This window comes from Bos grunniens, chromosome 11 (assembly GCF_055505025.1).
Source record: "Bos grunniens cultivar Pamir isolate PY7600 chromosome 11, Bosgru_T2T1.0, whole genome shotgun sequence".
Classification (NCBI taxonomy): domain Eukaryota; kingdom Metazoa; phylum Chordata; class Mammalia; order Artiodactyla; family Bovidae; genus Bos; species Bos grunniens.
This window is the reverse complement of record NC_141175.1, coordinates 66839213-67085979: the sequence shown is the minus strand read 5'-3', so window position 1 is coordinate 67085979 and position 246767 is coordinate 66839213. Positions and strand designations below refer to the sequence as shown.

Sequence of the window (246767 nt, the reverse complement as noted above, 5' to 3'; positions counted from 1 at the left end):
TGTTCTTACTTTTGGCTTATTTTAGTATTTTTTTCCTCCATGTCCGTAGACATGTTATTCAAGTCAATTTGCTAGTATATATTCTGACTTTTACTTATTTGATGATATCTCCATTTGTGTCATCATGCATAAGAATAACTTGACTGTGTTTAGCATTCTTAAGTCACAATCATTTTATTTATATCTCTGTGGTCAATTCTTTTTTTCTTTTATTTAGAGTCTTAGAGAGTAATCTTTGAGGCCCATTTAATCGCTGGTAAGTAGATTTTTGTCCTGCCATATTATGGATATTTTCCCTTATCTCTGAAGCTTGTTATCCTTTCTTTTGAATTCTAAAATATTTTTGTAAGTTTATCTTCTACATTACTAATGTTGCCTTTTCAGATGTAACAACTTGGGTTACTTTCAGCTTTGCTTTGTAATTTAGAATTATGTTATGTGTTTTAAATTTTTTTTTATCCTTGATCCATGAGAATTTTTTTCTAGAATGCTTTGTGGTAGTTAGAATAATGACACACCACCGCTGCACACCCACTAAAAATGTCCATGTTCTGATCCCTGGAAACTGTGAATGTTAGTTTACATGGCAAAAGACCTTGGAGACGTGATTATGTCAAGGATCTTGAGAAGGAAACATCATTCTGGATTATCTGCGTCAGAGCAATGTATTATCAAAGGTCCATATAAGAGAGATCAGGAAAGTCAGAACCAGAGAGGAGTACTGGAAGATGCTACACTGCTGGGCTCTAAAAGCAGAACATGGAACCACAGGCCAAAGCGTGCAGGCAGCCCGTAGAAGCTAGAAAACTCAAGGAAATTGACCCTCCCCTACAGTGTCCAGAGGAACACAACCTACTCTCATCTTGATTTTAGGATTTCTAACCTCCACTCTATAAGAAGATAAATTTGTGTTGCTTAAGTCATAATTTTGTGCTAATTTATTAAACAGGAATAAGAATTTAATACATACTACTATTAGTTTCATAGTAAAAATGGCTTCTTTTATTTTGCACATGACTCAAGAAAATTTTAGAATCGTTTTCTGCTTATTGTAGGAATTTTATTATTTGAAATAGGTAGTTTTGATTTTTCAAAAAAGGAATATAGTGTAAATTAGAGTTTCTTTCCTTGAGTGTGGTAATTTTTCTATGTTTGGTCATCCACAGATGACTGTCTGTACTTTCTTAGTCTTAGGCTAAATCAAAATAGATATGATTTTCCCACTAATATCTCCTGTATAGATCAAGTAATAAATGGAAAAGTTACAATTAATAGTGTAACTCTGATGTCTTCCCAAATCTCAAGGCTTTTGAATCAACTCCTCCATCATAGAAATGAAGTAATTCAGGCTCCCATTCAATGCGAGTGAAGATAGTGTAGTTGTTGCCCAAATAATTTCTGAGGTCTCAGTGAGTGCTTACAAATTTTAATAACCATTTGCCATTTCCCACTATGAATTATTAAGACAATGATTACTCAGAGTAATCCTAAAATGTAGATAGTATCATGTCACTCCCTTGTTTAAATTATTCAGTGGCTCCTCATTTCACTTTGGAAAAAGGAAAAAAAAAAAATCTTTAAACTCACAGACCTCAACATTATCTGTCCTGCGCCTACCTCTCCAGGATCAGCTGTCTCTGTCATCTCTCACTGTCATCCTTTTGGGGCCTTAAATACATCAAGTTTCTTCCTAGCTCAGGACTTTGCATAAATCCTTTCCTCCATGAAATGTTTTTTCTCCCCACCTGGTCTGCCTCCTAACAACTCTTCATCCTTCAGGTCTCATTTTAAGTGTCAGTCTCTCAAAGGTTTCCCATGACCTTGCCTGCCAGTTAAAATTAGCTCCTCCTGTTACAGCTGCTAATAGATTCTATAAATTCTCTCAGTGATTATTTAATGCCTGTCCCCTCTAAAAGGCAATAAGTTTTAAGAAGGCAAAGACTATGTCTTTTGTTACAGTCTACCTCCAGAGCCAAGTACAAGTAATATTTGAGTAAGTGACTGAATCTGAATTGCTGTTTCTGGTCTCTCCATGGTGATTTCTGGCCATTGCGTTTCATCCTCTGCTCTATTTTGTTAATCTTTCTTAGCCACAGAGCATGAACATCACCTCTCATCTTTGTTTTTCAGTCCCCAAGTCAGTGCTAAAGGAAGGCTGATGCCAGGTTGCAGGTTTGTTTCTATTTTTAAATTTCATGTGTTCATTCAAACTATTTGCACTGGGCACTATTCTAAATGTTTTTCTTTCTTGGTATAGGGAACAAGATGCAGTGTTGGCTGCTCATAGTTCTATAATATGTTGCACCCTTGATATGGTCCAAATGTTTTGGTCCATGTACATGAGGTAATGCTCCGAATGATACAATGCCTGGAGTTCAAGTTTAACCCTAATATTTCTGAATTTCAGAGGATGGTGTTAGTAATTGATCACTGTTTTCTTTACTGCATTATGAACACATTGCTCTTTTAAAAGAGGATATTTGACATTGGCACTCCATGACTTCCTTTGATACCATTCTATCTATATTACTTTTAACAGAAATGCATCAAAAAGTATCTTGCATATGGCCAGTATGCATCTTTACTTTTTATTGCTAATGTGGAATTTTTTCCTCTTTCCCATTTAAAACAAATATGGTATTGGGCATCACAATCAGAATTTGAAAGCTGGAAGATAAAAGTCTGCCTTTGTCATTATCTTGCCCAGAAGCTGGCAATGATTTCTTTACCAAGCTCTGGTTTCCTTACCCTCTATCTTTCGGTTGTCTATTTATCAGTTTATTTTTGTTATGGGTAGGTACTGCATTCTAGGAAATTACTATGTATATTAAAAACTCAGGAGTATCCATATAGCGTGAAATATCCTGTAATAGATTGTCCCGATTGCTTCAGAGGAAAAATTCATGACTCTAGTAACATTTGCATTTCATAGTTGATTGAGTACCTTGTGAAATGAATGAGCACTGTCAAGAATACTTCACTCTGTTGATTCACTCCAATATACTGGCATTTGAATGTTCATCACCCCTATCAAATCAATTCAGCATTACTAACTTCACTTCTAGGGAATGGATTTTTGTAGCCTTCTTCTCCATAACCTGGCAGAAGAGAAAAGAGAAAGCTCCATGAGGTATGAAAGAGTGCTAGAATTCCTCCATTTTAGAAGTGAATTAAAGTGGCATCAGATGAAACTCAATCACATATGTGTGAGGATATGAAACACTAAGGTGTGGATAACATTCAGACAGAAAATGAGATTACTATCCACAAATAAAGTTGTTCTTTTGAACTGCATTATTGGAAAATAATCTTGGAAAGAAGAACTTCTAATACTAGTTATGGCTGTAATCCATTAGAATGATTTCCTAAGAATGGCTTATAAATATTCTCTTAAATATACTTGAATAAGAAGAATTTTTCTCTTGTGTGCTTGACGTGGCTAAATAAAGCATGGTCCTTCCAGAACTGAGACCAACACAATAGATCATTAATTTTATCCAATTGTTTCCTGAAGTGACCCCAATTATCTGATTTTTTTTCATCTAATATAGTTCATTCACAGAAAGTGGAATATAAGTAACCTTGTATTTCATTGTCCACTAAGAAAGGGAGTTTATTTGATATAATAATATTATTTTGGACCCTTTATATTGAAAAAAAGAATGTATACCCCTTTAAACTACAAAGTATCTACATTCAACTGGGTACCTAATTATCTTCCCTGAGAACTTTTTTAAAAGAACAAATGTGGTGAGGCAATGAGTATATCATTTATTTTGTTTTATAGAAATAACACTCATGTGTTTTTCTTTGTCATAGTAAGTAAAACATTTCAGAGATCTAAAATAAAATATTAATCCAATCCCAGCTTTCCAGTTCCACATGCTGACAGAACCCAACGTAACCAGTATCAGAATAATGTCTATCTTCCACATTATTTTCTATGTTTATACAAATAGAATATGTGCACATAATATGAAAATACCCAAGACAATATAAAAAGAAATTAAATCTGTTATAAAATTACTGTAATCAAAAGAATATGATATTGGCTGAGGAGCAGACCTGTCACATACACACCACTCTATATTCTGTGGGGCTATCACACATGAGCAGTTAGTGTCAGCCTCCTGCTCAAGTTTCCATTGATTCTCCACTGTCTGTAGTAGTTCTGTCCAACAAAACTTTCTATGATCACAGAAATGTTCCATAACCTGTTCTATCCAATGAGGTAGCTACAAGCTACACGTGGCTATTGAGCATTCGAGACATGGCTTGTGAAACTAAGGTACTGAATTTTAAATTGTGCTGAGTTTCAATTAATTGAAATGTAAATGGTCATAAGTGTTTTATAACTTGTGTACTGGACAGCACAAATCTGTAACGTCAAACCCAGATTTCTTATCAAGCATTTAAGATTCTCCATCATTTTATCTCAGACAACCTTAGATCAAGACCTATAGGATCTTAGAATTAAAAACAGAAAGACAGTGGTGCTGCAAATATGGGAAAAGAAAGCCTAAAAGTGTGGACTGCAGGACACAGGGGAAAACTGCTCTTACCTCTACTTTGAATATATCATCAGCTTAATTCTTATTGAAAGCACAGCTTCCACTTAAAAATCATTCAGCAAGTTCCCCTTCCTCCTTTTCCAGTTTATGTTTTTGCTTATTGCAGGCATATTGGTGGGGAGAAAGAGGATGTAAAGGGTAAATGCAGTTTTATGATTAATTAGCCTTTTATGGTTCTTCCCTTGTAGCTCAGTCGGTAAAGAATATGCCTGCAGTGCAAGAGACCTGGGTTCGATCCCTGAGTCAGGAAGATCCCTTGGAGAAGGAAATGGCAACCCACTCCAGTATCCTTGCCTGGAAAATCTTGTGGACAGAAGAGCCTGGTGGGGTGCGACCCCTATAGCCTATGGGGTTGCAAAGAGTCGGGCATGACTGGGAGACTAACACTTACTTACTTAACCTTTAAGATGGTTGTATTGGAGAATGCATACAGTAGGACTAAGAAGCACACTTTTGACTAGCCAATATTAGGTTTTATTACATTCAGTTGTTTGAGAGATAATTCAATACGTACTTCCTTCCAGTTGTTTAGCAGCAGGGCTGTACTGATTAATATCTCTGGAAAATATTTTACGGAGTCATTGACATACTAGCAAAGTAATGCTCAAAATTCTCCAAGCCAGGCTTCAACAGTACATGAACCATGAACTTCTGGATGTTCAGGCTGGATTCAGAAAAGGCAGAGAAACCAGAGATCAAATTGCCAACATCCTTTGAATCATAGAAAGAGCAAGAGAGTTCGAGAAAAACATCTATTTCTGCTTAATTGACCCAAAGTCTTTGACTCTGTGGATCACAAAAAACTGGAAAATTCTGAAATAGATGGAAATACCTGACCTGCCTCCTGAGAAATCTGTATGCAGTTCAAGAAGTAACAGTTAGAACTAGACATGGAACAACAAACTGGTTCCAAATAGGGAAAGGAGTACTTCAAGGTTGTATATCATCATCCTGCTTATTTAACTTATATGCAGAGTATATGCAAAATGCTGGGCTGGATGAAGCACAAGCTGGAATCATGATTGCCGGGAGAAGTATCAATAACCTCGGATATGCAGATGACACCACCCTTATGGTAGAAAGCGAAGAAGAACTAAAGAGCCTCTTGATGAAAGTGAAAGAGAAGAGCGAAAAAGTTGGCTTAAGCTCAACATTCAGAAAACTAAGATCATGGCATCCAGTCCCATCATTTCATGGCAAATAGATGGGGAAACAATGGAAACACTGACAGACTTTGTTTTCTTGGGCTCCAAAATCACTGCAGATGGTGACTGCAGCCTTGAAACTAAAAGACACTTTATCCTCCGAAGAAAAGCTATGACCAACCTAGACAGCATATTAAAAAGCAGAGACATTACTTTGCTGACAAAGGCCTGTCTAGTCAAAGCTATAGCTTTTCCAGTAGTCATTTATGAATGGATGTAAGAGTTGGACTATAAAGAAAGCTGAGTGGCGAAGAGTTGATGCTTTTGAACTGTGGTGTTGGAGAAGACTCTTAAGAGTCCCTTGGACTACAAGGAGATCCAGCCAGTCCATCCTAAAGGAAATCAGTCCTGAATATTCATTGGAAGGACTGATGCTGAAGCTGAAACTCAAATACTTTGGCCACCTGATGTGAAGAAATGACTCATTAGAAAAGACCCTAATGCTGGGAAAGATTGAAGGCAGGGGGAGAAGGGGATGCCAGAGGATGAGATGGTTCTATGGCATCACCGACTCAATTGACATGAGTTTGAGCAAGCTCCGAGGGTTGGTGATGGACAGGGAGGCCTGGCATGCTGCAGTCCATGGGGTCACAAAGAGTCAGACGTGAATGAGGGACTGAACTGAACTGACACACTGACAAATGACAGAAAGACATTTTATTGTGTCCTTGTCTTTCATTTATATGGGCAATCAAGATTATGTCTTTTGGACAAACAAGTTCGTACTTTGTAATGGTCTTGTATGTGAAGAATGCTAAGGACATTTGGTCCAATTGTTTATCTGATAGCTTTGAGATTCCATTTATCTGAATACTATTACTTTCAAAATTTCTATGTCAGTAACTGCTTAGTGCTCCAGGGATTGTGCATTTGTGAGTGCAAATGGCCTCCTGATTTTTATAAAACAGAACTAGCTTGTTTGGCAGGCAAAATGTTTCCAGTGAAATGATCTACTTTTCTCACATTAAATAACAAAGATTGGACTTTTGTAAATGTCTTGTCTATGCAACATTTTTAACACTTTAATTGATTTGAAATGATCTTGGCCTTGTAAAGTATGCTAGCTAAATGCTGAGGATTTTCTTTTTTCTTTGAACCAATGCAAGTATTTCTATAGCACCTGGTTCTTTGAAAAGCAGAACCCATGCCATACCTACAGGCTGGCACACCGCCAAGAAAGTCCTTTTGTTTGTGTGTGTTTGTGGTAAATCATTCATACTCTATGAGATCTATCAAAATAGTGTTGTTTGAAAACCTTGTTTTTCCCTACTTTTTTCTTCTGATGATTCATACTTCATTGCTTTCATGTCTAGATTCTCTTTTCTTTCTTGTTTCTCATCATGTTCATTCAGAAGATGTTCTTTCAGTAGTTTCAAAATTTGTATTTCTATATTCTGTCAGTTTTCATCTTGAAACATACACACAGCAATATGCTCTGAATTATAAAATTCTGCATTAAATACTAACACTTAAAAACATCCCACATATTCTCAACACAGGTTTACCTGCACTTCTGTTCTCATTTTTATTTAGTACAAATTTATTAGCATTTTAATTTCATTAGCGCTTGAAACTTTATCTGTTAGGAAGATTTTGACTGTGAGAAACATAGAACCAATGCTAAGTGGCTTTAACAGTAAGGATACTTCTGTTAATACTTCATGCATGAATATGAAAAGCATGGTGGCCTCAAGGTTAGGTGAGTAAGTGTCAGGCGAGTGTATGCTCCTTGGTTTTTGTCTCATCACAACAAAGATTTGGAGTGACGGACATTAAAGCCCCATCGGTGTGTCACAGCTCTTGGGTAGCGAACGGACCGTGTTATAGCTCTTAGACAAATCAGTGTTACAGCTCTATTTTATTTAGAAGATAGCAGGAAAATCCATCTTTGAGGTGTGAGGGCACGTTGATCCAAAGACACGAAGAGAAGAGCACCCCAGCGCGTGGGAGAGAGAGAGAGAAAGAGAGAGCGAGCCCTTTGGCTCCTCTTTTTATGTTTTTTTCTTCCCCCTGGGCCTGTCCTATGCAAGTTGGGCTTAGCCAGGAGTGCCATTCTACCTGAAGTCCTCATTCTGGTCCTTGGACCTTCCTTTGACCTTCCTCTGTTCTATTTTTGCGGGTTTTTTTCCTTCCTTGTCTTTTAGCCACTGCCATTTTGGACTCCTTTTCCCTATTCTAACTACCTAACATTCCCCCCCTCAAGACAGGGAGGCCCAATTCTTTGGGAATAGGGGTGTCGAGGTCTTTCTGGCTACTTCCTGCTGAACTGGGATGGCGAGGGGTATTGGGCCTCCCCCTCTTGCTAGTCTCAAGCCTCAGAGTCCTTACAGCAATGTCCATCTATGGGTGAGTGATACTTTCCGTGGTCGGCTGTAGTTTTATATTTTTGTTGAACTGGCACTGCATGTTGTAGCTTGTTGACCTGGTCAGAGACAAAACAGGTTAGACAATTGACAGTACATGGAGCAATCATAAGCAGCAATACAGCATAACAAGGACTAGTAGGGCCATTAGCCAATTATAAATTCACATTGCCAGGATGGCTCAAGTCCCTACTTGCTCAGGGATCAGAAGATCTATCTCCTGTCTGTTTTGGAGTACAATCTCTGTCAAGCTGTGTTGGCTCTTTAGAGCTATCCTGAGAAATCTTATCCCCAGAAACCGGATTTTGGGGGTGTTCATTTGAATGGCACTCATTTGTAGTCCTGAATAGGTATCTGAGATCTCCCAGGGGCTCACAGGTGTATTGAGTGTCCTCTTCTGTTTTCTTCCATGGCTTGATTCGTGAGTAGTGAATCCAGGAGTCATGTCCTGGCACCTTAACTGCTATGGGGGTAGAAAGTATTACAGGGTAGGGGCCCTTCCACGTGGGCTGGAGTTGAGCCTTTGGGGACCCATTTTCCAGACTTTAATTAGGACTTGAGTCCCTGGAGCATATAGTGGTGACTCCTTAGAATCTTTTGGGTCCTGGTTCATACCCCACAAGCGTTTATCCTGTTGGAATTGTCCAATGGCCGTATAAGACTGGAGGGTCTGAACCTCTGGATCTAGAAGAGGTCGTTGACATAAACAAAAGGTCTCCCATATAGCATCTCATAAGGACTAAGACCAACCTGCTCCTTAGGGGCAATAAGGGTGCAGAGGAGAGCTATTGGTAAAGACTCCTTCCATCCCAGGGAGGTCTCCTGGGTTATCTTTTTTATTGCTGATTTTAAGAATTGGTTGGCTCTTTCTACTTTTCCTGAAGACTGAGGCCTCCAGGCACAATGGAGATAATAAGTAATGCCCAATGCTTTAGAGACCCCTTGGGTGACCTTAGAAGTAAATGATGTCCCATTGTCACTTTGTAATGACCTGGGCAGACCAAATCTTGGAATGATTTCATGGAGCAGTTTTTTTTACCACCTCGTCAGCCTTCTCAATCCGGGTGGGAAAGCCTTCAATCCATCCTGTGAATGTATCTATCATGACTAATAGTTACTTATACCCTTGAGAAACTGGCATCTGGGTGAAGTCCATCTGCCAGTCTTCTCCTGGATAGGTCCCACGTCATTGGATGGGCTGGGCCAGCTGGGGTCTTCAAGCTCCTTGGGGATTGTTTAATTGGCAAGTGGGGCAGGAGGAGACCACTTGTCTTATAGTTGTTTGGAAGCCTGTTCCTCTGAAGGACCTTTCTAGTAATCTTTGGAGGGCCTTTTCCCCTAAGTGAGTGGTGGTGTGTAAGGGGTTAACCAACTTCCATTGGAGGTTCCCAGGAAGAAAGAGGAGTCCCTCCTTTTGGAACTCTCTATATGATCTTCTTGAAAGCCCTCACTCTTAGCTTTAAGAGTCTCACCTTCAGTATATGAAGGAGTTTCTGGCAAATTAGTCTGTGGAACTAAGGTGGCAACCCCTATTATGTCATGGTTCTGTAATGCTGCTCTCTTAGCTGCCCGATCAGCTGCTTGGTTCCCTCGTGCCACTTTCATGCTCCCTTTTTGGTGTCCTTTACAGTGGGAGACTGAAACCTCAGTGGGCAGATGGACTGCCTCCAAAAGTCTAAGAATTTGATCACCATATTTGATTGGGGACCCTCGGGTGGTCAAGTGGCCCCTTTCTTTCCAAATAGCAGCATGTGCCTGTAACACCAGAAAGGCATACTTGGAGTCAGTGTAAATGGCTATTCTTTTTCCTTTTCCTAGCTCTAAAGCTCGAGTCAGGGCTATGAGCTCAGCTAATTGGGCTGAAGTACCTGGTGGCAGAGGCTTAGCCCTATGGTCTGAATTGGTCAGACCGGTAGAAAGTATTGGTTCTCAGGATTGATCAGAGGACCTTCTGACAATCCCTCTCGGGGTTTTGTCCAGTGGTCCAAGGTTTATAGACAAGAGTGAAAAGGGAGAGAGCCCTTGGGGGTAAGGAGGAGGGTGCCTGGGTTAAGAACCTCACAAGGGGATATAGTGAGGCCTGGATTTTCCATCAGCATTACTTGATATCTGAGGATTCTTTGATCAGACATCCATAAATGGCCTCTCCCATTTAGGAGTTGTTTTACTTGGTGGCTGGTAAAAATAGTTTGCCTCCAAAGGAGAGTTTTAAAGCATCTTCTATCATGATTGCAATAGCTGCAAGATTTCGAAGGCAGGGGGGCCAGTCTCGGGTGGTTAGATCGAGTCTCTTGGATCAGTAAGCTACAGGCTGGGGCTCAGATCCCAACCTTTGAGTTAACACTCCCAAGGCTATTCCCTCTCTTTCATGGACATAAAGTTGGAATGCTTTTTCTGGGTCTGGCAACCTCAAGGCAGGTGCCTGAGTTAAGGCCTGTTTTAGTGTAGCCTCTGCCTTCTTTTGAGGAGTTCCCCACATCAGTAGGATTGAATCATGTCGTCCCTTTAAGCTTTCATAAAAGGGCTGGGCAATTAGACCATTGTTGGTATCCGGATTCTACAATACTCAGTTAGCCCCAGGAAAGCTCGCAATTGTTTTCGAGTTGTGGGGGAGGGCACCTGGAGGATTCCTTGTACCCATCAGAGGACAGCCTCCTAGACCAGTGTGTAATCTGAACTCTCAGGTAAGTGATTTTTGTCTCGACCATCTGTGCCTTACCAAAAAGTTTAGAACCTGAATTGCATGTTGTTGGGTATTTTCCTCTTCTGGAGAGCAGATCAGTAGGCCATCTACATATTGTAATATTTCCCATTAGGTCCCAGGTCCAGATCTAAGAGATCCCGGCTAAGGGCCTGTCCAAACAAGTGGGGGCTATCTCTGAACCCCTGAGGTAATACTATCCAAGTCATCTGTTGGTGTTTTTCTCCTGGGGCCTCCCACTCAAAAGCAAAAAGATATTGGGATTCTTTAGCCAATGGTATGCAAAAAAATGCATCTTTGAGATCCAAGACTATAAACCACTTGGCACTGGGTGGGATTTCTCCCAAGATTACATAGGGATTGGGTACTGTGGGATGGAGGGGGACTATAGCTTCATTTATGATCAAGAGATCTTGAACCATTTGCCAGGTTCCGTCCTTTTTCTTTACTGAGAGGATTGGGGTGTTGCATGGCAAATTGGTGGGGACCAATAGCCCACAAGCAAGGAATTTATTTATTTAAGGCTATAGGCCTTCCCAAGCCTCTCTTTTGAGGGGATATTGTTTCCGGTTAGGAAACCCAGTGGGATCTCGGAGGACAATGATGACAAGTTCAGCTTGGTGGGCTCGTCCAGGAATCCCCTGATCCCACATCTGGGGGTTAATTTTGTCTTTCCATAGTTTTTGGTCCCTCTATTGAAGAAGGTGTAATGGGTTAGTAGTAACCAGGATCTGTAGAGCTCTAGGGGCTGAAAAGCTTCCCATCACAAAGGTGGTCCCCAATTTAGTGAGTATATCTCTTCCCAGTAAGGGAGTAGGACACCCAGGGACCACCAGAAACTGGTGGGAAAATATTTGTCCATCCCAGCAACAAAGAAGTGCTCGGGTGAATCTTTTAGTAGTTGTTTTTCCTGTAGCACCCAAAATGGTACAGGTTTGGGAGGAGAAGACTCCAGAGTAGGAGATCAAGACAGAGTAGGTAGCTGCTGTGTCAACCAAGAAATTCTCAGACCTACCTACCACATCCAGTTGCACCCTTGGCTCCAGCCCCGTGATGGTTATCTGTGACAGGCGGGCTGGCTGGAGCAGGCTGCTTCAGTCCTCTTGAACCATCGTGAGGGTAGGCTTGGCACTTGACCTTGAGGCTCTTGGGTCCCGAGGGCAGAGTGCTGCCCAATCTCCCAGTTGATGGCATTTGTGGGAAGCCATTCTAGGAGACTTGTCATGGTTTGGACACTCTTTGGCCCAATGTGCCGCCTGTCTACAGATTAGGCATTTGCCTCATGCCTTGTCCTTCAAGGACTCATGGTGTACCATAGGGCGTCTCTGGAGGGCAGCCAGCGTCTGGGCATACCTTGTCTCTTTCCTTCTCTCCCTCTCCTGGGTCTTGGCCTCCTTCTCCTGTTCTCTGTTATAAAAGGTATTGGTGGCTGTCTGGATCATCTCATCTAAAGAGGCAGCAGGGTCCTGCTGCTGTAGCTGTTGTAACTTAATTCTGATATCTGATGCACACTGGGACAGCAATTTGTCGTTTAAAATCACCTGTCCCTGTAAGAGTCTAGGTCCCAATTGGTAAACTTTTGGAGGGCCTCTTTTAGCCTTTCCAGAAAGGCAATGGGGTTCTCGTTGGGCTCCTGAGTTATTGCTGAGACCTGGGCATAGCTGATTACTTTTGTTGGGCTGCTTTTAGTCCTGCCTTCACACAGATTAGAAAATGATCTCTTTCCCAGATGTGCTCAGGGTCATTATAATTCCAATGAGGATCAGAGGAGGGGACTGCAGTTTCCCCTACTAGGTATCTATCACTTGACATGTGAAGCCCTGTTACATACCTCCGGGCTTCCTTTAAGACCCTGGTATGTTCAGGATCAGATAAAGTTTGACTAAATATGACCATGATGTCCTTCCACGTCAAGTCAAAGGCCAAGGTAATATGTTGGAATGTATCTATATATTTGCCTGGGTGATCTGTATAGCTTCCCAGGTCTTGTTTGATCTTAGTTCTAAGAGGGAGAAGGGCTTATGGACCCGGGTTGGTCTGAATTCTCCTCCAGTTTCAACTAAGGGACATACTCAAGCTGGCTTTTGTGGAGGGGGTGCTCCTGGATATGGAGGCATTTTTGGATACATGTCTGAATTGGATAAATGTTTGGATAATTGTCTGAAGAAGCACCAGACAATTCGGGAGCTATGGGAGGCTCCAGTCTCTTTGGAGGCATGGGAGATGAGCCTTTTTTTTTTGGGGGGGGGGTGTCCTTCTCGGTTGCCTGTGCCTAACACCATATGCCTAGTAGGCTCACTTTTAGGGCATACAACAATCCCATACTTAAGACATAGTTCCTTCATATCTCTTAGTCGGAAGAAAATTTGGACATAGGGAATTTCTGTCCATTTTCCTTGTCTTCTGCAGAATAATTCTAGCTGCAGGATGGTATTGTAATTTAAACTCCCATCCTCAGGCCAGTGTTCCTCATCCCCCAGTGGATATTGTGGCCACGCAGTGGCACAAAAGAATTTTAAGCGACTCCTCAGACTTAGAGGATCGAACAGCTTCGTTATCAAAGATGCATCTCAGGGGCGTCTGCCGGGAAGTGGATTGGTTATTTCCCATCTTAACCGGAGGTTTTCTGGAATCTGAGGCTGAGCCACATGAACTTTCTGCTGAGTTCGTTTTTCGCTGTCCCGGTTTCCAGCACGATGGGCCCTCCCCTGCGCTGGGTTTTCTTCGTGTTCAGCTTCTCCTGCAGGAGCTTCACTGAATTGGGCTCCTGCTGTACTTGGCCTCTTCCGCACAGAGGTTGTTCAGCCAGGTTAAACCCGAGTCACGGCACCATAGATGTCAGGCGAGTGTATGCCCTCGGGTTTTGTCTAGTCACAACAAAGATTTGGAGTGACGGACATTAAAGCCCCCTCGGTGTGTCACAGCTCTCGGGTCTTGGACAGATCGTGTTATAGCTTTCAGGACTCGAACGGACCGTGTTATAGCTCTTAGACAAATCAGTGTTACAGCTCAGTGTTACAGCTCTATTTTATTTCGAAGATAGCAGGAAAATCCATCTTTGAGGCGTGAGGGCATGTTGATCCAAAGACTCGAAGAGAAGAGCAGCCCAGCTCGCGGGGGAGAGAGAGAGAGTGCGAGAGAGCGAGCGAGAGAGAGAGAGAGAGAGAGAGTGAGCGAGCCCTTTGGCTCCTCTTTTTATATGTTTTTTTCTTCCCCCTGGGCCTGTCCTATGCAAGTTGGGCTTAGCCAGGAGTGCCATTCTACCTGAAGTCCTCACTCTGGTCCTCGGACCTTCCTTTGATCTTCCTCTGTTCTATTTTTGCGGGCTTTTTCCTTCCTTGTATTTTAACCACTGCCATTTTGGACTCCTTTTCCCTATTCTAACTACCTAACATAAGGAATCGGAGAAGGCAATGGCACCCCACTCCAGTACTCTTGCCTGGAAAATCCCATGGACGGAGGAGCCTGGTAGGCTGCAGTCCATGGGGTCGCTGAGGGTCGGACATGACTGAGTGACTTCACTTTCACTTTTCACTTTCATGCATTGGAGAAGGAAATGTCAACCCACTCCAGTGTTCTTGCCTGGAGAATCCCAGGGACTGGGAAGCCTGGTGGGCTGCCGTCTATGGGGTCGCACAGAGTCGGACACGACTGAAGCAACTTAGCAGCAGCAGCAACATAAGGAATAATGGTCTCAAGGATTCAGGTTCCTCCTGTCTTTCTCTTCAGTCATTCTTTCTTTTTTAACAGTTTTGTTGAAGCATAACTTACAAACAATACAATTCATGAATTTTAAGTGTACAATTAAATGAGTTTTGACAAAGGTATAATCGTGCAATCACTGCCACAATCAAGAATTCCAAAAAGTTTCACTAGCCCTTTTGTAATCAGTTGCATCCCCCCAATCTGCTGCTGCTGCTGCTAAGTCGCTTCACTCGTGTCCGACTCTGTGGGACCCCATAGACGGCAGCCCACCAGGCCCCGAAGTCCCTGGGATTCTCCAGGCAAGAACACTGGAATGGGTTGCCATTTCCTTCTCCAATGCAGGAAAGTGAAAAGTGAAAGTGAAGTCACTCAGTCATGTCCGACCCTCAGCGACCCCATGGACTGCAGCCTACTAGGCTCCTCCGTCCATGGAATTTTCCAAGAAAGAGTACTGGAATGGGGTGCCAGTGCCTTCTCCACCTAGTCCCTGGCAATTTCAATGGAATTATACAGTATGTAGTCTTTTTGTGTCTTCTTATCTTAACAAAGCATCATGCTTTTGAGATCCATCCAGGTTGTTGCTTGGATCAATAATTTGTTCCTTTTTATGCTGAGTGATGGTTCATTGTGTAGGAGATATATTGCATACCATAATTTGTATACCCATTCACTAGATGATGGGAATTTGAATTGTTTCCAGTTGTTGGCTAGGAAGTTGTTATAAACATTCACATACAAGTCACTGTGTAGATATAGGTTCATATTTCTCTTGGGTAAATATTTAGGAACATGAATACTGGGTCATATGCTAATTATATGTTTAACATTATAAAAAACTGACAAACTGTTTTCCAAAGTAGCTGTGCTATTTTGGATCCCTACCAGGAGTTTAAGAGAGTTCTAGTTACTCCACATGCACACTAAAACTTGGTGTCTTAGTGCTTTCTGAAGAGCAAAAGTTTTTAATAATTATGAAGTTAATTTATGAATATCTTTATTTAGGTTTTCAGCTTTCCCCCTGCCCCAGGTATATTCTCATTACACAAATTCAAAGATTACAAAGATTTACCTGTTCCAAGATAAAAATCTTTCTCCCAGGTTTTCTTCCAAAAGTTTTATAGCTTTAACTCTTGTACTTAGATTTAGGTTTATGATCAATTTCAAGTTAATTTTTCTGTGGCATGTAAGTTAAGTGTTGAGGTTCTTTTCTTTGTTAACAAGGAGTTGTCTGGAGCAAGCGTCAATAGCACCAAGGTTGAAAAACACTGTTTTAGGTCATAGTGAGGACGGGCTAACAATGACTGAATTAGAATGACACTGAAGTGTTTTGAGCAGAGGAGTGATCTAAGCTTTTAAAAAAAGACCATGTGGCTGTTTGTTGTGAAGGGACTGAAGGGGTGGAAGGGTGAGAAATAGGATTGCTTTTAGGATGGTACTATCAGTCTGCAGCAAAGACGTGGTTTCGACCAGAAAGACAGAAGTACGGGCAGTAGTAAGTGATGGATTGTGGGTACATTTTGAAGGTTGAGCTCGCAGGATTTACTAACTGTCATGGGCTAAATGTTTGTGCCCTCCTAAAATTTGCATGTTGAAATGTAATTCCCAACGTGATGGTATTTGGAGGTGGAGGCTTTTAGGAGGTGACTGAGTCATGAACTTCTCAGCCTCAGAACTGTGGGAAATGCATTTTTGTTGTTTAAAACCACCTAGTCTATGGTATTCTATTATAGCAACAGGAAAGGGCTATGACACCAACACAAGTAGGCATATATAGGTATGGAAGAGAGGAGCTATGTATGACGCCTTAAGAATAATCTGTTGTGCCTGGTGCTGGAGCCTGGGGAGTGGATAGAAAGCTGAACAAATTTAGAATGGGAGATTTAATGCCCAAATAAATGTTTGGCCAAGAAACAAGTAGCATGTTACATATGTATCTTATGGAAATAAGAATGGATGTTACATTAATGAATGAGTATCTTAAAGCACACAATTATTCTGCATACAGATTATTGAGTTTCTTTTTAAAATGCTTTTATATCCACAACATGAAATTTTTTTTTAAGAAGTGTCTTCTCATGCCATTTTTAATTTGGCGATATTTTGATAGGTGTAGGAAGTCCTAAAACTCTATTCCATCAAAGTCATTAAAAGATCTTGACTTTCCTTTCAGTATTTGCATCCCAAGCAATTATTGACTTCCTATAGAAAATGTTGATGTATTGTTTAACAATTTCTTTCTGGGCATTTGTTTTGCCTACCCTAAAATATTATATTTTAGGAGGAGAAGAAGATGACAGAGGATGAGATGGTTGGTTGACATCACCGACTTGATGGACATGAGTTTGAGCAAGCTCCGGGTATTGGTGATGGACAGGGAAGCCTGGCCTGCTGCAGTCCATGGGTTCGCAGAGTCAGACATGACTGAGAGACTGAATTGAACTAACTGAAAATATTACAAGCTATGAGTCCTCATTCTATATTAGAAAACAGCTTATTTTTCCTTCTTACTTACTTATTACCATAATCTTGTAACCAATAAACTGACAAAGATCCTTTCCTTGACCAAAGTCTACTTAGGCTCACCTGAACTCTTTCCCAAATAGGCTTTCACTTTTGGACTTATATGGTTTCTCCATACTGTCCAATATCAGTAAGCATCTCCCAATGCTAAGTTTAGCCAGCATCTCTCAATCCTCCATTGGAGGATTCAGTTCCTCAGCTTCTACCATCCCGCAGGTGATGTCTGATTACCCGGACCTGCCTTGGGCAAGAATTCTGTTAGCACTATTTAGCAAGTACTCTCTTTAACCCCTGATATTTCCTCGTAGTAAATATCATGGCATCCGGCCCCATTACTGCATGGCAAATAGAAGGGGAAAAGGTGGAAGTAGTGACAGATTCCCTCTTCTTGGGCTCCAAAATACTGTGGATAGTGACTGTAGCCATGAAACCAAATGATTGCTTCTTGGCAGGAAAGCGATAACATAGACAGTGTGTTGAAAAGCAGAGACATTACTATGCAGACAAAGGTCCATATAGTCAAGGCTGTGGTCCTCCCAGTGGTCACGTATGGTTGTGAGAGCTGGACACCATAAAGAGGACAGAATTCCAAAGAATTGATGCCTTCCAACTGTGGTACTGGAGAAGACTCCTGAAAATCCCTTGGACAGCAAGGAGATCAAACTAGTCAGTCTTAAGGGAGATTAGCCCTGAATATTCACTGGAAGGACTGACACTGAAGCTGAAACTCCAGTATTTTGGTCATCTGATGTGAACAGACTTATTGGAAAAGTCCCTGATGCTAGGAAAGATTGAGGGCAGAAGGAGAAGAGGGCGACAAAGGAGAAGATGGATGGAGGGTATCACCAATACAGTGAACATGAACTTGGGCAAACTCCAGGAGATGGTGAGGGACAGTGAGGCTTGGCATGCCACAGTTCATGGGGTCGCAAAGAGTGGGACTGAACTGGGCGACTGAACAACTCTTTGCCCTGATATTTCCTCTTAGTAATTTTCTATCCACTGACCCCTACCTGTTCCTTGGCCATAAATTCCCACTTTTGTTTTCTGTAGATAATTGGAATTGAGCAAAGCTATTTCTATTTCAAGAGTTCTTTTTTCAAACTTTTAAACCTTTTATTTTGTATGGGGGTTCGCTGGTGGCTCAGACGGTAAAGCGTCTGTCTACAATGTGAGAGACCTGGGTTCGATCCCTGGGTTGGGAAGATTCCCTGGAGAAGGAAAGGGCAACCCACTCCAGTACTCTTGCATGGAGAATCTCATGGAGGAAGGAGCCTGGTAGGCTACAGTCCATGGGCTCGCAAAGAGTTGGGCACGACTGAGTGACTTCACTTCACTTCACTATAGCCAGTTAACAAAGTTGTGGTAGTTTCAGGTGAACACCGAAAGGACTCAGCAATACTTATACACAGGTATCCATGCTCAATGTTACAATGCTCTGTGCCAGCCAGGATTGGGGGCGGGGCGGGGGTTGGGGGGTAGGTAGAATGGTTGCATTCTATTGCAAGAGTTTTTAATAAAGTCTTCCTTATCATTTTAAGAAATGCCAGAATAATTTTTTTAATTTAACAAATTTTATTAACCTAAACCCGACTCTAGTACTCTTGCGTGGAAAATCCCATGGACGGAGGAGCCTGGTGGGCTGCAGTCCACGGGGTCGCCAAGAGTCGGACACGACAGAGCGACTTCATTTTCACTTTTCACTTTCATCCATTGGAGAAGGTAGTGGCAACCCACTCCAGTGTTCTTGCCTGGAGAATCCCAGGGACAGGGGAGCCTGGTGGGCTGCCGTCTATGGGGTCGCACAGAGTCGGACACGACTGAAGCGACTTAGCAGCAGCAGGAGGCTTATTTCCACTTCACAGACAAAAAAAATTAGAAAATGTTTTTGAAGTTTTAAAGTAATTACGGTTGCCCCCAGGCCTGGGCTCGGGCTAGGCTCCGCGGAACCCCGGGCCGGCGTCTCCGCCCTGGGTGAGCGATGCGAACCCAGGCACAGAAAGTTAGTTTGGCCCCTACCGAGGGCCGCGCCGACTCCGGGCCCGCCTCCCCGCGGGATTGGAGGCCTGCCGCCCCGCCCGGCCTCGCGAGGCCCAAGGGAGGCGCCGGGCAGGCCGAGAGCCTGGCAAGCCTCCCCTCGTCCCCGGGTCCCGGGAGTCACGGCGAGACCCCGCACTTCCGCGTCCCGCTTGCCCCGCCCGTGCGGCGTCCTAGGCCGGGAAGGAGCTGCCGTCGGAGTGAGACGCCGGGCCGGGAGGGTTCCCTGCTTACGCGGTGGGTTCTGACTTTTTAAAAACTCAGCGCGAAATCCTGGCGCCCCTTCCCCACGCGTTTGCTCAAAACGCGGGGCGGGGAAGTTAGGCGGGAAAAGGGATTGGGTTTCTTTTTCCACCGGCCTAGAGGGGCTAGAGTGAGAGTCCGGACGCCGGCGGACTTCCGGTGGTTCGGGCCGGCCCTGGGCGTGACAAGAAGTGGGGAGTCGGGTGGGTAGGAAGCCAAAGGGGGTGTCTTGGACGGCCGAGGAGTCAGGCGGGCGGTGGGCCGCGCTGACCCGCCCTTGGCCCCGCCGTCACGGTTCTTCTCCGAGGCCTCCCCACGCCTTGGGTTCAGGCCTCTGGGTACCGGTTTGTCTTCGGAAACTCATGTTAAGCACTTCTCATCCTAGCGGGGAGGGCCCTGAAACAGCAGGGACTAGCTTGTCTGGGACTTGCCTTGAGAGGAGGTTGGCGCTTCCTCCTGTGCCTTGAACCCTGGATCCATGCCGCGGGTGTTCATTGTATAGACACCTTTCAGGCCTCAGGTTATGGTGCCACGGACTTGCCCAAACGGTTTTTATCTTCTTCATACTGATGGAGAATGTATGCCCTGCTGAAAAGTTGTTATCTGAAGACTTAAGGTTTTAAATCAGCAAATAAGTGTTGGAGAATGAAGTGGCAACCCATTCCAGTATTCTTGCCTGGAGAATCCCATGGACAGAGGAGCCTGGTGGGCTACAGTCCACGGGGTCGCAAAGAGTCGGACACGGCTGAGCGACTTCACTTCACTTCACCAGTATTTAAAGTCAAGATATTGGTCAGTATATATAAAGTGAAAATGTCAGTCAGTTGTGTGACTCTGCAGCCCCATGGTCTGTAGCCCACGAGGCCACCCTGTCCATGGGGCAAGAATATTGGAGTGGGTTTCCATTCCCTTCTCCAGGGGATCTGCCTGACCCTGGGATCCAACCCAGGTCTCCTGCATTGGAGGCAGATTCTTTATTGTCTGAGTCCCCAGAGAAGCCCCTAGTATAAAGTACTGGTCAGAACTTTTCCTTCTTTTGGGCACTGTTCATATGAATTCCCAGCTTCTTTTGTGTTCGAGTTAGGAGAACAAGTGAATATTGCTCTACCCAGGTGTTGCTGCTGAGTAAGATAGGGCATTGGGTTAATATAAGTGAAGCAGGGAAAGCCTACTGGAAGGAACAGAAACTTCATTCAGAAGATGGATAGATTATACAACGAAGACTACTTTGATTTCGAAGGCACTCACCAGGTTTAAAAAAAAATTCTTTCAAACTATTTGGAAGATTGTGGTTACCTTCACACTTGGTTCCAGGCTTACATGCTGTGTGTGTGTTTTGTTTTCCCTAAGAAATTTTCTAGTCCTACTCAAAAATCTCTAGTAAGATTCACTAACCTATGTACAATTACAGTTAATTGGTTAAAGTTGTGTGGCTATCACTATGGCGTTTCTACAACTGTTTTTGGTAGTGCTGCATAAATTTCTAAGGCAGGGCAGTTTTCACTTCGGTGATAATGGGAAAGGGACAGGGTAGAGAGAAGCAGAAAGAAGTTGAAACAGTAGTGTGGTAGCCTTAAAAGTAACTGCACAATGGCCTAGTGCTCTGCTTAGTTACACATCCATGAAAATCCTGGGCTTATTTAACCAATATTTATTGAGTTGTATCAGTTGCTGGATTTGATAATGACGTACATTGCCATTGTCCATGTTATCTCAGCCAAGAGCTGTATTTTTTTTTTTCTAGTGACTGAAGAGCTTTTCATCTTTGACATTTAGCATTCTCAATGAAAGGAGTATTTTCATATATATGAAATTTATTTTCTCTTTGTAGTTGGAAATTAACTCATTTAAGGTGTGTTCTGAATGATTAATAGGTATTTTGACCCCCTAACTGAATTTTGGAAATGTTAAGTGAGGTTCAACACACTTTGTTTTTTTTTAGTATCAGTGTCTCTTCGATTTCAATATTGTAATGTTGGTGAATCTCCAGTTTGAATATAATATGTGGGCTTTCCCAACCCCAGTTGACTTCAGAATCCTTATTTCTGGGAACGTGCCCCATAGAAGACATTTTGAGAAATGTATTTAAGTGGAGGTTTCTTTGTTGTTGTTTTTATTTTTAATCACAGCCTCACCCCTTCTGTCAACAGAAGTGATGCCACCAAGAAGAAAAGAGAAATACAAGCTTCCTATTCCACTTCCGGAAGGCACAGTCCTGGATGACATGGAAGGAAAACAGTGGGTGCTGGGCAAGCTGGTTGGCTCTGGAGGATTTGGTTTGATATATTTAGGTAAAGTATAAATCACCAGATTCTCTTTATGTGTGTGACTGTGACTTCTTAATATTTTGAAAATTGAAATAAAATAGAATTCATAAATGTAAGTTATATGAAGATAGGTAGTGTTTAGTAGAATGTCTCTGCTAGGTTCAAGATATTACTGACCCTAGTCTCTTCTTGTCCATGTCTTTCTAAATGACTCTTAGAAAGTCTTTTCAGAGCACAGTTACACAGTCTGCCAGACAAATGGTTAATGTTCTGTTTTGAGAGTGTGTTTTCTTGGAAACATCGATTTTTATGACTCAAGAGAACACAACTCTATGATTATGAACATTTTCCATTTGTGAATCTTAATCATTAATGTTGAAGTAGTGTAAGGTTTTGGTCATTTCTTCACTAGGTCTCACTAGAGAACTGGGTCTTAATACTCCAAGGCCATCTATTGCGTGGAATGAATTAACTTCTCTCTTGTACATCTAGATTGGTACTAGTTATATGCTATCTTTAGGATAATTAACAGACACTTAAATATAGTTTCTGTGTTTTTTGGTACAAGTAAGGAACCTAAGTTGAGTGTGTTTTTATACTACATTAAAAAAATTTTAAATCACATTGACTTTAAAAGGATTGTTCAGGGATAACAAAAGTTTTTTATAAATAAAAAACTTTTATCTATAGTTTTAAGGATCGAGGGATATCCATTACAAGATGAGATTTAATTAATAAGATGAATATTAGTGATTAAAAAAAAATCCTCTCAAGGAGAAATTCTAAATATATTGACTTATTACATCTGTGTCTGGAGGCGTTTAAGAAGTTGGTAAAAAAGCCTTCTTTGGAAGAATCTTGGGTTCCTTATTAAATATTTTAGAGTACAGGGGAGGAAAGACATTCCCTTTGCTCTCCTAAGTTTAATATCTGGGTTTATGAAATAAACTGATAGAAGGAAGATTAACAGGAGAAAATGTATACAAATATATTAATTTTTTGATGTTATGTGCACAGTAATATTACAGGGGGAAAAATAGTTGAATAAATATCCTAAAGCATGGTAAGATTTGAGAGCTTACATGCCATCTTAATAAGGAACAGTACATGATTTTTAAGAGACATTACTAGGTCTGTAGAAGAGTGGATGGGGGCTGTGATGTGATAGTCTGTAACAAAGTTTGGGAGTGATGTCAATTTCTAATCTCTTCTGTGATGAGTCAGTCTTTCCTGGTTAATGAAGCTCTCCTAGATGTAATTTAAAACAGTTGAGTTGTGGGTTGTTTTTTTTTTTTTTTTTGGTGAGAGGGTTGGGTTCTTGTCTTTAGCCAAATAAAGGGAGTTCAGAGAAAGCCTTTCCCTGCATTTGCTATTTTTCAAGTGCCTTCAGTTCAAAATAATCCTTTGGCCAAACAGGCATATTTTACGGTGACCTTTTTGAACTGTGGTGTTGGAGAAGACTCTTGAGAATCCCTTGGACTGCAAGGAGATCCAACCAGTCCATTCTAAAGGAGATCAGTCCTGGATGTTCTTTGGAAGGACTGATGTTAAAGCTGAAACTCCAATACCTGGGCCACCTCATGCGAAGAGTTGACTCATTGGAAAAGACTGATGCTGGGAGGGATTGGGGGCAGGAGGAAAAGGGGACGACAGAGGATGAGATGGCTGGATGGCATCATGGACTCGATGGACTTGAGTTTGAGTGAACTCCGGGAGTTGGTGATGGCAGGGAGGCCTGGTGTGATGCATTCAGTTCACGGGGTCGCAAAGAGTCGGACACGACTTAGCGACTGAACTGATTCTGCCACCCTTCTCATGCAAATGTGTTTCATGGATCTTGAAGGATTAAGCTCCTCTTCTAATGAAGTTGAGTTTGTAGTATTGAATAAATGGGTGAAATACAGTGAATAAGTAACTTCTTATTAATCACCTGAGTGTCTAATCTAGTTGGGAAGATAAGACCAACACAAAAGTATAGTGTGGGTTAGATAAAGAACAACTTCCCTATTTAAAGGGTTTGAACTTGCTTGGAAAATGTTAAGTACTAGATTTAGTGACACAAGCAGCACTGTTTAACAGAAATGTAATGCAAGCCACATATGGAATGTAAAATTGTCTAGGAGCCACATTAAAAAAAGCAGCTGAAATTTATTTAAATAATATGTATTATTTAATGTGATATATCTAAAGTATAATTCCAACACATTATTAATATTAAAAAAGGGAAATATTTCACTTCTGTAGTTAAGTGGGACTAAACCAGGATATGTCTAGTCCCATTTTAGGGGCCCAGTAACTACCTATAGGTAGTGGCTTCCATGTTGAATGTTGCAGATAAAGACCCTGAGAGGACTTGGAGTCTACAGAGAGTATATTCTTTGAAGAATTAATTGTTGGTTGAAACTCTGAATTGATGAATTCTCTTGTATAGATGAGCGTTAAGATCTCTAGTATATTGTCTTGACTCATGGTCAGAGAAATGGAGTTGAATAAGTTATTTCTGATGTGGCTTGGATGTAGCCTTGGATTGCACAGCTTATCAGTTATTCTAATGTTTGAACTATTTTGAGTAATTTCAAAGAACTACAGAAAAGTATTAATTTAGTCTTATTTCTTTTCTCTTTTTAAATGTAAATATTATATGTGTTAATATGTATTTAAATTTAACAGCATGTTTAATGTGTGTGTATGCATACATATATGTGTATACATGTTACTTGTGTGTTTCCTGTTGTGAAAAAGGAATTTAGGCACGTGGAATTAGGAATTTAGGCTTAGTCATGTGATTTATTTGCCCCTATTGAAATATAGAAAAAACCTTGCTTCTTTCAATCTAAGTGATGCACATATTTTTTACTTAATTTTTCTCAATAATATTTAGTTTGCAACAATTTTCAAGATTTCATAGTTATGAAGTACCCACTACTAATTTTAGAACCTGGATCCTGGATATATGAGCAAATGTATGTGACTGGCGTAAGATTTTAAAGAAATGTTTAGCTATTTTGAGGAAAAGTTGTGTGTTGCAAATGTTGTTACTGTTCTATCAAAAGTGGCACTCATAAATTATAATCTCAGCTCTTCAGTGAGATGCTGTCAGCAATAAGTTTGTTAAAATTAGTTTTTACGTATTATTTTCAAGCTGAGACAATCCATATGAAATTATATCATGTTTTGCATTTTAGCATGGTTCTCATCATTTCCTGTATAGATGAAGTAGCCTGCCAGTTCAGGTTTCCCTAATACCTTCGTGTCCAGCTACATTGTTAAGCATTATATTTTCCAGATACACTTTGAGCAGACGCTTCATCAGCACTTGTCACCTAAGGCTGAGAAGAGACTAACCGCCCTGACTGACTCATCTGTGCATGTGCAACTGTCCTGTAGTTTTGAGATCAATAGCCAAAGCCTTTCAGTAGTCAGCAAGAAGTAAAGGGGAAGGGGCAGAGATGTTTTGTGTTTACTCTCAACTTGGAGAAATAATGTTCCTGTAGCAGTAACAGAAGTAGTAATAAGAGGGAAAAGAAAGTCTGAACATAAAACAAAGTTCTTCCTTTGCATTTGAAAAGAGAGGAGAGGAAAAGGAAGAAAGGAAACTGTTTCAGGGAATGCGAAAGCTTGCAGTAACCTCAGGATCAAATAAGTGAAAAAAAAAGTTCTAAAACTTCAGGAGACAGAACTAAGATTTTGAATTTTACTTTAGTGCTAGGTATAACACAGAACCAAGCAAACTGGGGAATTTCATAAATTACAGCTTAAGATTTTGACCTGAGCCTTTTGCAAACTGAGTGACTTTCATCTACTCAGGAATCTCTGTTTCTATCCTCTAGGATTGAGGTAGTAATACTTGCAATGATTAAGGTAATATTTTTAAAGAATTCGGAACTTGATAAGCCGTTCACTGGAATTGATTTATTTATTTAGAACGTCTCATTCTCAGTGATGGCTGAACTCGAAATTCGGTGTCTGGTGCTCAGATTAGCACGGTGACTAAGACATGTATGGGAGGGTTTTTCCATTTGTCCTCCCATGGACTGTGATGGGCTTAGCTACTAAATGTGGTAAAACTGAGAAACAGAGAATGTCAGTGGAAGTCTATAACATTTTACTTGCCAAAGTGTATGTTTTTCCCATTTCAATTTACAGTAGTAGCCATGATGACATAGTGAAAAGTTCTCACATAAGCTGTGTCTTATGTTTCAGATATGAAACGTACTATGTTTCAGAATTAGTCAAAAATCTAGAAAAACAGAACTGTAGCTAATAAACTTTAGCCAAATTCCTTTAAAGTCTTCTTATATGGCTTTCCCAGGTGGCTCAGTAGTAAAGAATCTGCCTACCAATGCAGGAGAGATGGGTTTGACCCCTGGGTTGGGAAGATCCCCTGGAGGAGGAAGTAACAAATGATAGAATGATTCATCTGTAGTTTTATTTTTTAGAATTTGAGCAGAGCCATGACCATTAGCACAGGCTATATGTTTACCAGTTATTTGCCTCAGAGATTGAGACTGAAGTTGGACCACTAAACCCACACAAGCCAGTTTGCTTTTTTTTCCATAATTATAGATGTCACCCTTAACTCCAGCCTGTAATCTTAAACATAACACTCTTAGTCATAAAAACTTGAGACAAATTAACTATAAAATCTGTATATGCTTTATTGACAGTAAATCAGCATTATATTTTATAAATAATGTTATAACTAAAATTAATTCTTGAAGCATTAAGATCAATCATTTATTCATGGATAAATGTTTAGATCAAGTGACTGCCATACATTTCTTGGGTAATCCTCTCAGATTAGCTCAATTTTGTTCTTTAAAAATAGAAGAAATCTTTGTGGGGTGGGGCAGAGAGAAAATAGAGTAACTGAGAGTTGTAGATATTGTCAAAGTTTAACTCACTTATCGATGAAGAAATAGACTTCTATCTAAATAGAAAAACATTTTTATGTGTGGTTTTTATTTATTGTATTTTCTTGTTTGGTGGCTCAGTGGTAAAGAATCTGCCTTCCAGTGTGGGAGATGCTGGTTTGATCCCTGGGTCGGGAAGCTCCCCTGGAGAGGGAAATGGCAGCCCAGTCCAGTATTCTTGCCTAGGAAATCCCATGGACAGAGGAGCCTAGCGGGCTACAGTCCATGGGGTCGCAAAGAGTCAGACACGACTTAGTGACTAAACAATAACAACTTTCTAGTCAGCTAGAATGGATTGATTTTTAAGGTATGCTGAGTTATGTTCTGAAGAGCCTAACGATAATGCCGGCAACAAAATAAAGTCACTAAAACATGCATTGCTTCATAATATATTGCTGTGTTAAATGTTATTTTGGCAGTGTGTTATAGAGAACACTTTGAGATAGGCAGTTAATCTGACCTAACACAGTGCAACATTGTGGTCCCACCACAGTGCTGCTGCTGCTAAGTCGCTGCAGTCGTGTCTGACTCTGTGCTACCCCATGGACGGCAGCCCACCGGGCTCCCCCGTCCCTGGGATTCTCCAGGCAAGAGTACTGGAGTGGGTTGCCATTTCCTTCTCCAGTGCATGAAAGTGAAAAGTGAAAGTGAAGTCGCTCAGTCGTGTCTGACTCTTAGCGACCCCATGGACTGCAGCCTACCAGGCTCCTCTGTCCATGGAATTTTCTGGGCAAGATTACTGGAGTGGGTTGCCATTGCCTTCTCCCCCCACCACAATAGTTACTAGGAAATTTTGCAGATGATACCCTGGAGGTGAGAAGAAGGAAATAAATATGAAATAAGGATAACTTGTACTAGAAACTGTTGTATATAAGATAAATTAGTTCCCAGCTGAAGGTTTAAGAGGTAATAGTTGGTATAATCCTGAGAAGGCAATGGCACCCCACTCCAGTACTCTTGCCTGGAAAATCCCATGGACAGAGGAGCCTGGTAGGCTGCAGTCCATGGGGTCTTGAAGAGTCGGACACGACTGAGTGACTTCATTTTCACTTTTCACTTTCATGCATTGGAGAAGGAAATGGCAACCCACTCCAGTCTTCTTGCCTGGAGAATCCCAGGGATGGGGGAGCCTAGTAGGCTGCTGTCTATGGGGTCGCACAGAGTCGGACACGACTGAAGCGACTTACCAGCAGCAGCAGCAGTTGGTATAATCTCAACAGATGAAGAGATTGCTTGGGATTTTGTGAATTTAATAAATGTGTTGTACCTTTCATAAGAATTTAAATTTCCTAGAAGTTGTATTTTAATTTTGTATGTGCTGACCATTGGCTGTTAATTTTGAGTTTTAAAAGCACAGTGTTCATTTAATTACCAGCTAAGAAATCTGCTGCTGCTACTGCTGCTAAGTTACTTCAGTCGTGTCTGACTCTGCGACCTCATGGACTGCCCCCCACCAGGCTCCCCCGTCCCTGGGATTCTCCAGGCAAGAACACTGGAGTGGGTTGCCATTTCCTTCTCCAATACCTGAAAGTGAAAAGTGAAAGTGAAGTCGCTCAGTCGTGTCTGACTCTTCAAGACCCCATGGACTGCAGCCTACCAGGCTCCTCTGTCCATGGGATTTTCCAGGCAAGAGTACTGGAGTGGGGTGCCATTGCCTTCTCCGGCTAAGGAATCTAAATACCTGCAAACGTTTGGATTCTTTGTATAAAAAGGAAGCATTCTCCTAAGGTTTACTTAGTCTTTGCTTATCTTTTTCATTTTTGTAAGTGTCCGATCTTTTTAACATATTTTATATTATGGGTCTTCATTTTCAGCATTCTACTGTCAAACTCTTTTGCTTTAAGGGAAGATTTACAAACTGCTCTGTTCTTCAATAATTTATGCATTATGTCTCTTCCACTGCACCTGTTACTATCTTACAATGGTTTCAGTGGTCAAGGTTTTTAAATTTGAAGCCTATCGCTATAGGGAAGTTTCTTCTTCATGAAATGAGTTCACCTGTATTGTCACACACACACACACACACAAAACTCTCAACTTTCGGGAGCTTCTGGCTTCCTTATGAAATATGAATGGAGTTTAGCTTCTGAAGTGTTTTAGGCTTTTTTCTTTAGGTATGGAAGAAGAGTAAGAAGTAGTCTTCTTTAAGAAACAGGAATATCTATGTTTATAAAATAAATGAGAAGAAAATTAAGAAACTCTAAAGCTCTAAATAGGAGTATTCACTAGAAACTAGCTATTTGGATGATGAAAATTTGTTCACCCTCCTCACTTAACGATGATTCAAAAATGTTCATGGATCCTATACTGCTTACATACTTGGTTTTGCAGTTCGTGCATCTTCAGAATGTTTGTCCCTTGTAACTCCATTACATGAACTGAGTATATTATGCAATTTTCTACATGAAAGGGCATTTTAAGAGGAAGGACGTAAAACTCAGCAATTATTTCAAGAAAATTTTTGAAGGTTTCCATTCTTTTAAAAGGGAAAAAGACAGTCGTCCTGACTTCATTTAGTCAGGAAGACTTTGCTTTAACATCTCCAATCAAGTAATACTTGAGGGAAAAGATTCTGTAGAAAGATATCCATTGAAGGCCAGAAACATCTACAGATGCAGTGTGATCCTAGGCAATGAGGCATGTGGCCCTTCATTGGCATTATATGATAACAGGAGGATCTTCTGGCAGAAGAGCTGACTTTTGCTGCGTTCTGCATGCTGCCCCTCCAAGCCCATCTTTGATTGGCACCTATGCCCTATTGAAACTGGCATCACACCTTCTGAATGGGCACAGTGCCAGCCAAGCAGATGGGTATGGGCAAAAGCATGCCAGAAACCCAGTATGTGCATCAAGTTTAAGTATCAGGGGCCCAAACTCCCATCCAGGGATATAAAAACTGCAGTCTGTTGAGAGCTTTTTGTGCTTAAGGTTAAAGGACATGCCATTTCTACTCCAGCTTAGAGGTTGATTAATTTTGAAAGTCAAACAGGAGCTCCTGTGGCAGTGTCAAGCAAAATTCTATCTTTGGTGAATGAGAATTACTACATCATGTAGGGAAGAGAAAAGTATTGTAATGAAGTTTCCAGTGAGAGTTACTCTCCTGCAAGTGCCTCCAGCACTTAAGCAGCATGCATTCAGTGGAGATGAATATTTCTGTTCTCCAGCAGAGCCAGGTGCATTCAAAGCCAGATCTTCAACCTGCTGCAGTAAAGAACCCTAAATTTAGAAAGGGCAGGTAAAGTTTGGAAGAACTCCTTGGTGGCAGCTCTCACCATGAGCCGATGAGGCTTCACAAAAGTGTATAAAGGAGATGAAGGAAAAACTCCAAATTAAAAACCTTCAGATTACTTCAATCTGAAACAGAAAGATCTTTAATAAAGGGAAAAGTTTAGTCCTTTCTCTAAATGCAGAAAATTTTTTGAATTTTATATCAATAAAAAGTTAGTTTACCAAAACGTTAGAACCGACTTAATGCATAAGTAACAAAGCTTCCTATTCTAACATTTATTTCATTGCATGTCTATCATGTATATAAACTTCCCTTCTTGAATAATGGATTTTGCATAAAATTGAGTTCTAAATATCATATTCCTTATGATCGTCTCACACCAGCTACAGAACTGGGCAAAAATGAAAAAAAAAAGGGCATCATTTCTTGTGATCACTTTAATCGTATTCTCTAAATGCTCTTAAATTTACAAGAATGCCTATAAGACCAGCTGTGGCCAAGAGAAGCTTTTTGTAATCGCCTTATAGCCATTGCTTTTTCTTTTCCACTGTGTAAACTTTATCTATGGAGCAGATTCCATGAGACCATTGTGAATACTTCAACGTATTCAAAACATATAACTGCCACAAATTAAACTACTAAAACTAAAGCTGGTGCATTGTAACTGCCAAGTAAAGCTGGCACGTCCCTCCGTCAGACTGCGGGAGAGTATGCCATACAGTCCTCAGAAAACACAATTCATCCAGAAGCACTCTTGTCACTTGCTCTGATATTAAACCAGAGAAAGTGACATTAATTAAAGAAGTGACATGAGCCAACAAAAGCAATGAAATTCTAAGCTTTGGCTCGTGCAGACCTTACTCCAACTTGCTCTGCTTAGGTATCATGGCCATGTAAGAGGAGTATGGCTACTTCCCTTCTCCTCCTCCTCTCATCTTTCCATTCAGAAACATCGTTTTCAGGCAACTAAAATTTCATGCCCAGGGTTGCCCTAGCCAGTTGGTACACTGCAGGGTTTCCTAAAATAGTCATGTGGTGGCATGTGATGCATTTACTGCAGTTGGTAACTGCATGAGATGAACAACTAGGGACGGAGGCGAGTTGGTCTTACAAAAAGGCAAACAGCAGCCGAATTGAGCAGAGTCCATAGACTGAGTAGACTGAGAGCTAGGGGAGTCTGTTGCTAGGATCACTGGTGGAAACAAATGATGGCTGGTAGGCCTTATGAAAATTCTAACACACTAACGAGGCAAGCAGGGGAGTAGCCACCACTTTTCTTGCTTGCTCTTTGTTCCTTCCTGTAATACGTCCTTTCGCAGTGCTTATCTTATTTCCTGTGATTTCCATTTGTAAACTGTTTACCCTCCACCAATACTAGATTATAAACTCCTTGTAGGCCTTCTCTCAGAATGCTTCGACAAGGCCCGATACATAATAGCTTAAAAAATGATTGGTTAAATTAAAACTAGTCTGTTGGGGAAAAATAATTTTCCCAACAGTTGGCTTATCTGTGATGAAATTTTGTGCTGTTGGTATTATAACATGTGGCATGTGTGTAAGGTTCTGTGTTTTTAGAGTTAGAGGCCTTATTTTATTTATCTTGGGGAGCTTGAGGGGATATAAGTTTCTGTTCATTCTCTTTCCAAGTATGTTTTTTAAATATAAGAAGCCATGTACTTAATCCATAGATTATAGGATTTACTGAGGGAGTCTACTTTGCTAATGCACAGCACAGAGAGAGTTAAAAAAAAATGGACATTAAGATTAAACATTAAGTTTTGTGTTTAGAATGAAACAGTTCTACAGAGTAGCACTTAATTGAAGTAGCCTTAACAGCAAGTATAAACTTTTGTGGAGAAAATAGATGGGGTTTAATGTTAAATGGATTGACTTATAGGCATGTAAATATATTTCAAAAATCTACTTTTCAAAGAATGTAAACACAACTTTAATGGAAAATAAATTCTTGGTATTTCTATTAATCCAAGTGAATGAAAGATTTGATTAAGAGTTTTGTACGTAGTCAGAAGCTTTTGTTATAGTTTCTGGGCATGGGTGTTTTATGTTTGAGATCAGGAATTTTCTGTGTAATTAGTCATGAGGTTTAATGTACATTTTTAATATCAGACAGACAATGGCTTCAAAGAGACAGCAGTGCTGCAAAGGAGCAAGAAAAGAAGGCCAAAGTTGACACACACAGAGGCAAAACAGTGTAGGAAAAATCAACACGTTTTGCAAAATCAATCATTGAAAATGTGTCAGTGTTCAGGAGACTGTCTTTAATTTGCAATCCAAGTGAAAAAGAGTATTTAAATATGAGAGGCAGTATTATTGAGCCCAGCATGCCTGCTACCACTTGTTTGACTAGCTCAGAATAGAACACTGAGAGGCAAGGGCTCAAAGTTAAATGAACATTTATACATTTTAAAATCAAATGAAAGATTCAGAGTATATTCATGAATTAATTTTTTTTCAGAACCCTAAATTTAATCAGCTGGAATTACTTTTAAAGTGCCATTCTATTTAACTTTTGGGAATGATGAATTTGCCTTTTAATAGGAATGCTGTATTTTATCATGAAGATGAAACAAACTGTCTTTTGTTAATTATTCCCCAGAGACACTGGCCATTTTTCTCTCCTATGCTTAGTGTGGAGTAAAGGCAGCTTCCCGCAATTTATATCAAGCAAGAGCAATCGGAAGCTACAACATGTGTGAAAGAGGCTCGTGGAAGGCTTAGCTTAGCATCCATTGTAGCTGTTCTGAAGGCCACCTAATGAAATTCACAGAGGTGGTGTTAACCAAAGCCTCACTGTGGAGGCCGTGAACACAAGACACAGAGCAGTGAAAAGGAATGAAAGTAAGAATCCCTGGTAAAGACTAGCAGATGAGTCATATGTGTCTGGGGCATGCTGCCAGGCATAGTTTCTGAAACCTTTTTTAGGAAATCTTCATCCTCATCCACTACTAATAGAATCTTTTACTTAGTGTGTGCCAAGCTCTGTGTTAAATGCTTCATATGGATTATTTCATTTAATTCTCCCAGCAGCTTGACAAGGCAGTTTTGAGGCCTAGGAATTTTAAGTAATTTGTCTAATTGTCTTCCATCTCCATTTGAACTCGGGTCTCTCTGCTCTCCTGGTTGGTGTCTTTTGTCAAAGAACACTCTGAATTTATTACTAGCCAGAGAAAATAGTGACAAATGACATGCCTGTGACATGCTCATTTCTAAAGTAACTGAAATATTTAATTGATAGTATTGGCAGCTAATTTAAGAAATATGTTAGCGCTGATGCTGATAATAGTGTCATTTTCATTCAGATTGACAACTTGAGGTGTAGAGCATTCGTGATATGTTTTTAATATTTTCACAAAATCTGTGAAAGTACATCTGATATTTATAGTAAATCTAATGTTAAGAACTGGAAAAAATACATATACTAAAAATGTACCTAGAACAAACAGTATTTTTATGAAAAAAAACGTGAGAATAATCAATCAGTAGTGCATACAAACTGATGGGAAAGATTAGATTTTTCTGCTTTTTAAAAATAAGTATGTCAAAAAAAATAAGTATGTCGAGTTTATGGGGATATTATGCATTTGTTTTGAGGGTAATAAGCAACAAGGAGATCAAAAGAAGCCTCTTTAAATCCCTATGACAGACTTTAATAAGCATCATGTGAAAATAGATTTTTTTACAAATATTGAATTGTTTTTGGCATGTCTTTTTTCCATTGGGTAATAATTAAAAGATATACTATTTAGGAAACTAAGTCTTTTAAGAAAATTAAAAAAACCCAAATACTTGGATAAGTGAAATGTTGATAAAGAATATGTTTCTTTATAGAATTTGTTCATATACCAAAATATTTATAAGTATAGTTTAAAAAAATTATTCAGTCAACATATTATCAGATCAGATCAGATCAGTCGCTGAGTCGTGTCCGACTCTTTGTGACCCCATGAATTGCAGCATACCAGGCCTCCCTGTCCATCACCAACATATTATTATACACCAATATTTATCATGTACCCATAGATGATTTTATGAAAAAACTATAACATTTCATGTACAGGCAAATCTTTATGTTTTTAATGGAGAAGTGATACTTATTAGATATTGTAATGCTAGTTTCATGCTTTGATACTTTTTTCTTGCCAGTATATACATAGCAAGGAAAAGAATGAACGAAGTATAATACTGCATTAGAGGGCATGTTACTGAGCACTTTTGGTGATAGTTATTAATTTCAGTTTCTGGAGAATGTGAAGAAAAATGCTCTTCATTACACTTCATCATGTTTCTATTAAAGGATTATGTGTTACACTTCTGACATAGATTTCCAGTATCAAATGTGAGTACTGTATTACAGTTGAGGATGGAATATTAGTTATATAAACCTTCTGTCTTACAAAGTGTTAGGAGGATGGTAGAAGGAAAAGTAGTAAAACCCACTGAACAATCCCCATACAATACACTTCAAGACAAATGAAAAGAAAGCCATAGAATAGCCAGGACATGGAAGCAACCTAGATGCCATCAGCAGACAGATGGATAAGAAAGCTGTGATACATAAACAATGGAATATTACTCAGCCATTAAAAAAATACATTTGAATCAGTTCTAATAAGGTGGATGAAACTGGAGCCTATTAGACAGAATGAAGTAAGCCAGAAAGAAAAACACCAATTCAGTATACTAACACATATATATGGAATTTAGAAAGATGGTAACTATAACCCTGTATGCGAGACAGCAAAAGAGACACAGATGTATAGAACAGTCCTTTGGACTCTGTGGGAGAAGGTGAGGGCGGGATGATATGGAAGAATGGCATTGAAACATGTGAATTATCACATGTGAAATGAATTGCCAGTCCAGGTTTGACGCATGATACAGGGTGCTTGGGGCTGGTGCACTGGGATGACCCAGAGGGATGAGATGGGGAGGGAGGTGGTGGGGGGGTGAGTTCAGGATGGGGAACACATGTACACCCATGGCGGATTCATGTCAATGTATGGCAAAACCAATACAATATTGTAAAGTAAAATAAATAAATAAATAAAACTGAAAAAAAAAAGGTTCAAGAAAAAAAAAAAAGAAAGTCAAACAAAGTTGCATATCTAACAGACCATTGTTGTGTGATGAAAAGGGGAAGAAGAAAAGCTGTAAGACTTCCATGAGACTAGAATTCTCATTCTAGTAGAAAACATTTGAGCAAGTACAGATGTTCTGAAATTAACTACTTTAAATTGAATGCATTATGGAATCTATGTTAAAAATAAGAGGTTTTTGGTTGGGGAAGGACCTTTAAATTCCTTCTGACTCTGAGAATCTGTGAAATCCTGAAAGATGGTGAGAGATACTAAAACATGGATAAAGGCTTTAAGGAAAGAATTGACCCAGCTGAACAAAGAGTTAGTTCTGCTATTAATAAGCAAGCAAAATAAATCTAAGCCACAGAAAAATGATGTAAAGAGATCATCAAGAAGAAAAACATAATGGTTCTATTATCTGTTTATTTAGTATGTTTTTGGAGAATAAGAATATTATATGAAAATGTAAAGACTTGCAAAATAGAGACCATGTGGAATGATATAAGGAAGATTTCCCTTATTTGAAACCTAATTTCATCATGAACATTAGTGTTTCAAAAAGTGAGAGTGGAGCCAAAACTCTTGCATAGTAGCTTTTTAAACATAAAATATATAATATCAGGAAGGGAGTTCAATAACTACTTCAGCCCTTAATTCATAGACTGACAATAGAAAGAGACCTAAGAGAAATATGGCTATCATTCCAGTATACTATTTGGCCAAACTGAATTCCTCTTAAGAGAGAAGGAAACATTTGAGGATTTAGGAAGTCTGAAATGATTTTATAATAGATTACCACAAAGATAAAGTAGACTTGAAAGTATGTAAGTGAATAAGACTTCCAAGAGATAAATGAATTACAATATTGAGAAAAGATTGATGATACAAAGTAAAAAGTTGAGTGAAAACTGGAGCTATGGACATAATTTTATAATACATTTTGCATTTCTAAAATAGAGTCAAGAACTGTGGTTAGGACTTACAGGATTACGAGTTAAGCAGAAAAGTTGTTATGTATCAACTCATCAGGCAAGCTCAAAATGTATTTAGTTAATAATAAGGAAAACATCTGAATTAGAGTATATCGGTGTGGAGTGAGAAATAAATGGATTGAAAGATAGTCTATTATAAGATAAAATGTGTAATATATACCACAACCAGTAAATAATTAGTGAAGGGGAGCAGAAAAGAATAACAATAATATAAATTTGCAGAGTGTTGTATTATAACTTGTTATTTGTTGTTCAGTTGTGTCCGACTCTTTGCAGACTCTAGGGACTGCAGCATGCCAGGCTTCCCTGTCGTTTCCCATCTTCCAGAGGTTGCTTAAACTCAAGTCCATTGAGTTGGTGATGCTGTCCAACCATCTTGTCCTCATATCATAATTGTATTATAATCAGTTCAGTACAGTTCAGTTCAGTCGCTCAGTTGTATCCGACTCTTTGTGACCCCATAGACTGCAGTACAATTGCCAGTTACCACACTAGACAAAAAACTGTCTGAAATCTATTAAAAAATATCATTGACCAAAACCCCATAACTACTTGCCAAAAGAGAAATACTTGAAAACAATAAAATATTAAGATATTAAAGAATCAAGTTTTTTCATGCACGTGTAAGCAAAGAGTAAGATGAGCATTTCAAAAAATTATCTTATTTTCTACAGTAAAATATCATTACGAGAACTAGACAAGATAAAACCAAGTGAAAATAAAACGATAGAATTTGATATGGCCAGATTGCTAGTGTTGTGTTTTTTTTCTTAGAGAAAAGAGAAAAAAAAAAAAAAAAGAAAATCTAGCAGATATTCAAGAACATGTTACAAATATAACTAGAGGTATTATAAACAAAGTCAGGAAATGACTAATCAGTCACCTGTTAGGTCTTCATACTGGTCTCTATGGAACCCAAATATACAGGTAAAAGGAGTAGGGGCTCTGGTCCCTCCACCCATGTTTCAACCTGAGCATTCTCCATTGTTCTAATCTTTTTATCAGGCTGAAAAGAAACATTTCATTACTAAAAGAGTTTTAAACTACTAAAATATTAGTAGTTTAATCTAGAAATAAAAACAAAACATGGCAAAATGAGGTTAATCTGGGGACTGCAGTATTTAAAATCAATATTAGAAAATCAATCAATATAATCCATGAAATCTACAGGCTTAAAAAGAAAAAGCACATGATTACAAGAGTACATGAAATGAAGCATCTGACAAAACTCAATATCCATTCATGATTAAAAAAAAAAAATCACAAAGCAGGAACCTTCTTTTATTCAATAAATGGCAGCCACATAAAACATAAAACTAACATCATACTTAATTGTGAAAGACTGAATGTTCCTACTTAAGGTTAAATCCAAGGCAAGGATGTTCATTCTCACCACTCCTACTCAGTATTGTACAGAAATTCTATTAATCACTGTGAAACAAGAAAAAAAAAAGCACTGAAATGGAAAGAAAGAAATCAAACTGTCCCTATTCATGAAAGACAAGATTTTCTATGTAGAAAATCCTAAATAATTTGTATAAGAGTTCCTAATGGGTTTAGCAATGTCACAGAATAGAATGTGAACATAATAAAATCAATATATTTTAATATACTATCAACAAACGAAGATATTTTTAGACTCTTATTCATGAGTTCCACCAAAATGAATTACTTAGGTATAAATCTAACAACACATAGTACATATATGTAAAAAAAAAAAAAAAAAAAAAGAGTTTGAAGATAACTGATTATACTCTAATAATTAGTAAGCTCCAAAGTAAAGCTCCCAAAGAAAGGCAGTGCCAAAGAATGCTCAAACTACCGCACAATTGCACTCATCTCACATGCTAGTAAAGTAATGCTCAAATTCTCCAAGCCACGCTTCAGCAATACGTGAACCGTGAACTTCCAGATGTTCAAGCTGGTTTTAGAAAAGGCAGAGGAACCAGAGATCAAATTGCCAACATCTGCTGAATCATCAAAAAAGCAAGAGAGTTCCAGAAAAACATCTATTTCTGCTTTTTATTGACTATGCCAAAGCCTTTGACTGTGTGGATCATAATAAACTGTGGAAAATTCTAAAAGAGATGGGAATAGCAGACCACCTGACTTGCCTCTTAAGAAACCTGTATGCAGATCAGGAAGCGACAGTTAGAACTGGACATGGAACAACAGACTGGTTCCAAATAGGAAAAGGAGTACGTCAAGGCTGTATATTGTCACCCTGCTTGTTTAACTTATATGCAGAGTACATCATGAGAAACGCTGGGCTGGAGGAAGCACAAGCTGGAATCAAGATTGCCGGGAGAAATATCAATAACCTCAGATATGCAGATGACACCACCTTATGGCAGAAAGTGAAGAGGAACTAAAAAGCCTCTTGATGAAAGTGAAAGAGGAGAGTGAAGAAGTTGGCTTAAAGCTCAACATTCAGAAAACTAACATCATGGCATCTGGTCCCATCACTTCATGGCAAATAGATGGGGAAACAGTGGAAACAGTGTCAGACTTAATTTTTCTGGACTCCAATATCGCTGCAGATGGTGACTGTAGCCATGAAATTAAAAGACGCTTACTCCTTGGAAGGAAAGTTATGACCAACCTAGACAGCATATTAAAAAGCAGAGACATTTACTTTGTCAACAAAGGTCTGTCTAGTCAAGGTTATGGTTTTTCCAGTGGTCATGTGTGGGTGTTAGAGTTGGACTATAAAGAAAGCTGAGTGCCGAATAATTGATGCTTTTGAACTTTTGTATTGGAGAAGACTCTTGAGAGTCCTTTGGACTGCAAGGAGATCCAACCAGTCTATCCTAAAGATCAGTCCTGGGTGTTCATTGGTAGGACTGATTTTGAAGCTGAAACTCTAATATTTTGGGCACCTGATGTGAAGAACTGACTCATTTGAAAAGACCCTGATGTTGAGAAAGATTGAGGGCAGGAGGAGAAGGGGACGACAGAGGATGAGATGGTTGGATGGCATCACCAACTCAATGGACATTGGTTTGGTTGGACTCCGGGAGTTGGTTATGGAGAGGGAAGCCTGGCGTGCTGCAGTTCATGGGGTCGCAAAGAGTCAGATATGACTGAGCGACCTGAACTGAACTGAAGTGAAAGTTGAATATGCAATTAACAAGAATTTATATTTGGAAGGGATTTAACAGCATTATCCAGAATAAGATTTTTTCCCTAATCGTATAAGAACTCATTTTGTGTGTGGTGATTTTAGTAAATTAAAAAAAATGAGAATTTGTATATGCCGTAGTCTTGGACACAATGGTGAAAATATATACCAGTAAGTCTCAGTGAACTCCGGGAGTTGGTGATGAACAGGGAGGCCTGGCGTGCTGCGATTCATGGGGTCGCTAAGAGTCAGACACGACTGAGCGACTGATCTGATCTGATCATCTTGCTAGCTTTGTTATTCTCTTATAACCTGCATTCTATCTCCACAGTTTCTGTGTATTCAAATTGTGTTTATTTGAAGTTCCCTTCCCCCTTGAAGTCTATTGTTTTCCTTTTTTACATTTTCTGCCAGAGTTGTATATTTTTTGTACTTGTTTTCAATAATATTTTTGCCTGTCTTTTGTCAGAGACAAAATTTTGGAGAGTTTACATTGAAGATATGTTGAGTTTTCAATTCAGAAATACAGTATCTTTCTCCATTTCTGTAGGTCTTTGATTTCTTTCATCACCGTTTTGGCTTCTAGCATATCAATCCTGTACATGTAATGTTTGTATATATGTTTTTCTCTTTTCTTTTGAAATGTTTAATGCTATTGAAAATGATACTGCTTTTGTAATTTTGTTTTCCAATTATATATTATTAGTGTATAAAAATACAATTGATTTTTGCTTGTTGACCTCATCTTGGTAAACTTGCTTATTAGTTCTAGGATTTTTTTTTCAGATTCTTTGGAATTTTCTATATAGTTAATCATATCATCTGGGAGTAGGGACCACTTTATTTCTTCCTTTCCAGTGTGTGTACTTTTTGTTTCCTGATGTTTTGCACTAGCTAGGATTTCCAGCACTTTATTGAGTAGGAATGGTGAGAGTGGACATCCTTGGCTGTTCCCAGTTTAAGGGAGAAAACATTCAGCCTATCATCATTTATAATAATACTAGCTATATGTTGTTTCTAGATATTCTTTTTCAAGTTGAGGAAGCTGTCCTTTAGTGTCCGAGAGTTTTTATCTTGAATGGAGAGATTTTGTCAAATACTTTTTCTGCATCAATTGATGTGATCATTTGGTTTTTTTTTTTACATTCTTAATATGGTAGGTGACATTAATTTCTAACTTATTTTATTTTATTTTTTATTTTGCATCAACATGAGAGGAGGCTATTGGTCTGAGTAGTTTTCTTTTTCTTTCTTTCTTTATGCTTTTTTTTCCCCTCTACTATCTGTCTGGTTTTGGTTTTATGGGTAATGCTGGCTTCATAAAATGAGTTGTGAATTATTCCCTCCATTTTTGCTTTTTGGAAAAGAGTATACAGAATTGATGTTACTTCTTTTCCATGTGTTTTGTAGAATTTTACAGTGAAGCCATCTGGGGTTAGAGATATCTTTTTTTCTGAACAGTGTTTGTTTAAAACTTGATTTCATCTGGGACTTGTTTGGTTAATTTGTTTCATTTCAGGTAACTTTTAGTAGTTTGTGATTTTTAAGCAGTTTCATTTCATCTAAGTTGTCAAATTTCTGTCCATAGAGTGTTCATAATACTTGTGTATTATACTTTTAATACTAGTTTTCTATAGTGACATTCTGTTTTCATTCCTAGTATAGGATCATTTTTCTCTGTTTTCTCTTTTGTTAGTCTTGATATCATTTTATTGGTCATTTCAAAGAAACAGCTCTTGGTTTTGTGGCTTTACTGTATTTTTCGGTTTTCAATTTCACTGATTTCTGTTTTTATCTCCTTTCTTCCATTTGCTTTGGGTTTGGTTTGTTCTTTCCTTTTTTCCGTCAGATGGAAACGTACTTATTTGAATTTTTCTTTTGTAGTATGAGTATTCAGTGCTAAATTTGTTTCTAAGTCTTTCTTTGGCAGAACCACACACATTTTGATATGTTGTAGTTGTCTTATATATTACGTCTAGACTAATTTAAATTCCTCCAGACCATATTATAATTTTTGCTTCAACTATGAAATACATTTTAACTGAAGAAAGGAATAATCCATTGCATTTTCCCAATATTTACTATTTTTTCTCTTTTATTCCTGGTAGTCTACATTTCCTTGTATGATTTTCTTTTCTTTTTTGAATATCTTTGTTTAGCAATTCTTATATAGCAGATCTGCTGGCTATGGCTACTCTTAGTACTCCTCACTTGAGAATGTCTTTATTTAATTCCAGAAAGATGTTTTTGCTGGATATTGGATTGACTGTTATTTTCAGCACTTCAAATAGGTTGTGACTCTTCCCTCTGGTCTTCAGGGTTTCTGATGCGAAATTCACAGTAATATGAGTCATTTTACCCTGTAACTAACTATTTTACTCTAGCTCCTTTCAAGGTTTTTCTTTTAGTTTTCAGCAGTTTGTGTGTATGTGTCTGGGCGTCGATTTATTTGGGTTTATTCCAGTGGAGAATTTACTGAACTGTAGGTTTATGTATCTATAAAATTTGGGACATTTCAGCCATTATTTATCAAATATTTTTCTGCACCACACTCTTTACTTTTCTTCTTTAGGAACTGCAGTACCATGAAGAATTGTTAAATGTTCTGTTATTGCCTGAGATTCTGTTCAATTTTTTTCATGTTCTATTTTGCTATTTTTCGGGTTGGTATATTTTTATTGATCCATCATCAAGTTCCATGACTCACATGTCATCTCTGTGATCATATTGAACCCAATCATGTGTTTAAAAAATTTTGTTTTGGTCATTGTATTTTTCAGTTCTAAAAGTGTTATTTAATTTTTTCTTTGTATATTCTATGTCTTTGCTACACTAATCTGTCTTTTCCATTTATTCCAAAAGTGTTTGCTGTTACGTTCTGGAATATTTTTATTATAGTTTCTTTGAAGTCTTTATCAGATAGTCCCCAGTTTTGTGTAATTTTGGCATTGATGTCTTGAATTAGTGTGATGGTTTTGTTACAATTTATTAACTAAAGTCCATCATTTACATTTAGTGTTCACTTATATAGTAAAGTTTTATGGGTGTTGACAAATGCATGATGTCATGTATCAACCATTATAGTATCATGCAGAGTAGTTTCTCTGCCTGAAGTTTCTCCTGTGTTCTACTAATTTATCCTTCTGCCCCCTGTTTCAGAATGGCATATGGTTGAAATCTACATTATATAACTGTTTCAAACCAGCTTTTGTTTCCTTTGAATATATCCAGAAGTGGAATTGCTAGATCACATGATAGTTCTATTTTTAATTTTCTGAAGAACCTCCACACTGTTTTCCATAGTGGTTATACAAGTTTATATTCCTTCAAAGGGTTTCATTTTCTCTACATCCTTACCAGCATTTGTTATTACTTGTCTTTTTGATAATAGCCATGCTAACAGGTGTGAGGTAATATCTCATAGTTTAATTTGCATTTCCCCGGTAATCAGTTATGGTGAACACTATTTCATGCACCTATTGCCATTTGAATGTTTTCTTTGGAAAAAAATCTATTAAAAATAGCCTTTATCCATTTAAAAATTGGGTTATTTATCTTTTTTTGGGTATTGAGTTGTATCATTTTTGTATGTTTTGATACTGGATATGTGATTTGCAAATATTTTCTTATTCCATAGGTTGCCTTCTCATTTTGTTGATGGTTTCCTTTGCTATGCAGAAGTTTTTAGTTTTTTAGTTAGTCTCACCTGTGTAAATATTTTTGCTTTTATTGCCTTTGTTTTTGGTGTTAGATCCACAAGAGTCATTACCAAGACAAATATGAAGGAACCTACCCCCTATGTTTTCTTCTAGATCTTTTATGATTTTAGGTCTTACTCACAAGTCTTTAAATCCATTCTGAGTTGATTTTTATATACAGGATAATATAGGGGTCCAGTTTAATTGTTTTGCATGTGGCCGTCTAGTGTTCCTAGCACCATTTACTGAAGAGCCTGTCCTTTCCCCATTGTGTATTCTTGACTTCACTGTCAATTCATTGACCATGAATTTATAGGTTTATTTCTGGGCTGTCTGTTCTGTACCGTTGATTGATGTCTGCTTTTATACCAGTACCATCCTGTTTTGATTATTACAGCTTTGTAATCTGGTTTGAAATCATGGAATGTGATGCTTCCAGCTTTGTTTTACTTGCTGTGTATACTTTGGCTATTCAGGATGTTTTGTGGTTCCATGTAGATTTTAAAACAATTTCTATGAAAAATACCACTAGAATTTTGGTAGAGATTACATTGAATCTGTATATTGTTTGACTAGTTTGCATATTTTAACACTATTAATTCTTTTGATCCATGAGCACATAATATCGTTCCATTCATTGTGTTTTCTTTCGTCAGTGTTTTAAAGTCCTCTGTGTACATAGTTTTCATATCCTTGGTTAAATTTATTCATAAGTAATGGATTCTTTTTGCCACTATTGTTTGTAGGCTGGAGTCATATGGATTTTCTCCATAGGTGTCATCTATAAACAGATAATTTTACTTTCTTTCTTCACAATTTGGATGTCTTTTATTTCTTTTTATTGCCTGACTTCTCTGGCTAGGACTTTCAGTACTATGTTGATAAAAGTTGCAAGAGTGGGGATCCTTGTCTTGTTCCTGATCTTAAAGGAAAAGCTTTCAGCCTTTTACTTGGGTACGATGTTGGATGTGGGTTTCTCATAATTAGCCTTTGTTAGGTTTGGGTATGTTCTTTCATTACTCAGTTTTTGAGAATTTTTGATCGTGAAAGGATTTTGAATTTGTCAAGTGCTTTTTCTGTATCTATTAAAATGATCTTAAGGTTTCTATCCTTCATTTTGTTAATGTAGTTGATCATGTTAATTGATTTGCATATTGAACCATCCTTGGATCCCCAAAATAAATCCCACTTGATCATGGTGTATGAGTCTTTAATGTACTGTTGAATTCAATTGGCTAATGATTTGTTGAGTACTTTTGCATGTATGTTCATCAGAGATCAGATCAGATCAGTTGCTCAGTTGTGTCCGACTCTTTGCCACCCCATGAATCGCTCGCATGCCAGGCCACCCTGTCCATCACCAACTCCCGGAGTTCACTCAGACTCACGTCCATCGAGTCAGTGATGCCATCCAGCCATCTCATCTCATCCTCTGTCGTCCCCTTCTCCTCCTGCCCCCAATCCCTCCCAGCATCAGAGTCTTTTCCAATGAGTCAACTCTTTGCATGAGGTGGCCAAAGTACTGGAGTTTCAGCTTTAGCATCATTCCTTCCAAAGAAATCCCAGGGCTGATCTCCTTCAGAATGGACTGGTTGGATCTCCTTGCAGTCCCTTGGAGAGACTCTCAAGAGTCTTCTCCAACACCACAGTTCAAAAGCATCAATTCTTTGGCGCTCAGCCTTCTTCACAGTCCAACTCTCACATCCATACATGACCACAGAAAAACCATAGCCTTGACTAGACGAACCTTTGTTGGCAAAATAATGTCTCTGCTTTTGAATATGCTGTCTAGGTTGGTCATAACTTTCCTTCCAAGGAGTAAGCATCTTTTAATTTCATGGCTGCAATCACTATGTGCAGTGATTTTGGAGCCCAGAAAAATAAAGTCTGACACTGTTTCCACTGTATCCCCATGTATTTCCCATGAAGTGATGGGACCAGATGCCATGATCTTAGTTTTCTGAATGTTGTTGAGCTTTAAGCCAACTTTTTCACTCTCCACTTTCACTTTCATCAAGAGGCTTTTGAGTTCCTCTTCACTTTCTGCCATAAGGGTGGTGTCATCTGCATATCTTAGGTGATTGATATTTCTCCTGGCAATCTTTATTCCAGCTTGTGTTTCTTCCAGTCCAGCGTTTCTCATGATGTACTCTGCATATAAGTTAAATAAACAGGGTGACAATATACAGCCTTGATGAACTCCTTTTCCTATTTGGAACCAGTCTGTTGTTCCATGTCCAGTTCTAACTGTTGCTTCCTGACCTGCATACAAATTTCTCAAGAGGCAGATCAGGTGGTCTGGTATTCCCATCTTTTTCAGAATTTTCCACATCAGAGATACTAGTCTGTAATTTTCATGTAGTCTTTGAATTGATCGTTTCCATTGTCCTTCTAGTTCTATTTCATTTATTTCCATTCTGGTCTTTATTTCCTTTTTCTACTAATGTTGAGCTTCCTATTTCTAGTTCTTTGATATGTAAAGTTAGAATATATATTGGATTTTTCATTTTTCATAGTATAAAACTTTATTGTTACAAATTCCTTCTTAGAACTGTAACCCATAAGTACTGATACGTTTTGTTTCCATTTTCATTTGTCTCAAGTTATTTCTTGATTTTTGAAAAGGTGTTCTTTGAGCCAGTGATTGTTCAAGAGTATATTGTTCCAGTTTCCATATATTTGTGAATTTGCTAGTTTTTCTCTTGTAATTGATATCTAATTTTGTATCATTGTGGTCCAAAAAGGTACTTGGTAATACTTTATATGATTTCATTTTTCTTAAGTTTGTTACAACTTGCTTCATCACCTAAGATGATCTAGCCTGAAAATATCTTCCCTGTGTACTTAAGAAGAATATATTCTGCTGCTGTTGTTGGACTCTTCTGTGTATGTCTATTAGATTTCTCTTATATAATGTTTAGTTTACATCCATTATTTCCCCATTAATTTCCTATCTGGATGATCTATCCATTGTTGAAAGTAGGGTATTGAAGCCCTATACTATTTTATTGCTATTCCCCCCTTTAGATCTGTTAATATTTGCTTTACATATTTAGGTTCACCTATCTTGGGTACATAGATATTTACAATTGTGATATCCTCTTGATGAAGTGATCCCTTTATCATTATATAATGATCTTACTTGTCTCTTGTTATAGTTTTTGGTTTAAAATATATTTTGTTTGACATAAGTGTAGTTTCCTTTGCTTTCTTTTGGTTTCCATTTACATAGAACATCTTTTTCCACCCCTTCACTTTCAGTCTTGTATGTCTTTGAATCAGAAACAAATCTCTTGTAGATGTCATATAGTTGGGTCCTTTTTATTTTTTTATACATTCAATCACCCTGTCTTTTGATTGGTTGATGAAGCCTGCTTTCTTGGTAAAAGTATGGGCAGTTAAAAAAATGTTTTATGTCAGGTTGAAAAGAAAATATATTCTTTTTTTTAATGTGGCCTTTAGATAAAAACTGTTAATTGTATTGTTTCAATTTATTTTTGTTGGTTGCCTATACATTATGAAATTGTATTAAAATCTTTCATGATTTTTCCAGCTTTCTTTCAGTTAATTTCAGCTAATTAGTTTCTTATCTTTTTATTTTGTTTCTCTGTATCACTATGTTTTAGTTGTCTTATAAATAGTATACATGTATTTATTTTTTAACAACCTTAAAGTTTCTTTAGCTGGTGAGCTTAATCTACTCAAATTTATTATTATTATTGACATTTTAAAAAAATCAAAGATATTATTATAATGTACATCATCATTTTATATATGTATGTTAAGTCTCCACTGTGTGTGCTGCTAAGTTGCTTCAGTCGTGTCTGATACTTTGTAGCCATGTGTACTGTGGCCCACCAGGCTCTTCTGTCCATGGCGTTCTCCAGGCAAGGATACTGGAGCGAGTGGCCATGCCTGCCTCCAGGGAATCTTTCTGACCCAGGGATTGAACTCATGTCTCATGTCTCCTGCATTGGCAAGCAGCTCTTTTACCATTAGCACCACCTGGGAAACCCTAAGTCTCTACTAGGTGCTTGAAAGTTCATAATTGTCTTCCTCATGAATTATTTTTGTTTATTTAAGATCTACTGTATATGTAATGCCTGACACTGCCCATTAAACTATGACACAGTACCTTTAAAATAATCTTACATATGGAACACTCAATTGTTGCAGGCTGTGTAAGTCTTTGGTTGCCAATTTCAGAATCTCAAATGAATTTAACTAAAAGAGAGATTTATTAACTCTTGTAAGTGAGAAGTACAGGACTTTTTTGGCTTTAGGTATGAGTGACTCCAGGGCTTATGCAGTGTCACTAGGGCTCTTTCTCTCTCTGTGTCTTAACCCTACTTTTCTCAGTTCTGGATTTTATTTTCAGGCTTTATTTTCCATTTACTGGAGAAAAGTGATCCCTGATATTTCTAAGATTTTGGTATCCTTAAAGTTTATCATCTGTCTTGTGTTACTTAGTTACATCAACTGCTACGGAAGACTCTTCTGCCTAGTTGAGCACTTTGCTTTTTCTGAACTAGTTATGGTGGCCAGTGGGCTTGTACATTCTAGATCGTCAGGCTTGGTCATGTGCCCAACTCTGGAATGTAAGGGAGGATACACTATGATCGAAGCCCTACTAGGTCTACACAGATAGTTTGAGGTTGGGTTCCTCAAAGGAAAAATCAGGGAAAGTTTCCAGTGGATAGAAAAGAGATGCTAGGAAGGCAAATACCATGTATGTGTACAATGCATCCCTTTTCAGGTCATCAGACACCTCTTCAGAAATTTAAATAAAGATGTGAAACTACTTTTTTTTTTAATTAAATTTTATTTATCTTTAAATGAAACAAAGATGAATATTTTTAATGATAAAAGTTACAATTCACAAAGAAGATAGATAAAAGATTAATATACTGCTAAGTCACTTCAGTCATGTCTGACTCTGTGCGACCCCATAGACGGCAGCCCACCAGGCTCCCCCATCCCTGGGATTCTCCAGGCAAGAACGCTGGAGTGGGTTGCCATTTCCTTCTCCAATGCATGAAAGTGAAAAGTGAAAGTGAAGTTGCTCAGTTGTGTCCGACTCCTAGCGACCCCATGGACTGCAGCCTACCAGGCTCCTCTGTCCATGGGATTTGCCAGGCAAGAGTACTGGAGTGGGTTGCCATTGCCTTCTCCAGAGGATCCTCCCAACCCAGGGATAGAATCTGGATCTCCCACATTGTAGGCAGATGTTTTACCATTTGAGCCACCAGGGAAGTTTACAGTAGAATTGTTTAATTAATTAACTGATTATTATAACGAGACCTCCTTGATCACTAGGACAATTTATTTGTTCACTGTCCATCTCCATGAGCCTTCTGGTCAATTGATTTTGAATTTAGGCCCTCCAATATAATCTGACTTGGAACTTTATAGAGAATATTGTATAGCTATCAAATGACAAGTGTGGGAATGATTCAAGTGTATGTCAACACATGATTATGTTCATGTGAAATCATACGAAGAGAAGATTCAGATTATAGAGTGGAAAAGGTATATGGATTGAAATCAGCAAAGAGAAAGACATTGGACTGGTTGGATATCTTTTCCCCTACTTGCAATGTAATAAGTTACATATCGAATTAAAACTCTCGTTTTCTTTTTGGGCTTTTATGTTTCTTATATTCTGCTTTTCTGGCCACTTGCTTTCAGAATAGAAGCAGGGAGTCTCTACCAGCTTCTACCTCAGGAAGCAAAGACCATTCAGTTCAGTTCAGTCACTCAGTCGTGTCCGACTTTTTGCGACCCTATGAATTGCAGCACACCAGGCCTCCCTGTCCATCACCAACTCCCAGAGTTTACTCAGACTCATGTCCATTGAGTCGGTGATGCCATCCAGCCATCTCATCCTCTGTCATCCCCTTCTCCTCCTGCCCCCAATCCCTCCCAGCATCAGAGTCTTTTCCAATGAGTTACCTCTTCGCATGAAGTGTCCAAAGTACTGGAGTTTCAGCTTTAGCATCATTCCTTCCAAAGAAGACCCAGGACTGATCTCCTTTAGAATGGACTGGTTGGATCTCCTTGCAGTCCAAGGGACTCTCAAGAGTCTTCTCCAGCACCACAGTCCAAAAGCATCAATTCTTTTGTGCTCAGATTTCTTCACAGTCTAACTCTCACATCCATACATGACTAGATGGACATTTGTTGGCAAACTCATGTCTCTGCTTTTGAATATGCTATCTAGGTTGGTCATAACTTTCCTTCCAAGGAGTAAGCGTCTTTTAATTTCATAGTTGCAATGACCATCTACAGTGATTTTACAGCCCCCAAAAATAAAGTCTGCCACTGTTTCCACTGTTTCCCCATCTATTTGCCATGAAGTGATGGGATCAGATGCCATTATCTTAGTTTTCTGAACGTTGAACTTTAAGCCAACTTTTTCACTCTCCACTTTCACTTTCATCAAGAGGCTTTTTTGTTCCTCTTCACTTTCTGTCATAAGGGTGATGTCATCTGCATATCTGAGGTTATTGGTATTTCTCCCGGCAATCTTGATTCCAGCTTGTGCTTTTTCCAGCCCAGCATTTCTCATGATGTAATCTGCATATAAGTTAAATAAGCAGGGTGACAATATACAGCCTTGACATACTCCTTTTCCTATTTGGAACCAGTCTGTTGTTCCATGTTCAGTTCTAACTGTAGTTTCCTGATCTGCATATAGGTTTCTCAAGAGGCAGGTCAGGTGGTCAGCTATTCCCATCTCTTTCAGAATTTTCCAGTTTGTTGTGATCCACACAGTCAAAGGCTTTGGCATAGTCAATAAAGCACAAATAGATGTTTTTCTGGAACTCTCTTGCTTTTTCCATGATCCAGCGGATGTTGGCAATTTGATCTCTGGTTCCTCTGCCTTTCCTAAAACCAGCTTGAACATCTGAAAGTTCACAGTTCACGTATTGCTGAAGCCTGGCTTGGAGAATTTTGAGCATCACTTTACTAGCGTGTGAGATGAGTGCAATTGTGCGGTTGTTTGAGCATTCTTTGGCATTGCCTTTCTTTGGGATTGGAATAAAAACTGACCTTTTCCAATCCTGTGGCCACTGCTGAGTTTTCCAAATTTGCTGGCATATTCAGTGCACCACTTTCACAGCATCATCTTTCAGGATTTGAAATAGCTCAACTGGAATTCCATCACCTCCACTAGCTTTGTTCGTAGTGATGCTTTCTAAGGCCCACTTGACTTCACATTCCAGGATGTCTGGCTCTAGGTGAGTGATCACACCATCGTGATTATCTGGGTCTTGAAGATCTTTTTTGTACAGTTCTTCTGTGTATTCTTGCCACCTCTTCTTTATATCTTCTGCTTCTGTTAGGTCCATACCATTTCTGTCCTTTATTGAGCTCATATTTGCATGAAATATTCCCTTGGTATCTCTAATTTTCTTGAAGAGATCTCTAGTCTTTCCCATTCTGTTGTTTTCCTCTATTTCTTTGCACTGATTGTTGAGGAAGGCTTTCTTATCTCTCCTTGCTATTCTTTGGAACTCTGCATTCAGGTGCTTATATCTTTCCTTTTCTCCTTTGCTTTTTGCTTCTCTTCTTTTCACAGCTATTTGTAAGGCCTCCCCAGACAGCTGTTTTGCTTTTTTGCATTTCTTTTCCATGGTGATGGTCTTGATCCCTGTCTCCTGTACAATGTCACGAACCTCTATATATAGTTCATCAGGCACTCTATCTATCAGATCTGGTCCCTTAAATCTATTTCTCACATTCACTGTATAATCATAAGGGATTTAATTTAGGTCATACCTGAATGGTCTAGCGGTTTTCCCTTCTTTCTTCAGTTTAAGTCTGAATTTGGCAATAAGGAGTTCATGATCTGAGCCATAGTCAGCTCCTGGTCTTGTTTTAAAGACCATTGCCTAGTTTCAATTACTGTATTGAGTGGACCAGGGTTAGGGCAGAATTACTTCTCTTCAGGCTTGGGGACCATACTGGTAAAAATAGTTTGCCCTAGGGTGGGAGGAGGAAGGGGTTTCCTCATCTTTTCTTCTGTCAGGACTGGACCCCTTTACAGACTTTCTTCACTATTTTGTTTCCTAGGTATGGATAATTCATTCTTCCTGTGTTTCCCTTGGGACTACTGCATGGGTGAAAATGTAATGACTTTTATGTGAATAAAGATGTAAATAAGTTTAGTTTCTTTGTTACTGTGAAGAGGTATGGCTTCACAGTTTAACTAAAATTGAAATAATTTCTTCAACTGAGTAATAGCATTGCTAACATCAAAGTTTTTGGAGATTGATTAAGAAAATTGTGCATGAGTTGGCTTAATTGTGAAAGAGATTTAGTAAATTTATAACATTTTTTGCGTGTATTAAGTAATACAGTAGAGAAAAGACAAGGTGATAGGTAGGAGAAAGGGGTTAATGTTAGTAGTAATGAAAGGACATAGCATTTTGGTAAATACACTGAAAATTCACCTGAAAAATTTAATCTTATTCTCAATTTAAGTTTTTAATACTAGTTTGACCTTTTTACCTTTACTTTCCTAATATGCTAGCCTCTTGATAAATAAATATTTGTTAGTTGAATGAATAAAGAGATCAATGAAGAGTAAATAGATGAATGACAAAATTCTAAACCTTCACAATACAAATAAATATACATGTCAACTTCTCTTATTAAGATTTGAAAACAAAATAATCTTTTAATTTAGATAATGTAGATGAAATGATTGATTTGGTTTAAGAATTTCAACAGTGAACTTTTCATAAGTTGGATTACTATGTCTAAAATGCAAATAGTAATAAAATGAAGTAAGATAACTTGAATTTGAAATGAGCTTATATAATGAGATACATACTCTTTAATTTAAGAATAGTTGATTGCTACATTCAGGAGATGATTCTTTTTAAAGGCTTTATTCTCTTCAAACTTGATTTACTTTAGAATTTTGCCAAGTAAAAGTTGTTTTGAAGTTTCTACTTAAAATGAATCAGTTTTCACTTTGAATTATCATAGATTTTAATTTAGCAAAATGGAGTGAATAGATTATACTGTATATCATTTTGGGGTGTAATGCTGTGTGTCTAGAAAATAGTTTCTCCTGCATTTGGATCTATATGATTAATATAATCTACTGGTTTCCATGTTTGCATATTTGAATATGGCTTATGGTAAAGAGTATAGGCTATGGTGTCAGATTTGAATTTCATTCCCCAGTCTGCTACTTAGTGAGCAGATTATTCAACTTGTTAAACCTTAAGAAGGATCTTGTATAAAACAGAGGTGGTACCATAAGAGGTTCTTAGCACAGTGTCTGGGGACATAGTAAACAATCAGGAATTGGAAACAACCGTTTTTTCCCCTCACTGTCTTTGTTTTGCAGCTTTCCCCACAAATAAACCAGATAAAGATGCAAGGCATGTAATAAAAGTGGTAAGTATTACTCTTAAATTTATGTTTCACATACATTTGACTTTTTTATTTTCTGTTTTATTTCATTTTTGTAAAAATGTTTCTCATCTTAGTCTTCATGATTTTATGATTAACACAACAAACATTATTATATATTTTTACATTATAAAAATTTAAAGACTAGGGAATTTTGTTGTTCTTCATTGACGTTCTTCATTGACATTTATCATCCTTGTATCTTATCTAGATATCTATTTTCTCCTTCTCTTTTCCTCTCTGTTCTAGATGGTGAAGTCCATAATGGCAGGAATGAGGTTTTATTTGTGATTGCACCCCCTGTGCCTAGTATAATTAATGAAATATAGGAGAAACTCAGTAAAAGTATCATGTATGAATGAACCACCAAGGTAGTTTGCAGTGTATCCACTGTTTTGCATGTTAGTACACATGAATGTCTGTGTATGTGTACAATTCTCTTGATGAAGGTAAAAGAGGAGAGTGAAAAAGTTGGCTTAAAACTCAACATTCAGAAAACGAAGATCATGGCATCTGGTCCCATCACTTCATGGGAAATAGATGGGGATACAGTGGAAACAGTGGCAGACTTTATTTTTGGGGGCTCCAAAATCACTGCAGATGGTGACTGCAGCCATGAAATTAAAAGATGCTTACTCCTTGGAAGAAAACTTATGACCAACCTAGACAGCATATTCAAAAGCAGAGACATTACTTTGCCAACAAAGGTCCGTCTAGTCAAGGCTATGGTTTTTCCAGTGGTCACGTATGGATGTGAGAGTTGGACTGTGAAGAAAGCTGAGCACCAAAGAATTGATGTTTTTGAACTGTGGTGTTGGAGAAGACTCTTGAGAGTCCCTTGGACTGCAAGGAGATCCAACCAGTCCATTCTGAAGGAGATCAGCCCTGGGATTTCTTTGGAAGGAATGATGCTAAAGCTGAAACTCCAGTACTTTGGCCACCTCATGCGAAGAGTTGACTCATTGGAAAAGACTCTGATGCTGGGAGGGCTTGGGGGCAGGAGGAGAAGGGGATGACAGAGGATGAGATGGCTGGATGGCATCACTGACTCGATGGACGTGAGTCTGAGTGAACTCCGGGAGTTGGTGATGGACAGGGAGGCCTGGTGTGCTGTGATTCATGGGGTCACAAAGAGTCGGACACGACTGAGCAACTGAACTGAACTGAACACATGAGTGTCTGTGTATGTGTACAATTCTCAGTGTTTTTAGTAAGTTCTTTCCATAAGAAGACTGCTTCCATGTGTAAGACTATATAGTGATACCATTACAAAATATTAAAAATGAGATTCTTTATTTAGTGAGAAAATCTTGAGATTTTTGTGATTCAGGTACTATTATTTATTATATATGTATATTCGTATTTTCACATTTGAAATACCAATTCCATCTTTAAAACTTTTTTCTAATAAAATCAATTGTTCTTTTCTTTTATAGGAATATCAAGAAAATGGCCCATTATTTTCAGAACTTAAATTTTATCAAAGAGCAGCAAAAAAAGACTGTAGTAAGTAAAATAAGTAAAAAGACTGTATTAAGTAAAATAAGTAAAGTAAGCTACTTCTATATATATGTTTGCTAAGTGGGAGTTAGTATTTTTGTCTTTTTCTGGCCTTATGGAAAATTTTTTTCAATTAGAAAATTTTATTATAAAATGATACAGTTAATTGTTATGTAAAAACGACAGAGGTATATAAATAGTGATATTATGTACATAATGGGTTATATATTTCAAATCGAAGTTATTTGTTACCTTACATAAAATGTTGGATTGTTGATCGAAGCCACCAAGAGTTCTTCACGTGTAAAAGATGGAATGAAATTATTTCTTTTGCAAAAAACCATTTGGATGGAAAGGATATAAAGAAAAAACATTAAAATGGGCAGTAGATTATAAATTAAAGGAATGACCATAGAATAGATTAGGCCAAAGCATATGAAAATGATTATAAACATTAAAATGATTTAGAAAATAAGTTAAAAATATTGAAAATTTTTATGTTGGGAAATTAATTGGAGCTGAATATCAGATGTAAGAACTATTAGTTAGAGGATTAGACTATGAAGTAAATATGAGCAAGGCTAAGAAGAATAAAAGCATTTTGTAAAAACTATATGATACAGATGGATTTGTAAAGCTTGAAGGAAATTGATATGAGTAATGCCTGTATAATCAAGGTCATTTACATTATGTTTAGGAAAAAGAATGATGAGTCTCACGTCAATAATTAACTTTGTTTTCTTTAATAAAACCTTCTGAACATCAAGACTGTAGTCTTTACTAACTGCTTAAACTATGTCAGAGTGACAAATAGAATCCATTAAACGTCATTGTTTATCAGTAGAGCTGTCTTAAACATTAAGCATATTTGGTAGAAAAGTGAAAAATTAAATAAGCTGCCTGATTTTTAAGTGGATTTGTTTTTTTTTTTAAACAAAATTTAATCAAAACAGTTTCTGTACAATATAGTTTCAGAGTAAGATGATTCTCCTGACCAATTTCTATTTTTTAAAAAAACCTTATTAATATTTGGCTCTGCCAGGTCTTTGTTGCTGCTTGGGCTTTTCTCTAGTTGCAGTGAGTAGGGGCTACTCTCTAGTTGCGGTGCACAGCACAGGCTTCTCGTTGTGGTTTCTCTTGTTGCCGAACATAAGCTCTGGGGCGCATGGGCTGAGTAGTTGTGAGGCAGGGGCTCAGTTGCTCTGCAGTAATGTGCAATCTTCCCGGACCAGGGATTGAACCTGTGTCTGCTGCATTGGCAGGTGGATTCTTTCCCACTGAGTGACCAGTGAAGCCCCTATTTTTTTTTTTTTTTTGCTACTCTGGTTTTAGGTTTTTAGTAATAAGATAGAAAAAGCTGTCTTTCTACTGCTCCTTTGGTAGTTATCATATTTTTTTTATTTAAAAATTTAACAAGCATATAAGGGAATGAATTTTGTTAATGAATAGAACTGCTACTGCTAAGTCACTTCAGTCGTGTCCGACTCTGTGTGACCCCATAGACGGCAGCCCACCAGGCTCCCCCGTCCCTGGGATTCTCCAGGCAAGAACTCTCTGGGTTGCCATTTCCTTCTCCAATGCATGACGTGGAAAGTGAAAGTGTTTTATAGTTTCTGGTCTTACGTTTAGATCTTTAATCCATTTTGAGTTTATTTTTGTGTATGGTGTTAGAAAGTGTTCTAGTTTCATTCTTTTACAAGTGGTTGACCAGATTTCCCAGCACCACTTGTTAAAGAGATTGTCTTTAATCCATTGTATATTCTTGCGTCCTTTGTCAAAGATAAGGTGTCCATATGTGCGTGGATTTATCTCTAGGCTTTCTATTTTGTTCCATTGATCTATATTTCTGTCTTTGTGCCACTACCATACTGTCTTGATAACTGTGGCTTTGTAGTAGAGCCTGAAGTCAGGTAGGTTGATTCCTCCAGTTCCATTCTTCTTTCTCAAGATTGCTTTGGCTATTCGGCAAAACTAATACAATTATGTAAAGTTTAAAAATTAAAAAAAAAAAAAAAAAAAGTGAAAGTGAAGTCGCTCAGTTGTGCCCAACTCTTAGCAACCCCATGGACTGCAGTCTACCAGGCTCCTCCATCCATGGCATTTTCCAGGCAAGAGTACTGGAGTGGGGTGCCATTGCCTTCTCCAAATGGATAGAAACATTTGGATAAATAGTGTGTCCTCAGTTGCTCAGTCGTGTCCGACTGAGAGCCCCATGGACTAGCCCACCAAGCTCCTTCGTCCATGGAATTTTTCAGGCATGAATACTGTAGTGGGTTGCCATTTTCTGCTCCAGGGGATCTTCCTGACTCAGGGATCAAACCTGTGTCTCTTGTGTCTCCTGCATTGCAGACAGATTCTTTACCACTGTTCCACCTGAGAAGCCCCCATACTACACTTGATCTTAGCTAAAAGGGTGAGAAGCAATAAATGATATTGGTGAATTTTATGACTATGACTATTTTTGTTTTTGTTGCGTATTTATTTATTTACTATTATTTTTTTGGAGTATATTTAATATACAATATTGTATTCATTTCTTCTGTACTTTCTTTAGATTCTTTTTACATATAGATTATTAGAGTATTGAGTATAGTGATTATGACTTTTTAAATGTTAGAAATCTGTATTATGTATTTAATATTATCTGTTAATTATTGCAATAAATAGAATTTGAAACTGTTAGCTAGATATATTTGATTTAAAAAAATATATTTTTAGGAAGGTCTGATTTCTATTTGTTAGCTAAATAAATTTAAGCATCTACACAAGTGTAAGAAATACCTTTCTAAAAATACATACTTTTTTCCTATTAAATTTGTCTTTACAGTCAAAAAATGGATAGAACTCAAAAAGCTTGATTATTTGGGAATTCCTCTGTTTTATGGATCTGGCATAACTGAATTCAAGGGAAAAAGGTAAAATGGAATTACTATAATCAGATATTGTCCTGTAACTATCTCTTATATGGTCTGTTAGTTATTTGTAGCTATATAGCTAGTTACCTAAAATGTAGTGGGTTATAATGACAAACTAATATTATCTTAGTTTCTGTGGGTCAGTTATCTATATAAAAATGGCTTCCCTAGATAGTTCTGGCTCAGGACTTCTCATGAGGATGTAGTCAGATGTCTTCTGGCTCTAGTCATTTTGACTGAGGAAGCTCATTCATGTGGCTATTGGCAGGCCTAAGAAGATCTGATTCTAAATTCACTCATGATTGTTGGCAGGCCTCACTTCCTCACTATGTAGGTCTCTCTGTTGGCTGCTTGAGTGTCAAAAAGACATAGCAGCCAGCTTCCAGTAATTGAAAGAGAGGACAGAGCACACACGAGAGTATACAGCCAAGAAGAAAGTCACAGTCCTTATGTAATCTTATTTTAGAAGTGATATCCCATCATTTCCCCTTTCTTAATGGTGCATCCATACCATATAATACTGTGCAGCCCATTAAAGAAATCAATTAGAGCACTACCAGTTGATTTGGAAGGATTTCAATGAGGTATTATTGAAAAAAGTGTGATGCAAAAAAGTTCTTATAAGAAGATCACATTTTTGTAAAACAGATGTAAAAATTTCTATATGCCTTTGTGTGTGGCTACATAGATACAGAACAGGGGCTGATGTGAGTATGTAAGTGAAGGGAAGTGAAGAAGAGGAGGAGGTCTCAAACAAAAGAAAAGGAAGAAGTGCATTTTTTTAAAAAACACAAGTTTATAAATGTATAGAGAAAGTAAATATGATTTTATAAGGTCAAGAAACAAATGTAAATAAAATATTCTGTATGGGAAAATAATTTGCTCAAGGCCATATGTCAAGAAGGTAGTAGAATCAAAATAAATTAAGTTCAAGACTAATTTAGAAGGACTCCTCTTTTCATGATCTAAGACCATGTAAGTGGCTCAGCACAGCTTGCTCTTCTACTTGGAAACTATCTGCAAAGTAAATACTTAGTAATGTGTTTCTGCAAAAGGCCAAGATTATTAATATGCATTCATTCTCAGTTAGTTCAGATTGGATCATTCTTCACTGTTAGGTTGGGGGCATTTTTCCGTTGTTTCAAATTCGTAAATGGACCGTTTCTGCATTGCCGTTTTAACATCTCCTTTTGACTTCTCCTTCTTATAGTTACAGATTTATGGTAATGGAAAGACTGGGAATAGATTTGCAGAAGATCTCAGACCAGAATGGTACTTTTAAAAAGTCAACTGTCTTGCAGCTAGGTATCCGAATGGTAAGAAAGAATGACTCATTTCCCATGCTCCATTTTCAGATTATTTACTTGTTACAACATACAAATTGTTGCCCTTTGTGGAATTATCAGAGAATGAAGGATTATTGCCCTAGAAATGTCAGTTATTGAGAGTAGACGCTATTTTGGTGAAATTGATAACAGTGGGCTCTGTAAGTGACAGAATGTGCTGTGTTTGGCACTACAAACTCAATTAGGCTTTGGTTCTACTGTCTGATTTTTTTTTTTTTCCTCACAGCTTTGTTTTACATACCAGGACAAGCTTGCATTGCTATAAGAATAACCTCTCTTTGTCAGTTATTTTTATGACTATGCAAAGTATGGCAAAATATATTATTTTCCAAACTACACATGTGATAAGGGGGTGCTATAAAGTTTTTATTATGAGTTTGGGATGTTGGTAGTCATTAACGTGGCCATGAATAATATCAGTGTATACTTTCCCAAATAAGAAGCAATGAAGTCTTACTAGCACCCATGCACACATTTTGTTTATACCACAAATTTGTCTTATCTTGTGGGTGTTTGGTTTGCCTAAACTTCATTTTATTTTTTCCAATTTAGATAGAATGTGACTGCCCCTGCCAGGTTGGGATGTGGCAAATAGAGTTCATTAATTTCCCCACTCGTCCTCTAGCCAGCCAACAAGTGTTTTTTGAGCACTAGGTGTAGGTAACATGCAAGTCGCAAGGGCTTCAGAGAGGAAACAGATGTTTTCTGTTGCTCTACAGAGGGAGAATGGCTTTCTCTGTGGTAATGGACACGGTGTTTTGCTGAGTGGGCGTCATGATTATTTCACTTCAGTTCTCCGATTTTGCCATGTTTCTCCTCTTTGGACAGAAGATTTGGGCATCAGACTGTCGGGGGTATTGCTGAGTCTTGGCTTCCTTTCCATCAGAGGTGCCCTTAAAACATTAAAACATTTGGTGTTCAAGGATCCTTTTATGCAACTTTTCCCCAGGATGCACGACCAGAACATGTGATAATTTTAGAATAGATAAATGCACAATTGGGAAATACATCACTTTGTCATTGTTAATATGAAAAAAAATGTGTTATTTTCTATTCAAAATGCTCAGGTTGATCATGAGTTCTAAATTGACATCAGTATAACTGTATATATTTCTTTTTACAGTTGGATGTTCTGGAGTATATACATGAAAATGAATATGTTCACGGTGATATAAAAGCGGCAAATCTACTCTTGGGTTACAGAAATCCAGATCGGGTAAATACAGTATTAAACTGTTGCCTTCAGTAAGGATCCTCAAAGTACTATACTGAGACAGATATTCAGAAAACAAACTCCTAACTGGGAAGAGTTTGCAAATGAGGACTTAACATGATGAGTGTTATAATTTATCTTATCTTGCTTATCTAATTTAATGCACTAAACTAATAAGTAGGGCTTCCCTGGTGGCTCAGATGTTAAAGAATCTGCCTGCAGTGCAGATTTCAGCTTCAATCCCTGGGTTGGGAAGATCCCCTGGAGGTGGAAATGGCAACCCACTGCAGTATTCTTGCCTGGAGAATTCCATTGACAGAGGGGCCTGGCAGGCTAGTCAGTGGGGTTGCAAAGAGTCAGACACAACTGAGCAACTTTCACTTTTTGAACTAATATGAGGAAACTGAGACCTGGTTCAGTTCAGTTCAGTCACTCAGTCGTCTCCAACTCTTTGTGACCTGATGGACTGCAGCACGCCAGGCTTCCCTGTCACCAGTTCCCATCACCAATTCCCGGAGCTTACTCAAGCTCGTGTCCATCAAGTTGGTGATACCATCCAGCCATCTCATCCTCTGTCATCCCCTTCTCCTCCTGCCTCCAATCCCTCCCAGCATCAGGGTCTTTTCCAAGGAGTCAGCTTTTCGCATGAGGTGGCCAAAGTACTGGAGTTTCAGCTTCATCATCAGTCCTTCCAATGAACACCCAGGACTGGTCTCCTTTAGGATGGACTGGTTGGATCTCCTTGGAGTCCAAGGGACTCTCAAGAGTCTTCTCCAACACCACCGTTCAAAAGCATCAATTCTTCAGTGCTCAGCTTTCTTTATAGTCCAACTCTCACATCCATACATGACCACTGGAAAAACCATAGCCTTGACTAGACGGACCTTTGTTGGCAAAGTAATGTCTCTGCTTTTGAATATGCTATCTAGGTTGGTCAAAACTTTCCTTCCAAGGAGCAGGCGTCTTTTAATTTCATGGCTGTGATCACCATCTGCAGTGATTTTGGAGCCTAAAAAAATAAAGTCTGACACTGTTTCCACTGTTTCCCCATCTGTTTCCCATGAAGTGATGGGACCGGATGGGACATTTTCTGAATGTTGAGTTTTAAGCCAACTTTTTCACTCTCCTCTTTCACTTTCATCAAGAGGCTTTTTAGTTCCTCTTCACTTTCTGCCATAAGAGTGGTGTCATCTGCATATCTGAGGTTATTGATATTTCTCTTGGCAATCTTGATTCCAGCTTGTGCTTCTTCCAGCCCAGCGTTTCTCATGATGTACTCTGCATATAAGTTAAACAAGCAGGGTGACAATATACAGCCTTGATGTACTCCTTTTCCTATTTGGAACCAGTCTGTTGTTCCATGTCCAGTTCTAAGTGTTGCTTCCTGACCTGCATATAGGTTTCTTAAGAGGCAGGTCAGGTGGTCTGGTATTCCCCAGCTTTACTGAGGTTTAATTGACAAAAATTGCATATGTTTAAGTTGCACAACATGAATTTTTAAGGTACACAAAGTGATGATTTATTATACATATGTATTGTGAAGTGGTTAATCAAATTAACACATCGATCACTTCAAATAGTTGCTTTTTGTTTTGTTTTATGGTGAGAACACATAAGATGTACTCTTTCAAAAAATATGAAGTACATAGTCACCGTGTTGGGCATTAGATCCCCAGAACTTACTCATCTTCTAACTAAAAGTTTGTACTCTTTGACCAACTCTCTCCATTTCTTCCAGCTCCCTCCCCCCACCAGCCCCTAGCACTACTGTTCTACACTCTGGTTCTATAAGTTACCTTTTGTATATGCCACATGTTAGTGAGATCATGCAGTGTTGTCTTGCAGTGTGTCTTATTTCACTTAGCATTATGTCCTCTGGGTTCATCCATGTTGTTGCAAGTTGTGTATTTCTATCCTTTTTATGATTGATTGTACATGTATATAGCACATTTTCTTTATCTGTTTATCCATCAGTAGACACTAAGGTTGTTCATATGTCTTGGCTACTTTTAATAATGCTGCAATAACAGGGGAATACAGATATTTCTTCAAGATAATGATTTCTTTTCCTTTGGATATATATCCAGAAGTGGTTTGCTGGGTCATATGGTAATTCAGTTTTTAATGTTTATTTTATTTTTTTCCTGAAGACGCTCCATACTGTTTTCTGTGCTTCCCAGGTGGCACTGTGGGTAAATAATCTGCCTGGCAATGCAGGAGACTCAAACCTGCAGGTTTGATCCTGGGTCGAGAAGATCTCTTGGAGTAGGAAATAGCAATCCATTCCAATATTATTTCAGGAAAATTCCGTGGACAAAGGAGCCTGGTGGGCTGCAGTCCATGGGGTTGCAAGAATCAGAGAGGACTGACCACGCATGCACGCACACACATACTGTTTTCCGTAATGACTGTACCGGTTTACATTCCCACCAACAGTTGTCCAGGGGCTCCCTTTTCTCCAAACCCTCACTAACATTTGCTGTCTGTAATAGCCTTCTAACAGGTATGAGGTGATGTCTCATTATGGTTTTTATTTTTCGTTTCCCTGATAATTAATAATGTTGAGCATTTTTTCATACACTTATTGACCATTTGTATGTCTTCTTTGGAAAAAATGTCTCTCTAGGTTCCCTTGTCTGTGTTTTAATTGATTTATTTTGTCTTGCAAGTGAGTTTTATGGGTTCTTATATATTTTGGATGTTAACCCTTAGCAGATATGTGGTTTGCAGGTATTCTTTCCCATCCCATCGGTTGCCTTTTCATTTTGTTGATGATTTCCTTGGCTGTGGGGGATCATTTTCGTTTGATGTAGTCCTACTTGTATATTTTTGGTTTTGTTTACCTATACCTTTGGTTTCAGTTGCAAAAAAATCATTGCCAAAACCAGTGCTTATGGATTAGAAGAATTAACATTGTTAAAATGTCTATACTACCCAAAGCATGCACATGAGTTTGGATGAACTCCAGGAGTTGGTGATGGACAGGGAGGCCTGGCGTGCTGCAATTCATGGGGTCGCAAAGAGTTTCACACAACTGAGCAACTGAACTGAACTGAACTGAACCCAAAGCAGTCTATAGATTCAGTGCAGTCCTTCCCAAAGGTCCAGTGATATTTTTCACAGAAATAAAAACCCAGTCCTCAAATGTGTATGGAAGCAAAAAAGACCCTGAAAAGCCAAAGCACTCTGGAGAAAGAACAAATCTGGAGGCATTATACGTCATGATTCGAACTATATTGCTGTGCTCTAGTAATCAAAGCAGTATACTATTGGCATAAAAGCAGACCCAGCACAATGGAACAGAATTGAGAGTAATGCATATATGATCAGTTAATCTTTGACAAGGGTGCCAGGAATATTCAATGGGGCAGAGATAGTTTCATCGATAAATGGTGGTGGGAAAATGGGATATATACATGCAAAAGAGTGGACTTGGATTCTTATACCATATACAAGAATAAGCTCAAAATTTTTCAAAGACTTAATTGGAAGACTTGAAACTGTACATCTAGAAGAAACCTAGGGAGGCAGCTTAATTTTAATTGATTTAAATTTATAAGCCACATGTCGCTAACAGCCAATGCATCAGCAGAGATTTAAAAAGTTAAAAAATGGAGTGTATAAAAAAATAGCATTTAGCTGGTTGTTTAACTGAACTGTACACGAAGAGAGAAATTTCTTAATAAAAATACCCCTAAAATCTTAGAAAATATGGAGAAATTTCAAGTTTTAAGATGTCTGTATATTTTAAAAAATTGGAAAAGGAAAGGCAAATGAAAAGCTGAGAAGTATTTATGACAGACAAACTTTAGGATATATAGCAAGTTTAAAAAAATTAAAATAAAAAACAACAGTTTCTTAAAACAATGATTAAAAAGAATGAACAACATAGAAGAAATAGAACTGTTTGAGAAATAGATGAAAAAAAGTTCCCCATCACTAACAACTGAGATGTACAAATCAAAACAGTGAGGCAACATTTCATAAGGCTTACCAAATAGGAAAAGTCTAAAATAATAATCCGATGACATTCAGGCTGATGAGCGTACAGGCACTTGTAGAATGCCAGTGGGAATGTAAATTAAATGAGAGTAGGAGATAAAATCAAGTTAATGGAAGTACAATTTGGAAATATATATTAAAAGCCTTTAAAAGTGTGCCTGCTTTTTTAAGGTTAGATTTATTGAAATATAATTTATAAACAATAAAATCCACCTTAAGTATATAGTGTGGTGTGTATTTACACATGTATATTGTATAACCAGCATCACAAGACATAGAGCATTTCTATCATCCTCAGTCAGTCCCCTTCTCTTACCGAGGCAATGATTTCAGGCTTTTTTTTCCCTACGTTTTTAGCAATGCCATATAAATGGACTTACAGGTTTTTACTCTTTGTGTCTGGTTTCCTTTACTTAGCATATTTCTGAGGTTGATCCATGCTGTAGTTCGTTAGTAGTTTATTCCTCTTTAATGATAGGTAGTAGTCCATTAAAAACTATTGCAGTTTCTTTCCTGTTTACTTCTGGATAGATATTATGTTGTTTCCAGTTTTTGAGAATGAAGATGTATAAATTTGTGAATGAGGGTGTATAAATTTGTGAATGAGGGTGTATAAACACTTACGTACAGGTTTTTGTATAGGTTATATATTTTAACTTCTTCTGGGTAAATAACTAGGCATGGAATTTTCAGACTATGTCAACGTGTATGTGTGCTAAATCGCTTCAGTGGTATCCAGCTCTTTGTGACCCTATGGAACATAGCCCAGCAGGCTGTTCTGTTCATGGTATTTTCCAGGCAAGGATACTGGAGTGGATTGCCATGCCCTCCTCCAGGGGATCTTCCCAATCCAGGGATCAAACCTGTGCCTCTTGAGTCTCCTGCATTGGCAGTTGGGTTCTTTACCACCAGTGCCACCTGGGAAGCCCCATGTGAATGTGTATGTATGATTTTAAAAGAAATAGCCACATTGTTTTCCAGAGTGATTGTACCATAATATATTCCCAAAGGCAATGTAGATAATTCCAGCTGTTCTATTACATGCCACCATTTGGGCTTCATTAGTTGTAAAAATTTAAGCCATTATAGTAGATGTGTGGTTATATTGAAGGTTATTTAGGTTATAGTAGGTTATTTATTTATTTTTGGTGACGCTTGGTCTTTGCTGCTGCCTATCAGTTCAGTTCAGTTCAGTAACTCAGTCGAGTCCGACTCTGCGACCCCATGAACCGCAGCACACCAGGCCTCCATCACCAGACCTGGAGTCCACCCAAACCCATGTCCATTGAGTCGGTGATGCCATCCAACCATCTCATCTTCTGTTGTCCCCTTCTCCTGCCCTGCCCTCAATCTTTCCCAGCATCAGGGTCTTTTCATATAAGTCAGCTCTTTGCATCAGGTGGCCAAAATATTGGAGTTTCAGCTTCAACATCAGTCCTTCCAATGAACACCCAGGACTGATCTCCTTTAGAATGGACTGGTTGGATCTCTTTGCAGTCCAAGGGACTCTCAAGAGTCATCTCCACAACCACAGTTCAGAAGCATCAATTCTTCAGTGCTCAACTTTCTTTATAGTCCAACTCTCACATCCATACATGACCACTTGAAAAACCATAGCCTTGACCAGATGGACCTTTGTTGACAAATTAATGTCTCTGCTTTTTAATGTTATCTAGGTTGGTCATAACTTTCCTTCCAAGGAGTAAGCGTCTTTTAATTTCATGGCTGCAATCACCATCTGCAGTGATTTTGGAGCCCAGAAAAATAAAGTCAGCCACTGTTTCCCCATCTATTTGCCATGAAGTGATGTGACCAGATGCCATGATCTTAGTTTTCTGAATGTTGAGCTTTAAGCCAACTTTTTCACTCTCCTCTTTCACTTTGATCAAGAGGCCCTTAGTTCTTCTTCACTTTCTGCCATAAGGGTGGTATCATCTGCATATCTGAGGTTATTGATATTCAGACTGATTTGAAGAAAGTGGGGAAAACCACTAGACCATCCCCAAGAAAAAGAAATGCAAAAAAGCAAAATGTCTGTCCGAGTAAGCCTTACAAATAGCTGTGAAAAGAAGAGAAGCAAAAAGCAAAGGAGAAAAGGAAAGATATACCCATTTGAATTCAGAGTTCCAAAGAATAGTAAGGAGAGATAAGAAAGCCTTCCTCAGTGATCAATGAAAAGAAATAGAGGAAAAGAACAGAATGGGAAAGACTAGAGATCTCTTCAAGAAAATTAGAGCTACCAAGGGAACATTTCATGCTAAGATGGGCTCAATAAAGGGCAGAAATGGTAGGCACCTAACAGAAGCAGAAGCTGCTGCCTATAGGCTACTCTTTATTGCGGTGTGTGGGTTTTTCACTGCAGTGGCTTCTTTTGTTGTGGAGCACAGGCTCTAGGTTGCACACGTTGCAGTAGTTGTGACATGGGGGCTCAGCTGCCCTCCGGCATGTGGGATCTTAGTTTCCAGACCATGGATCAAACACACATCATGCATAGGTAGGTACATTCTCAACCACTGGACCATGAGAAACGTCCCCTAGTAGCAGGGTTTTTTTTTAAGTTGTTATTTTATTTATCCCACCTACAGTGGGAGTGTAAATCCAGCCATTTTATTCCCACTTTGCCATAAGTCGGCTTCTCTTGTGGCTTAGCTGGTAAAGAATCCACCTGCAATGTAGGAGACTTAGGTTCAATCCCTGGGTTGGGAAGATCCTCTGGAGAAGGGAAAGGCTACCCTCTCCAGTATTCTGGCCTGGAGAATTCCATGGACTGTATAGTCCATGGGGTCACAAAGAGTCAGGCAGGACTGAGCGACTTTTACTTTCACTTTGCCATAAGTAAAAAGGACCAGTTTTTAAATTTTATTTATTTATTGTGAATAGTTTGCTCATGTCTTTTGCCCATTTTTCTGATATGTTTTTGTCTTTAGTCCTTGATTTTGAAGAGTTCTTTAGATGTGAATTATATCAGCTTTCATCTATTACATATTTTGCAGATATTTTCTCCCAATTTGATTTTTGCTCTTTGATTATACTTATGTTGTTTTATTTCCATGTAGAAGATGAATTTTAAAATTTTTAGTGGTCAAATTTACCAGTCATTCATTACTAAGGATGTTGAGTCATGGTTAGTAACCTTGTTCTTGCTGCTTAGTTGCTAAATTGTGTCCGACTCTTTTGCGACCCCATGGACTGTAGCCTACCAGGCTCCTTGATCAATGGGATTTCCCAGGCAAGAGTACTGGAGTGCTTTTCCATTTCCTTTTCCAGGGGATCTTCCTAACCCACAGATCGAGCATGTGTCTCTTGAGTCTCCTGCATTGGCAGGTGGGTTCTTTACGATTGAGCCACCAGGGAAGCCCATCTTGTTCTACAAACAGGTTTATATGAATTTTATTATATGGTTTCATTTTTTACATTTAAATCACTTATTCACTTAGAGTTTATTCTTTTACATGACAGGAGGTGTCAACCCCATGTTATCTTTTCCTAAATGATTTTCCAAGTTTTCAAAAACTTGGAACTATTTTATAATAGTTCTATAAACTATAAGCTATTTTTAAAAAGCAAAACTTTGCTTCAGTGATGTTAGATACCGCCTTTGTTATATACTAAATTTCCATATGTACTTGAGTTTATTCATGTACTTCCATTGGATCTTTCTGATTTGATGTCTGTGCTTCATTCCCATACTAGTGCATTAATTTCTGAGGCTTTGTAATGTATTTTAATATCCGGTAGGTCTGATAGTGCCTTGTAGAGTTTCTTTTTCAGTGTTAGTCTAGCTATTCATATTTTTCTATGTTCTGTTGTATAGCTTCATTTGAAAAAATACTTGTTGGTGTTCTCATTGAAATTTTGTTAAAACTTTTAAAATTAACTTAGGGAATACCCGACATCTTTATGATGTATAGATGTTTATTCAATAACAAAGAATGTTTTTGAATTCCATCAGTTTTTGCATTTGTTTCTTCTGAGTGATTATTGTTTGTATATATGGAAATACTGATTTTTGAGCATTCATGGTATATTCTGTTAATTTACTAAATTTGTTGGAGGTGGTTTTAGTAGTGATTGTCCAGGGTTTTCTTGGGAAATTGTTGTATCATATGCAACTAAATGTAATTTTCCTTCTTTTCCAGTTCTTATGTTTCTGATTTGTTTTGCCTAACATGGATCCAGTATACGGTAAATTGTAGTAAAAGTCATGATCATCTTTTTCTCTTCTTGATCTTAGTGAAATGCCTAAAAGTAGTACCTCATTAAATACGATACTGGCTTTAGGACTAAGGTGTGCATGTGAGTGTGTGTGTATGTCTTTATGGCTATAATAAGGAAATAATCAGTGGAAACAGGGACAGACTTTATTTTTGAGGGCTCCAAAATCACTGCAGATGGTGACTGCAGCCATGAAATTAAAAGACGCTTGCTCCTTAGAAGAAAAGTTATGACCAACTTAGACAGCATATTAAAAAGCAGAGACCTAACTTTGCCAACAAAGGTCCGTCTAGCCAAAGCTATGGTTTTTCCAGTGGTCATGTATGGATGTGAGAGTTGGACTATAAAGAAAGCTGAGTGCTGAAGAATTGATGCTTTTGAACTGTGGTGTTGGAGAAGACTCTTGAGAGTCCCTTGGACAGCAAGGAGATCCAACCATTCAATCCTAAAGGAAATCAGTCCTGAATATTCATTGGATGGACTGATATTGAAGCTGAAACTCCAATCTTTTGGCCACCTGATGTGAAGAACTGACTCATTTGAAAAGAGTTGGGAAAGATTGAAGGCGGGAGGAGAAGGGGGCGACAGAGGATAATATGGTTGAATGGCATCAAGGACTCGATGGACGTGAGTTTGAGTAGGCTCCGGGAGTTGGTGATGGACAGGGAGGCCTGGTGTGCTGCAGTCTATGGGGTCGCAGAGAGTCAGACACGACTGAACAACTGAACTGAACTGAAGGAAATAATCACCTGTTTCTCTGTTCTTGAATGGGTGTTTTGTTTTTATGGAATGAGTATTAAATTTTGTCAAATGATTGTTTATCATGTATTGAAATGATCATGGTTTTCTCAGGTCAGTTAATATGGCATAATATATTATGCCATAATATAATATGGCCTTTCTTCTAATAGTGAACCAACCTTACTTTCCAGAAATAAATCTCATTTGTTATTGTATGTTATTTACTAAATATGGAAATGAAGTTTGTTCACTAATATTTTATGTAGTTTTTATTTATATTGGTATTTGTAAGTGATACTCTCTTCATTTTCTGTGTTCTAGGACTATTTCTATTACATTGATACCATTTGCTTTTTTAATGTGAAATTGTCTGGTTCTACTGAGGATATTGCTTGTTACTCTTGATTTTTTTCCCTATGGAAATTGGTTGTTAAGCTCTTTATCTCTACTTGGGTCAATTTTAGTAGTTTTCAGTTTTGTCTGGTTTTTCAAATTAATTTCTGTGGTGGTCTGCATTGTCATTGTTTATGGCTTTTAAATTTCTACTTCAGTGGTTGTTTCCTTCTGTTTTTTTTTTTTTTTTTTTTTAAATTCTTGCTTTCTCTCTTTTTTTCCCCTTGATGAAAATAGCTAGTTTGTCCATTATATTAATTTTTCAACAAAATTGGATTTTGACTTATTAATGAGATATATTGTTGTTTTCTATCATTAATTTCTGACTTTGCCTTTGTTGTATCTCCTGCTCTTTTAATTTGACCTTTTTGTTCTTTTTCTTGTCCTTCAATTTGGGATCTAATTCATTTATTTTCATTTTTACATTTTTCACTTCTGTAGGTGTTTAAGGCCACAATTTTTCCTCTGGTTCCTGCTTTGTATTGTACCTCATGGATTTTGATATGTAGTGTTTTTATTGTCTTTATTTTTTAGAAGGTTATATTTCTCCTTCACTAAAACAGTTAAGTAGAAGAATTTTAAATTTTCATATAGAAAAACCTCTTAAAAAATTTTGGTTTACTTTTAACAAGATGGTCAGAGTATTATTTTTAGTAATTTTATTCTTTGAAGTTCACTGAAGCTTTTATCACAACTTAGAACAGGATCAATTTTTGTCAGTCTTCCCTGTTTTCTAGAAAAAGAGATAGTCTCTGTTTTTATAGTGTAAAGTTTAGTATCTATCCAGAAGATCTCCCTATTGACTATATTATTCATGTGATCTGTATCTTAGTTTTTGTCCACTTGATCTGTTTTGTACTGTGTTATTTAAGCCTTCAGTGTGTGTTTGTCTCCTTGATTCTCTAATAAATTCTGTTTTATAAGGATCATTGCTGTACTATTTGGTAAATAATTATGTTTTCTGTGTTTCTTCTATATTTTCTTTGGTCTTAAACTCTGGGAGTTGGTGATGGACAGGGAGGCCTGGTGTGCTGCAGTCCATGGAGTCGCAAAGAGTAGGACGTGACTAAGCAACTGAACTGAACTGAACTATCCATTTAAGTTTTTTTGCAGGGAGGAGTCTATGAAAGTTTGTACTTTTGTTATTATCATAATCTTGGTGTTTATACCTTTTAAAGATGCTTTGAGTCACTCCTCTCTATTTAACTTTTTAGTACTCCTCTGATAGTCTTTTGTGGCATTTTTTTTTAACCACAACTTTAGTAAGTTCACTATCAGTTACCATATTTTACTTTTTTCCTTTCCTTACTGTTGTCTTGAAGTCATACTACTTTGTCAGAACATATGTTATTTGTATATTTTTCATTTATCCCTCCCTTGTTTTTTAGTCTTAGCGATAACATATTAAGTGCTCACCCTTCTGTCTTTTTGCCAAAGTTACTCACCTTTTGATTAATTGAAGCTAATCTTCTAGTAGATTGTTCAAGAAGTGCTGATGGATATAGCATTCCCTTGCATGTATAAAATGTTTCTCAATAGTATTAATGCCTAAAGGATACCTTGGGTAGATTTAAAATATATAGTTCACAGTTTTCCCCTTGAATTTCTTGAAAATACTGATCTCTTTTTGCCTTGTTGGTGTTTGCTTTCAATAAGTCTGCTGCCAGTTTAATTCTTACTATTGTATGTTATTAGTCCTTTTTGCCATCCTGTCTTTAGGACTTTTTCCTTTATTAATGATGTCTAATCATTCAGGTATGACCTAAATCAAATCCCTTATGACTATACAGTGGAAGTGAGAAATAGATTTTAAGGGACTAGATCTGATATATAGAGTGCCTAATGAACTATGGACTGAGGTTCGTGACATTGTACAGGAGACAGGGAGCAAGACCATCCCCAAGAAAAAGAAATGCAAAAAAGCAAAATGGCTGTCTGGGGTGGCCTTACAAATAGCTGTGAAAAGAAGAGAAACAAAAAACAAAGGAGAAAAGGAAAGATATAAGCATCTGAATGCAGAGTTCCAAAGAATAGCAAGGAGAGATAAGAAAGCCTTCCTCAACAATCAATGCAAAGAAATAGAGGAAAACAATAGAATGGGAAAGACTAGAGATCTCTTCAAGAAAATTAGAGCTACCAAGGGAACATTTCATGCGAAGATGGGCTCAATAAAGGACAGAAATGGTATGGACCTAACAGAAGCAGAAATATTAAGAAGAGGTGGCAAGAATACACAGAAGAACTGTACAAAAAAGATCTTCAAGATCCAGATAATCACGAAGGTGTGATCACTCACACTCACCTAGAGCCAGACATCCTGGAATGTGAAGTCAAGTGGGCCTTAGGAAGCATCACTATGAACAAACTAGTGGAGGTGATGGAATTCCAATTGAGCTATTCCAAATCCTGAAAGACAATGCTGTGAAAGTGCTGCACTCAATATGCCAGCAAATTTGGAAAACTCAGCAGTGGCCACAGGACTGGAAAAGGTCCGTTTTCATTCCGATCCCAAAGAAAGGCAATGCCAAAGAATGCTCAAACTACCGCACAGTTGCACTCATCTCACATGCTAGTAAAGTAATGCTCAAAATTCTCTAGGCCAGGTTTCAGCAATATGTGAACCGTGAACTTCCAGATGTTCAAGTTGGTTTTAGAAAAGGCAGAGGAACCAGAGATCAAATTGCCAACATCTGCTGGATCATGGAAAAAGCCAGAGAGTTCCAGAAAAACATCTATTTCTGCTTTATTGACTATGCCAAAGCCTTTGACTGTGTGGATCACAATAAACTGTGGAAAATTCTGAAAGAGATGGGAATACCAGACCATGACTTGCCTCTTGAGAAACCTGTATACAGGTCAGGAAGCAACAGTTAGAACTGGACATGGAACAACAGACTGGTTCCAAATAGGAAAAGGAGTATGTCAAGGCTGTATATTGTCACCCTGCTTATTTAACTTATATGCAGAGTACATCATGAGAAATGTTGGGCTGGAGGAAGCACAAGCTGGAATCAAGATTGCCGGGAGAAATATCAATAACCTCAGATGACACCACCCTTATGGCAGAAAGTGAAGAAAAACTAAAGATCCTCTAGATGAAAGTGAAAGAAGAGAGTGAAAAAGTTGGCTTAAAGCTCAACATTCAGAAAACTAAGATCATGGCATCTGGTCCCGTCACTTCATGCAATAGATGGGGAAACAGTGGAAACAGTGGCTGACTTTATTTTTCTGGGCTCCAAAAATCACTGCTGATTGTGATTGCAGCCATGAAATTAAAAAACGCTTGCTCCTTGGAAGGAAAGTTATGACCCACCTAGACAACATATTAAAAAGCAGAGACGTTACTTTGCCAATAAAAGTCCGTCTAGTCAAGGCTATGGTTTTTCCATTGGTCATGTATGGATGTGAGAGTTGGACTATAAAGAAAGCTGAGCACTGAAGAATTGATGCTTTTGAACGGTGGTGTTGGAGAAGACTCTTGAGAGTCCCTAGGACTGCAAGGAGATCCAACCAGTCCATCCTAAAGGAGACCAGTCCTGGGTGTTCATTGAAAGGACTGATGCTAAAGCTGAAACTTCAGTATTTTGGCCACCTGATGCGAAGAGCTGACTTATATGAAAAGACCCTGATGCTGGGAGGGATTGGAGGCAGGAGGAGAAGGGGACGACAGAGGATGAGATGGCTAGATTGTATCACCGACTCGATGGACTTGAGTTTGGGTGAACTCCGGGAGTTGGTGATGGACAGGGAGGCCTGGCGTGCTGCGATTCATGGGGTCGCAAAGAGACAACTGAGTGACCTGAACTGAACTGAACTATTTAACTTATTAACTGAACTACTTAAGTATTAACTGAACTGAACTATTCATTTGACTGCATCTCCCAGCATCAGTAGTGAAGGAAGTTGAAGCATTTTAGCTTAAGTGATGGTTTGTGCCCATCTTTTTATTTCATTGGTGCTGATGTGCTCCTCATGTGTGAAAGGCCACAGAACCACATTTTTTTTTTCAGGCAAAGCTTACATCCCAGCTCTTACTTTCTTAATGATTCTTCTGCACTGATCTCCATTTCTAATTTCCTTTATCTTCTAATGTGTATTTTAAATGAGCAAGTGTTTAAGTAAAATCTCGCTTGTCTTGTTTTGTCTTATATTCTGAACAAGAATGATGAGGAGGCTTGAGGTTTGTATTTAGGAAGGTATACTTTTCTTCCTTCTTTTGAATTCCTTACAGCACCTAGGTTAGTATTCCTTTATTAATAACCCTTCAAGAAATACTTCATTGACTTCTTAAGTCAGGAGGCTGATACCTCTCATTTAGTTAGGACTAAGTGGTACTTGATTATTCAGCTCCTTGACCTCACCATGCCCCATGTGTTTCTGCTACGGAGATCCTACTAAATCGAAGGGGATGGCCCTCATTGGTAGAGGGAAACAATTCTTCATGTCAACATCTGGAGTGATAAATATACCATAGGATACTTGCGATTTTTATAAACACTTGTTTAATTACTGGGATTTATGTTGGACTGAAAGTCAGGAGACCAGGTTCTGGTCCCAGCTCTGACACTTGAGCAGAATTGCAGGTTTCAGAAAATTATTTCACCTGTGTGGATTTTGGCTTTTTTCTCTGTAAAACATGGAGGTCTGGCTAAGTGAACTCAAAAGTTTCTTCTTGCTGTAAAAGGCTGTGATTCTCTGAAAATGTTTTTTCCAAGTGCTTAATACTTATTGCCAAAGGTGATGTTTCTTGAACTGTTTTCAACATGTGTTGCTTGCTGTTGTGTGGGTAAAGAAGTTAAAAAGTTCAAATTTAGAAAAATAATTTAATGATGTGGGAGCAGGAATTGTAGCACCTGACCTGTGTCTGCTGGCAAAATGCTCGCTTTCAGATTCTCTAGGATATCCATAGGATAGGGTCATAAGCCTCATTAAAGCTGCTTGTTCACTGTTTGCTAGAGGGGATTCTAACATAATCCATTTATCAATCACGGTTACTTATAAGATGGAGTGTGAATTTGTATTTGTAAGAATATTGCATGGTATGTGAACCCAATCTGGTTACCATTTAGAGAGAGCATTTCCTTTGTGGAACGTATATAGTCCTGATAACTGAGAGAGTCATATCCTAGGCAGGTTGATAGGGAGTCTAGGGGTCCCCAAGGAGAGAGGGGTCTGGAATTCTCAAGGAGGAAGAAAAGACAAACTTTTTTTCTTTCTCCACATTCCTTAGGATTATATAACAATAATGTATCCTGCCTCAGGACAGGATTCAACCTTCTGTTATCTTAAAATGTTAATTATGGGAGTAGACCTGGTCTTTACAAGGATGTATCTTGCCTGAGGACAGTGTTATCTTAAAACGTAAATTATGGGAGTAGGTCTGATGAGGTCTTTACAACCTCCAGATATTCTTTGGATTATATAACTTCATTGTTAACACTAGCAAGCGGGTACTCTTTCTACCCCCTTCTGATGCCTATGTCAGAAGCTTTCTCTATCTCCTTTATACTTTAATAAAACTTTATTACACAAAAGCTCTGAGCGATCAAGCCTCGTCTCTGGCCCCGGATTGAATTCTTCTCCTCCAGGGGCCAAGAATCCCGGTGTATTTGCGTGATTCAACAACAACCTTTCATAACATACCTCTGTATTTTATTATTTCCAGAGTAGCATTATATGATCTTAGCTTGATGATACCATAATATTGCTAGATGGTACAGCTGGCAAAGCTACTTTAAAATATTTTGATATTGCATGTATAGAGTTATGCTGCAGATTAAATAACATGGTAGTGTTTATAGTCACTTAAAGCATAGAATAATGTGCATGTTATTTTCTTTCTTCCTAGTGAGTTTCTGCTATATTTTTTCAGTTGAGCAATAAGACTTTGAAAATTGTTGGTATGATTTTAGGTATTTGAACTTTGAAAATTAATATTTTATGAGTTTTATATTAATAGAATTATTTTAAAAATATACACTTTCATTGGCATTTTATCTCGGTGTAATTATTTGTCATATGGATATATTGTTTTAGATTTAACAGGTTGCATGTATCTGCTATTCATAGATCATTTCTACAAACTTTCTGTTTTGGAATCCTTTCAGAATGACTTGTCAAATAGCTCCAAATTTTATTTCCGTCTAACATTCTGTAGTGTGTTAATACTACCAAGTTTTACTATACTCCAATTTATTACTTTATAATTATTTAAGTAATCAAATGTATTTCTAGCTTTCTTATCTGATATTTAATAGTGTTCCTATAATTAAAATTTCTGTACATGTGTGTATTATAAGATGTCTGATTTGAATCAGATTAGCTCCATATAAAAATTCTTATTTCAAAATACTTTCCAAATGACAGCTATAGGAATATAGACTACTGGAGTCATTATTGGAGGGTGATGATGGGTAGGAAATTATTGAAGAAAAACATCATAATATAATTTGAAAGCCATGGTATCCATATTTAAAATTAATCTTTTATAAAGCTTATTTCCCAGTACTGAGACTCTTGAGAACCCATTAAGGGCTGTATATGGTTTTATTTACCAGTTAATATGGAAAAGTGGCATTTCTGCATTCTAAGTTAACTCATTGAACTGTATAAACTGGATGGATTAAGAGGCATGCCTGTTTTTGCTGTGCTGTGCTCAGTTGTGTCTGACTCTGCAACCCCATGGATTGTAGCCCCCAGGCTCCTCTGTCCATGGAGATTCTCCAGGCAAGAGTACTGGAATGGGTTGCCATGCCCTCCTCCAGGGGATCTTCCCAACCTAGGGATTGAACCCAGATTTCCCACACTGCAGGTGGATTCTTTACTGACTGAGCCACCAGGGTTTAGGGGCTGTTAAAAAATGGTGGACTGGAAATTTCCTGGTGGTCCAGTGGTTAGGACTTGGCACTTTCGCTGTAAGAGCCGTAGTTCAATCACTGATTGGGGAACTAAAATTCCATGTGCTGCATGGCCATGAAATTAGATGATTACTTCTTGGCTGGAATGCTGTGACAAACCTAGTGAGTGACAGTCGCTTAGTCGTGTCTCTTTGCAACCCCATGGACTATACAGTCCATGGAATTCTCCAGGCCAGAATACTGCAGGTCTCCTGCATTGCAGGAAGATTCTTTACCAGCTGAGTTACAAGGGCCCTAGACAGTGTGTTAAAAAGCAAAGACGTTACTTTGCCAACAAAGCTCCTTATAGTTAAGGCTATGGTCTTTCCAGTAGTTATGTGCGGTTGTGAGAGATGAACTGTAACGGCAGAGCATCGAAGAATTGATGCTTTTTAACTGTGGTGTTGGTGAAGATTCTTGAGAGTCCCTTGGACAGCAAGGAGATCAAACCAGTCATTCTTAAAGGAAATCAACCCTGCATACTCATTGAAAGGACTGATGCTGAAGCTGAAACTCCAATACATTGACCACCTAATGGGAACAGCTGTCTTGTTGGGAAAGTCCTTGATGCTGGGAAAGATTGAAGGCAGAAGAGGGTCACAGAGGATGAGACGATTGGATGGCATCGAACAATGCAGTGAACATGAATTTGGGCAAACTCTGGGAAACGGGACAGGGAGGCCTGGCTTGTTGCAGTCCATGGGGTCACAAAGAGTTGAACATGACTGAGCAACTGAACAACAACAACATGCTTCATGACATCACAGAAACAACAACTGTGGTCCCCCCAAGGGGAAATACACATAAGAATGGCGTGATTGCGGACAATTTCAACATTGTCTTGGAAATGAATAGAATTTGTAGTTAATGTAGAGCAAGGAGATGTTTTTGAATGTTTAGGTAACTATGTTTTATGTAAACACAACTTACTTTATAAAGTGAAACTTTTTATAATATAATAATCAGAGTCAAATTATATCAGCTATTATTTTGTATCTGCTTTGTTGTTCAGTCACTAAGTCATGTCCAACTCTTTGTGACCCATGGACTACAGCACTTCAGGCTTCCCTGTTCTTCACTATCTCCTGGAGTTTGCTCAGACTCATGTCCCTTGAATACCATCCAACCATCTCATCCTCTGTCACCCTTTTGTCCTCCTGCTCTCAGTCTTTCCCAGCATCAGAGTCTTTTCCAATGAGTTGGCTGTTTGCATCAGGTGGTCAGAGTATTGGAGCTTCAGCTTCAGCAGTAGTCCTTCCAGTGAGTAGTCAGGATTGATTTTCTTTAGGAATGACTTGATCTCCTTGCTGTCCAAGGGATTCTCAAGAGTCTTCTCCAGCTCTACAGTTCAAAAGCAGCAATTCTTCAGTGTGCAGCCTTCCTTATGATCCAACTCTCACATCCATACATGACTAATGGAAAAACTGTAGCTTTGACTAGACAGACCTTTGTTGGCAAAGTAATGTCTCTGCTTTTTAATCCACTGTCTAGGTTTGTCATAGCTTTTCTTCCAAGAGACAAGTGTCTCTTAATTCTGTGGCTGCAGTCACTGTCCATAGTGATTTTGGAAACCAAGAAAATAAAATCTGCCACTGCTCCCACTTTTTCACTATTTGCCATGAAGTAATGGGATCAGATGCCATGATCTTCATTTTTTGACTGTTGACATTTTAGTTAACTTTTTTACTCTCCATGTTCATCAAGAGGCTCTTCAGTTCCCTTTCACTTTCTGTCACTAGAGTGGTATCATCTGCATATCTGAGGTTGTTGATATTTCTCCCGGCAGTCTTAATTCCAATATGTGATTCATCCAGTCCAGCATTTTTCAGGATGCACTCTACATATGCGTTAAATAAGCAGGGAAATAATATATAGCCTTGTCATACTCCTTTCTCAATTTTGAACCAGTCTGTTGTTCCATGTCGGTTCTAACTTGTGCTTCTTGATCAGTATTCAGGTTTCTCAGGAGGCAGGTAAGGTGGTCTGGTATTCCCATCTCTTTCAGAATTTTCCACAGTTTGTTGTGATCCACAAAAGTCTTTAGTGTAGTCGATGAAGCAAAAGTAGATGTTTTTTGGGAATTCCCTTGCTTTTTCTGTGATCCAGTGATATTGATGATTTCCTCTGCCTTTTCTAAATCTAGCTTGTACATCTGGAAGTTCTTGGTTCACATATTGCTGAAGCCTAACTTGAAAGATTTTATTACCTTCTGAGCATGTGAAATGAGTGCAATTGGACAGTAGTTTGAACATTCTTCAGGCCTCCCTGGTAGCTCAGCTGGTAAGGAATCTGTCTGCAATGAAGGAGACCCCAGTTTGATTCCTGGGTTGAGAGATATGCTGGAGAAGGGATAGACTACCTACTCAGTATTCTTTGGCTTCCCTAGTGGCTCAGATGGTAAGAATACACCTGCAATATGGGAGACCTGGGTTCGATCCTTGATTTGGGAAGAACCCCTGGAGAAGGGAATAGCTACCCACTCCAGTATACTAGCCTGGAGAATTCCACGGACAGAGAAGCCTGCAGGCTACAGTCATGGGGTCGCAGAGTTGGACACAACTGAGCGACTTTCACTTGAACGTTTTCTGGCATTGCGTTTCTTTGGAATTGGAATGAAAACTGACCTTTTCCAGTCCTGTGGCCACTGCTGAGTTTTCCAGATTTATTGGCATCTTAGTGCAATACTTTAACAGCATCCTCTTTTTAGAATTTGGAATAGCTCAGCTAGAATTCCATTGCCTCCACTAGCTTTGTTCATAGTAATGCTTAAGTAATGCCAACTTGACTTCACACTTCATGATGCCTAGCTCTAGATAGTGCCCACACCATGTGGTTATCCAGGTCATTAAGACCTTTTTTGTATAGTTCTTCTATATATTCTTGCTACCTCTTCTTAATCTCTTCTGCCTCTGTTAGGTCCTTGCTATTTCTGTCCTTCATTGTGCCCATCTTTTTTTGGAGAAGGAAATGGCAACCCACTCCAGTACTCTTGCCTGGAGAATTCCGTGGACAGGGGAGCCTGGTGGGCTGCTGTACATGGGGTTGCACAGAGTCAGACACGACTGAAGTGACTGCATGCATGCGTGCATTGGAGAAGGAAATGGCAACCCACTCCAGTATTCTTGCCTGGAGAATCCCAGGGACAGAGGAGCCTGGTGGGCTGCTGTCTATGGGGTTGCACAGAGTCAGACACAACTGAAGCAACTTAGCTTCCATGAAATATTCCTTTGTATCTCTAGTTGTTTTCTTCTGTTTCTTTGCAATGTTCACTTAGTAACGGTTTTTTATCTCTCTGCTATTCTCTGGAACTCTGCATTCAGTTGGGTATATCCTCCCCTTTCTCCTTTACCTTTTGTTACTCTTCCTTTCTCAGCTACTTCTTAGGCCTCCTCAGACAGCACTTTGCCTTCTTGCATTTCTTTTTCTTTGGGATGGTTTTGGTCGCTGCCTCCTGTTCATTGTTATGAACCTGCATCCATAGTTCTTCAGGCACTTTGTGTACCAGATCTAATCCCTTGAATCTATTTGTCGTTTCTACTGTATAGTCATAAGGGATTTAATATAGGGCATACCTGAATGGCTTAGTGCTTTTCCCTATTTTTTTCAATTTAAGCCTGAATTTTACCATAAGGAACTGATGATCTGAGCCACAGCTCCAGGTCTTGTTTTTGTTAACTGTATAGAGCTTCTTCATCTTTGGCTGCAAAGAATATAATCAATCTGATTTTGGTATTTGCGATCTGATGGTGTCCATATGTAGAGCTGTCTCTTGTGTTGTTGAAAGTGGGTGTTGGCTATGACCAGTGTATTCTCTTGGCAAAGAGAATGTTAGCCTTTGCCCTGCTTCATCTTGTACTCCAAGGCCAAACTTGCCTGTTACTCCAGGTATTTCTTGACTTCCTACTTTTGCATTCCAATCCCCTATGATAAAAAGGACATCTGTGTGTGTGTGTGTATGTGTGTGTGTGTGAATTCTAGAAGGTCTTGTAGTTCTTCATAGAACAACCGTTCAACTTCTTCAGTATTAGTGGTTGGGCATAAACTTGGATTTATGATACTGTGATGTTGAATGGTTTGCCTTGGAAGCAAACCGAGATCATTCTGTTATTTTTGAAACTCTACCCAAATACTGTATTTCAGGCTCTTATTTTTTTTTGACTATGAGGGCTACTCCATTTCTTCTAAGGGATTCTTGCCCAACAGTAGTAAATATAATGATCATCTGTATCAAATTCACCCATTCCCTTCCACTTTAGTTCACTGATTCTTAAACTGTCGATGTTCACACTTGCCGTCTCCTGCTTGAGCATGTCCAGTTTACCTTGATTCATGGACCTAACCTGAACCATGTACCTAACGCCGAAGAATTGATGCTTTTGAACTGTGGTGTTGGAGAAGACTCTTGAGAGTTCCTTGGACTGCAAGGAGATTAAACCAGTCAATCCTAAAGGAAATCAGTCCTGAATATATTCATTGCAAGGACTGATGCTGAAGCTGAAGCTACAGTATTTTGGCCCCCTGATGCAAAGAACTGACTCATTGGAAAAGACCCTGATGCTGGGAAAGATTGAAGGTAGGAGGAGAAGGCGACGGCAGAGGATGAGATAGTTGGATGGCATCACTGACTCTATGAATGTGAGTTTGAGCAAGCTCTGGGAGTTGGTGATGGACAGGGAAGCCTGGTGTGCTGCAATCCACGGGGTCACAAAGAGTCAGACACTACTGAGCAACTGAACTGCACTGATGGACCTAATATTCCAGGTTCCTGTGCAATATTGTTCTTTACAGCATCACACTTTTCTTTCACTACCAGACAAATCCACAACTGAGCATCATTTCTGCTTTGGCCCAGCCTCCCTTTCTTTCTGGAGCTATTTTTCCACTCGTCCCCAGTGCATTTTGGACACCTACTGACTTGGGGTCTCATCTTCGGGTGTCATGTCTTTTTGCCTTTTCATACTGTTCACGGGATTCTCAAGGCAAGAATACTGGAGTGGTTTGCCATTCCCTTCTCCAGTAAATGTTTTGTCAGAACTCTCTACCATGACCTGTCCATTTTAGGTAGCTCTGCATGGCATGGCCCATAGCTTCATCAAGTTACACAAGGCTGTGGCCCACATGATCATTTTGGTTAGATTTCTGTAATTGTGGTTTTCATTCTGTAGGCTGTGGGTTTATGCAAGCTTCCTGATGGGAGGGACTGGCTGTGGGGAAAACTGGGTCTTGCTCTGGTGGGCAGACCCATGCTCTGTTCAGTTCAGTCGCTCAGTCGTGTCCGACTCTTTGTGACCCCATGAATTGCAGCACGCCAGGCCTCCCTGTCCATCACCACCTCCTGGAGTTCACTCAGACTCACGTCCATCAAGTCAATGATGCCATCCAGCAATCTCATCCTCTGTCGTCCCCTTCTCCTCCTGCCCCCAATCCGTCCTAGCATCAGAGTCTTTTCCAGTGAGTCAACTCTTGGCGTGAGGTGGCCAAAGTACTGGAGTTTCAGCTTTAGCATTCCTTCCAAAGAAATCCCAGGGCTGATCTCCTTCAGAATGGACTGGTTGGATCTCCTTGCAGTCCAAGGGACTCTCAAGAGTTTTCTCCAATACCACAGTTCAAAAACATCAATTCTTTGGTGCTTAGCCTTCTTCACAGTCCAACTCTCACATCCATACATGACCACTGGAAAAACCATAGCCTTGACTAGATGGACCTTTGTTGGCAAAGTAATGTCTCTGCTTTTGAATACGCTGTCTAGGTTGGTCATAAGTTTCCTTCCAAGGAGTAAGTGCCTTTTAATTTCATGGCTGCAATCACCATGTGCAGTGATTTTGGAGCCCAGAAAAATAAAGTCTGAAACTGTTTCCACTGTTTCCCCATCTATTTGCCATGAAGTGATGGGACTAGATGCCATGATCTTCATTTTCTAAATGTTGAGCTTTAAGCCAACTTTTTAACTCTCCACTTTCACTTTCATCAAGAGGGTCTTTAGTTCCTCTTCACTTTCTGCCATAAGGGTAGTGTCATCTGCATATCTGAGGTTATTGATATTTCTCCTGGCAATTGATTCCAACTTGTGCTCCCTCCAGCCCAGCGTTTCTCATGATGTACTCTGCATATAAGTTAAATAAGCAGGGTGACAATATACAGCCTTGATGTACTCCTTTTCCTATTTGGAACCAGTCTGTTGTTCCATGTACAGTTCTAACTGTTGCTTCCTGACCTGCATACAGATTTCTCAAGAGGCAGGTCAGGTGGTCTGGTATGCCCATCTCTTTCAGAATTTTCCACAGTTTATTGTGATCCACACAGTCAAAGGCTTTGGCATAGTCAATAAAGCAGAAATAGATGTTTTTCTGGAACTCTCTTGCTTTTTTGATGATCCAGCGGATGTTGGCAATTTGATCTCTGGTTCCTCTGCCTTTTCTAAATCCACCTTGAACATCTGGAAGTTCACAGTTCACGTATTGCTGAAGCCTGGCTTGGAGAATTTTGAGCATTACTTTACTAGTGTGTGAGATGAGTGCAAAATGCGGTAGTTTGATCATTCTTTGGCATTGCCTTTCTTTGGGATTGGAATGAAAACGGACCTTTTCCAGTCCTGTGGCCACTGCTGAGTTTTCCAAATTTGCTGGCATATTGAGTGTAGCACTTTTCACAGCATCATCTTCCAGGATTTGAAACAGCTCAACTGGAATTCCATCACCTCCACTAGCTTTGTTCATAGTGATGCTTTCTAAGGCCCACTTGACTTCACATTCCAGGATGTCTGGCTCTAGGTGAGTGATTGCACCGTCGTGATTATCTGGGTCGTGAAGATCTTTTTTGTACAGTTCTTCTGTGTTCTTGCCACCTCTTCTTAATATCTTCTGCTTCTGTTAGGTCCATACCATTTCTCTCCTTTATCGAGCCCATCTTTGCGTGAAATGCTCCCTTGATATCTCTGATTTTCTTGAAGAGATCTCTAGTCTTTCCCATTCTGTTGTTTTCCTCTATTTCTTTGCATTGATCGCTGAGGAAGGCTTTCTTATCTCTTCTTGCTATTCTTTGGAACTCTGCCTTCAGATGCTTGTATCCTTCCCTTTCTCCTTTATTTTTTGCTTCTCTTCTTTTCACAGCTATTTGTAAGTTCTCCCCAGACAGCCATTTTGCTTTTTTGCATTTCTTTTCCATGGGGATGGTCTTGATCCCTGTCTCCTGTACAATGTCACGAACCTCAGTCCATAGTTCATCAGGCAGTCTATCAGATCTAGTTCCTTAAATCTATTTCTCACTTCCACTGTATAATCATAAGGGATTTGATTTAGGTCATACCTGAATGGTCTAGTGGTTTTCCCTACTTTCTTCAATTTAAGTCTGAATTTGGCAATAAGGAGTTCATGATCTGAGCTACAGTCAGCTCCTGGTTTTGTTTTTGTTGACTGTATAGAGCTTCTCCATCTTTGGCTGCAAAGAATATAATCAATCTGATTTCGGTGTTGACCATCTGGTGATGTCCATGTGTAGAGTCTTCCCTTGTGTTGTTGAAAGAGGGTGTTTGCTATGACCAGTGCATTTTCTTGGCAAAACTCTATTAGACTTTGCCCTGCTTCATTCCGTGTTCCAAGGCCAAATTTGCCTGTTAGTCCAGGTGTTTCTTGACTTCCTACTTTTGCATTCCAGTCCCCTATAATGAAAAGGACATCTTTTTTGGGTGTTAATTCTAAAAGGTCTGGCCCATGCTCAGTAAATCTTTAATACACTTTTCTGATGGGTGAGGCCCTGCTCCCTCCCTGTTAGTTGTTTGGCCTGAGGCTACCTAGTCCTGGAGTCTTTAAGCTCTGTGGTAGGGCTAATGGCAACCTCAGAGGACGTATGCCAACACACGCCTCCCAGGACTGCTCCTGCCAGTGCCCCTGTCCTTAAAGCAGAACACAGCCAACCCACACCTCCACAGGAGACCCCCAAACACTCACCAACCGGGCCGGCTCAATCTCCTGTGGGATCACTGCTCCTTTCCCTTGGGTCCTGGTGCACACAAGATTTTGTGCCTTCCAGAAGTCTGTTTCCCCCTGTCTTGTGAAATTCTGACATCAGATCCCACCAGCCTGATAATAATGTTTACCTGCTTACCAACATATTGCAAAGTCTTAAGCTTCTGTTTGATTTAGACGAAGAGGAGGATTGTAAATTGGATGCAATTCAGATTATCCTCTTTGTTTATTTTGTTTAAGGACAAACACAAGCACTTTCATATCAATTGGAAATCAGAAAGAGAAGGTATTGTAGGTTCTTTCATTTAATTGAGAACTTGTGTCAGAAGAATGAATTGGAAATTGACTGTAATTGAAAAAATTTCATTTTGTAAATGTGGCGTTTTTAGTAAAGAGGCAATTGTTAACCTATGTATTATTGAGGGAATTTCCCCCCAAAGTCTGGAAAACATATTAAGTTATAGCCCAACCATCTTGGATCAAATAGGCTTCCAGATATTGCTTGAAGAACCAGGTTGGAATAGGAGAACACGTTGGAATATAATAGGTTATAGGGTCAAAATCCCTAAATATAACTCAGTATTTTGTTATGATACTTGAATTTATGGCACCATTTCAAGGAGTCATAGACTTGGGTGTCATGGAACAATAGATGGAGTGAAGAGATAGTGAAAAGGCACACCTTTCTGCTTTTTCTTCACATGATAACTTCATGGATGTGTCTTTAAGTCTCTTAATCACAGTGAATATTAAATATAAAGGAAAAAAAAAAGATAAAATTCCAGTAAATAGTTGTGAGATATAGGAGGAGAAAAGAAAAACCCAACATATACAGTACATGTAAACAGTATATAAGATCAAACTATAGCTTTGAAAAATATACCTTAATATTTATTCTAATAAATCCCATGTTTGAAAAGTAACCTGGCACCTTTTAAAAGTCGTATTCTGTTGTCTAGGCTGTTATTAATAGGACACAGTGTCATCTGCAATGTTGTGTTAATGGCAAAAGGAAGATAGGGAAGTTGAGGAAAAACAAAAAAGTACCGTATAAAAAAAGAATAAAAAGAGCAGATTTATATCAAAATGTAGTAGCATCTATGAGGCTGCATATAGGTTTCTGGTAGATAGGAATGACTTCTGTGAACATAAACATGCTGCTTATTCATTCCATGCTTCATTCCCCTTTTGGCATGTAGTGGTTTCCATTAGTCAGTAAGCATTTAGTTTATTGTGAAGATTTTCACATTATGGTATCTTGTTGAGAGAATAGGAAAATATTATGTGCTATTGAAATAAGATAAATGCTGCCTTTTTTTATAAGAGCCTCTAAAGTTGCTGAATAAGTCTATATATTTTCCTACAGTTTTGAAAGTGTTTTCTAAATTGCGATTAAACAAAATCATGAATAGTGACTATCTCCCTCCACAGTATAATTTCCATCAGTCTCTGATGAGAGTTTAAGACGCATTTCTTGCTACAACAGGATATGCTACTTAAAAGACTTTAATTGTATAAAGTAGTCTAAATTATGATAAGGTGATTAGATTTTACAACAGGAGAGATTTAAGTTCTTGAAAAGTGAATCACATTTTGGGACTGTATCCACATCTCTTTAATGTGAATCTACAGAGTGGAGGTTAAGTCGTAATATGATTTAGTGAGTGGTCACATCTCAATGAGCAATGGCATTTGTCCACATGAACATCTTTTTTTCTGTTCCAGCTCTGTTATCTCTTGCACCCACTTCTCCACCTCACACTTGGCTGTCTGTCATGGAGGTGTTGAGAAATGCTTCTGTATGAGCTGTTCTGGCTGCCTGGTACTTAGGTTTCCTGGTTGCTTGAGGAGCAGGAAGGCAGCAGATTTGACTCTTGATGGGAAGGAGGTCCTTTATGTTTTCCATCATCCGTGAATCTATAACTCAGCTCTGCATAAACTAAGAGAAGCAGAAACTAGTGGAATTAGTGTGTTAGCCATCAGTCAATCAGTTTGCTTTTGATAGAAAGATGAGTAAATCATTTTCTTTCTGAATTTTCTCTTTTTCCTCCTTTTCTCTTTTTGCCAGGTCATTGAATCCTAACTCAACTAGCCACGCTGTTTTTAGAGTTACTTTTGACTCTCAACCCTCTTACTGTTCTCTTGTCTTCTTTCTTTGTTCACTAGTGCCCTACTCCAGCCTCTCATTGTCTCTTGCCTGGACTATTATCATATTTTCCTAAATGGATTCTCTGCTTTCATTTCCCCATTATGATGCTGCCAGCGCTGATAATATTATTCCTTGCCAAAAAACTTTGGTGACTTCTTTCTGCATGCAGAAATTGTGTCCCAGCTTCTTAGCATGGTTTTCAGAGCTTCCTATAAATCCATTATAACTGTTTTTTGTTTTTGTTTTCCTGGCTTGTAATGTGTTTCTAATAACCTCTACATTCCCAGCAGACACTAATCCAGCCCTGGTTTTCCTTGTTTTATCTCCTCTTCCCTATCTCCATTCGTGAAAATCTTAGATATTTTTCAAGGCCCAACTCAATGTCACTTTGTTCTTTGAGTTCCCCAATTAGGAAATAACCTGTCTCCACCCCTACTCTAAAATATTATTATTTTAAAATCTGTTAGGCTTTTTTCAGAGTGGATGTCACTTCTAGATGTGCTGGTGTCACCCCTCCCTCCTCTGTGTGGGACATTGGAAAAACCTCAGTCTTCTGGTTAGGCTGATTTAGATTCTGATCTCAACTTTGCCAGTTACTGTAGGTTTATTTGTTTTGCACAGAGAACCTAAACACTTATCGTCTTTTCTCATCCTCAAGGTATCTTAAAATAGCTTGCTCTTAGGGTCATGAGGGTTAAATAATTTGACTTCTGTAAAGCGTATATTGCCTTTGCATAGCAAGTATTCAATCATATGCATTCATTTTGTTTTTCTTTCCTTTTAAAAATGTATGATTCTTCATATTTGATCATGCTTGGCACTCAGGTGGCTGTTGAAAGGGATTTACTTCTATTTGTCCAATTATTACTATCAAGTCAGATCAATAAAATTTCATTTAAGCTTCCTGTGCAGAAGACCTCAGAGTAGGTGCTGTCATGGATATAAAAATGTATATATCATTATCATTGTCCTATAGGAGTTTATAGCCTATACATGTGAAACTAAGGCATAAATAAAAGCTAAATAACTTTGTACATTTTTAAATAGTAAATCCATCTGAACACAAATGAAAACCCAACGAGTAGCCTTGTGTTTAAAAGGGTCTACTTATCAGAATAGGATTCAGGTATGAGTGGTGGATCTTGGAAGTGTGAGGTGTCAATCCAGGAGGTATGGTAGGAAGTGGAGAAGAGCCCTTGGGGTGTTCCTGGAGGGGTGCTGAACTGAAGACAAAGGCCCTTCCAGTGTGATTCACTGCAAGGAAGAGTTATCACACACTGCTCTTTAATCATTCCTTTCTCTCGTCCATTTGGAAAAACAAAGTGTTACAAGATCCCACAAGCATAAGAAAGCAGGGAGAGGGAAGGAAAGATTTAGTTAAATGTAGAACTTGAGAACCTGGCCTCAACTATACAGTCCATGGAATTTTCCAGGCCAGAATACTGGAGTGGGTAACCTTTCCCTTCTCCAAGGGATCTTCCCAACACAGGGATCAAACCCAGGTCTCCCACAATGCAGGTGGGTTCTTTACCATCTAAGCCACCAGGGAAGCCCAAGAATACTGGAGTGGGTAGCCTATCCCTTTTCCAGGGCATCTTCCCGACCCAGGAATCGAACTGGGGTTTCCTGCATTGCACCTGTATTCTTTACCAGCTGAGCTATCAGGGAAACCGGAACCTAGCTCTGTGGTTGTAAATTTGGCTAGGTAAAGTAGGAAGTTGGTTTTTGAGGCAGATCTATTTAGTATAGGAAAAGTTATGATTTTCATGGTCATCAAAAGCTAATTTGTTTTTCATCTTTATTAGTTTAGTGCTTTTAATCAGGGCTATAATTTACTATCTGTGTCAAATTCATTTTTCAGAGACACAGATGTGGAGACAGCATTAGGAGTACAAGCTCTTTATTGAGGCGAGGGAGTATAGTACCTGTATAGGAGAAAAGCACTAGCAGTAAAGAACCCGCCTGCCAATGCAGGAGACATAAGAGACACAGGTTCAATCCCTGGATCTGAAAGATCCCCTGGAGGAAGGCATGGCAGTCCCCTCCAGTATTCTTGCCTGGAGAATCAGATGGACAGAGGAGCCTGGTGGGCTGGAGTCCATAGGATCGCAGAGTCAGACACAACTGAAGCGACTTAGCACAGCACAATAGAAAGATAAAAGGAGAGGAAGTGTGCTTGGACAAGGAAAGCTTTCAGAGTGAGATGTTGCAATGACACCTATGAAAGAAAAGGAAACAAGAAGATTGGGCAGGGAGAGCTCAGACTGTGATATAGTTCCGAAAAAATCTTGGCCAATTAGGGATGACCAGAGCTAACGGGTCCCCTTTGAAGAGTCTCCATTTGGGTAAAAATGGCCACACAGCTTTCCCACCATGATCATTCTTCAGTAGGAGCTGCCAGGGGAGAGTGTGGTTTTGGCTCACTTGCTGTGCTGGTTCCTAGTGGTGCTGCCTCTGGAGGTTGTCAGAGTATTGCACTCCTCACAGGTGAAAGACCAGTTCTTTCTTAATGAGGTTGTGTCTCCATGGCTACTATACTACCTTTTTAATAATAAAATATTAAAATTGAAAGTCCTTGAAAGTATTAGTGTAGATTAGATGTTTTTTGAGGGGGAGGGGACAGCCGAAAAATTCACTAAAGCAATAAAATGTTTTGTAGAAGCTGAATTTAGTGAGTGTTGGATTACTTGCATTATTTGGGTGTATCATATTATTTTTCATCTGTTAAATGTGTATAGTGATACATCTTCCCTACCTGTCTCACAAGGTTGTAAGAGAACAAAACAAAACTGAATAACATACAAGGGAATCCCCATTAAGGCTATTAGCTGATTTTTCAGCAAAAACTCTGTAGGCCAGAAGGGAATGGCAGGATGTATTAAAAGTGATGAAAGGGAAAAACCAACCAAGATTACTGTACCTAGCAAGAAGGAATATAATTGCTTTACAATGCTATATTATCTTCTGCTGTACAATGAAGTGAATCAGCTCTATGTATAAATATATCTCCTCCCTTTTGGACCTCCATCACACCCATCTAGGTCACCACCGAGCACCAAGCTGAGTGTCTTGTGTTTTTTAAAGGTTCCCACTAGCTATCTGTTTTACACATGTCAATCCTAATTTCTCAGTTCATCCCACTATCCCCTTCCCTGTCTGCCATGTGCTCACATGTCTGTTCTCTACATCTGTGTCTCTATTCCTACCCTGGAAATAGTTTCATCAGCACTGTTCTTGTAGATTCCACATGTATGTGTTAATATAAGATACTTGTTTATCTCTTTCCAACTTACTTCACTCTGTATGACAAACTCTAGGTCCATTCATGTCTCTACATATGACCCTTTATTGTTTCTTTTGGTGGCTGAGTATTACTCCATTGTATATATGTACCACATCTTTATCCATTAATCTTTAGATGGATATTTAGATTGTTTCCATGTCCTGGCTATTGTAAATAGTGCTGCTATGAACATTGGGGTACATGTGTCCTTTTGAATTATGGTTTTCTCAAGGTATATGCCCAGTAGTGGGATTGCTGGGTCATGTGGTAGTTCTATTTTTAGTGTTTTAAGGAACCTCCATACTGTGCTCTACAGTGACTGTATCAATCTACATTTCCACCAGCAGTGCCAGAGGGTTCCCTTTTCTCCACACCCTGTCCAGCATTTTATTGTCTGTAGATTTTTTGATGATGGCCATTCTGACCAGTGTGAGGTGATACCTCATTGTAGTTTTGACTGGTATTTTTCTATTAATTGGGCTTCCCTTGTGGCTCAGCTGGTAAAGAATCTGCCTGTAATGCGGGTGACCTGGGTTTGATCCCTGGATTAGGAAGATACCCTAGAGAAGGGAAAAGCTACCCACTCCAGTATTCTGGCCTGGAAAATTCCATGGACTGTATAGATTTTGTACATTTTGTATAGAATTTATAAATTCCATGGACTGTTTGTAGATTTTTTGATGATGACCATTCTGATCAGTTTGAAGTGCTCTTTGTAGTTTTGATGTGTATTTTTCTAATAATTAGTGATGTTGAACATCTTTCCATGTCCCTCTGCCATCTGTATGTCTTCTTTGAAGAGATGCCTGTTTAGATCTTAGGCCCATTTTCTGCTTGGGTTGTTGGTTTTTTGTGTTGATCTCTATGTGCATGCTGTATGCTGAGTTGCTTTAGTTGCTTTGCTACTGCTGCTGCTAAGTCGCTTCAGTCATGTCCAACTCTGTGCAACCCCAGAGACGGCAGCCCACCAGGCTCGCCTGTCCCTGGGATTCTCCAGGCAAGAATACTGGAGTGGATTTCCATGCCCTCCTCCAAAGGATCTTCCCAACCCAGGGTTCAAGCCCACGTCTCTTAAAAGTCTCCTGCATTGGCAGGTGGCTTCTTTATCACTTGTGCCACCTGGGCAGCTTTTTTGTATTGAGCTCCATGAGTTGTTTGTATATTTTTGAGATTAATCCTTTGTCCATTGCTTCATTTGAAAATATTTTCTCCCATTCTAAGGGCTGTGTTTTCCTCTTGTTTATGGTTTCCTTTGCTGTGCAAAATATTCTATGTTTTATTAGGTCCCATTTGTTTATTTTTGTTTTTATTAGGAGATAGGTCAAAAAAGATCTTGCTATAGTTTATGTCACAGTCTTTTTCCTTGGTTTTCCTCTAAGAGTTATATAATGTCTAGTCTTACGCTTAGGTCTTTAATGCATTTTTAGTTTATTTTTGTGTATGGTGTTTGGTCAGAGAAGGCAATGGCAACCCACTCCAGTACTCTTGCCTGGCAAATCCCATGAATGGAGGAGCCTGGTAGGCTGCAGTCCATGGGGTCGCTAAGAGTCAGACATGACTGAGTGACTTCACTTTCACTTTTCACTTTCATGCATTGGAGAAGGAAATGGCAACCCACTCCAGTGTTCCTGCCTGGAGAATCCCAGAGACGGGAGAGCCCGGTGGGCTGCCGTCTCTGGGGTCACACAGAGTCAGACATGACTGAAGCAACTTAGCAGCAGCAGCAGCAGCAGCATGGTGTTTGGTGATGTTCTAATTTCATTTTTTTTTACATGTAACTGTCCAGTTTTCACAGAACCACTTACTGAAGAGGCTGTCTTTTCTCTATTGTACATTTTTGCCTCTTTTGTCATAGATTAGGTGACCATAGGTGCCTGGGTTTATCTCTGGACTTTTTATCCTGTGCCATTAGTCTACATTTCTGCTTTTGTGCCAATACCATACTGTCTTGGTTACTGTAGCTTTGTACTATAGTTCAGAATTGGGGAGCCTAATTCCTCTGCCTCTGTGTTTCTTTTTCAAGATTGCTTTGGCTATTTGGTGTCTTTTGTGTTTCCATAAAAATTGTAAAAATTTTTCTTCTAATTCTGTGAAGAATGCCATTAGCAATATAATAGGGATTGCATGGAATCTATAGATTGCTGTGAGTAGTACATTCATTTTGACAGTGTGGATTCTTCCAATCCAAGAACATGGTATATCTGTCTATCTGTTTGTGTCATCTCTGATTTCTTTCATTAGTGTTTTATAGTTTTCTTGAGTATAGTTCTTTTGCTTCCTTAGGTACATTTATTCCTAAATATTTTATTCTTTTTGTTGCAGTGGTGAATGGAATTGTTTCCTTAATTTCTCTTTCTGGTCTTCCATTGTTATTGTATAGGAAAGCAAGACATTTCTGTGCATTAGTTTTGTATCCTGCAGCTTTACTAAATTCATAGATTAGTTCTAGTAGTTTTCTAGTGGCATTTTTAGGATTTTAGAATTGTCTATGTACAGTATCATGTCATCTGCAAATAGTAACAGTTTTATTTCTAATTTTCCAGTTTATATTCCTTTTATTTCTGTTTCTTCTCTGATTGCCATGACTAGGACTCCTAAAACTATGGTGAATATGAGTGGCAAGAGTGGACATCCTTGTCTTATTCCTGATCCTAGTGGAAATGCTTTCAGTTTTTCACCATTGAAAATGATGTTTACTGTGGGTTTGTCATATATGACCTTTATTATGTTGAGGTAGATTCCCTCTGTGCCCACTTTCTGGAGAGTTTTTATCATAAACGTGTGTTGAATTTTGTCAGAAGTTTTTCCTGCATCTGTTGAGAAGATTGCTTTTTTATTCTCTAATTTGTTAATATGGTGTTAACATTGATTGCTTTGTGTATATTGAAGAATCCTTGCATTCCTGGGATAGATCCCACTTGATCATGGTGTTTGATCCGTTTAATGTGCTCTTGGATTCTGTCTGCTAATATTTTGTTGAGGATTTTTGTGTCTTATGTTCATCAGTGATCAGATCAGATCAGATCAGTCGCTCAGTTGTGTCCGACTCTTTGTGACCCCATGAATCGCATCATGCCAGGCCTCCCTGTCCATCACCAACTCCCGGAGTTCACTGAGACTCATGTCCATCGAGTCAGTGATGCCATCCAGCCATCTCATCCTCTGTCATCCCCTTCTCCTCTTGCCCCCAATCCCTCCTAGCATCAGAGTCTTTTCCAATGAGTCAACTCTTCGCATGAGGTGATACTGGTCTGTAATTTTCTTTTTTCATGATATCTTTGTCTGGTTTTGGTGTCTGGCTAATGGTAGCCTCACAGAATGAATTTGAGAGTGTTCCTCCTTCTGTAATTTTTTGGAAGAGTTTGAGAAGGATTGATGTTAGCTCTTAAAATGTTTGATAGAATTTACCTGTGAAGCCATCTGGTCCTGGACTGCTGTTTCTTAGAAGATTTTTAATTATAGTTTCGATTTCATTACTTGCGATTGATCTCTTTACATTTTCTAATTCTTCCTGGTTTAGTCTTGCAGAGTTGTACCTTTCCATTAATTTGCCTGTTTCTTCCAGGTTGTCCATTTTATTGGCATATAGTTGCTTGCTAGTCTCTTATGATCCTTTGTATTTCTGCAGTGTCAGTTGTACTTTCTTTTTCATTTCTAATTTTATTGATTTGAGTCCTCTCCCTTTTTTTCTTGATAGTTTGGCTAAAAGTTTATCAATTTTGTTTATCTTCTCTAAGGACCAACTTTGAGTTTTATTGATCTTTGCTCTTGATTTCTTCATTTCTGTTTATTTCTGCTCTGATCATTATGATTTCTTCTACTGACTTTAAGTTTTGTCTGTTCATCTTTTTCTGCTTGCTTTAGGTGTAAGGCTAGATTGTTTATTTGAGATGTTTCTTGAAATGAGATTGAATTGCTATAAAATTCCCTTTTATAACTGCTTTTGCTGCACCCCATAGATTTGGGTCATTGTGTTTTTGTTGTCATTTTTTTCTATGTAGTTTTTTTATTTCCTCTTTAATTTCCTCAGTGATCTCTTAGTTATTTAATGCTGTGTGTTTTTTTGCTGTGTGTTTGTGATTTTTTTTACAGGTTTTTTTTTTTCTCCTGTAATTGATTTCTAATCTCATAGCATTATGGAAATGACACTTGATGAAATTTCAATTTTCTTAAACTTTCTAAGGCTTGATTTGTGACCCAGTATATGATCTATGCTGGAGAATGTTCTGTGTGCACTGGAGAAAAAAAAGTGTATTCTGCTGCTTTCAGGTGGAATGTCCTATAAATAGCAGTTAAATCTATCTGGTCTATGGTGTCATTTAAAGCTTGTGTTTTCTTTTTTGTTTTTTTCTTTCTGGGTGGTCTGTCCATGTATTTTCTGTCCACTAATGTAAGTGGGGTGTTAAAGTCCCCCACTATTAAAGTGTTATTTTCAGTTTCCCCTTTTATAGCTGTTAGCATTTGCCTTATGTATTAAGGTGCTCCTATGTTTGGTGCATAAATATTTATAATTGTTGTATTTTCTTGGATTGAACCCTTGATCATTATGTGGTGTGCTTCCTTATCTCTAGTAACAGTCTTTACTTTGTAAAGTCTTTTTTATCTGGTATAAGTATTGCTACTCCAGCTTTCTTCTGATTTCCATTTGCATGGTATATCTATTTCTCTCCCCTCACTTTCAGGTTGTATGTGTCCCTAGATCTGAAGTGGGTCTCTTGTATATATACAGGACTTGTTTTTGTATCCATTCAGCCAGTCTATGTGTTTTGGTTGGAGCATTTAGTTCATTTACATTTAAGATAATTATCAATATGAATGTTCCTATAGCCATTTTCTGAATTGTTTTGGGTTTGTTTTTGAGGGTCTTTTTCTTCTCTGTGTGTCCCACGTAGAGAAGATCCTTTAGCATTTATTGTAAAGCTGGTTTGGTGATGCTGAATTCTCTTAGCTTTTTCTCATCTGTAAAGCTTTTGATATCTCTGTTGAACTGAATGAGAGCCTTTCCATTTGCTATCAATATCTACATTCTCAGGATGTCTACTTTGCAAAGTGAAGTCTATTTAGTTCTCAAATAAAGATAAAAATGCATTATAAATAGTGAAAGCAAGCAACCAGTTTTACATCTGATTCTGAAGTGCAGTTACTTTGGGCAGTTACTCCTGAAGCCATGTTGAGAAATGGCATCTGTGAGTGAGAGACAAAACTGAAATATCATGTTTTCATACAATCTAGCAAGCTATGTTCTTCAGCAAATGAAGGAAACTGTGTTGTTTATATTTTGAAGTTCAGAATATCTTCTACTTAGGCTGTCCTGAAACCAACAACTTCAATTAAAATTTAATTTTCTTTTAATAGGTATCTTTTAAAATTCCAGTTGTATTATAATATTAATACTCTATTGTCTTAAAGCTGAACATTGTGAAGTGTTGCCTTATTCCCTAAATTTTAAAGAAATACATGTGAAACAATCCATTTTAAAAGTTGAAGCTGCTTTCTTTTCCAGTAGTTTAGAGGGGAGAGGATCATGGTAACATGTATGTGGAAAGTATAATATGCTGACGTGCGTGCATGCTGTCGCTTCAGTTGTGTATGACTCTTAGCACCACTTTGGACTGTAGCCTGCCAGGCACCTCTGTCTGTGGGATTTTCCAGGCAGGAACACTGGAGTTGGTGCCATTCCCTTCTCCAGGAGATCTTCCCAACCCAGGGATTGAACCCAGGTGTTCTGCATGCAGACTGACTCTTTACCATCTGATATATGTTAGAATAAACGTCTAATCATAACATATCCCTATTCAGTGTATGGTCTATCTGTAAAACTACTTCTCCCCTCCCTTCTTTCTCTCTCCAAAAGTAACCTTAGGAAAATTCACTTGAGTTACCATCTGACTTTTCAACAATCTATATTCTGTTTGGATACCCTGCTTAGATTCTGACTGACTTACAAAGATAACAGTGATGATATAGATTGGTCTGAAAGACCAAAAGTACTGCATTGATGTTCCATTCTGAAATACGGACAACATGATGCTGGGTTTTTTTTTGTTTTGTTTTTTTTTAATTTTGACAGTTATCTCTTATAGTCTGTTCACTGTTTTTATGCTTCCTGTTAATGGAGATTCCTGTAATATTAGCTTACTATTTTTAGATTGTTCTCATCTCCCCTCCCTGTTGAAATAGTTTTATGTTACAGGGAGGGGTTACTAAGAAAAAAGGCTGATCCTCATAAGCTGTATGAATATAGATAAAAAGACATATTGTGGTTTATGACATCTACATGCCCACCTGGAGGGAAGGGAATTTAAGAGCAGAATAAAAAGAATGAAAATCTAAGTCAACTCAGAAACAAGATATGCCTATGTTGAAGTAAGGATTTAAGTTAGACAGTTCATTGTTATGGCCCCCAGTTGTATATATTTTATCTGAAGGCACCGTTTGGTTTAATAAAATACAGATCTGAGGTTCTCTTAACCTATCAGTTTCTTAAGACTTAATTATAAAGGTTAAATTTTCAAAGGACAAAAACATTATTCATTTATCTGTTCACATCTTCCAGGTTTATCTTGCAGATTATGGACTTTCCTACAGATATTGTCCCAATGGGAACCACAAACAGTATCAGGAAAATCCTAAAAAAGGCCATAATGGGACAATAGAGTTTACCAGCTTGGATGCCCACAAGGGAGTAGGTAGGTTTCTTTTTTTTATTTCAGAAAAATTAGAACAAAGTCCTAAGGCTCCATGAAATGACCTTTTTGCCTGGTCAGTTTGAAGAATGAGAACAGTGGTGAGATTTTTATCAAAAGTAGTGAATTCCTGTATGTCAACAAATACTCTTCTAACTGAGAGAAGAGATACAGACTTTTGACAAGTGAAAAAAGAATAAAAGATGTCAAGTAAGCAAAATTTGTTGCTCATTTGGAGCAGCCTAAAGTACTAGTTGTTTACGTTAAACTTGAAAGTTAACAACTGAATTTTTATGCTTTAGAAACTCTTTCGGGTTTGGTGCAGGTACATGTGTGAAGAATGATTCATATTTTTCATTGTGCTCTCACCAGAGATTTAGAAGATACCATCTCAACAATAAGGAAGTCTTTTCTGAAACTATGAAGTGTTAACTTGTGGAAATCTCTCCTAGTCACCTTTCATATATCTTACTTATTTAAACTCACTTTGATGGTATTGGAAACACATTTGCAGGTAAATTACATACATAGTCCTTTTATTGGATATTGATTGTACTGCCTTGCATTCCAAGGCAGACTTAATTCAACAATTCCCTAATTAGTTAAAGTCATAACCTATGTCTTGTATTCATTTACCATTAATTAAACCTTAGCTGTTTATTACACTGCAGTCCAAATCCAATAGCCGACCCAGAAAGCCATGGAAAAGGAAGTAGGAGTTCAATATTGAAAATATATGGTGCAGAGTCCCCCCTGATGGTTGCTTTGTTCACAATCAATATGGTCAATGCAACTGTACTTTCTTAGTTGCTCTGTCAGCAAGACAAAAAGTCAATTCTAATGTTATGCTAGTAAAAAAAAAATGGTGACTTGAAAAACTTTGGCTTTCAAAATTATATTATTCATAAACTTTGTTTACAAAAGTATTTTCAAATGTACTAAACCACACAAATAATTTTTAAACAGCTTCAAATGGACCGCATTTTCACTAAAAGGCAGTTAGATATTTGCACTTGTTAATGGCTGTTGAACTGTTACCCTAAACTGATACTTTCTAACAAGTTTTTGTTGGTGCAAACAACTGTATATCATTGCCTTTTCTATTAAAAGGATCATTGACCATGTAATGTAGAGGGTCTTGATAATTTTCGAGGGCATTTAAAACCCACTGTAGTTTAAGGTCAGTCAGTCAGTTCAGTCACTCAGTCGTGTCCTACTCTTTGCGACCCCATGAATCGCAGCATGCCAGGCCTCCCTGTCCATCACCAACTCCCAGAGTTCACTCAGACTCACGTCCATCGAGTCAGTGATGCCATCCAGCCATCTCATCCTCTGTCGTCCCCTTCTCCTCCTGCCCCCAATCCCTCCCAGCATCAGAGTCTTTTCCAATGAGTCAACTCTTGGCATGAGGTGGCCAAAGTACTGGAGTTTCAGCTTTAGCATCAGTCCTTCCAAAGAAATCCCAGGGCTGATCTCCTTCAGAATGGACTGGTTGGCCACTGAAAAAGTGGAACAAGGGTGTCAGTTGTATACCTTCTTCCTTTCAGGAAGAATCATAGGTTAAATTTCGGGGGGTTGGAAATTAGCTCATATAACTCCTGATCAGAGTAAGAGAAATCACTGCATTTTTTTTCAAAGATAGTTTGGTTTTCACCATTAACATTGTTAATGAATAAATGGCCTTTTAAAAATGATATAAATGGGACACTGGCTTTAATTAAGGGCTTCCCTGGTGACTCAGACGGTAAAAAAATCCACCTGCGGTGCAGGAGACCTGGGTTTGATCCCTGGATTGGGAAGATCCTCTGGAGAAGGGAGTGGAAACCCTCTCCAGTGTTCTTGCCTGGAAAACCCCATGGACAGAGGAGCCTGGTGGGCTGTAGTCCATGGGGTCGCAAAGATTCAGACAAGACTGAGCGATTAAGGACAAGGAATGTAAAAGTCAAGTGTTCACTGATAATGTTTTGTTTTATTTTTTTAAAGTTCTCAGTGAATTTTGTTCTTTACTATTGCAAGATGTATTAGTATGAAAGAATATTTAGAGACCTGAAAGTACTTTTTGATAGTAGTATAACTGGAAATTCATCATACAGACTCTTAAGCATTGGTCCAATTACATTATTGACGATGTTAACTTATGATTGGGCCACCAAGTTCAACCAGTAGCTCTAATACTGATGTGATTAGATTTTGACCATTATAAATATAACTGTGATTGTGGAATGGGAAAGTGGAGTTGATGGATGTTGGTCTGATCACTGTTTGGACTGTGGTAATTCTGAAAATCCTCCTCAGTTATTCCATAGTTTAGGTAAATATTTTCATTATGCTACCTTCATGAAAGATTTGAACAATATTTTATTCTGTAGTGTATTTAAGTTTTTTGCTCCCTAAATAATAGTACATGTTGATGAGCTGGGTAGATTTCACCATGCTAGGTCTTTGGAGAGAAGAATGAACTGAGAATAGTAATAGAAAGATATTACCTCTTTGGGAAGACTACTCAGGTTGGAACCTCCACTACCTATTTTTGGGATTTGCTGAAAAGTTATAACCTGGAGTGAATATTCATTTTTACCACAGGTTTAAAAAGATTTCTATAAAAATTAGATTCCCTTAATGCATTAAAAATAGAGTATACAGTAAAGTTCTCACCATATCTGTATTTACATATATAGGTATACATATATATGCATATGCCTTCACATATATGTGTACACACATATATACTTCCACACACAGATGCATAGATGTGCATGTACACACATTTGCTGAAATATTTGAATACTATTCATTCCTAATGTTTTAGATTTAATTTTCCAAAATAAAACATTTCACTTTAGGATTTTATTCAAAATGAAGTAATCATTTAGTCCTATCTAGAAACTAGTATAAACAAGGCCATAAATCCTGTAGGTAAATGCAGAAGGTCAGATTCATAAATATTAATGTGTTTACTTTCAGTATACATTATGTAGTTTAATCTCAGAAAAATCTTTTCTATACCAGTGCAGCTATGAGATCAAATAAATACTGAGACAGATAATGCAAGGGAAAACATAAAGAGCAAAACAAGTTATCACTAGAAAATAGAATCTCTAGTTGTCAGAGCATTTGTTATGTTTTAGGTTTATCTTGGCTTGATCAGGCCCTGGGAAATATCCAGCCTTCAATGTAAGACTGACTTATGGATTAGACACTTAACAGATATATTGCTAACCTGGTCAGACTGTCTGGTCTGTTACCTTTGTAGTGGTTATTCAGAAACTGAAGCTAACTCTCATGTTTCTGTGGATTATTAATAGTTGGGTTTTCATAATAAATTTGTATAAGGTGCCAGTCATCAGTTTTACATAAGCATTTTTAGTTCAACTGTGTAAAAGGAGGGTAGCTTGTATTATTATAAGTAAAAATATGAATAGAGATATATAAAGGTGAATGAACAGATGGGTGAATGGATAGATAACTATTCTTGAGCTATTGTACATGTATATATCTGTATTTTTTCAAATTGTAATCATTCTTCTAAACTCAGTTCTCTTATATGACCTAGAAGTGTTTTTTGAGTGGCTGAAGTGCTTCATTTAGTGTAAAATTAGAGTAATACATGTTGGGCTTATCTCATCTATTATTAATCTTTTATTCATAAAAACCAACATGTATAAACATTGACATATTTTTGGGCTTGTTGCCTGATAATTAAAGGGAATTATATCTGTGTCAAATACACTATTTTAAAATTTGTTACATTCTTAGTAATGTTAAAAAGCAATATTGGGATCAATGTGTGGTATGGATTTTTGTAGATTTTTCTGCTCACTGAGGCATGCAGTCAATACCTAATTTCTCTAGAGATATACTGCACTTAACATATTGAGCTTTTTTAAATACTTCAGACCTGTGCATTGAGTGTATAATACCTGTTTTAATTTGACATCATTGATGACCATACAATGTGATATCTAAATTGCATTTTAAATGTCCATTTGTTTATATGATATATTCAGTATCAAGGAAAGAACTATATTGCATACTTTTAAATTTTTTTGCCAATTGCTACAGTTTATGAAATCCAAGTCTTGTGTTATTTCCTGCATGGCTGCATTTCACTCTAATATGGCACTCCAACTTACAAAATATATGTGAGATAAACTGCGAATGTGTTTTCATGCTACCAAACTTGGGGAAATGACATGGTTTACACAATATTTAACTTCCTAAACAATAATTCAAAAAAGGGAACCCATTTTTCAATTATAAGATATTAAGGTAAACCTTCAAGTTACTATTGAATCTACTAGTAGTCAGAAAAACATACCGTTGATTTTTATTTTTAAGTAAATTTCACTGCTATAAATACTCCTTGGTTGATGTACAAATAAATGTTAATGAAGGCACTATTCCCTCTATGTGGCATAACCCAATTTTGACATTTAGACAAGACTTTCAAAGTCCTGGCATAGATCTTAAACTGTTTGGTTGGGTTAAGAATACACATTGCCCAAATGTAAGACACCTTTGCTCTGTTGAATAACTTCTCCTGAGATCACACAGTAGTGTTTCATCAAAAACTAAGGCCTAGGATTTAAAAGGTACTGAAGAAATGAGAGCCCTGATTTTATTTATTTGAAATGTGACACATTGCATTCTACTTTCCTAATATCCTAATTGCAGTAAATTGGAGCCACCTTAAAGTTCCCTAGCTCTTTTTATATCTGAATTGGAAAAACTACTAAATAACATAGGTTAAAAAATAAATAAAAAATAACATAGGTTACTAGTTGGAAAAACAAGAGTAACCTTTAAATTTGTTCTGCATATAGTCACAATTCACTTCTCAGATAAGCGTCTTACTGAGATGTTTTCTGCTTTCCTATTGTCATTTCTGAATATATAAACTAGTATTTTGAGCAATTAAACCCTGTTTGCTTAAGGCAGAAGTTTTCAGGTTCATTTTATTATTTCCTACAAAAACTTGTTTTTCCTCCTACTTTGTAATGTTACTCTATATAAGAAAAAAACTGTTGTCTATATAGAAAACATGTTAGGCAAATAATCAGATCCATTTGGGGATTAACACTGATATTTTTCTTTTTCTCCCAATTCTTTCATTCCATTTGGTGAATCTCACCCAGATAAGTTTACTGCAGTTTATCTTCATAGTAAGGACCAGTTCTCCAGTGTGATTTCTTTGTTGTTTCTGTTCCAGCTTGGAAGAACCATTTAACACTTTATAAATTAATGTTTTAACTAGACAGTCTTTTTCATCAGAATGAAGTAGTTTTAAACAAATAGTTTCATGAAAGTTTGGTTGCATGAAAAATTTTGTTAGTGCTGCAGCTTAGACCTCGATCTGCTGCTTATTTCTTCCTTGCCAGTATACCTGTCTTTGGTCAGTATATCTTTTGGAGTTTTAAGTTAAAATACCTGCTTCAAATACTTCCCTAACTATAGAAGCAGTATATATAATGTTGTCTAAATGGTGTTAAAACTAACAAGGGAGGCAAAGTAATCGGCAGATTTGAGTGTTGGCTTTGGATTCTGAACGTTTTGGATTTCAGTGCAGAGCTCTGTGAATATTTGCTCTGTGATACTGAGCAAGTTGTTTAACCTCTCTGAGACTCTGTTTTCTTATTTGTCAACAAAGTTAATGATACTTACCTCATGTTATTATTAAGATGATTAAATAAGATAAAAGCAGTTAGAGTGTCTGGCACAGTAGCAGCTTCATAAATCACATGGATTGTTTTTATTTTAGTTATGTATTCTAGTGTCAGCTGTTTCTGGTATCTGCTTTCTAGGGAAATAGAATTCAAGTCCCACTCCACCTGTACATTTTTTGGGGGGTGTTTCTCTTGGCAATAATCATTTAGAAATGTTGAGCAACTGAGAACACCACCATATTAAAAAGCAAAGTAAAAATTGGATGCTAATTTATATTTAGAAAGTGACATGAGAATGTAGAAGAAAAATATTAATAACTAAATTTTCCTATATTTCCAAGCAGTAATACCATAAGTAAAAGTATGACTTTACATATAGGAAATATATATGAAAATATGCTGTTAATGATTATATTAACTATCAAGTGCACCTGATAAACTTTATGTATTATAATAAATTATACAGAAATATAAATTATACAGAAATAAAATAATCCACAACATATGTTTCAGCTTTCAAATTAAAAAATATTTTCATAGTTAGATATTGTCTTCTTCAGCGATGATCAACTCTTGTTTTTTAATTTTCAGCATTTTGTTGTCAGATGTACAGGAAATAACAGAATAATACAGTAAATATCCAAATGTTCGATTCCTAGATTCAACAGATATTATATTATCTATCTTTTGTTTAAAGTACATCTACATTAAATTTAGATATATGATCAATTTACTGTGTTAATTACATACCCACTCATAGATGCTAATATTGTCATCCAAAATATTTTAATTAATTTAACCAGTGTTAAAAATGCTCTTCTGTATGTAATAGATGGAGAGATGACATAGTCGTTGGTACGGTCTTAGAGTTTAGATTCTCAAGTAAACACATCACACTTTGCAGTTTGTTTCCCTGAGACGGAGTTTTCAGGGAGAGGTGTGTGCTTGGAAGCATTTTTAATCCTGTCATCTCACCGTTCAATAGTGGGAAAGAGTTACTGTAGAATTTTTTCTTTAACATTACGTGTATATCTGTAGAACTTAGTGGAAACAGTGGTAAAACATTTACCTAACCATAGTTATTAATGTATATATGTAGTAAAAGTAAATAAAAGTTTGAAAAGTGTGATGTCATAGTTTAATTAGGTAAGACTGAACTATACTAGTGAAGTAAAGTTAATTCTCAAAGGGCTATTTCAAATGAAGACCAGTTTATGAAAGATTGGCTTCAGGAATCTAAATGACTTGTCATTACTTACAGCTTCATATCAATTAATCCCTCAGTTGGAGGGTTGGGGGAAGTGGCTGGAAATGTTCATTCTATTTTAATTCTGGTTGTTTTTCCTCAGAGGGTCTCTTGTGGGTAGCCTATATTGTCCAAACAGGTGCCAGAATATAATTTTTTGAAAATTAGAGGATGTGAATTTTTTTAAGTAGTAGTAATCAGAAATTGCCATAATGGGAAAGGGACTTGTGAACACATCTGTACAAATGGAACCATTCCATTATTAATGGGAGATTTATTACTGAAGAAATCACTGCAAAACAGCATGGTAGAGATTGTGTTTTTATTTTAATAGGGGAGCCAAGTCTTGCATTAGGACATTGTTGAAGCTGTGCAGAAAGGAAATGATACCCATGAGACTGTTGCATTCTACTCGATTGAAGGGCCTTTAATAATCCAGTACTCTAATAGCAGTTAAGATAGAGTATGTGTGAGAGCTAATCTTGTCTTCTGCTTTTATAATAACTTATGTATGGTGACCAAAAGTAGTTATGGTGTGCTAGCAACATTGTTCTTAGTAGACGACTTTTAAAATTAAAAACTGAGTTTACTGAGTGACTTTTCAGAGTATATTTAATGAAAGATAATAAAACAGGATACCTGTTTACAGCAGGTTTAGCAGCCATGAATTACACTTAGGAGATTTTATATCCCTACACAGGTGAACATTCAAATCATGGTAGAAATCTAAGCCGACCTATTGTTTTATAACAATTTGGAATGGTTATAAAAATGAGTTTATTTTGTGGGACTTTGTTAATGTTTTGATCATTATTTCAGTAATATTTTTTACATTTTGATATTTTACTAGATTTCATTGTCCTTTTGAAATCAGCTACTTAAAAAAAACACATAAAATTATCATGAAATTAGTCTGTCATTTAGTAATTTTACATAAATGATTTTACAGTGACCTCAAAGTATTCTTTTACTGTATTTTTTAAATGAAAAGCCATCTTATATTAAATTCTGGAAGCCTCTATTTTGCTTTAAAATCTACTTCCCACCACCTCCACCTTCATCCTTCACGCACTCTATTGCTTTACCTTTTTTTTTTCAGGATGTTTGACCAGAATTTCACCATAGCACTGCTTATATCTAAAATTATATTCATAAAATTCTAGATCTGTGTACCCACAAAACAGGCGTATTTTTCCTGTACTCTCATTTAATTGAAAAGTCTTAAGACCTGTATTTTAATACTGCACACTAGATGGCAGTTTTGTCATATTCTTCCAATTTCAAAGGCTACTAGTTCGAGTGGAACAGGAAAGGCCATCAATGTTTAGTCTGCACTCGAAGGGTCTCTGCATGACCAATGCAGACCCCATGGACTTCCTGGAACATATGTTAGCAATTTAGCTGCAGACATTTATTTCTTTGTTTTACTGCTTGGCTCTTTGAGAAAGTGTTGGTGCCAGGTTATGGGTTGTCTGGATCATGTCAGAGGCCATGGAGATCAAGTTCATGTGACAGGCCAGACTAAGGAAGGATGAAGTTGGAGGAGGTGAGGAAACTGACCCTTACTTTCAACAGCAACAAGTCACTGCCTGTCTGTGGACTGGGGCCAAATGCCTGGGCGTTTAAGCTTTTCTCCAGCTGAACAAACAAAACACATCGCCCATTTGGCTTTTTCATATTTCATCAGTGGTAGTTCATTCAGTGATTTCTCTATTTCTCAAAACTTGCTTATCCCTCATCTTTCTGTCTTAATGCTTATTCCTATAGCCCTGTCCAGACGAAGTGACCTTGAGATCCTCGGCTACTGCCTGCTGCGGTGGTTATGTGGGAGACTGCCCTGGGAAAGGAACCTGCAGGACCCTGTAGCTGTCCAGGCTGCGAAAACAAAGTACATATTTTCAAGTATTCCATCATTTACAGCACCAGGGCTGAAAGGATACACTAAAGCAAGTTAATATCCCAGAAAAGACTGCCATTCAACTAACATGATAGCCAAAGCAAATTTCTTAAATTTGAAAAATATTTTAAAAAAACCAAACAGCTTACAGACATACACTCCATTAAGCTAACACCTATGAAATCACATCTATTGAGTTGTAATGCAAAATATAAAGTGAAATATTTGTTACTTCACAGGGTGTTTTCCAAAGCTTAGATTCTAGGTGGTGGTATTTTCAAGGAAGAGAATTTTCAAATTATCATTGTACAAGTACATGGAGTTAGTGTGAGCTTGGTAGCTTGGTGTGATTGATATTAACTGTGCAAAGCAACAGGGTGGAGTGGGACAAACAGGACTTATTTTTTCAAGTGAGAAGAACATACTTCTTTTTAATCCTGTGTTTTGGGAGGGAGAATGTTCGGTTTCTTAAGGAAGAAACAAACAAAATTTGTATATGAGATGTTTATCCAAGAGATCATTTTGCAGCCACATAAACATTTATAATATTCCACATTCAATTTTTATCACCTAACCTCTATTAGCATGAGAAATAGGTTAGACTAAGAGCAGAGTGGGTTACTCTTTTACTGTTCTTCTCACTTTTTTCTTAGGCCTTTTGATCAGGCCTAAGAAAAAGTCAATTGCTTATAACACAGCATAGTCAATATTTCATTACGTACCAAGATATTCTCAACAGTAGTTATGTACAGATATAATATCATGATTGGAAAAAGCTGCTGTATTTTAAATAAGACAAGTCACAACAGAAGTTTACCGAAGGGGTAACTAATCCTTAGAAATCAGTCTTTCAAATTCAGTGTGACATCAGTTCTTAACAGAGAGGGAAGCTAACCCTCAGATAGAGAGTAGTACAGATTGCATTTGTAAATACTGACATATATTGTAAGATATATCTCTCCACTTCAGTCTTGATCATTCTAGTCCCTTACCCCAACTAACACGTTTGTATGTCAGCATTAGAACGATCTCGTCAGTTATTTACTGCAGTGACTCATGTGTCCATCTCACCCTCAGGTAACTAATGCTCTTCAATATGTGAGTCAGGGTCAAAGCACAGTAATGGGCACATGTAAGCAGTCTTGGTTTCCAATTTCTCACCTCAGTTTATCTAATTTAAATAAAATGCTTTATTAAAAAAACTAGCATATTAATTCTAATGATAATATATATGTTTTTCTTTTCACAAGACTTACAGATATTCACAGACTTACAGATTTTTTTTTGGTCTTTTATCAATATGCATGTATACATGTGTTCATTGTAGATCTCTTTAATGAATATGCCTGCATGTATATATTTGAAGGTAATAGGGTATCATATAAATAATAAAACATAATACTAATAAATATAATCCCCATTTATATTTTTAGATCCCTTGCCTGTGTTAATATATTTATTTTGGCCTGATTAATAGCATAAAGCTATTGACCAGTAAAGCTAGTATTATGAAGTTTATAATTAAGGCATATATATGTATATTAATAAGATATATATTCAATTATGATATAAATATATTCAAACTTCTTATATAGTACATAATCATAATTTATTCAACTTGCTGAGAAGGCATAATTTCCCAATAAGGGCAGGCTTGCATATTCAACCATATTGTATCTCCCTTCCGTCCTTTATGTTCCTGACATCAGGTAATATTAGATCAGTACATTTACTGTTGCAATTGTGCCTATGCCTGAGTTAGTGAATTGTTCATATAAGTAATTTTAGTTGAGTGTTTATATATTTGTGGCTGAAGCAACTTAAGAGATTTGTACTTGTTCAGTCTAAAACACTGAAAAGTCTTAGAATAATGGGTTTGGGGGGGGCTATTTCTTATTAATCTGTTTAATCTTGTGCTTCATTGCTCAGTTCTGTGTTCAATTCTTTGTGACCCCGCAAAGATTGTAGCCCGCCAGGCTCCTCTGTCCATGGGGATTCTCCAGGCAAGAATACTGGAGTGGGTTGCCATGCCCTGCTCCAGGGTATCTTCCCAACCCAGAGACTGAACCCAGGTCTCCCGCATTGCAGATGGATTCTTTACCGTCTGACCCACCAGGGATAGCATAGCATAAAAACTGCCCAGTGAAGAACAATATACATAAAAAGGAAATAATTTACCCCTTCCCAGTGGTAAATACATGAGGAAAAATATTTTGTAAATCCAGGTAAAATTTTTCCACATATCTTTTTCTTGAGATTTTTACAAAAAAACCATGTATCCCTACTTCTACATTTGCATATACAGACCTTGTATTAAAGCATTTATACTGTATTTGTATGTTTAGTTTCTAGGTGATTGATATAAAATTGATCAGTGAGATTTGAGGGATTTCCCTTATCCCGTACAGGTGGGTAGGAAAAAAAAGTATGGAAAGTCACACTATTAGTGACCCATCAACAAGTTTTGTTTTCTGATCAAAACAGCATGTCACAGGATTGCAAACAAAATTCACTGTGCCTTACTCTCTGTTTCAGTCTGTTGGATGAGCTCCCTGAGTCGGTACTTCAATGGGCTCCTTCCGGAAGCAGCTGCCGTAAGTCAAATGATAACTTCTATCTCCCCCTGTAGGATTTCCAGGTCACTGCATGTGTCACTCGTCACTTTTTCTGCACCCAATCCCCTCCCCACAGTGGTGGGAAGAAACCCCCCAGGGTTCCTAATAGGTGGCTAGAGAAGAGAACTTTTAGATCCTCTTTTCATTAGGACACAAGAATGCTGCAAGAACTTGCTCAGGGAGTGTTCTCAGCTTTGCTGATGGCACTGCTTTCTTTCAGATGTATGCTTGGGGAATTGTGCACAAGTTCAATGGCCTACTATATCTGGTACTTCTAGAGTGGACTTTCTGGTTTTGTTTCTCTGAAGATAAAGTTGATCTAAGGAAAGACTGCTTTCAATTAATAATTTAAAAAAGCAAACTATTAAACATTTGAATGCTGTTTAGACCTGGATTATAGTCTGACCCAGCAACCTGAAAAAAATTTTTTTGTTGGTTTGGCAAGGCATGTGACCTGGGGATTCAGAGTATATTTCATTAAATGGGTTTCTCTTTCATGTTAGTATAGACCGTTTTGGAATTCTTTAATTGGTAGCACTGTCAGTAAAAATAGCAAGGCGATTCAGAATTACCCAAGTGCTGCATGGCACATTGTTCAGCCCCAATTTAACAGCCGAGTTAGATTGCCTCACAGAACAGAGCCTGCTTCTGCCGTCCGGTTTGCTTTCTTTCCGAGAAGATAAGCAGAGTGAATCTTGATCTCTATTTGTATCGGGCAATTTCAGTTAGCTTTTAGCTGACTTATGAAAGCAAATATGTACACTGACTGTCTAGAGAAGGTCAAATAGTATCAGTTTCCACATGAGAGTTTGAAAGTAGAGTTAAATCATTTTAAACTTATACTTACAGCCCTTCTTTGACCAGAAACCAGAATTTTCATTTCCATAGGAAACAAACAAACCAGCCGTGCTTTCCCACTTCTATTTCCCAAGTCCCATAAGTCTGCCCCGTATGAGTCTTGCTGCTGCTTCACTCAAATGGGACAGTAGTATTCTCATTGGTGGGGATGGGCTGCAAGATGAAAGCTTTTTGTTTATGTAACGTAACTCCACTGAGTAACTCAGTCAATATGCCAATATTCATTTTTGGCTAATATTCTTATTGGCATTTTTACCAAATCGTACAGCTTTCATTTTACTCAATAAGACAGCAAAATGAGAGATGAAATGTTAAAAAAAAAAAAATTTAATTGTGTATCTGTCTTTTATTGTCCCTCCTGCCTAAAAAGTAAACTGTTGAGTTTAGGATTAGAAAAGAAAGCCCAGGTGCCCTGAATCATACACAATAAATGCCTATGGACCAGTGTGTGTTCTGGGACACTGCTGTTGCTAGAGATGAGATTTGAACGATGAGAAACAGTAGGAGGAGTGCCAGGCTCCTCTTTTTCAGTACAAACCATTTGTTTGAGTCTATATAGTTATTTTATAAAACGCAGATTTCTATTTTTAAAGCACAAAATGTTGAAACTTTATGATTAACTGAAAGTCTCAAGTTGTTTGTGCTTAGGAGAAGTGGGTATTACTAGCATGAGAATTAATCTGATTTACAAAAGGTTTGCTACTAAGACATTTTATGATATAAAACAGCTGAAAAGTTTGCAGCATGCATGTCCCACTCAGTGTAATAATAATAGTTTCAAAAGTTTCTGTCTCTTGAAATGATACTAATGATACTTAATATTTCACTAGCTTAAAAAGCAGATGATTCAAGAATATCATAATTTCATACTACTCAAAGCATTTTGTTTTATAGCTCTGGAAATATGCTAGTAAATTAAAAGGTGTACCTAATATAATAAATCTAGATCTTGAAACGCTAACATTTAAAACCAGTACTATATCACAATTGTCTGAGCATCAGGTTTATCATAATAAATTCGTAACAGAGGTGGCTCTTCTCTTTTTCTTCCTCTCCTACCTCATGGTACCTCATTTTTTTAAAGCCCAGATCCACGAAGGCTTTCCAGCACAGCTGCAGTCAACTGGTAGAGCACCAGGAGTCTTCCATGTCTTCTAACAATGATTTGTGAAAACTATGCCCAGCATATTCACATATTCAGCTCTCTTCTCCATTTGGGATATTCTGGTTGATAGCATTGTAGGGCTTCCCTGGTAGCTCAGCTGGTAAAGAATCCGCCTGCAATGCGGGAAACCCTGGTTCAATCCCTGTGTCAGGAAGATTCCCTGGAGGAGGGCATGGCAACCCACTCCAGTATTCTTTCCTGAAGAATCCCCATGGACAGAGGAGCCTGGCAGGCTATAGTCCATGGGGACTTAAAGAGTCAGACACAACTGAGCGACTAAGCACAGCATACCAAACCAGGCTTACCAATCTTAAAGAACAGCAGAATATTTACATTAATATTTATATTAAAATGGTAGTGAATATAATTTAATCTTTTTTTGTTTTGTTCATCTCTTCAAGAATCGGATGCCCCCTAAAGGGCTTCTGGAAACATGAGATATAACTTTGATGAAGCTGTAGCACTTGCTAGTTATAGATCCTGGTTGAGCAAATGGTAGGTAACAGAATTTTGACATCTTATACATTCAAGAGGAAAAAAGGAGGTTGCAGAATTGCCACAGTTTCCAAAATGCCAAAAAAAAACAAACTCTGGAGACAAGAGTTTTCAGTTTATCCATAGTAGCCTTCTGCTCCTAGAAAATAGTTGTGGACAATACGGTGTAAAATGGTCACTCTCTGACATTCCTTGCGGGGAGAGATGATGACTGTTCTTTTCGAATTTTTCCCTGTCGGGAGTGATACCCAGTGCCTCTGCAGTTCCCTGCTTGAAAGGAGGTAGACCTGGAGGGGAGCAAAATTTTAGGCAGTTACTTCTCCCAACTCACAAAGCTTCCCCAACTTCCCCACCATAGGATATAAACAACTTAGTGAGAAAGTAAGAGCTCCTTGTGTCTGGGTTAGTAATAAGTTTTTGAAGAGGAAAGCCTTGTAAAAACTAGTTTATGGAGTGTAAACATCTTTGAACAAATGAAAACATGCCAGTTTTTAGATAGTGTATGGTATTATCACTTACTTGTATCTCAGACTGAACCTCCACCTGAAGCAAAAATGCAAACTACGTTTGTTTTACAGTGGTTGTATTCGTCATTTTGGTTACGGATTCTGTTCGTGCTGAATGTATTTAAAAGTTTGTAGTTGGCAGCTTTTTTTCTCGTGGGGAGATTACTACACTGTTCTGGGGAAGAGAAGAAATAAAAGATGGCAACTTCTCATCCTTGTGCTCTATATCAGAAAGATTATGCTGTGATTGCACTGGTCTAGATTGGTATGGGAGACCTGATATTGGCAAATCCTAAAGTCAGTCATGGCTAAAACCATAGAATTCAAGGTCATTTCTAAATGTACTGTTGTATTCTCAAAATCAAAGCCTTAATTAAAATTTTCAGTGATTTTTTTTTTTTTCCTTTAAGGAGGTCGATAGTAAGTATTCCTAACTGAATTTTTAAAACTTCAAAAAAAAACTTATTTTTAACTGAATTTTGAAAATGTTAGGAAAAAAGTGTGAAGCATGGCTAGTCTATTATTCATGTAATTCTTAGTAGTTGCACCCCATAAATTCAAATCACTAACTATAGTTTTTCAATGGCTTCCTTTGATGAGTGAATTACAAACTTTATCAACAAAGACATGTAAATAAAAGCCCACCTGTTTCTCCATCCTGTCAAATTTGTAGGTCAGTTTATGTCAGTCAAGTTCGGGTATCATTTAAAAGTACTTTACATTGAGTTGTTCACTCTTAGATTCTTCATAGAGGATGTATGTGTGCACATGCACGTTCTGGTGTAAGAGAAAAACCACCGAGATTTTGAGAATACTGAAGTCTTGACAACTTTTGCCTATTATGAATGACATATTTAAAAAACTTAACACTTCACAGGTGAAATAGCCCAGTATTTGGTATGTGCTCATAATTTAGCATATGATGAAAAGCCAGACTATCAAATGCTCAAGAAAATTCTGAACCCAAGTGGAATACCTTTAGGACCACTGGAGTTTTGCACTAAAGGAGACAGCTTAAATACGCATGCTCCAGACAATCAAAAGGTAAGTAACAGTTCCTGCAATCCAATGATGACCTTCTCTGAAGCTTATCTACCAAATGAAGTTATTTTAGGTGTCAGAATGAGTCTGACAGTCCTGTTTCTTACTTATAATTTCTAATTCCTGTATCCCCTAACTGAGCTCCAAGAAATTTTGTTGAAGGTCCCTTTGACTTGTCTTTTAGAGAAAAATAGTAGAACCTGTGTGCCCCGTTGTATATTATTAAATAAATAAAGCAGTCACTAATATCATAGAGATAGGACTAGAGTAAGATATTAAAGGCTAATCCAACTTTATTCATGAAAAATATTTTTTTTTTCTGTTTTCCTTCAGATTTTCTTTAGTCATCCCTCTGCTTTTGCTTACTTGTTCGGCCATAATTTGGTGGTAATAATAATATTCTTAGATTTTACCAGGTTATTTGTATGTGTTGATATTTCAATGTGTAAAAACAATTTTTGAAATAAGTTATTTTTTAAAGTTTTGCCTTCCACTTTATCTTCCAACTGACTCCCTCACAGCAGCACTAAAAATTAAAAAAAGAATTAGAACTGGAAAGAACAGAAAAGAATTAAAACTTGAAACATTTTTAAGAGGATGAGGGAAACCTGAGACTGCTATCAACATTACTGGACAGGCAGCTAGATGTTCAGCCCTGCCGTGACACTGCTCATGTGCAAAAAAAATGGGGAGGGCTTTGTTTCCTGATGCATGTACATTGGGGTAGGGTCAGGATGCCATTCATTTTTAATATTTCTTCTGAACTTTGGATCATCATAAGTGTTCACAAGCCAAGAATGCAAGATGCAAACTAATGTGACTGATAGGCTGCTCGATGAATGGTGAGTCAAGTATCAGTGCACAGATGGTTCTGATTTGCTGAATTTTGTAGCTGCTGCAACTGAAGACATAAAATATCCTTCTAGTCATAAATTAGCTCTTTGGAAGCAAAACCTTGGCACCAGAGCTTTACAACCTTCAATTAGTAGGGAAAGAAGTATTTGAATGACTGTGGTATTGACATCTGTAGGCCTGCATAGTAATCATTCCTAATAGAAGAGAATATCTGTTTGAGGAGGTTTTGCATGGCTAATTAACTACCAGTGAGAATATGTAATTTTTTCATGATCTCCTGATTGTCACCTTTCTCTCATGATACAATTACATTTTATTGTAGCAAGTGCCTCACAAACCAATTGTCAGCACTATTTACGTATTGCAGAAGGCAGAACAAAAGTTCATGTTTAATAAAAAGCCACTGGATTTTGATCTTGGTAATTACTGAGACTTATTTTAACAGTTTTATTGACTTTTGTGTTTTTATCACTTTTGCAACAAAACAAAGAGCCATTTCCTTGACATAGTATTTCCCTTGCAATAATGGTCACCACTTAATCTACACTAATTTAAGTAGATTTTTTCCTTTTTTGTAGTTTTTCAGTTTCATAAACTTAATGGAAATATAAAAGAAGCCATTTAAAAAACTGATAGCTATATCCTCTGATATAAAATTCTAATTATTATCCACCAGAATTTTCAGTTTCATCAAATTCAGTGGTTTGCTGTGAAACCATTTTTTATATGCAGAGATAGAACATAAAACATTTTTTTCCAATGAGCCTCAACCAAAAATATTGTATTTCCTTTTTTATTAGAGCATTTTGATTATGAGTAAAAAGAAAACATTAAGAATAATATGCATTCTTAAGACTTTAGTTAATTTCTGTTGGATCAGCCTCAGTATATAGAAATTGAGATGAATCAGGATATACTTCATAGCAGATCAATATTTATTGAACATTGACTTTATTTCTCTAGTATTTTGAGAATAGTGGAAACAGTGGCTGACTTTATTTTTCTGAGCTCCAAAATCACTGCAGATAGTGATTGCAGCCATGAAATTAAAAGACACTTACTCCTTGGAAGGAAAGATATGACCAACCTAGACAGCATATTAAAAAGCAAAGACATTACTTTGTCCACAAAGGTCCATCTAGTCAAGGCTATGGTTTTTCCAGTGGTCATGTATGGTTGTGAGAGTTGAACTATAAAGAAAGCTGAGTGCCAAAGAATTGATGCTTTTGAACTGTGGTTTTGGAGAAGACTCTTGAGAGTTCCTTGGACTGTAAGAAGATCCAACCAGTCCATCCTAAAGCAGGTCAGGCCTGGGTGTTGATTGGAGGGACTGATGTTAGAGCTGAAAGTCCAATACTTTGGGCACCTGATGTGAAGAGCTGACTCATTTGAAAAGACCCTGATGCTGGGAAAGATTGAGGGCAGGAGGAGAAGGGGACGACAGAGGATGAGATAGTTGGATGGCATCATTGACTCCATCGATAGGGGTTTAGGTGGACTCCAGGAGTTGGCGATGGACAGGGAGGCCTGGCGTGCTGTGGTTCATGGGGTCACAAAGAGTCGGACACGACTGAGTGACTGAACTGAACTGAATATATTTAATAATTATAGTATATAGATTCACCATATGTGACCACACCTTAAGTATCTTTTTATTTTTAAATTAAGTTTACAGATTTTGAAATGCTGCAAAACCCAGACTTGAAGATGATCAAAAACACAGTATGATAATATAAACTGTCCTGAACTCAGTTCTCCTGAATGATCAAGAACAGGATAGTTTCCAGAGTTCATTGCTTCCGTAACAAAAATCATTTTTAAGTCCAGAATGAATATCAATCACATGGCCCAAAATTTCTCTCTTTTTAGACAGAATTCCCTTGTTAGCAGCTAATAACATTTCTTGTTTCTCTATTCGTGGACCTAATTGTTTAACAGAATAAATAATGAACTCCAGATTTGTGCTTTTTGGACAAAGATTCTTGAAAAAAAGAAGTCAGTAGACAAGGAAACATATATAATTAGATAAATAAAATGTTTCTAATTCAGTCTTCAAACGAAAGTTATGAATATTTAATTTTTAAATGTTATTTCCCTCAGCTTGCTTTGCGCCTTTTTTTTATTTTTTAAATATTTATTTTTGGCGATATCAGTTCTTATTTGTGGCATGAGGAATCTTTGCGGGCTCTTCAGTAGGGCTGCAGGGTTTCTCTCAAGTTGTGTTGTGTGGGCTCCAGGGTCTGTGGGCTCCACGGCACGCAGGCTCTCTAGCGAGGTGCACAGGCTCAGTAGTTGCAGCGTGCAGGCTTAGTTCCCCTGAAGGCATGTGGGATCTTAGTTCTCTGACCAAGGTTCAGACCCACATTCCCTGCATTGGAAGGGGGAACTGTTAACCACTGGATGATCAGGGAGGTCACAGTTGTACCTTTAAATTTAGTAGCTATAACAAAAATGTTTTGTTTAGGCATTGGAAGATAGCATATCACCATAAGAATCTTAGAAACTTATAGCATCTTTTTGAAAAAAAAAAAAAGAAGGGAAGGATTTTACCAATATTAGGCATCATAAACTGTTTGCGGTAAACTGAGCTGCCTTCTTGAAATCCTCAAATACTATTAATGGAAATAACTGGAAGTAAACGTTTGTTTACTTAGGTCAGGAGGGGCGACCCTGAAGAGATACCCCTGGTCCAAGGTAAGGAGCAGCGGCTGCGCTTTGCTGGAGCAGCCTTGAAGAGATACCCCACATCCAAGGTAAGAGAAACCCAAGTAAGATGGTAGGTATTGCAAGAGGGCATCAGAGGGCAGACACACTGAAACCATACTCACAGAAAACTAGCCAATCTGATCACACAGACCACAGCCTTGTCTAACTCAATGAAACTAAGCCATGCCGTGTGGGGCCACCTAAGACAGACGGGTCATGGTAGAGAGGTCTGACAAAATGTGGTCCACTGGAGAAGGGAATGGCAAACCACTTCAGGATTCTTGCCTTGAGAACCCCATGAACAGTATGAAAAGGCAAAATGACAGGATACTGAAAGAGGAACTCCCCAGGTCAGTAGGTGCCCAATATGCTACTGGAGATCAGTGGAGAAATAACTCCAGAAAGAATGAAGGGATGGAGCCAAAGCAAAAAGAATACCCAGCTGTGGATGTGACTGGTGATAGAAGCAAGGTCCGATGCTGTAAAGAGTAATATTGCATAGGAACCTGGAATGTTAGGTCCATGAATCAAGGCAAATTGGAAGTGAAACAAGAGATGGCAAGAGTGAACATTGACATTTTAGGAATCAGAGAACTAAAATGGACTGGAATGGGTGAATTTAACTCAGATGACCATCATATCTACTACTATGGGCAGGAATCCCTTAGAAGAAATGGAGTAGCCATCATTGCCGGGGTCCAGCCCCGGTTTTGATCCAGGGAATTCGAAGGGGAGACGGCTTCAGCGATCAGGATACAATAGAATTAAAGATATAAAGAGTGGTTAAATAAGGATAGCTCAGTGAGAAAATTCAGTGGAGAAAAAAGGCTGAATAACTTGGTTTACGTGGAAAGCTAATAAAATTCCAAAATAAGGAATTTGCATCACCTACCTAGGCCACAGGCGTCCTCCCATTCTCCCGAAGGAGAGGAGACACTAAGGCCTCCCCGGTCAGATCTTAGAAGCCCAGGCATAATTAGTAGGCTTGACGAGCCTCCACGCTCAAGATGGGAATTCAGCCGGAAGGTGAGAGAAAGAACGACATGGGAGACTAAGTTTCGGTGAACAAGGCCTTTATTTTCCAAAGTAGTTTTTATACCTTAAGTTATGCATAGAGGATAATGGGGGAAGGGGTAGAGTCATGCAGTAAGCCAGGCTTTCTTCCTGCAAACTTAACATATGCAAAAGTTTAGGTGATTTACATCATCTTCTGGCCCGGAGGCCTGTCAACATTTTAAGATCCTTTTTTCAGAAAACTTATTTTTCTCTAAAGGTGATTATTCTAAAATCAGGTGCCACCCTCCGAAAGCATTAGATAAAGTTGCATTCCTATAGGGCAAAGGTGTGGTGGGCTATAACAAGAAAAGAATTAACTCAGGGGTCCAAGGTTACAAACATTAAAGCTACTACTTACATTCCTATACACAAATTATATTAATCAATACACTGCCAGGGACACAGTAAGTAAGGGATATGGAAACTTAGCAGCAAACATTGGCCCAACAAGTGAAAAACCCTTCACCAATACAATTTCTAATCAATCTTTTAACTACTCAAAGGAATCTGTATTTAGACAGTTTAGAACATCTCATGCCTCTCACGGTTGGGAGGCTCTGAACAATTACATGTGGCCGGTAGAACCTATTCAGGCAGGCTAGAGGACTTCCAAAGAGTTTGTAGGTTGAAACACTCTTGTCACGCCCAGGAACTTTATTAACTGGAGCTGTAAGTTAACTCTTTTTCGGATAGAGGTGGTGGGGGACAGCCCCCCATAAAGTCAGAGGTGTAGGTGAGAGCACAAAGCAGTAAAGTAGGCAGACTCTGATTTTGGGGGTAGGTGCTTGAGAATTTCCAGGGGGACTCCTGAGGCTCGATCCCACCTTTGTGTATGCTGAGCCTCCTTCCTCATGACCTTTGCCACAGGTGGAGTTCCTCACACTGGCTCCCAGCACATCATGATCAACAAAAGAGTCCAAAATGCAGTATTTGGATGCAATCTCAAAAATGACAGAATGATCTCTGTTCGTTTCCAAAGTAAACCATTCAATATCACGGTAATCAAGCCTATGCCCCAACCAGTAACGCTGAAGAAGCTGAAGTTGAACGGTTCTATGAAGACCTACAAGACTTTTTAGAACTGACACCCAAAAAAGATATCCTTTTCATTATAGGGGACTGGAATGCAAAAGTAGGAAGTCAAGAAACACCTGGACTAACAGGCAAATTTGGCCTTGAAGTACAGAATGAAGCAAGGCAAAGGCTAAAAGGCTAATAGAGTTTTGCCAAGAGAATGCACTGGTCATAGCAAACACCCTCTTCCAACAACACAGGAGAAGACTCTACACATGGCCATCACCAGATGGTCAACACCGAAATCAGCTTGATTATATTCTTTGCAGCCAAAGATGGAGAAGCTCTATACAGTCAGCAAAAACAAGACCGGGAGCTGACTGTGGTTCAGATCATGAAGTCCTTATTGCCAAATTTAGACTTAAGTTGAAGAAAGTATGGAAAACCACTAGACCATTCAGGTATGACCTAAATCAAATCCCTTATGATTATACAGTGGAAGTGAGAAATAGATATAAGGGACTAGATATGATAGACAGAGTGCATGATGAACTATGGACAGAGGTTCTTGACATTATACAGGAGACAGGGATCAAGACCTTCCCCAAGAAAAGGAGATGAAAAAAAGCAAAATGGCTGTCTGAGGAGGCCTTACAAATAGCTGTGAAAAGAAGAGAAGCAAAAAGCAAAGGAGAAAAGGAAAGATATAAGCACCTGAATGCAGAGTTCCAAAGAATAGCAAGGGAAAACCTTCCTCAGTGATCAATGCAAAGAAATAGAGGAAAACAACAGAATGGGAAAGACTAGAGATCTCTGCAAGAAAATTAGAGACACCAAGGGGACATTTCATGCAAAGATGGGCTCGATAAAGGACAGAAATGGTATGGACCTAACAGAAGTAGAAGATATTAAGAAGAGGTGGCAAGAATACACAGAAGAACTGTACAAAAAATATCTTCACGACCCAGATAATCACAATGGTGTGATCACTCACCAAAAGCCAGACATCCTGGAATGTGAAGTCAAGTGGGCCTTAGAAAGCATCACTACGAACAAAGCTAGTGGAGGTGATGGAATTCCAGTTGAGCTATTTCAAATCCTGAAAAATGATGCTGTGAAAGTGCTGCACTCAATATGCCAGCAAATTTGGAAAACTCAGCAGTGGCCACAGGACTGGAAAAGGTCAGTTTTCATTCCGATCCCAAAGAAAGACAATGCCAAAGAATGCTCAAACTACCACACAATTGCACTCATCTCACACGCTAGTAAAGTAATGCTCAAAATTCTCCAAGCCAGGCTTCAGCAATACATGAACCGTGAACTTCCAGATGTTCAAGCTGGTTTTAGAAATGGCAGAGTAACCAGAGATCAAATTGTTAACATCTGCTGGATCATGGAAAAAGCAAGAGAGTTCCAGAAAAACATCTATTTCTGCTTTATTGACTACGCCAAAGCCTTTGACTCTGTGGATCACAATAAACTGTGGAAAATTCTGAAAGAGATGGGAATACCAGACCACCTGACCTGCCTCTTGAGAAACCTATATGCAGGTCAGGAATCAACAGTTAGAACTGGACATGGAACAATAGACTGGTTCCAAATAGGAAAAGGAGTATGTCAAGGCTGTATATTGTCACCCTGCTTATTTAACTTATGTGCTGAGTACATCATGAGAAATGCTGGGCTGGAAGAAGCACAAGCTGGAATCAAGATTGTCGGGAGAAATATCAATAACCTCAGATATGCAGATGACACCACCCTTATGGCAGAAAGTGAAGAGGAACTAAAGACCCTCTTGATGAAAGTGAAAGAAGAGAGTGAAAAAGTTGGCCTAAAGGTCAACATTCAGAAAACTAAGATCATGGCATCTGGTCCCATAACTTCATGTCAAATAGATGGGGAATCAGTGGAAACAGTGTCAGACTTTATTTTTTTGGGCTCCAAAATCATTGCAGATGGTGATTTCAGTCATGAAATTAAAAGATGCTTATTCCTTGGAAGGAAAGTTTTGACCAACCTAGATGGCATATTCAAAAGCAGAGACATTACTTTGCCAACAAAGGTCCATCTAGTAAAGGCTATGGTTTTCCCAGTGGTCATGTATGGATGTGAGAGTTGGACTGTGAAGAAAGGTGAGCGCCGAAGAATTGATGCTTTTGAACTGTGGTGTTGGAGAAGACTCTTGAAAGTCCCTTGGACTGCAAGGAGATCCAACCAGTCCATTCTAATGGAGATCAGTCCTGGGTGTTCATTGGAAAGACTGATGCTAAAGCTGAAACTCCAGTACTTTGGCCACCTCAGTACTTTGGCCACCTCATGCGAAGAGTTGACTCCTTGGAAAAGACCCTGATGCTGGGAGGGATTGGGGGCAGGAGGAGAAGGGGACGACAGAGGATGAGATGGCTGGATGGCACCACTGACTCGATGGACATGAATTTGGGTAAAGTCCAGGAGTTGGTGATAGACAGGGAGGCCTGGCGTGCTTGGCTTTGATTCCCATGCTGTGATTCATGGGATCGCAAAGAGTCGGACATGACTGAGCGGCTGAACTGAACTGAACTGAAACTTTTGTGAAGGTGGTGGAGATATTGATATTTTGTCCTGAAAAGCAAATCTTTGGGGGTATATGCCTCAATCAAGGTGGCAGTAGGCTATCTGAAATACTCTCTGATAGTTGTGAAGAGACTAGAGTTGAATTAGAAGAATCTATGATCAGGGCCACCTCAGTCTATTTATGACATCCATTGGGATGTCATGTCCAGAATTCACTGAAGGAAACCATATTCAGTAAGAATGCTTATGGAGGTAGGGAGTAGCTATAGGTCATAGTTTAAAATATTCAAGCTATCCGACATTTCAGGCAAGAAAAAGTTTGTTCCTTCTTTCACCCTAAATCTGAGGTTTGCATAGCAAATGCAGGGGCGAATAAATTATTATGGGTAGTAGTAGTCTTTGTATTGACCTTAAAAGTCTACAGATCTTTCTTGAGCTTTACATCCCAAAATAATTCTGTTAAACTTGTCTTCATATTCATTTTCTGTGTGAGAAAAAGTAGCATATACATTCTTAATTATAAGCATATTTTTGCTTATTTAATTTTAGGAGTATAAAAGTATTCCTTATTTTGTAAAATAATGTGAAGGGTCAATGGAAAATTAAATAAAAATTACCTCATTTGAATAGCCACTTTCTGGAAAGTGACACACATTTGGATAGTGTCCTTCTATTTGATTATGTGAGATATCCAGAGTGTTTTCTATACTTAGTTTTATATCTTTGAGAATAAGTTTTACTCTGTTCACAGTTAAGGATTAAACTTCATGATCCCACTTCGCTCTTTCGATTTTAAAAGTTTCCCTGCTGCTGCTAAGTCGCTTCAGTCATGTCCAACTCTGTGCGACCCCATAGACGGAAGCCTACCAGGCTCCCCCGTCCTTGGGATTCTCCAGGCAAGAACACTGGAGTGGGTTGCCATTTCCTTCTCCAATGCATGGAAGTGAAAAGTGAAAGGGAAGTTGCCCAGTCGTGTCCGACTCTTAGCAACCCCATGGACTACAGCCTACCAGGCTCCTCCATCCATGGGATTTTCCAGGCAAGAGTACTGGAGTGGGGTGCCATTCTCTTCTCTGAAAGTTTCCCTAGAAATAGAAGTTTTCCATAAACTGGATATCATTTTATCAGCTAGAAGTGCTCACGGCAGCACAACTTACCCATCCAGCCAACAGACAGCAGATCCAGGAAGGCACTCTCTTCCAGGAGGCCTCACAGAGGACTGAATATATTAGAACAAATTTTGTTTGTGCATCAGAGGCTTCTGGGCCCCAAACTGTCATATCTAAAGTGCCTAGCATACAAGAGACACCAAAATCATCAATTAATATCTCAACTAATCCTTTATGTCACAGAACACATTTCATGATGATTGGCATGTCAGCATTTTATTAGGATAGAACTGTGTAGAGCGGCCTTGGGAAACCCTTTGTTTCACACTCGTGGTATGATGGGCATTTATTACCAAGACGACTTCAATGGACAACTGGCTCAGAAGGTGGTTACACATGAATTTTCCTAGGAGTTGGAGAGAGTTGAGTGATAGAAATAAAGAACCCCTGAGAGATCAGACAGCAATTCCAATTTTCAGGTTACTGAGAAGCAGTGGCTTTGCTACCCTTTGAGAACCTGGGATCCGGGAGGAGGGGTGAATAAAGAATGGTGTTGTGACAGCTTAAACCTAGCCACAAAACACCAGCATATTTTAAAGGGAAAGAGTGAACACATTTGGCAACAGAAGCCAAAAATTGGGAGACTACAAATTAAGGCTCTGCTTGCCCAGCCAATGTAATTCATTCTCTAGTTTGGCACTGGCTACTCCATTATTTCCCCTTGTACTGTTCCTATCTTCTGCCCCCTATTTAACCCATGAAACAAAGGTGATGGCACTTTCAGCTGCTGTAAACATGAAGCTGCTGAACAAATACTTCACATAAGGATCTTCACTGTGGCTTTCAATCTTCCAACTGTATTGTGGGAGCTGCCCTTCTATTTCCGTGTCTCCTTCAAGGTTATTGAGAGTCAGTCATCCCCCCAGATAACAGCATGGTGTGAAAAAGAAACCTTAGAGACAGCAAGCTTGTTATAGAATTTAACCTCTGATACTGGTACACAGAATTAGATGACATGGACTGTTATTCATCTGTTCAAAGGTTAAATTACCTGTATAAAAAAGTAAGCAATATCATAAGCTCCTTTTATATGTTCACATTAATTAGGCTCACTTCAATGATAGGAAACTAAGATTCTAATTAATAAGAATTTAAACTGAAAAGATGTGCTGGATCCACTCCCAGCAAAGGTTAATAATGAATTCATGTGCAGTTTTAAAATGTGACAGTTTTCTGTAAAAAATGCCGTTTTCAATAAGCAAGTTATCTGTAGAGATAATTTCTAAAGAGTGCACACCAGTGACACTAATTTTAATTGGTCTTGTCCTATTGAGAATAGGCCTGGATCTTGCCAACTACTGTATTTTTCTGTAACTTCCATTTGTTGGTTTACTCTTTATTTCTTCCTTTTTTCAAAGATTGGCAAGTATAGAGTTTTCAAGAATCTGGACATGAATGCAGTTTTCTTTTACAAATGTCAGTTTTCACTGTGTATGTCATTACTTCTTGTGTGTCAACAGGTTGATTCACGAAAGGCTGCGGCAAAACAAGCCTATCAGGTGCAGAATACGTTAGTAGGAAAAAAAGGCCACAGTGACAGAAGTGCTGAGTCCCGTACACCACGGAGAAAAGTGCAAGAGGAGGAGAAGCTGACTGGAGTGCGTAACAGTGAAACAGTGCAGGTAAGAGGTGTTCTCTCGTTGTCTTCCTTAAGGTTACATTAGAATATGCCCTTTGGGAATAAAGCCTTTTATTTTCTCCTGAGGACCAAGGTTGTACAGTTGCGCTAAAAAAGAAAGGACAAAATATCCTATCCGGCAGATAAAACCAAAGCAGCCAACACCAGTTATCACAGAACAGAATGACAGTGAGCACCTTTGCCTGCAGATCTGATTCTTTCTTCAGCCTGAGAATGTAATGAAATGCACTGGAGTTTGTTATGCTGTCTGTGATCCCTGAGGGACTCACCGTATTCCACACTTTTACATAGACTCCTCCAATGTCCAGCTCATCAGCAGGTGTGAGTGTCCCTGTCACCGTGGTTGTATTTACTCTTCTTTCTTTACTTATTTTTGGCTGCACTGGGTCGTCCTTGCTGTGTGCAAGCTTTTTCTAGTGCAGTGAGTAGGGATTGCTCTCTAGTCCTGATGAGCTGTGGGCTTCTCATCGTGGTGGCTTCTCATTGTGGTTCACAGGCTCTAGGGCACACCCCTGCATTGGCAGGCAGATTCTTAACCACTGGACCACCAGAGAAGTCCAGTTGTATTTTTAAATGACATATTTTTTATATCATCCAATCATTTCTTTGGCTAGTGACTCACCTCTAGCAGATGACTCATTCAAGCAACAGCAAATCTTTCCTAATTTAACCTTTTTTGACAAGAGGCATACAAGGTATTTATATCTGCAGTCAAAACATTTTTTCCCAGAACAGCCAACATTTTATTATTTAAATAACATCATTTCCCCCAAATGACTTGAGGTAGTTTACAATATGAAACAAAATAATTTAATGCCCCCTCCTTCTATTTCTTCCCCACCCAAAGAAAGAAAAACAAATTGGTTAATCAGCCAACTGGGATGTTAATTGCTAAAGTGAGCAAATCAGAAGCATACTAGGTAGGCATTTCTCATGTAATCAGCAAGCATACAAGTGTATCGAGAGAGAGATGCTTTTTAGTACTAATAGGAGTCTTTTACATTTATTGTTATAAACAATGGTAGCATCATTTGTTTTCTGTTTTCTTTTTAAATTGATAATCTACTTCAAATGAACAGAAGTTCCCATTTATAAAATTTTATAGCTTTATAGTTCCCATTTATAAAATTACAGACAAATATTACTCAGTGACAAAGTTTAGAGATTCTTGAATGCTCTTTTTCAACCCTTAATGGGCACTGGTATCACCTGAGTATGTAGTAGAGAGGGATATAAAAATACTGATGCCCACATTCCAAGAAAAGAAATGGATTTATTTTAATTGGGATGGTAGTGCGATAGGTGTGTATAGATTTTATCACTCCTGAAAGTTCTTTGTTCCTTTTGTCAGTCAGTCCCCTTCCCTCAGGAGCAATTTATATTCTGATTTTTGTTGCTAAATTTAGTTTTGTTTAAATCTGGGTCTCCTGCATTGCAGGCAGATTCTTTACCATCTGAGCAACCAGGGAAGCCCCTCACAAACATGTAGTCGTATGCCCTCTTTTCTAGCTTCTTTTACTCAGCATGGTTTCTTGAAATTTCTCCATATTATTGCACCCACCAGTAATTTGTTCTTTTTCGTGTTGAGTAATACTCCACTGTATAGTTACACTATAATTCATATATACGTTCTCCTATCAGTGGGCACCTGGGCTTCCCCTGACCCTTCTTGTTGTCGTTCAGTTGCTAAGTAGTATCAGACTCTGACCCCATGGACTGCAGCACCCGAGGCTCCTCTGTCCTTCACTATCTCCCAGAGTTTGCTCAAATTCATGAAATTGAGTCGGTGATGCTATCTCACCATCTCATCCTCTGTGGCCCCCTTCTCCTCCCGCCCTCTTCCTGATCTTTCCCAGCATCAGGGACTTTTCCAATGAGTCAGCTCTTCGCATAAGGTGGCCAAAGTACTGGAGTTTCAGCTTCAGCATCAGTCCTTCCAATGAACATTCAGGATTGATTTCTTTTAGGACTGACTGCTTTGATCTCCTTGCTGTCTAAGGGATTCTCAAGAGTATTATCCAGCACCATAGTTCAAAAGCATCAATTCTTTGGCACTCAGCCTTCTTTATGGTACAACTCTCACATCCATACATGACTACTGAGAAAACCACAGCTTAACTATATGGACTTTTGTTAGCAAAGTGATGTCTCTGCTTTTTAATATGCTGAGTTTATCATAGTTTTCCTTCCAAGCAGCAAGCATCTTAATTTCATGGCCAGTCACTGCAGTTATGACACAAGTCCTTCTATGGATATGTTCTGTTTGTCCTGAGAACTGGAATTGCTGGATAACAGGAGAGATGTATGTTCAACATTATAAAAACCTAACAGATACTTGCCATTTTATACTCCCACCAATAATGTATGCAAATTCCAGCCATTCCACATCCTCCCTCTGCACTACTTGGTGTTTGTAAGTCTTTCTAGCCATTATAGCGTTGTGTGTATTAGTATCTCATAGTCATTCTAGTTATCATTTACCTGATAACTAATCATGGTGAGCACCTTTTCCTGTGCTATCCACTCGTATATCTTCCTTTGTGAAGTGCCCTTTCAAGTGTTTTTATCTTTTATTTGGATAATTGTTTTTAAGTTGTAGGAATTCTCTGTATTTTCCCTGTCCCCTGTTCAATATCTATATTGCAGAAATGTTCTCCTTGTGTGCATCCTGCCTATTTATTTAGTCTTTTATGCACAGAAACTGTTTTTATTTGAAATTCAGTGTATCAATTTGCCTACTACTTGAAGATCACAAAGTTATTTTGATATCTTTTAGAAGGTCTATAGTTTTATCTTTCATATTTGGGTCTATGAGCCATCTCAGATCAATTGGGTATGGTGTGAGTGACATAGAGGTTGACGTTCATTTTTTCAATGTTGTAAGCCAGTTATCCCAGCACCGTTTCTTTAATATTTATTTATTTGGCTGCACTGGGTCTTAGCTGTGGCATATGGGATCTAGTTTCCTGACCAGGGAGCAAACCGAGGCCTCCTGCTTTGGAAGCACAGGATCTTAGCCAGTGGGCCACCAGGGAAGTCCCAGAGTACCATACTTAAAAAGATTTTTCTAATTTCTTTCGAGCCCTTTTCAGAAGTCAGCTGACTATATAAACATGGGTCTATTTCTAGACTCTCTTTTCGATCAATTTATTTGTTTATCCTTAGTTCTGAAATCAGGTAGTCCTTCAGCCCCTTTCTTTTCTCCAAAGATGCCATGGCCATTTTAGATCCTGGTCCCCTCCATTAAAAATTTAAGAATCATCTTGTCAATTTCCACTAAACAGCAGAGTGGGATTTTAATTGGGACTACACTGAATCTAAAGATCAGTCTAAAGGGAACTGAAATCCCAACAACATTGAATTCTCCAATGCAAGAACTTGACACTTGTCTCCATTTGTTTCTTTAAACATTTTTTAGTGTAGATAGCCTACACTGCTTCCATTAAAATGATGTCTCAGTATTTTGGTTTTTAATCCTATTGTAAATGTCATTTTTCAAAAACTTCATATTCCAGTTATTTGTTGCTGGTATGTAGAAATGAAATTTTAATGGCCTTGTGTCTTGAGATCTTCCTGCAATTCACTTCATTAGTTCTAGTAGTTCTTTTGTATGCTTAGGATTTTTACATAATCAATCATGTTTTCTGAAAGTTTTCTTCCTAATGTTCATGTCTTTCATTTCTTTCATGTCTTATTACACCTGCTGGGACCTCTAATACTATGTTGACAATTCAATGTAGTAATGAGTGGGCATCCAACTTTATATTCCTCATTTTAGGGGGAAAGCATTCATTCTTTCACCATAAGTATGATGTTAGCTGTAGATTTTTCCTAAATGCCTTTTATTATCAGGCTGAGGAAATTTCATTGTATTTATAGTTTACTGAAGAATAAATTTTAGTCAGGAATGGGTATTGTTTTTTGGGATGTGTTCAGATCATATAATTTTTGATCTTTACTAGTATAATAAACTCCACTTAGTTATGATGTGTTGTCATACTGAATTCAATTTGCTGTTTTTCCATTATAGATTTTTATATTTCTATTGATGAGAGATAGTGGTCTGTAATTTTTTGTTTCCGTATCCTTGTGTGATTTTGTTTTTCAGTCACTGTGCAAGTTACATTAGAGGGAAGTATCTATTTTCAGAAAATGTTTCAATAAGATTTGTCTTTCATGAATGAGAGTTTAGCAAGAAAACTATCTAGGTCTATAGTTTTGTTGTAAAATTTTAAATTATGAATTTACTCTCTGTCACATGATTATTAGATTTTCTTTTTATTCTTATGTCAATTTTTATAATTGATCTTTCAAGGAATTTGTCCATTTCATGTAACTTGTCAAATCTGTCAGCACTGTGTAGTTCCTAATATTCTTTTATACTTTTAACATCTTCAGTATCCTGGTAATGATAACTGAATTCATGTTGCTTTACAGTGACATGGTCTCCCCAGTTCCCAAACCCTGGAAAGCATTGGTCTGTTCTGCATCACTGTAATGTTGTCATTTTGAGTATGTCAGTATAAACCAAATTATACACTATGTAACTTCAGATTGGCTTTATTTCTTTCCCCATAATGTGTGTGAGATCCATCCAAATTTTGCATTTATTGATAGTTCATTCTTTTCTTATTGCTAGGTGGTATTCTGAGGTATGGATGTAGTGTTGAAGAACATGTGAGTTTCTTCCAGTTTTTTTGCCTTTTGCCATGTCTAGTAGTTCTCAGTTAATTACTAAAAGCAATGTTTTCCAGTAAGGAGGATGTGAGATACTGCCTGTTTGCTATCCCGTGCTTAATGCAAAGTAGTGGTGGTCGGTAGGGCTGTGTACCAATAAAACTTTACTCATAAACAGTGAGCCACTTATCCAGTCCTACCATAGACTGTCTTTCCCAATCAGAGCTCTCAGGAAGACAGCTGAGGGTTAAATCCTTCCATGAGTGCTTTCCCATTTGACATCATCTGTTGTTGCTTATGGAGAGACAAGGTATATAGGTCACACAGGAGAGGACTGTCTTGAAATTTCAATAGTCGACTTCTATTTTTACCTAGATGGGGACTAACTAGATCATTCGTTTCTACATGTAAGTTAAGTTGTATGTAAATACAGTTTAAGTTAGCTTACCTGTGGCTCTTATCCTTTAGAAATACGATTTGATGGTATATTTCTTTGTGAAAGAACTATGCTTTATTGGCCTACTATTAACTCATTTTGCCTTTTTAGTGAATTAAACTGACAAAACTTTAGGAAACTTTCATTTGTGTGACTTTCTTAGCTCTCAGGCAGCAGTTTATAGTTATCTCAGTAATTTCTTAATGGAAAAGCTGAAGAGCCTTCAAGACATCTCTTTGGGCATGGTAAAACTAACTTGTATAGACTGATTCCTTTTTGCAGAGGAGGTTAGAGTGAGCATCTTTTCTCAAGTCAATTTCTGAACAAATAGATTTTTACCAGCTGTCTTCTTGAGGTCTGTTATGGGAAGATAAGGGTGCTTGGGCAGGAAGCTACAGTGGACAGGCCACTGGCTGATACCACTCTATGTGGGTGCCCAGTACACAAGGACCATCGTGCTCCAGTGCTTCCAGCATCTTTAATTATTACTGACCAAAAAGCCTTCTAATGATGACTTCTCTTATCCCCATAAGATTAAGCCTGGTTTTTTTCTTGCCAAAAAAATCATTATTTTCATATGCTATCCTATTTTTAGATTATAAATTATTTAAGAAATAGCCTACTTCTTGGTTTAAAAGATCCAATCAAATTAACCAGATTGATTGTTTGATGCTTTATAAATACTTAAAATCCAGAACCTAAAAATAACTTCTCAGGAAAAAATGAAAAAGCACACAAAAACTTGATCTTATGTAACACATTTTATTTAGCATTCTTAAAAGAGTACACTAAAATACTTGGATAACTCAAACCTAACACATAATAAATATGTATTTTCTCATAGGAAAGCACAAGAAGAAGACAAAAATATTGTGAGTCTCAAGAATTTCAAAATGATGTAAAAAGTTCTCCACACGAATCCAGCTGTATACAATTCCCAAATTCATTTTATGAACCCCATCAAGATTTTACCAATCCAGATATGTTCAACAAGTCAAGCTCTCCATCTTGGTACACAAACACTTCTACAACTGGTATGGAGGTCACAGAATTAGACAGTTCTACAGGATTTTGGCTTACAGTGTCCCAGTTTACATTTAGCGAAGAGATGAAACTAGATATATATTATTATAGCTTTACCATTATTTTTCTTTTGATATTAGTATGTCTTGCTTTATATTTTCTCTGAAGTTATCAAATAAAATCCTTTTGATAATTTAAGTTTCTAGCTCTTCACAGGAATGCTACATTCTTATTTCAGGCTTTTCTCCCAGACATTTTCAAGGTAATTGGCTTATAGAAAGAGAGGAATGCTTTATATTAGAAATGTTGTAATGATAGGTAAGAATAAATAAGATAAAATACTTAAGATTCAGATCTAGGAAAACTAGAAAAGGGGTTAACCTATTTTTGATCAAAACAGAGTTCTTTAAATTAAAATATTAATAGAGGCAAATTTATCTTAGAAGTTTTTTTTTAAATAAATTGACCTAAATGTTTCTAAAAGTTTTATATATACTGATATAAAATTATATACTACATGTATATATATATATAAATCTTCTATACTATATAAATAAATCTTCTAAAACACATTACTGAAAGCTAGGTACAGTTTTATGAAATGTGACAAATAATTTGCTTACCTTACTACAATATGGACATTCACCAAATATGATGTTAAAACTCTGTCTACTAGTCAGTAGTCCTCTCAACCACTGAAAATTTTGAACAGAGAAGAGGAGGAATGTCAACATGATTACAGGTACTCTAAATATCATTTCATTCTTTTTGAGTACATTATATTTTTATGTCAGAAGATTTGCCTTCTTAATTTTCTTTTGCAAGAGTAAGAGAAGCATTTTCTGAGCCAATACCAAACTACTAAAATGCTAAAAAACAAGGGGAAACCAGTATGGATTTTAAGGTCTGTACCACTGATTTATAATCAAATTACAGGCCCCTTTAAGAACCTGATAAAATGCATGCACCTTCTCTACCCTAGCACAGCTGTACACAAAAATAGTGTGTTCAAATCCATGGAGTTCACAGACCTAACCTAAATCCATGAATCACAAATTAAGAACTCCTGCTATATAAGGTACTTTTATAGGCTCTTAAAATTTAGGTATTAATTCTGATCTTAATCAACAATAGTGGGGTTAATTCTCAACCCATTAATTACAAGCAGGAGGCAACCCATTTTTAAAAATTAAATGAATTTTCATTATTACAAAAGAAAGCATATGTTCCCTTAAGAGTATCTCTATAATTAGACCTCATATTTTATGATTTTATATAAGGTAAATTGACATCCCTACCTAATTCTCCACTGTTAAACTGCAGATAGCACCAGCCACTAAACTAATCACAAAAATCATGAGGTGATTTTAAGGAAGTCTTTGAACAGTGAAAGCACTATGCGATGCCAGGCTGTTTCTGTCGACAGAGGCACACATAGGTAATTGTATGTCCACTGTGCCCTAAGATAAATGCTGGAGAGCAAGCGGCTGCAGACAGGAGTGAAAGCAGACTTAACATATAATAAACAGTAAGCGTCACTGACTAAGTGTTGTGAGATATTCACATCACAAAATGCATTCTTAATATCAAAAGTAGGATTAACATTTATTCTATTCTTAAATATAGCCTGAAAAGTAACAGGTACTCTGTAGTACTAGCTCCCTTTCACTTTATTGCCACCATTAGTCCTACTTGTTTGAGTCTACACTGTGGTTACATGAGATATTTACACCAAGATTCCAATGTTCCATCAGAATCTTTAATTTGTTATACATCAGTGAAAAATCCATGAATATAGTCTAGATACATGTCCCCCCTTCTTGGATACTTTAGAACATTTCTAAGTTCATCAGTAACCATGAAGAAGTGAAACACGGCATTTGGAATGAATGGTAAAGGAGCTAATGGCAAAAAAGGTGATCACTATTGACTAAACAGGTTTTATTTTAGATTTCACATGTGTATTTCCTACGCTGTCAAGTCTTGCTGATATTTTTATTTTTACCTCATATAAGCATATATAATGGAAAGACTGGCCACATTGTGAATTATCACACACTTGATCAGGAATGGCACCATCAAGTTGATAGGCATAACAAATCCCACAATCCATAGAAAAATCCTTCAAAAGAAAAGAAATATTTGGGGATGGGTGGGAGGGAAAAAGAAATAAGAATACACAAGGTGAAGTAAAGAATGAATATGGTGTTAGATAAAGTTAAATTTTTATAACATTTTTATAAAGGTAACTATATTGCTATGTTATAGAAAATACAGTCACATCACTGTTTAACACCTTATAAAAGCTATTTGCAAGAGAAGGCTTCCTTTTTCATCCAGTAAATAATAAACACAGATATACTAAAAAACAGGTTCTACTTCTGGCTCACTAGATGTTTGGGCTTAAGTAATTTTTCTAGTTTGTACATCAATATAATGCCACGATAGAATGCAAAAACAAGAATTGACATCAGTTTGTGATTATACTAAACTTCAAAAGTACATAACAAAGGAAAAAGACAAAAACATACCACCAATTTAGTAGTCCACGTTCATCATAAATCACTTCTATTATTTTTGCAATGTAGTAGTATCTATTCAGTTTTAAAAAACTATACTGCCATCTTTCACAAAGACTTCTTTCAAACTAATTAGAACTTTATTTCAGTAAGCCATAAGTAGACAGTATAGACAATCCAAACATCTCATTAGCTATACTGGAACTTTCCCCCTATTTTTAATAATAAAGATGTCATTAATCACTTTACTGCTTGAAGACCATGAAAAAAGTACACTTATAACACCAATCAAAGGTTAATAAGTTCTCTGATGCAACTGTTGCTTGCAGGTCAGAAATCTGTTGTAATATTTTTCCAGTTCCTTCCCTCTCAGCCTCATTTTCCTCTGGTGCCTAAAAGAACATTTAAGTTTCATTATGCAATACCATTTGGAATATCAAAGCACTGACAAAACTTACAGATTTTTCCAGGATAGCACGAGCTGGAAAGTCAATTTCTAAAACATCTTTCAAATTTTGTAACAGACTGTTTTCTGGATCCCTGAAAGTATGAAAAAAAAATTGTTATTAAATTTGTTTAATCATAGAAAAAAGTAAAAATTGTATTGCAAAGATACCTACCACAAATGTATGTTTCTGCTCAGCCTAATTCCCAGGGGTTTTACCACTTTAGATATTTTTTTAAAAAGAAAAAAAAAATGTCAATTTAGGGTTTGCTGCTTTCATTTTTAAAGTCACATTTGGCACAGAATTTGTCTCTTTATTGAGCTATATAACTGATAACACTATATTATACATTTAGGTATACAGCATAATGATTTGGAATCTGTATTTTGCAAAATGATTATCACAAGTTTAGTTAACGTCTACCATCATGCAGTTACAAAATTTGAAATATACATAGTATTTGTTAATTACAGGATTTCGTTTCCTATTTTACTAGAAAATCTAAATCATATATATATATATATATATATATATAAAGAAACACAGAAGTAGAGTTCACGATGAGACATTTTCATTTAAGATATTTACCATTAGTATATTAATACATTAGAATATTTAATTATTACAGTAGTGGACAAGGATTTTATGATTCTGTTAAAAACATTTAAACCTGAGATCTCATACCATGGTCAGCTCCAAGAAAACAGCACTCAGGAAGCATGGTGGGATGCCTGGGGTCTACCTCTATATTTATTGAAACGTTATTCCCTAGAATAAAAGAATATTAAAGCTTTTAGAATTAGAACGGTTCATAAAAAAAATATAAAGGAGTAATTTGTCTGGGTACTTAGTTCATTGTATATCCAAGGAAAGATTGTTTTATATGGTTTTTTACAAAAGTAAATACATTACTAATTCATAATTTAAAAGAAGTGAAGTAATTTTAAAACTTTGATCATGACTAAAGATTTGGGATCCTGAGTTTCAAAAAACAGTGCCAATTCATAAGCTGTGTGTGTGCGCCCAGTTACTCAGTTGTGTCTGACTTTTTGCGACCCTCCCTGGAAGACCCTGCTGGGTCCCTCTGTCCATGGGATTTTCCAGGCAAGAACAGTGGGGTGGTTGCCATTTCCTCCTCCAGGGGATATTTCCAACCCAGGGATTGAACCCACATCTCTCCTACATCGGCAGGTGGATTCTTTACCACTGAGCCACCTGAATTCTGGTTGGAATTCTATTGAAGTTTGAATTACAATTTTCTATGAAGTAATAAAGATCTTTAATATAAAAAATTACAAGTTACAAACTGAAAAATACTCTAAATGACTTCTATAACTTTCTTGAAAAGAACATAAAGGACTAAAAATACAATAAATGGTAAAAATAAATGTTTAAGATTTGAATTTTATACAAACATTGTTTCTCCATGTGAAGATTTCCTATGTAGGCTAACAAAGGGTTCAATTTATATTAAATGTTTGGAAACTGTTCATTTAATATCAAAAACAACTAACAGTTCATGAAATCTAAGAAGTAAGCAATTTCTACTTGATACTACATTCTTCAATAAATTTTAACTATACTATACTACAAATTTCAGAAATGTTATTGCTTTTATTGAAGGTACATATAGTGTAATTGTTTAAGGTTAATTTGGATTTCATTTTTATGGTAAAAATGTCTTGATAAATTCTATACACTATAGCATAATCCTTTGGCTAAGGTTGGCAACAATATAAATACAATTATTACAGATCTGGCAAAAAGAGATAATCAAGTAAAATAAAAAATGAGTACAGTAATTCAATAAGAAAAACAAAATTACAAAGTTAACTTATAATCTCACTGTTTAATGCATTTTTTACCACAAACACAAATTTCACGTTAGCCTTTAGCAATATCATCTGCTAATGGCTGCAGAAACTACTTTTCACTTAACAACAATGGTCATACTATCGAACCTTTTGATTAATTTGCTGAAAACTTGGTCCTAGAAAGCCAAACCAATGCCTGAAGCAAAAAAAAAAGTAGCTAAAACGTAAATATATAAAGAAAGTGAATGTATACCTGTGGCGGATTCATTTTGATATTTGGCAAAACTAATACAATTATGTAAAGTTTAAAAATAAAATAAAATTAAAAAAAAAAAAAGAAAGTGAATAAAACCAAGGTTGTTTATGCTGAACCTTGAAAAATAAAGTAAAAAGTGTATTTAACCATAACCTGGAGAAATAATTATATAATGGGGCCATTAATACTATACTTCTTTGGAGACAATATTTTCATTTTAATATATACTTGTTCACAAATATACTGTAACTTGGTTAATTATTCTAAATTAAATACTGTTAAGACTTTTTCAAACTCAGTAAGTAACAGTACTATTTGTAGAACTGCTGCACTTCTCTTACTTCTCGTAGTAACGTATCCCTTTCCCCACCTAGATAATCTATTATGCCTAGGTAGAAACTATGCAAACTGCTCAGTAATTTGGATATGATTCACATCAAAATATCCTTCTTAAAATTATAGTTTATTTACTGTGATCTCAAATATAGTTTTAAAACATCTAAAATCTTGAAAGGTTGAACTTTAAAACTGATTTCATGTATTGCTTGCTCATAATAATAATATATAAAACAGTAATTTCATAGTAAATAGAATATGGTAATATTGCCAGGATGATATTTATGGTTATTCCTTATCTTATTAATTTCATATATTTATAGTAAAGAAAATCTATTATAATACTTTATTATTAATACTAATATAATATATAATAATACTAAGTAGTACAATACTTAAAATATATTCAATTATTATTTTGTAAAGCTTTCTTTTTACTCTTCAATGGCATGCATGGCCCACTTCAGGTTCTTTTATCCTCCTCTACATTCCTGTTAGAAAATATTCCCAGACTTGTTCGTACTAATCTTGTCTAGTTTCACAAATGAAGACTTCATTATTTCTAACAGCTTTTTCCCAAGTAATGGAAGTTTAAAAAAAAAATCTACTCCACAATTTCCATGCTAACTAAAAGCTAATTAAACACTATCTGAATGCTACATCCATGGATTAGATCATCACCTTTTATAATGAAAGACCTCAGTACTTGTCCTTTCTACTTAAAATATTTACATTTAAATATGTACTAATAAATCATAGTTCATCCCTCATACAAAAAAGTCTCATCTAAAATCCAATGTCATCTTAGATTCCTTTTCCAGAGTAATACAAAATACACTCAAACATCTTTAAAAAAAACAAAAACAAAAAACTTCCTTAATCCTCTTTTACCCTACCTAATACAATTCTGCGTGCTGTAGCACTCCGTGTGGGTTTTTCTGGCTCAAGTACCCAAGTCTTCTCATCAATTTCATCCATAACATCCCAGAATGTCTTCAGTGATTCCAATGCTGTCAAAAACTGAGTATAAATGCTTATTAAGGAGCTCTGTGAAAAGACAAGTGAAAGCTGAGTAAGTTGCATGACTATCAATAGCAGATAATCTTCCATTTACAACTCAGTTTACAAGTTTTAAGCTCTGTTTCATTTCAGCTAAAACTAGGCTCTAGTAAACAAGTTAACTCTCCCTGCTTCGTATCTCTTCACCACTATTAGTATTAACAGAATTCTTCTTTGACTGTCACTGAACTGTGCACTTACCAAGTAAACTTTTTAAAAACCATATTTATTTTTATTATGATTAATTTTGTACTATATGTATGGAAAAGTAATTAATACAAAGTATATTTAAACTACTAATGTATATAATATATATTCAGCAGTCTACACAATTTTTAATATGAAAAAGTTTACCCAGTTATCAAGCACTGTGTTTACAGTGCTCTTTTATACACTATTAATAAGTAACTTTGCAGACTTAATTAGACATAGATTATGAAAAGGCTTTCTTCATTTTTAAAGAATTCAAACAGAAATTACAAGATTTCTTTTGATGTTAAATTTTTAGCCAGTCTCTAAATTCAGTATTTCAGGCATTAATCCTTTATGGGAATTAAATACATTTCACTACATAACAAGAATTAAAGCTGTCACTGACTTTAAAAATCAATTTATAATTACCTGATTCAAAGTCAAGAGTTTCTCAAAAAATAATGTATGATTAAAAAGATACAACTATTTACTAAATATTTTATATAAAAAGCAATCAAAACTAAAACCATTAAAGAATTAGGGATTTTATTTATTGTTTCAAATTAAAAAAAAGTCACCAAAAATACTGCAAATGTACTCATCCAAAATAACTGATACAAGCCAATAATTTAAGAATATGATACACCCTGAGTAAGATGAAAAGAAATAACTCCTTTAAAAATGTATTTGATACTTATGTACTTAAGAAAAATCTATTTCATCTCACTTCAGCAGGGTTTTACACATAGATGGATTTCATAGCTCAGATTCACAAAGGTAGTTTCAACTCTTCTAACCTTCTATACACAGAAAAAAAGAGTAGGAACTAGAACGTAATGTCCAAAAATAACCTTTTAGGAATTTGAGGGTAGGATGTCTGTTCTCTTCTAGTATATCATACTTATCTACAAGTTTAAATGCCAGAATCCAGAAATCAAAAAACTACAGACTCCCAAGTATTTTTTTTTTTTTTAAACTATGAGATGTCCTTTATTTCCTCTTTCACTGAACACACCATCATTCTTTATATACCCAACTAAGAAACCAGTTTTGACCCTTGTAGATTTCTGGTCTTATCACCTAATAAGTTCAAAAGCTAATATGAGACGTAAGTCCATATTTAACATTTCTTGGTAATTATCTTAGTATTCTATACTATCAAAATAATCCATTATTCTTATTTCCATATCTAGATTTGCCATCCTTGACTTCATCTACCTTCCTGCAGGGTACCCTATTTAAAATAAAGCCTTGAACGTATCAGTCCCTCTCTTAAAACCATGTAAGTCAACATTCCAACTGGATTTTTTTCCCCTCTAGTTATATTTCCCTAAACCCACCATTTACATTGCAATTGATTTTTGTATTCTACAAACCTGATACTATGATTTCCTGGTTTACATTACACATTAAGTGCAGTTCTTCTCAAAGTGATGTTTTTGTCCTTGTGATACTACCATGGAATAAAAGCAACACAAATTCTAAAAACTGTTCAATAAATATTTGTTTAAATTGAACTAAACTATTTGACATTAAACTATAACCACTGATGACCTTCATCATTCTATTTATTAGGATTACCATTATTTACAAGTAGCTTGCAAATTATGTTTTATGTTATCAGTGATTAAAACCACAGTTCTTTGTCATGACTTACAGTTAATATTGTTCAATATGCATACAAAGATATGTTTATATAAAATGAAATACTTTCTGTGGGTATATTTACTACTCCAAGCTTCAATAACCACATTCTCTATGATGATTCACAATTTATTTAGCCCAGAGAATCCAAAACTAGTCATTTCTATATTGATGATATCTATATGGCTGTCTAACTTGCACACCCTACTGAGATGGTCATCATCTTCCCAAAGAAGAATTCCCTTCCTGTTTTGTTTTTTCTTAGTGAAGGGACTACTACTTTTCCTACTGCCTAAGCCAGGAATCTAAGCATAGTTTTAAGTAGATTACTAAAACAACCTTCTAACTGAATTTTTTTCCTTTAGACATAGCCCTCCTACTGTAATGGACTTTTGTACTCTGTAAATCTAATACTGTAATCTCTTTGCTTACAATAAAAGTCATTAACCATTAGATGCAAATACAATAAACCATTTGCTAGACAGTATGTTGGGATTTTTAATAGTTTTACTGAGGTATACTTGTCATACAAAGAACTGCACATATTCTGTGTATTCAGGTTGATGACTTTGGGCATATGCATATATCCATAATACCATCACCACAATCAAGGTAATAGATACAGCCAACACTTTCCAAAGTTTCCTTATGTCCTTTTGGGGTTTTCTTAACAAAGAACATGAGATCTACCCTCAACAAATTGTAAAATGCATACTACTTGCATTGTAAACTATCTTGTACACATGGTCCCTGACCTAGAGAAATTCACAACCTATCAAATCAGAAAAGATCTGCACCACATTAGACAAAGGATTAACACCCTTAATATAAAAGGTTACTTACTGAAAATCAACTTTCAAAATACATACATACATCTTAAATAGGGGATAAAGTTTCCCAGAGAAAAACTTCACATAATCATTTAAAAAATACTTCACCTCATAAGTTTAGACATTATTTCTAAGTGCAGAGTTTCAGGTATGATGAAGTAAAGTGCAAAGTTTCAGAGATGAGCAAAGCCTCCGATTTAAGAGGATGGTACAAAAAACAAGGTATACTGGATTGGGGGTTGGGGGTGAGTCTGCTTTCCCAAAGTAGCTTTTCTTTCAATAACTAGATAGCTCAATTCCATGGTATGGCTTCTTTCTTACAGCCCTCCCATTACTAGTCACTGCTTTATTACAGAACGCCACTGAAGATGTGAGCATTTTGAAAATTCTATGGGACCATGGTATAGGCCCTTAATCCATTATGTAATAATGGCTTTGTTATGATTCAACACCAATGATTCTGATTCAGGGCTTCATTTGTCACTAAGTATTATGGTTTTTAAAACGACTCTTTTAATGACAATTTTTATTTTCTTTGTACTTGTCCAGGCTCCCCACAATATTATATATTATTTGTATAATCACAAAAGAGCACAGATAGAAACAGAAATAAAAGGTCTGTCCACTATCATTTCATGATGTATATAGTGAAAAATGTACTAAATTTAATGAAACTAATATTTCAACCATGCATCAGGACTATGTTAGGATCTCCAATACAAAGATAAAAGAACCCAGTTCACAAAGATATCACCATTCTAATCTTGTAGGGTAACAAAGTATCTGATCAAGACATACTCAGCCTCTTGAAGCCTTAATATTATGTCTATAAATGTGAGTGTGCCATAGAATCAAAAGCATAGATAACTTTTAAGGTGACTTTCAGATCTAAAGTCAAGAATTCAAATATAACTTTGAAAATTCATAAAATAGAAGATTCTGTCCACTCAAAAGTACATATATTTTCTTTCAAAATGCCAGTTATTATAAATACTCCCATTTATTTCCAATTTATGTTTATAAACATTTTCTCTTTCACATTATAAATAATTTATGATTCACTATAGAACAAACATTTCCTCTTTAATTAAAATAACTTATACCAGGATAAAAATATTTGGATTACATTTTCTATCCTCACATATTTAAGGAGAGAAGTCAAAAATGCATTATACAATTGCTATTATTTTCTAAAATATAGGGACAAGATTTCAGTCTTCTAAAACTTTTGAGTTTTGAAATAATTTATAAAATCATAAATTTCTAGCAGAAATATAAAAGAAATAAATATGAACATCCAAAAATTACATATGGAACACTGCAACTGATTATTTCATTAATTAAAGGAAAATGTCAATCGTTTTTGCACATACACCTGATTAAAAGAAATAGAGGGAAAAAGCTGTAGGCGGAAGACAAAAGAAGTTAGCAAAATAAAACAATTAAACAGAAAAGGCTTAGTGTCCCAAAAGCAATAAATTGTTACAGAGAAGAAAAGTACCCCAGTAACCAAGATTATGATGTAGAAGCTTCTCACGTAAGCCGTGCTATGGTGGGGAGAGGATGTGATGCTAAACAACCTCTTGTTCTTAAAGCATTTTTCAAATTAAAATAGAAGTCCTGAGAAAGTTAAAAAATATCAAACAAGATGAGAAGAGCACATTCTATATTCTCTACCTACTCCAAAGATTTGTAGCACACCATTTCAATGGCATACCAACCATATTATTTTATCTATGTATTTTTCATTCTATTTTTATGTGGGGTAGGGCAGTGACAGGCAAAAAAAAAAAGACACAGACTAACCACCAGACATTGGAAAACTATATCTGTAACATTCCATGCATTGGGAGCTCAAGAGCTAGGTTTAACAGGGAAGAGAGTCTCTGAGATGGAGACCAATCTTGTGTGAAAAGCAATGGTCAGAATATTAAAAAAAAATGTATTAATCTCAAAGAAAAAAGACATCTTGACGTGATTTGAAAAGAGCAGGCATAAAGATATTAAGAGATCAATTTCACATTGGGTTCATAAGGCATTTAATGAAATCCTCTGCACTGAAATTAGGATACCTGGACCATTGTGTATACAGGTGAACTGTATGCGAGATCCCTGTGTTGATGCACTAAAAATTTCTGAATAAACACAATTCTGAACAGTTTGTTGGGTATGAGAGATTTGGCATTTAAACCTTTAGATCATGAACCATTCTGGGCAAATGTCACCAAATTATGGCCTTACCAAAAAAATTAAAAGGCATATTCTGTCTCCTGACTAGTTAGTTATATTACTGAAACAGTCATTTTGGAAATGCTTGCCAATTTTTATCGCAGGGAAGTGTGATTAATCAAGTGCCCCAACAATTAAGCAGAGGAAGGTAAAGTTGGTTATTCTTGTTTTATGTTTAATAAATAAATAAACCATCAGAAAACTAGATTATATCGGAAATCCTAAAGGATATCACCTTTTCTCATGACATACAGCCAACAAATAAGGAAGGAGATGAAAATGCTATATTTAGTGAAAGGAATTGGTGCTCTGGTTTCCACTGGCACCACTCACTGAGTGGTTTATATGCTAAAGTCTAAACTCTTCAAAACATGCTAGTCCTGATTACTGAAAGGTTAATGATCTCTTTTTTATGTTTGACAAAGAAACTGGTTAACAAGTATAAGCTAAGAAGTTAGTGGCTGTGACCCATTATTATATAGAAGGTGTATAAAATTTTTCAAATAGTGGTGACAAGTCAAAGGAAGCTGATAACAACTGTAGAGAAAAAGTTCTGTAGGGGTAAGGACATCATTTGAGAGATTAGTATACTCTTTGAATTAAAATAAATTGAGTTTTTAAAAGAATTGTCAAGTTATATTGCTTAGAAGGTCACATAGAGCTGCAAAGGTTTTGTTCAATCTTGAAGAACAAATGAAACACACAAAAGGCAAACACCAGGATTTTTTCAGGAAGGTAAATTTGTGGGCCATAAGTTTAACTGGTGTATTTGGACCACTGTCCTACATCATCTTTATTTGTAGCTATAACATTAAGTGATATATGCAATGGTAATTTTAACTTGGAAATCTCCCCCAAAAAGCCAAGCCTGAGGCAAGGGCTGGCAGTACAGATAGGTTATTCAAAGTAATCTTAGGGACTGAGGGAGTAGGGACTGGAAAGAGTACAAGAGAAGAGAGAAAGCTAAAGTAAGGAGGTACTTTCAAGATGGTCACTGTGGTCAACGGTGGCTCTGTGAGAAGTTCTGGAGAAAGTTCCTCAGAATTGCCACCCAAGAAACAATTCAGGAGCATTTATTCACTGGCTTCCATTCCTGACTGGTCGTGTTGCTCTAAGTGGGGTTACACATTCTCTCACATTCCAGATCTGCATACATACGTACGCCTGGTGGCTCACACAAGCATCACTGGTCCCAGCATTAGAAGAGCTCTGGGGTAAGAGTGTTGGTAGAGCTGTGGTGAGGTGCTTTGTCAAGATACACAATCATGAAATGAACTGAACCAATGAGGCTGAGTAAAAAGTGGATGCAAAGGAAGTGAAGTAGGGAGCAAGGATTATCTAAGTCTTAGCCATGTCCCAAAAAGGGAAGTGACATATTGACATATGGTCAATTCTCCAAGAGTTAAATATGCCTATTTTGAATAAACTTTCCTCTTAAAATTGATTTATATAAAGCTTTAATAGTAATAAAAGGGATTATTTCAAATAGGATGTATACATATGTCTGTGTGTGTATATAAATTCTGCCTATTTGGGGCTGTTGTCTTATTACTGAGCTTTCAGAGCTCTTTGTATATTCTAAGCACATGTGCATTATCTATATGTCTTGCAAATATTTTCTCCTAGTCTATAGCTTGTCTTTTTGCTCTCTTAACAGTATTTTTCAAGAAGGAAAAAAAAAAAAACAAAAAACTGTACATCTCCTATGTGATCTAGCCATTCTAACTCTAGGTATTTTCTGAAAGGAAATGAAAGCATATATTCATATAATAATATTCATATAATGTTCATAGTACCTTATTTATAACAGTAACATCTTGGAAACAACCCACAGGTCCATCATAGGTAAACAAACAATATGTGATTATATTCATACAAAGGAGTACTACTCAGCATAAAAAGAATGAATTATTAGTACATGCTATGACACTGATAAATCTCTAATTATGCTGAGGAAAGAAACCTAACATAGAAAAGTACATAGAATTACATAAAACTCTAGAGAGGAGAGCAGTAGTTGCCTGGGGATCAGGAGGAGGGACAAGAGGGACAAAAGGGGAAGGGGAAACTTGGTTGTTGTGGAAATGTTTATTATCTTGATTGTGGGGTTGACTTCACCCATGTAAACATTTCTCAATGATCACCAGATCATACACGTTAAATACATTCAGCTTAATGTATATCAATTATACCTCAAAAAAAAACTATTTAAATGGAGAAGGAAATGGCAATCCACGCCAGTATTCTTGCCTGGAAAATCTCATGGATGGAGGAGCCTGATGGACCCAGGACATAGTGTCTCAAAGAGTTGGACATGACTATATGACTCAGCATGCACACACCAGGCTGTTTTAAAAAACACTCATCTGATTTCTGGATAGTAATGGCTCTATGTAGCAGTATCTTCTTTGCAACAGATTTGTAGTGTATTTCTCAACATTTAGGAGCTAAACAGTTTACAAAATAGCAATTTACAAAATAGCCAAATTTCTAACACCAAGGACAAAGGCAGAAGAGTAACTGTTCATTAACCCACCATTTAGAGAATAAAGTTTTATCACTTGTATATGTATATATTGAGCAAGGAAGGAGAAAGGATATATATGGGAACTAAGATGTTAGCTATTCCCTCATAACTGTTATTAAATTATGTTAAACTAGGAAAGCACTTAAGCAGAAAAGTGTGAACACTGCCAATCTCAAAATGTAACGCTTATTATCTTTAAAAGCATTTTGTTACTTTTATAATACCTGAAGTGATATAATAATGTCAGTCACTTAACCAGATCTTAGAGTATAATATCTTCATCTTAAGTACTATTATTTCCAGTATTTTAATAATTTTCTCACAGTCCCGGAATGTGATCTTTTGTGCTCTGATGACACTTAAATTAATAGCATAATTTTCTGGTACTTGCAACAGTTGCTTTCCATTCTGATTTTTTTATACTTTCCTATAATACATGCAGATAAATCCTCTAATAATCATTTTTGTCTTTATCTCGGAGGGATTCAAAAAGCTTCAACAGAATAAGGAAATATCAAGAGATTAAACTTTTAGAGAAATTTAATTTTAATATTAATTGCAATATTCCCAATAAGATATCTTTAAAGAGATGATAAATCTCTTAAATATCAGTTCATTTGCTCTTATTTGCAAGCTTCATTGATGTTCTCAACTCTTTCTGTAGGTATAACTAAATCTATTTAATCAAATACTGTTCTCTGGCATATAATCCATACGGCACACATCAACTCTTCTTATAGTTTACTTTTACTATAACTGACCGCTTGCTACTATTCTTAAGACATGTGGAGAGTATATATGCCCAAAATCAAATGAAACATACTCACTCCATGTGTAGCCATTACAGAATGTAGCAACTCTGCTTATAAAAAAGATAAGGGAGACAGGGAAAGAGAAGCAAATAAATTCTGTCAGGTGTATGTTGAAAATATATAGGCACTTCCAATGTAGTCCAAAGCTATCCTATATTGTAGACCATCAAAAAAGAAAAAAAAAAGTAAAGCTAATTAGATGAGGATTCTGGGTAGACTACAAAGTAGAAAGCAAAGTAGGAATCCGTCTCCCCACCTAGACAACAAATGCACTGTCAGAAACTATTCTGGAACTCTCAAGTCCACTGAAGGCTTGCAACTCTGGTCAATTTCAGCTCAGCTTCACAGGGGTTACCCGTCACCCTGCTCCCTGACAGGCAGCTCTGCACACACTACATGAGCACCTTGCACACAGTCTACATGAGTCAGGGTAAGAACAGGATGTGTCCTCCAAATATAACGTGTCTGTGATCTGATGACTGGTTGCCACTTCTCATCTCAGAGGAAAAGACAAAGAAGCAGCTGGATATCGCTGTTGCACTTCCTTCAACTGTTCTTCCTTCACTTCCTTCAATCTCCTGCAAAAGTGACTTGCAGAGTACTGTGAGTCACTGCCCCTTCCCCCCTCTTCATTTTTCTTTTTCCTCTTCTGAGTGTCAGGTATTAAAGACTAACATTCAAAGCAACTCAACTGGGATCAGTGAAATAGGTGAGGAAAATTAAGACCTATAAACTTCCAGTTACAAAATAAATGAGTCATGGGGGTGAAATGTACAATGTGGGGAATATAGTCAATATTATTGTAGTATCTTTGTATGTGGACAGATGGCAAACTAGATTTACAATGGTGATGTTTTTGAAATGTACAGAAATACTGAATCACTGTATATTGTGCACTAGAAATTAACAAAGTGTTGTAGGTCAATTATACTTCAAACAACAAACTCAGAAAAAGAGATCATATTTGTGGTTACTAGAGGAGGGGGCAGGGTGGAGGGTAGAAGAATCAGATGAAGGTGGTCAAAAGGTACAAACTTCCAATTTCAGTTATAGTAAATACTAGAGATGTAATATACATGATTGATATAAGTAACACTTGTATATGAAACTTGTTAAAAGTAAATTCTAAAAGTTCTCATCACAAGAAAAAATAATTTTTGCCTTTTTTTTATCTATATGAGATGGACAGTCACTAAACTTATTCTGCTATTCATTTCATGATGCATATACGTCAAATCAATATGCTGTACAGCTCACACTTACCCAGTGCAATATGTCAACTGTATTGCAACACAACTGAAAGAAAAAAAAGGCAACTCCCATTACAGGAAAATTTAGGAAGTCACTCTGCATGCCCAGGGAAAGGTACAGGCTCAAAAAAGACCCTAAGTTTATACCTCAGGCTGATCCTGGACAAGAAGATGGCCTACAACAATCAAGAACACACACGCACACATACACACACACACACACACAAATTGACAAAAAACAGGAGAGAATTTGATCTTTCCTCCCTGGGGAGAGGGGACAATCCAATTTCTATAGTTACCACATTATATGATTAAAATTTCCAGTTTTCAACAACAACAAAATCACAGGGCATCAAAAACAAAACAAAGTGTAGCCCTGACTCAAAGGAAAAACATAAATTAACAGAAAAAACAAACAGCTCCCAAAAATAGACCTGAGAGTATCTCCACTAGACAAAAAAGTTGAAACAACTGATACATATGCTTTAAAGTAACATGTAGAGAACCAATGTATAAAAAATACAGAAAAAGAAAACCTTGAAAAAAACATAAAAAGAAAATAACAATAACTAAAATGAAAAATTCACTAAGAGAATCCAAAGATGAGTTTGAACAGACAAAAAAAAATCTGTGAAAATAAAGACAGGACAACAGAAGTTACTATGTCTGAGAAGTAGGAAGAAAAAAGATGGAAGAAAAGTGCACAGAGTTTAAGGAGACTGTACAACACCATCAAGTTAACCAATATGTGGATTGTGGGATCCCAGAAGAAGAAGAGAAAATGGCAGAAAGAATAATTGAAGAAATAATGACTAAAAAATCCCCAAATCTGGTGACGTACATAAATATACACATCAAAGAAGCTCAATGAACTCCAAGAGATCCAGAAAAGACACATTAAAATCAAGCTTTCAAAAGACAGCCTTCAAAGAGACTGAGATGTGACTCATCACATACAAGGGATTCTCAAAAACTATCAGCAGATTTCTCATCAGAAATTTGATGAGCAGAAAACAGGGGGTGATATATTCAAAGTGCTAAAATTTTTTTTAAATTCACAAAAAATCCTAAAGCTGGCAAAATTACCCATCAATGTAGTGAGAAATGAAGCCATTCCCAGATACACAAAAGGAGTCTGCTACCATTAGACCTGTCCTTTAAGGAATGTTAAAAAAAAAAAGTCTTGTGAGTGGAAATGAAAGGACACTAGACAGTAACATGAGCCCTATGAGGATTTAAAGATCTCGGTAAAGGTAAGTACATGAGGCAAATAATAAAAGCAGTATTATTATAAAAATGATTGTTAACCCCACTCCTTCTTTAGTACATGATTTAAGAGTTTAACGTATGTTTTAAAACTAAGAATTATTCTACTCAAAGCTAATGTAACAGGAACTTTGGTTTGTAACTTCACACTTCATTTCCTACATAATTTAAGAGACAAATGCATTTAAAAGAATTATTAGTTTATGGTTTTGAACACATGCTATGTAAATATGTAATTTTTGACAACTGATAAGGGTCAGTATAGAGCTGTAAAGGACCAAAGTTTGTGTATTATTGAAGTTAAGCTGGTATAAATCAGAGGATTATAACTTCAGGATGTTAAATGTAATCCTAACAGTAACCATAGAGGAAATATAGAATATCCAGGACAATATATGACAAAAGGAATTTAAATGTTTAACCTCCAAAAAAATCAATTGAACTCTAAAGCAAAATGACAGGTTAAGTGCCTCCTTATCAGTATTAAACTATAAATGTAAATGGATTGAACTCTCTAATCAAAAGACATATTGGCAGGGTGGGTATACAACTACATGCTATCAATAACATTCTCACTTTAGATCCACAGACACAAATGAGCTGAAACTGAAAAAATGAAAAAAGATACTCCATGTAAACAATCACCAAAAGAAACAGGAGTGGCTATACTAATATGAGACAAAATAGACTTTAAATCAAAATAGATTATAAGAAACAAAGAAGAATATTATGTATTAATAAAAGGTTCTATTCAGCACAAATTTATAAGAATTACAAACTTTCATGCAGCTCATAACAGCCATCAAAACATGAAACAAAAATTAATAGAACTGAAGAGAAATAGTTGTACAATAATATTTGGGAGACATCCATACCCTGCTCTCAATAACAGAACAACCAGAAAGATAAATAAGGAAACAGAGTACTTGAGCAACACAACAAACCAACAAGATCTAACAGACATATATTGAATATTCCACACAGTAACAAAAGTACATATTTCCCAAATGCACATGGAATATTTTCCAGAACATATCATGTTCCAAGCTATAAAACAGATATGAACACATCTGAAAAAACAGACACCATATAAAGTATCTTTTCCAACCACAACTGAATGTAGTTATAAATCAGTAATAGAAAACTGGAAAACTCACAAATTTATGGAAATTGAACAACATACTCTTGATCAATGGATCAAATAAGAAATCACAGTGTAATCAGAAAATTGACTATTGTTGTTGTTTACACCAAGGACTGTAGCCCACCAGGCTTCTCTGTCTGTGGAATTTCCCAGGCAAGAATACTGGAGTGGGTTGCTATTTCCTTCTGGAGGAGATTTTCCTGACCCATGGATCGAACCCACGTCTCCTGAATTGGCTGGCAGATTCTTTACCACTGAGCCAAGGGAAGCCCGATTAGAAAAAAGAGACAAAAAATGAAAACACAGCATTTAAAACTTACAGAATGTAGCAAAAGTAGTAGTAAAGAGGATATTTATAGTTATAAATACATACATTAAAAAACAAGAAAAAGTTCATCATCAACAACCTAACTTTACAACTAAAGAACCAAACTAAACTCAAAGCTAGCAGAAAGAAAGGATTAGAGAAGAGATACGTAAAATAGAGCATGAAAGACAACAGAAAAATCAATGAAACCAAAGGCTGATTCTTTTAAAAGTTCAAAAAGTAGACAAATTTTTAGATAAATTGACTAAGAAAAAAAGAGAATTCAAATTATTAGAATCAAATATCAGTAGGGATATTACTACCATTCTACAAAAACAGGAATTATAAGACAGAAAAACTTCATGAAGTTTTATGAAAAAATTTCATGAAATTTTATGAAAAAATTGCATAGCCTTGATGAATAAATTCCTAGAAACACAAAACTTTCCAAGATTAAACCACAAATAAATAGAGAATCTGAATAGAATAATGAGGAGTAAGGAGACTGAATCAGTATTCAAAAGATCTCAACAGAGAAGTCCTGGACTTGATAGTGTCATCGATGAATTATACCAAACATTTTAAAGAACTTAACAAAATATCATCAACCTCAGATATGCAGATGATACCACTCTAATGGCAGAAAGCAAAGAGGAACTAAAGAGCCTCTTGATGAGGGTGAAAAGACGAGACTGAAAAAGCTGGCTTAAAACTCAACATTCAAAAAACTAAGATCATGGCATCCAGTCTTATCACTTCATGGTAGACAGAAGGGAAAAGTGGACACAATGACAGATTTCATTTTCTTAGGCTCCAAAATCACTGTGGACAGTGATTGCAGAAGATATTTGCTCTTTGGAAGGAAATGTATGACAAAGTTAGCATATTAAAAAGCAAAGACATCAGTCTTCTGACAAAGGTCCATATAGTCAAAGCTATGGTTTTTCTAGTAGTCATGTACATATGTGAGACTTGGACCATAAGGCTGAGCGCCAGAGACTGATGCTTTCAAAATATGGTGCTAGAGAGACTCCTGAGAGTCCCTTGGACAGGAAGGAGATCTAACCAGTCAATCCCAAAGGAAATCAGCCCTGAATATTCATTGGAAGGACTGATGCTGAAGCTGAAGCTCCAATACTTTCGACCACCTGATGCAAAGAACTGACTCACTGGAAAAGACCCTGGTCCTGGGAAAGATTGAGGGTGGGGGGAAGAAGACGGTGACACAAGATGAGATGGTTAGGTGGCATCACCGACTCAATGGACATAATTTGAGCAAACTCTGGAAGATAGTGAAAGACAGGGAAGCCTTGAGTGCTGCAGTCCTGGGGTCACAAAGAGTTGGACTTGACTTATTGACTGAACGACAACCACAACCACCAATACTTCTCAGACTTCTCCAAAAAAACTGATAAGGGTAAAATACTTTCTAACTAATTTTTAGGTAAGTATAAAGAGGCTGTCTTTCAGTCAGTTCAGTCACTCAGTCACGTCCGACTCTTTGCAACCCATGAATTGCAGCAGGCCAGGTCTCCCTGTCCATCACCAACTCCTGGAGTTCACTCAAACTCATGTCCATTGAGTCGGTGATGCCATCCAGCCATCTCATCCTCTGTCGTCCCCTTCTCCTGCCCCCAATCCCTCCCAGCATCAGAGTCTTTTCCAATGAGTCAACTCTTCACATGAGATGGCCAAAGTGTTGTAGTTTCAGCTTTAGCATCAGTCCTTCCAAAGAACACCCAGGACTGACCTCCTTTAGAATGGACTAGTTGGATCTCCTTGCAGTCCAAGGGACACTCAAGAGTCCTCTCCAACACCACAGTTCAAAAGCATCGATTCTTCGGCACTCAGCTTTCTTCACAGTCCAACTCTCACATCCATACACGACCACTGGAAAAACCATAGCCTTGACTAGATGGACTTTTGTTGGCAAAGTAATGTCTCTGCTTTTTAATATGCCATCTAGGTTGGTTATAACTTTCCTTCCAAGGAGTAAGCGTCTTTTAATTTCATGGCTGCAGTCACCATCTACAGTGACTTTAGAGCCCCCAAAAATAAAGTCTGACACTGTTTCCACTGTTTCCCCATCTATTTCCCATGAAGTGATGGGACCAGATGCCATGATCTTCGGTTTCTGAATGTTGAGCTTAAGCCAACTTTTTCACTCTCCTCTTTCACTTTCATCAAGAGGCTCTTTAGTTCCTCTTCACTTTCTGCCATAAGGGTGGTGTCATCTGCATATCTGAGGTTATTGATATTTCTCCCAGAAATCTTGATTCCAGCTTGTGCTTCTTCCAGCCCAGCGTTTCTCATGATGTACTCTGCATATAAGTTAAATAAGCAGGGTGACAATATACAGCCTTGACGTACTCCTTTTCCTATTTGGAACCAGTCTGTTGTTACATGTCCAGTTCTAACTCTTGCTTCCTGACCTGCATATAGGTTTCTCAAGAGGCAGGTCATGTGGTCTGGCATGCCCATCTCTTTCAGAATTTTCCACAGTTTATTGTGATCCACACAGTCAAAGGCTTTGGCATAGTCAATAAAGCAGAAATAGATATTTTTCTGGAACTCTGTTGCTTTTTCAATGATCCAGCAGATGTTGGCAATTTGATCTCTGGTTCCCCTGCCTTTTCTAAAACCAGCTTGAACATCTGGAAGTTCACAGTTCATGTATTGCTGAAGCCTGGCTTGGAGAATTTTGAGCATTACTTTACTAGCATGTGAGATGAGTGCCATTGTGCGGTAGTTTGAGCATTCTTTGGCATTGCCTTTCTTTGGGATTGGAATGAAAACTGACCTTTTCCAATCCTGTGGCCACTGCTGAGTTTTCCAAATTTGCTGGCATATTGAGTGAGGCTATCTTTACTCTGATACTAAAGCCCCAAGAAAACTAAAAACCATGATACCTTTTGAATACTGATAGAAGAAAAATCCTCAACAAAATACCAAATTTAGCAGCATATCAAAAATATTACACACAGAGATCAGGTAGGATTTACTCCTGGAATACAAAAATGGCTCAAAATATGAAAATCAATAAAATGTAGAACACTATACTAATGGAATGAAAAAAAAATCCATTTAATCATCTGAACTGACCCAGAAAAAAAATTGACAATATTTAACACCTTCTCATGATAAAAACTCAACAAAGATCAAAGAAAATTACTGCAACAAAATAAAAGCCATATTATAAAAAAGAACAGCAGACATCATACTCAATGCTCAAAGAGTGAAAGCTTTTCCTCTAAGATCAAGAACAAAGCAAGGATACCTACTTTCATCACTTCTATTCAACACAGTACTGGAAGTTCTAGGTAGATCAATTAGGCAAGAAAAAGAAATTAAAGCATCCAAATAAAGGAAGAAGTAAAATTATCCTTGCTTGCAGATGATATAAACTTACAGGCAAAAAATCCTAAATACCGCCCCCTGCCAAATTGTAGGACTAAGAAGTTAATTCAGCAAAGGGCCAGGATACCTCTTTGACCACTAGTTACATTTCCAAACACCAACAATAAACAACCCAAAAAAGAAATTAAGAAAACAATTCCACTTACAATATCATCAAAAAACAAAACAAAAAAAGCCTTAGTAATTAACCAAGAAGGTTAAGGACATAAAATGAAAACACAAATGGTTATATCACTCCTGATAAAAATTAACAAGACATCAATAAAAGGAATCTCAACCCACATTCATGAACTGGAAGACAATGCAATCCTTATCAAAATCCCAATGACATTTTTGGGGGGCACAAACAGAAAACCCCATCTTAAAACTCATAGTATCTTAGGAAACCCTGGATAGCCATACAATCTTGAAAAAGAATAACAAACACGGAGGAAAAAAGTGGAAAGAACAAAGTGGAAATCACATTTTCTGATTTCAAAACTTCCTATAAAGCTACAGGAATCAAAACAATGTGGTCCTAGCATACAGACAGATAAAATACAAAGGGAGCAGGAGAAAGCCTAGAAATATACACTCATATACATGATCAAATGATTTCTGACAAAGTGTCAAGGTCATTCAATGAGAAAAGAACAATCTTTTCAACTAATGGAGCTAGGAAAACTGGATATCAATATGCAAAATAATTAAGTTGGCCCCTTATCTAGTACCATATACAAAAAGTGACTTAAAATGGATCAAAGACATAGATTTAAGAGCTGTTTAAGTATAAAACTCTCAGAAAAAACACAGGAGGGCAGAAGCTCTATGACACTGGATCAGGCAATGATTTCTTCAGTATAGAACCAAGGGCACTGGCAACAACAGGAAAAGTTAGACTTGATGAAAATTTAAAATTTTTGTGCATCAAAAGACAACAGCAACAGAGTAAAAGGCAACACACAGAATGGGAGAAACACTTGCAAATCATGTATGTGATAAAGGATAAATATCTAGAATATATCAGATCAGATCAGATCAGTCACTCAGTTGTGTCCAACTCTGCGACCCCATGAATCGCAGCACACCAGGCCTCCCTGTCCATCATCAACTCTCGGAGTTCACTGAGACTCACATCCATTGAGTCAGTGATGCCATCCAGCCATCTCATCCTCTGTCGTCCCCTTCTCCTCCTGCCCCCAATCCCTCCCAGCATCAGTCTTTTCCAATGAGTCAACTCTTCACATGAGGTGGCCAAAGTACTGGAGTTTCAGCTTTAGCATCATTCCTTCCAAAGAAATCCCAGGGTTGATGTCCTTCAGAATGGACTGGTTGGATCTCCTTGCAGTCCAAGGGACTCTCAAGAGTTTTCTCCAACACCACAGTTCAAAAGCATCAATTCTTTGGCGCTCAGCCTTCTTCATAGTCCAACTCTCACATCCATACATGACCACAGGAAAAACCATAGCCTTGACTAGACGAACCTTTGTTGGCAAAGTAATGTCTCTGCTTTTGAATATAGAGAACTCTTAAAACTCAACAACAAAAACAACCTATTTTAAAAAGAATACATTTGAATCAGTTCTAATGAGGTGGATGAAACTGGAAACCTATTACACAGAGTGAAGTAAGCCAGAAAGAAAAACACCAATACAGTATACTAACACATATATATGGAATTTAGAAAGATGGTAACAAAAACCCTGTATATGAGACAGCAAAAGAGACACTGATGTATAGAACAGTCTTTTGGACTCTGTGGGAGAGGGAGAGGGTGGGATGATTTGGGAGAATGGCATTGAAATATGTATAATATATATGAAACGAGTCGCCAGTCCAGGTTCGATGCACAATACTGGATGCTTGGGGCTGGTGCATGGGGACAACCCAGAGGGATGGTATGGGGAGGGAGGAGGGAGGAGGGTTCAGGATGGGGAACACATGTACACCTGTGGCAGATTAATTTTGATATATGGCAAAACCAATACAATATTGTAAAGTTAAAAAATAAAATTAAAAAAAAAATAAACTGGGCAAAGCGCTGACTAAGACATTTATCCAAAGAAGATACAGAAATGGCCAATAAGTACATGAAAAGACACTCAATATCTCTTAGGGAAATGCAAGTCAAAACTGTTATAAGATCATTTCACTCACACTCATTAACAGAAAGTAAGTGTTTAGGAGGATGTGGAGAAACTGAAACTCTTGTACACTGTTGTAGGAATGTAAAATGGTACAGGAGCTCTGGAAAGCAGTATAGCAGTTTCTCAAAAAATTAAAGATAAAATTACCAATTAATTATTGGTAATTTAGTTACCAATTAAAAGTGGGAACTCATAGAGCTATATATGCACATCCATGTTCACTTGCAGAATTATTCCCATGAGCTAAAATGTGAAAGCAATTTAAGTCCATCAGTGGAGGAAGGATAAACAAAATGTGGTTATATACATGTAATGGCATATTTTCAATCTTAAAAAGGAAGGAAATTCTGACATATGCTACAACTTGTATGAACCTTGAGCATATTATGCTCAGTGAAATAAGCCAGTCAAAAAAGACAAATGCGGCATGATTCCACTTACGTAAGGTACTTAGCATAGTCAAACTATAGAGTTAGAAACTAGAATGGTGGCTGCTAGACACTGGTGAAGAGGAGAAGGGGAGTTACTGTTTAATGGGTATAGTGTTTCAGTTTTACAAGATTTGAAAAGAGTTCTGGAGATGAATGGTAGTAAAGGTCACCAACAACTTGATGAATGTATTTTATACCATTGAACTGCACCTTTAAAAATGGTTAAGATAGTAAATTTTGTGTATCTTATCACAACTTTAAAAAATAATAAAGATGCTAAGAATGCCAGGATAGGCCTACAATACCATGGCAGCCTGAGCCTGACTGATGAACAAACCCCTGTAGCTGTTTATCCATTTATATCTCTCAGATTGTTAACTCTGAGAAAAACCACGTCTTGTACAATGCTATTTAAGACCCCTTACTATTTGGTTCAAATACATTTCTAATATTCTGTGTTAACTGTTTTTAACTTCCTTTACTTTGTATTAAAATAAAGTTCTACATAATAAAAAAAAATTAAGCCAATCAGAAAAAAGCAAACTAGTCTAGCTTTTTGTTCTAGGTAGGACATACCACAAAAAGGTTCTACTCTACCCTCATCAAAAAGTTGACTATATCTAATTGTTGTTATTCACACTAAAAACAACAAAATAAGGAAATAAATGTTCACAAAAATCTTTGCTTTCAAGAAGGTCAAGACTAATAAAATGTGTGTGTTGCTGGCTATCAATGTTACCTTCACAGCCAGAGCCAGGGAACTATATGCTAACAGGAACATCACTTAAAAAAAAAGAAAAAAAATACTGTTCCATTGCCTCTGCTACCTACCAACTCCAAAATTCTGGTTTGCTTCATTATATCCATCTGCTAAGTTAGTTTGGCTTCTCATATTCAACATTTTTTTTTAAGCACAAAAAGAGGATAAGAGTAGGTATATATAGCTGAGAGTATTAATCAGTGATTCTAGCAGATCATACTTGAATCAGCATCTTTCATATTTGAATTATCATTTCTGTCTTCTGTCTACTGGAACTCTATTTTCAATACGGGTATCTGTTCTTCCAAATGGATGGCTTAAAACACACACGCACATATATACCAATATTCACATATTTTAAAATAGCCCTTGGATTAAAAAAAAAAAAAGTACAAAGACATAGTATATTAATTTGCTAGAGTCCCTGACAGTGACAAAATATGAGGTAGAGAATGTTAAAAAATTGTGTTTGTGTTGAAATAAAATTGCTTTCCTGATAAGCTAAGACAATCCTTTTTATCCAAAAGCATTTTAAAATATAAATCACAATGTTAAGAAGCCATTTGGAGACTGATACTTATGTATTTTCTTTTACCTAGGACACTTGCTATATAAGAATATTTTATTGGTTTCCTCCAAACTATAGTCCAAGTATTAGTAATACATTAACCAGCACACTGTAAGACCAAACAGTATTTCTCAATATTTCTGTTGAGAAATATTGTTACAATGTATATATATATTACTTGGTTTATGTTATGTTAGTTTGTTACTTATGTTACAATGTATATACAGTCATCTACCACAACCAGAGAGCCTGGTGAGGATGGTGGTTGTTTTGCATTAATCATCTCTATTTCATTTTTCAACACCAGAATACTTCCTGACTATTGCATATAAATAGAAATACTGTCTTTATAGAGTATATGTAGCTCAACATACAAAGAGAGAGATACCAATTACTTGTCACACATGGATGTGGGTGTGTTTATACAATTATACAACATAATGTAAATGTATATTGAAAGCGGCTTATAGACTGCTGCTGCTTGCCCAGCAGTGTTGGTCCACTCTTGCCATAAGGGAGCATCTTCTGTTTGCTCAGTAACTTTTGTAGGCAGAAGGCTAAATAAGAGAGTCTTCTTCAACAAATCAATCAAAAAGACCTAAAATATTGACATCTGGGGTAATCTATTCTGAGATCTACTCAGGTGATTCTACAATGAGGTTCACAATTGACAAGCCCCCAGTCATGTACTTAGAGCCTTCAAGTAGTTTATAATAGCTGACTTTTAATCACGAGCAAATAACCACAGACGGTAAGAAAAAGCAACTCAAGGAAACAGAAACTATTCAGATGGGAAAAAAGATATATTATTATTAGTATCTCTGGGGACAAAAGAAGATATATCAATGAAGTAAACTCTTAGAAATTAACATGACTGTATTAAAAAAAAAAAAAACTCAGAAGGAAGGTTACCAGAAAACATTGATGAAATTTACCAGAAAGTAAAGCTAATAGGAAACCCCATGTAGATGATTAAGAGTAGATTTAGACAACTGATGGAAAATTGTGGATTGAATGAGTTTTAAATACACAGAAAACTAAGAAAATGAAATAGACCATTGTTAATTAACTCTGCTGCTGCTGCTAAGTTGCTTCAGTCATGTCCGACTCTGTGCGACCCCATAGACGGCAGCCCACTAGGCTCCCTCATCCCTGGGATTCTCCAGGCAAGAGTACTGGAGTGGGTTGCCATTTCCTTCTCCAATGCATGAAAGTGAAAAGTGAAAGTGAAGTTGCTCAGTCGTGTCCAACTCTTAGCGACCCCATGGACTGCAGCCTACCAGGCTCTTCCGGCCATGGGATTTTCCAAGCAAGAGTACTGGAGTGGGGTGCCATCGCCTTCTCCGATTGTTAACTCTAGGTGGTAACAAAAACTGGGGCAACAAAGGAAAAATAATATTGAATACTAATTAACTACATGGTTTATCTGTGCGTGAAAGTGAAGTCGCTCAGTCGTGTCGGACTCTTTGCAACCCTGTGGACTGTAGCCCACCAGGCTCCTCCACCCATGGGATTCTCCAGGCAAGAATACTGGAGTGGGTTGCCATTTCCTTCTCCAGGGGATCTTCCCGACCCAGGGATCGAACCCAGGTCTCCCACATCGCAGGCAGACGCTTTAACCTCTGAGCCACCAAGAAAGCTTATCTCTGCATAGTATACGTATATGCTCACCATAATAATGTAAACAGAATATTGATAATCAAAATTACAAGATAACCATCTGAGAAGAAAAAGAACACAGGAAGTATTTATATGTGTTTGGAGTGGGGGAAAGGCAGAAGAAATAACAAAATGAAATAGCAAATTCCTCATTATCTACAGTGGGAAGTTAACAGATAATGGCCAAACCAAACCAACAAAAGGTAGTATAATTACAAGAGCATGTAATAATACAAATTACATTGTAACACCAAAAGGATCAGCTAGCAATTAAAAATGGTTGGCCCTGGAGAGGGAGAAAAAGGTGGGAAGGATGCTAGGTCATGCTGTTTTGTCTGAAAAGAAAACAAACAACAGCAACAAAAAAAAAACCTTGTAAATCTAACTCTTTAAACTATGTTCATATACTACTTTTATTAGAGTATACACTTTTTAAAAAATCAATAGCTTTCCCTATTATAAACTAGAAAACATGATTTTAAAAAAAGACCAAATAGGCAACAGCAACAAAAACTATACTATAAGTAGGAATAAACTCAACAAAAATGTACAAGATGTGGATTAAGTAACTATAGCTACTTAACTGGGGGACCTAAATAAATGTAGAGATAATCAGTTCCTAGACTGTGAATATATTAGTTCTTAATTGTATGGATAAATGTAAACCCGATTATAACTAAAAACTAAATTATCCTAAAGATTATCTGGAATAATAAATGCACGGCATTATCAATAATATTTCCAAAAAATGAAATATTTTGTTAAGTGATAAGCACAGGTTCAGATTAACCAGTGACATCCCAACTCTATAAATGAAGGCATTAAAGGTGATTTCACATTTTTAAAATTTTGCTTGCTTTTATTTTCTCTTTTTTTTAGAATCAGTGTAGGGGTACTTTTAAAATACATGTTATTTTTGAAAAAGAAAGAGAAGCAGTTAGCAAGTTACTGAGTTCAATAGGATACCATATCACACAGGTCAATCACATCACATAGTCTCAATAATGAACTAAGTTTCTTTGTTATGATTCCGTTGATGTCTTTTTATCCATACCACTGTAGCAACAATAAGATGGCCAAGAAACCAAAAGTATATTTAATTAACCAATTAAAGACTGAACAAAAATCCAGTTGTATGAGTTCCCCAACAAGGACAGCAGAGAAAAAATGGAAAGAAAGATAATCCAGTAGATCAAAAAAGCAGAGTATCTTTAGGATCCATACAGTATGATACTGAGTGTTTTCTCCATCTATCATTCCATTTGTTTTAAACCAGCTGAGCGCCAAAGAATTGATGCTTTTGAACTGTGGTGTTGGAGAAGACTCTTGAGAGTCCCTTGGACTGCAAGGAGATCCAACCAGTCCATTCTGAAGGAGATCAGCCCTGGGATTTCTTTGGAAGGAATGATGCTAAAGCTGAAACTACAACACTTTGGCCACCTCATGCAAAGAGTTGACTCATTGGAAAAGACTCTGATGCTGGGAGGGATTGGGGGCAGGAGGAGAAGGGGATGACAGAGGATGACATGGCTGCATGGCATCACTGACTGGATGGACATGAGTTTGGGTGAACTCCGGGAGTTGGTGATGGACAGGGAGGCCTGGCGTGCTGTGATTCATGGGGTCGCAAAGAGTCGGACACGACTGAGCGACTGATCTAATCTGAAATTTATTTTCTTAACATCTCTTACAAAAAGTTCACTATTTCCATATACATACGAACTGAGGCAAAGAACAGCCTTGTGATTTGTTTGAGATTATACAATTAAGTCAATGGCTGAACTGTAAACAGAACCAAGGATACCCAACTGCTAGTTTGTTGCTCTAACTAATGGATCATGCTCACTGCTATGTAATAGGACTGTTTTCCTTTAATTACAATTTCTTCATTCACCATTAGATTATCAGCCACAGGCTTTATCATTAGTTTTGCTCTTCTTATATTTATGGCATTACTCCCAAGAATATGATATTTACATGACAAAAAAATATAATGACCACTGTTTACTATATCATATCCAACCTCTGAAAATTCCAGTCAGCATGACGAGGCTAGTGCACTGAAGCCTACACTTAATGGCATATTTACAGATAAAGGTACAACTTTAGCATCTATTTTGGGTTGATCAGCGACTTGGAGAAAAGTAATTTTGTTTTTACAGAATCACTAATGTCAATGCATGTAAAATCTTACATTAGAGCATCCTATGGTCTTATCAGTCAACATTATTCATATATATGATCTAGATATACAAGTCCAAAGGGCAGCAGATTAGATACATTTTAGAGAGTTTGTGATGTTGGGAAGTAGAATAAGATAAAAATCGTGACATGCTCTTACATTCCTACGCTGAAATCTATAAAAGAAAACTGACTGGGTAAACGAAGTAAATATGTGAGAAGAGGTGTGCAGTCACTTGTCTTTGAGAAGCACTTTGTTTCTTTGGCACATAGCGCGGCAGCAGTAGAAGCAGCAGCCTTGCCCTTGGTGCTCATTTCTTCCCACTCTAAATGCCTCCTCGGAGCCAGAATACACTGGCTGTTGCTGATCATGCTGTGAGACACCTGCACTGGCTACTAGGCTTGTCATGACGCACAAAACCCCACCATCTTCAGCTTGACATTGTGCAAGTTATAATTATTCATCCAAATGGATATGTCAGAGCAGCAGCAGCAGACCTCTCATCAGAGCAAAAGAAAAATACATCAAAACATTATCAACCCAGCAGGAAGACAGGGACCATAAGGAAAATTACCCATTTTTAATATGGATGCCACAAAGTCATGCCTATTATTTTACAGAAGAAAGGAAAATAAAGAGCTTCCAAGTTTAAAGTCCAGAAACACTGAATCCAAATAGGAAATGTACAAAAAGGAGACAGGGAATTTTTTAAAATCAATTATCTGGCACCTGTTTACAATCTTTTAAATGTAAGTTTGCCGTTAGACTACAATACTACAATTCTTTAAGAACCACAACTGTTTAAAAATTGTTTTAAAAAAGGGAAAAGATAGTAATTCTCACAAGCAGAATTGTTTCCAATAGGTCAATGAAAAAAGATCACACACAGCAAAGAAGTTTGATGTTGCTTCACACTTTCAAACATAAACTAACACTGCCAACACTTTCATCATGTCTAAAACACTCAAGAGTTCATCTGGAAATAGCAGCAAAATGCTTAACAATGTACAGCTAAACTCTAACAATGGACAATTTTAGTAGTACATGGAAAAGAAAAATAAAATCAGACCTCCACAAATGAAGATACATCCAAATTTTATAAGCATATGTAAAAAAGGCAAGTGTAAATATAATTCCTATCTCATATTTAAATGTGAAGAAAGTATAACTTTTACAATAAACTTTCAATGAATATCTTTTTAAAACAAGATACAAAAAATTTTCTCATTCAAGACACATAAAGCAGAAATCACAACGAAGAGACTGATAAATGTGACCACATTGAATATTAAACTTCTGATTGACAAAATATATCAAAGTTAAAAAGCATGCCACAGGGATAAGACACTTATATCCCATATAACCAATACATAATTAGTATCCAAAGTACGTAAGGATTGCTTATAATAAAAGACAAAAAGTAGGCAAAGATTATAAACACAACAATAAAGAGTATCAGTTCTTGATAGCAATTAGGATCAGAGTAAAATCAGAATGACTTAGAAAGGGTGTGGGAAAGTAGAAATTACTATGCATTGCTGGGTAGGAGTATAAAGCTATACAACAAATTTGGGAAAATAACTTGGCAATGTTTAGTAATCTCAAAGAGGTACACTCCTTACAATCCAGCATTTCCACTTCAAAGCATAAACCATTCTAAAAGTGTCACATGTATAAAAGGAAACATAGAAAGATGTTTACAGCAGCACTCTTTAGTAAGAAATTGTGCAAGAAATTATGATCAACCACATCATTAGGACACTGAATAAACTAACTGGTGGATTCATATAATGAAATGATATAAAGCACTTAAAATGTACTATACAGGCACAGATCACGGGTGAATCTCAGAAACAACGTTGTTTAAAAAAGACTGAAAATACTATAGAATATGGCATAAACAAATGTAGCAAAAGAGTATGCATGGATATCATACACATCAATTCCAGGCAAAAGATTTTCCTCTAGAAAGGGACAGAAGGAAAGAAAGGAAAGGAGAGTAGAAGAGGAACAAAATTTTAAGTCCCAGAACATTTTATTCCTAAAAGAGAGACAAAAATATATCTGAAACAAATGTGATAAATATTAAACATGTCAAATGTGAGTTGTGGTTAAAATGATATCTAAATTTTTATCTGTACTATACTAAGAATTTTAATATGTTCTTTTAATTAAAAAAAAAGATGCAATTCCAGTTACTACTAATTAATTCTGTATTCTTAGAACTAATACAAAATAGAAAACCTGACGTATGACACAATTAAATCTAAATCTGGATTTGAATTAATATTATAAACACTTATTCCATGCTTGTATGTGCAAGGTACTTAGCTGGTGTTAAGGAGGGACACAAAATTTAGAAGAAATTGCTCTTAAGATTTTGTAGTGTTAGAGTCACAAACTAATTTTGTTAAATGGCAGGATAAGGTAACTGCTAACAGTCCTTTTGTGGAGATGTGAACTTCTTTGCAGATTAAAGTCTGGGGAAAACTTGCATGATTAAACATGTTAAAAAAGAAAACTAGGAAATTAATCAAAAACATTCTTCAACCTTGGGATTTTGATAAATATTAAATTATAATCTAGAGATAACATATGGAAAGAGTAATACAATCTAGGTACAATGTTATCTCATGATCTCACATAATATATAAAATTTATAGAGGAAAACTGAAAATGTATAGTCATATTTTTCAAAAACTATTCAATTTATGTACAATTCCAATTCTTAAAAAAAAAAACCACAGTATTTCTTATGTATTTATAACATATATCACAATACCAAAAGCAAATCATAGTGTTTTTCATCACCTATATTTTGCTGTGTTTTCTTGATTTCTATTGGAAGGAGGGAGACTGTTTTGTTTTTAAAGAAGAAAATGACAAAAATATATTTTAAATGTAGATGGTATAATTTAATATTTGAAACCTCATAAAACAATGTAAATGCTGTTAGGCTTTTTTTTTTTTTTAAACTAACAAGACAATTACTTTACTCTATATATTAGAATTTAAATGTAAGCATAAATTTTCACTTGAACCTACCAAAATTTCATAACAAAAATAAGGGTAGACTCTACTCAGAGAGTATTTGTTAAATGTCACTAGGAATTTTTTTCACTTTGCATAAGAATAGAAAGATTCTCTTCATTTTGGTATCGATTTACTTGGTGAGACATTAGATTACCTGTCATTAGATTTCTCTTTGAACCTAACCACCATCCTGCCAGATGTTTAAAAGTCACACATGTCAATGTTGATGACAGAACTATTGATAATCATACCACGTTTTATCTACATAATGGTACAATTTACAGTGCACTCTTAAATACATTAACTTGTTAGATATCACCAATGTATTGAGAAATTAAACTGACAGGAGCAGGAGAAAGAATCAAAGTAAGAATATTCCAAAGCATATGCAAAAAGAATATAGTATAAGTTCAAGGACAAACAAAGGACAAATACTTTAAAACAATAAAAACTGAATAGAAATGGCAGGATTTATATTTTCAGTCTTAACTCATTCTCCTCTGAAAAAGATTCTCTGATATTATGTCTGAAAAATTTCACCCAATTTTTAACCTACTGCTCACTGCTTTATAAAAGAGCTCCTTCGGATTTAAAATTAAAGGACAATTTCTGTCAACAGAGCTTTTTCATGTTTATTTAAAATGAAGCATAAAGATCTAAAGGCTGAATGGGGTGTCTGTGTGGGTGTGTTTGGAGGATGAGAAAGGAGGCGGGGAGAGTCAGAGGGCAGGGAGAATGGACATCAACTGCTAGGAAATATGAAAGCAGCACTCTCAAAATCCTGTTTATTCATAAATGTTTAAAGAAAACTGAAAAAACCACTTTATAATGGCCACTTAAAATGCTTTTTAGCTACTTAAAATAAATTTAAGAATTTACCTGTGGTGTCCAGGAAACAGAAAATGGAACAGGAAAATCCACAACACAATCTGGTGATTCAGCAGGGTACTAAAAAAGCATAAAATTAGGGTCCTTTTTGTTTCACTGTGACAATTTCACATAAATATTTTAGGAAAACTGTATATATTAGGAAAAGTATTTCTATAAATGCAAATGTATCATATATATTTTGGATCTACTATTATAAAGGTGTTAAGAGCCGATAAACAGTCAACAAGCTCAAGAGGTACAAAGTGTAGTGATGTGGGGATGCCAAACCAATCAGTTTTGAACACAGAGTAATGAATTAAGTCAGTTTCTGGGCAGCTGCTAATGTGATTTGAGGGGCAAACCACACTGAATCTCAGTTTCTTTATCTTTAAAATGAAAAATCAAAATGGTTGATATTTCATTTCTTTTCAGTCTAAAATTTAACCTCAAACAGCCTCAGTCACTATTTAAAGAGGCAATACTTGTTAAAAGAATCAAGAAATGCACAAAATGAACACATATAGTTATCAGTTAAAGTATTTTCCACAACAAATGTTGCATTTAATTTTAGCAAGAAGACAAATAAAAAGAAGGAAAAAAAAATATTAGTTTTAAGAAAAATCTTTTCATGGTTGATAAACAGAAAACTAATCCCCCAATAGTTTTATACAAGAAGTGACAGCCAAAGGACTAACCACAATTCTAAATTAACAAAGACAAAAGATAGCTTCCTTAAAATCAATTTTGTTATTAGAGAATTCTAGTATATGATTTCTCTAAGATTCAGTTTGGATTCTTAAGTCATATTTAATTTTTAAAATGCTCACTTCTTTTCTTTAAAAAGCTAAATTTACTAAAAAGAAAACTCATTTTAGGAAAACTCTTTTCTCTCATTTGACAAAATAACCTAAGTTTTAGACTTTCACTTTTTTCAACCTTTTATTTTTAACTACTTCTCTGCATAGCAAAAGGGCACAAAAAATGATCACAACAGTATTTGTTACAAACATCAACCCATTTGAAATCAATGCTTCAAAAAGAATTAACATTTAGTTTTGACAGGCTGGCTAAAAATAAACCTGTCATTGTATGCTCTGACTAATGGAATCTGGCTATGCAGAACTGATATCACAAAGGTAAATACAAGGAAACCATATAAACATATAACTATGCTCTAACTTGTGGGGGAAGAAAGGAAGATCTGGCTGAGATTACAGACGAAGCCCTACTTTAGACAATTCAAACTATTAGATGATGTTCTTCCAATTATAACTGCTGCAATCACTAGAAAAACAGTTTGCATGCAATTTTTACAAGTCATGTGATTATCTCAAAGTAAATGCAGGCAGAGATCTTAGCTTTCTTTGGTTTATGGTTCTGCTAATTAACTCCTGACCTTGGACAAGTCATTTAACTTCTCTGGCTGTTTTATATGTAAAAATAATAGAACACAACCAAAAGCATTGTAAAATCTCTTTTCCCTCTAAAATGTGAATTTTCTGCCAAAAAAAAAATACAAACTTAAAACCTCCTTGGGTCAAAAATGGAAAAATTAATTTACCTTGAGTTGCTGCTATTTGTCTATTTGGCTGACAATGAACAATATCAACTCTTTAAACAATCATCAATCAAGGTTAAGAACTTAATGTTTACTGTATACAGAATAGATAAACCCAGTAAAAAGTACCTGTAACTTTGGAAATCATTAAGCATATATGGCACATTATATTAAAAGAGAATTATGATCCTACATTCAAATAGGGCTCAGGGTACTAAATGGCACATATGTACTAATAAAGAGAGCCACAAGGAATTAAACAAAAAAGAGATCCACAAGGAGTTAAATAAAAAGCAGGTTAATGTATAGAACAGTCTTATGGACTCTGTGGGAGAGGGAGAGGATGGGAAGATTTGGGAGAATGACATTGAAACATGTAAAATATCATGTAAGAAACGAGTTGCCAGTCCAGGTTCGATGCACGATACTGGATGCTTGGGGCTAGTGCACTGGGATGACCCAGAAGGATGGTATGGGGAGGGAGGAGGGAGGAGGGTTCAGGATGGGGAACACATGTATACCTGTGGTGGATTCATTTTGATATTTGGCAAAACTAATACAATTATGTAAAGTTTAAAAATAAAATCAATCAATGCAAAAAAAAAAAGCAGGTTAAAATAAATATGATTCCACATATATGAGATAACATTCAGATATATATTTAGGTACATTTATGCAAACACACAAATATGTATACAATAAATTAGACTGATCTATAAATAGTTGGCTTTACCAAGTCAATGTATAAATATTGTATTATATTCACATTCAAGATCACTTCTGTTTATATAATAAATACTACATAACTGTATCAAACCTAAAAGGCACAAATTTATATAATTCTGGATGATTTAACATGACTCATGCAGTAGCATCCCTAGATACTCATTTTTGGAGTTGTCTATATTGTTATCAGTCGCTCAGTCATGTCTGACTCTTTGCAACCCCATGGACTACAACACACCAGGATTCCCTCTCCTTCACCGTCTCCCAGAGCTTACTCAAACTCATGTCCACTGAGTAACACTAACCATAATATATATAGCCAAGTATGATACTGTAAAATGACTATCAAATTCAGTATTTTTCAAGCCACTAGAGATTGTCAAAGTTTTACTTTAGAAATCTAGTTAACAATAATAACTAAAGCTCCACACAAAGAAACTGAAAAATAGGTACAGTAATTAATATAGTTTTTCAAGTCTCACTTGAAACAATTCAATCAAATTAATAACTGTAAGAGAATATAATCATATAATATTGAGTATATACTTTCATAACAAACAGTATTTGTTAGACTCTATAGCATACGTTCCTAAGGAAAAATTTAACCCAACTCAATTCATGACTGGACTCCCTGGCAGAATAATACATAAAATTGCAGCAGACTATTTATAAAAATAGTCATCAGAGTGCCCAGTCTCAGAAACATCTATGATTTGTTTTTCAAGCAGTTCTGATCTTGACCAAAGCTAAGGAAGCTCTGGGCTACCTCTTTTATAAAGAAAAGACTATGGTTTAGGATGAACTGTAAATACTGCATTAAAAATACACATAAAAATGCCAAATTCAACTGATTTCCTTATGGTATTTATTTTTGATTATATGTTCACTTTTCATAGAGGAAGTCTGGACAGAATTTATATTATTTTCTTTGTGGGTTTTTGGAGACAGTGAGGCAGAGGGCCAGAACTGGTAGAGTTGTATTCAAGAATAAAAACAAACATATTACTAGATATCAAAAAGTACCAGATAAAAGAAACAGGTTTGTGTATTTACAAAAATAACCATGTTGCAAGGTTTGTCAAAAAAATAAGCCTGACCCTATAAAATTCAGTTTGGATTAAGATTTTGCATTGTATTAAGGACCCTTTAACATGTAAGTTTTAGCTTTCACTGTTTTTAACTGACAATCCCAAATATTCTTAAGAAATAAAATGACCACACCTGAAAGACAACTTTGGTCTCTATGAAAGTTGAACTAAATGGACAAATTAAGACTAATAAGTCATACCAATATAAGATTCATTTAGTTTCTGACTTTTTTAAAAAATGCAGATTATTTTTCTTCCTAATTTCTTAAAAACTCAAAGCTTTCTCTTCTTTCTTGCCAGAGCATCCATAATAGTGCTTTATAGCTATTGGTGCTGCAGAAATTCACACCTGAAAATATTCTCCAGAGGAATATTAAAAGGGTCACCTTTATCTACTTTGAAAAATTTTAAGAAAAAGCAGAGAGGATGGACCATTCTAGTGGCTACACATCCTCCCTCTGAATACTATCAAAAATATCATTAATTAGAATTAATAATAAAATCTTATAGATGTAAGATTTACATCATTCTCAGTAGAAAAGATGGCAAGAAATGAGGCTATCAGAAAAAACAGAATCAGGATAGGATGTATTTTAAATTCTTCATTTTGGTCTTCATAGCAGCAACTTTTTTCAATGTACAAAATACTAGAATATTAAAAAAAAAACAAATAAAACTCTGAAGAAACTGACAGAACCTTGCCACTGGCAGTATGTGACCTTTGGAAGGATAAAGGCAGATTTCTCCTTGATTTTAAAAAAAAAATTTTTTTAATTAAAAAGGAAATGTTTTCACTTTCATTTAATAAAAATATTCATGGAACTTATTTTACAATTAATATTTATATCCCACTAATATTTTCTCAAAACTTATCACATATGAATCTTAAAACTATAAACATTCAGTGTGTAAGAAAAGAATGAGTCGTTTCTCAATTTGTCTGATATAGAGGCACTATAAGATATCAACTTTTCTGTGTCACCCCAGCGCAGCTTTATATATTAATTCTCTCATGAAAAGCTTAAATGCCAGACACATTTTTAAAAAGGACAAACACAATTGATCTTTTCATCACTATAATCTTCTGAAATAGAGTTGATTGATGACTTGTAAGAACAAAAAAAAAGTTAGATGACCTGGTTTTCTCAAATTCTAATGTTTCTCCAGTGATTACTAAGTATATGATTAATATCCTGAACTTGCTTGTTCTACTTATTTCTCAAAATTCACAATGTATAATTAAAAAATGACAAAATAGCTATGCATTATGCCAATAAAATTAGTAGTTATAGATCACAAGCCTGTAAGGGCTCTATAAATAGAGGTATATAACCTCTGCAAAATTTTTAAAACCAGAAGTAAAAAAATTTCAGCCAAGAAAATAAAAAGTATCCATATGTATGGGTCTGTGTTTGGGGTGTGGTGGGAAGTCAGAAATAAGAACAAAGGTAATTCATCAAAAAATAAAAGTGGAAGACAAAAGACTTCTTCAGTAGAACTTGGAATAGCAGAAACTTCCAACTCTTTTCTACATAGGGTGTTACAAACATAACATTATGGTACTGTGGAGCTGCCAAGCCGTATTTGATTAAATCTGAACTAAAACAGTGACATGAAATTATATCTAGGCTTTGGGAAACTTAATGAATAAATCAGAGGCATTCCAAAATAATTTCTTTAGGGGTCATATATACATTTTTTAGAAGCAATTAGACCTTGTTTACATTAAAAACATTTTCAGAATTCACTTCACAAGGTATTTCCTGGTCAGAGTAACAGTCTAACGAAGCACATACCTTCGCCTTCAACTTGACAGTGATTAGATGCTCTCTACCAGAAACATCTGCTTTTAACTTGATGGTACTAAAGCAAGGATCCACATACACAAGCCTGGTGAGTAGAAGGAAATAAAACAAGATCACAATGGGGAGGGTGAGGCTGGGGGAAGGAAGAGGTTGGGGGATGGTAGGAATTGAAAATATCTGCTATATTCCTATTAATCCATTACAAAAATTAATCAGAGGAATTTCTGCATGCCATCCCATTATGCTGCTATAGATTTACTGCCGTTAATACACCAGCCCAGTGCCTAATGCAGTCATAGATCTCTGGATTATTTACAACGTGTGTCAAGGCTCATGCTGTGGTCAGTGAGCACTATGTTTCGGTTTTCCATCACTGGAACCTTTGGCACACACAGCATGTTCCTGTCAGACTCTACTTATGTACACATTAAACTTCCTGTCAAACTCTTTGATCCATTTCTGTAGTTTTATACAGTATGAGACTTTTATGCTTCCTTTATTTGTTTTTCTCCTCGATGAACTTCTCCTTTATTATCAATAATGTTACTGTACAAACACCTGGCTAATATTAGTTCATATACTCAAACTGATCCTCTCAGGAAAGTGCTGTATAAGCACAGGTACCACCTGGTCTCCCAACAATAAATTTTCTTGTTGTGCAATATATAGCTTCTGACATTTAACCTGGGCATGTATTCAAGATGACTAATATTTTAAACATATAGCACAAGCACAATTGTTTTGGCTTTAAGTTGCTCTAAATGCATGAATTTTCTCAAATGGAAACCGATACCCTTTGAAATATGTCATTCTGTAAAAATACAGTCCCTTGAGTAGCATAAGCTACTGCCAAAAAGGATCAAATTTAGCAGTATATTTACTGGTGAACTGGGCATGTGGATTTTTTTTTTGACATTTTTACAATACCATTCTCTTGTAAAGATAAAAAGTAGCCTAAGAGTATTGTACAACTTATCACCCAGACTGATGGCAAAACCTATTAGAGTTCAACACTAACATTAGCCTCCTAACCCAAGAATCATTTTTTTTTAAACACTCTGTGCTGTTAAGTCACTGGCCAGATATAATAGTAAAATAGGTCAATTTCAAGAAATTCTGGGCAGTAGAACTGTGGAATACTATCTGTAATGAAAAGATCTCAAACTGAAAATACAAATCTTGAATAATAGAATAAAAAGTAAAACAGAAAATCCTTATCAACAGAAAAAAAATTTATCATAATCTATGAAAACTCTAGGTCTTAGAAAACAAATGAAGCTAAAATTATTCTAGAAATGACTACTTACATAAAAGTATCAATGAATTTATATAGATAATCATTATTTTCTTTCAGCTTTATCTGTAAACATCACAAATTCCCCTCCCCTCCAAAATTTAGAACATAGGACTTTATCGCATGTTTTATCAATATGACTGTCAGGGTTAGATACACGGGCATCTGACTCTTTGAAGACATCAACACTCCAGATTCAAGATGTTGAGAAGAATGTATGTATTTACATCTTCTCTACTCATATACAAAAAGTGGAATTTCAAAGAGACATACATAAACCCACAGTTACAAAAAGCACCAACCAAAGCAAATTTTCAACAAACTTTATAAAAATGTAAAGTGGTCAGAAGTGCACTGACTGACAAAACAGATCAGAAGACAGAAAAATAAGACTCTAGAAGGGAGCTGGCTGGCCAAAATAGAAAGTCTACAGAATAGAGGGTATTGCTTTTATATGGGAAAAAATTAAGAAAATTTTTTAAAAATATAAGAAACCAAAATGGGAAGAGGAAATTTTGAACTCAATTATAAACAATAAAAGCTATGTTAAAAATGGTAATTGCTCTACCATTAGCTTTTCAGTGAAAAATATTTATGTAGTCATAAAAAATTAAACTGCTTACTAATTACAATTTTTAGAATTCAGCAATAGACAAAGCTAGCAGACTTAATTATAGTTACAGAAATGAATGTAAATATATTTGATCATTGCAATTTAAAAGAGAGACGACAAAAACTGAGAAGTAGAAAGGGGAAAGATATGAGGAGGGAAGATTAGAAACACTGAATTTTGTAATTGCTAATTTGAGAGTAAGAGATACCATCTTTAAGCAGACACGTAAGAAGTTTAAGAAATAGTAAAGCTAATAGAAGAATAAAAGAATAGTGATGAAGGGAGAGAGAAGGTAGTATATGAACTAAGTTTATTTTTATTACAGTAATTAATCAGTATGTAATTCTGATAAATCAAGTAATGCTGAATATAGGGATATTTTTTTAAAATATAGAAGTTACTTATAAACATGAACATTTCAGAGTGTCTCAAAGAATAAGACCAGGGATGGGAAGTGGTGTGGAAAAAGCCTGTTGCTTTCCATTATAAACCCTAAATTGTTTAGAAGCATGAAGAATATATACACATAGAGAAAGCAAGAAGGAACATGGAGACAGAAGGAAAAACTAAATCACCAACTAGTACTTTTCATACTCCTCATTGCTGCTCGGCATCAACATGTTCAAAATTATAGAACGTCTATTAAAAAAGACAGAAATAAACTAAAGTTCTAGTCTTTTGTTTGCAATCACAAGAACAAAAGATTATCTTGCCACAAAGTTTAAGATGTAGAAATAATACATTAGAGAAAAACAGGTTCATGCTCAAAGTATTGCCCTGAATCAAAAGGATTATAAGGTTAATTCCATTGAACTGTAAAACATAATTCAAACTTTAAAAAATAATAATTTCAGGTTAATCTCATCAAGGTCACTTAAAATGAAACAGTTTACCCACAATGATTCTACTTTGAGAAAAATGGAGAAAACTAAATGTGATCATCATATTAAATACATGTGACCTAGATTGTCAAGTGTCCTCTAGTATTTATTCTTAGCTTCTTTCATTTGGTAATAGGATCCCTGCCTCCACTCCCAGCTAAACCAAGTTTTGGCTGAGTACACTCCATCCAGCTAGTAACCTTTCCAGCTGCCCTTGGGTATCAGCATATCATTAAATTCTGGCCAATGTACTACAAGCAGAAGTGATATGTACACCTTTCAGATCATTTGTAACCAAATAGTGGCTGTACCTCCCACCACCCCTCCCATTCTCTCTTCCGATAGTGTAGAACTTAGGCTAATATGACCCATCAAACTCCATACAGACTTTGACTTTCTGAAGACATCAACATTCCAGATTCAAGATGCTGAGAAGAGTGTATGTATTTATATCTTCTCTCTACTAACATAACAAAAAATGGAATTTTTAAGAACAACCTCTTATATTAATCAAATTAACAAAGATCAAACACAAAGAACAAATATTAAAAGCAGCAAGGGAAAAACAACAAATAACACACAAGGGAATTCCCATAAGGATAACAGCTGATCTTTCAATAGAAACTCTTCAAGCCAGGAGGGAATGGCAAGACATACTTAAAATGATGAAAGAAAATAACCTACAGCCCAGATTATTGTACCCAGCAAGGATCTCATTCAAGTATGAAGGAGAAATCAAAAGCTTTTCAGACAAGCAAAAGCTGAGAGAATTCTGCACCACCAAACCAGCTCTCCAACAAATACTAAAGGATATTCTCTAGACAGGAAACACAAAAATGGTGTATAAACTCGAACCCAAAACAATAAAGTAAATGGCAACGGGAACATACTTATCAGTAATTACCTTAAACGTAAATGGGTTGAATGCCCCAACCAAAAGACAAAGACTGGCTGAATGGATACAAAAACAAGACCCCTATATATGTTGTCTACAAGAGACCCACCTCAAAACAGGGGACACATACAGACTGAAAGTGAAGGGCTGGAAAAAGATTTTCCATGCAAATAGGGACCAAAAGAAAGCAGGAGTAGCAATACTCATATCAGATAAAATAGACTTTAAAACAAAGGCTGTGAAAAGAGACAAAGAAGGTCACTACATAATGATCAAAGGATCAATCCAAGAAGAAGATATAACAATTATAAATATATATGCACCCAACACGGGAGCACCACAGTACGTAAGACAAATGCTAACAAGTATGAAAGGAGAAATTAACAATAACACAATAATAGTGGGAGACTTTAATACCCCACTTACACCTATGGATAGATCAACTAAACAGAAAATTAACAAGGAAACACAAACTTTAAACGATACAATAGACCAGTTAGACCTAATTGATATCTATAGGTCATTTCATCCCAAAACAATGAATTTCACCTTTTTCTCAAGTGCACATGGAACCTTCTCCAGGATAGATCACATCCTGGGCCATAAAGCTAGCCTTGGTAAATTCAAAAAGATAGAAATCATTCCAAGCATTTTTTCTGACCACAATGCAGTAAGATTAGATCTCAATTACAGGAGAAAAACTATTAAAAATTCCAACATATGGAGGCTGAACAACACGCTGCTGAATAACCAACAAATCACAGAAGAAATCAAAAAAGAAATCAAAATTTGCATAGAAACGAATGAAAATGAAAACACAACAACCCAAAACCTGTGGGACACGGTAAAAGCAGTCCTAAGGGGAAAGTTCATAGCAATACAGGCACACCTCAAGAAACAAGAAAAAAGTCAAATAAATAACCTAACTCTACACCTAAAGCAACTAGAAAAGGAAGAAATGAAGAACCCCAGGGTTAGTAGAAGGAAAGAAATCTTAAAAATTAGAGCAGAAATAAATGCAAAAGAAACAAAAGAGACCATAGCAAAAATCAACAAAACCAAAAGCTGGTTCTTTGAAAGGATAAATAAAATTGACAAACCATTAGCCAGACTCATCAAGAAACAAAGGGAGAACAATCAAATCAATAAAATTAGAAACGAAAATGGAGAGATCACAACAGACAACACAGAAATACAAAGGATCATAAGAGACTACTATCAACAATTATATGCCAATAAAATGGACAACGTGGAAGAAATGGACAAATTCTTAGAAAAGTACAACTTTCCAAAACTGGACCAGGAAGAAATAGAAAATCTTAACAGACCCATCACAAGCATGGAAATTGAAACTGTAATCAAAAATCTTCCAGCAAACAAAAGCCCCGGTCCAGACGGCTTCACAGCTGAATTCTACCAAAAATTTAGAGAAGAGCTAACACCTATCCTGCTCAAACTCTTCCAGAAAATTGCAGAGGAAGGTAAACTTCCAAACTCATTCTATGAGGCCACCATCACCCTAATACCAAAACCTGACAAAGATCCCACAAAAAAAGAAAACTACAGGCCAATATCACTGATGAACATAGATGCAAAAATCCTTAACAAAATTCTAGCAATCAGAATCCAACAACACATTAAAAAGATCATACACCATGATCAAGTGGGCTTTATCCCAGGGATGCAAGGATTCTTCAATATCCGCAAATCAATCAATGTAATACACCACATTAACAAATTGAAAAATAAAAACCATATGATTATCTCAATAGATGCAGAGAAAGCCTTTGACAAAATTCAACATCCATTTATGATAAAAACTCTCCAGAAAGCAGGAATAGAAGGAACATACCTCAACATAATAAAAGCTATATATGACAAACCCACTGCAAACATTATCCTCAATGGTGAAAAATTGAAAGCATTTCCTCTAAAGTCAGGAACAAGACAAGGGTGCCCACTTTCACCATTACTATTCAACATAGTTTTGGAAGTTTTGGCCACAGCAATCAGAGCAGAAAAAGAAATAAAAGGAATCCAAATTGGAAAAGAAGAAGTAAAACTCTCACTATTTGCAGATGACATGATCCTCTACATAGAAAACCCTAAAGACTCCACCAGAAAATTACTAGAAATAATCAATGACTACAGTAAAGTTGCAGGATATAAAATCAACACACAGAAATCCCTTGCATTCCTATACACTAATAATGAGAAAACAGAAAGAGAAATTAAGGAAACAATTCCATTCACCATTGCAACAGAAAGAATAAAATACTTAGGAATATATCTACCTAAAGAAACTAAAGACCTATATATAGAAAACTATAAAACACTGGTGAAAGAAATCAAAGAGGACACTAATAGATGGAGAAATATACCATGTTCATGGATTGGAAGAATCAATATAGTGAAAATGAGTATACTACCCAAAGCAATTTATAGATTCAACGCAATCCCTATCAAGCTACCAACAGTATTCTTCACAGAGCTAGAACAAATAATTTCACAATTTGTATGGAAATACAAAAAACCTCGAATAGCCAAAGCGATCTTGAGAAAGAAGAATGGAACTGGAGGAATCAACCTACCTGACTTCAGGCTCTACTACAAAGCCACAGTTATCAAGACAGTATGGTACTGGCACAAAGACAGAAATATTGATCAATGGAATAAAATAGAAAGCCCAGAGATAAATCCACGCACATATGGACACCTTATCTTCGACAAAGGAGGCAAGAATATACAATGGATTAAAGACAATCTCTTTAACAAGTGGTGCTGGGAAATCTGGTCAACCACTTGTAAAAGAATGAAACTGGACCACTTTCTAACACCATACACAAAAATAAACTCAAAATGGATTAAAGATCTAAATGTAAGACCAGAAACTATAAAACTCCTAGAGGAGAACATAGGCAAAACACTCTCCGACATACATCACAGCAGGATCCTCTATGACCCACCTCCCAGAATATTGGAAATAAAAGCAAAAATAAACAAATGGGACCTAATTAACCTTAAAAGCTTCTGCACATCAAAGGAAACTATTAGCAAGGTGAAAAGACAGCCTTCAGAATGGGAGAAAATAATAGCAAATGAAGCAACCGACAAACAACTAATCTCAAAAATATACAAGCAACTCCTACAGCTCAACTCCAGAAAAATAAACGACCCAATCAAAAAATGGGCCAAAGAACTAAATAGACATTTCTCCAAAAAAGACATACAGATGGCTAACAAACACATGAAAAGATGCTCAACATCACTCATTATCAGAGAAATGCAAATCAAAACCACTATGAGGTACCATTTCACACCAGTCAGAATGGCTGCGATCCAAAAGTCTACAAATAATAAATGCTGGAGAGGGTGTGGAGAAAAGGGAACCCTCTTACACTGTTGGTGGGAATGCAAACTAGTACAGCCACTATGGAGAACAGTGTGGAGATTCCTTAAAAAACTGGAAATAGAACTGCCTTATGATCCAGCAACCCCACTGCTGGGCATACACACTGAGGAAACCAGAAGGGAAAGAGACACGTGTACCCCAATGTTCATCGCAGCACTGTTTATAATAGCCAAGACATGGAAGCAACCTAGATGTCCATCAGCAGATGAATGGATAAGAAAGCTGTGGTACATATACACAATGGAGTATTACTCAGCCATTAAAAAGAATACATTTGAATCAGTTCTAATGAGGTGGATGAAACTGGAGCCTATTATACAGAGTGAAGTAAGCCAGAAGGAAAAACATAAATACAGTATTCTAACGCATATATATGGAATTTAGAAAGATGGTAACAATAACCCTCTATACAAGACAGCAAAAGAGATAGTGATGTATAGAACAGTCTTATGGACTCTGTGGGAGAGGGAGAGGGTGGGAAGATTTGGGAGAATGACATTGTAACATGTAAAATATCATGTAAGAAACGAGTTGCCAGTCCAGGTTCGATGCACGATACTGGATGCTTGGGGCTAGTGCACTGGGACGACCCAGAGGGATGGTATGGGGAGGGAGGAGGGAGGAGGGTTCAGGATGGGGAACACATGTATACCTGTGGTGGGTTCATTTTGATGTTTGGCAAAACTAATACAATTATGTAAAGTTTAAAAATAAAATTTAAAAAATAAATAAATAAAATAAAATTAAAAAAAAAAAAAAAAAAAGAACAACCTCTTAACACAGCTCTGACCAACAGAACTTTCTGTGATGATGGTATCTGCACTGTCCAAAGACTGGCCATTAAACACCTGTAGCTATGGAAGACTTAAAACGTAGCTAATATAAATATCAATATTAGCCAACTCATTGGAAAAGACCCTGATGCTGGGAAAGATTGAAGGCAGAAGGAGAAGAGGGTGACAGAGGATGAGATGGCTGGACATGAACTTGGGCAAACTGTGGGAGATGGTGAGGAAGAGAGAGGCCTGGCTGCAGTCCCTGGGACTGCAAAGAGTCGGACATGACTTGTTTTGTGTGAAACTCTAAGGATTTGGAGTTTTTTGTGAACAGCAACTCAGCCTGTGCCTTAACTAGCATAATATATATCTCTATCTATTCGCAACAGAAAAGAATATCTTAATGTTTGGCCTACAGAATAGATGTTAAACAGGAAAAAGCAGTAATAAGCTCTTACAAATAAAATTAAAATCAGTTTTTCTTTAAAAAAGTTATTTTAAATGTTCTATTTTACTGTTAAATTGGATAGTTCAATTTAAACAATATGAAATAATTTCTACTCATTTAAATAATACATTTGGGGAACTTTATTGGAAAACTCACTTTTTTGAGAAGCTATAAAATCATATTTAAAATTTATATTTAGAAGGAGTCTAGGTATCTACTACTTAGCTAGACATATTCTAAAATTGACTAAGAAAATATAAAAACAAAAATATAAAATCCAAAGAAATAAAACACTATACTTTTTGCACTTGAATTTCCATTTATCATTTGCTGCATTTCTTTATAAGTTACTGCTTACAATAAGTAAATGGTACTAAAACTTAAAGAGTTAAGTTTTTTAAACATTTGAAAGGGATACTTAAACTTTAGAGAGGTTGTTGTTGTTCTGATTAATAGGTGAATGTTATCAATACAGAAAAACAAAAAGAATGTGCTTTATATCTCTTGAAATACTTGGTATTTATTTTGACCAAAAGCTTGTTTTATAGTTTCTTTAAATATCTAGATGCATTTATGAAGTAATAACACCAAAAGGGAGACTGAAGACTTGCATGTTTTAATAAAGCATCACAATTTGTTTCCATTCTTAAGTATTAACTTTTTCAAAAAATCACTTCCCTAATTGACATTTTAACTTCCTATATTTTCTGTGTGTGTGTGCTCACTCAGTTGTGTACGACTGTTTGAGACCCCCAGAGACTGTAGCATGCCAGGCTTCTCTGTCTTTGGGATTTTCCAGACAAGGATAATGGAGTGGGCTGTCATTTCCTTCTCCAAGGAATCTTCCCAACCCAGGGATCAAACCAACATCTCTTGTGTCTCCTGCATTGGCAGGCAGATGCTTTACCACTGCACCACCTTGGAAGCCCCACACCTCTATCCTGCCTTCTGCTAAATAATCTTTCCAAGTATCTTATTGACATATCAACCATTTACTCAAAAAAATCCAGTGAGTCCCCATCGCCTGGCATATAAAGAATCCTTAGTTTAATAGTTAAGACCTTTCAGTCTGACCCTGATATTAATCCTCTTACACAACCAACCAATCCACTCTGAAGTCCAAAAATGAATTGCCCATTTCCATCACCTCTGCCTTCTTTCCTCCATTCCCACCCTTTTAAGGCTTTCTATATTCCTTCCAAACTTTCCCAATGTTCACCTCCTCTAAGAACCTTCCTAAATTATCTGTAGTGAAAAAACACTTCACCTCTCTCAAAACTATCATACAGCTCTTTTTCATGGAAGTTTTGCCTTCCAATCAAGTAACTTTTTTAAAATAAGGAATATTTAAGTTTTATTAATATTTACCTATGGATGTATCAATGTTTTATGTATCAAATAACATAAACAAGTTGCTGTCAGACTGGTTCATATTTACTGATTCATATGTAAGTCTTATACAATAAAAGCAAATTCTGTTTAGATACACTAAACATATTACCAATTTAGAAAGACAATTTTTCAGTATCAACTAATTCGCGTTCAGTGATTTGGATATACGTTTGAGGTAAAAGCACTCTATAAAGGTAATTCAGAAACAAAGTCATACTTTTAACATCTATGTTCTTATGCGTTATGCAACAAAATTATTGTGATAATTAAATCATGACACTAACTATATGCTGTAAAACTCACATGTAGTTGGACCTTTTTGGTGAACTATATTCTCAAGAAATTTAAACTTACTTTACAGAAGGAATTATTTGAGTCACATAACTTATATTTCTTTTCAACCCTTATTACTAAATATCATTGGTTTCATTTAAAAAATGAAAACTTTGTGGTTCTGAGAGGTTGTTACTTGCCCAAGATCACACAGCTGATAAGCCAGAATTAAAGCCTTGTCTAATTACTGTAATTAATTTAGTCTTAACAAGTATCTCCATTTCTTCCAATATGTTATAAAATTCTTTTAAATGCACTGATAATTACAGAAAATATCACCATCAATGAATTAAGTCTATTGCAAAAACACTGGACTTAACTAAAAATATAATTCAATATATGTTGACGATATTTCAGCATTACAACAAATTTACTAAAATTTAACTCTTTACCAAAACAAATTTGAAAGGCCAAATAGTTTAATTTTACTCACTCTAAATGATAAATAATATTGTCCAGAAGGGACAAAAACATCAGATCATACCTCCTGTCTGAATCATTTAATCTCTGAATTTTCTAGGGTCATGTGATTACTAAAACAAACGTTGTTGTTCAGTCGCTAACTCATGTCCACCTCTTTACGACCACGTGGAATGTAGCACGTCAGGCTTCCCTGTCCTTCACTATCTCCTGTGGTTTGGTCAAACTCATATCCGTGGTGTTGATGATGCCATCCAACCATCTCATCCTCTGTCACCCACTTCTCCTGCCTTCCATCATTCCCAGCATCAGGGTCTTTTCCAATGAGTAGGCTTCTCACATCAGTTGGCCAAAGTACCAGAGCTTCAGCTTTAGCATCAAGTCATTCCAATGAATATTTAGGATTGAATTCCTTTCGGACTGACTGGTTTGATCACCCTGCTGTCCAAGGGACTCTCAAGAGTCTTCTCCAGCACCACAATTCAAAAGCATCAATTCTTCAGCACTCAGCCTTCTTTATGGCCGAACTCTCACACCTGTACATGACTACTAGAAAAACCATGAAAGTGAAAGTGAAAGTCACTCAGTCATGTCCAACTCTTTGTGACCCCATGGACTAAATGTTCCATGGAATTGTCAAGACCAGAATACTAGAGTGGGTAGCCTCTTCCTTCTCCAGGGGATCTTCCCAACCCAGGGATTGAACCCAAGTCTCTGGCATTGCAGGTGGATTCTTTACCAGCTGAGCCACAAGGAAAGCCCAAGAATACTGGAGTGGGTAGCCTATCCTTTTTCCAGAGGATCTTCCCCACCCAGGAACCAAACTGGGGTTTCCTGAATTGCAGGCAGCTTCTTTACCAACTGAGCTATCAGGGAAGCTATCAGAAAAACCATAGCTAAACATAAGGTAGTCTATACAAAATGACTGCATTTCTTTCAAACTGGGACACATTTGCCTTTTCATACCGATGATAGGATTCTCAAGGCAAGAATACTGAAGTAGATTGCCATACCCTTCTCCAGTGGACCATGTTTTGTTAGAACTCTCCACCATGACTAATCCATCTTGATGAGTCATGGTGCTTAGTTTCATTGAGTTAGACAAGACTGTGGTCCCTGTGATCAGAGTGCTTAGTTTTCCGTGATTATGGTTTTCAGTCTGTCTGCCCTTTGATGGAGAAGGATAAGCAGCTGATGGGAGAGACTGACTGAGGGGGAAACTGGTTCTTCTTCTGATGGGCAGGGCCATGCTCAGTAAATCTTTAATCCAATTCCCTGTCCATGGGCAGGGATGTGTTCCCTCCCTGTTATTTGACCTGAGGCCAAACTATGGTGGAAGTAATGAAGATAATGGTGACCTCTTTCAGAAAGTCCCATGCACACACTGCTACACTCACTGACCCTAACCCTACAGCAGGCCACCGCCAACCCATACCTCCACCAGAGACTCCTAGACACACATGAGCAAGTCTGGGTCAGTCTTATGGGGTCACTGCTACTTTCTCCTGGTGGACTCAAGGTTCTGTTTGTGCCCTCCAAGCATCTGTTTCCCCAGTCCCATGAGGTAAAGTCTGATACCGTGAAGAGCAATACTGCATAGGAATCTGGAAAGTTAGGCCCATGAATCAAGGCAAACTGGACGTGGTCAAACAAGAGATGACAAGAGTGAACATCAACATCTTAGGATGTTCATCAAGAGAACTAAAATGGACTGGAATGGGTGAATTTAACTCACATGATCATTATATCTACTACTGTGGGCAAGAATCCCTTAGAAGAAATGGAGTAGCCATCATAGTCAAGACTATGAAATGCAGTACTTGGATGCAATCTCAAAAAAGACAGAATGATCTCTGTTCATGTCCAAGGCAAAACCATTCAATATCATAGTAATCTAAGTCTATGCCCCAATCAGTAATGCTAAAAAGCTGAAGTTGAACAGTATGAAGACCTACAAGACCTTCTAGAAATAACACCCCCAAAAAGAAGTCCCTTTCATTATAGAGCACTGGAATGCAAAAGCAGGAAGTCAAGAAACACCTGGAGTAACAGGCAAATTTGGCCTTGGAGTACAGAATGAAGCAGGGCAAAGGCTAGTAGAGTTTTGCCAAGAGAATACACTGGTCATAGCAAACACTCTCTTCCAACAACATAGGAGAAGACTCGACACATGGACATCACCAGATGGTCAACACTGAAATCAGACTGATTATATTCTTTGCAGCCAAAGATGAAGAAGCCCTATACAGTCAGCAAAAACAAGACCAGAAGCTGACCATGGCTCAGATCATGAACTTCTTATTGCCAAATCAGACTTAAACTGAAGAAAGTAGGGAAAACCACTAGACCATTCAGGTAGGACCGAAATCAAATCCCTTATGATTATACAGTGGAAGTAAGAAATAGATTCAAGAGATTAGATCTGATAGACAGAGTACCTGAAAAACTATGGATGGAGGTTTGTGACATTGTACAGGAGGCAGAGATCAAGACCATCCCTAAGAAAAAGAAAATGAAAAAAGTCAAAATGGTTGTCTGAGGAGGCCTTAAAAATAGCTGTGAAAAGAAGAGAAGTGAAAGGCAAAGGAGAAAAGTAAAGATATACCCATTTGAATACAAAGTTCCAAAGAATAGCAAGGAGAGGTAAGAAAGCCTTCCTCAATGAAAAATGCAAAGAAATAGAGGGAAACAATGGAATGGGAAAGACTAGAGATCTCTTCAAGAAAATAAGAGATATCAAGGGAACATTTCATGCAAAGATGGGCTCAATAAGGACAGAAATGGTATGGACCTAACAGAAGCAGAAGATATTATAAAGAGTTGGAAAGAATACACAGAAGAACTGTACAAAAAAGATCTTCATGACCAAGATATTCACGATGGTGAAATCACTCACCTAGAGCCAGGCATCCTGGAATGTGAAGTCAAGTGAGCTGTAGGAAGCATTACTATGAACAAAGCTAGTGAAGGTGATGGAATTCCAGTTGAGCTGTTTCAAATCCTGAAAGATGACACTGTGAAAGGGCTGCACTCTATATGCCAGCAAATTTGAAAAACTCAGCAGTGGCCACAGGACTGGAAAAGGTCCGTTTTCATTCCAATCCCAAAGAAAGGCAATGCCAAAGAATGCTCAAACTACCGCACAATTGCACTCATCTAACACGCTACCAAAGTAATGCTCAAAATTCTCCAAGCCAGGCTTCAACAGTACGTGAAATGTGAACTTCCAGATGTTCAAGTTGGTTTTAGAAAAGGCAGAGGAACCAGAGATCAAATTGCCAACATCCACTGGATCACTGAAAAAGCAACCGAGTTCCAGAAAAACATCTATTTCTGCTTTATTGACTATGCCAAAGCCTTTGACTGTGTGGATCACAATAAACTGTGGAAAATTATTCAAGAGACAGGAACACCAGACCACCTTACCTGCCTCTTGAGAAAACCATATGCAGATCAAGAAGCAACAGTTAGAACTGGACACGAAACTACAGCCTGGTTCCAAATAGGGAAAGGAGTACGTCAAAGCTGTATACTGTCACCCTGCTTATTTAACTTATACGCAGAGTACATTATGAGAAATGCTGGACTGGATGAAGCATAACCCGGAATCAAAGATTTACAGGAGAAATATCAATAACCTCAGATATGCAGATGACACCTGCATGGCAGAAAGTGAAGAAGAACTAAAGAGCCTCTTGATGAAAGTGAAAGAGGAGACTGAAAAAGTTGGCTTAAAACTCAACATTTAGAAAACTAAGATCATGGCATCTGATCCCATCACCTCATGGCAAACAGATGGGAAAACAATGGAAACAGTGACAGACTTTATTTTTTTGGGCTCCAGAATCACTGCAGATGGTGACTGCAGCCATGAAATTAAAAGACACTTGCTCCTTGGAAGAAAAGTTATGTCCAACCTAGACAGCATATTAAAATGCAGAGACATTACCTTGCAACAAAGGTCCATCCAGTCAAGGCTATGGTTTTTCCAGTAGTCATGCATGGATGTGACAGTTGCACTATAAGGAAAGCTGAGCGCTGAAGAATTGATGCTTTTGAACTGTGGTATTGGAGAAGACTTTTGAGAGTCCCTTGGACTGCAAGGAGATCCAACCAGTCCATCCTAAAGGAAATCAGTCCTGAATATTCATTGGAGGACTGATGCTGAAGCTGAAACTGAAATACTTTGGCCACCTGATGCAAAGAACTGACTCACTGGAAAAGACCCTGATACTGGGAATGATTGAAGGCGGCAGGAGAAAGGGATGACAGAGGATGAGACAGTTGGATGGCATCACCAACTCAATGGACATGAGTCTGAGTAAACTCTGGGAGTTGTTGATGGACAGGGAGACCTGGCATGCTGCAGTCCATGGGGTTGTAGAGTCGGACATGACTGAGCAACTGAACTGAACTGTACTGGGACACATTTGAGACTAAAATCGGCCAAGATAAAAGGAATTAGTTAGGACTATCCTAGGTAACTGCTACTGCTAAGTCACTTCAGTCGTGTCCGTCTCTGTGTGACCCCATAGACGTCAGCCCACCAGGCTCTCTTGCCCCTGGGATTCTCCAGGCAAGAACACTGGAGTGGGTTGCCATTTCCTTCTCCAATGCATGAAAGTGAAAAGTGAAAGGGAAGTTGCTCAGTCGTGTCCAACTCTTAGCGACCCCATGGACTGTAGCCTACCAGGCTCCTCCATCCATGGGATTTTCCAGGCAAGAGTACTGGAGTGGGGTGCCATCACCTTCTCCAATCCTAGGTAAAGTGAGATACAAATCAACCATTCTATTATGTTGGTGCAAATTTAATTACAGTTTTGGACAGTGAATTTTAAATAATTTTAACTAGGCTCAAACACATTTTTATTCATCAAAATAGGGAATCATTACAATCAACACATTTTTGTCAAGGAAAAATAACTTTGTTTATTCCTGTAGTGCAAAAGGCCATGCCTCGGGATTCGATCAACTCTTGGAAAGCATGTTCTGCCTCTTGCTGGTTGTAGAAGCGTTTTCCCTACAAAAAGTTGCTTGAAGAAATGGTTGGTTGGCAAGAGGTCAGGTGAATATGGAGGATGAGGCAAAACCTCGTAACCCAATTAATTCAACTTTTGAAGCATTGGTTGTGCAACTTGCTCAAAAATTGGGTCCTGTTAATCAATGCCAGCTGAAAGCATTGAAGTTTTCGATAGTTATTGATTTGCTGAGCATACTTCTCAGATACAGTGGTTTCACTACGATTCAGAAACTTGTACTGAATCAGACTGTCAGCAGACCACCAAACAACCATCAAACACTGACCGAGACCTTTTTTGGGTGGAAGTTTGGCCTTGGGAAGTGCTTTGGAGCTTCTTCTCAGTCCAACCGTGGAGCTGGTCATCACCAGTTGTCATATAAAATCCACTTTTTGTCACATGTCACAATCTGATGGAGAAATGGTTCATTGTTGATGCACAGAATAAGAGAAGACCACACTTCAAAATGATGATTTTTTTTTTAATCTGTGGTCAGCTCATGATGCACCCACTTATTGAGTTTTCTCACCTTTCCAATTTTCTTCAAATGCCTCATGACTGTAGAATGGTTGATGTTGAGTTCTTCAGCAACTTCTCATGTAGTTGTAAGAGGATCAGCTTCAATGATGCTCTCAACTGGTTGCCGTCAACTTCCGATGGCCTGCCACTACACTCATCTTCAAGGCTATTATCTCCTTTGCAAACCTTTTTGAACTTCCACTGCACTACATGTTCAGTTAGCATTTTCTTGGCCAAATGCATTTTTGATGTTGTGAGTTGTTTCCCCTGCTTTATGGCCCATTTTGAACTCAAATAAGAAAATCACTCGAATTTCTTTTTGTCTAACATCATTTCCATGGTCTAAAATAAACAGCAGCCGTGAAGAGATATCCCACGCCCAAGGTAAGAGAAACCCAAGTAAGATGGTAGGTGTTGCAAGAGTGCATCAGAGGGCAGACACACTGAAACCATACTCACAGAAAACTAGTCAATCTAATCACACTAGGACCACAGCCTTGTCTAACTCAATGAAACTAAGCCATGCCCGTGGGGCAACCCAAGATGGGCGGTTCACGGTGGAGAGATCTGACAGAATGTGGTCCACTGGAGAAGGGAATGGCAAACCACTTCAGGATTCTTGCCTTGAGAACCCCATGAACAGTATGAAAAGGCAAAATGATAGGATACTGAAAGAGAAACTCCCCAGGTCAGTAGGTGCCCAATATGCTACTGGAGATCAGTGGAGAAATAACTCCAGAAAGAATGAAGGGATGGAGCCAAAGCAAAAAGAATACCCAGCTGTGGATGTGACTGATGATAGAAGCAAGGTCCGATGCTGTAAACAGCAATATTGCATTGAGACCTGGAATGTCAGGTCCATGCATCAAGGCAAATTGGAAGTGGTCAAACAAGAGATGGCAAGAGTGAATGTCAACATTCTAGGAATCAACGAACTAAAATGGACTGGAATGGGTGAATTTAACTCAGATGACCATTATATCTACTACTGTGGGCAGGAATACCTCAGAAGAAATGGAGTAGCCATCATGGTCAACAAAAGAGTCTGAAATGCAGTACTTGGATGCAATCTCAAAAATGACAGAATGATCTCTGTTCATGTCCAAGGCAAAACCATTCAATATCACAGTAATCTAAGTCTATGCCCCAATCAGTAATGCTGAAAAAGCTGAAGTTGAACAGTTCTATGAAGACCTACAAGACCTTCTAGAAATAACACCCCCAAAAAGAAGTCCCTTTCATTATAGGGCACTGGAATGCAAAAGCAGGAAGTCAAGAAACACCTGGAGTAACAGGCAAATTTGGCCTTGGAATACAGAATGAAGCAGGGCAAAGGCTAGTAGAGTTTTGCCAAGAGAATACACTGGTCATAGCAAACACTCTCTTCCAACAGCATAGGAGAAGACTCTACATATGGATATCACCAGATGGTCAACACCGAAATCAGACTGATTATATTCTTTGCAGCCAAAGATGGAGAAGCCCTATACAGTCAGCAAAAACAAGACCAGGAGCTGACTGTGGCTCAGATCATGAACTCCTTATTGCCAAATTCAGACTTAAACTGAAGAAAGTAGGGAAAACCACTAGACCATTCAGGTATGACCGAAATCAAATCCCTTATGATTATACAGTGGAAGTGAGAAATAGATTTAAGGGCCTAGATCTAATAGATAGAGTGCCTGATGAACTATGGACTGAGGTTCGTGACACTGCACAGGAGACAGGGATCAAGACTATCCCCATGGAAAAGAAATGCAAAAAAGCAAAATGGCAATCTGGGGAGGCCTTACAAATAGCTATGAAAAGAAGAGAAGCGAAAAGCAAAGGAGAAAAGCAAAGATATAAGCATCTGAATGCAGAGTTCCAAAGAATAGCAAGAAGAGATAAGAAAGCCTTCTTCAGCGATCAATGCAAAGAAATAGAGGAAAACAACAGAATGGGAAAGACTAGAGATCTCTTCAAGAAAATTAGAGATATCAAGGGAACATTTCATGCAAAGATGGGCACAAAAAAGGACAGAAATGGTATGGACCTAACAGAAGCAGAAGATATTAAGAAGAGGTGGCAAGAATACACAGAAGAACTGTACAAAAAAGATCTTCATGACCCAGATAATCACCATGGTGTGATCACTCACCTAGAGCCAGACATCCTGGAACGTGAAGTCAAGTGGGCCTTAGGAAGCATCACTATGAACAAAGCTAGTGGAGGTGATGGAATTCCAGTTGAGCTGTTTCAAATCCTGGAAGATGATGCTGTGAAAGTGCTACACTCAATATGCCAGCAAATTTGGAAAACTCAGCAGTGGCCACAGGCCTGGAAAAGGTCACTTTTCATTCCAATCCCAAAGAAAGGCAATGCCAAAGAATGCTCAAACTTTCGCACAATTGCACTCATCTCACACACTAGTAAAGTAATGCTCAAAATTCTCCAAGCCAGGCTTCAGCAATATGTGAACCATGAACTTCCTGATGTTCAAGATGGTTTTAAAAAAGGCAGAGGAACCAGAGATCAAATTGCCAACATCCGCTGGATCATGGAAAAAGCAAGAGAGTTCCAGAAAAACATCTATTTCTGCTTTATTGACTATGCCAAAGCCTTTGACTGTGTGGATCACAATAAACTGTGGAAAATTCTGAAAGAGATGGGAATACCAGACCACCTGACCTGCCTCTTGAGAAATTTGTATGCAGGTCAGGAAGCAACAGTTAGAACTGGACATGGAACAACAGACTGGTTCCAAATAGGAAAAGGAGTACTTCAAGGCTGTATATTGTCACCCTGCTTATTTAACTTATATGCAGAGTACATCATGAGAAACGCTGGGCTGGAAGAAGCACAAGCTGGAATCAAGATTGTCGGGAGAAATATCAATAACCTCAGATATGCAGATGACACCACCTTTATGGCAGAAAGTGAAGAGGAACTCAAAATCCTCTTGATGAAAGTGAAAGAGGAGAGTGAAAAAGTTGGCTTAAAGCTCAACATTCAGAAAACGAAGATCATGGCATCTGATCCCATCACTTCATGGGAAATAGATGGGGAAACAGTGGAAACAGTGTCAGACTTTATTTTTCTGGGCTCCAAAATCAGTGCAGATGGTGACTGCAGCCATGAAATTAAAAGACGCTTACTCCTTGGAAGGAAAGTTATGACCAATCTACATAGCATATTCAAAAGCAGAGACATTACTTTGCCAACAAAGGTTCGTCTAGTCAAGGCTATGGTTTTTCCAGTGGTCATGTATAGATGTGAGAATTGGACTGTGAAGAAGGCTGAGCGCCAAAGAATTGATGCTTTTGAACTGTGGTGTTGGAGAAGACTCTTTAGAGTCCCTTGGACTGCAAGGAGATCCAACCAGTCCATTCTGAAGGAGATCAGCCCTGGGATTTCTTTTGAAGGAGTGATGCTAAAGCTGAAACTCCAGTACTTTGGCCACCTCATGCGAAGAGTTGACTCATCGGAAAAGACTGTGATGCCGGGAGGGATTGGGGGCAGGAGGAGAAGGGGACGACAGAGGATGAGATGGCTGGATGGCATCACTGACTCGATGGACGTGAGTTGGGTGAACTCTGGGAGTTGGTGAAGGACAGGGAGGCCTGGTGTGCTGCAATTCATGGGGTCGCAAAGAGTCAGACATGACTGAGTGACTAACTGAACTGAACTGAACTGAATGTCATTAGCAAAAAAAAATGTAAAGTGAGAAATGTAAATTAAAATGATGTATAACTTAACCACATTCAATGTATTTTAATATCAAATGTCAAACTTCAACAGTGCAAAACTGCAATTATTTTTGCACCAACATAATGAAAAGCAAACAATGCTTTCAACTTCAGGACATCCTTAATACCAAGCAGAAAATCCTGTTAAACCCTAAGGATTCTGCTTAATTCTTACTGTTTTAATGAGCCATTCTATAACACAACACAAGCAAAAGTTAACAGAAAGCTATCATGACACTTTTTTGCATCACTCAGTTTTTTGAGCCAGTTATAAAACCCAAAATTATCCACAACTTCATTTTACCCTAGGACAACTTGTGTTTTTAGTGTGTTCTTATGAAAGTTGAAGCAAGTATAGAAATTATAACAATAGCAATCAAACAAGATCAGCACTATTTCTCACTGTGTTTCTATTAGAAAGGTACACAAATATAGAGAGTAAAGGAAAGATTTCAATCATATTTTAAATATTTCCTTTTTTCTAACTTTAGTTTTTTTTGTTTTTTTTTGTTTTTTTTCCACAAAACCTGATCTTATAGAGTTGATTACATATGTCAAGTATGTAATTTAAAAACACAACTAAGTTTTCCTTACCTTAAAAAAAAATCCTTCTTTTATGATTGGGTTTTACTATTCCACTAACAAATCTACAAGATTATTATTTAGAGTGGAAGTAAAATATAGACTGTATTGACACGGTCGAGGAATCATGAGAGTTTGAAAATCCATTTATATCCATTTGTCATGCAAATAATTATGTATGTTATTTTTAAAAATATTTTAAATTAAGAAGTTGGCCAGCAGCTCAGGCAGGGCCTCAAAAAAGCATGAAGACAGTGGTTCAGGTCTCATTTTTAACTCCATGGGTCCTGAAATCCAGTAGTGTCAGTGTCTCAAGTGTACTAGGCCTGATTTAAGAATTAACTCACAAAAATAAAATTGAAAGATGTTTTTGCTTTGCCAGACAGTGGTGGATAAATACTGACAAAACCTTACTATATGGCTTCTCACAATCCATGCAGATAACTTCTCTTCTGCTACACATTATTTGTAAAGACTATGAAACAAATGATTAGGTAACAGCAGGTATATTCTAATTCAATCACGCATCCTAACTACTATAATTAAACTATGATTTTTCATAAATCTAAGCAACAGATTTGAAAACTATCATTTTTTTCACATGGCAAATTTTTTCCATAAGGAGAGTCACACTTTGAGGCTGAAACTAATAAAATCTATGTCCAATTACTTGAGGGAGCTTTACTAAAGGCTCCATATCAGAGCCATCTCCAGAGCACAACTCCAAGAAGCATCATCAAGCCAAATATGATGCTGGCCAAGCAGCCAGCCTTGGCCATGTACACGCATCTTATAAGCGAAGTTGGGGATAAAAATACACATCTTGAAACTTTTTCGGAGAATTAAATAGGAACAGCACCCCACTCCAGTACTCTTGCCTGGAAAATCCCATGGACAGAGGAACCTGGTAGGCGGCAGTCCATGGGGTCGCACAGAGTCGGACACGACTGAGCGACTTCGCTTTTCACTTTCATGCATTGGAGAAGGAAATGGCAACCCACTCCAGTGTTCTTGCCTGGAGAATCCCAGCGACGGGGAAGCCTGGTGGGCTGCCGTCTATGGGGTCGCACAGAGTCGGACATGACTGAAGTGACTTAGAAGCAGCATAAAGTAGCTAGCAGGAACTTATAATTGGAATTTCCTATATATAATAACCTTAGTCTAAAGAGAAGACAAACACTAATACTGTGATGAATGCTACAGTAGAGTATTCATATCCTTACCTTGGCTTTCATCTATTATCTGAGTTAGAAACCTGTTTCTTTTTTTCTCCCATATCAGAAGAATGTATATAAAGCAAAGCAAAAGTCAGTACTTTCTATGTGTCTATAAAAACACTTATTCCATAAAATATTTTATATACTTGCACTACTTCTAACTTTGTTGCTAACAGATCTCAAAAAATCCTTTAAGTATATTCCATAGTATCTACCTGGGTTAGAATTAAGTACTACTGGAATCATCTACTTAAATTCTGAGTCTTCTACTAGATGTAAGTTCCATGAGGCATCTTAAGTCTTGACTGTGTATCTTCACTGCCTTATATTATAGGCATCTGATAAACAATAGGTGGAAAAAACTAAATTATTCAAAAATCTGATATTCGCATACTCAATGCTTCAACTAATACTCATTATTGGAGTTCTCCCAATAATGTGACATCTACTTAGAAATTGCCTCAAACTATCAAAATAACAGAAATAAAACAAGAACATTGCTTCTTCCCTTTCCAAGGCCTTGCTACATCCCTATCTTCTAAACACTAAAATCTTAATATTTAAGCATCAGAAAATAAGTCAAAGTAATTTTTCTCTTCTATCACTTCAAATCCAAAGAATAATCACGTCCATGACATAAATGGCTCAGATGTTAAAGAATCTGCCTGCAATGCAGGAGACCTGGGTTCAATCCGTGGGTCAGAAAGATACCGTGGAGAAGGGAATGGCTACCCACTCCAATATTCTTGCCAAGAGAACTCCATGGACAGAGAAGCCGGGTCTACAGTTCCATGGGGCTGCAAACAGTAGGACATGCCTGAGCGACTTTCACTTTCAGGACATCAATGCTTGAAGAAAAATCTTTTTAACTTCAGCAGGATTGTTAAAAGTGCACCTCAATGCATTACTTGTCTTCTCTGTCTCTATCCCAAATCCTATTCAGGAATGACACCTTATCAGATAAGGTTAATTTCATGAATATGCACTAACCAGTTCTCAATTTCACCATAATGGTACCTTTAAAATTATACATAACATCCATTTCTAGATAAAAAATGGAGTACCTTAGACCAAAACTTCCAATGAGAACAACTAAAGCAGCCTGATAACAAGGAAAAGAAAAAGAAAGTTTCAAGGTGTCAAAAAATTGCTAAGGCAACCAGGACTTGACAGACCAAGGTCCTGAAGAAGGGGGAACAGAGGAGAAGTAAGACAACGCTTCAGCCATTTTTCCCTCACAGTATCTAGCAATTCCCTCAGGGGAAGAAAAGGAGGATCTGAGGAAATGGGGCAAGCAGAGAGTTATAAGTAGCCAAACAAACAAACAGAAACAAAAGAACAAAAACCAACTCAGCAGCATTTCTGGCAATCTCATGAGAATAGAGGAATAAAAATAAGAGACTTATCCAGAATCTGGTGAAAAGTTAGGGTCAGAGACTGGAGCCTAATATTCTGGCAATTTTTCATCAAAACTTTTCATAAATTGCAAGGTATAAGAGGATAAAAAGCCAAGCAGAAAGCCAATGAAAAACAAAGTGTAGTATTTAGAAATCTCATAATATTGAAGAGAAATTAATTAGAATTTAGAACCCACCAGTGGGGAAAAGTCCCAGTGAACATACCCATGCCCTCAGTGGGAATCCCTGGAGGGCTAACTATAAAAGCAAAGCAAACAAGATGCATATGAAGCACTGCCCCAGATGGAGCCCAGACTCTAATGGAGAGGTAAACAAGCCTTACAGACAAAGATTAGAGTTTAGGGTCTACCAAGGGAGAAATCCAAATGAACACACTTGGCTCCTGCTTGAAAGCTCTGGAGGGTTATAGCCTGGGGGTGGAGAGGGGACAATGAGAACCCTGCAAAAACTACAACCCATCCTGAATCACTGCAGTCTCTATGGCAGCTTGCCCCCACTTTATTTTCCTAGCAAAAAAAAAAGTAAACCCTTTGTAGAAGAAAATATCATCTGGAGCCTCTATGTTTTTTAATACACAATTTGCAACACTCAACAAAAGATTATCAGGCATAGCAATGAAGCCTGAATGGCCAAGGGCAAAACACTGAAGAACAGCCAGCAGGATAGTAAAAAAGGAAAAAAGGGGCATTAGCTAGAATGCATAGAAATTAAGACAGCTTCCTCATTTCTCCTCTTTTTGCCTTTTTTTTTTTTTGGCTCAGATGGTAAAAAATGTGCCTGCAATGCCGGAGGTCTGGGTTCGATCCTTGGGTTGGGAAGATCCCCTGGAGAAGGAAACAGCAACCCACTCCAGTGTTCTTGCCTGGAGAATCCCATGAACAAAGGAGAAAGAGTTGGACATGACAGAGCGACTAACACTTTCACTTTTCAATCATGTTACTAAGCAGAAACAGGGAGACAACATTTTACATTTTTTGTTGTTGTTATATAATATTCAACTTTGTACTGAATCAATTGTGACAATAAAGGAAAACCTTTACTTTTTGCTCTTAAAAAAAAAGTCTAGGTCTTGGTATTTACCTAACAGAGTTAAAAAATAACATCCACATGAAAAACCTGCACACAGCTGTTTACAGCAGCTTTCATAACTGCCAAAACTTGGAAGCAAGCAAGATGTCCTTCAGCTTGTGAATGGATAAACTGTGGTTCACCCAGACAATGAAATATTATTCAGTGCTAAAAACAAATGAGCTATGAAAAGATTGAGAAGAAATTGAAATACATAGTACCAGTGAAATAAGTCAACATGAAAAGACTTCATAATGTATGATTCCAATCACATGATATTTTGGAAAAGGCAAAACTTTTGGAGAGAGTGAACAGAGCAGTAGTTGCCAGGGGTCAGAGCAGAAGAAGGGATGAGTAGGTAGAACATAAGGTATTTCAGAGGTAGTGAAATTACTGTGTATCGTATTATAGTAGCAGATACATGTTTTTATACATTTGTCCAAAACGAGAGAAAGCATATGACCAAGAGTATATGCTACCGTAAACTGTGGTTTGGGGGTGATAACAATATGTCAGTGTGGGTTCATCCACTGTAACCAATGTACCACTCTGACAGGGGATGCTGATAATGGGGGAATCTAAGGGTTTATTTGGGGGAAGAAAGCATATGGAAAATCTCCATACCCTCCTAATTTTGTGATGACCCCAAAATTACTCTTAAAAAAACAAGTCTATTAACAAAAATTAATAAAAGTACCAGGAATGCCAAGATCCAGGACTATATTGACAGAAAATCACACAAAAATAATAAATTAAAAATAGACTCAAGTGGATCTAGATTACGGGAGTAGGTAGGAAAAATTTTAAACTATGAAAATATAGAGAAAAAATAAGAGGATTTCAATAGAGCATTAAAATCTAGTAGAGTTATACTAATACCCAACAAAGTAGACATTAAGGTAAGAAATATTACTAGATACATAAAGAAACATTTAATGATGAGGGAAAATCACAAGGAAGATGCAGCAATTATAAATCTATATGCACTCTAAAATTAAAAACAGAACTTCAATATGATTCAGCAATTCCATTTCTGAGTATATGTCTGAAACAAATCACAATGTCAAAGAGATACCTGCACACCCATCAATGCAGCATTATTTACAACAGCCAACACGGAAACAACCCAAGTGCCCACGGACAGATGAATGGATAAATAAAATGTGGTCTGTGTGTGTATATATATATACATACACCATGGAATATTTTTCAACCATAAAAAAGGACATTCTACCATTTGCAACAACATGGATGACCTCTAATGCGCACTACGCTAAATGAAATAAGACAAACAGAAAAAGGTATGATGTCACTTATATGTGGCATCTAAAAAGTATCCTAAAATACTAAATTCACAGATACAGAGAAAAGACTGGGGGTTGCCAGAGATGGCTGTGGAAGGTGAGTGCAATGAGTGAAAAGAAATCATCAGGTACAAACTTCCAGTTAGAAAATAATTAATCGGAGTGTAATTGCTTATATACATTACAGCTTATATAGTGACTGTAGCTTATAATATTGAACAGATGACCCTTGAACAACATGGGGGTTAGATGCACCAACCTTCAACACAGTCGAAAATCCACCTATAACTTTACAGTAGGCCCTCCATTGCTGCAGTTCCACATCCATGCATTAAACCAACGGTAGATCAGACAGTACTGCAGTAACATTCACTGAAAAAAATCTGCATATAAGAACCTGTGATGTTCAAGGGTCAACTGTATCATAGATTTCAAAGCTGCTAAAAGTAAATCTTCCAAGTTCTCATCATAAGAAAAAAAAAATATGTATGTATGCTTACAGATGTTATCTAGACTTCTTGTGGCAATCATTTCATAATGCATAGACACACTGTATGCTGTACATGTGTATGAGTTCAGTCACTCTGTTGTGTCTGCCTTTTACAACCCCGTGGACTGTAGCCCACCAGTTTCCTCTGTCCATTCAATTTTCCAGGCAAAAATACTGAAGGAGGTTGCCACCTCCTACTACAAGGGATCTTCCTGACCCAGAGATTGAACTCATCTCTCGCTGCACTGGTAGGCAGATTCTTTACCACTGAACCACCTGAGAAGTTCATTACATTGTACACCTGAAACTAGTATATGGTCAAGTATACCTCAATAAAAAAATATTAAAAGCAATTCTTTAGTCAGAAGGAAAATTATTCCAGACATGATAAAAATGCATTAAGGAAGGAATAAAGAACACTGGGAGAAATAATTGTGTGTGTATGTATAAACACTGACTTTAAAAACAATAATAATGTTTGTCAAATTTAAATATAGAATTAAAATGCATTATAACAATAACAACAGGGGGAGAAACTGCAATAGAATTTTAGATCCTCACAACATAAGAAAACTGGTAAAGATAACAATATACATTTTGCTATGTGTCTATTGTAATCTCTAAGATAACCTCTAAAAGAATAAAAAAAGTATATACCCAACAAGTTAATAGAAAAATATAATAAAAATTGTGATTAATTCAAATAAAGGCAGATCAAGAGAAAAACACAAAATATATGAGACAAACAGAAAACATGCAGCAAGAGAGTAGATATAAAACTAAGTAAATCGGGTGATGTCAGTCATTGGCAGTTGGAAGCTCCTAAAATTCTCCTCTCATACAATAGCAACAAGAAATTGACCCAAAAATTTCAGCAAAAAAGTATACAAGATGAGTGAGTGAAAGTCGCTCAGCCGTGTCCGACTCTTTGTGACCGCATGGACTGTAGCCCACCAGGCTCCTCTGTCCATGGGATTCTCCAGGCCAGAATACTGGAAGAGGTAGCCTTTCCCTTCTCCAGGGGATCTTTCCAACCCAGGGATCAAACCCAGGTCTCCAGCATTGCAGGCAGATTCTTTACTGGGTCACAAGAGAAGCCCGTATGAGGTGAGGGATAAGCTAATTAATGCAACTGTGGGAATCCTCTCACAATGTACAGGTATATCAAACCACCACACAGTGCACTTTAACTATGTTAAAATTTTATTTGTCAATCATATCTCACTACAACTAAAAGAAAACAAAGTAACATTGATAACTTCTTAGCTTACTGTGTACATAAAAAGGTTATTTTTTCCAAATTATATTTAGTATTTTACCTTGTAAGTCAATTTTTTATGCTGACACACCTTTAATTCATATTCACAAAAAGGATCAGATACTCTAACTACAATGAAATGCTTTGACTAAAAACTGCTAAAGCTGCAAATATATCAAATTGAAATGTGTTAAGAAATAGGCATTTCTAAAACATATTTTAAAATAGACATACTTATCCCAACCAAGAGTTCTTATTTCTCCAATAAGGCTTGAGTAGAACTTGGGAGGAGAAGGTAGTACATATGGTTCTTTTTTATTCTTTAAAGCAGCTTCCTGTTTAAAAGAAAAAATGTGAATCAGCTGTGGAATGCTACACAATGAATTATTAGTACCTGACTACAAAACACAACTCTTGCACCTCATTAACATGTCCGTTATTTTTATAGCAAATCCAGCTGATTTCCCTCCTCATAAAAAAAAAAAGACAAAAAAGGGGTAAAGGACTATACCAAAGGTAACGTAAAAATGTCAATTATTATACCATACAAACTTAAGTCTAATATTCTCCTAAACTATCATGTCTATCACAGATGAAAAAGGATCACCAAAAAACAAAGCAAAATCCTCATCCTCAAGGCTTTACTATTTTTCTACCCCTGTGGATATAATGTTTGATAGAAAGAAACATGTACCTTTAAAAAAAAGCCTGAATTCTATGTACATGGCCTAGACTGACATATTTGTACACCATTATGAATCACATTCTTACAAACAAAAATCCTTCTTTATCACAATAAATAGTTAACCTGTTAATTTCCTTTACTGACTTCCACGCTGTATTACTCCCAGACCAGCAAAGCATTTTGCCATCTATCTGGTTAGATCACAGCTTCTTTCTCCACTAAACCTACCTATGACATCTTTAAGATGATTTATGTTCCCCTGAACAAAACTAAAATTTACATTTTTTACAAGCAATACAAGCATCACTAGAGTTGCTGAGGCTGAAAATTACCAATTACTTCAAAGGTGTTAACCTGGACCGTATCTTACTTGGAAAGTAAAAAATAAATGTACATATGAATTACACAGAGGTTCATACTGTTTGGGTTATTAAAAGGTATTATAAAAAACAGGCTTCCCAGATGGCTCAGTGATAAAGAATCCACCTGCCAATGCAGGAGACACAAGAGACCCAGAGTTCAATCCCTGGGTCTGGAAGATCCCCTGGAGAAGGAAATGACAACCCACTCCAGTATTCTTGCCTGGGAAATCCCATGTACAGATGAGCCTGGCTGGCTACAGTCCATGGGGTTGCAAACAGACATGACTAAGCACATTATAAAAATTAAAGAAATAAAAAATTTAAAAAACAGATATAATAACAAAAGAACATAAGAACAAGTATAAAATTATAAAGATTTCTGGTAACCTTAATAAAAAGTACACATTTTTATTCACTTAAATATGTTTATTAACATGGATAGAAGGCTACTAAATTAACACTACAAAAGACTAGACTTTTACAAAACAGCATTTCAAAAATCAGGACTGCTAACTGAAACTACTTAAATAGCAGTTCTAAAAAGCAGTTCTAAATCTGCTTTAAGATAAAAACAAACAAACAAAACCCTGAAAGCTGGTTAGTAAGGGCTAGAATGTCAATTTGAATTAGAAAGGAAGCTCCTAGAAGACAAAAAGTATACTGCCTTTTCATAAACTACTTAGTGCTGTATATAAACAACCTGTGGTCCACAAAATTAGTATTAAGATTCTCCTGTTACAAATACGACTAACAGGAGTCAGTATAGTTCCTGTACTTACAAACATGTAAGAGTACACAGTATTTCTTTGGAAATTTTTTTCAATTCAAAAATATTAATTACTGTTATTAATATATACTGAAGATAAAAACAAACTTGGATAATAATTTACTGGGATAAAAGAGTACTTTAATCCTAGATTTATGGCATTTGCTAACTCTGCCTTCTGCTTTGGGTCAGACAAGTTATTCCTATTCTAGAACTGTAACAGAGAAAAGTGCAAAGACAGAGAAGCAAAGTGTTCTTGTGGAGAATGAAGCAAAGGTACTTAGAAGAAAGAACACAGGCTTTACAAACCAGGAGTTTAGATCCTAACTTTAAGCAATTAAGTTTTGAGGCCTTAGGCACTCAGTGACTCAGCTCTAAAAAAGGAATAAAATAACCTACCTGTTGAGTTCTTTTAAAATATAATTGTTCATTTAATAAATATGTATCAAACTCCTACTACATGCCTAGTTAGCACTAGGAAACTCCAAGAGAAATTTAACAAAATGTCCTGAAATAAGTTCAACAGCTACTGATTTCATTTGGGCAACATTCTCAATATTTTCACCAGGGATTATATTAGGTTAACCCTATTACTAATAATACAACCCAATAAATAAACTAATAATTCTTACATCTTTAGGTAGACTGCCACAAATGTACAACAGTATTACCAACCCTGTCCACAATTTTAGAGAGTTAAAGTACAGGATCTCATTTAGGAAAGCAAAAACAAATGTACTAAACAGACTACTATGAATTAGAGATCAATCACACTATTTTAAACTAATGAGTATTTCTTCAAAATTAAATGACCGTGAGAGCTTAAATTAGCTTCACAGTAAAGCCTAATGGGCCACATAGTTTTACTCTGGTTCTCTTAGTCCTATTTGTGTAGCTTATCGAAATTATGATAAAAAGCCAAAAGAAACTTTTTCAACTTTTGTCCAATGTCAAGGAGACGCAAACCAAAATGTTTCACTACTTCAACCTTTTTAAGGTTATCATGTTGTAGCCTTTGACAAAATTTACAACGAACTTTGATAAACCTCATAACTACAGTTTACAAATTTATAAGTCAAAATTTAAACTTTAGAAAGTGACTTTTTAAATACTTTCATTTGATCCCAAACTTTTCACCAAAGCCTCTGTCATGAATATTAAAAAAAAGAATTCAAAACAAATCTAGCAAGCAAATTAAGTTCTCAATATGTGGCAGCTGCTGCTAACAATAAAGAGAAAACAGAACCACAAAGAAATAACAAAATGCTTTCAGTTGTTAGTAGAAATACAGTGGCATTGTAATTTTATAAAACAAATACAAGAAATATTTTATAGGTGTGAGAAATGCATAAGTAAAACATAAAATTATAACTATGTTAATACTCAAAATGGAAAAGAAAAACTAAAAATAGAATTACCACATGATCCAACAATCCTACTCCTAGGAATTTAACCAGACAAAATTAACTCAAAAAGACACAAGCACCGTATTTTCATAGCAGCACTGTTCACAACAGCCAAAACATAGAAACAACCTAAATGTCCATCAGCAGATGAATGGATACAGAAGATGTCGTACATGTATAAAATGGAGTACTACTCAACTATTAAAAAATAATAATAATAATGCCATTCGCAGCAACATGGCTGCAAATAGAGATTATCACATTAAGTGAAGTCTAAGAAAGAGAAAGACAAATACTGTATGATATCATTTGTATGTGCAATCTACAATCTGGCCAAAATGAACCCATCTACAAAACGGAAACAGACTCATAGACATAGAGAACAGATCTGTGCTCGCCAAGGAAGAGGGGAGGAGGGGGAGATGGCCTGGGAGTTTGGATTTGGTAGATACAAACGATTACATTTAGAATGGACAAACGAGGTCCTACTATACAGCACAGGGAACTATATACAATATCCTGTGATTAACCATAATGGAAAAGAATATTAAAAAGAATGTATATGTGTGCATAACTGAGTCACTCTGCTGTACATAAGAAACTGGCACAACACTGTAAATCAACAGTACTTCAAAAGAAATACTAGAAATGAAAACTCAGATTTAAGAGGAAAGAGATACAAGCATAAAAGTCAAAGAAGTAAAACCCCTATGCCAGATGTGAATTGAAAATACTGAAATGAACACAGGTAATAGCAAAGGTCTGAATAGTCAAAGCTATGGTTTCTCCAGTAATCATGTACGGATGTGAGAGGTGGACCATAAAGAAGGGAGTGCTGAGTGCTGAAGAACTGATGCTTTCAAATTGTGGTGCTGGAGAAGACTTCTGAGAATCCCTTAAACAGTAAGGAAATCAAACCAGTCAATCCTAAAGGAAATCAACCCTGACTATTCACTGGAAGGACTGATGCTGAAGATATTTTGGCCAGGTGATGTGAAGAGCAGACTCATTGGAAAAGATCCTGATGATGGGAAAGATTAAGGGCAGGGGGAGAAGAAGGTGACAGAGGATAAGATGGTTGGATGGCATCACCAACTCAATGGACCTGAGTTTGAGCAAACTCTGGCAAATAGTGAAGGACAGGGAAGCCTGGGGTGCTACAGTCCATGGGGTCACCATGGACTGAAGAGTCCATGTCTGAAGAGTCAGACATGACTTAGTGCCTGAACAACAAATAGCAATGAACATGCCAGTTTCAAGACTGTGGCATCCAAATACCATTTTCTACAAAGAAACCATATCTCTTTGGTAAAACAGGGTAAGTGAATGAAACTGGGGCAACTGGTGCCACAAAGCGAAGCTTATATTGTGTTAAAAGAACTCAGCAGCCAACATGAAAGGACTTATATTTACCAAAACTGGTAAAATTTAAGCATTAAAAAGAATAATAATCGCAATGGACTAAAGTTAGTCAAATACTTTAAAATACACGGGTTCATAATATTAAAAAAATCATTAGTTCCCTTTGAATTCCTAGGTACCAACTCATTATTCTTAAAATTGATTTTAAAAAAAGGAAAAAAAATCAAGCACTTATCCTCATTCCAGTATGGGCAAGATCTCAAATTTACCAAATAAATGATGAGGGGAACTTCTTTTCTGTAAAATTTTCAGCTAATTAATGTAGACGATGGATTTTTAAAAATCACCATTTGCAACCCCTAACAAAACAGTGGATGTAGTTAATGACCATCACTGGAAGCTAAAATCAGTAGGTGATAGGCTGATCAGAAACTTTATATTGGATGGATCTAAACCTACTGACTAATCTTAACTCTATTAAATGAGGAACTACCAGACACCATGTACCTCCTATGCAGAGTAAGAAGTACAGAGCATAAATTATTATTATCAGGAGAAATGCATGCAACTTCCTTCAGACCTCTAGATTTAACTGCCAGATTACAAAAAAAAAAAAAAAAGTAGAATATGATAAGAGATAGCATGAATATCTAATGAACCAAATTCAGAATGTAGGAAACCTTTTAAAATGCTCCAGTCCCCTTCTCCTAAAAGAGTAGGTAGGTAAAGAAATATCTTAGGCAAAACTTTGAATTTTGCTCATGGGTCCTGGGTATTTACTGTAGTCATCCTTCCTTTGCTAATCAAGTATCTTATGTATCCATGCATGCTAATTCGTTTCAATCATGTCCAACTCTTTGTGATCCCATGGACTGTAGCCTGCCAGGTTCCTCTGTCCATGGGAATTCTCCAGGCAAGAATACTGGAGTGGGTTGCCATGCCTTCCTCCAGGGAATTTTCCCAACCCATGTCTCTTATGTCTCCTGCATTGGCAGACAGGTTCTTTCTCACTAGCGCCACCTATGCAATTTATGCACAGTTAACTGAATAATCAATTGTACATAACTGTATATATGTAATGAAGCTTAACAAGTTTTTCAGAAATCTGTAACTGTATATGAAATTATTTCTACATTGTACTGTATCTTTAAGAGTGATTTTTTAATCTCTGTTGATGTTACATTTTCTAACAGACCAGAAGTACACTTTATTTCTTCACCACCTGTCCAAGTCTAGCGTCACGTGTACCCATCAAATTGGTTCTTACACACAGTTCTATTCCTCTTGCAGTTCCAGAAAAGTACCATCCACATTTATGCACTAGTAAAATAAAACATTAAATGACTGAGAGTTGAGAAGTTTTAAATTCTAATGTTAGTTTTTAAAGGAATTACAAAAACACACCAGATTTACAGAGTATAATGACAGTGTTAAAAAACAAATCCTTACCAAAACCATCTTCAACTCCATCATAAAACTCACTAGATCAGGAGACTGCTGCATTCTCTAGACCAAAACATATTTTTAATTAATTTCAGTGTACAATGAATACTCCATGAACTGGAAATGGAAACTTAAGTCCATATAGATATAAAAAAAATTAACTATCTTAAAAGTATAAGAATTGAATTATTGGTCATCAACAGTATTATTTCTACCACTTTCATTCTGAAAGAGTAATTAAAGCCCTCAAATCTAATTTGGTGAGATATGCTGAATTAGGTAAGCATGGCACTTAAAGTCTCACACATGACTCTATTTCTTCAGCACTGACTACTGTCAAGTTTAGCAAATCTAGCAAACCACAGCACTATTAAAAAAAATAGTATGACAATGTCAAGAGGAGTATAAAATATAAAAATCAGGCAAATCTATACAATTAAATCTAGTTAGAACAATGAATTAACTAATCAATAATACTGTCTATTTTAATTTTTTCTTTGACCTTAAACACTGCCTATAGTTGTTAATTTTGTCCTTTCACAACTAACCTGTATTAATTCAAAAGGAGTCAATCTTTCAATAAGGTAAAACAGTTACAGTAATACGACAAAAAGGAAATAACTTCTGAAGTACAATGTTAAAGTGTCAGGGCTCCATTTCCTAGAAATCTTTGATTCTTAAAATTATTATAAAATAAAAGCAAAAAAATTCTCATTAAAATTGCTCTATTAAATAAATCTACATCATTTCTCTGCTTGAAATCAAAATAATGTTATTTTTGCTACTTTTTCTAATGCACTGCACTACCACCACACAGTTCTAAAGCATATATGTAAATCTCAGTTTTTAGAGGAGAAAAATAATAATCTAAAGTATTCAACAATACACGAGGCATATGATTCATACCTTAATGTAGCTTGGTAGGGCACATGTTTGCAGAACAAATCTTTGACTTTCCCTTCTTCTATATATTTCCCCTGTAGTTGACTAGTGATGAGTAATAAATTATACCAAAAGTGTGCAAACTACAGCTCAGAGGCTAAATCCAGCCCAATAGCTGTTTTTATAGAGTTGTAATGAAATGCAGCCACGCCTATTCATTTACCTCTTGTCAAAGCTGCTCTGTGCTACAAGGGCAGAGCTATGTAGTCATAACTGAGATCTTAGGGTCCACACACCTGTAAAATTTACTACCTGGCCCTTCATAGAAAAGACTGCTGACCACACCTCCCACTTTGACTCACATTTAATGAAGTTAAAAATGATACCAGGAAAGAATAGTAACGTTCACCTGGACTTTGGAATAAAACAAAGACTAAAACTAATACTGGGTTCTACAGTATTGGAGGGCAGCGGCGGAGATACATAATTGGGACTTTTTCTAGGAACTCTCTTGGTGAATTGGTGGAGAAAAACTTAGGAATCTTAAGTCTTCATTAAGAGTTTTTCTTCCAGCTATTTAGCTACCTCATTAGATTCATTTCTTAAACTTTAGCATACAACATAGTCTCAGTGAAACGGGAGGGGACGGTGGAGAGAACACAAAGAGAAATCATTTAAACATTCCCTTAAACATATGCTGTAAATTATATTGCCAGCAATGACAGTCTACTTTCTACAAATCAAACAATTTCCTGTATTTCTTTGTGGTTCAGTACTGCTTTAAGTGAGAGTAACTGTCATTGTCATTTACCATAGATAATAACCTGCTTTAAGATAGAGAAAACAGATCAGGAAACACACACAAATAAATAAACCATTAAAAGAAAGGCAGTTCTATTTACATCTACTTTTCTACGAGAGGTTTTTCATTATTTTCAATTGCTTCCGTAACTGATTTGCTTGTTTCTCTAATCTTTAAAAGAATTTTCAGGTAGAGGAACCTAAACATTACGAATAACTGAATTTGGGTGGGGATGTTGATAAAGTGGGTGAAGGGTGTCAAAAGCATAAACTTATAAATTAAAAAAATAAATAAAAAGTAACTAAATAAATCCTGCCTATATTTCATCTATGCTGCCTTTACATCTACTCTTATTACATACGCATACATGATCCTAAGTGATTTCCACCCCACTTTTTTGTAGCTAATCTTGAACTACAGTCACATTTTTGCCACAGATAACCTACAACTCCTAAATGAGTCCTGGGATAATTTTGGTTATCACTGCTATTCAGGAAGAGAGAGTGAATGCATTTGAAGGCCCTGAAGTTCCAAGCATGGAAATAAAGTTTCAACACAAATGCTACCGGGAAATGTGCTGAGGATTTTAGACAGAAAATATTTTACATAAAATAGGGCTCCTTAAAATGCTTGATAGAGAAAAAGCCTACAGAATTCAGCAACAACTAAACCAGTGTGTTATATAACACTTTGCAAAATAGGTTTTAAAAAGAGCATATTTAGTAACTTCCTAACCTCACTTGGCAAAATGGTTGTCTGGAAAGGCCTTAAAAATGGCTGACAAAAGAAGAGAAGCGAAAGGCAAAGGAGAAAAGGAAAGATATACCCATTTGAATGCAGAGTTCCAAAGAACAGCAAGGAGAGATCAGAAAGCCTTCCTAAGGGATCAGTGCAAAGAAATAGAGGGAAACAATAGAATGGGGAAGACTTGAGATCTCTTCAAGAAAATTAGATACCAAGGGAACATTTCATGCAAAGATGGGCACAATAAAGGAAAGAAATGGTATGGACCTAACAGAAGCAGAAGCTATTAAGAAGAGGTGGCAGGAATACACAGAAGAACTATACAAAAAAGATCTTCATGACCAAGATAACCATGATGGTGGGATCACTCACCCAGAGCCACACTTCTTGGAATGTGAAGTCAAGCAGGCCTTAGGAAGCATCACTACGAACAAAGCTAGTGGAGGTGATGGAATTCCAGGTGAGCTATTTCAAATTCTAAAAGATGATGCTGTCAAAGTGCTGCACTCAATATACCAGCAAATTTGAAAACCCCAGCAGTGGCCACAGTACTGGAAAAAGTCAGTTTTCATCCCAATCCCAAAAAAAGGCAATGCCAAAGAATGTTCAAACTACCTCACAATTGCCCTCATCTCACACGCCAGCAAAGTAATGCTCAAAATTTGCCAAGCCAGGCTTTAACAGTACATGAACCACGAACATCCAGATGTTCAGCTGGTTTTAGAAAAGGCAGAGCAACAAGAGATCATATTGCCAACATGCGTTGGATCATAGAAAAAGAAAAAGAGTTCCAGAAAAACATCTACTTCTGCTTTATTGACTATGCCAAACCTTTTGACTGTGTGGATCACAACAAACTGTGGAAAATTCTGAAAGAGATGGGAATACCAGACCACCTTACCTGCCTCTTGAGAAATCTGTATGCAGGTTAAGAAGCAACAGTTAGAACTGGACATGGAACAACAGACTGGTTCCAAATCAGGAAAGGAGTATGTCAAGGCTGTATACTGTCACCCTGCTTATTTAACTTATATGCAAAGTACATCATGAGAGACATTGGACTGGATGAAGCACAAACTGGAATCAAGATTTCCGGGAGAAATTTCAATAACCTCAGATATGCCAATGACAGCACCCTTATTGCAGAAAGTAAAGAACTAAAGACCCTCTTGATGAAAGTGATCCACACAGTCAAAGGCCTTGGCATAGTCAATAAGGCAGGAGTAGACGTCTTTCAGGAACTCTCTTGCCTTTTCTATGATCAAGTGGATGTTGGCAATTTGATCTCCGGTTCTTCTGCCTTTTCTAAAACCAGCTTGAACATCTGGAAGTTCACAGTTCACGTATTGCTGAAGCCTGGCTTGGAGAATTTTGAGCATTACTTTGCTAGCGCTTGAGATGAGGGTCAATTGTGAGGTAGTTTGAACATTCTTTGGCATTGCCTTTCTTTGGGATTGGAATGAAAACTGACCTTTTCCAGTACTGTGGCCACTGCTGAGTTTTCCAAATTTGCTGGTGTATTGAGTGCAGCCCTTTCACAGCATCATCCTGTAGGATTTGAAATAGCTCACCTGGAATTCCATCACCTCCACTAGCTTTGTTTGTAGTGATCTTCCTAAGATCCACTTCAGTTCACATGCCAGGATGTGTGGCTCTAGGTGAGTGATCCCATCAACGTGGTTATCTGGGTCATGAAGATCTTTTTCATACAGTTCTTCTGTGTATTCTTACCACCTCTTTTTAATAGCTTCTGCTTCTGTTAGGTCCATACCATTTCTGTCCTTTATTGTGCCCATCTTTGCATGGAATGTTCCCTTGGTATCTCTAATTTTCTTGAAGAGATCTCAAGTCTTCTCCATTCTATTGTTTCCCTCTATTTCTTTGCACTGATCACTGAGGAAGGCTTTCTGATCTCTCCTTGTTATTCTTTGGAACTCTGCATTCAAATGGGTATATCTTTCCTTTTCTCCTTTGCCTTTTGCTTCTCTTCTTTTCACAGCTATTTGTAAGGCCTCCTCAGACAACCATTTTGCCTTTTTGCAATTCTTTTTCTTGGGGATCGTCTTGATTTCTGCCTTCTGTACAATGTCACGAATCTTCACCATAGTTTTTCGGTCTCTCTGTCCTTCAGATCTAATCCCTTGAATCTATTTCTCACTTCCACTGTATAACTGTTGGGGATTTGATTTAGGTCATACCTGAATGGTTTAAAGGTTTTCCCTTCTTTCTTCAATTTAAGTCTGAATTTGGCAATAAGGAGTTCATGATCTGAGCCACAGCTTCCGGTCTTTTTTGCTGACTGTATAAGGGCTTCTCCATCTTTGGCTGCAAAGTATATAATCAATCTGTTTTTGGTATTGACCATCTGGTGACATCCATGTGTAGAGTTTTGTCTTGTGTTTTTGGAAGACGGTGTTTGCTATGACCAGTGTGTTCTCTTGGCAAAACTCTATTAGCCTTTACCCTGCTTCATTCTGTACTCCAAGGCCAAATTTGCCTGTTACTCTCTTAACTTCCTACTTTTGTATTCCAGTCCCCTATAATGAAAAGGACATCCTTTTTGGGTGTTATTTCTAGAAGGTCTTGTTGGTCTTCATAGAACCATTCAACTTCAGCTTCTTTAGCATTACTGGTTGGGGCATAGACTTGGATTACTGTGATACTGAATGGTTTGCCTTGGAAACGAACAGATTTCATTCTGTCGTTTTTGAGAATGCATCCAAATACTGCATTTCAGACTCTTGTTGACTATGATGGCTACTCCATTTCTTCTAAGGGATTCTTGCCCACAGTAGTAGATATAATGATCTGAGGTAAATTCACCCATTCCAGTCTATTTTAGTTCACTGATTCCCGAGGTTCACTCTTGCCATCTCCTGTTTGACCACTTCCAATTTGCCTTGATTCATGGACCTAACATTCCAGGTTCCTATCAATATTGCTCTTTACAGCATAAGACTTTACTTCCATCACCAGTCACATCCACAATTGAGTGGTGTTTTTGCTTTGACTCCGTCTCTTCATTCTTTCTGGAGTTACTTCTCCACTGACCTTCAAAAGCATATTGGGCACCTACCGACCTGGGGAGTTCATCTTTCAGTGTCCTATCTTTTTGCTTTTTCATACTGATCTTGGGGTCTCAAGGCAAAAATACTGAAGTGGTTTGCCATTCCCTTCTCCAGTGGACCACATTTTTTCAGAACTCTCCACCATGACCCATCCATCTTGGGTGGCCCTACACAGCATGGCTCATGAGTTAGACAAGGCTGTGGTCCATGTGATCAGATTAAGTAACTGCCCTCACTTAAAACAAAGCTTTTAACAAAAAGGACTTACCTGTTGTACTATGTGATGATATCCATTAAGTGCTGTTTTCAGCTGCCAACTACATAGTAATCTAAAATTTTAATGGAACAAAATGGTTTGTTCACTGTTTAGAATTAAAAGGAAAAAACATTTGTATGCCAACTCTAATATGTACATACATACAAAAGAATGACAAAACATAATTCTGACAAGTTAATAAAATTTTTACCGCTAGTACTGTTGAAACTCATGTCTTCAAACTGTTGGTACTAACTTTATTTCAAAATATAAATGACTGCAATCAGCAAATGACATGCAAACAAACAGTACGTTTTTTTTTAATTTTAACATATCCAAAGCAATGTTTTCTTGAACTGGATTCTTTTCCAAGGTAGGTTAAATAAAACCAATAGTTTTGATCATAATTTACAGAACTTGTATTTGAGAAACCAAATGCATTATAACAATCTGTGTTTGCTCTGGCTTAGTCGTGTCTGACTCTTCGAGACTTCGTGAACTGTAGCCCCATAGGCTCCTGTGTCCATTATAACAATCTAATCTTAAATTCCAGATTAAGGACATACATACTTTTAACTGTGTAAGTAGTGATAAATAATGTTCATCTATCTACCGGCTCACCCTCAGCTGCATTCTTAACACTGTTAGGTAACTCTTCTAGAAATGCTTTTACTTACCTAGAAGTAGAAAGTCTGAGTTTTCTCAACCATGGTCTTTTCAAACCATCATGACTGTCCTTTTCTGGTCTGCTAACCCGCATCCTCTCTGCTATCTCCTATCACAGGGGCAGAATAGCTCATTCGACTGCCCATGGGAAACCCCATCTTCAAATATACTTTCCACCTCCTGCCACCAACTCAGTCACATCAATTCACTAATTACTCCTTTACTGTGGTATCCTTACTCTCTGCTAGCATTTTTCCCTCTGTAACTTGTTTGAGCAAATCTTCTTTTTAAGAAAACACATAATTATAACTCTTCCTTGACTGCACACCTTTCTATAGCCACTCCTGTTCTTCAAGTAGTTTTTACTGTTTACATTTCCTTTCTACCCACTCCAAAAACCCCAGTACAAGCCGACTTCAACCACTACATGAAACGTGCAATCTAACCTGACCCCTTTGCAACACTAAGCACTGTTAACCACTGACTTTTAAGCTGCTCTTTCTTTGATTTCAGAAATAACTGTCCAGGTTTTCCTGTTAAATCTGGTCAATACTTCGTCTTCTTTCAAGGTCTTCTTTATTTACCACACCTTTAAATATTGTTATGCCCTCAAGATTATGTTACTAGCTTTCTCTTCTCACTCTATCCATGCAGGAAAACCTATCCACATTCATGGCCCTAAATCCCATGCCTACTGTGACTTCTACACACATCTCCACTCCAAGCTTCATGCTTAAGTTCCCCACCAAAACACTGCTACTGCTGCTGCTGCTGCTGCTGCTAAGTCGCTTCAGTCGTGTCCAACTCTGTGCGACCCCATAGACAGCAGCCCACCAGGCTCCTCTGTCCCTGGGATTCTCCAGGCAAGAACACTGGAGTGGGTTGCCATTTCCTTCTCCAACCAAAACACTGCTACCTACTAAAATCTCCTCTTCATACTTCACATCTGACATGCCTTAAAACAATTCCCCTTCAACTTCTTCCATCTGTGACTTCTTCTCTAGTTTAGTGATCTGAGTTAGGAATTTGCAAAGAATCCTCCACTCCTCTCCCCCTCTTATCTCCCACTTCTGATCAGTCACAAAATCCTGTCAGTTCTACTCATAACTGTCTCTGGATTCTTCTTCCCTTCCTACCCTCAGAAAAATTTTGGAGCAGAAATTAGATTTTGGGTGCTACCTAAATTTCTATTCTCATCTCTTGACATTCCTTGAAGGGCTGTCAATACCTATAGCCCATGTTGACACCTAATTTCTATCAGGGCAGAACTGATGCTGTGGGGCTTCCCATGCCTGAACATACACATAATTAACATCAGTCAAAAGTTGGAAACAAAGTTTTCTAATTATTTTCTATTCTCCAAATATTTTCACTTGTTGTTTACTGCTTTAAATAAAAAGTAAATTAGACTGTTTTGCTGTTGAAGAGCACTTCAACACCACAGAAAATCATTTAAAAAGCACACTGATTGGCAAAAATCAGAAATGCTTCTGGTTAACTAATTAATAAACAGAACTCTAACAAACAGAATCAGCTTATACAGATGTGACTGCCCATCCCGCCAAGATGCCTGTAGAGTATATAACAAAACACCACATTACCTGGCATTCCTCAGCTGCAAATCTTTGGGCAGCAATAGTCTCAGGTGGAAATCTCTTCCCTGTGGAAAATATTAAAAAGGTGTGAACTCAAATTAAGAGAAGTCAATCAGAGTCACATAAAAAAGGCAACATTTTCCTGTATTTTCTAAAAGGTATCAACTTTATTCAAATACTTGTTAAAATATAAGCAACAAAACAGTGCATTTAAGGGAAAATAACTCAAAAATATGTCAGAAACTTTTGTGATTACTGGGTAATCAAAACACTGAGACAGGATTTTGTTTTTAAAGAAAAAGTCATTCACATAAATAAGAAATACTAACAAACTGTTATGCAGACATAAAGGAGAAAGTTAAATGTTATTTCTTAGGGAAAAAATTCAAGAAAAAAGAAATTCCTTCAAACTGATCTGAAGATAGAAGGAAAAAACATGACATACCCCATATTTGTAGTGTTCCAAATTTTAATAAAGTGAAAATATATTTAAATAATCTTAATATACAGACATCAGAGAAATATTTTCATAAATCAGAGTATATTTAGTTCTCCCACACTTGCAGACCTTTAATAAATAAAATCCTTGAAACACTGTTACTTATTTTAATTTAAATATTCATTAACTATAATCTGAAAAAACTAAATTTTACTTAAAAGTCTTTCTAAGGAATGAAGGACAGTTCTCTGAGAAATATACTGTTCTACTTTCTTGAGAAAGTGAATGGGAAAGCAGCTTAAACTTTGTACCTTAAATAGCATAATACACATGAAATCTAAGCAAAGGTAAGCAGAAAAAGACAAACAGAAATATAATCTTTTACTCCAACAGTATAAAATGAAAAAGAGTAATAAAATTCTTGAAAAACAATTACCACGAGAATTTTATCAGAATCTCCCTCAAAGCAGTTTCAAAAATAGAGGAACACAATTAAATGTACCCCATAACCTTTACTTTCATGGTAATATTGCAGTTCTGACTTTCATTACATTTAAATGTCCTTTAAAAAAATGAAACAAAATGTACTACTGACCTTTTCAAAAGGTCAAGTAACAATAATTCACTATTTCATTAAACCACTAAAAAGTATTATGTAGTAACCTTAACCTAACTTTATAGACATCCCACACATAGGTGTAAGAACAATCTGGAACTCAAAATTTACATGAAAAATAGTTACATAAAATAATAAAATTCCAAAGTCCCTAATTTGCAAAATCCAACCATTTTAAAAGTCAAATGCCATGTCACATGCCATAATACTTTAAAATTATCTTTTTTTAGTTAAATCATAGAAAAAAAAATACGTCAACTGCTCTCATGAAGAATTTCCAAATTTACAGCAAACTAAAGTATCGACAGTTGTCTAAATCTGAATCTCTCTACATACCATTCCCAAAAAATATGTACATCAAAATTAAGAGCAAATAGAACCACAAAAATCCCCTGTCTTAGGCAGAGGCAGAAGAAAGAGAACAGTATAAACTTCAAAACTGCCTGTAAGAAGAAAAATACAAACCACTTTCCAGTGCCTTCCATCCTGGGGCTCCTACATCAAGTCCTTTGAGAGAGCTAGGGGATTCAGGAAATTAAAAAAAAAAAAAAAACAGAAAACAGAAGAAGGGATTAGATTATGTGTGAAAAATAAAGAATTAGCAACATAAAAGTCAAGGATCTCATCTTGGATAAGAACTGTAAAAGCAGAAGATGGTAAAAGGGCTATCCTTTGGAAACAGTGTTAGGAGGAAAAAGTACCAACTATGGGAAACTGAGGGTCTTACATAACATTAAAAATGCTGGATTCTTCCTACAACACTACCAAAAAAAAAACCATCCATCAAGTAAACTACATTTTGCAGACAGAAGAGAATGCTTTTTTTAATTAGAGAATAGTTGTTTTACACTGCTGTATCAGTTTCTGCTGTACAGCAAAATGAATCAGCCATACATACACATATATTCCTTCTTTTTTGATTTCCTTGCTATGTAGGTCAAAAGAGGGTATTCTTGAGGAATTTAACAAATTACTGCAGCCAACGGTTGACAAACACAAAGATAATGTCTCCATCAACGATAAGCTCAGTTCAGTTCAGTAGCTCAGTCATGTTTGATTCTTTGCTACCCCATCACCAATCCCCAGAGCTTGCTCAAACTCATGTTCATTGACTTGGTGATGCCATCCAACCATCTCATCCTCTGTCATCCCCTTCTCCTACTGCCTTCAATCCTTCCCAGCATCAGGGTCTTTTCAAATGAGTCAGTTCTTTGCATCAGGTGGCCAAAATATTGTAGTTTCAGCTTCAGCATCAGTCCTTCCAATGAAAATTCAGGAATGATTTCCTCTGGGATGGACTGGTTGGATCTCCTTGCAGTCCAAGAGACTATCAAGAGTCTTCTCCAACACCACAGTTCAAAAGCATCGATTCTTCGGCACTCAGCCAAAGTTTATAATCCAACTCTCACATCCATACATGACTACTAGAAAAACCATAGCTTTGACTAGATGGACCTGTGTTGGCAAGTAATGCCTCTACTTTTTAAGATGCTGTCTAGGTTTGTCATAGCTTTTCTTCCAAGGAGCAAGCGTCTTTTGATTTCATGGCTGCAGTCACCATCTGCAGTGATTTTGGAGCCCAAAAAAATAAAGTCTGCCACTGTTTCCACTGTTTCCCCATCTATTTGCCACAAAGTGATGGGACCAGATGCCATGATCTTAGTTTTCTGAATGCTGAGTTTGAAGCCAACTTTTTCATTCTTCTCTTTCACTTTCATCAAGAGGCTCTTTAGTTCTTCGCTTTCTGCCATAAGGGTGGTGTCATCTGCATATCTGAAGTTATTGCTATTTCTCCCAGCAATCTTTTGATTCCAGGTTGTGCCTCATCCAGTCCAGCATTTCATATGATGTACTCTGCATATAAGTTAAATAAGCAGGGTGACAATATACAGCCTTGATGTGCTCCTTTTCCTATTTGGAACCAGTCTGTTATTCCATGTCCAGTTCTAACTGTTGCTTCTTGACCTGCATACTACTATGACCTGCTAAGCTACTATGAGACAAAAACAAAATGTGGAGAGAGAGGTGGGAGGGGGATTCAGGATGGAGGGGACATTATGTATACCTATGGCTGATTCACACTGATGTATGGCAAAAACCATCACAATACTGTAAAGTAGTTGTCCTCCAAATAAAATAAATATATAAATTTTAAAAAAATAAGAACTGAGACATTTCAGGTGACAACAATCCCTCAACGTAAACAAAAACCACAAGGCATAAACAAATTACAATACTGAATTAAATGTTATTTGGTGACTATTTGCACCCAGATTCAGAAATTTTAAAACCTCATAACAGAAACTGAAGAGAAAAAAAAGACAAAATAATATTAAAATGGAAGGATAAATTAAGAGCTGTTCAAAGAAGAATAGAGTAAAATTAAAATTTCTTACCTTTCAAGACAAAAAGGTAAGAAAATGACCAAATGAGAAAAAATTAAAAACCACCTGAGAGCAGCAACTGAAGCGGAACACAAGCAAAAAAAAAAAAAAAAAAAAACCAATAAGAAAAAGATCAAATAACATATGGGAAATAGAATAATACTGGCACCAGACATCTTAAAACAAGACTTTAAAAAGCCACAGTGGAACAAACTTTTAATAATGTGAGTGAAAATGCTCACTTAATAATATATAATTCAGTATTCCTTTAAGAAACTGAAAGGGAATGCCCTTTAGTTTATACAATGGAACAACAGGGAAGGATTTACCTTCCCATGTTAACCAAAAGATTGGACAAAATATCTGAAACAATGATTTTTAGACATCAAACAACAGGCAGCACAGGACAATGACCCCTGAAAGAAGGGAAACAAAGGAGAAAAGTCTCTGTAATTGGCCAGCCTGGAGAATTTTCAGGCTGCACAGCAAGGACGAAGAACCAAATAGAGCCTAACATTTTCTATTATTTGAGAAGACAGGCCTGAGTAAGGGGAGGCCAAGGCATGTAGAATTTACAAGATACAGTACAAAAGAGGAGAGAAATACATGGAGAAAAATTACACAGAGAATAATTCTACAGAACTTCAGAGAATTCCTAAAAAGTGTTCTTCCGCTGAGTACTGATTGCCACAGGATGTGAGACTACCTAAAGACGGAGAGATAAGAGAATACCTCGAGGCACTCACACAAAGCTAAAAGAAATCATGTTCTAACCAACCAGAGTGGAAAATCTTGTACTATAAGAGCTACTAAACAGTACTCTTAAGAGTGTTGTCTCAGTGGTACAACCAAATCTCTAGGCTCAAGTCTGTTCTGTTTCAGCTTAACAAAGCTTAAAAGTAAACCTTGGAAAGATTTGCTGTTTCCAAGTAATTTAATGGTTGTCATTGAGTCACTAAGTTGTGCCCAACTCCTTGCAACCCCATGAACTACAACATGCCAGGCTTACCTGTCTTTCACTATCTTCCAAAATTTGCTCAAACTCACGTCCACTGAGTCGGTGATGCCATCCAACCATCTCTACTTGTTGCCCCTGTCTCTTCCTGCTCTCAATCTTTCCCAGCATCAAGGTCTTTTACAATGAGTTGGTTCTTTGAAATCAAGAATATTTAAGAGAACAAAAAACTTCATACAACCAGTGGAATGCACAATGTATGTCAACCAATCAAAACATACCAGGTATGCAAAGAAGCAAGAAAATAAGATTAAAAAGAGAAAAATCAAGAGAAACAAATATAAAAATGGCAGATAATAGAGCTTCCCCTCTCATACTTAAGCAGTTATAACTGTTTTATGTATGTTCAAGAAGGTAGAGGAAAGCATCAGTATGCTAAACAAACACAAAAAAAACCCAAAAAGACTCAAGTTGAAGAGATGAAAAATACAATGTCTGAGATTAAAAATATGTTACAATGCAGTTATTAACAGCAGATTAAACATTGAAAAAAATATATTTGTGTACCTGAAAACACAGAAGTAGAACATCCAAAGAAAGCAGAGAAACTGACTGAAAAAAAGAAAAAAAAAATCAACAAATTATGGAAAAACTTAGAGTGGCTTAATGTGCATGTATTTGGAATCCCCAACATAGGAAGCATGAAGGAACAAAAAACTTTTTGAAGAAATAATGGCTGAAGTTTTTCCAAATTAAATGAAAATACAGATCCAAAAAGCACAATAAACCCCATGAAGGAAAAACATGAAGAAAACTACACCAAGGAACATCACAAATTGACAGAAACCAGTGAGAAAAATGTTAACAGCCAAAGAAAAACAATATACTTACAGAGGATCAAAGATAAAAAGTACAGATTTCTCATACACAATAAAACAAGACAATGAAACAAAACTGCCAAAGCACTAAAACAAAAAGTCAACCTAGAACTTTATACCCAGTGAAAGTATCTTTCAAAAGGCCAAATAAACAATTTTTGAGACATAAAACAGCTAAAGAATTCATCACTAGCAGACAGGCACTATAAGAAATGTTAAAGGAACAAGTTTAGGAAGAAAGTAAATGAGTCCACTGGTAGCAAGGACTTGGACATGACTGAGTGACTGAACAACAATAACGACAAAATAAAACAAGATGGAAATCTGGATATAGAACAAAGAGTATCAGAAACAGTAAATATATAGATAAATATAAAAGACTTTTTTCTTATCTTTTAAAATCTCTTTAAAGCATAATTAATTGTGCCAAAGCTGGAATAACTTAAGCAACAAATAATGTAGTGCTAGAATATAATTCAAAATATAAAATATCTGTATGTCCATACTGATATAAATGATTGAATTAAGAAATGGAGAAATTAATCTCCCATACAGAAGAATTCCAGATAAATTACAACTGACTCTTGAACAACATGAGTTTGAATTGTTCAGGCCCACTTATACATAGATTTTTTTTTTTTTTTTTACAGTAACTACATACTGTAGTACTATACAATCTGCACTTGGCTGATTTCACAGATGGATTTTCAAGCCCACAAGGTTTAGCACACTTAAGCTTTGCGTTATTCAAGGGTCAACTGTATATAGATACTCCACTTGAAAAGGGAGGCAGTATAATTCCCCACTTTTTTTTTTCTTTTTTCTTTTTAATTTATTTGTTTTAATTGGAGGCTAATTATTTTACAATATTATATTGGTTTTGCCATACATCAACATGAATCCACCACAGGTGTAAGGGCTGCTCTTAGTGACTTCTTCCAAAGAATACAGTATGGGAAGGGGTGGGAAAAAAAGTGACTTCCCAGTAAAGAAACCTACAAACACAACTTCAGCCAAGTGATCAAAGTCAACATCAACAGTCATAAATCATGTTGACAATATGTACCCCTAATATGATGTGATGAAATGGTATCTAAACTTCGCGACGTTTCTCTCAAAAACCCATAAAGCCTAATCACGAGAAAAAAAAGGCAAATCCTAGTAGAGCAGTGTGTCCTACAATAAACTTGACTAGAATTCTTCAAAGGGTCATTTCATAATCATAAAGGAGTCAGAGTCATCAAAGACAAGAAAGGTCTAAGAAATTATCAGCTCAGAGAAGCCTTCATGGCAAATAAATGGGGAAACATTGGAAACAGTGAGAGACTTTATTTTGGGGGGCTTCAAAATCACTGCACTTGGTGACTGCAGCCATGAAATTAAAAGACACCTGCTCCTTGGAAGAAAACCTATGACAAATCTAGACAACATATTAAAAAGCAGAGACATTACGTTGCCGACAAAGGTCCACCTAGTCAAAGCTATGGTTTTTCCAGTAGTCATGTGTGAATGTGAGAATTGGACTATAAAGAAAGCTGGTGGCTGAAGAATTGATGCTTTTGAACTATGGTCTTGGAGAAGACTCTTGAGAGTCTCTTGGACTGCAAGGATATCCAACCAGTCCATCCTAAAGGAAATCAGTTCTAAATATTCATTGGAAGGACAACACAAAAGACGACTCTACACGTGGACATCACCAGATAGCCAAAACCGAAATCAGACTGATTAGATTCTTTGCAGCCAAAGATGCAGAAGCTTTATACAGTCACCAAAAACAAGACCGGGAGCTGACTGTGGCTCAGATCATGAACTGCTTATTGCCAAATTCAGACTTAAATTGAAGAAAGTAGGGAAAACAACTAGACCACTCAGGTATGCGCTAAATCAAATCCCTAATAGGAAGTGAGAAATAGATTTAAGGGACTAGATCCAATAGACAGAGTACCTGATGAACTATGGACATAGGTTCGTGACATTGTACAGGAAACAGGGCTCAAGACCATCCCCCAAAAAAATAAATGCAAAAAAACAAAATGGCTGTCTGAGAAGTACTTACAAATAGCTGTGAAAAGAGGAGAAGCAAAAAGCAAAAGAGAAAAGGAAAGATATACCCATTTGAATGCAGAGTTCCAAAGAATAGCAAGGAGAGATAAAAAAGCCTTTCTCATCAAGCAATGCAAAGAAATAGAGGAAAACAATAGAATGGGAAAGACTAGAGATCTCTTTAAGAAAATTAGAGATACCAAGGGAACATTTCATGCAAAAATGGGCTCAATAAAAGACAGAAATGGTATGGACCTAACAGAAGCAGAAGATATTAAGAAGAGGTGGCAAGAATACACAGAAGAACTATACAAAAAAGATTTTCATGACCCAGATAATCACCATTGTGTGATTACTCACCTAGAGCAAGACATCCCAGAATGTGAAGTCAAGTGGGCCTCAGAAAGCATCACTATGAACAAAGCTAGTGGAGGTGATGGAATTCCAGTTGAGCTATTTCAAGTCCTAAAAGATGACTGTGTGAAAGGGCTTCACTCAATATGTTAGCACATTTGGAAAACTCAGCAGTGGCCACAGGACTGGAAAAGGTCAGTTTTCATTCCAATCCCAAAGAGCAATGCCAAAGAATGCTCAAACTAGCACACAATTGCACTCATCTCACACGCTAGTAAAGTGATGCTCAAAATTCTCCAAGCCAGGCTTCAACAGTACGCGAAATGTGAACTTCCAGATGTTCAAGTTGGTTTTAGAAAAGGCAGAGGAACCAGAGATCAAATTGCCAACATCTGCTGGATCATCAAAGAAGCAAGAGAGTTCCAGAAAAAATCTATTTTTGCTTTATTGACTATGCCAAAGCCTTTGACTGTGTGGATCACAAGAACCTGTGGAAAATTCTGAAAGAGATGGGAATACCAGATCATCTGACCTGCCTCCTGAGAAATGTGAATGCAGGTCAAGAAGCAATAGCTAAAAGTGGACATGGAACAAAAGACTGTTTCAAACAGGAAAAGGAGTAAGTCAAGGCTATATATTGTCATTCTGCTTATTTAACTTATATACAGAGTACATCATGTGAAATGCTGAGCTGGAGGAAGCACAAACTGGAATCAAGATTGTCAGGAGAAATATCAATAACCTCAGATATGCAGATGACACCACTCTTATGGCAGAAAGTGAAGAAGAACTAAAGGGCCTCTTGATAAAAGTGAAAGAGGAGAATGAAAAAGTTGGCTTAAAGCTCAACATTCAGAAAAGTAAGATCATAGCATTCAGTGCCATCACTTCATGGCAAATAGATGGGGAAACAATGGAAACAGTGGCAGACTTTATTTTGGGGAGCTCCAAGATCACTGCAGATGGTGACTGCAGCCATGAAATTAAAAGACGCCTACTCCTTGGAAGGAACCAACCTAGACAGCATATTAAAAAGCAGAGACATCACTTTGTCAACAAAGGTCCATCTAGTCAAGGCTATGGTTTTTCCAGTAGTCATGTATGGATTTGAGAGTTGCTCTATAAAGCAAGCTGAGGGCCAAGGAACTGATGCTTTTGAACTGTGGTGTTGGAGACGACTCTTGAGAGTCCCCTGCACTGCAAGGAGATCCAACCAGTCCATCCTAAAGGAGATCAGTCCTGGGTGTTCACTGGAAGGACTGATGTTGAAGCTTAAACTCCTTTGGCCACCTAATGTGAAGAGCTGAGTAATTTAAAAAGACTCTGATGCTGGGAAGGATTGAGGGCAGGAGGAGAAGGGGATGACAGAGGATGAGATGGCTGGATGGCATCACCAACTCGATGGACATGAGTTTGGGTAAATTCAGGGAGCTGCTGATGGACAGGGAGACCTGGCGTGCTGTGCTTCATGGGTTGCAAAGAGTTGGACAAGACTGAGCAACTAAACAAACTGAATGCAGTTGGAAATTTCAATGCCCTCTTTTATTAACTGAGCAACTACAGAAACTCAGTAAGGATATACAAAACTTGAATAGCATTATGAACCAATCTGACCTGACATTTATAGAACACTCTACCCAACAGCAGCATAATATACATCTTTCCAAGTATACACAGAATATTTACCAAAATAAACCATATTCTACACCATAAAGTGCGATCCAATTATTATTAAATTTAACAGAATTCATATTATATAAATAATATTGTATCTACACTACAAAAGAAAAAGGTCTCATTATCAAAGACCTAATCTTCCACCTAAACAAATTAGGAAATTTAAGATCAGGAATCAACGAAACAGAAACAGAAAATATCAGAGAAAAATAAAAAATCAAAGAAGGTTCTCTGAAGAAATCAGTAAGACTTACAGATATCCAAATCCATCAGGAAAAAGAAGAGAGACACACACAAAATACCAATATCAGGAATGGACATGAGAGCTATCTATATAGTATATTCATAATTTCTTTGCCACTTCTACCTTAAAGCATTGGTGCCTCATCTCCTTTTAATATGAATCAGATTTGAGACCTTGCTTCTAACAAACAGAATAAAACAGAAATAAATGTGTAACTTTAGAGGCTGGGAGAGAAAAAGCAAGGTGCAGCTTTCTGCTTAACTTCTCTATCAGTCACTCAGGGGGAAGACAGCTGCCCTGTTGTGATGACAGTCAAACAACACTATGAGAGGTCCACATGTGAGGAACTGAGGCCTCTATCAATAGCAGTAAAAAACTGAGGCCTCTAATCTATAACTAGTCAAGGCTATGGTTTTTTCATACATCCACATGTATGGATGTGAAAGTTGGACTGTGAAGAAAGCTGAGCGCCGAAGAATTGATGCTTTTGAATTATGGTGCTAAAGAAGACTTGAGAGTCCCTTGGACTGCAAGGAGATCCAACCAGTCCATTCTGAAGGAGATCAGTCCTCGTGTTCTTTGGAAGGAATGATGCTAAAGCTGAAACTCCAATATTTTGGCCACTTCATGCAAAGAGTTGGCTCATTGGAAAAAACTCTGATGCTGGGAGGGATTGGAGGCAGGAGGAAAAGGGGATGACAGAGGATGAGATGGCTGCATGGCATCACTGACTGGATGGACATGAGTGTGGGTGAACTCCGGGAGTTGGTGATGGACAGGGAGGCCTGGCATGCTACGATTCATGGAGTCGCAAAGAGTCGGACACGACTGAGCGACTGCACTGAACTGAACTGAATCTATAGCTGTGTGAATAAACAAACTTGGCAGCAAAATTTTCTAGCTCTAGTCAAGTTTTTAGATAACAGACATCCTGGCCAACATCCTCACTGCAATCTCAGGAGAAACACTGATCCAAGATCATCCAGCTGCTGCTGCTGCTAAGTCACTTCAGCCATGTCCAACTCTGTGCAACCCCGTAGATGGCAGCCCACTAGGCTCCCCCACCCCTAGGATTCTCCAGGCAAGAACACTGGAGTGGGGTGCCATTTCCTTCTCCAATGAATGAAAGTGAAAAGTGAAAGTGAGGTAGCTCAGTCGTGTCTGACTCTTCGAGACCCCATGGACCGCAGCCTACCAGGCTCCTCCGTCCATGGGATTTTCCAGGCAAGAGTACTGGAGTAGGGTGCCATAGCCTTCTCTGTCATCCAGCTGAGTCATTGATCCACAAAAATTCCTTATCCACAGAAAAGGTGAGATAATTTAATGTCTGTTATTTTAAAGCACTAAGGTGTGGAACAGTCATATACAGCAAAAGGCAACCAAAATAGGGAGCATCATTACAGATCCCAAAGCCATTAAAAGGATAATAAGAAAATATCATAAACTTTTAAACCAATAAATTCAAAAATCTAGATGAAAATCTTCAAAGGAAACAAACTACCAAAGCTTACTCAAGGGTAGATAAAGAATCTGATAACAGAGAAAACACCTTTTAATCACACACAGATCACCCACAAATAAATAAAATCTTATTTTTACAATCATCACTGTTTATTCACAATGCAATAAAACCAGAAATAGCAAATTAAAATGAAAAAAAAAATTCCATGAGAAAAATTTTAGATCTTCTATTAAATAACTCCCAGGTGCAGGGGAACTACAAATTAAAATTAAGTTCTAAAAAATAAAACATACATGTTAGCATCTACAGGATACCTTTAAAACGGTAATGAGGGGAAAATGCAGATTGTTAAAAACACATCAAGAAAAATATTCTCTCACTGGCCAAATCTGGAATAATTTAAACATCAAATAGGAAAGAAAGGATTATAATCCATTAGATAAATTACTTTTTAAATCCATAAGCCTGATATAAATAAATGGTAAAGGGAAAGTCACTCTATCACAGAACGCCAATTAATAAATATAGAAGAAAATCATCATTGGGAAACATCAATTAACTGACTGGAACAAGAGTCAATGGCTGCTACAATGGAGGTGGTGGGGAGGGAAAAGAGTTTGATGTCTCAAAGTAGCTTCCTCTAAGTCCTTAATAATTACAAGAGGAAAATCTGGCAGATGCCACCTTAAACCTGTGATCAGAGATAACATCATCAATAATGAGACCTGCTGACATCCCACGCCCTAAAAAGGATACGATATTCTTTCTGTGGCATGTGTGTCAGAACTGCATAACCTGAATTTAACGATGAGGAAAAGAGTCAAATCTAAATTGAGGGACATTCTACCTAATGACCAGCCTGTACCCCAAAAATGTCAAGTTCATGGAAAACAAAGGAAGACTAAGGAACTACTCCAGATTAAAGAGACAGGACAACTAAATATAATGTGACATTTTACATCAGATGGTTAGGGGCTGGGAAGGGGTATAAAAAACATAACTGGCAACAGTAAAAAAAATCTGAATTTGGACTCCAGATTAGATAATGGTATTATATGATGATAAAATTTCCTGATTTTGATAATGGTACTGAGGCTATGTTATGGGTGTGTCCTTGTCATGAAATACACACTTAAGTATTTAGGAATACAGGAGCACTGTGTCCGCAACTTAATCTCAAACTGTTCAGGGAAATAATGTGTGTACACACCCACCCACATACACAGACTCAGAATAAATCAAATGACACAAATAGAAAATAGTGAATCTCCTCACATGTATACACAAATTTTTCCTACATCCTTGCTATTTTTCTGTAAATTTGAAATTATACACAAGACAAACATTTTTAGAAAAACCGTGCTTCACCAAAACAATGTTAAATAAGATCTTCAGGTTAGGAGTTCAACAAGCTGCTTAAGCCAAGTAAAATGAAAATTGTAGCTATAAGCAAGGATCCTAATAAAATTTCATCTAATCTGACTACTGATGGCTACATGTTTTCTAAGAAGCTTCAGCAGATACAAGCAATATCTCTTCAACTTTTCTAAATGTTGTGAAAGTTTTCAACTCGGTAATTCAAGACCAATACTTCCAACTGGGGAAGGAAAAGGTGGATTAACTTTATTCCAGAAGTAACAACGAAATTTAACCTTTCGTGATGAAAACTACTTTCTGTGATGGTCACAATGAATTTGAAAACAAATGAAGTTCAAGTGTGTGGTCTATAATCTTTTCTTAATCTTGGGGTCGCAAAGAGTCGGACACGACTGAGCGACTGAACTGAACTACAGCTAATATTCTTAGGAATAGGTAAAATCTTCATTTAGCATGTGAATTTAAATAATTCACTCAATATTCTTGATTGTGTTTTGAGGAAACTTCGAAACATGTGGTAATTGCTAGAACATGGCCCCTATCCTCAAAAAAATACGTGCGCTAGTTGGGGAGAGGGCCAATTTGTCCAGAAAGCAAAGTCGATACTCAGAATTCTAACCTAAGGTAGCTTAGTAGAGGAGGAAAACCTACGAGTGGCATTAGATATACTGAGTTTAAAGGAGTCTGTTGCAATCAAGGACAAGTAACTTAATCCCCCCCAATTCCCCATGCCGTGATTTACTCAACAATAAAACGAGAAAAAAAAATTTTTTTTTCTGCTTCAAAAGACTGAGGATTAGGCGAGGTATTGTAGCTGGAAAGCGCTTTGTAAACTTCAAAGCCCTACACGTGTTTACTATGTGTAATAAACTCTACAAGAGAGGCCACCTGGAATCGGCAAAGGTAATTCGGTTGTCATGCTGCTGCTGCTGCTGCTAAGTCGCTTTAGTCGTGTCCGACTCTGTGCGACCCCATAGACGGCAGCCCAGCAGGCTTCCCCATCCCTGGGATTCTCCAGGCAAGAACACTGGAGTGGGTTGCCATTTCCTTCTCCAATGCATGAAAGTGAAAAGTGAAAGTGAAGTCGCTCAGTCGGGTCTGACTTCTAGACCCCATGGACTGCAGCCTACCAGGCTCCTCCGTCCATGGGATTTTCCAGGCAAGAGTACTGGAGTGGGGTGCATTGCCTTCTCCGCGGTTGGCATGAGTTCCTACAAAATACCACAACTGGATGTGCTCTGGTACACTGGATTTGGCAGAGAGCTAAAATGAGGTTCTCCCCAAAAATGTTCTTTCTGCAGGAAATACCAATACAATGAGAGAGCGCAGACACCCCTCTGAATGGCCTCCAACCTTCGCGGGGCTGGGCGAATGTTAACTATCGCGGCAAGCAAAAACTGACCAATTTTTTCAAAACGTGAAACGTGCGACCAACGCTAACTTAGGAGCCGGGCAGAGAGGGGCGGGGACGAGGGGGCGTGGCCCGCAGCCGGTTTCCCCCCCGCCCCCAACGCTCCACTCTCCCTGCGCGCGCGGACCTCTTGGCGTCTCCTGTAGGCGATTACCCCGGCCCAGGAGTGCAAACGGCGGCGAGGAACGGATTTCCAGCAACAGCCCACAATTCTCAAACTTCTACTCTCCGAGGAGCCCTCGCGGGCCACCCTTCTCAAAAACCGCAAGTCCGATTCCCCTAACCCTTCAGGTCACAGACTTCCACCGCCCGGGCTGCGCCGCCGAAGGAAAGCTCTCCGAACGAAAGAGCATCAGCCGGGCGAATACCTGAGCCGAAATGAAGCCTTCATACACGGTTTTCGACCGGTTCTGGGGCAGAAAGAGCGGAAACTGGCGCAGCAGGGTTGCTTCCGTCTCCGCCATAGCTCGCGGTCCGTGGCAACGTTGGGGTACTGGCGGCCGCTGGTCCCGCACATGCGCAGTCTTGCCTGCGCCTTGGGCTCCGAGAGACGTACATCCGCGCGTTTGGCGGGAAGTCTCGAGCTTTCCCTGCGCAAAAATCAGGGTCCGGTGGTAGTCGGGATGCCTGGGCTCAGCTCCAGCCAGAGTAAATTCGGCTCAGCAGGAGGCAGCATTGAACCCAATGGGAGGCAGGAGGAAAGATTGTTTTCTGAACCTGACCGAACCTGATCATACTAGCTTTGATTGTCCCAAGAACCGTGTTGGATGTTTATATTAATACAGACTCAAGGCTCAACACCAGGCTCCTGGTGCGTTACACTTGCGAATATCTAAGGCAAAACAGGAGGGGAAATTGCTAATGGACTTGAGGAACCGAATTTAATTTTTCTTTAACAACCCTTTCTATGTGCCATGCTAAGCCACTTAAGTCGTGCCACTTAAGTAGGACCAACACAAAGATTATGTGACCCTATGGACTGTGGCCAGCCAGGCTTCTCTGTCCCTGGGATTCTCCAGGCAAGGATTCTGGTATACATATTTCTAACTCAGGAATGGTACTTATCCATTCCTTTTTTTTTTTTTTTTTTGTACTAAGGGGTGATTAATTAAGGAACTTAATGTTTACTGCACATTTGATTTCAATCAATATTCAATGCAATATTCAATATTGCAATCAATGCAATCAATATTCAGTCAATTCATATTCAATATTGTATTTTTGAACCCTTGTATTTGCCAAACGTCATTGCAGTAGGCTACAGGTTGTGCAAAAATGAGTAAGATTCACACCCAAACGTTTTGATTGCCCTCAAAATCGGATGACACTTTTTCAAGACTCTTAGTTTGACAAGAATTATAAGTTTTCTGGATGCTTAGAGAAAAACAAGAATGTTAGCAATGTAAATATAAATTACTCTAAAGCAGTGGCTTTCCAAAGATCCTGGATCCATTCGCATAACCTGGGAAATTTTACATCACCTTTACAGAAAGGCAAATTCTCACCCCTCTGTCTCAGACCTGTTGCTGCTGCTGCTAAGTCGCTTCAGTCATGTCCGACTCTGTGCGAGCCCATAGATGGCAGCCCACCAGGCTCCACCATCCTTGGGATTCTCCGGGCAAGAACACTGGAGTGGGTTGCCATTTCCTTCTCCAATGCATGAAAATGAAAAGTGAAAGTGAAGTCGCTCAGTCATGTCCGACTCTTCTCGACCCCATGGACTGCAGCCTACCAGGCTCCTCCATCCAATGGGATTTTCCAGGCTAGAGTACTGGAGTGGGGTGCCATTGCCTTCTCCTGTCTCAGACCTAGGGAGTCCCAAACTCTGAGAGTGACGCCCAATCATCTGTGTTACAACAAGCCCTCAAGGTACTATGTTGCAAAGGCTAAAGTTAGACAATCTCCCCAGAGGCGTGGCATGCCTCCACTCAAGTTATGCAATTCGTTTATTAAAGATGACAGGCTACAAGTTTTGTGAGGGGCATAAAGTGAAGGTTGTTAAAACAGTAGGACCAACACAAAGATTATAAACACGTATAGACACTGCCTTCAAGGACTTATGAGTTAAAACACTTGCTGTTACCAAGGATTTCCCTGATGGTCCAGTGGCTGAGACTACTCCCTCCCATTGCAGGGTTAGGGTTAGGTTCAATCCGGATTTCTGATCAGGGAGCTAGATCCCACATGCTTCAACTAAGGCCCAGAGCAGCCAAATAAGTAAATAAATAATTTTTTTTTTAATTGGCTGTTTCCAGTATTTCAAACTTGTCCACCACCCCCACTATCAGTTCCCCATGGAACTTCGCCCCTTCCTTCAAGGCTTTCTGAACTGCTACCTCTTTTTAGAAACCTTTTCTTAATTGATGAAAATTATTGCTTTCACTAATCACTTGCTATATTTCTTGGTACATTGTTGGTGTTCATTAACTATTTACTAGAATGTTAATTAATATCCAGCAGTTCTATATGCCGGAGAAGGCAATGGCAACCCACTCCAGTAATCTTGCCTGGAAAATCCCATGGACAGAGGCGCCTGGTAGGCTGCAGTCCATGGGGTTACTAGGAGTCAGACACGATTGAGCGACTTGACTTTCACTTTTCACTTTCACGAATTGGAGAAGGAAATGGCAACCCACTCCAGTGTTCTTACCTGGAGAATCCCAGGGACGGGGGAGCCCTGTGGGCTGCCATCTATGCGGTCCCACAGTCAGACACGACTGAAGTGACTTAGCAGCAGCAGCAGCAACAGCAGCAGTCCTATAGGCAGATTACAAATAAGTCTTGTGACAATTCAGAAGAATTAAGGAACTTTTCACAAGATATTTAAGTTGGTTTCCATTTATTATATCATAATAATCATAATAGTGCTGCATAGCAATAGTATAGACTTTATCTGATTTATTTAAATTATACTAAAACTAGCATGTGTAAAGGACTTTCATATATATTCATATTTTGTGATAGTGTTCTTTCAGTTCAGTTCAGTCGCTCAGTTGTGTCCGACTCTTTGCGACCCCATGAATCACAGCACGCCAGGCCTTCCTGTCCATCACCAACTCCCGGAGTTCACCCAGACCCACGTCCATCGAGTCAGTGATGCCATCCAGCCATCTCATCCTCTGTCGTCCCCTTCTCCTCCTGCCCCCAATCCCTCCCAGCATCAGAGTCTTTTCCAATGAGTCAACTCTTGGCATGAGGTGGCCAAAGTACTGGAGTTTCAGCTTCAGCATCATAGTGTCTGTTTTGTATAAGAGTAAACTGAGATTTAATGATATTAAATAAGTTGTTTAATATAGTAACTTAGTGACTTGTATAATGATTAAATTCCAGTGTTCTAAATTTTAGATTCAATAAAATTTCTATTAAATCAGCACAGATGCACTGCCCATCATGAAACTCAGAGGAAGTTAATCTAAAGTTGTTAATGACTCATGCTAGCTGTGGGGTTTCAGGAATTTAATTTTGATAGTTGATAATGGATTTACAAAAATACTATATTTCTTCTGAATATAATCATAACATTTTCTACCTACAATCCTCATATGTGAGAAAATATCCTAAGAACATTTTGTCCAACAGGTTCATTAGAAACTAAAGTTTTTCCATTAAAGCAGCCTTGGAGAGTTTATACTACAGCACCCTCATTTCACAGATTAGAGAAATGAAGTCCAGAAAATGTACTGTCCTAAGTTATTATATTTTATTTATTAAGTTCAGGTCAGGTCAGTTCAGTAGCTCAGTCTTGTCTGAGTCATTGCAACACCATGAATCGCAGCACGCCAGCCCTCCCTGTCCATCACCAATTCCCAGAGTTCAGCCAAATTCATGTCCATCGAGTCAGTGATGCCATCCAGCCATCTCATCCTCTGTTGTCCCCTTCTCCTCCTGCCCCCAATCCCTCCCAGCATCAGGGTATTTTCCAATGAGTCAACTCTTAGCATAAGGTGGCCAAAGTATTGGAGTTTCAGCTTTTGCATCAGTCCTTCCAAAGAACACCCAGGACTGATCTCCTTTACAATGCACTGAATAGGATCTCCCTGCAGTCCAAAGGACTCTTAAGAGTCTTCTCCAACACCACAGTTCAAAAGCATCAATTCTCCGGCGCTCAGCTTTCTTCACAGTCCAACTTTCACATCCATACATGACCACTGTAAAAACCATAGCCTTGCCTAGACAGACATTTGTTGGCAAAGTAATGTCTCTGCTTTTGAATATGCTATCTAGGTTGGTCATAACTTTCCTTCCAAGGAGTAAGCATCTTTTAATTTCATGGCTGCAATCACCATCTGCAGTGATTTTGGAGCCCCAAAAAATAAAGTCTGACACTGTTTCCACTGTTTCCCCATCTATTTCCCATGAAGTGATGTGACCAGATGCCATGATCTTCGTTTTCTGAATGTTGAGCTTTAAGCCAACTTTTTCGCTCTCCTCTTTCACTTTCAAGAGGCTTTTTAGTTCTTCTTCACTTTCTGCCATAAGGGTGGTATCATCTGCCTGTCTGAGGTTATTGATATTTCTCCCAGCAATCTTGATTCCAGCTTGTGCTTCCTCCAGCCCAGCGTTTCTCATGATGTACTCTGCATATAAGTTAAATAAGCAGGGTGACAATATACAGCCTTGATGTGCTCCTTTTCCTATTTGGAACCAGTCTGTTGTTCCATGTCCAGTTCTAACTGTTGCTTCCTGACCTGCATATAGGTTTCTCAAGAGGCAGGTCAGGTGGTCTGGTATTCCCATCTCTTTCAGAATTTTCCACAGTTTATTGTGATCCACACAGTCAAAGGCTTTGGCATAGTCAATAAAGCAGAAGTAGATGTTTTTCTGGAACTCGATTCCTTTTTCCATGATCCAGCAGATGTTGGCAATTTGGTCTCCGGTTCCTCTGCCTTCTCTAAAACCAGCTTGAACGTCTGGAAGTTCACATATTGCTGAAGCCTGGCTTGGAGAATTTTGAGCATTACTTTACTAGCGTGTGAGATGAGTGCATTTGTGCGGTAGTTTGAGCATTCTTTGGCATTGCCTTTCTTTGGGACTGGAATGAAAACTGACCTTTTCCAGGCCTGTGGCCACTGCTGAGTTTTCCAAATTTGCTGGCATATTGAGTGCAGCACTTTTACAGGATCATCTTCCAGAATTTGAAATAGCTCAACTGGAATTCCATCACCTCCACTAGCTTTGTTCGTAGTGATGCTTTCTAGGGCCCATTTGACTTCACATTCCAGGATGTCTGGCTCTAGGTCAGTGATCACACCATCGTGATTATCTTGGTCATGAAGATCTTTTTTGTACAGTTCTTCTGTGTATTCTTGCCACCTCTTCTTAATATCTTCTGCTTCTGTTAGGTCCATACCATTTCTGTCCTTTATCGAGCCCACCTTTGCATGAAATGTTCCCTTGGTATCTCTAATTTTCTTGAAGAGATCTCTAGTCTTTCCCATTCTGTTGCTTTCCTCTATTTGTTTGCATTGATCACTGAGGAAGGCTTTCTTATGTCTCCTTGCTATTCTTTGGAGCTCTTCATTCAGATGCATGTATCTTTCCTTTTCTCCTTTGCTTTTCTCTTCTCTTCTTTTCACAGCTATTTGTAAGGCCTCCCCAGAGAGCCATTTTGCTATTTTGCATTTCTTTTCCACAGGGATGGTCTTGATTCCTGTCTCCTGTACAATGTCAAGAACCTCCATCCATAGTTCATCAGGCATTCTGTCTATCAGATCTAGTCCCTTAAATCTATTTCTCACTTCCACTGTATAATCATAAGGAATTTCATTTAGGTCATACCTGAATGGTCTACTGGTTTTCCCTACTTTCTTCAATTTAAGTCTGAATTTGGCAATAAGGAGTTCATGATCTGAGCCACAGTCAGCTCCTGGTCTTGTTTTTGCTGACTGTATAGGGCTTCTCCATCTTTGGCTGCAAAGAATATAATCAATCTGATTTTGATGTTGACCATCTGGTGATGTCCATGTGTAGAGTCTTCTCTTGTGTTGTTGGAAGAGGGTGTTTGCTATGACCAGTGCGTTCCTTTGGCAATACTCTATTAGTCTTTGCCCTGCTTCATTCCGTACCCAAGGCCAAATTTGCCTGTTACCCCAGGTGTTTCTTGATTTCCTAGTTTTACATTCCAGTTCCCTATAATGAAAAGGACATCTTTTTTGGGTGTTAGTTCTAAAAGGTCTTGTAGGTCTTCATAAAACCGTTCAACTTCAGCTTTTTCAGCTTACTGGTTTGGCATAGACTTGGATTACTGCGATATTGAATGATTTGCCTTGGAAACAAACAGAGATCATTCTATCGTTTTGGAGACTGTATCCAAGTACTGCATTTTGGACTCTTTTGTTGACCATGATGGCTATTCCATTTCTTCTAAGGGATTCCTGCACACAGTAGTAGATATAATGGTCATCTGAGTTAAATTCACCCATTCCAGTCCATTTTAGTTCGCTGATTCCTAGAATGCCAACGTTCACTCTTGCCATCTCCTATTTCACTACTTTCAATTTGCCTTGATTTATGGACCTAACATTCCAGGTTCCTATGCAATATTGGTCTTTACAGCATTGGACCTTGCTTCTATCACCAGTCCCATCCACAACTGGATATTGTTTTTGCTTTGGCTGCATCCCTTTATTCTTTCTGGATTTATTTTTCCACTGATCTCCCGTAGCCTATTGGGCACCTATTGACCTGGGGAGTTTCTCTTTCAGTATCCTATCTTTTTGCCTTTTCATACTGTTCATGGGGTTCTCAAGACAAGAAACTCAAGTGGTTTGCCATTCCCTTCTCCAGTGAACCACATTCTGTCAGACCTCTCCACCATGACCCACCCATCTTGGGTGGACCCACACGGCATGGCTTAGTTTCATTGAGTTAGACAAGGCTGTGGTCCGTGTGATTAGATTGACTAGTTTTCTGTGATTATGGTTTGTGTGTCTGCCCTCTGATGCCTCTAGCAACACCTATCTTTTGTTTCTCTTACCTTGAATGTGGGGTATCATATAGCCCAGTCTAAAACAGCCACCCTCAAATTCACAGGGTATACTCAGTATGTTTAAAAATCAGAAAGACAGTGAATTATCACTCTAACAAACTTCACACAGACCCTCACCAAAGTTCAGGCTCTTCAAGATGTCTAGGCATGACTTCTTTTACATCATGCTTAGTAGGTAAGTCGTGCCCAACTCTTTGCAACCCCAAGGACTATAGCCCTCCAGGTTACTTTGTCCATGGAATTTCCCAGACAAGAATAATGGAGTGGGTTGTGACTTCTTATATATTCTGCTGCAAGAGTTAGTAGTTAAATGCTATTTCTTAGGGAAGAACTATATGTCCTAACATAGAAAAAATCTGAAAACATTCTCATGACTGAAAAGTACAAGTTCCAGAATAACATGTTTACTACTATACCATTTATGTTTAAATAAACTCACAGTGTGTTTTTAGCAATGGTTACTTTTGGGGCAAGAGATAGGAGACAAGGAATGGGGGTGCCTGGGGAGACTTTCACCTTATCTGTAATATTTTAAAAACCTTTAAAATTTTAAGTTAAAATTTTGTCTTAAGTTTTAAGCAGAAGATATTAAGAATACACAGAAGAACTATACAAAAAAGATCTTCACGACCTAGATAATCACGAAGGTGTGATCACTCCCACTCACCTAGAGCTGGACATCCTGGCATGTGAAGTCACGTGGGCCTTAGGAAGCATCACTACGAACAAAGCTAGTGGAGGTGATGGAATTCCAGTTGAGCTATTTCAAATCCTAAAAGATTATGCTGTGAAAGTGCTGCACTCAATATGTCAGCAAATTTGGAACACTCAGCAGTGGCCACAGGCCTGCAAAAGTTCAGTTTTCATTCCAATCCCAAAGAATGCTCAAACTACAGCACAATTGCACTCATCTCACGTGCTAGTAAAGTAATGCTCAAAATTCTCCAAGCCAGGCTTCAGCAATATGTGAACCATGAACTTCCAGATGTTCAAGCTGGTTTTAGAAAAGGCAGAGTAACCAGAGATCAAATTGCCAACATCTGCTGAATCATCTAAAAAGCAAGAAAGTTCCATAAAAACATCTATTTCTGCTTTATTGACCATGCCAGAGCCTTTGACTGTGTGGATCACAATAAACTGTGGAAAATTCTGAAAGAGATGTGAATACCAGACCACCTGACCTGCCTCTTGAGAAACATGTATGCAGGTCAGGAAGCAAAAGTTAGAACTGGACATGGAACAACAGACTGGTTCCAAATAGGAAAAGGAGTACGTCAAGGCTGTATATTGTCACCCTGCTTATTTAACTTATTTGTAGAGTACATCATGAGAAATACTGGGCTGGAAGAAACACAAGCTGGAATCTAGATTGCCGGGAGAAATATCAATAACCTCAGATATGCAGATGACACCACCCTTATGGCAGAAAGTGAAGAACTAAAAAGCCTCTTGATGAAAGTGAAAGAAGAGAGTGAAAAAGTTGGCTTAAAGCTCAACATTCAGAAAACTAACATCATGACATCCTGTCTTATCACTTCATGGCAAATAGATGGGGAAACAGTGGCAGACTATTTTGGGGGGCTCCAAAATCACTGCAGATGGTGAGTGCAGCCATGAAATTAAAAGACGCTTACTCCTTGGAAGGAAAGTTATGACCAACCTAGATAGCATATTCAAAAGCAGAGACATTACTTTGCCAACAAAGGTTCATCTAGTCAAGGCTATGGTTTTCCCAGTGGTCATGTATGGATGTGAGAGTTGGACTGTGAAGAAAGCTGAGCGCCGAAGAATTGATGCTTTTGAAGTGTGGTGTTGGAGAAGACTCTTGAGAGACCCTTGGACTGCAAGGAGATCCAACCAGTGCATCCTAAAGAAGACCAGTCCTGGGTGTTCATTTCAGGGACTGATGTTGAAGCTGAAACTGCAGTACTTTGGCCACCTGATGTGGAGAGTTGACTCATTTGAAAAGACCCCAATGCTGCGAAAGTTTGAGGGCCGGAGGAGAAGGGGATGACAGAGAATGAGATGGCTGGATGGCATCACTGACACAATGGACATGGGTTTGGGTGGACTCAGGGAGTTGGTGATGGACACGGAAGCCTGGCGTACTGCAGTTCATGGGGTTGCAAAGAGTTGGACAGGACTGAGCAACTGAACTGAACTGAACTTTAAGTACTTGTACCATTCTAATTCGGGTCTAACACTATTTTATTGCCCAAATTTTCAGCTTTGTCCCACATGTTTCTTCTCCCAGTTCCTATCAATATAGAAGTAGGCTGCCAACCATTGACATTAGTGAGAATAATATGGGAGAGTTTATTTGAGATTATTGAAGAAAGATAGTAAGAATGTTGGTAAATGCCAACATTAAGGAAGAATGGGGTAGAGCAGCCATGTGGAAGAGCCCTCTAGGTTGTTGGCAAAGATGATGGAGTAGAAAGACCCTGAGTTTATATCCTCCCATGGGCACACAAAAATGACATGTATTTACAGAGCGATTTCCTACTAGAACAACCTGAAAACTAGCAGAAAAGCATTTCCATAGCTAAACATATAAGGAACCACCGTGAGACAGGTAGAGGGATATACTCATGTATTAATACACACATACCCTGGGTCGATAGATATCACTCATAAATAGGAAGATAATCACAACTGCAGAGTTCTCTATAAGGAACAAGTGGTCCAAGTCCCACATTGAGCTCCTCAGCCCAGGAGTCCTGACCTGAGAACATGGAACCCCAAAACATGTGCCATTGAAAGCCAACAGGGCATGCATAGGGAAGTGCCAGAGGACTGTAGGGAAATAGAGACTCTGCTCTTAAAAGGTGGACACAGATTCTCACAGGCTCCAAGTTCCTGCACAAAGGCAGTAATTTGAAAGGATCCTATCAGACACATTTGCTGATCTTGGAGAGGCTTTCAGAGAGGCAAGAGTCAACTGGGATTTGCCCTGGGGACACTGATGCTGGTGAGAGCATTTGAGGGAGTATGTTCTACCACAAGGATGCTGATGCTGGCAAGCACCATTTTGGAGTCCTTCCTCTAGCCTGTTAGTGCCAAAAGCTTATGCATCCACCAGTGAGTCACTGTCAGTCCTCAGACCCCCTGGTTCAAGATGTCAGCTGTGCAGAGACCCATCCCTGCCCACCAGCAAGCAAGCAGCTACCACATAAGGCAGCACACTGGCAGCCAGATAGGCTTAAGGTTGGCACTGCTTACCATTGTGCTCACAGTTTTTGGCCCCACCACAAGAGAAGGGGGCCACACAGCCCACACAAATGGGGCACCTCTGAAGCACAGGGGACACCTCTAGTAAAAATGGAGTGAGCTTTTGGGCCGCATAAAACCTCTCCAACATGAGTCCATTTCTCTAAGATCAGGAGAAATAAACACAGAAAATCAGGTAAAATGAGGAGAGACAGGAATGTGTTTAAAACAAAAAAACAATACTTCAGAAGAACTAAATGAAGATAAGCAATACACCCAATAAGAAGTCCAAGGGAATGATTATAAATATGCTTAATGGATGAACATTGATCTTTATAATCATAAATCAAGGATGGATGAACTCAGTGAAAAGATAAGCAAAAAGTTCAAAAATATAAAGAAGAACTAAACAGAGCAGAGGAACACAATAACAAATAAATAATACATTAGAAAGACTCAACAGTAGATTAGATGATACAAAGGAATGGATTTGACAATCACTGAACTAGAAAATAGGGTAGTGGAAATTGTCCCAGCTGAACAGAAAAAAGGAAAAAGAATTTTTTAAAAGGAGGATAGTTTAAGAGACCTCTGGGATTGTGTCAATCTACAGATTCAATGCAATCTCTATCAAATATACCAATGGCATTTCTCATAGAACTAAAACAAATAATTCTAAAATATGTGTGGAACATAAAAGACCCTGAGTAGCCAAAACAATGTTGAGGAAGAATAACAAATCTGGAAGTATAATGCACCCTGATTTTTAAATATAGTACAAGGCTACAGTAATCAAAACAGTATAGTGCCAGCATGAAAACAGACACATGGATCAATGGAACAGAATCAGATCAGATCAGTCACTCAGTCGTGTCCGACTCTTTGTGACCCCATGAATCGCAGCACGCCAGGCCTCCCTGTCCATCACCAACTCCCGGAGTTCACTCAGACTCACGTCCATCGAGTCAGTGATGCCATCCAGCCATCCCATCCTCTGTCGTCCCCTTCTCTCCCAGCATCAGAGTCTTTTCCAATGAGTCAACTCTTCGCATGAGGTGGCCAAAGTACTGGAGTTTCACCTTTAGCATCATTCCTTCCAAAGAAATTCCAGGGCTGATCTCCTTCAGAATGGACTGGTTGGATCTCCTTGCAGTCCAAGGGACTCTCAAGAGTCTTCTCCAACACCACAGTTCAAAAGCATCAATTCTTCGGCACTCAGCCTTCTTCACAGTCCAACTCTCACATCTATACATGGCCACAGGAAAAACCATAGCCTTGACTAGATGAACCTTTGTTGGCAGAGCCTGAAATAAACTCATACATATATGGTCAATTAATCTATGACAAAGGAGGCAAGAAAATGCGATGGAGAAAAGACAGCCCTCTTCAAAAATGGTGTTGGAAAAACTAGACAGCTTCATGAGAAAGTATCAAACTGTGCTACTCTTTCACACCATGCACAGAAATAAATTCAAAATGGATTAAAGTCTTACTTGTGAGAGCTAAGGCTATATAACACCTAGAAGGAAATGTAGACAGTAAATTCTTTGATATTGGTCTTAGAAACATTTGTTTTATATGTCTCTTCGGGCAAGGCAAACAAAACCAAAAATAAACAAATGGGACTACATCAAACAAAAGCTTTTACACTGTGAGGGGAAACTATCAGCAACCTTATTAGGCCACCTAGTGAATGGGAGGAGATATTTGCAAACAATACATCCAATAAGGGTTTAACATCCAAAATACAAAAAGAACATATACAACTCAACATCAAAACAACAAAAACAAACAACCCAATTAGAAAATGGACAGAGTCCTGAACTGACATTTTCCTAAAGAAAATAAACAAATGTCCAATAGATCATGAAAAAATACTCAATGAAAAACCAAAGGAGGGCAAAAAAAGTGCACACAAAGAGAAGATTCACAAAGTCCTCACTTTTATTCTGGAAAACTGAAGCTGAGAAATAAAAGGGGGTGAGAGGGGATGGGCTTCCCAGGTGGTGCTGGTGGTAAAGAATCCTTCTGCCAATGCAGGAAACGTAGACTGGAATTCGATCCCTGGGTTGGGAAGATCCCAACTCCAGTATTACCACTCCAGTATTCTTGTCTTGAGAATCCCCTTGGATAGAGGAGCCTGGAAAGGTATACTCCATAGGGTCACACAGAGTCAGACACAACTGAAGTGACTTAGCAGGCACGACTTGAGGGAACAGTTGTGATCTTTTTATTGTTGTTCAGTCGCTCAGTTGTGTCTGACTCTTTGTGATCTGGGTTCTCAATTATGGTTTTTGAGAAAAGAAGAGAAAGGCAAAGGAGAAAAGGAAACATATATCCATCTGAATGCAGAGTTCCAAAGAACAGCAAGGAGAGAGAAGAAAGCCTTCCTAAGGGATCAGTGCAAAGAAATAGAAGGAAAAAATAGAATGGGAAAGACTAGAGATATTTTCGAGAAAATTAGAGATACCAATGGAGTATTTCATGCAAAGATGGACACAATAAAGGACAGAAACGGTATGAAACTAACAGAAGCAGAAAATAATTAAGAAGAGGTGGCAAGAATACACAAAAAAAACTATACAAAAAATATCTTCATGACCCAGAAAACCATCCTGGTGTGATCACTCACCTAGAGCCAGACATACTAGAATGCGAAGTCAAGTGAGCCTTAGGAAGCATCACTACGAACAAAGATAGTGGAAGTCATGAAATTCCAGTTGAGCTATTTCAAATCCCAAAAGATGATTCTGTGAAAGTGCTGCATTCAATATGCCAGCAAATTTGGAAAACACAGCAAAGGCCACAGGTTTGGAAAAGGTCAGTTTTCATTCCAATCCCACAGAAAGGCAATGCCAAAGAATGTTCAAACTACCACACAATTGCACTCATCTTACATGCTAGCAAAGTAATACTTAAAATTCACCAAGCTAAGCTTCAAGCCTACATGAATGGAGAACTTCCAGATGTTCCAGCTGGATTTAGATAAGGCAGAGGAACCAGAGATTAAATTGCCAACATCCATTGGATCATAGAAAAAGCAAGAGAATCCCAGAAAAACATCTACTGCTTCTTTGACTACACCAAAGCTTTTATCTGTGTGGATCACAACAAACTGGAAAATTCTTCAAGAGATGGGAATACCACACCATGTTATCGGCCTCCTAAGAAGCCTGTATGCAGGTCAAGAAGCAACAGTTAGAACTGGTGATGGAAGAACAGACTGGTTCCAAATTAGGAAAGGAATATGTCTAGGCTGTATGTTGTCACCCTGCTTATTTAATTTATATGCAGTGTACATCATGAGAAATGCTGGACTGGATGAAGCACAAGTTAGAATCAAGATTACCTGGAGAAATATCAATAACCTCAGATATGCAGATGACACCACCCTTAAGGTAGAAAGCGAAGAGGAACTAAAGAGCCTCTTCATGAAAGTGAAAGAGAGTGAAAAAGTTGGCTTAAAACTCAACATTAAAAAAACGAAGATCATGGCATACTGTCCCATGGCTTCATGGCAAATAGATGGGGAAACAATGGAAACAGTGACAAGCTTTATTTTCTTGTGCTCCAAAATCACTGCAGATGGTGAGTGCATTCTTGAAATTAAAAAAAACGCTTGCTCCTTGGAAGAAAAGCAATGACCAAACTAGACAGCATATTAAAAAGCAGACATTACTTTGCTGACAAAGGTCTGTCTAGTAAAAGCTATGGTTTTTCCAGTAATCATGTATGGATGTGAGTTGGACCATAAATAAAGCTGAGCAGTGAAGAATTGATGCTTTTGAACTGTGGTGTTGGAGAAGACTCTTGAGAGTCCCTTGGACTATAAGAAGATCTAACCAGCCAATCCTAAACAAAAATCAGTCGTGAATATTCACTGGAAGGACTGATGCTGAAGCTGAAACTCCAATACTTTGGCCATCTGATGCGAAGAACTGACTCATTGGAAAAGACCCTGATGCTGGGAAAGATTGAAGGCAGGAGGAGAAGAAGATGACAGAGGATGAGATGGTTGGATGGCATCACCGACTCAATGGACATGAGTTTGAGCAAGCTCCAGGAGTTGGTGATGGACAGGGAGGTCTGGTGTGCTGCAGTTCATGAGGTCACAAGGACTCGGACATGACTGAGTAACTGAACTGAACTGAATCATATTAAATTATTTTAATACACAGGTGTGCAGGTTTATCCTCAACTAGTGTTTCTCAATGTTTCGTCCTTGGACCTGCATCCCCTGGGAACATGTCATTCCAGACCTGTTGAATCTCTTAAATCTGGGAGACAAGCTCAACAGTGATTAACAAATTTATTTTTTCACATTCGATTCTGATTCCATTGCCCTGGACTTAGTGAATCTACATTTTACATATGAATCTACTGTGCAGCTGACACGTCCGAGGTCAGGGACAGTGGCTGAGAGGAGCTACTTCACACCCGAGGTCAGCGGCAGCAGCTGAGAGGAGCTACCCCATGTCCAAGGTAAGGAGCAGTGGCTGTGCTTTCCTGGAGCAGCCATGAAGAGATACCCCACATCCAAGGTAAGAGAAACCAAGTAAGATGGTAGGCACTGAGAGAGGGTATCAGAGGGCAGACAGACTGAAACCACAATCACAGAAAACCAGCCAATCTGATCACATGGACCACAGCCTTGTCTCACTCAATGAAACTAAACCATGCCATGTGGGGCCACCCAAGATGGGCAGGTCATGGTGGAGAGGTCTGACAGAATGTGGTCCACTGGAGAAGGAAATGGCAAACCACTTCAGTGTTCTTGCCTTGAGAACCCCATGAACAGTATGAAAAGGCAAAAAGATAGGATACTGGAAGAGAAACTCCTCAGGTTGGTAGGTGCCCAATATGCTACTGGAGATCAGTGGAGAAATAACTCCAGAAAGAATAAAGGCAAGGAGCCAAAACAAAAACAATACCCAGTTGTGGATGGGACTGGTGATAGAAGCAAGGTTTGATGCTCTAAGGAGCAATATTGCATAGGAATGTGCAATGTTAGGTCCATGAATCAAGGCAAATTGGAAGTGGTCAAACAGGAGATGGCAAGAGTGAACATCAACATTCTAGGAATCAGTGAACTAAGATGGACTGGAATGGGTGAATTTAACTCAGATGACCATTATATCTACTACTGTGGGCAAGAAACTCTTAAAAGAAATGGAGTGGCCATCATAGTCAACAAAGAGTCTGAAATGCAGGATTTGGATGCAATCTCCAAAATGACAGAATGATCTCTGTTCGTTTCCAAGGCAAACCACTCAATATCACAGTAATCCAAGTCAATGCCCCGACCAATAACGCTGAAGAAGCTGAAGATGAACACTTCTATGAAGACCTACAAGACCTTCTACAGTTAACTCCCAAAAAAGATGTCCTTTTAATACAGGGCACTGGAATGCCAGGGTAGGAAGTCAAGAAACACCTTGGGTAACAGGCAAATTTGGCCTTGGAGTACAGAAGGAAGCAGGATAAAGGCTAAGAGAACACACTGGTCATAGCAAACACTATCTTCCAACAACACAAGAAAAGACTGTACGCATGGACATCACCAGATGGTCAACACTGAAATCAGATTGATTATACTCTTTGCAGCCAAAGATGAAGAAGGTCTATATAGGCAGCAAAAACAAGACCGGGAGCTGACTGTGGCTCAGATCATGAACTCCTTATTGCCAAATTCAGACTTAAATTGAAGAAAGTGTGGAAAACCACTAGACCATTCACGTACGACCTAAATCAAATCCCTTATGACTATACAGTGGAAGTGAGAAATAGATTTAAGGAACTAGATCTGAAAGACAGAGTGCTTGATGAACTATGGACAGAGGTTCGTGACATTGAACAGGAGACAGGAATCAAGACCATCCCCAAGAAAAAGAAATGCAAAAGAGCAAAATGACTGTCTCAAGAGGCCTTACAAATAGCTGTGAAAAGAAGGGAAGTGAAAAGCAAAGAAGAAAAGCAAAGATATACCCATTTGAATGCAGAGTTCCAAAGAATAGCAAGGAGAGATAAGAAAGCCTTCCTCAGCGATCAGTGCAAAAAAATAGATGAAAACAATAGAATGGGAAAGACTAGAGATCTCTTCAAGAAAATTAGAGATACCAAGGGAACATTTCATGCAAAGATGGGCTTGATAAAGGACAGAAATGGTATGGACCTAACAGAAGCAGAAGCTATTAAAAAGAAGTGGCAAGAATACACAGAAAGGCTGTACAAAAAAGATCTTCACGACCCAGTTAATCACAAAGGTATGATCACTCACTCACCTAGAGCCAGACATCCTGGAATATGAAGTCAAGTGGGCCTTAGAAAGCATCACTACGAACAAAGCTAGTGGAGATGATGGAATTCCAGTTGAGCTCTTTCAAGTCCTAAAAGATGATGCTGTGAAAGTGTTGCATTCAACATGGCAGCAAATTTGGAAAACTCAGCAGTGGCCACAGGCCTGGAAAAGGTCAGTTTTCATTCCAGTCCCAAAGAAAGGCAATGCCAAAGAATGCTCAAACTACCGCACAATTGCACTCATCTCACACGCTAGTATAGTAATGCTCAAAATTCTCCAAGCCATGCTTCAGCAATACATGAACCGTGAACTTCCAGATTTCAAGGTGGATTTAGAAAAGGCAGAGGACCAGAGATCAAATTGCCAACATCCGTTGGATGATCGAAAAAACAAGAGAGTTCCAGAAAAATATCTATTTCTGCTTTATTATCTATGCCAAAGCCTTTGACTGTGTGGATCACAATAAACTGTGGAAAATTCTGAAAGAGATGGGAATACCAGACCACCTGACCTGCCTCTTGAGAAACCTATATGCAGGTCAGGAAGCAACAGTTAGAACTGGACATGGAGCAACAGACTGGTTCCAAATAGGAAAAGGAGTTCGTCAAGGCTGTATATTGTCACCCTGTTAATTTAACTTATATGCAGAGTACATCATGAGAAGTGCTGGACTGGAAGAAGCACAATTGGAATCTAGATTGCTGGGAGAAATATCAATAACCTCAGATATGCAGATGACACCACCCTTATGGCAGAAAGTGAAGAGGAACTAAAAAGCCTCTTGATGAAACTGAAAGAGGGGAGTTAAAAAGTTGGCTTAAAGCTCAACCTTCAGAAAACTAACATCAAGGCATTTGGTCCCATCACTTCATGGGAAATAGATGGGGAAACAGTGGCTGACTTTATTTTGGGGCTCCAAAATCACTGCAGATGTTGATTGCACCATGAAATTGAAAGACGCTTACTCCTTGGAAGGAAAGCTATGACCACCTAGACAGCATATTAAAAAGCAGAGACATTACTTCGTCAAAAAGGTCCATCTAGTCAAGGCTATGGTTTTTCCAGTGGTCATGTATGGATGTGAGAGTCGGACTCTAAAGAAAGCCGAGTGCAGAAAAATTGATGCTTTTGAACTGTGGTCTTGGAGAAGACTCTTGAGAGTCCCTTGGACTGCAAGGAGATCCAACCAGTCCATCCTAAAGGAAATCAGTCCTGGGTATTCACTGGAAGGACTGATGTTGAAGCTGAAACTCCAGTACCCTGGCCACCTGATGCAAAGTGCTGACTCATTTGAAAAGACCCTGATGCTGGGAAAGATTGAGGGCAGGAGGAGAAGGGGACGACAGAGGATGAGATGTTTGGATGGCATCACCGACTCAACGGACATGGCTTTGGGTGGACTCTGGGAGTTGGTGATGGACAGGGAGGCCTGGCATGCTGCGGTTCGTGGGGTCGCAAAGAGTCGGACTGACTGAGCAACTGAACTATTGTGCAGCCAGTTGAAGTCACTGCACTAATCAAACAAATAATTGTTCAGACAGACGTTTTACAGTTCCACACTCACAGTTAGCTGGCTACATAATTAAGGCTTAGAGGATATTAGCTAAAGAAGAAAACATAGTTTGTTAGTGTCAAACCAATATTTAAATGACCCTCTTCATACAGAGATAATTTTAATAACTGTAACAGAAATATATAGAAACGTACATATTTTAAAGGTGAAAGATTAGTCCCAACTTGGGTCTGATATCAATATTAGGGAGCTGAAACTTTCTTGGCTTTTTTCTCATGGTCCCAAAATCACTGCCAGAACTCTTGACATCATTAGATGGAAGGGCCATGAGAGCTTTCCCAGAGGCCTGTTTGAACAATCTTACATCAGATTGGCCATCTTATATGCAAAAGGTCTGGAAAGTACAGTTTTTCAGCTAACACATTGCTTAGAATTCTGTTAGAATAAAAGAGAGAATGGTTGAGATGAACCATTTCTCATTTTTGCAACACTGTGAATCCTCCAACAACAAAAACGATTTGAATTTTGTGTGTGTTTGTGTGTGCTAAATAGGTTTCAGTCATGTCCGACTTTTTCCGACCCTATGGACTGTAGCCCGCCAGGCTCCTCTGTCCATGGGGATTCTCTAAGCAAGAACACTGGAGTGGGTTGCCATGCCCTTCTCCTGGGGATCTTCCCAACCCAGGGATAAAACCTGAGTCTCTTAGTTCTCCTGCATTGGCAGGCAGGTTCTTTACCACTAGCGCTGCCTGGGTAGCCTGATTTGAACTTTACCGGCTTCTAATTTTTAATGAAATGCATACTTCATACAACAAACTTTCAGCCTGAAGGTCCATTATAAATAAGTGTATTTCCAAAGATCTAACAGTATGTTTTCCTGTATTTTTTAAAATTTTATAAGTTGATTTTTCAAAAAAATACTAAAATTAATTTATATCTTATTTACTAACTGAATATCAGTTAAGAAGCAATACAAAACTTCATTTTTGTAAATTTATGTGTGAACTATACAGTAATGAAATATGCTACACATAGAATAAAAGAACTATGAAAGTATATTTTATGGTGTGGTTCATGCTATTCCTTTAAAGACTCCTTTGTTGATAGAATAGGATTTACTAAAATAGTAATTTGGTTTCTAGTTAATGTTGCTTGCTTTATTAGCAGACAAATAGAGTAAATAAAGTAACCTGAATTATCTGTAATGTGAAAATAGCTAATTTTACAAAATTCTGAGAAATAACAAAACTAAATTAGAATCACCCTAAAATTCATAAGTGATTTTACACATAAGTCATTTCAAACTAAAATAATTTCAACTGTCTTAATAAAAAAAATAGTAATACTTTATTCTTCAAAATCTTAATATTCAAAATCATCAATGTTAGCAGATCTATGGGGAAGCCTAGAATGATATATTTCTGACAGTAGGTATAATTTGCAAACTGTTTCTAAAAAGAAACTTACTTATATGTAGCAAGAACCATAAAATTATTTTCTTCTGAGCAAGTACCATTTATGGGAGTATATCCTAAGAAAATAACTTTTAAAAGTTTATAGAACTAGGAGATGACCTAATGTCCAGTAAGTTGGAAATGGTTGTTATATAAAACAATAGAATGTCTAAAGGTCATTAAAATTGCATATATATGTGTGTTTGGGTATACAATTGTTGTTGTTTAGTTACTAAATCATGTGGGTCTCTTTTGTGACCACATAGTCTGTAGCTCCCAGGCTCCTCTGTTCTGTGGAATTTCCCTGACAAGAATACTGGAGTGGGTTGCCATTTCCTTTTGCAGGGGATCTTCCTGACCCAGGGATCAAACCCATGTCTCCTGCATTGACAAGCGGATTCTTTACCACCTAGCCACCAGGTAAACCCATGTAGAGAATATTAGTATATAAAAAGTGTTATGAAATCCCAGTATATCAAAGAGCAAATCAGTGTCAAGAGAAAAAGAAGGAACTTGCATAATTAGTTGATATTTTAAAAATAAAAGATTCTTCATTTTTCTTTGTGAAGTCAGTTACTTAACAGTACCATAAAATTTTTTAAAAGAAGGTATTAGCAAATATTTTTATAAATGTAAATATTATCAGGTATAAAGTCATCTATCAAGTTGGAGGAAACATAGTATAATGAAAAGAGAGTCAAGAAACTTCAAAGGCTTGCTTTTGTATAAATCACATAATGATCTCTAAGGTCCTTTGCAATTCTGAAAGTGGATTTGTAAGAAATGAATGGGTTAAAAAATAAAACCTACACACACAGTCAAATATGGGTTATCTGAATAATAAACCTGAAAAAAACTTTAAAAATCTTATTCATATTGTGAATTATCTGCCTAATTAAGAATATGTTTCTGAAATCTAAAGTAGAATACTGAAATTGGATGTTTTTACTATTTTGTCAACAATTAAGAAGATAATTTTGCATATTTTCAGGTGGACAATAAATGCTTTCAGGAAATGATGAAAAGTTATGAACCAATTATTGCAACAGGGGGTGAAGTTCATGTTCAGTCTAGACTGAGCTGCAACAAAGAGTTATAGCAAAACATCTTTACATAGTAATTATTTTATTTGATGAATTAAGAATTCGCCAAATCCTTAAGATGATCATGTTCAAATTACACACATAAACCTTATCAGGGCAGATGTAGATAATTTCCCCATTTGTAGGTGCTTATCATTCAGAAATGATTATATAGCATCGTTCCAAAATACGGGGTAATTATATATGCTGCTAAGTCGCTTCAGTTGTGTCCAACTCTGTGCGACCCCATAGACAGCTGCCCACCAGGCTCCGCCATCCCTGGGATTCTCCAGACAAGAACACTGGAGTGGGTTGCCATTTCCTTCTCCAATTATATATATATATAGTAACTATATATATATATATATATATTATTTCAAAATGACAAAAACATTTTAAGTAACTTCAAAATCCTCTCAAGTATATATATAAAATTGTTTCTTGTAAAATAGTTAAAACCTTCAAATAGTCCATCTGAAGAAGATTCATTTTAATGTGATTTTTCTTTATAGCCTAAAAAAGGTACAAAAGAAAGGACATTGTGAAAGCGAAAAGGCACAAAGGAAAAGGTGTCACATGTTGAGGTTGGTGAAGTCAAAGTTTTAAAGCTGGGACTTCACATGAAAACCTGACTGACAAGAGATGAAATCATACAAATTTGTAGAACTCTTTAGATTATTATTCACAAGACTTATAGATTAATGTAAGTATACTTACAGCTCTGTAAATGTACTTTGTACATTTCTTATAAATTGTAATAGTGTAGAAGTATTTTCTGTATTTAAAATTTGTTCAGTATTTTGAAAAGTATCTTCTGTTACTTTACTGTGCATGATTTGGTGGAAGTCACCACTGAAATTATTCTCTCTTCCTTGGCTGTCCTGATACTCTGAAAAATAGATGCAAACTCAGAAGAATATAAAAATTGACAGCAAAGAAATTCATCCAACAACCATAAAGCCCTACAGATAACCCCTCTGCCAGAATAGTCTTAAATAGCTTTAGTTAGTTAAATTTCAACTAACCTCATTTCAGTCAAATACAACTTTATATGCTGTATAGAATATATTGAGCTAAAGCCCATAGTCCTTCAGCCATCTAAATGAAGCTATGCCCATGTCAAATGTGACTATCCATTTTTATCCATGAAAAATGGATAAAAATGAATCTGTGTAGAGGCAGAAGCCACAGAAATCACTGGACTTGATAAGCAGAATCAAAACCCAATCAAAACCCAGAAAATTTTCCTTCTGCCAGAGTAGGGGCTCCTTACAGTACCTAACTTGCAAGATTTCCTAAACTCTATGAACACAGTTATCTTCTATTATCTTCTATTCCCTTTGCCAAATGAGTAAATTTAATATATTTACCTGTCCCTGCTTCACCACTGTGTTGTGTGTGTGTGTGTGTGTGTGTGTTGAAGTGGCAAGGGGTGGTGGCAGTGACTGAGAAATCTAACTCCAGATTCTAATAGAGAAGTTATATACCGCTGAGAGATCCTGGAATTTGAGATGACTGCAATGACAGATGAAACTTTGGGTGTTCCCTTGGGGAAGGTGATGAATATGCCTTTTGCTTAAGAAGAGGAAGGATATTTGGTGATCAGAAGAGCAAACTATATCGGAGACCACTGAGGACTCACCAAACCCATTTCCTCTTTCTCCTGGGCCTGTAACTAAACATTTCCAGTCCCTTTTGCTATTTGACGTGGCCAAGTGACTTAGTTGTAGTCAATGGATCCTTCTATGCATGATTCAACATTCTATTTTCCTGTCCACTGGCTTGAATCAAAGGATTCTGAAGCCCTCAGGAATGATGGAGGCATGAGGTAGAAAGAAGCTATGTCTGAAATGTCTTCCAATTGACTTCATATGGAAGAGAAATAAACCATGTTATAGTTAAGGCACTGAAATTGTGGGGTTCATTTGTTACACTAGCATGTAGCACACGTTATTCTAATACAGTGGAGAGCAAATCGCTATGGTATTTAGATTTCATTTCATCATTTAAAGGAGTACAGCAAGAGCTATATTGTAAAAAGTCCAACATTTATAACATGCTAAAATTATATCTCAGGATCTATTTAAACATAATGAAAATTTTTAGATGTCAGAAATATGTGCAATTAAAAATTTTAATCTGGGTAATATTTGAGTTGAAAATATGAAGACCACTTCTCTGAAACTCCACTATTTTTCTTCACTTAACTTCTGTGATAAAGCCCAGGTGATATTATGTAGAGTAAGAATCTACACTTAAACACATTCAACAAATCTGAAATACCTATCCTGGAATAAACAACCATAAACCATTTTATCTATTTATCAAATATTTTTTCTGCTAAACTTCTATTTGAAACATTTTATCAGCTTCTTCTTACTGGGGAATAATAAAATTGAATATCTTTAAGAATAGCTAGCACTACAGATTAGTAACAAATTCATCCTAAATTTCAGTAACAATTTATTGTACATAAATGTGTTCTTACATTTTTTTTTTACCTCTAATGGCAATAATTCTGGACATTTAAAAATATCATGAGGAAAAAAGTCATTAAAAGGTGAAAAGTTTTTCAAGAATAAGGTCTTAAGCTTTGAGGAAAAAATAAATTTTAAACCAGCTTTTAAAATCTTTCAAATAGCAGTTGTAATGTATGATTCCAATGGACAAAAAATGTTAGCATATTTTTACTCTTCAAGAAATCTGGTAAAAGACTTGTGTCAAAAATAACAATTTTTCTCATGATGTAGTCAGACAATTTTGCATGTGTCTTGATATATTTGGTTCTTTATCAAAACATTTTGAAATCAGCATTGTTTTGCTGTTCTAATGGTTATAAAGATTATTTTGTATGCAATGTTTTAACATCAACATTAACTTAATGGCAGTAAAATGTATCTTTGATGTAATCAATAATTTCTCTGTCCCCAGACCTTCCTAATGAACTTACTCCATAAAAAGAAATTCTTTTTTTTTTTAACCAACTAAAATGATGTAATATTTAGACATTTTGAATTCTTATTTTCTTAATAATCCTGATTACCAAAACTATTTCTATTAGAAACTGTCAATTATGGACAGAGCTGATTTTTCTTTGTCATTGAGGCAAAAAGAAAAGTGTGTGTGTGTTTTTAATTTAAATAGCCAAGGCACACATAACACAACTGGCCTAATTTATCCAAACTGGAAATCATTTGGTAGATTGTATTCATTGACAAGGCTTCCCTGGTAGCTCAGCTGGTAAAAAGTCTGCCTGCAATGCAGGAGACTGCAGTTCAGTTCCTGGGTCAGGAAGACCTGCTGGAGAAGGGATAGGCTATCCACTCCGGTATTCTTGGGCTTCCCTGGTGACTCAGATGGTAAAGAATCCGCCTGCAATGTGGGAAACCTGGGTTCGATCCCTGAGTTGGGAAGGTCCCCTGGAAGAGGGCCTGGCAACCCACTCCAGTATTCTTGCCTGGAGAATCCCTATGGACAGAGGAGCCTGGCAGACTAGAGTCCATGGAGTCACAAAGAGTCAGATACCACTGAATGACAAAGAACAGTGCAGCACGGCACTCACTGACTATCAACTCCCTACTTTGTCATTGTGGATGATGTGTTGTGCTAGTCAAAATTTCCTGTAGGACCAGCTGATGTTCCTCAGCCAATTGAGAAGGTTGGACAGCTCTTAACTGTCAGCCCTTTCTGCAAATTGCCCTTTGCTGAAAAGTGAGCTGACTGGCCCAAGGTCGTACTTGTTCCCAGGTTGATAATGCAGGGGTACAGAAGGCTCCTCTCTCTTTCCACAGTGAGGGACACTCTAAAGGGCAAGCTCAGCTTCAGAGCTCCCCCTGTCATCAGCTGAGGACTCTTTGTGCCTGAATTACATTCCCACTTCTCCCTCCAGCTGATTTCCCAGGTGACTCAAGTGATAAAGAATCCACCTGCAATGCAGGAGACACAGGAGATGTGGGTTCAGTCTCTGGTTCTGGAAGATCCTCTTCAGGAGAAAATGGCAACCCACTCCAATATTATTGCCTGGTGAAACCCATGGGCAAAGGAGCCTGGCAGAGTATTGTCCCTGGGGTCACAAAGAGTTGGACATGACTGAGCACGCAAGCCTGTTTCCCTCCACCCAGTCCTCCTTCCTTCCATTCCCCGTAAGTGCTGATCCCCCGACAACTCTCTAAAAAACTTCCTCCTAAGAAATTTTCCCCTCATCATCTGCTTCGTGGGGAACCCAACCTGTGGCCATCATCAATTAATACCTGAATAATTATGTATGCAGGATTGCTGCAACTGTTGTAAAGAACTAATCATTTAATAAAGGAGAGTACTTTCATTTGCATCGTTTTCAAACCCCATTCGTATCTGTTCTCTCAATGGGGCTTCCCGGTTAATTCTGTGAGGTATCTGGGACAAGGATTACTATC

At 37.5% G+C, this 246767-nt stretch overlaps 2 protein-coding genes and 1 long non-coding RNA gene across 24 annotated transcripts; 2 read left to right on the top strand and 1 right to left on the bottom strand.

Annotated features, from left to right (window-relative positions):
- Positions 1 to 19261: 19261 nt before the first annotated feature.
- On the top strand, positions 19262 to 158435 carry VRK2 (VRK serine/threonine kinase 2). 7 transcript variants are annotated; one of them, XM_086323763.1, is made up of 15 exons: positions 19262 to 19339; positions 21496 to 21636; positions 52029 to 52078; positions 53530 to 53599; positions 56421 to 56508; positions 57719 to 57824; positions 58978 to 59070; positions 95267 to 95399; positions 104073 to 104193; positions 106738 to 106796; positions 110719 to 110885; positions 114392 to 114490; positions 121696 to 121857; positions 126514 to 126551; positions 127832 to 128208. In XM_086323763.1, exons 2-14 carry the CDS (start codon positions 21501 to 21503, stop codon positions 126523 to 126525), a joined length of 1296 nt encoding a protein of 431 aa, XP_086179889.1. In that variant the 5' UTR covers positions 19262 to 19339; positions 21496 to 21500; the 3' UTR covers positions 126526 to 126551; positions 127832 to 128208. The 7 variants fall into 7 exon arrangements, with proteins under 7 accessions (XP_086179889.1, XP_086179890.1, XP_086179888.1 ...); XM_086323764.1 differs by having other exon boundaries at positions 21475 to 21636; XM_086323762.1 differs by lacking the exons at positions 126514 to 126551; positions 127832 to 128208 and adding an exon at positions 156879 to 158435.
- FANCL (FA complementation group L) lies at positions 127730 to 222324 on the bottom strand. 16 transcript variants are annotated; one of them, XM_086323773.1, is made up of 15 exons: positions 222176 to 222315; positions 209488 to 209540; positions 207974 to 208032; positions 205719 to 205779; positions 199961 to 200017; positions 194165 to 194265; positions 166856 to 166949; positions 161697 to 161765; positions 134278 to 134428; positions 131660 to 131743; positions 131150 to 131195; positions 130988 to 131069; positions 130016 to 130132; positions 128634 to 128705; positions 127730 to 128280 (listed from the first exon to the last, which is right to left on the bottom strand). In XM_086323773.1, exons 5-15 carry the CDS (start codon positions 200012 to 200014, stop codon positions 128245 to 128247), a joined length of 906 nt encoding a protein of 301 aa, XP_086179899.1. In that variant the 5' UTR covers positions 200015 to 200017; positions 205719 to 205779; positions 207974 to 208032; positions 209488 to 209540; positions 222176 to 222315; the 3' UTR covers positions 127730 to 128244. The 16 variants fall into 16 exon arrangements, 15 of the variants coding, with proteins under 15 accessions (XP_086179899.1, XP_086179900.1, XP_086179902.1 ...); XM_086323774.1 differs by lacking the exon at positions 222176 to 222315 and adding an exon at positions 212929 to 212969; XM_086323776.1 differs by lacking the exon at positions 161697 to 161765.
- A 181-nt stretch (positions 222325 to 222505) lies between these two features.
- Positions 222506 to 225180, top strand: LOC147363270 (uncharacterized). Its single transcript, XR_015135932.1, has 2 exons — positions 222506 to 222618; positions 224772 to 225180. It is a non-coding gene; the product is annotated as an uncharacterized LOC147363270 (long non-coding RNA).
- The last annotated feature ends 21587 nt before the right edge of the window (positions 225181 to 246767 follow it).

What these genes read in the sequence shown, in the direction of transcription:
- VRK2 (XM_086323758.1), top strand. Translation starts at nt 21,501, where the DNA reads ATGCCACCAAGAAGAAAAGAGAAATACAAGCTTCCTATTCCACTTCCG. An exon ending in GGATGCCCACAAGGGAGTAG is followed by an intron (nt 95,400 to 104,072) that starts GTAGGTTTCTTT and finishes TTATTCCTATAG; the next exon opens with CCCTGTCCAGACGAAGTGAC. An exon ending in GTCCAGGCTGCGAAAACAAA is followed by an intron (nt 104,194 to 106,737) that starts GTACATATTTTC and finishes TCTCTGTTTCAG; the next exon opens with TCTGTTGGATGAGCTCCCTG.
- FANCL (XM_086323765.1), bottom strand. Translation starts at nt 222,271, where the DNA reads ATGGCGGAGACGGAAGCAACCCTGCTGCGCCAGTTTCCGCTCTTTCTG. An exon ending in ATCATCACATAGTACAACAG is followed by an intron (nt 200,018 to 205,718) that starts GTAAGTCCTTTT and finishes GTTTTGGTCTAG; the next exon opens with AGAATGCAGCAGTCTCCTGA. An exon ending in ATTATATATGCTTATATGAG is followed by an intron (nt 128,706 to 130,015) that starts GTAAAAATAAAA and finishes CAAAATTTTCAG; the next exon opens with TGGTTGAGAGGACTACTGAC.